Consider the following 288,358-nt stretch of genomic DNA (forward strand, 5'->3'; position numbering starts at 1 on the left):
TCTTGTTAAACAAAACACAGCAAAGCTTCACATAACAACTGGCAAATAGATGGGAAAATATAGAAAAACAAACGTCTACTATAAACCTTCTCACAGAAGCAAAGTCAAGAGTAATGGGGTTAACTCAGGAAGCTGAGTTTATGTCTTACTCTTTGAAATGCGTCTAAGAAGACATCCATTTATATTTCTTTAAAATGGAGTGGAGTTAGTTGTCTACAGGGAGCAGGTAGATGTACTTTGGGTTGTTTGCTTGTGTTTTCTCATATTCAGAGGTATGACATCTTCAGCAAAGATGCACTGAGTTGCTGATTCTCTTCCATCTCAGACTCATCTGTAACATGTGTTGAGTCATCAGACAGTGCCCTTACAGACAGACTTTGTAGGTCTATTAGGTTGATTTTTATAAACATTTAGATTGCAGGGAAAGCATGCAGTGACTAAACTCTTTGTTCTGGAGGCAATCAATGTTTGGGAAGAGATTTTTTCTGTCGATGTAGGGGTACAATTAGAGAGGGAAGTAGAACAAATCCTTCTGATGTGCACATGACAGAGCCAGCAGGTTTGGAACAGAGGAATAAAGGTCTTCATTAAATGTGCAGGGACACACCAACACATAGCTCTTATTCTGTGAATCACTCTTCAGAAACAAGCAAACAGCTTCAAGAAAAGGTTCAGTACCAGCAACCTGATAAATCATGGAATGTTTCTTCAGGACTTTAACAGAAAATTCTAAAATCAGAGCTGAAACAAGGTTACACTGAATAAGAACATAAACATTTGCATCTGGTAAGGTTACAGTATATAATGCATTTTTTTAATTAGCAGGTGAAAGACTGTTGTTTGTTCTCTGAAAGTTTCTCAGTCATTCAAAATGTTTCTTCAATTCCTTTTTTCTGCTTTCAGAAACTAGCCCTGTTCATATTGCTCAAAAACACTCAAAGGAACAAGTACCACATTAATAAAAGACAAGCACTTTGACATGTCTTTCCAGTGCTTTTTGCTGTCTGCATTTCTCTAATTCAATGACCCACTTACAAAAATCTTAGTCAGAAATGGAGGGATATAAAACCATACATTTAGATTCATATAGATGGGCAGGGTGGCTCTTAGGATCTGATTCATGACTGAGTTAAAATGTGTAATGATATTGTAAACAATAAATAACCATTGGCCTGTCTGAGTTTGCAGAGGAGAATCTTGTTTTTATTTAGTCAGAGGATGTTTTGCAATTACAAACAATTATTCTAGGACAGGCAATGTACTTCTCTCTTGAGAACAATAAGGCTGCAGGCTAATATATCCCTCTCTTGAGAGACTCTTCCTAATTACCTGTTGCTGAGTATACTTAGGTGTAGGTAGAGAGAGAAAAAGAGGGACAGGAGCCTGGTGTATGACTAAACCCTAAATATCTCCCAAGAAACTGGTTTTATGTGTCATGGCAACAGCAGTTTTGCTGTTAATTTGGTTCTTTCTGTAGATTTTGAGTAGAGTTGTATGGAGAGAGGTAAAGCCTTTTCACAAAGAATTTTGTCACTGTAACATTTGGTTCTGATCTGCCGTAGAATGAGAAATAAAAGGGCAAAAATGATTTTTTGAAGACAAGGGAATTTTGAACTCAGGACAGGCTTTGGGAGCCTTTTGATGCCAAGGAGCTGCAAGGCTGGGAGGAGTGGGAAGAGATGAGCTTGACAGGAAATCATAAGCATGTTTTTGACAGAAACATACAGGCTTTGAACCCCACCCCATGTCTCTTCCAGACTGATGAAACTAAAGGGCTTCTGCAGAACTTTTCAAATTACAGAGGCTGTTAATGCTGGCTAAGTGGGGCATCTTTAGAATCAGCAGAAGTTATGAGCTAACAGAAATACAAATAAAGATTTTGAGTCTACTTTTTATAGCTATGCAATCAAATGACTTTGCTTATGGGTCACTATGTAACAAAAAGTTGATTATTTTTTGAATAATCTGATAAGATACTAGTAACTGCTTAGCTAAATTTTTGGTCACCAATTTTTCATCAGATATGGATCTAGTTGTATTTCCCTTCCCACCCCTCTCCCTGAGCCTACAGGCTGTATCCCATTATGTCACGTCATGCTGGGTTACTTCTTACTTTAGCAACACATGCTATGATGTGACACCCTATAATTCACAGAGACAGGAACAAAGTACTCTAAACAGTAGAGTGATTGTGCTGCTGTAATATCTGGGGCATCTGCAGAGTGCTGGATGATGGCACAGGTTTTTAGCTTTCTGAATAAAAGTTGGATAGCTCAGCAGATATGCAGTGCTTAATGGGCTAAAATGTGAGGGTAATCAGTACCACAAAGAACCTGGTGCCTGAAGTCTCAGCAGACCATGAAGCAGAAAGTAAGCAGCTCAAGCTTCTTCAGTGAGTGTCACCGCAACTTCTGCATGTGGCTTCAAGGTGCCTAAATGAATTCAAAGAGAAGGGGAAAAGTAGAGCAGGAATGCTATTCAACCCATAATATCCTGGTTCTTAGAGGAGTTGTTATTTAGAAATGCCTTGATGAACAACACGTTGGTGACTGAGCTGTTTGTGCTTCTGTGGAGGTTAACATATGAAACATGCTCATTCTGTATACCCAGAATGGTGACTTTTCATTCTCTTTCTTGTGGTCAGGCTACTGAAGAGGATATGACTCCTTCTGCCCTGTCCTGAGTAATAATCCTAAATCAACATCTGTTCCACAAGACTTGCAGCCCGAGATTCAGATACAGCATGCAGTGAATTAAGGGACACTTGCTGTAGTGCAATGCCAAACGAACAAGTTAGAGCAATTTTAATAGCCAGCAGCTCTCACTAGCTCAATCCTGCTAATGAAAGTTATCTTGTAGACTTTGTTGTTTAAAATACTCACCTTTATGCAGTATATGGAAATCAGGGATTTTATTTTGTATAAGTGATTAGTGTAGACAGTCTAATTTGCCGATAAAGATCAGGAGCACGTCCTTTGGGAGGAAAGAATTATTGTCTGTTGCTATGTTTCAGCCATGTCTGTCTTCTGTCCTCTTGTGTAAAAAAACAGTGAATTTGCATTCATCTGACCTGGAGACAACTTTTCCTCAGACATCCATACCACAAAGAGCACAAGGTCAGAACAGAGGGAGGGGGTCACTGATGAGGTTTCAGAAAAATGAACAAAAGAATTAAAAATGAAGCCCAAAAGACTGCACTGGCTTACAATGAGACTGTCTGATCATTACTCCCCAAACAGTGATTTAGTGAAACCACATGCTCTGAGTTTAGTTCTTGATGCTGATACACACTTTAGGTTCATTTGCCTCGTGTTCTCATCTGAAAAATGAGTACAATTAAAAATCTTCTGCTTCTTTGTAATTTATGGTTATGAGGTTTATTATGAGGACTGAACTCTTGCCCAGCTGTTCCTATGCCAGGACAACCCAGCCTCACACTTAACCACAATGCTGATTATCTCTGTTTTACTCTAACGGTAATTGTTGTGTTAGGGTCAAGTAACAGAGGAGAGACAGTGAGAGCTGGTGGTGGTTCCACCGTTCTGCCTCAGGCAAAGAGAGAACATTAGTCTCTTTGATCAGGTAGATATGTAAAACCAGTGTACCAGCCCCCCAGGTTAATATTATTTTCAGGAGTGTTGTTTAATCAGGAGGAGGTTACATTCCATGCTCTAACTGTCGCTTAGTTCCCAGGTACACAGCAAAGTAGCCAGACTGGGTGAAAAACACGGGTCAGGAAAGGACCTACTGCATTTGTCACTTCATTTGAGATAATAATATTACTGAATAAAGCATATAACTTATGTGGAGCCAGCTTCTGCACAGTGTCCTGGACAAGTGGTCAATACAATGGATTTTAAAGGTTGGAATGTGCAATCAGAGCCCAAAGAAATTTATAGAAAGTATGTAGGGTTATAAATCTTGAGTCCAAGTGAGACTAGTCAAATCCCATGGTCATGGCTGCACTACAAGGCACATCTTCCTCCTACCCCATCCACATCTGCATCTGGTTTTGCCATGTCCCTTGATTTGCCTCAGTGTATATGAGTCTGAGATCTCTTTCAGAGAGATAGGTCCATTTATTGATTGCAGTGGAATTATGCTTTTCCAACACAACGTCAGGATTAAATTCTCCAGAGTAAAAATGAAACATGCACAGTTTTAGCATGCAACTCTCATTTAATTCCTTTGACAAAATCTGACTCAAAATCTGTAAGTACAGAGAAACCAAGTACCACAACCAAAGTATCTCAGATTTTGGGGTGTTTGATTTTTTTGAGAAGCAATCAATATTTTCTGCACTAGTCAACCACTCTATAGAAATTATAGCTTAGTGAGAAATTCACTTTTCCTTTAAAAATAATTCTCAGTCAGACACTTCAGTAAATCCACAACATGGCAACACCTATATTGTCTGCAAATGTAATTTTCTTTCTTATAAACTGTTAAGGTCAGCAATAGTCTGTTACCTGGAACAATGGCCACACAGTGTCCTATATACTGTAAATTCTTATAAATAAAATGCTTCAGAACTTTAAAGACAGCAGAAAAATGGCATCCAATATTACTGATTTTTTTTGTTGGTGCAATGTGTTACATACATTGTAAAGTAAAGAAGCAGAAATTCAAAGAAAACAATTCTGACTTCCTTGAAAATCCGATTAAAAAGAAGAAAGGTAAATAATTTAAAAATATATTTTTAAAGCCATGCTGTTACAAGGTATTTCAAAATACAGCAGAGAACTTAAAAACATTATTCTTGAATATGAATATGTACCTTTTCATAAGGGTGTCCTTTGATGATCTAGAGAAGAGAACAATAACGGAAGATAAACTGAAGTTCCTTTTTTAAGAACCAAAAATAAAAAAAGAAAACAAAAAATGAAATAATCTGCCAACTTCAAAAGAATTTCAAAGCATGAAATTCCTTTAGCTTGAGACATAATTTAATGACTAATGTTTAAGGATACAGAGTAGAGCTTTGAAATCTCGAGAAAATGGGAAAAAAATGAGTTGTCTTTTTCTGTGACTAATAAAAATATGTTCACAAAGGTTTTCTAATTGTGCTGCCCAGATGTTTGGGAGGTATGAAGACGTCACATCCAGAAAACTTCTCAGCTTTCATTTGCTTCTTTTTTCTCTGGATGTACATGAAAAAACCCCAACATTTTCAAAGGCCTGCTTCCTCAACAGCTCAGAAGTCTATTTAGAAATGAGGAAAAAAAGTCTCTTGTTCTCTCCAAAAGGGGAGGAGGCATTCACGCTGCATAACCCTTTTGTTTCACCCAATGTGTCTGCACTCTGAATTTTGGTAGTTATGAGGGCTGCCCTGAGCTTTGTATTTGTAGATATTTACTTGTGTTGACCTTGTAATTTCACTATAAAGAGAAATTAGCTAGTGCCAGAACACTGAGGAATCATACAGCCAGTGTCACGTAGTACTTCCATTCCATGTAAGCTTACTCTCACTCCCCTTTTGAAGCGGGGAGAATACTAAAACCACTAGCCTACACTATCACCTCTCTTCTATTTGTCTAAAGTTGAATGAGGTCAAGCCCTTGCACTATGAATTTACAAGACTCAAGCACACATTATTGCCCATCTTCAACTCTTGCCAGATCTTCATTCTCCATAGCTCCTTAAAACTTCTCAAGTCAAAGGCTCTTCCTTGCTCTGTGATATCCTATATTTTTATTTCCTGTTAGGTGCTGAAATTAGCAAAAAATATTGATAAGAGAAAATCTGCTGGTGCCTCAGGTTTCTTTGTCTGAGGCTAGGATGTTATCAGTCCTCTTCTAGGAGTCCTGGTGAAGGTTTAAAAGGCTCTGTTCTTGTAGGCCTTCTTGTGGCAAGGCATGAGTATAAAAAGAGCTGAAATATTACTTGTAAATACAAGCCTCTTCTCACAGATGCGAAAAAAAGACAGAATATTTTGTGAGGGATGCTGTGGATTGCAATAATTTCTTACAGATGTATGTGCTCACTTCCCTGTACAGCACCCTGTATTCATGCATTTAGGTAACACTGTTCCTTTAAAATAAGAGCAAAGCCTGAAAAAGGAACTCTCTAGCTTAGTGTGTTTTCTGAACAAACACTGAAAGGCAGCAGGGAGGTAAATCATTCTTGCATGCTGAAGGGAAGCGTGGCATTACTTATGAATGACTGCATGCATGGCTGCCTGACTCGATGAATGAATCACCCAGAATAGGACTGTGCAGCTCGAATGAGCACAGAAACTGCTCTGATTTTCATTTACAAAGCTTAATCATAAATATTGTATATTCTGCAAGGCAAGGAAGGAAGCACAGTCAGACCTGGTTAATGTGTTTTATTTCCAGGGGTGGGTACGTTGGGTCAGTGTGGTAATCAGCCCTCTGAGATCACCTGTAGGCATACAGTCCCTGAAGTTCCAGCAGTGCAAACATTTCAAACCAGGCTGGGATTCAGCGACCTGATGGGTTGCATCACGTACACATTCATTAAAAACAGCAGTGCCACCGGGAAAAAATTATACCATGAACTATCTCTTATGCTACAGACTTTAAAAACACAGGCATATTTTCCAAAAATTTAAATATTTCCATGCTGTTTTCCATTACTAAATAAAAATAAACAGGGCCTTACAGGCCAACATTAATAAGGTTTACATTGTGGCAAATGCCTCGTGTTAGACTATCTAAAATGTCACCAATGTACCACATATTTGAGCTTTGAAAGATTTTGTAGGAAATAGATTTGAAATTGTGAAATATTGTCTGCACTGAGCACTGTGTCTGTGCTATGACTATTTTTACTCTGTAAGTTACATACAGAATATGTATAAAAATCTCACAATTTATTTGTTATTTAGAAAAAGAAATGAAAAAGCCAGCATGACATTTTGCCCTCTTTAACCTCTGCTTCAAAAATAGTCTGCTGATGAAAAATGTTCACTATGCTATCAGAAATCACACTATTTCTCCAGTAGAAATAAACTTCCACTAATAACAATTTTGGAATTCCATCCAAATGCCTTTAACATTTTAGAAGCACCAGAATATTTTCTGGGGACTTTGAATCCCATTGCAAGCTGTCTGACTAGAAATGGTATTGTACTGATTATGAAGTGCAGAACAGGGCAACTGTGCACTGCCCTTCTTGCTGAGCTGGGGGGCTGAAGGGAGACAAGGTAGGAAACTGAGATAAAGTACCCTGAAAACCCTCAGGAAAATTGTTATGATACATTAACCTGAAGTGTTATCCACATTTTCAAACTACATTGTCTTTTCTTCCCCGGAATTAGAAAACTGTACAAAATTCAAATAATGCAGATACTCAGAGCCTGTACACAACCAGGTTTCTGCTTTACTCTTAGGCTCTGGGATTTAGGTTTGATCGAGGTAAAAACTAAGGGGAGTAATAGGAAATGCAGGTCTGCACCAGGAGGCAAATTTCACCTTCTTTCCCCTCTGAACCAGTGTGGTAGAATGAGCAGCAACTTCCTCACAGTTGCTTCCAATTGTAAGTGTGGAGATGTTTCTGGCCTCGGCTATTTTAGAAACTGAGTTTCCAGGTCAGGTCTTGAATGGATTTTGAATCCACATTTTTGTATTTGCTGTTTTTCCCTTGACTTTCTCTGGCAGATCATATAGTGCAATACCAATGTCTACAAATTATAATAAAGGAATCAGTATTCATATTTTCATTTTTGTTTCACTCTCTTAGTTCAAAAATCTTGGATCTGTTTTGCAGTGGCTGTACCTCAGTAAAGAATCCTTTCAGTAAGAAAGCCAGCCTTTTTAAAAAATGTTCACTTCTAAATAACTGAATGGGGTGAGTCATAAAGCAGGAAAAAGTTAAGAATCACAAACACTGACTCTGGTAATACATTGCTTTTATTAGTAGCAATTTCTTTATGACCTTAAGACTTCCGTAGCAGCATAAATATTTTAAATGGTTGAAGCAATTCGAATAATCTTAGTTAGCTCAGGCATTAAAAATGCAGCAGTGAAGGAAGGGAAGCTTGCTGACAGCATTCAGGTTTAGATTTATAGTCCCAGTCATGACTGTGTCACTGCATGGTCATAAATTTCCATGTGGATTTACAGCACAGCAGTCACCTGGTAGATGAAATACAGAGAACCAAAGCTGGGACCTCCAGAACTAAAATCATAAGCCACAGCTCAAATTTGTAGTGCTGTAAATACTTGGAACAAATCCTGCCAGGAGTTACAGCAGCACCCAGATATTCCTCAAAGAGAGTTGCTAAAATATTATGAATCATGCAGATTTACATTTTATGAATGTGGTAGTGACTCTTTGATAAGCACTCAATTTCAAAATAGTGGGTTGAGAAATTCGGACTGTATCTGTAATGCTGAATAAAATAGGATTGTTCTGGTGGAGTTCCTGGGAGTGGAGTGCGGTAAATGACTTTAAAATAATATCAAATAAAAATGATTGCTTTCTTTGGGGGCTTTTTCAGTTGAAAAATTAGAATTACATAGGGACTGGCCTGGAGGCTATCAGAGGGGTGTTTCTGTAAGACGCAATTGGAGCTATATGTTGCACACATGCATAGGAATCAGAAAGAGTTGAGGCTTTTATGTAATGAATTTTAAAATACAAAAATAAACATCTACTGAAGATCATGCAAGTTTTCTTCCAGATTGCTTTGCTTTCCTTTCTGTTTTGATATATTTATTTTCTATCTTATTTGAATTTGATGCTTTGAGGGTAAGAGCACATAGGAGATGTCATTATTATTGATAATTGACTAGCAAACAGTGCTAAGAGTGAGTGTGTTTGCAGGCTGTGTGTGGGGAAGGAACTTCAGATCCATATCAAATGTGGATTTGCTACATGAACTAGACTTTGCTGGTCTGGCTAGTCTTATGTCTTGGCTCCAGCACAGGCTTGGACATGGCCTCTCAGAGGAAGGTGGAAAGACATGTTTTGACTATCATGTGTTCCACACCTTTGTGATTTGTTTGCCAGCCTTCATGACAAATGCCATTTCCTAGCTGTTGTGATGGCCATGGCCCTTGGACTCACATCATGGTCAGTATTTGCTGAATGAAAGTCATTCATTGAAGTGTTCTGGGTTCAGTATTCTGCAAAAATCTTGCTCAGGCAGTATTGGCAGATTAGAGTGCATTTTTGTGAAGAAAAGTACATTTTACTCTGTACATGCTAGTCTGTCTCATTCTGAACTTTTCCCACAGAGAAAAGAAATCTGAGCAATGAAGAAGATGCTGTAACTCACTCTCACTGCAGATTGACACCAAAGTTACTACTCTTTGTTTCCTATAGTTTTCTAAATATTTAAAAGACTATTTGAATAATCCATCCATCTTTTTCTTCAAGCTATTTCTATGTAGAGTTTTGCTAGGGTCACTTTGAAACATTTTGTTTTCAAAGGGAAGAACTGCCATTTTCCCTAATCTTTCTCATATTAATTAAATCTAATTGTTTTTTCTTTTGGCTGATACTACCTTATTTCCAATGTAAGACTGTTACTGTCTGGATTATTTCAGTTATATTCCCAGTCAATGTCATTGCTAGAATCAGGGTGGCCAGAGTAGACCCCAAGACATGGCTGTTCCTTCTTTTCTTTCACACACAATATGACCTGAACTTTATGTAGGCCTGTTCACATGAAAAAATAGTTGACAAGGTGAATCAGGGTAGAAAAATGTGTCCCTAAAGCTTAATTGAGAGGCATACCAGATTAATTCTCCAAAGATAAATGAACAGTGTTATCATTTTATTAAGACAAATACTACTTTGGTCTATAGAATAAACAAACTTCCTCTCAGTCATGTCATATGATATTCATGCTGGAATTCACTTGAAGAAGAGTGCATTCATTTCATAATAAATAACTGATGGTTATACAACACCTTTGACCACAAAACCTTCCAAAGGCTTTGTTGTGTTCCTTTCACGGTTGCAAAAATACTCTCCCTGAAATCCAGAAAAGAGGGAAGCATACGTTTAATAGTGTGAGTAAACTGAAAACAGATGATAGGCTTTTCACAAATGAAAGACCAACTTTATCAGAGAAGCTCATTTTTGCTCATTATTTGCTTGAAACAAACAAACACTCTTGGTGTGTCATACCACATAATTGACCAACACTCATGGAAAAATTTATAATTTGAATTTTTTTTTTTAAATTCAGGAGCTTCTGTCCTCCAGTTCTTTGTTCACAAACTTCCTTTCCTGTGAAATATCATGAAGAAACCAAAGTTTTATCCACTTTTTAAATAAATTTTCTTCCCAGGGACAAAAAAACCCAACAACAGCAAAAACAAAACCCAAAACCCAAAAACCAAAAAACAAGCAAAAGCAGGGAGAAAAGCAGCATTTATCTGCTTTGTAATTACTGAAATTGACTTCCATGTATTGAAAAGGGCTTGAAGCTTAGGGAGCTCTTGACCTGATTCTGTTTCTCAGAATCTGCAGAACAAGTTTGCTCTTCTCATTATTGAATTTATTGTTTGGACGAGTAGAAGCATATTCATGGAAAACAAAAGTAAATAATGGAATTCTTATGGTAGCTACCTTGAATAGTCATTCATCTGAAACTTTATCTGGGAAGTATGTTCGTCATTCATTATTTCAGCATGGCCATTGCACAACCACATAGTACAAGGTAAACCATATAGCATAAATGACATGTTGCTTACCTCTAATGGCACACAGTGATTAATGCTGAAGTGCTCTCCTGGCAGATTATCTGCACAGAGGGATATGTCCATCTAAATCACTCAGTAAACCTCCAGAATTACAGGCAGGGAGAGAGTGTACCTGAATGACTGGCAAACAGGAAAGAATCCTAATAATCACTGAGGAAATGGTTTGTGATACATAATGTGATATCATTTGCTCTTTCATCTGCATGTTTTAATCTTGATGTGAGCAAACTTAGCCCACATTCCTCATAAAATAGTTATGTTTTTGAAGCATGAAAGTCATTGGGCTAATACAAGTTGAACAGCTCTGTAACAGTCTATGGGTAGAGTTGGATCAAACAGAATTTTAAAAGAGTTTGTATTTAGCATGTTTGAAGCAGAATCTTTTAAGGTGAGTTTAAAAAGCTGTAGACACCATTAAAATCTGTATATTTGTGTACTTGTGGAGTTTAGAGCTTGGACAATACTGAATTCCACTCCCTATCACTAAGCTCAGTGTGAATTTCCTATACAAGGTGGCTTCTTCATATATCTGTTCAGGCTTATCATACCTCAGCCATGCTTTTTACCACTTTAGTCCTCCTACAATCATTTACACTTTGACAAAATATGAGTGAAGTATCTGCTCATCACATCCTAACACTTCCATTTATTCTCTCTTCTCACAAAAAATGAAGACTTAAAGGTCTAAACTCAGATGTGTTCCACATGTAAAGCACGCATGGATCTTTGGGAATTTGAAGTGCAGAGGCATTCAGAATCCTGACAGATTCAGCCTTAGCATATGTAATCCTGAATTCTACCTTCTAATTGAAGAGATTTCTAAAAACATGTATTCCTTTTTCTGGATCCATAATTTTACAAATGTCTCTTTTCTTGTCTTTTTCAACAGTATCTTTTCCATTTTGGTTTGTGAATCTATAGTAGCAATATTCCTGGAGGAAGAAAATAAACTGCTTTATTTTGCGCTTTATTTAAGTCTGACGGGAGCTGTAATGGCATTTGTGTTGGTCCTTATTTCAGGCATAGCTGAAGAGGCAAACCTCCCAGCTGGACCTGTATATCCCTTTCCACAACAGATTCATGCTGTAATGCTCTGAGACTAGTTCCTTCCTCTTTTTACCTCCTCATCTGCAGCTTTTGTACTTCCTTGTCCCTTAAATAATTAACAAGAAGAGGTTTGTCCTTTTAAAGGTTCCTGTCACGGATACTTGCCTATAAGAAGGTCTTAGAAATGGACCTTTCTTAAAACACACTGATATCACTTGGATTCATCATATTTTTGGGGCAGTTTTAACATGGCAACTGCAGAAGTCACAGACACTTGAGTAAATGGTATTCCTCACAGGTAAGCTTGTCTCCTGAAATAACCCTGTTTTGTTGAACTGCCACTGTTCTTGTGTCCATCCCAGGAAAAAAAATTAGTTTGCCTTCTCTTTTAGATCTTGAGATTTTTTTATACCTAGAGTCTTATTAAACTATCGTTAGTTTTTCTTTCCAAAAATGGAGCTTGATCTGGACTCCAAAGGCTTGACTAAGTGTCTTTTAATTGATGGAAAACTTGCACTTTACTTCAATGGCCTTTTATTTATTCTCCATTTCCCTTCAACTGCTGTGCTACTGGAGATGGCAAATTTTAACCCCTTTTTTGGTTTTTTTGGATAAGGTTTTTTTTTTAATGACAATTGTCTCAACCATATTGAATGTCCATCCCTCCCACTGGAAAAAAAAAAGCCAGCCTAGATCTGTGACCAGCCATCCAAAATCAATACCAGATTTTACCTTACATAGAACATGTGGATTTTGGGACATTGCATTTGTGGGGGGAGGTGTGACAAAGAGTATTTAAAAACAGGAGGGTTTCTGTGTCACTGAGACATATGTTGTTATTCACCCAAGCAATAAGGGAAAGCAGCAAAGGAGGGGAAGTTTGGTCCATATGGGAGGGTAAGGGGGAATGGGAGAACTGAAATAAATTTAGTCAGTAACATTGTATGGCAGTTTATAACCTAAATCCAAAGAACACAGCAAGCATTAAGTTACTTGATTTGGCTGAGAGTCAGTAAAAGGGATGTTACTTAGAGTTTTGAAGAATTTGGCAACAGAACGACTAACATGTGAATGATGTTGCAAGGGAGGATAAAGTACTAGGACAAAGATTTCATACAGATAATATTTGGCTCAAGACTTGCAAGATTTGGATATCTTCAATAGAAACATGAAGACACTAACAGGAAAGATCAAACACACTCAATAAATTTTTATTACCTTGTAAACATTGAGAAAAGCTGTCTAACCAGCTGTGCTGCTCATCTTTTTCTTGGTACATGAGAAGTAAAAAAACAAAATCTGAATTTTTTCATCTTGAAAAATTTTACCTTAAATTGCTTCTCTGAAGTCTAGTATCAACACTATTATTTTCCATTTTCCATCTGCTGCAGATCATTTACCACATCCTTGAGCACTGCTGCAGACTCACTTCTGCCTGACCCTAATTTCCCATTGAGCTGTGAATAAACTGCATTCCCTGAGATCAGCCTCCAGCAGCTCAAGTGGACACATGCACTCACTGGGGCTCTATAATTTCAGTGAAATCAGTTTGCTGTAGTATTAACCTCCAGAAGCTAGGATTTTGGTGTTAGAGTTCCCCAAGGGACCTTTTATGTCTTCTACCTCTTCAATACAACAAGGGCCACATGTACAAATTGATAAAGACTGGATGTGGCACTCGGAGCCATGGTTTAGTTGATAAAGTGGTCATAGGTTGGACTTGATGATCTCAAAGGTATTTTCCAATCTAGTTAATGCAGTGATTCTCTGATACACTATCCTTGCATCTGAAACCACTGCATTCTTCTTACTGTTTAAGGAAAATATGATCAGGCTTCAACTGCACTTTGGCTAAATCAATTTTCTCACAGCTCAACTCCCCATCTGGAAAATGAGGCTTACTCCTTTCCTCTTACACATTGACAACCCTGTCAATTTTTGTAATAAATGCTTAATTTTTAGATGCAGTCTGTGGAGGACATGGTGGTGCCCTGTTCCACACAAGTGAGGCCAGTGGGAACTTCCTCAAAAGCAAAAAGTGTCAATAATAATAATAATACAGATCTGACTTTCAAAGCAAAACACCATACTAACAACATAAAAGACCTAAACACGCTTCCAGAGTCTACCAAAAGCAAGTATTATATGTCTGGGTTTTTTGCAAGTTGCTGGAGGTAGGGCATAAGAAAAAACCACTGTGTTTTCTGTAAGAAATCTTGAAATGAAGGTAAATTTCAGAATTTTCAGTAGCTGTCTGTAATGATCCTGACATGTTCAGCTATGGTAAATGTGGTGGAGGTGTTGCATGTGCCAGATCAGCAGTGACATTATGGAGAGGTATGATACAGTGTCTGCCACTATTGCCTCAGATTCTTCTTGTCTGAGCCTGACTTTGTCTGAAACACCTCCTACTCCCTTTCCTCCCACAGGTGGACCAAGAAGAGAGGAATAACTTCTTAAAGTGTTCTGTAAACAATAATCACCTTTTTAGAGTTGTGGGACTTTAAAAAGAGGCTTAGGACATCATGTTGCCGATGTTCTGAAAGGTAAAATAGAACTAAAAAGTCTTAATAGTCTAAAGAACAGTTTGAAAAACAGAAAGATATGATCCAGAAAAATAATTTTCAAGTATTGGCACTCCATTGCTCTGCACTTGCACATCAGGTACACTTTTTGCTTGTACAAGATCAGGCACCAGAGCAGTGCCATACTTTTGTGGGTAAATTTATTAAGGGTTTTGTAAGTTACACCCTGGCATTTTTGGAGATGTTTTGTTCATGATTCCCTGTGTTTTGCACATGGTGAAAGCAGGTGTAGCACAGAGAGATTGGCCACATGAAGTGGATGCTCTGAAGTCTGCTTTCATTTAGGAACAAAAGACAGGCTGAAGGTAGGAGAGAGGAAATACATATTGCATCTGTGCCAAATATCTAATGCATAACATTAACACTGGCAAAAGAGGAAAGGCAGTTTAAATGTGGGGAGGCATCTCTAGGGAGAAGGCACATTAAAAAGAAAAAGAGGAACCCCAGATGAGTCTGTTTTTGATTTGAAGGCACATAGCATAGCAGCCTGCTGAGAGGAACTGAAAGAGTCTCTTTTGTAACAACGGGGGCTTTGAGTTGCACAACCAACTGAGAAGCATCCTGGGATATCCACGAGACTTCTGTGGATAGAGGAGGTGGAGGCAGCTGTTGAACTGTTCACAGATTACAAACAGGACAAGAGGTTTTGGTGCTTAGTCTATTAACCTGTTGAAAATAACTATTTTCTGGAATCTGGGAACTCATGATGGTGGTGGAGACAGGGGACTACAGCTTTCTCTGCTTCTGGCTTTTATTCTAATAACAGCTGCTCTTCATCTCACTACCTCAAAGGCCCAGGAAACAAGGGATGTGAGTACCTGTGTAGGTACAAGCCCTGTTCAGGGGTATAGCATGCTCTGAGAACTCCTGTCTGGTATGAAGGTAGAAGTGAAACTTTCCTTAAAGTTGGTCCATTTTATTCCTGTAAGTTATCTGCATTAGGAAAAATGAAATAAGAAAGAAACAAACCCAACCAGTCTTAAAGGAAAAATCCATGTACACACACACACACACACACACACACACACACACACACACACAAACAGAGTTAAAAATATTTCCTTTGGAGAACAATTGTACAAAAGTATCTGCATCACCTTAATGAAAAATAGTAATCCAAATGTACCTTAGTGTCTGGATGTCTCGAATAAGGGTAACAATATTAATATTTCTGGTCATAATTGGGTTTTATTCAACTTAGGGAGTAGAATTACAAGGGCAAATTCTGCCCTCATTCAATTTCATAAACACTTACTAAAGATGTTGAGAGGTACTGCAGTCTAACAGAGAAATTAGTGTCACTGATGCCTTGAAGTACTGATTCCATATACCATCATCTAAGACAGTCTGATACTGCTGTACTTCATAGACAATAAAACTGTTGCAATGATTCCTGCTAGGGACTACCTCCTGCATTTCCAAGGGTTTTCCAAGGTTCACAGCCCAGGGAGAATTTTGAGATGACTTTACTGAATGATTTTTCCAACTGTTTCCATGGAGATATGTGGGTTGGTGTCTATGCAGAGTGCAGTGAGCTGGCATAACAGTCCCTTACAATTAAGACTATCTTGGCAGTAAAGTTTTCTATCCTAAGGCTTGAGAAGTGATGCAAATGATTATTTTACTGTAAGTTTCCTGGAATACTCTAATTTGAGGCTTGTGAGAAGTGGCAGCAAGTTTTTTATGCTCATTTGTGACAATGAGGGATTGTTGATGTCAGTGGGAGCAGAGAAAAATTCAGAAATACTGGGAGTTGTTGGGCAGTACAGCCTTGGACTATTCAGCCCACAAAGCTCATTGATTAGATTTAGTTCATATAGAAGCAGAGCAAATTACTGCATATTTTCTATTTTGAGAAGAAAAGATGGTTCTATAACCTTTCAGGCAATGTCTAATTGGCTTCAGGGCTGATTACTGGTCCTGGGACAGTCACACGGACTGGCTCATGTCCTGCCCCTTCTATAGCAGCATTGTCCTGAAGAAAATTGGCAGCAGAGAGCAAATCATAACAAAGTCTGGACAATCAGAGCTCCAGTGTTCAAGCATCCTCCCAGACTTTCTGTTACTTAGCACTGAAGACATATCCTCAAAGCTCATTGCACAACTCTTTTCTGCAATTTTATGAAAGTGATCATTTGTTATAAAGAGCCGCTAAAAGAAATGGACAGGCTTATTAGAGTAAATCTCTTTCAATGAACATGTGGTAAGAGGGATCGGGGGGCAAGCATTGAGCTATTTACAGACTGAGAGAAAAATACTTTCAAACTTTTGGTTAACAAGATTTTAAGGCCCTCCAGCTCCTCTATTCTATTGACTCAGACCAAGTGAATGTCCCCTATGAAAGTTTCAACATGCTCTGCATAAAATAGCTCGTGCTGTTATGGACTGGTGCCCATCCTATAGGGTTCAGAGGCACAATCAAAAAGTTACAGCTTTACTCACATGAAAAGATTCCAAAGCCCAAATGGCTTTGTAATCTAAGGACCCTAAAAAGGGTTTGATGAGGAACGATAGTGGAGCAGCTTGTAATGCTGGTGTCTATGTATATCCCTAGTGCCTATCTCAAGAGCTCTGCTATCTGACTGAGCATATGAAGCCAGGTAGTTAAATTGGAAATTGTCACTCACATGCTTTGTAATATTGGCACAGGAGCAGAGTGAAGAAGAAAAACAGACATATGAACACTGTGCACATTTCCTTTTCACAGAGAGACTTTTGTGTAGGAATTACAAGCAGAGTGTAGTGAGTGAACCATGGAGATAAGAAACTTCATCTAAACATCTGAGGCTTTCCTTGATTAAGCACAGTGGAACACTGTGGTCATTGAAAAGAAATTAAGAACATAAAAGAGCTATCCTATGCTTATATCAGCTCTATCCAGGTGAAAAAACCAATTCATTAAAAATAAATTATTTTCTGTAGCATTTTCTCCTTCTCCAGAGGAAAAAAGAATCAAGTAAATTGCTGCTTGATTTTTAGAAGGCTTGTTGTCAAGTATATTACTTACTGTAAGTCTAGATATTTTTCATTTCTGCACAAAGTTATAGATGCACTTTTATAAAATGGAATTCTCAATCCTTCCTCATGGCAAAACCCCTTCACTTTGTATAAATTATCTTCTTGCTTATGTAATGCACAAAACCTTAATACCAGATAGCTTTTTGAAGTAATTAGATAGTACTTTATCACTTCGTCAACTCTCTTACCCACAGACAACCACAGTATTTAAATTCTTTATCTAAAGGGGGCATGCTGCTACTGAGATCTTTCTATCTTTACTTCCAGAGTAGTTTTATTTGCCTCTTCAGAATCATTCCTCACCTAACCTGGAAAAACAACTGCATCAATGATGGGCTATTATTACTCATTGACTACTAATTAATGAATAATTACTCTTGACAAAACTGATTTTACTTAATCACATCTTATAATTTGATGAATTGAATACACAAACTTATGGTTTCTAAGAGGAGCAGCAGCAGAACTGGGGTAACATTTGCAGCACAATGTCTGGGCCACCACAGATTCTTCATTTGCAGCACCAAATCAAGTCCCATGTGTCAAGCCCCTTGCTTTGGAACTCCAGTGACAAAAGATTATTTTTGTGACTATGGAGCTTAAGACAAAATCAGTCCTTGAATTCTTTGCTGGTAAGTTTTTCTCTTCATTGTTCTTAGACAAAAGACAAAAAATAGTGAAAAAACAAAGTTTTTCCAGCTACACACACGCATAAAGGCATGATTTGAAAAGCTAAATTTGCCAATTATTTTGAGGGTTTGTTGCACTTAGTAAATGATTTGACACATTGGGCTGGAATTAATTTCAGAAGCCATATAAAAAAAATAATGAAGACTTTGTGCAGGAAGATCATTGAATCACAGAATATGTTGAGTTGGACAGGAGACTCAAGGATCCTTGAGTCCAGCTCCCAGCCCTGCACAGGACAGCTCCAAGAATCACACCATGTGCCTGAGAGCATTGTGCAAACATTTCTTGAACTCTGTCCGTGTGTTTCTGCTGAGACTACTTCCCTGGGGAGCCTGTTCCAGTGCCCAGACACCCTCTGGGTGAAGAACCTTCGCCTAATTTCCAACCTAAACTTCCCCTGAGACAGGGGATTCCCTTGGGTCCTGTCACTAGTCACCACAGAGAAGAGATCAGTGCCTGCCCCTCTGTATATTTTCATCAGAAAGTTTTAACCACTTCTCCAGGCTGAACAGACCAAGTGACTTCAGCTGCTTCTCATGCAGCTGCTCCTTAAGGTCCTTCACTGTCTTCATTGCCCTCCTTTGGATGCTCTCTGATAATATCTTTCTTATGTTGTGGCACCAAAATGACACACAATATTCAAGGTGAGGCTGCACCAGTGCAGACCAGAGAGGGACAAGATCTTTTAAAACATGGGGATGTTATTAATTTGAATATTTTTTATCTCTGAGATCAAAATATTTGGTATACCTTTGACAATTGAAGAGATGGGGTTGTGAAATATCACTGGTAATGTACCTTGAGAAAGTCAGTAGAGTAACTTTTCAGGAGCAAAGAGGAGGCAGATCTTATAAGATTGCAACACATACCAGTGACAACCAGAGCTGCTCTGCATCAAGATGAGAGGGAAATAGCTGCACTGATAAAAAGGAAATATTTGGTCACTGTCAGCTTCCCCAGAGCATCTATTAGCACAACAGACCTAATGAGTAAATCCACATTGGCAGTGTGAGTCATTTCTCTCAGCTGCATGAACAGAGCTTCAAGACTATGCACTAGGCACCCCAGCCTCTCCTATTTCAAAGCAGCAGAGAATATTTTAAAGAAGCTGAATGGAATAATTATCTGACTGTGAAATAATACTCAAGGGGCTGGTATCCAGTGGGGTAAATTATAAATTGACACCAGATAACCCATACAGAGAGGATGTTTGAGTAAGAGCTGCACTCTTGGAAAAGAAGCCAGGAGATCAGCTGGCCTCTATTCAGGCTGTGGCTCAGCTACTGAGATGTCTTGTGCAATTGCAACTGTCATTGTGGTGGTGAGACTTTGTCTGGAACAGAAATTAAAGAATAATCCTGAATTGTAATAGCAAAGGGTGTTTGGCCTGGTCATGGAAAACATGACAGACCTCCAACTAAACACAGAACTTACATAGAAAGAGAACTTGCCATATAGAATTAAGATACCTTTTAGATGTTTTATAAGGATGGCATTAACAAGGTAAAGACCATCTTTTTCTTTTTTTTTAATTTGTTTCTGAGAAAGTGTTTGACAGCTCAGTTGAATCTACTAGCAAAACCACCTACCCAACACTTGGAGTGATTGCAGGACCATGTTTTAACATCTTTCAGAAAGATAGAAATGCTGAAAAAGCACTGGAGAAGGAATTGGCTTAGTCTGACTTCATGGTTTCCTGGGCCTGGCCTGGCCAAGTTTGAAAATGACACTGAAGCTACTGTTTATTTTTTGTTTATGTGTTTGCTAGTTTAAGTAACTGCAATGTTTAGAATAATTTGCAAGGAATCCGGAAAACTCTAGTACTGATCCACACAGGAGATGACTCAGAAAAGTGTCTGTTACTTCGAGAAGGTTACGTGCAGGTGAAAGCAAAGAACTTGAGATTGTTCATATTTTTTCAGGCATAGCTGAACCATGTTATACCTGATTCAGGACACCTAAAGTAAGTGGGTCTTGCTCATAATGTCTGAGACACTGGTTTCATGAGAAACTGGTCCACATACCAAGTTCAACCAGGTTCAACCTACACAGTTTTTCCCTAATGGAGGATGATCTTTTTTGAGCTTTGCAACCATTTTTATGTTTTAATATATTTTCACAATACCCAGACCTACTCCTTATTGGTATGAAACTGATTAAAAATGAAAGGGTCCTGGATTTAAGATGCATGCATAATTCTGCCTACAAATAAGAAATCTTATGATATGAGATACAGAAAAATAATTTTGGAGTCAGACTTAAAAAATGAAAGCTGTTTTTTGCAAGCTTAGTTCTGAATTTGTTTTTTTTTTCCTTAAATAAGCAATTGGATCTATCTAGGCCAGACTTTTATGTATCTGGCGAGCTCCATTAATTTCATAAAAGCAGAAATTCAGCTTGGGTTGAGCTTTAGCAAAATATTTTAAAGGATATTTTTATGGAAAGTACTTGCTTCACTTTAATAACCCATAAGACAAGAACCATAGCCTTCTTTCTAACAGATCCTTTACAACTGTATAATCTCATTCAGAAACTTAAATTATTTTGAGAGACAATGATTAAAGAACATTTTACATAAGCCCCATGTGGCACACGTTAGTGTGCTGTAAAATAATGCAAAAATAATTAGCAGGAAGCAACTAAATACTTAAGAGAATTGTAGGAAATAGATCAGAAAAAGTTATGAGGCTAAATTCATCCCCAGTGTAATTTCACTGACTTTATTCTGTAAAAAGATTTGAAATAACCACCTCAACATACTGTATACATGCTGGGAAGTGTCACTTTTAAGATGACCTGTTATACCATGACCCACTCCTGGGCTCTGTGCTGAGCTAGATCCCGCTGTCTTCTGTCAGGTTTATTCAGATTAGTGACATTGTGTGTGTGTGTGTGGCCTTCCCCACGAACAAAAAGATGTTACTTTCTTATTTTCAGAAAATGAAGGAAATTTTTCCAGGATGTTATGAAGCTTCTTTGGGTTTCTGGGAGCCTTTAGTAAACAATGACAGTGCGTGTGTGTGTATCTGTATGTGCATACCAAGATATATTTAGACATTAACTCTGGGAGCATTTCCTCTCATTGATTAATATATTGATCCATGTGGTCTGCTTAACTGTATTTATCTGTTTTGTCTAGCCAAATGCTCTCAATAAAAACATTTTCCTGGGAAGAAAAAAAAAAAAAGGCTTTTAAAGCAAGTATCCAGTATATCTTGTACTTAGTTAATATTAGTTAATAATTGGTTTAAGCTTCCTCAAAGAATGATCAGCAATTTTCTTTTTTGCATCGTTCTCTTAGGTCACATTAGGACTGGGTGTTTCTCAGCACACCATAGAGTCTGTCATCAAGTTCTGAAATACTCCATTGCAAAACAGACACAGGAAATGTGTCTGTTGAGAGCCTGAGGGGGGATGAGAAATATGCTGGGCTGTGGGAAAAGCACAGATTGACAGAAAAACAACAAATAATCTTTTTCATATTCATTTCAGCCAAAATGAAAACATATATATAGTGAACATGTGTATTGTGTTTTAAAATGCATCCTAACTGGCATACTCATATCAACATTGCCCAAAACATTTCCATGTTAGTTTAAGGATTTACTTATGAATCATTATGGTAAAACTTTACTGGGTTTTTCCCCCACATATTTGAACATGGTGCATACTGTGGATGTGAGATTACATTCCTGCAGCTGGGTAGCTGTGCTCCAATATTACAAGCACCTTCATATGACACACAGACCCTTTTACTTTGCCCTATATTACTTTCTTCTCTCCCCCTCAGAAAACAAATCCAAAATTTTCCATCCTGCTGCTTACAAATAAAACCAATTTATTTAGCTGCTAAAGACTTGAAAATAAAAGGGCCTGTGTCCCATCTGAAGATCTCTGTATTATGTGTGAGCAGGGAAAAAGGTATCTTTCACAAGCAGCCATAACTGTGTCTCTGACATTTGATAAGGGAGGGAAAGATCTGTTTGTGCACAGAATTCTAAAGCCATGTAGTGATCAAAGAGCAATCCTGATTTTATCTTCCAGTACTTCCTCAGTGGTGATAAGATTAATTCTTTGAATGTTGCATTAGACTGCTCTACCCATAAATAGATGTGTAAAATTACAAACATGCAAGACTTAAAAAGGAGCGAGGAGAATTTCTTCGGCAGGCAAAAGCAGAACACATTCAAAATACGTATACATTTTTTTCCTCTAATTTTGACTCTTCATTACATTTTAAAAATAAAAACATGTAAAATGACAAAATTATTGTTTACATACATGCCAAGAGCTGCTTGATTTTTTTCTTTCCGTATCTTATTTCCCTTTATCAATGGAATGCCATGCTGATTTCAAGGTTTTCTGACATCTATTCTCTCTCTTACTGCTAATTCTGTCCGCCTTCTGCTTGATAGATGGGATGTTGGATGTGAGCCCTTCCCTGCAGGGACTCAGTTGGCACTTACAAAGACGGCTGTCCCCAGCAGACATCAGTTCTGGAATGTTGCAGGGGATCCCCTTCCAGAAGTCAAGTGTGATGCTGGAAATGCTAGTAGCTATTAATACTGTCTGTATTTTTATGATGAAAAATTGAGAGGTGCAAAACTTCAAGGCCCATTCTGACCCAAAGTGTGACTGCGGATGTTGGCATGAGACCAAGCTGGTGGCTTGAATCTAGCAAAACTAACCCTGTTAGTTTTAGTAGACATAGTGAGACATGAAACTGATGTTTTACTTAGACATAGTAAAATATGAAACTCAAGTCTGATATATTAAACCTTTGAGGAAAATTAACTTTGTTTATAGTGCATGGTGTAAAACACAACATGTTTATTTTGTCTCACACAGGCAAAAGTTAAAATCAGTAACCTTTATGACCTCAGTAACTGTCCTGTGGGGCTACATGACAATTATTTACAAGGTAGTTTCAGGTGTCTTTTCTTGAAATAAATTCAGATTTTGCATGTATAAGAATACAGTTGTAGAAGTCAAAAAATATTCACAAATGCATTGGTATGAACAGTGTAAGGTCTGAAAATCTGAAAATTAGTATGCTGGTCTGCTTTTCAGCAGAGTTATTTTGGCAGCTGCATGAAGTGTCTGTTCTAGAAAGCACAACATTTAACTTACACTCTAATGATTCCTACATTCCTGCCATTTTTGCCCCCACAAAGGGGGGCATCAAAGATGCTGGTGGTATTTTGGGTGTCAGGGTGAATACAATATTTACTAACTAGAGCTATTCCTAGGAACATGTAGCCAAAGTGTAGAGAATTATGGGCCTGTTCTGTACTTGGATGGGAGAGCACAAGGAAAATTGGATATAGGATGACTATTTATCCACAAGAATTAGGCAGAAACATTCCATTGTCACTGCTGATCTGAGAGAATAGGAAAGAGATGAAAGCAATGCCTAGAGATTACAAGTGGGTTCAGGGTTCTTTAAGAAAAGATATGATAACTTTAAGTCTTGGTTTTACAGGGGTAGAGAAATGTGGGAGGGAAAGATATTGAGGAAACTGAAATGCATTATGATTAAGTTACTTTTGGAACAGAAGAACAGTCAGAGCTGGGATTACAGTCAAAATCTTCATATGCCTGAGTGAACAACAATTTCATTTGCTTATGCTGCCACTTCATCAAGTACATCCAATGCACTTCATCAGCTAACTCCCTGTTAGCAGCTGTAGCAGGGGGTTTGTCATGGCAATTCCACTCTGTAATACTACTTGTTCTTTAGCTTAAAACCAGAGGAATAAGGAGGAAGATCTGTATCAGAAACCATTCAGTTCCACAGCTTTTAAAATTATAAACAGCTCTGAAATAAAGCTATTTTCTTGGTTTTGTTGCAAGTTCTTCCGGACTCCAACCCCACAGTCTCCACCACTAACAGCCCTTGCTGCTCCTTTCCTTAAGAGCCATGTGGATCACCTTCCCATTTTAAGGGCTTCTCTTCCTCTTTATTTCTCCTCTCTTCTGCCTTAGGCACAGGCTCAGAAGTCTCCACTCCTGGGAAAAGACAAGGCTACCAGAGAGGCAAAAGAAAGCAACAAGTTATTCCAGATGAGCAGCCTGCGCAACCCTTTGGCCAATGTTTGACGCATCAAAGATCTGTCGTAGTTCAACCTTTTCATACACCCTTGGTCAGAACAGAGGAAAGTCAGTTGATAGTTTAAAAAAGAGCCAGTTGTATTGGAAGAGGATGCAGGAACCATTCAGAGCTAGAAAGGTTGAATTGCAGTGGGGATGAGGGAGGACAACTCAAAGTTTTCTAAATAAGGAGATTAAGAGATGCCTCAGTTACTGACTACTAGAACCAGCATGGAAAAATAATTTGGAATAATATTGTTGAGTCCACTAGATAAAAATATGGATGGATGTTCAGCTCAAGCTAAACAAATTCAACCTAAAAAGAGAGCACATTTTTTTTAACCATGAGTATGAAGTTAAACTTCAAAAGACATTTACAGGAGAAGCAATAAGTCACATACTCTGGATGTCTTTCTGGGAGATCAAGTTTTAATCAAGCCCAAATTATTGGCCTAGGTACAGGTAAAATATAATGGACTGTGGTATGTGTCCCTGCAGGTCTGCCTCATACCTGATTCATGAATAAAGGCATTTTATAAGTCTGTGATTATGTGATGGATTCCTGAGCCCAACAAGTTAATCAGTGAGGCAGGATCTTGGCTGTATAACCTGCTAGATGTCTTTGGGAGATGGACTTGGCCTTGTTCCTCTCTGTGTCTTTTACATTAGCAGGTCCTGGGGTCAGAGAAATCCCGAAGACAGATCCTACCTAGATGTAAGCTGTGGCTGCTAGATCTCACAGATAGATCCTCTTTATACACTTTTCTGCTATTTCCCCATGTTGGATAGGGCTTTTCATTCTGAAGGGAAGAACACAGCTTCCTTGTCCTCTGGGTAGTACACAGCATAGTAGTCTAGATACACTGCTAAGATACAGAGGCAAGCCTGATGTCTGAGTCCTGGGTTTAGACAAAGCTTCACAAAAGCTTCACATCAAGTCCCTGGTTCCCTGAATGACTGTACTGACCAATAAGTAACAATGTACAAATGGATATTGGCATCAGCGTGGTGTTTTTTTTTGTTTTTTGTTTTTTTTTTGTTTTTTTTTTTTTTTGTTAATGAAGTGGTGAGTTCCAGATTGAGATTAAAGTACCTGCCTCTGTGACCCCTTTACAGTCAGGATATGTCTAACAATCACATTCTCACCGGAGCTGAGAGTGATATTCAGCTTACCAGCCATTAGGGATGCAATTCAATTGCCCACACAAAGCCATGTAGAATCCCCAGAGCATTTGAATTTCTGCAGAAGGCTGGTAGAAATAACCTATGACTTATAGGACATACTCAACTCTTGTTGCAGCAGTTAGAGGCCAGGGAGGATATCCCACAACAACCAAAATAGCATGAGGGTTCTATATCTGGGCAGTTCAGTCCATCCCAGGGTGTCACTCTAGATGTCTAGATGTCTGATGAATGTGATGGGAGTTTTGACACATAAGTAGGTGCCCACTTTTGGGGTCTTAATCTGAAGCTGAGCATTACTCAGACTAACTATAGTCCTGGTGCTCCGTGTTGTGATCACTGGTTTAAGTCCCTGCAGTAAGTACATCCTCAGGGGTCTCAGGTTTTGCCTAGATGCTAGACTAAATAACAGGCTCATCAAGTGTGTGTAACTGCACCCAAAGACCTTATGGTCCTGAGAGCCCCAAAGGTCAGACTGGAGTTCCCCTAGGAGTTGCAAAAATGACTGATGTAAACCAGTGCAATCAGGAAGACTTACCAGAACTGCTGTTTAGGATCAATATGTCTAAACTATTCTGCCATCCTAGCATGGATCATTTGAATCTTGTCCTAAGAGTTTTATTTATCACTTTGATATTAAAAATATATGTATGGTGTGGCTTAACTAAGAATATATATATATATATATATATATATATATATATATATATATGTATATGTATATGTATATATATATGTATGTATATATGATATGATATACATAACAAACCAATGCTATGACCATCATCTATGATGGGGAGAAAACCATTTCTACCACTAATGAAGAAGAGAGATTTTTTAAAGCCTGTAAGGCAAAGGAAAAGTTTTTTAATCACTGTCCTACTCTTAAGAATGCCTAAAAGTATCTTTAATGAGAACCACTTTTGAATGTCTGTAACAACTATGGAGTCCTTCTCATCACTACACTAAGGTGAAAGAATACAATCGAAATTTTGTAACAAAAGTTTTCACTTCAGTCAAGGAAGGATCACTGAGGCAGATAAACTGGGCAAGGAACAATTACTGACACTAACTTTCTCACAACAATAGAAACAGAAGAGTGCACGTCTTCCACTGCAGACAGTTTTATTTGATATCGTATCTGCTACACAGTGACTGATGAAGTGAACAGAGAAAGCAATTGTCACAAAGCCAACTGGGAAGAGACCTAGCAGAAAACAAGAAGGAAAAATTGCAATAATTTTAAGCCAGAAAATTCACATTTCTTATATCCTACCTGCTAACTCCTTTCTTTTCTGCCTCCACTGGCACAGCTGATCCTGCTCTGCTAAAATTCTTTGTGAAATACGCATCTCAGCTCTATTTGTTCTACCCACATTGAAAGCCCCAGTGAAGAAAAATATTGTTAAAAAAAAAAGGTAACAAAAGTAGATTTATTTGGTTCATGCTACAATGAGGAAGATCAGCCCTTGGTTTGCTGCCCTGCCCCTCTTGCCATTATTGCTGCAGTGCATGTTGACCCTGTGTAGGCATGTAGAGGCCAGCAGAGCATGGGCAGAGCCCTGTGTGCCTCCCACAGCACTGCAACCTTGCCCTTCAGCAGCAGAGCTGCAGTGCTTGCACCACATACAGTAGCACCACACGGCTTCATCCACATTATGCTCCTGCAGGGCAGTTGTGTTGAGGTTTTGTCCTGTATGTATTAGGGGAGGAACGCAGAAGGAACTGACTAAACGAGTGTGATGTCTTTAGTGGATCTAAACCCTTTTCCTATTTTACTCACCTACAGTGATTTCTTGCCTCTTGCCAGCAAAAAGGGCTTCCTTTTTTTTTGCCAGGGAAGCAAGGTCTCAGCCCCAGGAATAAACATATCTTGTGTCTCAAGGAAATTCTCCCCTTTTATTCTGGGCTGTTTAGAGGACAAATACCTCCCAGACAGGATCCATTTTTACTTCCATGATGTGGCTGTGAGAAAGGTGCAGTAGAGCAATACAGTAGGAGAGCTGGACAACATGCTCTTTGTTTCTAGAACAATGCAGGCTTTTTGCGACTTGAGCAAACACTTTACCCAGCAATACTATCCTTGGCAGTACTACAGAGTTCCCAGCTTCCATGGCCTAGGAAGGTAGATTAAGTTTCTCACCTGATTAATCACTCCAGTGGCTCTTGTCCAACCCAGGTGTCTCTGCAGAATAAAATATCATCACTTGCTGTGGTCACTGATGTCCTTTCCTGCTGCAAACTTTTTGAGAGTTTTGATAAAACCCTTTTTTTGTTGGATGCTTGTTTCCCAGTCACTACTAAACCACTTAGTTAAATCTATTTGTTCTCCAGATCAGTCTCACTGCTGCAGATCTCAGTTGCTGCCATCAACCCAATTTTGTCACGCTGAAGAATAGTGTGCCGTAGTTTTGCTTCATTTCTTGTCCTCCTTCCACCGACCTACTAACAAGTCTAGAATCTCCTTGCCCATTCCCATCCTGATTTTGGATTGACAATTCTTATTTCAAATGATATTTAAGTTGCTACAAACAAACTGGTTTTATGCATCAGCATTTCATGTTTTCTGCCTTCTTTGAGTAGAGATTGTCCATTGGGTATTTTCTTCAGACACGCTCAGCTTGGTGAGAACTCTTCCTGTCGCAAGCCAGCGGTACAGACTTTTGCTCATCTGCACAAGAGGGACCTAACTCTGTTTTGAAGGCATAATTGGAGGAGAAAATAATGATTAAGATACATAAAGCAGTGTGGGAAGGTATAAACCTTAGAACTCGAGGCATTAAACAGACCATTGAAAAACAGGACTCACAAAAAGTGAAAGAGGAACACATTTTTAGTAATCTGCAGGGACAGGCCATACAAAGTTTTCCACTAATAAAATTTCTATTCTCATATGTTTCAGTGAATTATCCCTGGAGAGGCAGCATGTAACATACAGGTAACTTTAAACTTGGTTTTCAAACTGAAAGTCATTTGCACTCAAGGATCTTAGCCCCAGCCCTGCACACCATGCTTCAGAGCAGTAAAGTATGAGGGACAGCAGATTCAAATTACCCCTCTCTAAGCATTTCCTCTTCCTACCATTTCAGAGGAAAGCTTTATGGACTTCTGCTCCCAGCTGCATCTTTTTGATGGGTGTGGCCCATCAGCTCTCATCCTCCCAGTGATGGAGGCCACATCAGATGTCCTTCCCCTCAGGCATCAAGTTAGTTCTAGGGAAGTTGTGTCCAAGGAGGGCTATAGAGGGAATTTTTTTCCTATTTCCTGGTTGGAACTAACTGGAAAAGGTCAAAGCAGTACCATTAATCACCCTGTCATGTGATAGATGGTGATGTCCGCTCCTTTCAGTGATTTTTGTTGCAACTCCTTCCTTATATCAAATCAAAAGCAGCCAAAACATAATGTCAGCCAGTAATTTATTGAGAGCTGCAAGATAATTCACTCTGTTAATAAAACACAGTGGTTAATATGATGAGGATGAGGCCATAATAAACAAATGAAGTCTCCTGACAGTAAAATGGATGAGGCTGGTTTCACTGGATATCTCTCAGTAGCTCTCTTTCTGAACCCCATTTCCTCTCATCACAGAGTTCCTTCCTCCCTCCCAGGAGTTTCCTTTCAGCTTCTGCCTGTGTGCTGCTGGAGCAAATCCTCCATTTCCAGCCTGCTGCTCTGATGTATCTCACTGCCTTTGACAGAGTGGGCGGTAGTACTTCTGTCAGTATGGAAAGGCTGTCAGGAGCCTTCCCAAGCTCTTAGGAAACACAGAAATTGCAGGCGCCTGTGTGCTGTTTCAGCATCTTCTTTTTCTCCTGTGGGATGGGGAAAAAGGGCTGGTTATGACGTAGAGCTGCTGAGTGAAAGGAACAAGTGTGGGATCCCCCATTCGTTTCACAGCATATGACATTTAGCCAAGGAGGGGAGCATTACCCCCCTCTTCAGCTAAAGGAGTCTATTGTAGAAACAAACATTAAGGCTTTGAGAACGCCTACCCCCAGCTGCACTGGGGGGCTTGGTGACACCCTCCTAAAGCACTGCACTGGATTTAGGAAGAAATATCTGCTGTGGGGAGGTTTATCTGAGATGCAGCATTTCTTAGCGTGACTATAAAGAGGAACTTGTGTGGAGCGGACGTCTCGGGCTCTCTCCCCACCATCCTGCAACTTGCTGAAGAGGCTCTGTGAAAATGATTCTTATCTGCAGCGTGGCAATTCTGTGTAGGTCTTTGTACAGCTCCACAACCCACTGGCTTGTAGATACTGTAGGAGTCCTTTCCACTGGGTAATATATCTGCTGTTCCTGAAATAATGTCTTCCTTAATCCTACTTTGAATCAATTTCATTGCGTTAGAGCCTGATAATACATTTTTTTAAAAATGTGGATTTTTAAGATTGGGGCAATACTTTTGAAAGACCATCCTTTAGCACTTCTCTTTCTTTCCAGTTTATATTTCATCTGAAAATTATCATTAATTCTGGCGATAGAATATGAGGAAGGTCATCACTGGCAAACAGATAATAGCAAAATTTTGCTACCTTACCTACCTTGAAGTACATCTTGAAGCTACCCTAAAATATAATACAATAAATTTTTTTAGTGACTGAAACCAGGATTCTCCCCATCAAATTTCTATGGCAGAAGAACAGAAATAGTTGCAAGCTTCTCTGCCAAAATGGTAATTACACCCTAGGGAATCATCCAGTTATGCAGAAACACGGGCCTGTTTATGTCCTCTACATAATGTATATAACATAACTAAGGCACCTTTTCTGCTTCTTACAGAATAGATCGGTATATCTGAGTTAATATCATGGAAGCTGCCCTTCAAGAAGTTGCAGGGTGAAAAAAAAGAAACAAATGAATGCTCATTACAGGAATGCAGAGAAGTCACCATGGATTTCAAATGACAAAAATTTGCATGCCTTCTCTGTATAGCAGCCACATACATATTTCTGTCTTTTACCAACTGTCAGACTCTTAAGGGATTGCTGTGTAAGTCCAACTTGGGCTCACTACCAGCTCAGAAACAAGCAGAATGGATGATGAGGTGAAGAGATGCTCCTCTTTCACTTCTTGATAAAGGTAATTTGAGGGAATGGGAGTTTCTGTGTGGGAGAAAATGTGATGAAAGAACAATCTAAAAATATTTCTTTTTGCTTCCATAGCAACTCCCATGCTGGCATGTCTTTGAATTTGTTAATTCATTCTTTCAGCTCTCTTTGTGGGCTTTGTCCGGTTTGCGGAGCTGCAAAATGATCTCTCCGCCTGTGTTTGCAGATGTGTGCCTGCAGCCTGTTCTGGCAGCAGGGTACATCCTTCACCTCCAGGGAGACCTCACTGCAGCCTGCCAGTACTTCAAGGGGTGTTATGACAAGGTGGGAGAGTGACTTCTTACATGGATAGATAGTGACAGGACTAGGTGGAAAGGCTTTAAACTAAAATGGGAGAGAATTAGTTAGATGTTAAGATTTTTTATTTTTTTTTAACTCATAGGGCAATGAGACACTAGAACAGATTGCCCAGAGAAGCTGGAGATGCCCCATCCCTGGCAGTGCTCAAGGCCAGGTTGGATGGGGCCCTGAGTAACCTGGTCTTGTGAAAGGCATCCCTGTCCAGAGCTAGGCGATCTTTAAGGCTGGTTCCAGCCCAAACCATTCCATGGTTCTGTGACTCTCTGCTAGAAACAGCACTTGATAGGGGAAGGGGTAATAGCCCTTATCACACACAAGAGTCAAAGGACAGAAATTGTCCTCTGTAAACTGCCCTCTTCTTTGCATTCTGACTCATGCTCTGGCTGACCCGAAATCATCAGAAGGAAGGCCCTGACAGTTCTCATCTCATGGTGCACTGTAGTAAAAGCTGTCTTGCTCACATTTTATCTCTATCTCTTCTGTGATATAAAGGTGCAATTCTGAAATTTATGCTTGATAATGCTTCTGCCTTGTGTCTGATGGAAGCAAGGATATAGTACATTTCCTTCTTTCTAACTTATAAGCAGACACTTGAGTGAAAAGTGATGTAGCAGGAAAGGTTTTATTGCTTTCCATAACTTTGTTTTTCATATTTCCAGAGTAATTTTATTATTTTAGAGGAAGCGTGGGTGTTCCTGGAATTTCATTGAGGGTCAATAACAATTTCATCCCTACAAGGACACTTGTAAAACCTCAGTGTTGGCAGATGAAGCAATGCTGGATGAGCAATTGGTCTTGTTAGCACATATTGTGCTTCTCTGGGGTATGGAAGGTTCAAACAGCCCCAGCATGTCCACCTCTCCAAAGGCAAATGCCTTAGGCTTGATTTGGATTTGTGTGAGGAGCAGTTATCCTGCACAGGGATAACTCCAAGGTGAAACCAACTTTTTGGCAGTTCTGGTGGTGGGACGGTGATGCCAATGAAAGGTCCACAGTAGTCCATGTGAGTAGCTCTGGGATGAGGGTCTCATTAAACTGGGGGGGCCATGACCCAGTCAGGCCCTGGAAGCAGGAAGAATCTTTCTGTCTTTCTTGAAGCCCAGAAGCAGCACTCTTTTAATCTCAAACTTCTGACATCAAAGCTCTGAACATTTCTTTCAGACAATTGTCCAAAATCTTATAGTTCCACAATTCAACAACTTCTCTCAGACCCCAGAATTTATATCTTCCTTTATCAAAGGAGCAGAGATTTAGCTGATGTGGCCAAAGGGCTGTCCTTTCTGTTCCCCTTTTAATCTTTTGTCACCTCTAGGTTAGATGATTAAATTTATTTTGATCCTCTTATTCTTTTGACCTCAGTTTTCAACCAAGAAACCCATTAAAATAAAAAACCAACATAGATATCTAAGTCAACACTTATCTAAGTCAACACTTTCAAAGTGTGATGCCATAAAACAAATTAACAACAAAGCTCTCAGGAAGATGCCCTTTTAACAAGTTCAAAACAGCTGCTCTGCCATCTAGTGTCATTGAATAATGTCTGCTAAGCTCCAGCTTTCACTCTAACTGCTGAAACACCTCTACCACGTACTTTTCCTTCCAGTAGGCTTTTCAGGTCAGGAACACACCTCTATCAGTGGGTGACCGAGAGAGGGATGAAAATCATGAGCAGTGTCCATTCAGAAGCTCTCTGGTGGCATTAAGGTGAATATAATTTGTCTCTCACATAAAAGGACTGCTCCTTACCTCAAAGGCTAAGCTACAAAGCTAGGCACATCTGAAGAGCTGCTGACCTTCTCCCAGTGATTTGTTAGCTCTGTTTAGAATGTTATCCACATTCTTTATTTTAGGCAGGAAAACAACAAGCCTGTGAGGAAAATGCAATCCTTTCAAGTCTACCAGATGTTCATCTTGCCCCAGGTATTTTCTGCTTCGTAGTATGAGGTAATCTCCAGCAGTGAAAAATTGCCTGAATAAGACCATAGAAGTCTGAATGCTAGGGGTCTTCACTGGATGAAAGTTAATTTGGCTTTTTGCTTTGGGTTTTTTTTAATTTGGGATTTTTATTTCTTTGGCTTTTTATTGTCTCTTACTATTAATGATATCTCCCCCAAATTAACTTATATTTATTAAGATCAGACAAATGGATTTTTTAAAAACAAGTTCAAAAACGTAAGTGATAAATATTTTTGTCTAGTTTAATGCTGTAGGTATGTACTTAGAAATAGTTTAGAAATATATTTTTTTTCCCCAGGGCCAAATATTGTTCTTGTCTGGAGAATCAGATATGTAGCAATTAGGAATTATTCACATATTCTCTTTGTTTCTTACCCAGACAAAATATCCTTATTTAAATTTTGTCTTGGTAAATCTTTAGAAATTGACTTAATTTGCCAGAATAACTCCAAATTAAGATCAATGCTCGCTACTTCAATTGATAACAGATGTTTGGCTCCAGTGAAAGGAGTATGACTTTACACATCTTTTGAAATGTCACAGCTCTTTGTATTCACAACTAGAAGCCATGCCAGAGCAAACCAATGCTGTCAATAGCAGTGCTGAAAGAAAACACACAAAGCACAAGACAGCGCATTCCAGAAACAGTACAAGTGTGGTTTGGAAAAGCTCAATTCTGAAGCCACTAAAACCATGATTTAAATCCTGCAGTACAGTTATGGTCTGATTAATTTAGGAACTGATGAGAAATACTGCCTTAAATCTTTCTTCCTCAAGCAATCCCATGAGATTGCCACTTGGTGGGGACAGAAGTGTGATGAGGTAGATCTCAGCTAATTTTACTGAAGGGTTCTTTGAGTTTTTGAATTCCTAGCCCAAATATATGCTCATCCTAAAAAAAGGAATGAAAAAAAAAGGAAAATCCTTTAGGACTATAGGCACTGATTTTATCCTTTCATAACATGTCTAAAAGAAACATTCTTACAGACTCCTGTTTTTCTGTCAGGGTCTCTAAATCCACATTTGTTCCAAAAGCACCCTAGTCTGAAGTGCTTTGCAGAAGACTCTGGAGCCTCATGAGGTGGCTCTTTGAACACACAGAACCTTGTTGCGCTGTAGATAGATGAATGAAGAGACCCAGGTTTTCCCTTTTTTGACCAAAGCTGACCAAAAGACAGCTAGGTTTTTCAGGTGTAAAATGACAGCCAGAGATCAGCAAGCTTAGTGCATGGGATTTGTTTACTCTGCTGTGCTCCAGTTCTCAAAATAAATAAGTAATCCCCCTCACAAAAATTGAGTCACGTTTTGTTTTTATCACAATAGTCCCAGCTGTTTCAAATAGCTGGCTCTAATAATCTGTGGTTTAGAACTGATTAGCATCTTATATCCCCTCATTTTTAAAATGGAATTTTAATCAGATTGCAATTCCTTGAAACCTCCACGTCAGTGAGTACTTCCCTAACCATTAATCAATTGAATTTTGCCCTCAATTAAGCTGCTTAAATCCCCTTCATATTACTGATTGATAACTTTCATTGCCTCCAGCACGTCACTGACACACTGTTGGGGTTTTTTTTTAACATCAGGGCCATGACACTATTATAAAACTGAGAAAAAGAACAGACATTTGCATTGCTGCTGTTGTGGCTTTTCAGCTTTCTCATTTTAAATCCCTGTTTTCTTCAGGGATTTGAAAGTGGGTCATAAATTCATTCCAAAGAGAAATCACTTTCATTGGTCTAATCATGCAAGTACTCAATGTCTCTTCTGGGAGGCCAGTTCTTAGTGTGGAAGTAGCTTAGCTCCTTCTGCTCAACCTCCCTGCATTATTTTTTTACTGCCTCTATGCGCTTTTTTTTGTCATTTTTGTTTGGCTGGTTGCTTCTTATGCTACTGTGCTGAAGCATAAAAAAATTTTTCATAGGGAAGTTGGTAAGTTGTGACTCTACAATAGAGAAGGATAGTAACTGAAGGAAAATGAAGCTCTTTGGCTTGAGCTGAAATGATTGCTATAATACATTGCAAACTAGTTTACTGGAAGTGAGAAGAAGCTAATACCTCAGATAATCAATTGTTTGAATGATTTTTCAGGACAACAACATGCAACCTAAGGGAACAGTTCTGCAATCCTTATTCAAACTAAGGAGATTTAAGTCTCTGGGACTGGGTCATGTGTCAACTGGCAATAAATAAAGAAACAGAAAACATGCTTCTCAGAACAGGTTTTTTGAGTTAACTAAGAATTCATGTTGGAGACAATTACTCACTCATGTCCTTTCTTAGGTGCCACTTCTTATATATTTTCTTTCCCTGAAGCAAAATGGGAGCTTTGCATGTTAATTTCCAGCAGCACGTCTTGTGTTTCAGTTTTAACCTGGTAGTATATTCCAGATTTGATACAGCCATGAGTTTAAGTAATTATCTGGGAGGCAGAGTCAGGTACAGTAACACAGTCTGGAATTTAGCCAACAGAATACACCAGACAAAGTAAATCCTCAGAGCCACAAGGTAGCACAGAAATCACCTTGAAAGAATAAGCTGAGTTCTCATGTCTTGCTACCAATGTGAAACATAAAAAAAGCCCCAAAACCCAGACCGCAAAAATCCAAGCATTTCTTTATGATTACTACTGCTAAACCTAATTAACTCTCTGCATGTGCCAGACATAGCAGACCTGATTAAAGTCTTCTGTTCTGGTGTTAAAAGATAATCCAAGGCCTTTAAGCTTTCATTCAGATGCCTATGATTTTGTAAGAACACCTGCTGTACATCATATGCTAAACAGAATTTCTGAATTAAAATGGAAGGAAGTGGCGGAAGTGGCGGAAGTGGCGGAAGTGGCGGAAGTGGCGGAAGTGGCGGAAGTGGCGGGAGGGAGGGAGGGAGGGAGGGAGGGAGGGAGGGAGGGAGGGAGGGAGCAGCCACTGAAGTGATGTTCCTTACCTTGCTATGTGTCATTCAGGCTGCTGGAAGACTGATGTTTGAGGCTAAAGGTGTATTTTGGCTCCAACTGGGAGCTGTCTATGTTGCTGCAGTGGAAATCTTGCAAGCTGAGAGAAAAAAAAAAGTATGTCATTGTTTTTTTTCCTGAGACATTGCACCAGAGTACCAGAGCACACTCAGAGCAACAGTCATGACCTTGGTGTATCACAGTCCATGATTTTGACAGAAGAATCAGTAGCACAAGATGTTGTGTAGTAGGAAGTGATTCTATGCTGAGTTAATCAAAATCTGTAATATGACACATAAGATGGGTTTGATTATAGTTCATGTCTCAAAGACTTTATTGTTGGCAAGAAGAAGGGCAACAATTAAAGCAAGTTGCTTGCTTTTATTTTGAGGTAGTTCTATAATTTATGGTAAGTTCCCAGCTTACTTATTAGAGAAAGACATGTAGTACTTTTTGGTATTGTCTTGTTTGCTAGAACTCATCGAGTCCCCAGTGTTTGTCTATAAAGACTTACCTGTTGCAATCCTTTAATTCTTTAATAAGTGGCATGTGCCCTCGTTTGTTTCAGGGAAGTATTTTCTTCTGACACTAAAGTCTGCTGTGAACTCTGAGTGAGGAAGTGGAGAATCAGGGGTCCCATTTATAGCTTTCTAAGTCTACAGAAATAATCCCAGGGGAATTTTGAATGATATCTTTAACTACCTAACGCTTCTCCTGGAAAGCAATCTCCTGTCAAAGCCAGCTGTTCAATGGGACAGCTAGTTACCTGGTGCTTTGTAATACTTTTTAAAGATGCAACAAAACAACTGAGTCTATTTGGTATTGCCAAGAGTATTTTTTTAGATATTAATTTGAGTTCTGACTTGGAACTTTGCTGGGCCTATTCAGATGGCTATTTTTTCATAACAGAAAATACTTACAGATATGTGTGGGAGGTCCTTCAGAAGTGCAACACGATTTTTCTTCAGACACCATTAATATCTCAGGTTGACACTGCATTAGAAAAATACAGAAACTGTTTTTCCTTGACATTTGGGTTACGCTGAAATGAATTTCAATGGCAACAAGAAATATTGGTGCAATCTGCACCCATTTGTAAAGGGAAATCCTGCTGTACTAAATCTTGACGGTAACTCTGTAATCTTAAACTGAGAGAAGACATCAAAGGACTGAGTTTTATTCTTGCTCCTACATCAGGCAATCAGTAATGCGCAAGTATTTGCATATGTGAAAAACTGGCACAGTTGATATAGTGATAACAAGACAAGGTTATAGAATTTTCACTGTTGCCACCACCCAAAGTTCACTAAAATTAAAAAAAAAGTATCTTTTTCAGTTTTTTTTTACTTGCTTGATAGATTTTGATGTTTTGTCATTTACATTTTCAGATTTTTCTTGCAGCAGCTGTGAAAGATATCAATATAAGAAGAGAAGTCTATGATTTACAACTATAAACTTTGTATAGCTGTTAGTCAAAGCAGGTCTTCATTTCCCTTCTGGAAACATAATTGTTACAACTGAATTCTTTCTTCAGAGATGGAAAAAAACTGCAGAAAGATTTGTGGGATAACCTTTCTCTTAATCACTACTTTTACTTAGGTCTTTACCATTCTCTCTGTCCACTGCTTGCTCTGTGCATATTTGCCTTTATTTCTGCCCTTCTTTTTCTGTTTGTCATTCTTGGTCCTTACTATTTTCTGAGTATTTGCCTTTCTCATGCATGCTTTTTATGTACCTTTACTTTTCTTAAATCTTTCCGTGTACTTGTATTCTCTGACAGTGCAGGGTTATGTTCGGCAATCAGTAAATCAGGGATTGAGTGACGGATCACACTGAATTAATGCTGCATCTCCAGTATCCTCCCATCACCTTTCTCAGCCTGCTTCTTTCTGACACTCCGAGGATTTTTTGAACTACTGTGCCAGGGTAAGAAAATAACATAAGCTTGCTCTGAGATAGTTGCTCTCTCTGCTGCGGTCTAATTTGCTCCTTCTCAGCCTTGCATCTTTCATCGCCTTGCCAGAAGCTGTAATATCCTCCCTGCCTTGTCTGCAAATGAGCCCATAGATTTTTGGTGAAGCCCTGTCCTTATACTCCACAGTGAGCCAAAGGGAATGTGCTGGTGGTGACTCTGCTCCAGGATGTTTGTATTGTGCTAATGCCACAGGACTGGTGCAGACTATTACCTTAATATATGGTATGTGGCCACATATTTCTGCTGAGATTCAACATATCAACCTCATTACTACAATTTTTCTTACCACTTTGTGGGGCTCAGAACCTCATGTGGGTACTATTTACAAAGATAAGATTTTTACCCTTGCTGTTATTGATTTTGTATGAGTTCTTCTAGGAATAAAACATGGCCATTTGGCTTATATTAGTAGGAAAGACATGCTGCACTGTCGTGCCTGAGAGGCTGTGGCATAGTAGTAAAATTTGCTGGACAGCCTTGTTGATTTCCATGGAAACATCAGTTCCCATTGATACATTATTGACCAATATTGCCTCTATCACCTCCAGGAAATGGGTGGACAAATAACTGAGCTGTCAGCTTGAATCAGAGAATGAAAATAGACATAACTGCACATCTTCACATCTTGTAAAGGTCAGTGGTGCAGTGTTCCCTCGAAAAGAGTAATTGCTTTTTTTCCCTGTTTATAAAACTTCAAGTCTTAAAAAGGAACAACAAAATATTTATGACTCTGGAAATCTTTTCATAAAATGAGGATTCCATTTAAAGGTTTTCCATGTAAAATTAGAAATATTTTAGGAAGGTAATGGATACATGGTGATGGAATAAAAATTGATGATCAGCGACTGAATGGCCTTAAGTCAGTTTCCTGACTCTTTTCCTAGGGTTTAATAGGCTGCTGAATGCTCTAATCAGTTTGCAGTATCAAGTGCATCTTCATTTCTCTCACTTCCAAACCAATCTTCCTGGCTCCTGGAAATTCTGGACAAATGCTCAGTGTTTGCGTGGGAAATCCAGGCTTCTGCTGCTTGGTCAGGTAGTAAAGGACTGTACAGTCCACACTCATGGTTTCCCTGTACAACACAAAGAATACAAAGGATCCTTTGGACAGGACTAAAGATTTTTTTTATTCTAACCTACAGTCCAGTGAACTGAATTTTATTGGAGAAGCTGGAGGCATTAGCTGAGATCTATCTACATATGGGCTACCAGGAATGAATAGGCAAGCAAGAGAGTGGGAAATGCAATACCCAGCACAGCAGGAAAAAAAGATCAGAAGTGTGAGTGGGGGCTGTCTATTCTACAAGGCAGGAAACAGTGAAACTCCCTAAAATTAGAAAGTCCAGCAAAGAAGATAAATAACTAAGATAGGTTACTGGTAAAATACTTCACTTAGAATAACAAAAAACCTTAAAACATATATTATTTCAAAATCTGTCCACTTTGAATCCTGATAAACTGCATTTTATACTTAGAGTGTGTTAGCAATCAGAAAGGAAGTAGCTTCTGGGAATGGCGCAGTTTTATTTGTATTTACAAGTGCATGCACACAAACGTCCTCACCCATTTATTTCTGTACACACCAGCCCATAACATATGTATATTTATATTACTGTGCTCTCGAGGATGTAATTCTGGAGTGCTTGGCTGAGCACCATGGTCCTGACCTGTCAGCAAAGAAGGTTTAAAGCAGGCCTGGGGTTTGGAGAGTTTCCATCTTCAGGCTGCCTTGCGTGGATGCTATGCACAGGAGACCTGTGGTGAGACTGAAGAGGTAGGCAATTTTAGGGCTGGGGCAATGATTTTTAAAACCATCCACTTTGTCAAACCCAATATTTTAAGACTATTCCTCCAAATGCCTTGTTTCCTCCAAAATGTCAGCAAGGAAATTTTCCCTCTAATGAGGCTGACAGTCGTAGCAAGTCTCACTGCTCACAGAAGGGACTGGGTGATTCAGACAGGCAGTGATGATCAATGAGGAATGCTGCATATAGCATGTCACAAATGGAACAAAAAGGTTAGGGACATCTGAATGAGGGAGTTGAGCTGTCACTATCAGCCTTGCCTCCCGGTTTCATTCTGAAAATTGCAGGGAAGTTGTGCCCTTCCTCTCTCGAGATTTGCATAGGACATTTGCCGCATCAAGGATTCCTTCTGACATTTCTAGTGGAAGCAGCTAGAAGAAAGAGGGAAGTCAGATAGCAGAGCGTCTCCGTGTGCTGTGCTGTTGCCAAGCAGATTATGTGCTGTAATCTGTAAGCACTGAACTGTGTTTGAATTACGAGGAACCTCTCCCTTGCTTTGTTTTAACCCCCTGGGAGAGGCGATATTTCCGGCCTGCTAATGTCACAGCGTGACCTGTTAATAACCTGCGAGAGCCTTCCTCCACTCCGCTGCCTCCAGCTCCCCCAGGACCTGGCAGCTGCCGTCACATGGATCGAATGCCTGCCTCCTATGCACTTCATTGAGAAAAATTCAAGCATGTGGCCTGAGGTTCCCCTGATGACTGTCTGGGATGATGATTTCTACCATCTGTTCTGGCTGCCTGTGGCTCCCGGAAACACCGAGGTGTATGTTGCTTCTGGCCATACGTGGGATTCCTAATGAAACCTCAGCTGCTGCCCAACTGTCTGTGAATATCAGATGGGTTTGAATTATCTTCCGCCAAGAGAGGAGGGAGAAGCACTTTGGTTAACTCTTTAATCTGAACCACTAGACAGCACATGCATAATCACAGGGTACAAAGCCGCTGAATTATTAGCATCTGCATCACGGTGGCAGCTGTAGCATTTGCACGTGTGCTGGGTCTGTCTGATTCAAGATGCCTGGGCTGGTTGTTTCCAGGCTAAATATAAAGCCTCGAGTGAAATTCATCTTACTTTAGCTCACTTGGAAGCCTTGTAATTATACCAGAAACTTACTTGATCCCTTCACTTCTGATTTGTGTTAAAGGCACATTTCAGGCATATAAATTGTGCATCAGTATATGAAAAAGGTTGCTTATCAAATGTTTTAAATGCAGCTGAGGAATTACAGCATTTCCAAAGTTTCTTATTGAGATAGAGGAAGTCAGGGAAAATTGATATTAATTTTGATATATGAAAGGGATTTTTGTGCAGAAAAAACTTGATAATGAATAAATACACGCCACTTCTCTTTCAGGATTTGATATCCTATTTGTTATTTTTCTTGTAATCTATAATTTAGAGACCTTTCCTCAATATTTGCTGAATATCAGATTTTACTGGATGTTGAGGGTCACTATATCACCCAGAAGACCTGACCTGGGGTAATGTTATGATGCTTGTATCATCTATTCTTTTTAAACTGGATGTTAAATTCTGTATCTTTAAGACTCTGAGATCTTTAAGATTCTTCATCTTTAAGGTTCTGAGAGTGAAGGGAGGAAGAAGTAGCCGCAGTTTGTTTTCAGAAGCAGCACTCATTGCCCTGCACACTTCTCCAGCCTGTGCTATCTGCAGCATGGACAGACAGCAGGACAGAGCTCTCCTCTGCTTTCAGTTAGCTTTTAGCAGAGAAGTTCCCTGGACTGTGTGTTTTTTCCTTTTTCTTGGATCTGTTCAAACCTGTTCTGGACTGAAAACCCAGCCAAACCCCAGGAGCTCACACCTGTGGCCCACCAGGGCCTGGGTGCCTTCACTTTCCAGAACCAGAGGGACTGATAAGAACCTGAGCAAAACAAGTTTTCAAACACCCCATGAAAAGGACTTTCCTGGATTTGCCATCTCTTTGAACAGTGGGAGGATTAATTGTTTAATATTATTCATTTTTTACTCTTGTAGATTCTTTACTTATTAAATAAACAGGTTTTTTTACTTTCCTCCAAGGAAATGTTTTCCCAAACCAGTTGGGGGAGGGGCTGCTCAAATTTGCTTGCTGGAGGGATTTCATTCAGAGATTCTCCCCCCAGTTTGTCCAAAGCCAGGACACTTGCCCAATTAATCCTCATTGAAATCTTGAAATCAGAGAACAGTCTAACAAATACTCTGGAAAGCAGATATGATCAGAAAAAGTGTGAATGAAAAAGCCCAGAAAATTTGGGACTGGAGTGACTATGGCCCTAGATGACATGAGGCACAGTGAAAAGGACCTAAACTTTCCAAAATTACTCCAATTTAAATACTAAAAGCAAGGAAGAAATGTAAATAATGAAAGGGGAGAAAAATTTGAAGACATTAGATGCTAAAAAAAGAAAGGAAAATTTCTGAAATCAGTTGAAAACAATAAAAGTGAACGGGATTTCAAGAAATGCAGGGAAATGGACTGAAGCTTGCCTGTGAGAAATGGAAGTGTAACGGATTCTCAAAGCATTACTGAAAGCTCACATAGTCTTGTACATTTGCAAGCAAACTCTGAGATAAGGTTTGCTGACAGCTATGCCATGGAATAGAGAAGATGTTGTTGAGAGAGAGACTGAACTGGAAACAAATTTCAAATGATGGCCTTGCAAACAGATCAGGTATTTTTGAGAATTAGAGCTGTGAAAGATGCACTGTAGCAAGACCACGTGGGGTAAAATTGTTGATAGATGGTGATTGTTGTTAGAAGTATTAGCAGCATTATGTGGTAAAAGCTGAAAAACACTTATAAAGTATTGTAACCAGGAAATAAATTGTCTTCTGATGTGATGGCGTTGAATGTAGCATCTTAAATGTCTCACCCTTTTATGAGACTGATAATGGAATAAAATATTTTAAAGTGCCTCTCAGTTGCCTGGTCTCTATAGATCTGAGTTCTTCCAACAACGTGATTTCAGCTAATTTGTTGAGCGGTTAGAATGCCCTGAAGTACTTTTTGGGGACTGCTGCTGCAAGTGAGAATTACCCTAGGGATTTCAAGTTCTCCTGTGAGGAAGGAGCAGTTGGGACCTCTGTATGTGCCCTGGGTTTGACTCGGATGGAGGCTGATATTATCACCTGCTGCATGACAACAGGTAGGCTTAGGGGAATGAGATTGGGCAGAAGATGTCCAAACAGCCCAGAGATGTTTATAAGACCCTTAAGACTCTGATAAGGTCTAACTCTTGTACCCAACCCAAGCAAGAACTTAAGGACCTCTTAAACCGGGTTCAGAAAAACTTTGCTGACACAGGCCTTGAGTCTGCTTTTACTATATCTGTTTGGGATGCTGTTGGACTCAAGCTCTACAACACAACCACCCATCAAGATTTAACAGCTGCTAAATCACTCCCTGGATGTCATGTGCTTATTGAAATTTTCACTAAGCAATCTAGTTTGGCCGCATTTTCAGTAGTCCCTTCAGCCCTGCAGCTGCAACTCCCGTCTGAGATGCTCCCCTCTTGGAGGGTGATTTACGAGACTATGGAAAAACAAGAACAGTCTCAAACTGTGGGTAATGATCTTTTATGACCAGCAAACCCACCAGAGATGAAAGATGCTAAACACTGAGATTTGTGGCAGCTTTTGCTGCTGGCTGTTCCCCGGGGACTGGGAGGATGAATACCCCTTTGACCCTGGACCTGTAGACCCTAAAAAAGAAAGAGACCTTTACCCCCTGGTGTGGTGCCTGCCAGGAGCCTGGGCTGTGACTGCAGCTGCTGCAGGGGGTGCGGCTCCCCTCCAGCCTGCACAGCATGATGAAGATAGACCACACCCAAACACCAACTGATGCTATGTACTGACCAAAACTCTGTTAAAATGTACCTTCCAATTTCAGTAGCCTGTGATTTGTGATTTTTAACAGGATTGTTACTGGAAAGATTGAAAGGTGTTTGTGTGGATGTGGTGTTTTCCTACATATTGGTAACACAGCAAGACTGCATGATTCACAGGCAGTAATTGGCTAGGTCAGAAATTCAGCATTCTTTTACGCACATTCAAAGCAAACTTTGAACTTTAGCTGCAGTAGTTATTTGAGACTTAGCTATTATTAGTACATGAAACTCCACTGACAACTTTGTCAGTTGCTTCCTTTTTACTTCACAGTTTTAATGAGGTATTTTTATTGTGAATTTTTTGCTACAGCTATTTAGTGACTTAAGTATAATTACTTTTCCTTGCCACATTTAAATTGAAATTAGAATTGATAGCAAAACAGTTTAAGTACACTGATAAACCACAAATACAGTAAACAGTGTCTTTCTTTTTAAAATAATTTGAACCCCTGACTTTGTATGTGTGCAAGTGTCAATAATACACACCCACTAACCTAACCAAGTTGTTTGTGTAAAACTTACAGCACTATTACAGAAATAAATTATTATTGTTTTAGCCTTTAATAGTTATATCTCCTTACTTTTATTAGGCCAAACTCAAATTTTTAAATTGCACAGGCAATTTAAAAAAAAAAGCTGCAACAGTTTAATTCCTCCAGTAAATCTATGCTATTGCTATTTTAGTAGTTATTTACCTGCATGTTGTTTACCTTAATGTTTAACTGTTGTACGACAAATTTTCAGTAACTTTTTTATAATGATAGAGTTTAAATAAGTTAATTTCTGTTAAGATAAATTTCTGTTTAGTTTCAGTAATGTTGACTTTAAGTGGTTTTTTTAGGTATATTTTTTGTTACATTTAAGTGAAGTTCAGTGAAGTTAATTTTAGGTTCTGTTGATATATAATTGTTCAAACTATAAGATACAAGATACAGTTATGTTGTTATAGAAATAAGAACAATTTGTTGTTTTATCTTTCATAGGTAGCATTGAAGAATGAGTAACAATTTCATGTCATGGCTGTTATTAATTGAAGCTGTTTAATGTTTGTTTTTGGTTTTTTTTTGCTTAATTACTACTTAGCTAAGGATAAATGACAAAGCTGGCTGCTTTATAAACCTTCACATATCATTGTATAGCTATCTACAAGACATGTGTTATTTTAAGAAACTTTCCTAACTACTGTTCTTGAGAAGTGTTTAGAATATATTAGGGAGACTCTTCCAGTTGAAGCCTGGAGCCTAGGTAAGTCCTAGCCTTAGCTGGTTGGGGAGTATGCCAACAAACTCAGGTGTTTCCTGCAACAAAACTGTACTCTGGTCATTTGACTTGTGAATTTTGGACCTATAATAGCTGGAACTCCTTTTGGAGTGAACTTGGAAATCTTACCTGGGAATAGTTTTCCAAGCCCTTGCTCTAAAATGAGGCTTGCCAGTTACTGCAGGCTCTGGGTGATAGTACAGTATTTAGGGATTTTATAATGCATTGCTTTAAAACACCATTTTAATGTTTATATACTAGTAATTGTTTGTATTATCTGATTTATTTTTGCTTGGTGTGAGTTTACTGTTTTGCTACATGTTGTTTTAATTGTCATTTTACAAATTGCATTGCTAGATTATTCAGGTGTTTGTTTTATTCACTTTCCAAGTCATAAGCTGTTGCAAGGAAAATTGAGTTTTAGAGAAAAAAACATTTTGAGTGAAGTGCTTTTAGATGCTGTAACAATATTTACTGACAGTTCAGGGAAATACGCAAATCAGTAATAGTGGAGCAAAACCAAACAACTAAAACATAGGAATGAAACATTCAAACAGTAGAAGGTTCTCCTCAAATTGTTGAATTGGCAGTTGTAGTTAAAGCATTTTGGCTTTTTCACAAACCTTTCAATTTAATTACAGACTCTGCTTATGTTGTTAATGTGGTTAGAAGAATAGAAGGATCAGTTTTAAAAGATGTTAGTAATGATAGTCTGTGTCGTTATCTCACATCTTTATAAAATTTTACAGCAGAGAACCAACAAATATTTTGTTTCCCATATTAGGGCACATTCTTCACTTTCAGGATTTTGGCAGAAGGAAATGAAAAAGCAGACAAACTGACGATGGCTGTTTCAAACACCTTGCCTAACATTTTTGAACAAGCAAAACTGAGTTGTGCCTTTTTCCATCAAAATGCATAAACACTTGTGTGAATGTTTCACATCTCTAAAGGTCAAGCAAAAGCCATTATTGGAGCTTGTCCTGATTGTGAGCTTGTACAACCTCCTGTTTCTACAGGAGCTGTCAACCCATGAGGGATGTAAAGCCTGCAACTATGGCAGACAGATATCACCAAATACTTATATTTTGAGAAATTAAAAAATATTCATGTGTCAGTAGATATTTTTTTCAGGTGCAGTTTTTGCCTCTGTCCAAACAGGAGAAACAGCCAATCATGCTTGTCAACATTTTCTACAAGCTTTTGTTTCATTAGGTATGAAATAAAGAACAAGAAATAAAACCAGATTATGGCCCTGCATACACATCTCAAAAACCGGTTACATTTTTAATGAATTGGGGTGTTTGTCACGCTTTCGGAATTCCTTATTTTCCCACAAGCCAAGCAATTATTGAAAGGATGTATCACATTCTAAGGCACATCTTAAACCAACAAAAGGGGGAAACAGCTCAAGCCATGCCTCAGATGAGTAAAGCTTTATATGTTTTAATTTTTTAAATTGCTCATTTGCAGAACCCAATCCACCAATTTTTAGACATTTTTTAACACACAGGCAAAAGTGAAAGAAAATCCTCCAGTTTTAATTAGGAACCCTGAGATAGGACAAATGGAAGGTCCATTTAATTTAATAACCTGGGGCAAAGGTTTGCTTGTGTTTCCACAGTTGCAGGACCAAAATGGATTCCAGCTAACGTGAAGCCATTTTATGCACAAGAGTGCACTGACAATTCCACAAGCAGTGAAATGAGCACTCAGACATGAAGCACAGAGAGAGACTACGGTTCATGCCTGACGTCCCCTGCCCAACCTCCAAAAACTGCAGACCTTGGGTTTTATGTCAATGTTAAAGCTGTAAAAATCATTGATATCATAGAGCTCTTTTGGTAAAAGTGTGGCACCCATCATGTTAAAAAGAATCCCAAGATATCCAGATTTGCAAAATTGAGTGTAAACAGGACAATTTATTGTCTTATAGTTGGTCACTCCCTGAACAAATTTGGGAAAACACAAAAGCCGAAAGTACCAAAAGATTTGCTTGGAAACTGAAATACACGGAAAAGCTGTTTGCTAAGAGCAGTTGAACAAAAACATGGAGTTAGATCAAATGATGTATTGGTGCTTGTTATTTTCCTTGCTTGCTTTCACCTTGCAGAAAAAAACTGAAAGATTTGGCAAATCAAATTAAAATAGACGATGGATCATGGTCAGATGGTTTGTTTAAAGGATGGAACTTTACACCTTAGCTAAAGGAAGTCTGCAAAATATTTATGTGTATTGATTGCTATAGTAGCAATATTAGTGACAGTGCCTTGTGTACCTTACTGCAGCAAATGATGAATAAGACCATCAATGAAGTTTTTACCATTTAAGAAAGAGATGGAAATGTGAGAAATGGATTTACTCTTCAAGAAAGAGAAAGAGAAATGGAATTGTAGAGGATTCTCAAAGCCTGACTGAAAGCTCACATAGTCTTGTACATCTGTATGCAAACTCTGTGATAAGATTTGTTGACTTAGCTACGCCATGGAATGGAGAAGATGTTGTTGAAAGAGAGACTGAACTGGAAACAAGTTTCAAATGATGGCCTTGCAAACAGATCAGGTATTTTTGAGAATTAGAACTGTGAAAGATGCATTGTAGAAAGACCACGTGGGGTAAAATAATAGGTTAGAAGTATTAGCAGCATTGTGTGGCTGAAGCTAATTGGCTGAAAAATATTTATAAGGTATTGTAACCAAGAAACAAGTTGGCTTTTGAAGTGATGGTGTTGAATGTAACATCTTATGTAACATATACTTCTGCCTTCATCTTGAAAGCAGATTTTCTTTTACCGGAGAATGCAAGGCTAGCGGTCTTTACCAAACATGAGCAGGTTAAGAAGGACATGCAAATACAGGAGAGGAAATTTGCCTGTAATGTAAAGCTTCTCTGTCAGCATTTCTCTTTTTGTGTCTGGATAAAGGAAAATTTATCTGTACTACCGGTGTCCAGAAGAAACCCCAAACCAAAACTCCACTAACAGAAAAAAAAATAACCCCAAAACCAAACCCCTTACAAACCTCTTAGTTTTAAAAACACTTAACTTTCAGCACAGAGCTTTTTAAGGGAAATCTGGTGCTTCTTTCTTCTCTCTGCATAGACCTCTGCATCACTGAAGAGAGATTTGACAGATGGAGACAGCTTGTAACAATGTACTTGAAGCTCTGAAAGACTAAAATGAGTAATCAAAACCATTCCAAAAAGGATTTTTTAATGAATCTGTCTAAAAATACATGTCACAGAGAATTTCTTTCACCCTTCTTCCACTCCTCTTTTTTTGTTTGAAGTAAGGTGGGTATTTATACTTTGCTGCATATTATTATATGTGATTTCCCTTTTCTGTTAGTCACATCATGTCTTGGCTTGCAGTCACAAGTGATGTAAGATATTGCAAAATATCACTAATAAATATGTTAAGAGACAGTGAACTAGAAATAAAACATGGAGATCCCAATGTGAATCTCATCATCAAGTTCTTCTGCCATAGTCCACTCTTGCTGAAATTTAGATTATGATGAAACATTTGTAAGAATTATTCTGAAATGGTGAAATATAGTCTGCAGTTTCTAGATCTCAAATGATGACTGTACGGGCCAGAGCATGAGAGCTTCCCTCCTTCTGTCACTTGAAATATTTCCTTTTGGCTTAGAGGGCTATTAGAGGGATTCAAGTGTACATGCCTGTGGGAACACTTGGCCTGAAGGGATTCTTTTTGGATTGCAATTGAGAGGTGACTGTTGCGCTGAATTCCCAGTCATCTGTGCCACAAACCTTAACTGGATTAGAGGAAATGGTGGGGAGAACTTCAGAGATGATGGAGGAAGAAGTGGCTGTCAGAACAATTTTGTTATTAGCACAGCAGAAGAAAGTCTGCCATTTCCAATACACCTCTGCATATTTCCTGCTCCAGGTTAAAAGCATACTGCCTGAAGTATAACACAGGTGCTGAGCACATACCTCTGTGGTTGGGGTATTGATAGCTTGGAATTCTGAAAGAAAAATCTATGGTTTCTCAGCACAGGCATCCTGTTTATGCATCCATTTATGCATTCATGCAAGTAAGCATTTCTGGATGGCTAAAGCTTTAGTATACCTGATCAGGGTTTGTGTGGTTAGTGTCCTTAGTCATTGAGTGTTAGCTACCTATAAATGAAGGAAATTTCAGTGCTGAGGGGCTCTTTTTTTCAAAAGCCCTAGAAGAATCCAGCCTTCCCATATAATTCAGACCATGAAGAGAATCCTAAACTTTCAGAGCCCTCCTAAGAAGTCTTGTTATATAGAGAGAAGGATTAAATTTTCCATGGAGTAAATGAACAGAAGTACCTTCTCTAAAAAAGGGAATATACCAGGCAATGATATTTCCTCTGGAATATTTGCAGGTGCTGTCATTTAAGATGTTCATAAGACTAACTAAAAGTCCAGAAATAAACAAGTAAGATTAATTCTATGCTAAAATAAGGTTTTAATGTGACTCCTCACCTCTAAAGGAATGGTGACATTCCTTTTCCTTGGCAAACTCAGTGCAAAGAATAGAAAGCACTGAGTAAGGGAGTTGTTTGCCAAATAAGTGTCCCATTTTCAGAGTAACCTTTTGACTGCCCTAGGTTTTCCTGTCTGACTGCTGTTCCAAGGAATTGACACAGTACAGGGCAGCCAGCAAGGTTTCTTATGACAGCAAGTTCATACACAGTCAGAAGCTGCTGGGCTTCCTAGAAGGATATTTTAAATAACCTTATAAGATCTTAGGTAAATCATTTGGACTGATCACCAAACAGAGAAAGCCCAAATTCTGTAGGTGTATAAGCAACTTCATGGGGCTTTGTTTTCTGAAGCATACAAGCAGATATCAAAAGGGGCAGTAGATAATGACACAAAACCATTGTTTTGTCACTTCTTTCAGTTAACTCACCTCCTAAATGCTTATACTACACAACATGGATAGTGAAAATATCAGCAAAGGGCAGACTTTCAAATTTTCAGCAAAAATCTGGTTCTGGAGAACTGTTATGATTGCTTTGTAGCCTTGATCCCTGATAGGCAACTGATGCAGAGCAGAGTTCCATCATCTTATTTTAATCTTATTTTAAGAGTTTAGGCCAAATTCTGTTATGCTCCTAAGTTTTAAGACCTCATTTATCTATGATTAGTGGGACTATTGAGGTGAGTGTGTGAGACTATCTTTTTGCTAGTGTGCTATTTTCTTATTTTTCTTTCATGTTTTAATTGTCTTTATCTTCTCATTCTATGTGTTCATGCATAGTGTTTCTTAGTAAAACTGCTGCACTACAAAAAAATACTGTGAAAACAAAGAGGATAATTAACAACGTGATATCAGGTATGACTGTAGGAATGCCCTTATGAAAATGTTTGTGATAGAGACCTTTTTTGCTAGAAGCTAAGAACAGAGAGTATTGTTTTGTATCTTATGTACCTTTTGTGTTTCCAGGAAATAAAAAAAATAAAAATTTATTTTCACAGCTGAGGAGAGAGGAACAACATCCCAAGAAGCTGGATTACTTTCTCCTACCAGGTTCTCCTCAGAGACACTTGCCCATTAAGGGAAAACAAACAGTTTCAATTTCAATGAATGCAGTTCTTATTTATTCTGGGTACAGTTGATAGGGTGACTCATTTCTTTGTTAATGAAAATTTGGTTGTTTGCCTTTAAAAAATACATTCAAGCAAAACAGATTTTACTACTTTGTTCTGCTATTTTAAGGATAGGATTAGAGGACAATGCTAATAGGTAGAATTAAAGAGACATGTTAGTCCTTGCATGAGCATGAAATGAAAGCACACAATTGAAATGCCTGTTCATCTGTGAACTAGAAAGGAAGGTGTACAGTGAGTAATAGCAGGTGTACAGGTCTTCATGTCTTGAACAAGGTGCAATGTGATCTCAATCTCTGCCTTCCTGTGCGCCGTGAATAAAAACACGACAGTGAAAGAAAACGGGGGCCACGTCCTCCCTCAGTGTAAAATGTCACAGCTCTGCTGAAGTAAATGGGACTCTGCTTAATCACCTTAGGTAAGGATTTCATCCTTTCATCTGGAACCTTTCCAGACTGCCACGCAGGTGTCACTCCACCCCACCTGCCTGATCTTCAGCTTTCATTCACTTAGGGAGACAGCAGTAATGCTCTTTCCTGTAACCCGGATCCCGAGGCTATGACCTCAAGGGAGGAAGGCTCTGATTGCACTCCTGCAAACAGTGATGGATGCCCTGGCTCTCAGGCACACCTTTCCCTGAACCACTACTCCATGATCTCACTCCTCAAGGATATGTGTGCAGGAGTATGCACACAGGCGTTTTACCTGAGATTAAACAATGCATTACTTTTTGTTTTATTAACATGGAAAATATGCAGATCTAGGGGGGGAAATAATGTGCTGAAACAAAGTATTTTTAATTCTACTTTCTGTTACCAAAATTTTGTTTGTGTTCTGGACCTTTGTCTCCCGGTTCCTTATCTTTCTGCCAAGTCACAAAGCATTTCTTCGTCTCTGCTGCCTACTGACCTGTTTGTCCCTTTCTCATAACCAAATTGAACACAGTCCTCCAGCTGCTGTAAAAATATGCCACTCTCTCCCCACCCAGATGCCTACTGAGTAATTCTGTGACATTTCTTGATCTATACCTCCTCTGTGTTCTTAAATGAGGCAATTACCTAGGATTTTCTACTTTCACATTAAGCAGTAAAGAAAACCCAATTTTCTTCTAGCTTTATCTAATTGATTGCTCAGTACAGGTTCACCTGAAAAGACGGACATCTGGATTTGGCTACAGATTGCTTTTCTCTGTCTTAGAGAGATATTACTTAGCTTTTGCCAGTAAATGTGTCTATAGTAATGATATTCTAGAATACTGGTTCTTATATGTTAAAAAAATTATTAAAATCTTTATTTTCATGAGTTTTATTTAGTTTTCATCACAGATAGATTGTCTTGCTAAATCCCAAGAGAATTTTTTATTGTTTAATAATTTCAAAGACAATTTTTAAAGGTAGGTAAGTTTATCACAGAATCACATAACCATTGGGGTTGGAAGTGACCCCTGGAGATCATCTAGTCCAATCTTCTTTCCGCCTCAAAGCAGGTTCACCTGGAGCAGGCTACACAGGATCACATCCGGTCAGGATTTAAATATCTCCAGAGAAGGAGAGTCTACAGCCTCTCTGGGCAGACTCTGTCAGTGCTCTCCACAGTAAAAGACCTCTTCTTTTAGTTCAAGTGGAACTTCCTGTGCATCGTTTTCTGCCTGTTGTTGGGAACCCCTGAGAAGAGTCTGGCACCATTCTTTTGACATCTCTTTGGGTGCATTGATAGTATCCCCTCTCACTCTTCTTCTCTCTAGACTAAACAGGCCCAGCTCCCTTGGCCTATCCTCAAAAGAGAGATGCTCCGGTTCCCTCACCATAGCCTTCCACTGGACCCTCTCCAGTAGTTCCTTGTCTTTCTTGTCCTGAGGACTCAGACTGGACACAGCACTCCAGATGTGCCTCACCAGGGCTGAGTAGAGGGGCAGGATCACCTACTGAGACTTGCTGGCACTGCTTTTTGAAATGTATGACAGAATCTCACTGGCTCATGGACAGCTTGTTGTCCATCAGGACCCCCAGGTGCTTTTTCAGAGAGCTGTTTTCCAGCAGGTCAGCCCCCAGCCTGTGCTGGTACATGGGGTTATTTTTCCTCAGGAGAAGGACCCTGCAGCTGCCTTTGTTGAACTCTATTAAGCTCCTTTCCCCTCAACTCTCCAACATGGCCAGATCTCACTGAATAGCAGCACAACCTTCTGGTATATCAGCTGCTGCTCCCAGTATTGTCAGCAAACTTACTCTCTGGCCCTTATCCACTTCATCAATGAATGAGTTAAACAAGACTGAAGCCAGTAGTGACCCCTGGGGAACTCCACTAGGCTACATCCAGCTGCCTGTAGAAGGCCTTATTGGTTTTTTTTAATCTGTCCCAGTGGCCTCTACTAAACACCCACAACAGCATCACCATGTTATCCTGCCCTTTATTTCTTACCCACAAGCTCTCAACATGTTCTTCATCCAGCCCTAAGCCGAGCACCATACATTCCAGCTGCTCTCCCTCACATAAAGAGAAGCCTTACAACCTTGATTTGCTGCCTGTCTTTCCTAAAAAGTACGTAGGCATCCATGACTACATCCCAGTCATCCCATGTCTCTGTGATCCCAGGGAGATCATGGTCCACACACAGATCTCGAATTCTTCCTCTTTATTCCCATGCCATGTGTGTTGCTGTACAGGCAGTTCAGAGGGATATTAAAGCATTCAGGCTTTTCAGAAGGCATCTAAGAGGATCCACAAGGGTCATAGACACCCTTGAGGTGGTCGGTCTTCTGGTTTTGCTTCAACCAAGGAATATTTATCGCCTCTTGATATTTTAATGAAAGTTCTAAAGCAACTCAAATCCAGAGCTTGAATCTACTGACTGTTTTGGAGAACTTATTTCCTAAATACATTTCAGGCTGCAGCAAAATGAAGGAGACAGTTCTTACTATAATTTGTTTGAAAAGAGGGAAATAATGGACATTTTGTTCCTAATTCCATTATAATAAAATAAAGAAGATTAGATAACTGCCAGAGCCAAACCTTTTAAGAAGAAATCCTCTCCCACTAGAGACAATGACATGATTTCCTGTGACTTGAATTTTGCTCATGTATAATTTTACTGTTTCACTGTAGCGTGTGATACAAAGCAGGCCCTTTTTCATGTACAGTGGTTTTCCGGGTCAAGCGGCAAAACATAAGAGATAAGGACAGGTAGCTTCAACACTTGTAAAGCTTGGATATCCATTCTAATTTGAGGTAGGGAAGTAACATCATGTGTCTATGAGAAGAGACAGAGGGAGGGTAAGTGATAGTCTGAAGTGCACACTTAAACCCAGTGCAACTGGAATAATATTTGGCAGTAATGCCCTGCCAAGATGTTGTGACATTTTACCACTTGTAAAGTAAAATAAGTTCTGCATTACAATATATATATTAGGTCCAGAAGGGTTAAATTTTAATGTTCTTGAGTGTCTTTAGAATACTTTCTTCTTCTACACTAGATGAAGAAGGGGAAGAAAGTTTTGCCTTTATCTGATTGCCCAATCCACTCTGCAGAGTGCACAGTAACATTCCAGCCCTGGAGTTTGAAATTACCTACTAATGACACAGGAAGTACCAGACAAGAAAGGTCTGTTCCAGCTGCCCAACAGCACCAGCTAATGTGCTCAGATACATTTTCAGGGGTGAGGAAGCAGATTGTTTGCCCTATTCATGGTGTGCCAGGGTTGCCAGGATGTTGAACAAGGTTGTATTTACACAAGAAGTTCTTTGCTGATATGAGAATACTGGTGTACTCTGTTGGAAAAAGGTTTTCATGCAATTGCAGACTGCAATAGCACAACTGTGGAAAGGCACCCATCACAAGTGGGACAGTGGAAGTAAAAACAATACTTTTTTCTGGCTTAACCCTTTTTGAATTAGAGAGTCCTGATAGTGCAGCTATGTTGGGGCAGAGGTAAAAGGAGATTAAAACTGTGAAATACTCTTTCAATATTACTGTGTGTAGAGTGTATTGTAACATGTATTACAAGTTCCTGAGTAAATACATGTGTGAGAAAAAGAAGTGGAAGGGTGATAGCAATGAGAGAGCAATAAAAGTTGTCCTTCAGGAGTTCTTAGGGATCTGAAATTTGCTTTATATAAATTATTGCCAATTCATATTTTCTATGGAGACAGAATTGTATCATCCCATGGAATAATCTAGGAGGGAAAAACCAGGAAGGAGTGAGTAGCTGATACCTCAAAAATTAACAGAAACACAAGAACAACTGGGTACAAATGGGGCACAAACAAATTTAGTTTGAAAAACATAGAAATATTACTAACCAGTAGAGGACTAGCATCCTGTAGGATGCTGTTCACCAGTGCACTTGATGACACAGGAGGACCCTTCCAGCTAAATTCCCAAAACCACTTTAGGAGATACAATAGAAGAGAGCAGAAATTTAGAAAGTCAGAAATGCTGTTTCCTGGATGTCAAATACAATGGAGTTTCAGCTCCAAAAGATGTCTAGGTGAAAAATTTTACTTCCTACTGTTACTGCTGGCTACAGCTGTTTAAGCTCCTGATGTTGTGTAAGACCAATGCAAGAAATTAGCTTGGCATCACTTGGATAAAGTTACGTTTTAATGGAAAGCCTGTGGCAATTTGCAAAACACCGTAGAGGGAGCAGTACCCAACTGCTCTTTGTCAGCAACACATCCCTTTATGGATCACATCCATTGATGGACTTCTCAGAAGAAAGAAATAAAAGCAGCTGAAAGCTGTTTCTTCCTTGTCCCCACTGCTCAGCTCTCTTTCTTGTACCCCAAGGAACTGTTCTTCCTAAGCTACATGTGAATTTATTACTGATGAAGTGGAAGATATCTACAGGAGTAGGAATGATGCAGCTTTTATCAGGTAATCAGCAGAAAAAATGTTCCTTTCTGCTTGTCATTGCTAGTCCAAAGAGTCAGTTTTCCAGAATTCAAAATTTCTGCCTTCCTAGTATTACTAGGTATAGTGGAAATGGTGAATAAACAGTTTGAGCCGGCCCTGAAAGACTGTTGTCCTTTGGTTTACAGTTAAAGAGCCTTTTAACTGCTACTCTTACACAGAAAATTACACGTGTGCTGTGAATCACGTTAATTACATGACAACTCAAGTGTCACCATAGTACCTTATGCAGTGGAAATGCCACCATCTGGTGGTTGCATCTCTGCTGAAAGACATTCATGGTGGTGTTGGGATTGAGTTGACTCTGCTCAGTGAGGAAACCCTGTTTTAAATTTAGAAATTAAGGCTCCCTGGAAGTAATTTCTTGTGAACAATGTTTCAGTTTACAGGCATACCAGATAGACCCAGCAAGTGGAGTAGGAGACACTAGAATAACTACTGTTTAAATTTTTATTTTATTTTATTTTATTTTATTTTATTTTATTTTATTTTATTTTATTTTATTTTATTTTATTTTATTTTATTTTATTTTATTTTATTTTATTTTATTTTATTTTATTTTATTTATTTTATTTTATTTTATTTTTTTTTTTGCAATGTGATTTTATTACTGAGAAGCTTGTGATGTTAAGGCACTTCTAACATGACCTTTGATGCTTTTTTTGGAAGGGCTTGGTAGGACAGAATCACAAGATGACTTCTATAAGAAACACATATAGAGTCCCTCTGCACACTTCTTGAACATGCAGCCTCTCCCTCTTTCTGCTTAAATGATTCCCATGGTCTTGACACCAGCAGGAGCTTATTGTCTCCCTGCATGACACTCTTTAGAGAATCCTACCTTTCTCTTGTAAGTTTTTTTCTTGTTATCAATTTTACTTTGTTCTCAAGAAGCTTTAGTAATATGCATCCTTCTGAGGTAGCTTAATGAGTTATGATTGTCACCATGTTCTAGGCCAAGTAAAAATGCTCTTGAAACAAAAAAAAATATTTAAAAAAAAAAAAAATCTAAAAAAATCTGTTCCTGCATTCCAGGAGGGCAGCAGAGGAACAGGGATGATCACAATAAAGACACTTTGGACTTACCCTAAGATAGAAGAAAGCACAATAAGACTTTCTGCTTATATTTACAAAGAAATGAGTGATAAACTTTGAGCAAGACACAGGCTTTTATGCCTTTTGACTAAGGTATTTGAGTTTATCTTATTTTTGGAAACCAGATTTGTGATTAGATTTCTGACCTGTTCTGTGCTGTAGTTAAGACCTGAAGTTCACAGCAAAATGAATTCATGCTCTAAAGCAAATCTCTGTTCTGTGTGACACAACAGAACTGCAGAGTCAGATATCCTGTGTAACTTGTGGAAAAATTAAAAAGAGGTTTTGATGCATTTCAGCAACATGTTATGTGGAGCAGTTCACCTATATGACCTGCAGAACATCAACCTTTTTTGTCTTCTTCCAACCACTTTACATTATTTTGAATTACATTTATAAGTCTTGAACACAGGGCCTTCTTCTCCTCACAGACTTTTATGGTGTGCAGTCTGTGGGACATCAATCTCTGCTGGGATCCATTTGCACTATAACTAGGTAAGACAAGTCCTCTTATCTTGCAAAAATTACTTTGACAGCTACAGCAGCCTGTTCTTGGCTCTCCCTCTTTCCTGAGTAATTTTTGGATGTAGGCAGGGGAATGCAGGTAGGAAATACTATAATAAACTATTTTACACAATAAATCCCATGAAGTAAAATAGCTAACATGCATGGATGGTAGGGTCTGTTGCTTCAGGGAGAACTGGAGACACAACAGGGTGCATGCAGGCCATCCTGATCTGTCATATTACACATCCAGCTGGGAAAGGCTGTTGTCCAGGTTTAGAGGAAGCATTGAAAATTTAGCAAATCAAAAGGGAGAGCAATTAATAGATATATTTTTTTTAGAAGTCCCCACGCTGTTACTCAGCCATATGAAGCACAGTTGTTAATGTGTGTCATATTTTTTTTCAACTGGCTACTCAGCTACTTCTTGCACCTCAGATCTCCCTGTTCCTCTGTCTGATGTATGTGTCATAGCCAGTGAGAAAGGCAGGAGCTATGTCTGAAGACACAAGGCTGTCTGAACTGACTGAAACAAAACAAAGAGCTTTGCAATTGATTTTTCATCTGCATTGTTAGAAAACATCAGATTGCTTAAAAGCTCTCACTGGGAATTGCAATCTTCTTCCCCACTGGCTCTTTGTAACTTGTTGATTAAACATCCTAGCCTAGGCTTTTGCAGTGCCTTAAAACAAGGACTGACACGAAGGTATTTTGTCAAAGGATAACCTTCTCCTTCCAGGCATCTTTAACTTCACACTGACAATGATTTCAGCTGCAATGGGTTCTTGGAATCCCTGAGCTTCCTGCTGGTAATATTCATTGCCAATGATGCCAATGGCAAGCCCGCACCCTGCCTGTCCGTCCATGTCTGGTTCCTCCCAACAAAACCAGTGTGCAGTGACACATGCTAACAAGCAAATGGAGAAAAAAGGCCCAGAGAGCAGATATTTTCACTTGTTATGTGTTAGGCCATCTGTCTGCTACCTGGCAGCTAAATGTTTACTGCCTGTTTGAAGACTTAATTGTCTACCACTATTATTAGCTACCAGTGATTGAGTGCCAACAATGTGTTCTCCTGCCCTACAGTAGAAGACACAGCTTTCCCATCTTCAAACAGCTCTCAGGAGAGTAGGTAAGTAATAAACAATCATAAGCTACTTGATTCTGCTTAATTCTTACAGAGATTTACTCCCCTACTTTTCCAATAGATGATTGTCTTGGATTCCCTAAAATAATGCACAAAACCTAAGAATTGATTTATAAAGGTTTTTATAATGTGCCACCCTGTTTTATTTGCTTCTAAGCAGTGTCTGGGATTACTGCATTGGCTAAATGTGCATAAATAGTTTTCAAGCTACACAGATTTCAGGTTGTCTGGTCCCTAATTCTTCTATCTACTCTATCCAATTAATGCTGGTCCTATCAAGATTTTCAGACTCCTCAGAGAAAAAAAAATATTACTCCAGGGCCACAGGGACATACAATGGACAAAGGCAGTCTATGTCCTTTAAACACAGGATATAAACTCCCCTGATTCCTCCCCACATCTGAAGCTTCTGGAAAAAAGATAACCACAATAAAGAATTTCTGAAGTGATTTTTACATGCATGACAGGCTTCATATTGCATTACTTCTAAGTGTCAGATTAGTCTTAATAGAAGTATGTTATTAAATAATTCAATAATCACATGAATTTCAGATTCTGTTTGACTGAAGACTGTATGAAAGAGAATAGATAGTGTAAGCAGCAAGAAAAAGACCTATATAGACTAAATAACTTAGTCACTACTTTGTAAAAGTAAGTTTTGTTCCTAGACTACCTAAGAACCTCAGTAAGCAAAAAGAAAATTAAAAAACTCCTGTGTGTTGGGAACCTTCAATCATCTTCTAGTTGAATCTCTAGGGCTTTATATGTTTATTTCAATTAACTTAATGCCCAAATGAGGTGATAAAAATAGGTAAGCTGCATGTGGCCTAAAGTCCTTTGGAAAAGCAGGACTAATGCCCTTCACACACTCTGGAAAATTACAATCCAGTTTTAATATTCTGAGGCATATTAGGATGGTTGGCCTGAAATGGGTCATTAAACAAAAACTGCTGTCAGATTTGTCCAACAGCTACAGTTTCAATCTTTAGTTTTCCACTGGCCTGAACATCTTTGTCAGACATCCACTTCAGGTACAAGTGTAAGAAATCCAGTTAGGTCTGATTCCTACACCATCTTCTCAGACAGCAATCTGGAAAAAGAAACTTCAGGTGGTGGGCAGTCTGGAGTGCTACTTGTAGGTGACAATGAGAACTAGACTAAAAGAATTGGTCTTCTTCCAAGTATTTAGTGGGAACACTGGGGAACAAGACCTCTCCATCTTTTCCCCATCACTGCGCATGGCCATGGATCAGATTAAATACTCAGTTGAGGAATTTTCTGTGTAGACTGCCTGTTAAAAATTGGGGATTGATGAAATTTGCCAGTCATCTTGATGGAAATTTGAAGAATAGCTTCTAATTTAAAAAATAATTTTTAGGTAGATTCATAAAACAGCTGGGGAAGAGGAGGCTTCAAAGCATCTCAACAGCAGTCATCCAAAACACCTGAGGAAGCTGCTGAACAGATATAGCCAGGCATTTCTGAAAACACTCTTAGCATTAGGCCATTAACAACCCAAGCTGCCCAGCAGCCAGCTCTTGAGGCCTTCTGGGTGGGCAAAACCCATTAGATGGAGGCATGTGATATATTTATTTTTTTCTCTGGATTCCGGGAGTGAGTTAAACTGCTCAACTGGGCAGGTAATGATTGACTCAAGAAAATGTCTATCTCTTTAAGCACCCTTAAATGTGACCAAGACAAGTGTTTCATTCATATCCTCTATGTAATGATTTAAAGAATCCAGGCAAAATGAAACAGCTAAAATGAGAGATGCTTAGAATTACCAGCCATCAAACATAGCTGTTCATGGAGATGTTATGAGGGAGCTGAATGGGAGTTTCTGGCAGAAGATGGGAATGAGTTTGTTTGTATTTCTTTCTGGGCAGTCTACTCAGCAGTTCAAGCATTAAAGAGAAATTGCACCAGCTCTCTGAAGCGTCTGTGAAACTTACTCCATGTCTCTCACTGCCTCAGCCCTAGAGATCCTGCTGATTTTCAGACACTTTTCAGAAGTAAAATTGCATTTTTTTTTCAACTGTTGACATGCAGGCCCTGTCTTGAGTGTGTTGTTCCTCCTCTGTGTGCTGTTCCTTCTCTGTGTGCAATTTTCATGCATGCTTACAAGAGTGGTTTTCACATGGATTTATGAATAAAGCTGGGAGTATGGAGTTGCTGTTCTATTGCCTGTGAGACATAACAACCTGGACTTGTTTTGTCATGTTTTTCCTTCATCCCAAGATGATTATTTCTTATTACTCCTCACCCATCTACAGATTATAAAACTGTCATTCTGATCCAAGGACTAAACCTGTCAATGAATGAATGCTAATGTACCTGGCCAGCAGATGACTCCTGCCTCAGTTATGCATTTCTGGCATGCTTACAGCTCTGCTTACCTCTTGCTCAGGCAGTCAGCCAAACCATTGCCCTGTCAACATTAAAAGATTTCCTGAGACTCAGCAAGCTTCAGGATCCACATGGTGGCAACCTTAGATTCTCTTGTTCTTGCTTTTCCCATATAATTCATACTTCCTGAACCTTAGTAATTTCAGACATCTTGCAAAAAAACTACCAAGGCATTTAAATAGGCCTGCTTTAGAGCTGAAATTATACAAAAAGATTAAATTATGGAAAAGATCAAAGTTATTTTTCTTTAAGATAGCTGAAACCAGAAATTTGAAACTTCTCACTGAATTTCTAAAATACTGGACATAGACACCTTTTTTATTTGTAATAAAACATTAAATACTCTTATTGTGAACATTCTTTATCCCATTATAGAAAAAGAAATTATTCACCTAAGGAGTAATTTTTTTTATTTTTCAATTAACTATTTAATTTGTTTATTAATATTTGAAGATGGCTTTAATTTGCAATTTTAGTTTTCAAAACACCTGGCACTGAACTGGGTCAGCAAAGCCCTACTGGACTGCTCCTGCTATGATTAGTTAGAATCTGAATATCTGCCTATCTCTTTGGTCTTTAAATCTGAAACTAAAAAAAATTGCTACATAATGATTAAAATTAAATTATTTCTCTTACTTTATCCTTATTTATTTGAATTCTTTGCAAATATGAAGATAAACAAGACAATTAATTGGAAAAAAATCTCAAAACCTTGGCTAAGTGAAAAGAAAAGAGCAACACAAAACTAAGCAAAAGTGCCTAGGTAAGGCATGCTAGTACTTAATTTAATTTGCATGCTTTCCAGTTTTATTCACAGGCTTAACTAGACTGTTTCTATCACTTTGGACAGGAAGTTCCCTGAAAGCCTTGTCACTACATGAATGTAGTGCTTGGTAGAAGAATAATTTACTTGTTTTATGAACTAGTGCTAGTGTGAACACAGTTCTCTACCATTATGCCTTTGTCCAAACTAATTTGCTAAGGAGAAAAGTTGTCAGTGTAACAGTGAATAAATGATCCCATTTGTCATTATTTCTTTTGTATTATGTGTGTTGAAAAATGATGAAATTTATTGTGATTACACCACAGAGCAACCAATCTGTATTTCTGCTCCTGCAGGGTTTTTTCTGGAGGTAGTCAGAGACAGCTGGCACATGCATGTTCCTCAAAACACCTTACAGTTTTTGTGCCCACACTCACTGCTGTTCACAGTGTGTAGATTTAGAGCTCTCAGGCCCCAGGTCCTGGTGTGGCATCCCGCTTCCATAACTTGATAGACAGCTGAAAGGGCACAGAATGTCTGAGCAAGCATGGCAAGCCCAGCCTGCCAAAAGTGCTGTGCATGCACATGGAGTACAGATAGGTGCTCGTGCTCAAGGCCTGGGAAAACTGGCACATCCAGCAGCATAATTGCAGTCTTTGCTTGTGTTATATTTGTGCAAATAAGAAGTATTTGGTGAATATAATTTGCGTTTCCACCTAGGGAAACTTCTGTTCCGAGATTATTAATTTCTTTCCCATGGCTGAGACCATTCTGTCCACAGTTCTTTTACCAGGAAATATCTGTCTGTCTTATGACTCTGAAAGAAACACTCCAGAAGGTTAAAGCTGAATGATTGCTGCAACTCTCTGATGGAGGCTATTTTCCTTGAAGAGGATAGGATAAGACTGAGTTTCTTCATAAACAGCTCCTGAACTTCTGGAATATTTCACAGAATAACAAAACAACACCAATTCCTACTGACTGTAGGACACCAAGCCCAATACTACCACAGTTAAGGAGCTGTTAAGATGTAATCATAGTCAAAGAAAGGCTGGGCATAAAGCTAAATCAGAATGCATGTTGCAGCCATCCATTTTTCATTTATTGCCCTATATAAATCAGAGCCCATAGATGCTGAAGTTTACTGTGGAAATCGACAATCCTACTATTTCTCTCCCTTTCCTCTCAGGTCTATTTGTTTATGCTATATGTCCTTCAGCTTTCTTTTTCTGCAATCTTTTAAAAGATTTTTTTCCCCTTTTTTCATTTAATTTTCTGTCTGAAGTGTAACATCACATGATGTCCTGAGGGAAATACTGCAATGAGGAGAAATGGGTGATTAGGTGATGTTGTGGCTTGATCATTATAGGCTTTTCTTTTTTTTTTTCTCAAGAATGCTATGCTCAAGTGCTGGAAGATGTTAATGGCTGCCATAAAGTTTGTCTTTGATCTGCAGAAAATTCCAAGCCTCATTAATCCCCTGGTTATGGAGGTACCCTCCATTCGGTCTAAACAAGAAGCAGCAGCTAAGCTCCAGTACAAAGTAAATTTGCTGAAAACAGTAGAAGCCACCACCCAGGCAGTTATTCTACAAAGACAAGCTGAAGTATGAACTAATTTGTGAAGAACAAAGAACTTTCTGGGAAATTATTATATATTCACCGACTGAGACATTAACTGATAGGAGCTATGTGTTTAGAAATAATCAGAAAACTGGGATAAAACAAATAGGCAATGTGGGTGGCCTAGGGAGAAAGCCAAGACAAAAAGCTTCTGTTGGGTAGAGTACCTACTGAAAATGGAGAGCTAGATTTCTGAGCAAGGAAATAACCTTCTGCTGTTTGTTCCTACCACATTCAGGGTAATGGAGCTTTGTGTACATTCTTTGCAAATACACAGGCTTTCATCAGAGACACTTCAGCTGCCCCAAATCGCAGTTTCTCCTACAAAAACAAACATGTCAGGATGGTAAGTGATGCCTAAATGTTGGGACAGGAAAACAGTTGATTGAAAATGGGAGATATTTTTAAAAGTTTGCTTGTTTACTGATATTGTAGATTTTTCCTACCTTGAGAGTCTCAATTCATGTCTTTGACTGCCTCAGTGAGGCTCAAGGAATTGAGGCATGATGCAGTTTACACTGCCTTTCCTTTTTACCATAAGTAACTGCAGAATAAATCTGTCAGATGAATGATCTCCATGATTGTGCAGGTGAATAACCACATTCTAGTTACTTTGGTGAATTTATCCTTAGCTCTCAATCCTTACAAAGATAGTTCCCACTTTTGTTGCTGTATATGGTTAAGAAAGATTAGAAAACCATAAATCTGCACTGACTTGAGCCTAAAACTTGATAGAGGTGTTTCAGGCTGCTGATGTGGTTTGGCCACTGCCAGAGCTCTTTTGAATGCATACAATTGCTCTAAAGAAGCTTTTTGTGTCAATGAGAAGTAGGTCACTGGTGTCGTTTTATTAGGCCATAGTCTAATGATAGACCTTATTTCTACTCTGATGCCTCTACCAACACAAAGCTTTTTCCTAAATTGTGTGGTAATTTTATGATCTATAGGACTTTCCAAGCTAAGAATTGTGAGGAAACTTCACTGGAATTTCTTTCAAAGGCAATCAAAATTTGTGACTCAAATTAAAAAAATATATTGATATTATTAAAAAAAATATTGATATTATTAAAAAAAGCTATTGATATTATTTTACTTTATCACAAAGAGCATTGGGACTAATTTATTTTCTATATGTATCTTTATTTTCTGTAGAGTCATACATTTATTTTGCCGTTTATCACTTTCCCTTTAGACTGATAAGTTTTGAAAGACTCTTTGAAGTCCTTGTTAGCTAATATAATCAGTGCTTCCTTTCCTTGGGGACTGCTTATACATATTTAACCTCCTAAGCCTGAAAAAAAAGTCACTGTAACAATCTACTGCTGCCCCATTCATACTGTTCTTTGACCCATTTCCATCAGAAAGGGAAATTGCTAATCTAGGCCAGATATCTTAAAATGTATCTGGATCCAACAACACTGTCAGACTTGAGTTTTTTTGGATTTAAATAGGTATCTTGAAACATAATTGTATTTCCTAGTTAATTGCAAGATATCATTGGAAAATTTTGCTGCTATGAAATCAGAATGAGAATTACGTCTTTTGATCGCAGTATACAAAACAAATATTCAGGAAAAAACATGTTAGTTGTTAGTTATCAATTGTTACAGCTAGGTGATTTTGAAGTGGTATATCTGATCTCTTTTAAATTCCTACTGAAAATAAAGCATATTAAAAAGCAGAACTGCAAGGGACATCTGTAATTTTTCTAGTTTTTATAGACTTGGCAGGAGATTTAAGGCCTGGAAGGAAAAGGTATCTGTGCTCCATCTCCCCTCTGCCTTCCAACCCCTGTGAGCCTGTGAGCATGTATATGCTGTGTGGTTTGGGGAGTTTGCTCATCTGCAGCCTTCTCAATACCTGTTCTGCTCAGGGAAAGCCTGCCTAACTTGGCACTATTTAACCTCTCAGAAGTGCAAACTTTGCCTTGGAAATTCCTAACAGACTGCATTTTAATTTTGGCTAATTTTGTTCCAATTAATTTTTATTTGTAAAATAAAGAAAATGACACAGTATACCGATGCCTTGAGTAAATATAGCCCAGCTATCTAAGCTGACCTGCTGTTGGAAAATCTAAGTAACTCCAATCCTTCCCTTCATCATTCTCTCATCCCCAAAGTAATAAAAGCAGAGCTAGAACAGCGAACACCTGGCATGCTGGTCACGCAGCATGACTTTACATTGTAATCATCTTGTCAAGGAGCTGAAAATAGCATTGTGCTGCAGTGTTCACTAGTGCTTCGGGAAGGAAGACAATAACCAGCGTTTGGCAGCAGCTTACATGCTAACTGTGAGTGCTACAGAAGTATTCCTCAAATTGTTTCCCTCCTCTCATCCTGAAAACATTCACCCTGCATCCCCTGGCAATGTAACACTGAGGCTCTCACTTCTGCTCTCCAGCTAAAGAAGTGGTGGGCAGTCACTGTGCTGTACACAACCAAGTAATCTCATACAGCAACACTCTAGTTTTCAACAAAATAGTGCATTAGATTAAATTAATTCTAGAATGTTTAGTGTGCCATAAAAATTCCAGGAAAAAATGGCAATAAATGGCTTTATTTGAATGAATTGAGGTGAATCATGTGCAGATAGGAATCATGACAACACAATTATTGGACTACACAGAAACCCAGGAATACCAGATTTAAAATAGGAATTTGGGCAAGATATCTTGCCCAAAGAGAATTTTTGAAAGTGATCAAGAGACTGGAGAGTGTTGCAGCTAACCTGGCACCAAGGAAATGCCACACAGGATTACAGGGATCACAGGGGTAAAACAGAAGTCAGGGAACAGGAACCACTCTCTAAAAGTGGATGCTATTGTGGCAGAAAAAAGTTGTATTCAATTCTTGGAGAAAAAAAAGGACAATATTAGGAAGACAGAAATCTGAGTGTTTTCAAGTTTGGTCACTCATTCATATGCATAGCTAACACAATAATAAGTGGACTAACAGCACTTGCACATTTTTGGGTTTGGGGAACTGAGTATTTAATTAGGAATATTATTGTATCACTTCATTACTTGAGCACATCTCTCTGGGTTACTTTCTGCAGAAATACATTGGAATTAACAAGCACACCGAAGATAAGAGGCACAGAAACATGGTTTATTAGCAATGTTTATTCAAATTTGATGCTAGTTTAGCAATTCAACTGTATAGGGCCAGTCAACTTGCATTCACTAGCCTGAGGTGGAGGTAATTCCTGATCTGATCACTGAATTTTAAATTTTGGCATACTAGGAACAAGAGAATTCATAACAGATATTCATAACAGATTTTCAAAAGTCAGGTAAGATGACCCCAAGATATGTGGAGAATTATGCGTATCCTTATTCCCAGACACTATGATAAGAAGGCTGGTACTCCACTGATAGATAAAAATGAATATAATCAGTACTGCCCCATGTTATTTTATAGAAAATGGTCAAACAGCTATGCTTTTCTTCACTGAGGAGAGTACTTCCATGAAAATTCATTTATTTACTAAACTTACAGTCTGCTTTGACATATTCTGAGCACTTGAGTCAGTACTATCTTGCTTTCTCTTTAAAAAAAATAATGTTATACAGGGTAAATCAAGCATTCTGCATTACATAGATTAAGAATTAACTAACTGCAGCCCACCAAAGCAATCACCAGAGGGAATTGCTCTCACAACATCTCACTGGAGATGCTTTTCCTGAAGCTTTGTAGAAACACTGCACAGAACACCATGCGATGCTTCTTCTACTGGGGATGATAAAAGCAGGGGGCAGAATGACAATTAAGGTAGAGGGTGGGACAGACATACAAAACAGCATGGATTGTGTAGTAACATAAATCCCTTTTAAACAAAATACTATTGTAGTCAGGGGAAAACTAGAAAACCTCTCCTCCACTGTGTTGTATGGGTTGTGCTGCACAGGGCAGGGCATAATGAAGAACCTCAGAAATAATTCAAAGAGTGAAGAAAATGGAAAAGCCATAAGGATGAAGAGTTTAGCTTATTAAAACAAGATATCAGAATATTTAATTATAGAATGTAAGTACAACAAGTAGGAAGAAAATAGTGGTTACTGGAGAGGTTTTTATTCTAGCATAATGAGAAAGCAGGAATGCAAGACAAACCCAAGAAATGTTAAATTGGATTTTTTGGCAAATGATGAAACTGATTACCTTCAGAAAATTTTCCAAAGGGAAGCACTAATTTGGCTATTTTTCATAAATTTTTATTAATATTTGAATTGGCCCTGATGCTGAAGTGATCAGAAAAATGTCAATATTTTTTCAGTGACTGACTTCTTTTCTGGTCAGAACCTTTTTATTCATCAGAGATGATGCCTGAACGTCCTGTTTTTATGTAAGCATTTATTATGTATGTATTTTAATGCAGTTTGCTTGTCTGAGTTGCCCTTTTTGAGCAGCCAATTAGGTGGTAATCATAGGGGTAAGGTCTGATCTGCACTTTCATTTTGTCAGGCAAAATTTAGTCTGATCTGTGCTTTCTTTCACTTAGACTAACAAGCTCTGGTTTTTAATTATTGCTTTTATTTTTGTTTGGTTTTGCTTTTGATTTTTGGTTCTGTTTTGTTTTGTTGTGACAGAACTAACAGAGGTAAAACATGGCAGAAATTTTTGTAAAATGAAATTTTAAGCAAGGGTTTTATTAATGCATTACTTTTTTGCAAGGGCCTTCTCAGATAAAAAATTAAAACCTGATTACTCTTTTGCTGTGAGATATGTTGATGTGTCTCATATGCTATGATTTTTCGGTATTTGGGAAAAGGGCAACTTTAGATAAAGACATGGAAAATATGTAAAATTAAGACTTTTAGAAAGGGATGAAAGAGGGAGTAAACTATGATGAGTTTGCCATGTTTGAATAATACATGATTCTCAAGCTCATTGTTTTTCCCCTCTGAAATTCAGAAAGTTTTCAAATAATTATGTTTTAGCACATTATGTACGCTGGAACAAGAGAAAAAGAGAGAGATTGCTTATAACTCATGTGCACAGGACTGTATATACATTTTCTTTGCAGATTTTAACCTCTTTAATTGCCTTACTAACCAACCCATCACTTCTGCTGGTTTTATTTGCTAAAATAATGTAAATTGAGGAAAATCAGCTCTGCACATACATTCTAGAATATAAAGATATAAACACAGCGGAAAGCAGCTACTTGGATCAGAGTAGTTTACCAGTCATGGCTAAAACTTGTCATTTAAGATTGATGATCACTGTTTGTGCTACTGGAAAATGAACTGAATATACATTTACTGCTTGCATTGACTCCAAGGACCTGGAACCATAAATGCATAGGTTTCTAAATGGCTGGTACAGCAAAAGTGAGTGTTGTGCCTTATGCCCCTTCCAGGTTTTGGTTTATTGATCCTAGATTACATACTGCATGGTTGCTGAGCTGCAGACAAATGGAACTTGACAGTTCTCTCGGTGGGATATTGCTCTATGATTCAGTTAACGTTAGAGGAAACTTCTACCTAATTGACTTCTACCTTATTGCAATTCCTTCCTGGTCTGCTGTCACAAACCCACCAGTATGACTCGTGTCATCTTCAGTAATTCTGTGAGAGAGAGAGGATGAAAAGTCAGGAAGAGTGATTTACCATGTTGCTCCTGAGAGGGGACTCTTCTGCTTTGAGAGTGAGAGACGTCTCTCAATAACAAAGCTCCTGCTGCCACTTGGCACTCATAACCTTAATCTGTCAACAATAGTACTTAGCATTTATACAATGGCATACTGGCATTAGCTAATTAATTCTTACAACACCACTGGGACATGAGTCACTAAACACCTTTAGAAATACTTTCCTTTTAATACCTCTGGTGGTGTTATGTGCTGAAAAGCACAGATTACTGGCACTCATCTCAAAGAAAAGCTAGAAGGTGATCTTAATATTTTATGGTTGCTATTTTTAATTAAAAAAGGTAAAAAAAAACCACTCAGAAGTTTAGCAGAGTTTAGTAAATCTTGATTCAAATCCACCTTGTGCCAGAATGAAAGAGAATTCCACTGTATAACATTACTTCAAATGAAATCTCAAGGAATAGTGACTGGTGTCAGTTAAAAACCCAACATTATACTTGCTGTAAAACAAGATTGTTAATACAGAGGGGAAAACATAGAAAACATTTTCTCACCTCAACAGCTGGGCCTCCCAGATTGCACTGAAGATATCAATCATTATTCTGCCAGAAGAGACTTACACGCCATACCAGCGCAAACCCTGCTGCAGCAGTGGAAATTTGTTTTTTCCTCACTTATAAAGCACCACTTTTGGGGTGGGGATGGTTTGTGTTGGTAAGCCTCATGCTGTTCTTTATCAATGGCGGGCACAGCCAGTTCTTGGCAGGTTAAAGTTTGTCCTTCCACCTTTACCTGCCTAGCAAGCAAGCAGGACTTTTCAGGAGCATTTTCTCTGTTTCCATCCTCTGGTCCCTTCTCCTCCTAGGGCACCCCAGCTCCAGGTCTGCAGTGCAGCCTCCCTGCATGTCTTGCAGGCAGCAAAGAGAAGGTCAGAGCACTTTTCCCAGCACTTTTCATTTCTACTGGAGGCAGGTGTAGCACTGATTTCAGCTAGGATATGGTAGGTTCCTCTCAGTAGCTGTTACTGTGCTCTGTTTTGGATTCAGAATGAGGATGGTGGTGATAACACATTGATGTTTTGGTTTTTTGCTGGGTCGTGTTTGTCCTAAGTCAAGGACTATTTTCCTTGTCTTTGGCTCTGCCAATGAGGAGGTACAGAAAAGAAACTGGGAGGAAGCATGTCTGGGCAGGTGACCTGAACTGACCAAAGGGATATTTCACACCACAGAACATCATGCCCAGTGTACTAAACTGGGAGGAATTATCAGGGAATGTGGCTGATCTGGTTTTGGGAAGAAGATTGTGTTATCAATCAGTGGGTGGTGAGCAACTGCACTGTGCACCACTTGTTTTTCCCCTTTTAATTACAATTATTATTATTATTATTTACCATTATTATTGTATTTTACTTTATTTTCATTTATTAAACTGTTCTTGTCTCAAAATACGTGTTTTACTTTGATTGTTCTCCCCATTCCACCAGGGCAGGGGGAAAGGAGGCTGAGTGAGCACAAGCATGTATGGCACAAGGCTGAAAAGACAAATGTACTGCTGAGCTGCAAATGAATAGATCTTACTTTTAGTCTCTTTAGTCCAGGACACCTCACCTTCTAGCTGAGTGCTGACAATTTGAACTTAAAATCAGTTTTCTCTCTCTGTGCTCCAGGTATGAAACACACATCTGGTAACTTTCCTGTCGGTACCTGTCAGTACCATGGCTACAACCAAAGGAAAAGAAGGACCTTTCAGATGGGAAGGTACCATGATATCTGTGCCAGCCAAACAAGTTACTGTTTGTTGTGTTACTGTTTACTTGCACACAGAATTACCCTTCTGTACATCAAAGTACAACAAACTTCTGGTAGTCGTATTTCTGCTGTAAGGCACTGATTTTTACAGAGAAGGATTGACTTCTTTGGAATTTTACTGTTAGGAAAATGCTTTGCTTACTCTGCATTATGCATAATGATAATTAGTCTTAAAATCAGTGCTTGGTATTAGGTTTCACATATCCACACATCTTTTCATTGATTTACTTGTTTGCTGCAAGGATTATGACTATTCAACTCAAAATAAATCTCAAGTACCTATCCCCCCCTAAAGATAACCAACGGTTACAATTAATAAGCTATTAAAATATTTAACATATGGAAAGTGGCAGCCTTACAGTCTGCATATAATTAGACCAAACATGTAAAAATTAACCATGGCAGTTCCTAAAGTATTGAAGTTTTTTATACACCAAATATATGTGCATATGTCTGCAACATCAATTTAGAAGTTCTCTTAATGTCAGGGCTATTGATTATATATTTTGTGTAACCACAGGTATGCTCATAATAAAGTCATATCTATTGCAACTGATATTATGATTAACATAAATGAGAATACACATCAGTTGTTTGTTGATTTAATGTGTGTAAAATAATAAGAAAACAAAGTATGCAAGCAATCTATATCTAGTTTGTTTGGTTTTTTTTACCACAGAACTTTTATGTCAAAATATTTAGATCATTGACACCCTTGTAATCTGTGGCAAAGATTTAATTGTTTTTATGTGATTAATGTGTGGGATATTGGATTAAAAAGAAATAAGTCTTTGAAAAGAAGTTTTTAAAAAGTAGCTTGTGAGAATTCAGTAATTTTCTGTAATTGAATTCAGAGTTGATTTTTTCTTTACATTAGCTTTAAAATAAATTCCAGAAATTCTTTAATGAAATAGCCTCAGAAACTTCTTCTCAGACAAACACCTCTGATTTTACTTGCATACATTTAGAAGCAGCCAGCAATGCTATATTCTTATGAAAAGGATGTGATTTGATTAACAAGCGTGAATTAAGTCTGAAGGTTTTAGCAGTTTATAAAAAAGTAGATGAGGAATTAATATAAAAAATGTTTCCACAGAACATTTTCAAACAGGCTTCAGATTTTCGGAGAGATGATCTTACTGTAATAAAGGATGTCTATGGCAAGAAGCAAAAAACTAGCATTACTTATATAAACTCTTTTTTCAATGTTTTTCAGTGTTGTATTACTCTGTGTGTTTGACGCACCGGTCTCTGTGACTTATCTTTATGATTTATAAAAGGTCTCAAAGATAACTCTACTGCCTTATTTAATGAAATATTTTCCACTTTCAGTTGCAAACAGTAAATGATTGATATGTCATTGCTTTTTTTTTTTTCCTTAAGGAATGCCAATTTGTCCCTGGTGGAGCCAGCAGTGTCTGCCAGCTCTCTGCTCAGCACAGGAATAGCCAGAGGGCTGGGATGGATGCGTTGGTAATGCAACACGTGGACTGTTTGTTTGGAGAACTCAAACGAAAGCAGGCAGTATGATCAAGATAAAGCTTTTAATGATGTTTGTCTTATTATAGTTATGAATGCTGTCTATTGATTCTCCTCCTCATTTACCCAAATTGCTAAGTTGTTTTCAACTTCTTCCTACAATTAACATGAATGAAGCTGACTGTTGCCTGGCTAAAAACCTTTGCTACTCAATCGTGATTCATTAACAGCTGTCATGAACAGTGGTCAGGCACAGGAGAGAGGCCTAAAATTTAAACCATACATAGAAATTAAAGGATTGACTGAATGCCTTAGAAAAGACTTGTTTATTTTAGAATTTAGTTGGTGCAAAACCTGATGACCTATGACAACAGAACAGGGGTTGGGAGTAATTTGAACAACAAAATGGAGTGCAGAATTGTTCTACTGTGCCAGCCTGAGTTCCTGCCATTTTATTGTTCTAAAAATTGCTGCTTCATTTCTTCAGCACAGCTATTCCTAGAGAGCATATGAGGAAGAATACACAGGAGTTTTAGCCGTTTTCCATTTACATTTTTCTTATTGACTTGGAAAAAATAATCACTAAAAATTTTCAGCCATACAAAGGCCTGTCCTGGATCAGCAATAAAGTGGCCAGCAGAAGCAGGGAGTTCATTCTTCCCCTGCACTCAGCACTGGTGAGGCCACACCTGGAGTTCTGTGTCCAGTTCTGGTCCCTCAGTTTGGGAAGGACTTTGGGATGCTTGAGGAAGGACGTTGAGATGCGTAAAGCTTTTGTGTCCAGAGGAGGCCAACAAGGCTGGAGAGGAATGGCTGTGGGAGCTGGGAGTGTTTATCCTGGAGAAAAGGAGATTCAGAGGTGACCTTATCCATCTCTACAACTCCCTGAAAAGTGGCTGTAGTCAGGTGGGGATTGGTCTCCTTCACCAGGCAGCAACGGACAGAATGAGAGGACACAGCCTTAAGCTGTGCCAAGGGAAATACAGGGTGGATATTAGGAGAAAGTTTATTAACAAAAGAGTGATAAAGTACTGGAATGGTCCACCTGGGGAGGTGGTAGAGTTACCATCCCTGGATGCGTTTTAAAAAAGATTGGATGTGGCACTCGGTGCCATGGTTTTGTTGAGGTGTTAGGGCTGGGTTGGACTCGATGATCTTGGAGGTCTCTTCCAACTTTGTGATTCAGTGATTTTGTGAAAGAATCCTGAGGTGGCATGTAATGGAGATGTTGGACTAGTGGTCACTGAGTATTTTGAATAACTTGTTGACTGGCAAGCAGCTGAAACATAGGTGTACTGAGGCCAACAAGGAGCCATGACTTTCCAATTACACACCACTGGGTACATTTTCATTTGGTATACAAAAACAGCAGCAGTTTTTTGTCTGCCTTTCTTTTGCATTCCTACTTCATTGACTTTCTCCTTAGTATTATAAGCATTTCTATCCAAATTTATCTCTGTTGAGGGGTTGAAGATGAGCAGACTGTTTCTGCTCAGTTCATTAACAGCTTGCATCAGTTAACTCTACTAGACACATTTAAAATTTTAGAAACTCCACCTTTCTGACTTTGGAGAAGAATTTGTGTCACACCAGGAAATACCAGAGAAAACTCAGCTCATAATGAAAAAAGTGATCGGAAACACATTTCTGATGAAGGATATATACAGACTTAAGAATAAAGAAAAAACAAAATACATACAAGGCCAGCCTCTTCTCTCCTCTCTTTCTCCCTTGATTGCATTCCTACACTTGCTCTTATCCCATTTACCTGTGCTCTGGATGAAAAAGCTTTTTAAAGAGCCATAAGAATGATAAAGAATTAGAAAATATTTGTATAATATAAAGCCGAAGAAGCTCAGTCCATTTAACATACTTGAAGAAAGGAAGAAGGTAGAGGAATATAATCTATAAATTCCTGTAACAGTAAGATTAGAAGAGACAGCTCTTCAATCTATCCCACAAATGTGGAACAGCCTCTAATGGAAGATAATATTAGGCAAATTTAGCCTAGAAATTAGATGCAACTTAGAAAGTGCAGGTAGTTAAGCAGTGGACTAATTTTTCGGCTTTAGAATAGATACTGATGTCTTACAATCTTGCAACACAAATGGGCCTATTTAAGAAATATATTTCTCTATTTTTACTACAGCTGTTGAAATCAGCTAGTGAAGTGAGAGATTTCCTATATTCTAAAAAAAGTTCTTTTGTACCTGAGTATTAGTAAGCCCCATGTACAGAGAGAGAGAGAGAAAACAGAAAAATCATGGAAACAATGCTAGCAGGAATGAATACATGCACTCCACTCCTGCACCAGTTTCAGTCCCTGCCTTGGAAAACCAGATGTTGCTTGTTTGCCTTCTAGTGGCTTGAATTTAGAATAGCTTCAGCCAAGAATAGGCTTTGCAAAAGAGCTAAGTGAAACTGAGAAGTTATTAGCTCACAATCACTATAGCAAGCCCTGAAATGTCAATATGCCTCTGGTGGGAAAACATCTGTGAAATGCCACATAGTCCATTAAGAGTGCGTAAGAGATCAGTGGTACATGTGTATGAAGCTCTTCTAGAGAATCCTGATTTCAAAAGGACAAATGTTTTCCAAGTAGATATGGCTTCTCTGATACTGTCTTCTTTTCATTCAAGCACCTATATTAATATTTTTGGAAATCTTTGGAACTGCTGTGACTCTGAAACTGTGGTCTCTGTGGAGCTGCTCTACTTAGTGTGGGATGGGTCTCCCCTGGCTCAGCTGGGCCTACTGAATATAGCAAAAAAGACTGAGTGTGCTTTACACGTCATAACTTAATTTGAAATGACCTTCACACAATCCTGTCGTTCCGTCATGGAATATTTGTGACTAAGGATATAGACAAGGCCTAGAATCAAAGTTGCTGCAATATAAAAAGGCAACAACAGACAATCCTGCTCCTGCTGCTACTGAGCATGTAAACATGTGTGCCTCTGTTTCCTCTAATGAAGCTACATTGATTTACATTACTGCTAAGGGCTAAGCTACAGCAATATTTGAAGCAATATATATGAATTTACACTTGAACTAACCTTTTATGATGTGATATTTTAACAGGTACAAAACTGTTCCTCTTAGTGAATGGAAACTGCTCTACTAGTGTGAATGTATTTTTTTCTGAAATACATTTTTAGTTTGTAGCACATTTTTATTCCTTAACCATCTAAACTATATTTAGATTTACAGGATGAATTTCCATATTAATAATACACTCAGTTCCTTGCTGAGAGGCATAAACTCATTCAGAGATGACCCTTGCCTACTTGAATATCAAGGCTGCTGTCAAATCTTGCTGGTCTTTTTCCTCTCCACTCTGGAAGGCTAGTAAGTATCTCTGTGCTAGCTGGACTAAATTAGTCTGCACTACTCTGATCCGTTCTGCTGAACACTGAAGGCTTACCAGAGATCTCTGTTGCTTATATGCTGTTCTGCTAAATTTAAGTGGGTCAGAAACTATCATCATGCTGTCACAAAAGCTATTTTTAAACTTAATACAGCTCAGAGCTGGATTAATGAGTGCACATCCGTCTAGCTGTGCATGAGCTCAGTATGGTCCAGCAGGAAATCATGCCCTTGGTAAGCACACGTGAGGAGCATCTTTCTGTGTCAGTGCTCATGGCCACCTGTTCAGATGGCCTAGTGCCCTCTTGCAATGTGGTCAGACAGCTGACTATGGATGTTCATAAAAGCAAGGACAGGTTTAGAGCCATACAAGGAATAACACTGCAAATGTCAGCTCCTCAACAGGGTTGCATGTGGCAACATACATAGCATATGCCCATTTCTTGTATGCTTTTTGTATGTATCAGAGCGGTCAAGAGTACCAAATTTCTGGCACATAATCCTGGGTGCCAAAAATATATACATTCTGCTTTGAGAGAAGATGGGAGAAGAATAGAGAGTTGGATTCTTCCTGTATCAATTTGCATAAGTAATTAGGTGGTCTAATTTCACAGATCAAAAGAGTATTTTTTTTATTTTCAATATGGAAAAACTTTCCATACATATATATGATGGATCTTTTTCACATGAGCTACACTCCCAAGAATTCATTTTCTGCACAGAAGCCTTCCATAGCTGCAGTAAGACAACAACTCACAAGTGATCAGCAGCTGTCCCTGTGTGAGATATGGCAGCAGCACTATGCAACAGGAATACTTCTAGCTGTAGTAAGAATGTGTAAAGATGTTCAATGACTCAATGTATTTTACTTATTTCAGGTTATTAATGAGCCATTTTTCCATTAGATACCTATATAAGAACATCCAAATATCATTCAGTGTATTGTTTGTTTTACTCTTGAAAACTACCTGGTAGAAAAATTACTGTGAAAGACACAGAAAAGCTTTAATTTCTAATTCCATTTTTACCTCAGATAACTTTGAAAAATAAAAATTTTTCAGCAAGTCCAGAACCCAAATGAGTTTGGATAGTAAAGGTCAGAAAAAAAATTAAACTCCAGAGGAGGAAATGAGACTCTTTAAATATGTCTTCAAAAGGTAAGTCCTGCCTATTCTCTTGAGAGTCCTCACTACCTACTAACTTATAGGTGCAACTGATAACAACCAATATAGGAATTTATGAACATGAATCCAGATGTCTTTCTGGCTTCTGGATAGATATCAGACTAGTGAAAAATCAAGTTTCTTGGAATTGCTGCTGTCTTAATGTAATAAACCAAAGATTTTCATGTAGAAAAAGGTAAGTAAATGAAGCAAATGACGAGATGGCATAAGCCTGCTTAAAAATTAACAAGAAATTGAAAATAAGTTCGAGTCATCTGCATCTATGATTGGATTGTAATTTCATATTATTTTACATGTTAAGTTCAAATAGCGGCATTAATATAGTACAATTTTTTCATCATTTCCATGCAGAAGTGTCCTGTTCAAAAACTGAACCACCAGTTTATAGCTAACTATTAAAATTAATAAAATATAAGCTTTCCCTTGGTGTAATTACAAGTTACATTATTTTACGTACATAGACATTGTCAAGTCAAACTCCCAAACACCTTGGAATGGAGTCTCTATACTCATAAATGAATGATTATGAAGAAAAATATCTCACCCATACAATAACCCAAATTCTTCAGGTTGTCTTCCACAAATCCTATTCTTAGTTTGCATATGTCTGATGCTTTTTCAGTCTCTTGGCTTGTCCTCTGCTCACTGGAGCTGTATATGTGTCCATAGCTCTCCTCATGGGGAGGACAAGGCTATTTCATTACTAACCCAGAATACTGTGACAACAATGAAATAGAGTGAACCAGTCATTAATCACATACGACCAACAGACCCTGGAGGTATTCAGATACCCAAAAATTAGAGTTTTTCCTTATTTTGAACATTTATTCACAGACATGGCACAAAGAAAGGCACTGAAAATTTGGCATTGTCACAAGCATTACCAAAAGACCTTTACATCCTAAAATAACACTGTTTTGTCAAAAGTATACTTACTCTTATGTGACTGTTCTAGAAATATCAGAGAAAGTAATGGGACATGAAAAGCCTGCAAATGGTCTCCATTAGACCTCTACAGTGACCTGAGAGATGACTCCATTGTACAAAGCTTAAGCTGAATCTATTTCATGCTTGGGTCTAAAAATCTCAAAGTACTTTGAGGAAAGACTGATTGGATATAAGTGAAATTTTGCTTGAATAACAAGACTAGAGTCTGCATGCACAGTCTCTCTGTTTTATGTAACCACTGTAAAGATGCTTTTAGTACTAAACTGGGCAAGAAGGATGTTGTTCTGCTACCACTTTCATCCTGATCAAAGAGAATAACATTATGGCTTTATGATCAGAAACATTTCCTGACAGGTAGAAAGATTGTGGTAAGAATCTTCAATAAAGTAGGGTTACAGTCCCGTAGTGATTCTGGAGAAGGGACTGCCAAATACATGATCACTGAATTAATGGAAGAAGATAATGTTTTAGAGAGAATAAATAGGCCAGTGTGTTAGGAGACAGCTGGGATCAATGAACTACCACTGATTGTTTACCAGCTGGTAAATATCCCCATCCAGAGAGCTGGCCAGCAAGGGTCTTTTCTAATGTGTGTTAAGATAATCTGTATTTTTGAGATTCATGAACCTTCTCAGCTTGGTTTACAGGTAGAAGCCAAGTCATAATGTTGAAGAAGGCTGCTTTTGGCTTTCCAATAGGTATTTTGTACCAAGTTATGTGCTGTTGGCTGTAAAGGAAGATGTATTGGAGGATAAAGTAAAGACAAGGCAAACTCTGAACACTGGAACTAACAAAATATTCATGACCCTAATAAATTTTGTCTGATTTGACAGTGTAGCCAGGGAATCAGGAAGACTAGAAGACAAATATGTATAAAATGCTACAGGCCCCACGGTTAAAAAAAGATGCTGGAATGGATCTCAGACATCTTTTGTCCTGGTTCAAAAGGCAAAGCGTTTCCTATTCTCAGATTTTACAGTCCTATCTATCACTGGCTGATAGCATCTTTGGGATAGACACACTGTGAGTCAGTGCATCTTTTAACTCCTTCTCATGGCTTGACAAGAAATGCCCACTCAGTTTTGCCAGTAAAGCAGAAATTACGTCAAATCCATGGTTTCTTCTCACAAAAGCTAATCCCTGTCCCATCTCTTCTATAGCACACAAACAAGGACAAAAGGAGTCTTTGGAACATGAACAAGAAGCATAACATTACAGGAAACAATTTTTAACACAGTTTTAAAGGTAAGATTTATCACTTTTCTCCCTAAATTTTTATTGGGTTTCCTAAAAGGTATTGAGAAGTACTAGTAGCAGGCTAAACTGAAGCTTTAGAGTTGTTCTTAAGAGGTCTGGTCCTGAAAAGCTCCCAGAGAAAGTTTTCAGAAATGGAAGAAAATAAGAGAAAATTTGTATTCAGATTTGATACCACTCTTAAAGCAACAGTTTAAAAAAATTGCGAAAAAATCTCTGTTTTTTTAAAAAATGAGTTCCCATTGAACAAGGAGAATGGTCACTACAATTTACCACCTGTAAGCAAGACTAATGATTTTCTATGTAATCATAGCATAAAATTTTCATTCTCCATATCAATACACCTGATTTTTTTACAACAATTCTTTTTTGTTTGTGTTTCTGTTTATTTTTTTACTAGATAATTTCCTAATAGAAGAGTAGAAGAGATTTTAAAGTTTCTAGATATTTTATCAATAGAAGTACAGGTCAGAGAGCTAGAACTTTTGGAAAAACTTGGAGGGAAAATCTATTCACTCTTGGGACATCTTTGCACAGGCACAGTGATTTTGCAATTCAAGTGTGGAAGAAAAAGAAAGGACAGATCTCACTGTCCAGAAAGAATGGAAAAACCTGAACCAAGGGAGAAGAATCTTTAAATCTGTTTTTCTTCTTTGGATTTCAGAAAAAGATTGAAAGCAAGTTGCTCTCTCATAACTCTACCCAAATACTGGGAATATATTTTTTACTTGGCTATGGACTGCCATCTGATGGTTGTAGTTAATAATGCTGAAGGACGTGTTGAATTTTTTTATTTTTTTTTATTTTTAAGCCCAAACCTACCTTAAAGAAAACACAGCAAAGGCCTCATATAACACTTCTGGATCAACTTCATTGGGCTGGTGATTTACAGTTTACATCAAATTTTTGACATAGTATTTCAGATCTTCCATAATATCCCTCGGAAAGGTTTTTCACTATAGTGAAGAACATCTAGTAAATTCCAGTGTTCCATAGAACAGCTGTGACTTTAAGTTGAATTTTCCAGGATTCATGTAGTTCACGCATGTTTCATTGTCTGAGAATTTTTCTGGAGCGGAACACAATCTCCTCTTGCAACCAGGCTTTAGTGACCTATTTCTGCAATATTAAAAAAAGGTCTTACACAATGGGCAGAGCCCAGTTAATGGTGGCAGACACGTCAATATAGGTTAGGACTCTTTGAGAAATAGACGAGTGTCTTCCTCTTCAAAAGCTGAAGTGTAAAGTAGCTCAGCTCAGAAGAAACTGATACAATCTGTTGGTGACCTTGATGGTTATTGCTAAAATCTAATTCTCTTTGTTTAAGAGCTCAGTTGAGAATCTAGAAAAAATACCAATGCAAATTTTTGCATGTTTCAGGGCACAGTACAATTCAGGGTGAAAAGTAGCAAGAATATCTTTTTTCATCCAACTGCATCCCACAGCAGTGTCTGTGTTTGCTACATGTTGAAAGACATTTTCACTATTGATGGACTCAAAAAATTCACCTTTCTCTATGTGTCAGCTGTCAATATTTATTCTAAGTGAAGCACTGGCATTGAAGAACTCTCTTGTCATAACGTAGTCTCTGAATTTAAGGAGATTATAGGCATTCTAGCACTAAACTCTTTTTGAGTTGTATGCCAGAAAATACTCTAAATTAAAATAAAACATACAAACATAGATACCATGATGAGTTTCTGGCTGTACTTCTTGAAAGGGAAATTTGCCAGGCTGGGGAAAAACAAGAGCCCAGGAGTCTTAAAAATATGAAATATGACTGCTCAGATAATAAACATTCAGGTTAAATAAGTTATTAAGAAAGGGTTTATTAAAAAGTGTTTTACTGCAATTCTTTTAACTTTTAATTGTTCAAATAAAATGCAGAGGATTGATGGTTGATAACAGCATATGAGACCCTTATGGTCTCACTTAAGCAAAGTTTTGGCACTTGTACTCAAGCTAAATGCCTTACTTCCCCATATGCTGACTGAAAAAGGACAAAATTTATGCAGTAACAGCAAAAGGTAAAGGTATGAACAATCACTGCTTAAATCCTTAAAACAGCCTTCTATTCAACAGATGAACTTTAACTTCCATGCACATAAATTTGAGTAGGTCACATACATTTGGATGACTACTGCTCTCTAGAAGAAACATTCACTGTTTTGACCACCAGAAGGCCTCCTTACACTGGGAAAGGTGCTGTAGCAAAGTCACTGAACTTTCCCTCTCCTTAGGCTGCAAATCATTTGGTTAAAGAAAAAGGTGAAGTGATATATTTTTGAAATGTTTTTCTTTCCAACCACATCAAATTTTGGTTTTAAATTTATAATGCTTTATTAAGGACAATGTTTAAGAAATATTTCTAGTATCGCATTTCTTTTCTCATAGTCCTGTCCTCTACATAGAACTACTTTAATTATTATTTTGGATGCTCAGTGTTGGAATTTTTCTTCACATACCCATCTCTTTAACTTCTGGTCTTCCCTGACAGATGAGTCACTTGTGCCATATTTAAGGTGAGAAAAGGCTGAGAGTCCTCCCATATTGTGGTCTCTTTACTGACACAAACAAGTTCACAATTTCAGATAATTCAGTGCAGCAGTATATTGGAGATTATTTGTAATTTATTTTCTCTACGTGAGATGAACTTGGAATGCTGAATTTATACTGAAACTCTCTTTTCTTTTTTGGTGTTTTGTATTTGTATTGTGTGGAATGGGGTTTGAAATTTAAAAGGTGATAAGATTTAGCATTTGTCATCCTACCTAGTTTATCATAAAAAAAGTCAGTGTTGCAGAACTAGGGAACTGTTACAAATGACAAATAGAAAAAAAATTTGAAAAGTATACACTGATTTGTATTGCCCTCATTTTCAGATTCTCTAAACCAGGGTTCATATTTGATACTTTAAAAGAAAGGTGTTTGAATTCAGTGAATGCTCTAAAACTTGAAACTGTACTACTGTACTTCATTTAGTCCCACTGTAGTGTAAAAGTAATTGATTTAAGATTTGGAAGGGAGTGTAGCAATACTTATTATTTTCAAGGATGTTCTATCTTTTTTACTACAGCTATTCCTTTCTTGTACTGGAAAAAAAGGACAGATAAAACAGAGATTATTATATCCATGGTATTTGTTTCATTAAAATGCTTTATTACAATAGGAGATACAAGATATCCAAGATATCCAAGATACAAGAAATAATAGAATCACAGAATCAACTAGGTTGGAAAACCTGCTGAGATCATCAAGCCCAACTTGGTCAACTAGACCATGACACTGAGCACCACGTCCAGTCTTTTCTTGAACATCTCTAGGGATGGTGACTCCAACACCTCCCTGAGCAGCCCATTCCAATGACCAATTGCTCTTTCTGGGAAAAACTTCCTAATGTCCAAAATAAGCTGCACTCCCCTGGTGCAGCTTGAGACTGTGTCCTCTTGTCCTATCCCTGGTTGCCTGGGAAAAGACACCAACCCCCACCTGGCTACAACCTTCTTTTGGGGAGTTGTAGAGGTTGGTAAGGTCTGAGACACCTCTTCTCCAGGCCCACCTCCACTCCAGCTCCCTCAGCACCTCCTCATAGGTCTTGTGTTCCAGACCCTTCACCAAGCTTGTTCTCTTCTCTGGACATGCTCCAGCATCTCAACATCTTTCCTAAAGTGAGGAGCTCAGCACTGGACACAGCACTCAAGGTGAAGCCTCACCAGTGCTGAGTACCAGGGAACAATCCCTGCCCTGCACCTGCTGGCAGCACTATTTGGATACAGGCCAGGATGCCGCTGGCTTTCTGGGCCATGTGGGCACACTGCTGGCTCATGTTCAGCTGGAGTTGGTCAGTTCTCCCAGGTAGCTTTCTGCCTGGCCACTGTCCAGCCACTCTGTGCCCAGCCTGTAGTGCTGCATGACATAGACTATTTTGGCAGTAGGCTACAATATTAGTTATTTTTCCTTTTTATGACTTCTTTCTAAGCAAAAATATAGAGCTATTAGTTCAATTTTCAGCTTATTAGGATTGCTTAAAATAACAATTCTGGTGTCAACAATACATGTCCAGAGCTTTGAGAGTAATTGCACATCAGCAAGAGAGCATCTGAGGAGAAGCACAAAGGACTTCTTTCCACTTTAGCCAGGAAGTCAGCTTCATTGGGGACCCAAATTAAATGCCTTTATGCAAATGCACAAAGTGTGGGGAATAAAAATGAGAAGTTAGAGGTGTACCCACACCTACAGAACTATGATCTTATTGGCACCATGTAGATATGGCCTGGCCCATTTGAATGGGTTATTGGAATAGAAGAGTACAGGCTTTTTAAGAAGGACAGTCAGGGGAGACAAAGAATGAGTGTTGCTCTCTATGTCAGTGGCCAGCTGGAGTGCATGGAGCTCCCTCTGCCTGAGGACAGATGAGAAACTGACAGAGATCTTATTGGTCAGGATTAAAGAGAGGGCAGACAAAGATGACTTTATTCTGAGGGTCTGCTACAGGCCACCTGACACAGAAGACTGAGCAGGTGAGGCCCTCTATAAGCAGCTAGGAGCAGCCACACATTCATAAGCCCTGGTCCACATGGGGAGCTTCAACCACCCCCATGTTGGTTGGAAGGACAGCACAGCAGGGCATAAGCAACCCAGAAGATTCCTATAAGGCACTGATGAGAACTTCCTTCTCCAAGTGATAGAGGAGCCAATGAGATGAGGTACTATGCTGGACTTTCTTCCCACAAACAAGGGGCTGGTGGGGAATGTGAAGTTTAAGAACAGCTTGGGCTGAATTGACCATGAAATGGTGCAGTTCAAGCTCCTTAGGGAAGCTTGGAGATGCACAGCAAGCTCACTGCCTTGGACTTCTGGAGATCAGACTTAGTCCTCTGCAGGGGTCTGCTTAAGAGAGTGCCATGGGATAAAACCCAGTAGGGAAGAGAGGCCAGAGGAAGTTGGTTAATATTCAAGGATCACCTCCTCCAAGCTCAGGTGCTATGCCACACCCTCCAAGTCACAGGATATAAAGTCAGGGACTTTGACAGGTAGAATGAAGAAGCCTGCTGTAGAAGATCAGGTTTGAGAACATCCTAGAAGTTGCACAAGTCCGTGGGACCTGATGAGATGCATCTACAGGTCCTGAGGGAACTGGCAGAGGAGGTGGTAAAGGCATTATCCATTGTATTTGAGAAGTCATGGCTGTGCACTGAAGTTTTCACTGACTGAAAAATAACAGCAAATTTTTAAAAAGGGAAATAATATAAACTAGCATAACTGCAGGCAGGTCAGTCTCTATGCCCATCAAGATCATGGAGCAGATCCTCCTGGAAACTATGCCAAGGTACATGGAAAATAAGGAGGTGATTGATGACAGCCAACACAGCTTCACTAAATGCAAATCATGTTACACAGCTTCACTAAATGCAAATCATGTTTGCCCAATTTGGTGACTTTCTATGACAGGGTTACAGTGGTGGTGGGGGAGGAAAGAGAACTGATGTAATCTATCTGGCCTTGAGCAAAGCATTTGATGCTGTCCTGCTTGACATCCTTGTCTCTAAACTGGAGAGATATGGATTTGCTGGATGGAACATTCAGTGGATGAAGATTTTGCTGGATGTTTTCAGACAACCACTCTGTGTTCAAGTGAGGATCCTCAGGCAAGTGGGGTTCCTCAGAGGTTGGTATTGGGAATGGCACTGCTTAACATCTTTGCTGGGGACACGGACAATGGGATCAAGTGCACCCCCAGTATGTTTGCAGATAACAGCAAACTGTGTGGCCAACATGCAGAAAGGAAAGAATGCCATCCAGAGGGACCCAGACAGTCGTGAGAGATAGGGCTGTGCAAACTTCATGAAGTTTGCCATGGCCAAGTGCCAGGCCCTGCCCGTGGGTTGGGGAAATCCCAAACACAAGAACAGGCTGGGTGACAAACTGGCTGAGAGCAGCCCTGCAGAGAATGACTTGGGGATACTGGTTGATTGAAAAATCAGACGTGACCAGTCCCAGAACTCACAGCCCAGAAAGTCAACCATATATTGGGCTGCATGCAAAGCAGGATGGCCAGCAGGGTGAGGAAGGGGATTTTGCCCTTCTACTCTGCTTTTGTGACACCCCACCTGCATGCAGATCTGAGGTCCTCAACATAAAGAAGACATGGATCTGCTGGAGCTAGTCCACAGGAGGGCCACCAAGATGATCAGATGACCAGAGCTTCTCTACTATGAAAACAGACTGACAGATCTTTGGTTATTCAGGGTGAAAAAAAGGAGACTCTGAGGAGAAATTATAGCACCTTCCAGCACCTAAAAGGGGCCTATGAGAAAACTGGGGAGAGAGTTTGGACAAAGGTATGTAGCAACAGGACAAGTGGTAATGGATTGAAACTGAAAGAGGGTAGGTTTACATTGGGTATTAGGAAGAAATTCTTCACCATGAAGATGGTGAGACACTGACAAGGCTTCCCAGAGAAGCTGTAGATACCCCATTCCTGGAATTGTTCAAGGCCAAGTTGGATGGGACATTGAGCCACTTGGTCTAGTGTAAATTGATACCCACCATGGCAGGGGTATTGTAACGAGATGATCCTTAAGGTTCATTCCAACCCAAACCATTCTATAATCCTGTGATAACTGGAAGATTTACTTCTTTCAGCACATTCACATATTATGTTCCTCTCATTCAAATATTTGAAGTGTAAAAGTTGATTTTTTTAAATGAACAAACACTTGAGAATGTAGGCTGTAAAATTTAAGTTTTAATGCCCATTGAAGTTAAGCCAGATAACTATGTGAAAGTAATTTACATGAGTTTGATTTCTCCACTTCAAGATAAAGTCAATGATAAAAGAACTGCCCGATTCCTTCTCATGTATATGAAAGCAAGTAACACCAATGATTTAACCAACTGAGTGAATGTGTAAATTAAAATGGTTTTCTCCCACATAGAAATCTACATAAACCAAATATTTCATATTCATTCATCACCTATTTTACAGTGTAAGTACTGCTCAGATATCACACATATAAAGGACAATACTAAAAATTCAAAAGCAAAAGTCTGAAAAGTCAATATTTTTCTTTCAGAATATTTCAAATATTAAGTGTGTCCTTTATTTTTTTCTGAAACCTATTGAGATGAAGCATGATGACTGCATTCTGGTTACCAGGGTTTTGTTCAACCAAAAGTGCTCCCAGTACTTCCACAGCTGAAGGCCACTTTTCAAACTATTCATACCAGGGCTGGATAATTAAAATGTGGACACCAAAACCTGAGCAGGTTCTTGAGCAGATCTGAGGACTGTGATTCAAGGAATCTCCAAAACAGTGTTGATACTAGGCAGGTATTTCCAGCACTCCTGAACTTTTAGGCCTTTGAAAACATACTCTCTTACCTTACACAGCCTCCTGGTCTCATCTTGCCTCTGTGAGCACCATCTTCTTCCAGACCTGCTGGGTTTCAGTTGTCACACTGAAGAACTAATTTGAGAATGAAAACTATGATCTGGCTCATCACTCTTGAAAGATCACCAACCCCCTATCTTCAGTAATTACAAGCTCCATATCCCAGGGAAAGCATAACAAAGAATAAAATTCCTCTCACATCAGCACCAGACATCTCTATTCACTGGGGACGCATTTTGATGGCAAGGGATGTTTTAAGAGCAGGCTATGCAACAGATACCTGTACTACCTGTATGGTATGGGAACAAGTGATCTCACTGGGCTGTTCTCAACTTAGTTGTAGGTTGTATTTGTGAACCTAAGTATCTCCTGTAATTTCTCATCACCTCAGTTTCCCTAGGGTAGAATGGGTAGATTTCATTAGCATTTGAAAAGCCATCTGAGATCTTGAGATGGAAGGTGATGCATAAGTGCAGATCAAAGAGAGCTGTGCCCATATACTGATAAAAAAGAGATCACCACAACTCAAGCTATAGCCTTAAGTATACCATTAGTAAAACCTCAGTAAAATTTACCCAGATGAGTGGAGGTTGCAAAGGATGCCCAAGGACATGGGTAAGCTCTTGAGGATCTGAGGGGTGTCTTCAAAGTCTCCTCTGGTATCCTCTCACTGTAGTGGGAATTATGAGTGTTTATAACCTGACGGGACTGGTTTGTAGACATACAGTATTCTTGTAATTTTATTTAACATTTGTTTAAACAAAACATTAACACAAAAAGATCCCTGATACAGAAGGAATGGATCAGAAGTCCTTTTATCTGTAAGAAACTAGTTGAAAGGAAGAGTGGCTAATGAAACCACTTTTTTTGAGGCAGTTGGTAATTTATGGAATGAGAGATATACCAACATGAAGAGCATCACAAACATGCCTAGACTAAATGCAGGTATAATAATATAATCTTCTCTTTTAAGCTCATATGCAAAGAGATATATAAGGAAACATTCTTTTAAAAAATCATCAGAAAAATCTGCTTTTCCATTACCCTTTTCAGGCACATCGCCCACGATTTCATCCCTCACAAGGGAAAAGACAGGAAAAAAAGGTCAAAATGGTTAACAGAATAATGTCCTTTTTTGAGCTGAGTCTTAAAAAACTGTTATTTTTAGGCTTCCCACTGCAAATGACATATCCTTTGTCTTGTGACACTGGGCATTGTTTTAAAGGAAACCTAAACTGACTATGACTGTTCTTCTCAAGAAGAACTGGTCTGAAAACCTCAGGTATTTAAAGTTGTGTGTTATTTCATTCTTCTTTTGGGTTGTAAGAAAATTGCACTGATGTGTCCTCACACCTTCTTCATCCTTGAAATGAAAAACAGCTGTGATCAAAGTAACTGATTAATGTGGCTTCTAAGAAAGCTGTGACTTATCATGAATGTATCCAACCACAATGATTTTAATCTCAATTTTGCCATCAAACACCTTTATTTCTGCATGCAACAGAATTACCCTAATTACTTGGGGTTTCTTTCTTTCTTTCTTTTCTTTTTCTCCTTTTTTTTTTTTTTTTTTGGTTGGTCCAAGAGCCCTAAGTGCTTCAACATCTAAAAATCAGCAGATAGATATGCTGCACAAACCTACCCACAATGACCTTGTCTCCCTGCCTGCCCTCACTCTGAATTTTGTCTTCTTCAGCTGTCTAGGCAATACACACACCAGAGAGCACACCTGGAGGTCTGGCCAAACAGAGGCCATTTGGAAGGATTTTTTTAGAGAGCAGATGGGCTATAAATGAGAATGCTGCAGCTCAGATGCTCCATGATTGTCCATTAATACTTGTCACCGAGAGATAAACAAGATGTTTTTGCAAAGTAAATCAGAGATTTTCCTTGTGACATCATGATATTAAACTTGAGATATTTTCAGCAGTGCTAAGGAAAGTGAAAAAATGCTCAGATGACTTGGAAACACCCTCTAAGCAGTTGGAGACACTCTTCCTAAAGAGCAGGAAAGGTCCCCAAGCTTCAAGCTTCAATCTATTCCATGCACAGTTACTTCTCTTTTCATTTCCCTAAAACTATTTAATTTCCCTGGTATCTATTTTTCTCATGTTTGTATCAGTTACAGTTCCATTGAGTCACCTGTATCTCCACTGAGTATATATATATGCTCTCCCTGACTTCTTCTCTCTTGTTAACCTCTGCTTCTTACTCTCCTAAGTACCTTTTCACCAGTACTTGCTTTTCTTATGCTTTTCTTATGCTTTTCTTATGCTTTTTCTGCCTGTGTTAATGTTCATATTCTTTGCTGCTTGATATAGCACAATTGTTTCCTGTCTCTAGCTAGAAACTATACCCTCTCTCCCATTGTCACAACACTTTTTCTGCTAGTGCCATCAGAAAAAATGTTCTCCTTATACGTCAGCTGATAGGTACTGCTTCTACCTGCTCCTAGATGTCCCATTGCTTTCCTCCTTGATGCTGGCAGCTGGGTAGATTGCTTATGACTCTTTGGCAAGCATTTTAGGTGAGCTAAAGTCCCAGTTATGTATGTATGCCATCATATCCCTGACATCAGGACTGAGTAAGTAGACAGAATTTTATATAGGCAACATGTAATGGAATGACATTTAAGTGCCTATGTCCAGTATTGTGTTGTTGAAAACTTTTCAGCTGTCATATAATTCTGAGGACTTCTAAACTGTTTACTCTTTGACGTGCTCCAGACTTGAAGCTTTGCAGATACAGGCCTTATTGCTGTTTAAATCCAGTTTCAAGTTCTGAGCAATTCAATATACTTAAAAACACAAGCTTTAGATCTCACAAAATATAGAGGCATGTGTCCATGTATTTTGAATTGCTCAAGGTGTTTTCAGAATTAATCCACAAAATAAGACTAACCACAATATGGGAGGTCCAGGTTTAATTCTGTCTTCTGAGGAATTCATATCAATGTGTGCTGGCTAAAATCACCAGTGCATTTACACATTTTTTGCTGTGAGATATGGATTAGGAGAAGGGAAAAACAGGCTTAAAACTTAAAAGGTATAAAGAACCTTTATTAACAGGACTACAAGAATAAGAAGCATCAGAATAAAACTTCCAGAACACCTTTCCTCCCCCTGCCCAATATTTTTTTTTCCCTACTGACAACGTAGAGACAAAACCTGGGATGTTAAAGCACTACCAACTATACAATAGCCTTTCATCAGTTCTTGTAGGGAGAGGAGCTTTCTCTTGTCATGCCACGGAGACTTCTCCACAAGAAACAGTTTTCTCGTGGCTTTTCATTTCCACAAATAGCAGCTGCCCAGGCAAAAAGTTCTGTATCATGAAATTCCTCCCATTTTCACAGCCCTCCTAGAGGTGTGTTCATGGGCCATGAATTCATGTGTGGAGAAGGCCTCTGATAGGCATCTGTGGCATCCTCCTTGGAGATCAATCCCCTAAGATAAGATAAAACTGCCTAGTCACTGTGCCTAAGCTGTGGACCCCTTCCTGCTTCAGGAACCCATGTTATCTCTCTGTTAACTACTGGTCATCTTATCCCTGCTCAGACCATTGGTCCCCTTCCCTATATAAACCCCAGCTTTTACCCAGTTTGGGGTTAGACCATTAATGGCTTCCTTGGCTGAAGCCTGCATTAAGGACTCCTTGCAGAATGCTATATGGTCTACCCATCTCTTGTCTGCTTCGGCTGGGTTAACACCTTAACAGAGCTGGCTGGGCTGAACAGAGCTGATCATAGAGCAGAAATCGCTGCTAAGAGAGCTGATCACTTAAAGCCCTTGCCCATGCTCTAAAGGGTTACCCCTGGCTGAAGGCTGAACCCTGGATGGTGGCTCTGTCCCCTGGGACAGCTTGGCTATCTGGGCTTGTTGCCGGCAGAAGCTGGGGGTTGGACAGGCTCCCAGGATCCCAGCCTGTAACACTCATGGGGTATTTTTTTAAGGATGAGCTGTTCAAAAGAAAAGGTTTTCTTTATCTATCTCTGTGATCATCTCTGGAAAGAGGTTTTCTTCTTCTCTCCCTGGGGAAAAGGGTCTTCATCAGCTCTCATCTGTCTCTCTCTGTACAAGCTTCTCATGGGATCACAGCTACTCCAACATCTGCTTGTCTTCATCAAGAGATGCCTCTGCTTAGATCTACAGTTTGAATATTTCATCCCCCCATACTCTTTCATGAATTAAAGGAGATATTTCACTATATCATTGTCCATCTCCATGGCACTATGAAAAGAATATTTCAGCCCCATTCAGCATATCCTCATTCTCTTTCCATCTGAGCCTTGACTCTTTCTTTACTGACCTTGTTGTTTTCATGTTGTCTTTCTACATGTCGTCACTCCTTTTCTCTCTCTGGAGAGAGGAACAAGGTCTGCAGGTCTCATCTGTGTAGTGACAGGGTTAATATCTCACAGCAGTGGTGATGGATTTCAGGCTGTGCCACTGGGAGGGGCGGGTCGATCTGGTTGGGCCTGGAGCCATCGGTGTGTGCTGGGGAGGGGGTTTAGTGTCAGTGAGATGTCAGCAACCATGGCCCAGCTCAGGCTGGGACCAGGTCCCTGCAGCTTCCATCCCTGCCCAAGAGCTGCTGGGCTCCAGCCCAGCCACCCCCAGGCCCCACAGGCCGCAGGGGAGCAGGGCCGGCCTCACCAGAGCTCCGATACCTTCTGAGGATGGAAACCAAGACAGAAAGTACCCAGGTTTGTGGTTTTTAAAATGTAGATGTCACAGAGACAGATCTAATTTCTAAATGGTGCAAAATGTTGCCAGTTCTCAGAACTAACCAGCTATTGGCCTTTCCCAGGCACAAAGGAAGCTCCCGACAGCTTCTGTCAGAGAAATCACTTCCATGGGTGTTTTTTTACTTCTTCCCCAAATGTCAATCAATGTGAAACCACCACACCATGTTTCCTGTATCTTAGGAATGAGTCCAAAAATCAGATGATAGACTACAGATGCTGGCCAGAGTGAGTGGAAGTTGATGGTATGTGAGACTTAGTGACAGAATTATGGGAGCTTCAGAAAGAGTCAAGGACATGTACCTTTCCATACTTATACCTGTATACTGAATAACTTTATGGCTACTAAATTTCAGTACCAGCAAGGTTTCCTAGAAGTGGGGCTTCCAAGTAATTTTCCCTGTTTCTTGTGCCTCTCTTCAATAATACTTTGAATCTACATAGTTAAAAATATGTTTGGAGGTAACAAAAGTGCCTTACTGGGGATGTCTTCACTTGTCATTCTCCTCAAGTCCAGAGGCTGAGGAAAGCTTATAGATAGACTCAAAAAATAGGTGAGGATTGATGGTTTGCATACAAAGGATCCCCATGCAGTCCTTTGCTCACTATAGTATTTATACAGTATTTACATAGCATTTACTGTATTTATAATGTATGTACAAAACAAAGGGTCCCTCTATTTTGGCAGTATTTTGTAGTGACCCAGCTTATCTGTAGCTTTTCCCTCTGCTTTCCCCCTTCCAATTTTTGCCTTGTAACACTGTTCCCCAGACTATCATTGGTAAGGGCTAGGGTATCTCAATCACAAATTGGCAAAGGACAGAGATTCTGTGCCTAGGTAAACAATCCTTATAACCAGTAGTGGGTAATTTTCTTATGCTTCAAAAAACAGTCAAATTTGACTTTTAGCCATACCACAGAATAGTTTAAAATTATCATGCAATAGAGAGAATAAACAGATAGTAAAAGAGAGGTTAGGATATTTTTTCATTATATGGCATTTGTCCTACATATTTTGTGCCCAGTATGATGGTTAAACTTGCAAGCACACCAAGGTCAAGTCTGAAATTCAGAATAGAGTGGAACTTGTTTTTGTCAGGATCAATTTGTAGCAACAGCAGTTTTACCAGCAGGGTGTATTAACTACAGCAGAGGACTGTCAAGCTGCCAGCTGAGTCCCTGGGAAGCCTGTTATCAGATAGGGTGATGATAATTACTACAGTCCCATCATCCTGGCTTTGCTGAAATATTCTTGTGGAAATGTGAGAACATAATTGATAAATACAATATAGAGAATCAAAAGACTTTTCTTTAAGAGTGTACATTTGCAATAGACCCTCAGTCTGCTTCCTCACCTTATTGAGTAATAATGACTGAAAAGAGATGGGCAAAAAGGCAAAGGCAATGAAGAAAAACCTAGATCCTTCCTTCAGTATTAAAGACGGAAAACTGAATGGTAAAATCCTGTACATGGATCCCAACACAATCCCAACACAAAAAAGGAATCTTCTATAATGCTGATAAAATTGAATCAGTTATAATATAGTTGCCAAAGACACTGAGTAGTACTTATAAAAATGTAAAGAAAAAAATCTGATAGGAAGGTAGAGGGAGAAGTATGTAAACCACTGAATCCAAGGGAAAATGGTGCCCAAAGACATAATAGTCAAAAAAATAAAAAAATACTAGACAAGTAAGAAAAGGAGATATAGAAATGAAATAACAGAAGGGCTGGCCCAGCAGATAAGGCATAAGTTCAGTATTCACAATTGCTTGCTGTGACCACACACGTGCTGCCCACAGAAAGTTCATTCCAAGGTCATGCCCAAGGTCACTTCCTTATGATTGCACAATAGGCAGAAATATTTCTCTTTCTGGTATTCTTTAGGCAAGGAGCTTTCTTCATAGCAGCTTTGAAAACATGATACAGCAAGGAATGTACGTATCAGCTGCCTTAGGAAGAGTACTGAGTACCATTCATCATTCTTTTCCTCTAGGTTTCTGTATTGCATATAATCTGGGGGAAAGAGGAAAGGGGGGTAGTAAAAAATTTTACTGTTTTTCTATCTCTCTGTCTATGTTTTCTATATGTCTCCAACTGCCACTGTTTGAAATACATGCATCAATCTGCAAATAACATGTCAATAATAGTTTGTTGAAGTCACCAATTATCTTATCTTGCATAATGTCACAGATGTAGATGGAAAAGAATCTCAGTGATTAGTATGTATTTTTACTCCATCAATTGTGAAGATTTCCTAGTTCAAATTAAGGCAAGGCAATTTGTAACAGAGGCTTCTGGAATATTTTTTTTTTTCCTTATTTGCTTTGAACCACATTACTTGTCACTAACAGAGATTTTATATTCAATAAAGCAAGACAATTTATTTGCTGTGAGTCTTCATTTGGCTCAAGACCACATAATTTTCTAATATTAGACCATGATTTCAGGTTAGTATCAACAAAAAGGGTGAGCCTTAAAGGAGCCTCCATTCTTCCTTCACAATCTATTTCTCTAATTATTTCTTGTGGTTTTAGTGTGACCATTTTGTTTTGATTATCTGCCCTTTGATGTAACTTGTCTCTATCTCCCTCAGACACTTCCTGTGCTGCAAAGATATATAGCTCTTTTTGGATAGTCAATTTACTGCCATTACAGTAAACACATCAATCTTCCAGTATTAAATCCCGCAGCTAAATTGTAGGTCTTGTCAGAGATGTTGAAATTTTGTTATTGATGCAACAAAAGGGAGGATCAGGCTTTGCTTGATGATTTCTCCCTCTGCCATTCTTTGTTTCAAAGTTTCTGTGTTTTCCAGGTAGGTTAAAGTTCATTAAAAACAATGGAAAAGATATGTGCTTCCAGCCTTCCCACGCAGCATTGCTAGTATGTGGGCATGGAAGGGCATGTATGCCAGTGTTCTTATTCTTCTATTGTAAAGATTAAGAAGTGCAAGCAATCATCTTCTCCTTCTGACTGTTAAATCTGTCTGATTCTCCTCCTTAAAAGAAACATTTCCATTGAAATCAGTTGTACTAGTCATAAATAGCACAGAAACACGGCTATCACAAAAAAGGCAATTTTTTTGTGTGTTTCTCAAATGGTCCATTATTTAAATTATAAAGGTAGGTTCAGAAAGTTAATTTCTAGTCAAGCTTGTTTTTCAGTTATAGGGTTTTTGGCTCTTTAAAAAAAAAAATTGACATTGTAACATGTTTGAAGGTATAGGGTTTGAAGGAATATAACTGATGAAAAGTGTTGCAGGATGTATCACCCCTTTGAACCACTCCCTCTACCCCAAACCAGGACAAACTGTTAGGTAATGAGAGGATCGGAAACTGATAATCACAGAAAAATAGAGAAGGATCATGTGACCTCAACTATAAAAGTTTTTAAAATTAATTTTACTTAGACAGCAATGCCAAAAATATGGGCAGAAACAGGAAGAAAAGCCCAATTCAACTCATGTAGGCAGAAATGCATCCATACTAGCCCTCAGAGTATGCACGACTTTTAAACATCAGTTGAGGTCAGAATCCTTCCATGATCTTGTGCTCAGTTACCCCTCAGGACAGAAACAGTGGAAAAGGAAGGGGGAAAAGACCATACAGAGTGCAGAAGAACCTCATGTACTGAAAAGCTGAAAAAAGACCATATCCATTATTATTCAGGGTCAGCAATGAACACCATGGGTAAGAGAAAGTGAAAGATCACAGCCCCTTGTTCCACAGATCCCATGTTCTGTATCACACTACCCTTCATAAACAAGGCATGTGTCAGGAAGCCGAGATCTTTTCTGCTTCTCACTGTCTTAAAAAGAGCTTTTCCATTTGTAAGAAGTAAGGGAAACAGCAGTACAGCTTCACCAAAGACAGGCTGACTTCTGAATTGAGGGAGTAAGAGAGAAGACATGGCCTTGCTTGAGAGGAGCAAAGCATGTGCCTGAGCGAAGGAGTGACAAGAAGTCTATTCAGACTTTACCAAACCCGGGGGTATTGATGGCTACAATGTTCCTCTCAAGCTCTTCATTTTAACCCATCCCCATCTATGAAGACTGACTTCTCCATTAAGCGACAAACAATATTGCATAATAGCATGAAAGCAATGTGCTGCCAGGTGTCCCAGTGAATTAAACCAAATGTTTCCAGTTCCCCTGGCAACCTAATCCTAGGGTGTGTGGATATTTCAGCTCTTTCCATACTGTTAAATAAAACAAGGGCAAGGAACAAGCTTGAGCACTGGCCTGAAGATCATTTTCACTTTTTAATTGCTAGCATGCTTCCAGGCTGCTTTGGTCTATGCCAAAGCTTCGGGAAGCGGTGCCTAAGCCTGGCTAGAGGGATAGCCCATGCAGGGATCAATTCCAGTAGGCAGCATTAGACACCATGGCACCAGGTTTTGTTCCCTCCAGCCTCCACAGTCTTCCAACATTATTCCAGCTTTGCATACCCCAGAACTCCTCATGCTTTTCCTAGAGCAATCAGTGTACACAAACATGTATGAAAACAGAGATCTCATGTATGAAAACATCATAATTTCATGTATGAAAATATAATTCTGATGAGACCCCAGAAAAATGCTCAACTTTTTTTCCTGCTTTGTAGTGAAAAATAAAAAGAAAATAACAGAAAATAGTTATGTTTTAGTGCTAGAAGGGTACCTTTCAAGGTTCATAGGCAGCCAAACATTATGTGTCATAATTGTGGCTAGGCTGGGCTACCCTTTTTGAGGGTCAGAAAATGACTCCTTTCTCATTTAGCAATACGGATGAAGGGATTGTGTCTCTCAGTGGTTCTAGAGAGCATTGTGGCAACAAACAGGCTAAACCACAGCTAAATTTTGACATAAAGAAAAACAGGAGAAAGAGTTCCTCTTCTTTAAGCAACATGATCTTATCTACAAAACACTGAGGAGCTCAATGGAAATCCAGTGTTGCCCATCATTACTCCACAGGCACCTGCAGGGTGTGTACACAGGTTAGTGCGCTGACAGCTCACTAACTTCTGTTTGAACAGATGGAATTAGCAACAAAGATGAACATGTAATCCTCCAAGAACTATGATCTGTCATTCTAGGCTGAAGCAGAGATGGCCTTAACTTAAACTGACGTGTGACTTTATGGAAAAGAAAAATGAATGCTCACAAACCTTATATGGAAAATATAAATCCCCTGAGCTGTCCCTACATCTCCATATCTCAAAGCCAATGCATCCCCAGACTTCTCCTCTGTATAGCCCTTTATTTCATTTACTCCAAAACCTCAGGCTTCTGTAAGAGACGCACAAATTTTAATTACTTTTTAAAAAATTTGCCTTGTATATGGAGTGGTACTAAAATTTTTTCAAGTAAATTCCAACAAGAGTTAATTTTCCCTAGAAGTCTGATTTGGCTGAAACTCAGAGTATGTGAACAGAAATCATAGCTCTCGGCACCCAGGCAGCATTATCATAAAACAGATCTAATTAAACACATGCAGCCTTCTTGTGTGTTCTCTACCACACAGTGCTGATTCCTTGCATGGCTATTATTATCAATGGTCTTGTTATTCTGACTTTTAGCTGCATCTCAGTATGAATGAGCTTAAAGGTCACAATTAGACTTGGGGACCAGTACACTGGGGCATACATAAAACTCCCCACACATAGATAAATCCCTTGGCTTCTGTCCAAAAAGCTTATTATTATAATTAAGATTTATAATATAAAGGCACTTAGAGGTGCCAAAAGAAAATGAGACCCATTATGTCATAAGTGCATCTACTGCATATATACATAATAAAAAGCAGTTCTTGCCTTGAAGAACCCACAGTCGCGACCTTCAAGCAACTGCTAAACCTGCAACTGCAAGTTTAGCAACAAAGTTTGGGACACACCCAGTTTGGGCAGGAGATTAATGTCTTTGCTATCAGCTGCATTACTTACTCTTGCCTCCACACAGGGCTGAATCATGCCTAATTAAAAAAAATGCATTCTGTTTGACAGATAGCAAAATTACAGGAATAATAAAGGACTGAGGATACCTGTTTCTATCAGATATTCTGTATAGGTGGCCAAGGGCAGAGTGCAATGGTTTCATCATTGACTTTTTTCCAGCTCTTCTCATTGGAGAATTTCCGTCCTCTGTGATCTGTAAAAATGTTTTAGCACCTATTTTTTTCACAGTAGACATTACCCTCTTGTCCCTGTAAAACCACCCCTTACTTGAGGAATTTCCACACTTTTTGTCATTATGTAGGGATCCTGCTGAAGTGGCGGGAAGGTGGGAATTTTATTTGTTACATAAGAATTGTAATGTCTTTAAGACTTTTCAGGTACCACCAAGAGTTGCCCATTGCTTGAGCTTTCAGCTTGTCTCTTTCTCATCCCTCCTCACGTCAATAGTTTCTAACAAATAGCAAGCCATCAGAATCTAGATATCTGGGCAATCAAAGAATATATGAGCCTGTAAGCAGAGGAAAACTGGTTTTCTGACTTGATGTCTCCTGGTTAGGACAAAAGTTAATGATCCTGTTTCACACAGAGATGATAACAATAACCAATAACCAATGCTTTATGTTCAACTTGTTATATTTTTTCATTTAATTTACTCAGTTTTGTATAGAATCCTTGATTATTCTTTGAGTTATAGAAAGCCACTTCCTTTCACATGGTAAAAGGGGTACTTGCAGGAAAGTGCAGGTTCCTGAGCTTGACAGTCTAATGATAGGGAAAAAAGTGCAAACTGGAGATTCAGAAATTTAAAGAAAGCCTCTTCGAATGTACTACTAATGGTTGAGGCTGGTTAAATTGTTCATTTTTACCTAGACAGTTCAGGAATGGTGATTTTAATTCAGATGATATTTGGTGATAATTCACAGAAATACAACAGAAAAAACTTGAATGTAGAGAATGTAGAGAAAGAAACTAAAATATCCTTCCCTTTCAATGCAGTTTTAATTTCTCACCATGACAATGTATTTCCATCTCCTGAATCAGCTGACAGCAGAGTAGAAAATTCAGATTTCATCTTTAGATATCTCCATCATTTCATTCACCTAGCCTAAAGTCCCTCCAAGTGAAGTACTCAGACATTTGGTGCTGGTACAGTTAAAAGATTTATTGTGCTCTGGGTTAAGTACTGTTTACAATTCCAGCTGACCTGCTCAATGTTATTCATGACAGTGGATCATATTCACTGAGGCACTTCCGAACATCCTGGATTTTTGAAAACAGATCAAGTAATCTAAGCACTCTGCTGAGAACAGAATTTCTTCCCTAATCATGAGAAATAAAGCAAACTGTATTTGACAGTGTGTCACAGTATTTACTGTGCTACTAAGGTCCTGATTTTCCTGGTGGTATGGAAAGTATTTGTAATGGAACAAAATACAATGAAATAGGACATTTGGTCTTTCTTCCAGAAACCTGAGATTCACCAATACATTTTTAAAAGGTATAATCAAAAGTGTATTAATTGCAAAGAAACTTGTAATATACTACAATTTTTGTCTGATGCCAGAACCTCAATTATATTCAGTCTCTAATGTGCCTGCAGCCACAGGCATGTCAATACTACACACTAAAGGAAAAACCAAATTCGTGTCTTATTAAATTTGCAACTGTAGCCGCACCCATTTCACACCTGAATTTCTCATCCTCCAGGCAGATTTCACTTATGCACTTTCAAATAAACTGCACTATGTAACAATCTATTCCATCGTTTTGGCTCTTGAGCATGGTCTTTCCTTCTTCTTTAAAAAGATTGTATTTGGGTGGTCAATGTAGGATCATCAGAGCATAAAACATTCTCTCTTTCTTTCAGAGTTAAAATTATAGGAATCTGGTATATGATATAAAGCTTAGGTTGCATAGTCTGTTTTTTTCCTGCAGTGAGAATCCAGGAGTTATCATTCAACAGCTTCACACATTTTCTTATCATGTACATGTAAAAGTGAAACAAACTGATTTGTCTTTTTAATTACTTAACTTTTTGCCAGTCAGTTCACACAACTGACCTTCCTTCTCTTTCGATGCATACAGGTGAGACCTGACTCACCTGATATTAAAATGTATTTATGTGATGAGACATTTTAATTCATAGAAGAAAAGCAACGGTAGGAGAAAGACAGAAAGAAACTACTTGGGTAAGAATATATGTGGTTGACAATTACATATTTTATTGATGGGATACAGGACTTTCTACCTCTTCTTCATTTATTCACTATGAGATAAGAGAATGTTAACGAGGGACACTGCAGAAGTTTCCTGCTTTCTGGAACATCCTGGCCAGCTGTCTGGAGCACTGATTGAACACATACATTTACATCCCCTCAGGCAGAAGGTGGTTGCGAATTCAAGTCTCCCACAACCCACCTGAATTTTCTAATCACCCGGCTACTGGATGGGGATGCAGGAATAGCTGCTCCTTCCACTGCTTGTGCAGGGCTTGACCAGAGAGGACTGTTCAGAACAAAAACCCACATGACCTGGCCAGGAAGGTGGATAAATTGAAGAACAAGCTGTCTGTGAGTCTCAACAAAGCTCAGGTGCCTACATCTCAGTATTGCCAAAAAGACCATTCTCAAAGAAGCTCTTATAAGTGTAGGGGTGTTACTGAGGAAATGAAATGCTTTACACTTTGGGCATCTTTAGTGCCAGATGGCATTTTAGTAGAGGTTGTGGAAATGAAAACACTAAGCTTAAGAATTTGCACACTCAGCAAATCACTTCCATGTGAGTACAATCCATTCACTAATTGACAGGAGACACAGACCTGTTGGAAGGCAGGCTATTTTTTCCCCCACTGGTCATCCTCAGGTAAGAAGAATAGTCAGCACATGTAAAGTAGTCAGGAATCTTGGACAAGGAGATTGAATAGGACTGTAGACTGTAGGACCCCCACATATCACAGGAAAGCCACTGTGCCTGTTGCTAGATTCTTCCCATTGGACTAATAATTTCTGAAGTATTTTAAAGGGTTGTACTGAGGCAACGTAACTCTCTTAGATATTTTTCAAATATACTGACATTTAAAAGAGTCATCACTTCTCCAGGATGATGTAATATTTTTGTGATCTATATCACTGGCCCATGAAGACCAGTTTCTTATAAAAAATACAATGCATTTCTGCAAACCTGTGAAATCCTCAAGAAAGAAGACAGAATGAGAGATCAAAAAGTAAGTTGGGGTCTGCAGAATTTTTTCTCTAAACACTTTGTATGGCTTTAATCAAATACTTCTAGCTTTTGAATCAAATTTGCTACTGTCATGATGATTGGAATTAAGACCACTTCGTGCCATTGGAGATTTTGGTCTTGGGATACAATGACAGTAATACTCAATTGTCACTCTGAGAGCTGGCATGAAAGTTTAGAGAGTTAGTTCTTATTTGCAAAATTCTGCCTAAATGCTAAGTAATAATGGAAGCTACCACAGTCTGACTGCTCCCTTTATTCTTTACATCACTATTTTATTTTTAGTTACTCACCAGTGTTCTCATGCTTCCTTTTCCTTTTCCTGAGACGTCATCATAAGGCAACCATTTAAAGCCAACAGACTGCTCACAGATCCTGATCAAGCATAACAAATGCAAGTATAGTTCAGGTGTCTGTTTTTCCCATTTGCTTTCAAGATTATCTGCATTCAATATATGCTGGTTTCTTCTTTTAGTCTGTGTGGTGTGTCCAAGTATTTTAAAGCATAAACCAGAAGTACATTGCCTGAGCTGGTAGGAGGGGATGGAGGAAATCCTATACTGGAGGAACAATTATAGGAAGCTGACACAGCATTAAGAAGTTTAGAAGAATCAACAGAGATGAAAGTGGTTTTGGTGTGGTGCCAACTTAGAGAAGGAAATGACTTGTACATAGGGATGGATTTCAAAAAATAAACATTAAAAAAAGGTCTCAGAAATGGTTGTGCTAGCATTTAGTTGAAAACAATCTTGCAAGTGTGAGACAGTCCATTGTCTAGTCACCTGATTTAAAAGAGGCAAAGAAATGTCAGAAGTCACATCCTTTCAAGGGGGAATTCCCTCAAAACTGGGGGTACTCATAGGAAAAGACTTTTTACCTATCATCATATGATATGTCCTGATTATTAAATTGAATGTAACTGAACTGCACTGTACTTGAACTCTATCCAAATGGCACATTAGGAGCTTTTCATGTCTGGCACAATTTTGTGGTGCCAGAAAATCTTACCCATAATCTACACTGGTCTGAGAAATGGAGAGGCACTTGGGACTTTGTTCTTCACCTTCAAAAGTTTTGTAAGCAGTGGTTCTTCCTATCTCCTAAATTTTATTCAGTAAAAAGTCCTTGAATTTGCATAATCTTAATAGAGACCACCATTTTAAAAGTTAAAATCTTCATGCTCATGAGACATATTTACATCCCCTAGCTTATGGCAATACTGCTCAAAAAGTTCATGTTCTATCATCAAAGAAGAATTTATTATATTCTGCCACCTTGTGACTTGCACATGAGATAAGCCTGTATTTGCTCTATCTCTACAGAGTGACTGAGTATACAGAGAGCAGAATGGACAGGTACACAAATGACATCAGAAAGTGTAAGACTGTGGTACTCTGACAAGTAGATTACACTTATGAGCTACCTTTATAAAGACTGGAATTTTTTTTCAGAGGACAAAAAAAATAGGTAACAAAAAGTGTTGAGACTGAGGACTACATCTTGTTTTGTAAGGTGTAAGAGAAATGAAAAGGAGTGATGGGATGACTGGCTGATCAGAAGAGGAGATAGGAGTAGCACTACCTACATAAAATTAGAAATCAGTGTATGGAAAACTTGTGGGTTAATATATGGAGAAGCTGGGATTCCATCATGAGCTGGGATATGGTACAACCATTGGGTTGAGCTGGTCTAGAAAGCTGAAAGCTTCCTCCTAAGGAGGAAGAAAGCAAAAAAGTAGAACAGATTCTGGGCAATGAGATGATGAAAGCTCAAAAAGATTGCTGTGAGAGAAGTGAAATTGCTGAAGAGACTAAGCCAAAACGTGGTATAGGAAAAGGGTGGAAAAAGGGACGGAGAAGGGAAAGAGAGTGTGAAAATGGGCAAAAGAGTCAGTCCTAGTTTAAAATTATTCTGTTCCACAATCTTCAGTGGATCCTTACTGCTGTCAGAAAACATCTGAGATCCACAAGTAAAATGTCAACCTTGCACTGTCATTAATGACACCTGCTTTGGAGGATTCATGTATTAATTAATAGGAATTAAGGCTTAAGATATCATTGATTCCCAAATGCTCAAAAAGGAAACCACTGATGGCTTGATGACAGAAGACAGAAAATGCCTAATCACTATTAAAGCAAAAGTCACTTCATGATTTCTATTGCAAATTCGCCATCCTTTAACTTCCAGTCACAAGTACTTGTAATCTCTCTTTTAATATAGAAATCTTTTCCACTCCATTGTTTCTCATGGTTAGAGTATTCAAATTCTTTAAAAAAAATAATCACTGTTTGATTAGTTTGATTTTTTTGGTAGTATTTAAAGGCTTAACAGATTGAGCCATTTAGGTTTCTCAGTTTTCAGATGGCAAGTGATTTTTGTTGCAATCTTTTACACAAAACCTTTCTCCCTTTGCTGACAGCAGTTGGAATTGCCTGTCATGCTTTATTGAATTAACCCAGTTATTTGGTTACTTAAGAAACTGACATCCTAGATAAATTCACACAATTATTAAGTAATCATTTAAAATACTTAGGAGATCATTCAGCTAATACCAGTGGGCTTCACTGGTAGGTCTCTTATAAATTGCCAATGTAATTTGAAAACAAGGGTTCATAAAGAAATACCAGACCTGCATATGAGTTTCTGAGCTCATGATTCTATTCTTCTGTGGATGTCAATGAGCATGATGTTGATCCTTTCATTTGATCCTAAAATAAGCATTAGACTTTTAGTGTGTGACCATCCCTAGGAGTCACACAGCTTCAATAATATCACCTAGTATGTTTACCTACCCAAATATTTAGCAGAATTTTGGTTCATCTCATCTGAAAATAGCAAGAAAAATTCTTAGGAGAGTAAATTCTTAGAGTAACAGAAGTTACTTCTGTTTTCAATTTCATAATACATGTGTGTCCTATTTTATCATAGTACTCTTTATGGCTACATAATTCTGCAATTCGTCTAGAGCTATAGCATGCACTTTATAGATAAATTGTCAGTAATGACTAAGATCATTACATGGACCTCAGTTCATTATATGAAACAATTCACTTTGGGAAGATCTTATCTTCTCCCTCCCAAGACAGACACTTTGTCTGGCATTTCTCAGGGGCAAGTAAGGGAGCTAGCCATACATATGTCATTCATACAGAAAACTGTACATTTCTTACTTTTGATGCATGAAAAAGGTCATTCCAGTCATTAACAATTTTCTGTTCTCTATGAATGCATTTCACTAGTCATAGATCTGTCCAAAGAAACTGTCTCATCATTAAACTTGGCGCTATCTGTTCATGCGCCTTTTCCCCATTTTAGGATTTATGGTATTATCATGAGTAAATTGTACATTGTCTGCTTAGCCTACATGGCTGAGTGTTTATGCAGAAGTTAAGGTTTCCCCATCTCCTGCTTAACCACACTGGTGTCAATTCAGCAATGTTTGTGGCCTTTTCAGCTTTAGCCTTTTTTAAAAATGGGAAAATACAAAATGTCCATGTCTTTCACACTATAATAATACCTTTATTGAGTACTGAATAAGATGTTCCAGACAAATGTGTATCATGCTGTTGAGCTGCAATTCTCACCCAGTGAGAATTTTATTTTAAAAGGACATGAGTGAGATACAACTTTTCTCAAAGGTGGATATATGGGAAAAACACTACAGTGGTCTCAGGAGGTTAAAAAACAAACTTTTCTGGCAAACTTAAGAAAATCAGTAATTTGGCAAAATTTAAAACAAACATTCTATTAAAATGAAGCATTTCACAGAGCACTGACTTCACAAACTCTACCCATCCAATCTTAAATTACCCATACTTCAAGAAAAGGAAATTATGAGTAGAAAAGAGAGAGAGACAGAAAGAAAATCAAGATACAGCTACAACCTTAGATCCTAGCATGTACTCAGTTGCCATAAAATCCAAGGACAACTGAGACTTGACTATGTGTGTATCAGGGCAATGGGTTTTATCTGCTTTGACCTCCTGTGGCCACCTTCCCCCCAGGGGGGTCATCCAGTCATCTGGCCACTCAGGGGCTAGGTTGTGATAGAGGTGGCGTGTGGGGCATGGCTTCAGGTGTGCCAGATGTGACAGTGACTGACAAGCATTCTGGGTTGGACTAGAGGCTCCAGGGGGTGCGGTGTGGAACAGTGCATGTCCCTGCCCCCAGCACACTCTTCAGTAGTTTTGAGCCAGTAATAATTTTCTCCAATCTGTCAACTTGCCAGTTTAGCAACCAAGATTATCAACTCTGTGAAACAAAGTATTACTTTTTGAAGGAAAGCTGAAATTGTGTATGGTGATATACAAAGCACAATAATTTGGTTTCAGACATTAAGATACATAAATAAATTTTATTACTGCTTCTTTCTAACAAGACCCTTCCAATGATACCCGTTCACTACTTTTGCTTTCTTTCTCTACCTAGTCTTGGCTGTTGGAACTGCAAAGTAGAGATTTGTGTATTTCCCCACTGCTGTTTGAAAAGAGAAAGCATTTTCTAAACGCCAATATATTGCTTGTCATTTACGTGGTCTGTCATGAATCATAGTGGATATAATTTAGTAAATACAGGGGGCTTATCAGTGACTATCATGTGAATAATAAGGCTAGGTCATTTTAATATCCTTCTCTGTGAAACCAGCACACATAATGTCAAGGAATACGTCATTCACCAAAAGATTCATTCAAGTACAGGCCTGTAGGGCAACAAAGACTGGCACTATTGAGGAGGCAGAAGAGAAAGCCTCAGGCATACACCAATCATGACACAGTTCAGGAGGCTATGCCTGGGTCAGAGAGCTCTGTGGGGAGAGCTCTGCCCCCTTTGCTCATAAGAAAGTGGCAGGAGTATAAAATATTTGTGAACTTGGGAAAGGCTTGTTCCAAGAAATGTTATTTGGAGTTGGTTAAAGGAAGAAGCAGCTGGTGGGGGTTGGGTGGGTGGCTTGCTGCTGGGTGTTGTTATTTTCAGGAGAAAATTATATCTCCTCACACAGTCCTAGTCTTTCTTTCTGAGCAGAGTTAAATGTGGAGTAAACACTGGAGAAAGCTGCAAAAGGTCAAGAGTGTCTGCAGGGAAAGCACTGCACCACACCTTGGTGTGCCCACTGGCTCCCACCGTACAGAGTCTGCTGCCCCTACAAGAAACAGAAGGTGCTAATTGTCTGAGCATGATATCTGAGATAAATAGATAACAGAGCAAGTGGTGGGTTACCACAGCTGTCCAATAGCCAACACAAAGAACAGCAATAAAACTTCAGGTTTGTCTGTCTCTATGACTTTCTGCAGGAAGGTGTCCCACTCTAGTCAGGACTGATAGCCCTACTTTGTCTTCTGTCTGTTTTCTCAAGGAATGCCTTAAACTGTAGAAAACTCTCAGTTACCTGCTTGCCAATGATCATACCTTCCCTCAGGGGGGAGTCATTTCAAACATATCTTGTAGTGATTTAAACATTTTTTACCTTTGGAGATAGTCCAAACACAGTCCAATGTCATGGAGTGCATGCCTTCTTTGGATGGTATCTTATTGTGGATGAAATGATGAAGTTTTCATTGAATATAAGAATAATTATTGACAAATGTTATTTAACCACTAGGCTTTAATTACGTGGGACACTTAAATCCCATAGGTGAACAATTCATCTTATGTCTGGGTAATTTATATTATCTTCTGCTTTGTAATGTGGGTGATGTGCTGTACAAAGGAAAAAGGTGCCTGACTATGATGGGGGAAGCCTACCAGTTAATATCTTATTAAAGCATGGAACCAGTCCATGCTATGATATCTGAGGCTCCCCCATGAGCCTAAGCACTCTAGACAAGCAGTGGTCATGAAAGCACTTCTAGACAAGCAAGAAATATGAGAGCCTGCAGAATGCAACTGCTCCTGTGGTTCAGTCAGCAGCCAGGCTGGAGCTTCTGGATGCAGGAGGATATTGTAATGCCCATGTCCTTTCATAGGGATAGCTCTATCTCTAATTTAATACTGCAGGTCTAACACACAGTGATATTTTGCAATGATCACCCACTTAATCCTTTACCCAAAGGTAATAAAAGGATAAATAAAAGGATAATCCTTTGTCCTTTGGAAAACAGAACTTCCTCATTTTCAAAGTCCTGCATAGGTGGAAGAATATCTAGACTCTTGGAATCAGTGGTAACATATTCTTAAAAAGGAAATTGATTCTACAGACATAGAGATTGTGTTCAAGGGACAACACATAAAACAGCTTTAAATATTACAGATGCTATAATTCATAAATTTGCAGAATAACCAATTAGAAGAACCCAAGCTATTTTAAATGTATATGTATTCTTTTAAATTTACAATTTCATTCATAATTTCACAAGAATTAAGTGGTTTTTACTTTAGTTCTCAGTAGTTCATTGAGAAAAGTGCAGTGAATTACTTATTTTACCTAGAAGAGATGCATAATTTTGTCTTCCACATATCTAAAACCCCAATGATTGTTCAAAAAATACACAATCCAAATAAAAGAAGCCTTACAACTTTTACCATAACTATATTATAAGCCTTTATTCTATTCAGGAATCTTAAGTAGGAGCTTGCTTGTTATCTATTCCATTAAGCAAGGATTCTGCATATAAATATTTTATAATTTTGAAAAGCTATAAAATAGTTTGTTCCAGCCAATAATAGAACTGTTAATGCCGTCACAGAAGAATCTGCTCCAGCAGAAATTAGGAAAAAAATACTTCCAGTTTGCATAACTATGCTACAGTGAGCTTTGAAGTGCTAACACAGCTCAGTTCCTCAGATATACAAAATAGTCCTAACAACATTGTGCATGGTAGATAGCTGGAACTCCAGTTCTTTTTACATTTGTATAAATATAAATCAGAATTATAAGCCAAGGAATTTTCAATAAAGGATGACCAGTACTATGCTTCCAGAATGTTCATATAAATACTGAAGATAGAATTATTCTTACATTACCACTGATGAAGTATTTGCTTTTCAAAGTAACTGCTTTTCATTCCTGTTAGCAACAACTGTATCTTTTCTTTAACAGTAGAATTTAATGGAAAGAATTATGGGCACAGCCCTTGCACTCTGGTTAAAACATTTCATTCAAAAGAGAAAATATATAGTTGCCAGAACTGTAAAAAAGCTGATATTGCAGAATTTCTCCTCTGCTCTCCACAGCTTAAAAGCAAAGGTTGTCCTTAAAAAACAAGGTGGGAGACTCAAAAGTTCATTATATTTCACCCTCTGATTAACAGCTTTGACTGTCTTTGCACAAAGAACTTAAATTCTTCTAAGAGGAAAGAATTCCATTGAGTCCTTCAGTCCCTTTGACTGAGTTTCCCTACCTCTAATGTAGAGAGTCCATCACTATTTTGTCTAAGTTCTTAGACACTAAAAAGTTAAATATCCAGCATAACTTAGGTAAAATACTCATATAAACTAATCTAGGCTACTTGATCTAAGTTGAGTTCAACTCAGGCACCCAAAATCGGGGGCCTACCTAGATTTGTCCTACCTAACCCAGATGCCTGAATCAGGAGTTCAGTCTCCTTAGGGACCTTAGAGAGAGAGACAGAGAGACATATACTGAGGCATTTATGGTGCTGTACTGGGAGATGTGTCTTGCAGGACTCTTCATTCTCCACTGATTCCAGGAAGCACAGAGCAACTTCACTCCCACCACAGGCTAAAATGAGCTAGATCTGTATCTTCCTCTGCACTGAGCACATGGAGGGTATCATTGAGATCACGTAAGTACCCTGTACAATCTGAACTAGATATGGCTAAAAAATGTGTAGAAGGAAACATGTAATCACTGCAATGCATTAGAAAATGTCCCCCAAATTTCAGATTTGGAAATTAGTTTACTTACAGCTATTTCTCTTGCCAAATCTGCTGTATTCATTTAAGGAGTTAAACATGAGACTTTGTTCTGCTTTACTAGTAAGGAAGGAAAGAATGTCTCTTAGAAAAAGTTTTTCATGCCCTTCTCTCATTCTCTGTTGTACATTTCAGTTGCTGTTGTCATATTTTCCAGTCTTAACATCCCCTTGAGTAATTATCGCCACACAATTAAGAAAACATTTAGAATGGAAAAGTCATTTGTTAGAGTTGCACTCTAAACCAATGGTGTACTCCTGTGCTTTGACTGATAACCTTTCCCCTGACAACTTGCTGGGATCTGATGACTGTTTAGGTTCACTTGTTACTGATTCTTGAGCTGAGTTTTCTGTGACCTGACCTTTCCAGTAGTATATTTTCTTGCTGAAACAAACACATTTTGACAGGTCAGTAGGGGCCAGCTTGATACTCCTTAAAGCGCAGAAGACAAATTTATTTTGTTTAGAGCACAGAGACTTTTTCAGTATTTTTCTTCACAGTTTGATGGGTTAACCCATAGGATTTTCTATACTAGGGCTGGATTCTGTACTGTACCTGATGTGTTCTCTGTATATTTATGATACTTGCTAAGCAAACTAATGTCACTGTAAAAGCAATCAGTCAAAATTACTAATAGCAAAAATGTTGGATTAAACTAGAAAAAAAGAGTAAAATATGTCACATTTTTTCAGAAATGAGATTATTTAAGTAAAAAATTCCATGTGCAATGCATTGGTGTTTAGAATACCATCTTGAACATACTGCATGTATACTAAGATAAATACTTTTAGTGTAATGTTATTTGATATTTTAAAAGGTACACATTAAGGTGGATGATCCTGATGATGCTAATAAAAGGTTACAAGCCCAGCTCTTCCTTCCACCCCTCTCTGCTGCTGCAAATTTGACAATGATAATGGGGCTGTGCAGCAACAAAAATAAAGACATTGAAAGGTTGGCTATAATTGAGACAATTACATTAGAAATTATCAAATAATAAAATGTAAAACTGCATGAATTTTATCTATTATTTCCATCTTTAATAAACATGAAATGCTACACAAAGGTGGCTAATAGAGACAAGTGCTTAAGGTATTGTGTTAATCTTTCTTCTCATTCACCTCATTTTAATATTTCATTTATACTCTCAGCTGTACACTTTCATCATCATTTTAAAAACTCTGTAGGACTCCACTGAACTTCACATGCCTACCATTGTCAAGCAGCATTCTGCTGTAATTTTGTTCCCCAGTTTTGTGCCTCTGTGTTTATTTTACACTCTTGGCAGAAATTTCTGCTTTTTGTTCATATGATACCTTTTGCAAAGAATAACCTTTCAGAATGCTTTTGGGAAAGTTTCACAGAATCACAGAATATGCTGAATTGGAAGGGACCCGTGAGGATCATTAAGTCCAGCTCCTGTCTCTGCACAGGATGCCCCAAGAATCACACCATGTGCCTGAGAGCACTGTCCAAATGCTTCTTGAACTCAGTCAGTTTGGTGCTGAGAACACTTCCATTGGGAGCCTCTTCCCATGCCCTGCCACCCTCTGGTTGAAGAACTTTTTTCTAAAATCCAACCTAAGCCTACCCTGACGCAACCTCAGGCAAATCCTTTGTGTCCTGTCACTGGTCAACACAGAGAAGGGTTTCATGAATGTCTGGCATATATCAGGAGTTTGTATTGTTATTTTTTTATATACAAAATAAATATTCTGAAGTTGTGTGCTGTGACTGATGCTGTACATATTTAAAAAGAGTGCAAAATATAATTGGACGAAGACAATAGGCCAATTTGCAGAGGATCCATAATACTACTGCACAACATGAGAAGTTTACTAGGATTTCACCAACAAGATTTGAAATGTTTGAATTTTAATTCCATTTGAAATTACATGTTGTCAGTTCAAAAGGAAATACACCAAAGAGAATGATCTGAAGCACTAATGGGAATTTATGGGACTCTAAAAATCATAGCTGCTTACAAAAACGTCTTGAAACATCAAGAGAAAACTCTACTTTCAGCTATTTACATTATGTGTTCCAATAGTGAACAATCTGTCTGCACTAAAATAAGTAGAAAATAATAATGCAATTATGATCAATACATAATATATAACAATAGTATGACATCATCTGCATCTGAAGTTTCAGCCGTGCCAGTATCTTCTAACTGTAGCTGACAAAACAGAGTTTGGACTAAATAATGATAATTATTGGGAGAAGTAGGAAAAAAGTAAGATATTTCCTTAGGAAGAAATGGGAATGTTACAATTCTACAAATTAATGACTAGCTGTCAGCTAGGAAAGCTGGCCTTCCTCTTTTATTTTTCCTCCAAAATCAAGAATCAAAGACAATCATTGATATTGTCAGGCATCTCATTTAAAGCTGGCAGATGGAGGTAAGGGAGTTTTTTTGCATAACATGTAATTAATGACATTCTTTGGACCATCGTTTTGAATTTATGGCGAAGCCAAAGGCTGAATAGGAATTTTTTAAGCTTTACACAATTAAAGAGATAAAAACCCCATTTGATTATATATGTGTTTGAGACCATGAATGAAAAAGAACTTCATTGAAATTGCAACATAATTCTTTAAAATAAGTTGGGAAATGCCAATATTAATTTTCCCTGTACAACATTAATTCAGGCTTTTATCCATGTGATTATAATAAAGGCTCAAGTTAAATGATCACATCCTTTTTCCCACAGGACTTCTGCCTAATTTCAGCCATGCTACAGGGGCATGTCCTGGCAGAGTCAAGTTTATCTGCCTACACACTCAGAAAATCAAGTGTCGAAACCCCAAACCCAACAACAATAAAAAACCTCTATTCCAGAAGCTGTACAGTCATGTTAGCAAAGTACTGGTTTTGATTTAAAATGCCTCCTGCAAGAAATATCCATGGCTTCCCTACCACAGCTGGCTTGCTTCTGGCCTAGGGAATGCAAGTGCAGTACTCAGGGCTCTCTGCAGCTGTCCACATAGCTTTCCCAGCAGTTATACTTTGCCAGAGCATTCACATATCTTCATCAGCAGATGCAGATTTCTAATTTTGAGACTATTAAACTCGGCAGTACTCTTAAGCAACTTATATTTTCCACTCTTTAAATTAATTTAAAACAAAATGCAGCTCTGTGTTACAGACTGTTTCACTGAGTGACTGATTACTCCAGGGAAGGTTACACAAAGTGTTTTGCATCTCTGAACACCTTCCTTCCAACCCCCAACCTTTTCTGGTTTTAAAACTGTCCTAAGACAATTATACCTATGAACAAGTGGCTTTCAAAATGCTGATTGTTACCACAGGGAGGACAGAAACCTGGATGTCCACATTGTGAGGAGTAACATTCAGAAAAAGATGGTCTCTGCTGTTCTTCCTTCTTACCCTCAAGTTTGCTGCAGAAAAAATTTGAATGGGATGTGACAGGGATGCAAAAGTGCTCTGTACTGTCACCTATGTCTGTGAGTACTCCTATATCACACAATATAAAGTATCCAACTGACACAAAACATATGATAAATAATGTGTATCAGTTTTTTACATTAAAAAAAATAGTTCTGTTTAACATTAGTCTTATTGAAACTGCATGTTGAAAACACCTGAAAAAAATCAGTCATTTAACCATTTTACCCATTAACAGAATTTGCATTCCATCTCAACTGTGAACAACAACAATTACAATAACAACAGCAAAACGAAACATTTTCAAATGCTTTCATGAAGTTCAGGAGCACAAGAACGGCCTGTTTCAAACATCACCTCCAAAAATGCCTTTTTAATATTTGATTACTTGGAGTTTGAATAAATCCACAGAATGGCAACATTTCAAGGAAAGTAATTGCCAGTACACTTACACTTCTGTCTAAAACCTACCTACAAGCAAACTTAAAAGCTTACAGTGGAATGGATTACATGGTATCCTGATACCAGGAAAAATATGTGATTTATCCAATCCATTTGTAAACAGTTTTTTAATTTCAAGTGGTGTAAATCCAGAGTAAATCTCCTGACTTAAATGAAGTTCTTCAGAGAGATATTAGTGCAAATAAAGCAAGAATCTGGCATGAGAGATCATAAAAATCTTCTTAAGGACAGGGAATTTAATAGCTTGACATAATGGGTTATTCCGATCATAATTATTCTCCTAAGGGCTAGAAGGATAAGCTGTTGGAGAATACATCATGCCCTTTCCAAGTTGTTCAGTGTGCTTACAGTCCACTTAAAGTAAGTTATATTTTTAAGGTCCTCTTAAGCACATATTAATGCTTCAAATCCCTAAAACACCTAAAGACTATTTCCACTTCCTAGGAAAAAAAAAATTTGAGCTATAAAACATTGCATCATTAATTAGAGCGGCTGACTAGACCCGTCAGCTCTTAAATGCCACCTTTCTTAGAGCACAAGATCTCTCTATCCCTGTGTATAGAAGTTAAGCAAGGGAAGCTGGAAACTGACTTGACTAAGCAAGGATCTGCTCCTCCAGCTGAAGAGTAAGAAGGAAATGCACAGCCAGTGGAAGCAGGGACAGGTGACCTGGAGAGAGTACAGGTAAATGGTACACGTATAGGGATGGGGTCAGGAAAGAGAAAGCAAAGCTGGAACATGGCTTGCCAAATGATCTGAAGAATAACAAGGAGGATTCCATAAGAACATAAGTCAGTAAAGAAAGGGTGAGGAGACTGTATCTCCTTGATAAGCAAGAAGGATGAACTGGTGGTTACTAATATAGAGAAATCTGAGATACTCAATGAGTTCTTTGCCTCAGCCTTCACTGGCAGCTCAGCTTCCTGCTTCTCTCAAGTCCCCAGTTCTCTGGGTGGGTGAGGCTGAATCAATCCCTCCCACTGTAAGTGAAGAACAGGTTCAGGACCACTGATGAAGTTGATGGTACCTGATGACGTGCAGTCCAGGGTCTTGAGGGAACTGGCTGACATTGTTTTCAAGCCACTGTCCATATTTTTAAATTCATGGCAGTCAGATGAAGTCCTCATTGACTAGAAAAAGGGAAACACCACTCCCTTTTTTAAAAAGGGGAGAAAGGGTGAACCATGAAATGACACACTACGGGTATGCCTCACCTCTGTGTCTGGGATGATCATGAAGCAGATCCTCCTAGAATATGTGCTAAGGCACATAAAACACAAGGAGGTGATCCAAGGCAGCCACCATAGCTTTACTTTGGGCAAATTATGCCTGACCAACCTGATGCCCTTCTATGAGAGAGTGACAGCAATGGTTGACAAAGACAAAGATATCTATCTTCTGGTAGGCCTTCAGTACAGTCCCACATGACATCCTTGTCTCCAGACTAGACACATGTGGATTTGATGGATGCACTATTCAATGGATAAAGACTGGCTATAGGGATGAAGTCAGAGAGTTGTGGTCAATGGCTTTATGTCCAGGTGGAGGCCAGTGATGAGTCCCATACCTCATGGCTCTCTCTTGGGATCATTCCACAGAGATCAGTACCTACATTGATGACAGACAGTGAGATGGAGTGCAGCCTCAGCAGGGTGGATGAGAGGAAGCTGAGCTCTGCAGTTGACACAACAGTAGAAAGGGATGACACACAGAGGGACCTGGAAAATTATGAGAAGTGGGTCCATGAGACTCTGATGGAGCTCAACAAGTTCAGGTGCAAGGTGCTGCATCTGGGTAGGGAAAATCCCAGACATAAGTTCAGACTGGTAGCAAAGTCACTGAGAGCAGCCCAGCAGAGGACTTGGGAGTTCTCATGGATGAAGGGCTGGTCATGAACCCACAGTGTGCACTTGCAGCCCAGAAGGCCAACCACAGCCTGGGATGCAGCAAAAGCAGCATGGCCAGCAGGGTGAGGGAGGGGATTCTGCCCTTCTGTTCTGCCCTTGTGAGACCCCACCTGCAATTCTGCATCCAGCTTTGGCATCCTCAGCACAGGAACGACATGGACCTGCTAGGGCCAGTCCAGAGGAGGGTCACAAAGATGATGAGAGGGATGGAAAACTTCTGTTACATAGACAGACTGAGAAAGCTGGAGTTCAGCTTGGAGTAGAGAAGGCTTCAGGGAGACCTCATTGCCATTTTCTAGTACCTTAATGGGACTTATAAAAATGAAAGAATGAAATATTATAGAAATCATAATGAGGCATTTATCAACATGGAACAACTTCTCTACATGGACATTACAGCAGTACTAACATGAGGCTCCCTTCAGGTTAATTGTTCTGGGAATTCAACCTATTCAAAAATCTATACAGCAATTGTACAAGACAGAATTAGCCTGAGCTGGTCCACTTAACCTAGTGTCTGTGGGCAGAACAGAAACTAATGTTTTAAGTTAATGCCTAAGCAGTAAGAAGGAAATGGTGCAGCGATAAGGGCACTTGGAATATGCTGAGTCAAGGAAATTCACCTCATATGGGAAAACTCTGACTGTGGGAAAAAGCTGTGGGAAAAAGCAATAGGCAGTGAGTTCAGATGAGTAGACACAGAGATGTATAGAGCTCCAGCTAAAAAGGGATGTATGTGAACTACATGTTGTAGCCTCTGAAGGGTTTATAAGGTAGTGTGTCATGGACTGAATAAAAAATTGGCATAAAAACAGGGGTTTTATGCCTAAAGGCAGGCCTGTGGCATTCCCATAATAACATGAGGAAATCAACTCCTAGTCTAATTAATTTATGTGCTAAGTGAACAATAAATAGGATGCTTATTATCATAGTATCTAGCCAAGAAAACTGACCAGTTGAAATGTTCTACGAAACTTTCCCAGAAAGTGGTGAAATTTAATAATCCTGACATTACTATAAAATAAGTAATGGCCAACCTTCTGAAAACTGTTTCACTGTACCACTCTAGCTCTCAGAAAATTGCCTATTAGGCAGTATTGAATAAGGTTTTTGCATTAGAATATGCCTCTCCACAGGCAAATTCATATTGAATATGTTTCACTGTAATGCCATTACTTAAATAAGGATGCTTTCATGAAAATGAAAGTTTGGAGAAATGTTGTGCAAAGATGTTGCCAGTAAATATCTTTCTCCAGAACTGCTTTCTTTATTTTGCAGGTATTCTTGGCTTAGTTTTGCCATGTTTTGTTCCCTCTCTTGTATAATTTTATACAGTGGTATACAACATAGGTGCCCATATAATCATCTTAAAACAAGGGTAAGCTAAATCTGTCAAACTCTTCTAGTACTGATTACTCATGCCCATGAAAGCTTTCTTTGGACTGCCAATTTAAATAAAGTTTCCAGTCACATGCTGCTTAAGCAGTAACACTCAGAATCTCAGAGACATTGGAACATCAATTAAATTTCAAAAGATATGCTCAATCACAGGCTGATTATAACAAAAATGGTGGTGCCCAATCAAAAGGTAGCTGAAACACATGATCTTTACCAAAATTGCTGACAGAACACCTGTCTGTGCACAGCACAGTCACACTCTCCATGTGTATACAGAATGCAGAAGTAATAAATGAGTAATACTAATCTTCAGCTTAGCAGTCCATTTATTAAATTGAATGAGTTGTTTTCTCATAGAGGTACACTTATTTTTTTTTTTTTAATAATTAAATTAGATCCATTAAATGGTTCCTGAGAAAGCGGTGTCATTCTAAATTCTACTTCACAAAATGACCTAGTCACGTATTGTTCCAATTTTCCTTTCACATGCAAATTTCTTTTTACTATAAAAAAGTTAGGAAGATGAAGAAAGAATTTAAGGTCTCTATTGAGAGAGCCACAAAACTAAATGCAGTGAAATCAAGCAGTGCTACTATGACCCTATTTGGAGAGAAACTCCTGTGAGCTAGCCTTCCCCTTTGTGGATTCTTTGTGGATGTCAAAGTCTAAATGAAATCAGTGAGAGCTAGGATAGACAAACAATCCTTAATTGATCACAATGACATAAGGATGCCCTTATAGCTTTTCTATCATGTTACCCTGCAAAACATCAGTGTTTGACAATACTTCTGCATAATGGCTCATACTTAAACAGGAATGTAACTTGCAGATCACATCTGTCTCCAGTTAAACAACAACCTTATGGCAACGGCAGTATGTGTTTATATGGAAAAATAATATCAGGAAAGTATTTTATCTATTCCTTAGTGTCATTTAATGTGATTAATTATTTAGAAGGAAAGGAAGTCACACCATGTGTCTGGTGTGTCCTTTTCAAACCACTGAAAAACTGGGGAAAACTGGGAAAAACTCTTTTAAATCATGTGAGATTTTCAAGAACTAAAGATACATATCTTGCTGAGTTCTGAGTACTTACAGGGATTTTTTTGCATGCTTTCAGCTCATCAGAGGAAGCCAAGGTCAGTAGCATATTATACACTAGAGCAAGGAAATTAATCTTACTTTATACAGACTATTTCTGTAGTAAGGAGACCAGACTTGCTTCATTTAAAGTGTACTTTTAATGACTGATATTAAATATTCTAAAACAAGTGGTACAACTGAGTAAGTGCCATGGCTTTGCAGAATACTGGTACCTCAGAGATCACATTGCTGGTACAATACACTTATTTTAGAAGGTGCTAACATATACCTTGAATTCAAAGTACTAAGGAAATTAACTAATAAGATGAATAATATTCCTTGATTCATAACCAAGTTTTTCATGCTTCTAGGTTTTAATTTTTTTCATTTGAGTTTATATTACTTCTTATTTACAACTCATAACTGAAAAAAACTGTATTCTTTTCTTTGTAAATCTTTGTAAATGTAAAGACCAACTTTCTTTTCAGATGCAAAAAAGAAATTAATTTAATATACACTCCCAAAAATTTGTAACAGCAGCTTTCAGAGCTTTCCTTTTTTATTTTTTTTTTTACTAAGGACACTTTTTTCTTTTCCAATATTTGCAGCAAAAATTAATCAGATAGCTGAATCACAGTGGAAATGCTGAATCGTACTAGAATAGCACCTAGAATTTTAATGAGTCATCAGATGCCAGTATGAAAAGTGGATTTTAAAACTCTTTGGATATTCATCCCTTCATTTAGCATAGTTGATTTAAAGCTAACTTTGGCAGCTCAGATAGTGCAGCAACCCACTCAAAACAAAGTATTCACATCTGTCTAGGTGTGAGAACTTTGCAACTTCTGCTAGTTATCAAACATATATAAATTTTATGTGTCCCTTTTCAGGGTAAAGTATGAGTGGCCCATCCAACTTTGTCAAATTGGTAGAATTTTTTTCCAAATTCATGGTATGTGACACATCATGATCAGATTCCTTTAGTTATAAGACTTTAATCTCATCAATACAATTTCATCTTCGACTGGTTTACCATGGACTGTGGTTGATTGTGTGGCCAGGGTGTCACTTCAGTCTCAAGGACTGGCCTGTGTAGAACCCGATATGTACAGTAACTGCATTGATTGGCCTTTTTTGTCAAATTTGGTCAGATCAGTCAATTACAGTGAGGTATAAGCTGAGAGTATACCCTCAGTAACTGTCAAACTGTGCCAAACTAACACCCACGGGCCAGGCTCTGGGTAACAAATACATTGAATTTGTTACCATGCATTTGTTTCACCATATTTAGTACTACCACTGGTCAATGAGTCCAAGTGATAGGGAGAGAGTAATTATCACTACGTATCACTGGGGAAAAGGAGTTACCTGGATTAAGATGGAATAGCAGCACTTTCTGAAATATAAAATTCTTTAAGTTACCTTACATTGGGTAACCGTCAATCCTAAGCCTTCAAATTCTTGTGCTTGATAATTAAAACCTAAATGCTAATGTTTAAAAAATTCTGCTAAAAGTAATAGCTAGGTTAAATCACAAAAGAAAGCTTTCTTCATAGACTGGTTAAGTCTCCTTGAAAAAGGGGAGGAGGGAGAGGAAGGTTACAAGGGAGGGTCAGAGTCACATTTCAAAGGTTTTCTGGAGAAATTGAACTTCTTGAAAGACTGTTCTTGGGGAGAGATGAGGAGAATGGGATGTGCTACAGTTAATATAGTTACAGTTAATACTTCTGGCCAGAAAGGAAGAACCTTCACAGAGCATTTCGTGTAGACTGGGAAATACGGGTCAATGGAGTGAGTAAATGAGACAATAGAGCCTACAATAACAAAATTTATCCTGCAACAGTTAACACTACAAAGTATTAGACTTGATCTCTCCTTTCCAGATTAAAACACAGCAAGTGATATATGTCAAGACAGACTATGTCTTGAAAACACTTTCACCAAAAAGAAACATATGACCAATTGAAAGGAACCAAGAAAATGAGTTCACCACTCATGATGTGCTGCTTTTTTTTCTGGCTAGAGAAAGTAAAACTAGGAGTACAACCTAATGAGTTGTGTTGAGTATTCCTAAGCAATAATTAAACAGCCTAATAAAAAGTGCATGGAGAAAAAAACCTCAGTAGCTTTTATTACAGTTTCCTCAGATTTATTTTTGGCTGCTTCCTGCTTTTTCAAATTTCTTCTGTCTCCTTTAACAATAGACTTTTATCTTCAAACTTGTTGCCAAAATAGGCATTAAAAATCCTGAGTTATTTATTTGCTCCGATGTACAGACACTTTCCACGGATGCTCTGCTAATACCTAGACAGATAGCCCAGACAGTATATGTTGGCATAAATTTTTTTATGCTTTTGGAGAAGTGACTATCACTTACTGTGCAGCCCAGTAACAAGATTCTAGTGACATTTTCCGGATGCTTCAGTTACCATGAACAGCAGGTGGCAACCATGCTCCCTGCTTTTAAAACTCCCCCTAAGATCCTACCTCCTTCATCCTCTACCTAAGGCTGGAGGTAGAAAATTTTGTCAGCAATGTAGGCAAAACTGAATGGTAGGGAAGTTTAGAGGAAAGGACTTAAACCAAGCCCGTGCTGGACAAGTAGGCATTAGAGTGGTTGATTGATATTCTGTTTCTGCTCTCCTTCTGCCTTCTTAGGTTCACCAAAAGAGTTGTAGTCTAACCCAGTAGATGTGCTCTGCAGATCACTGCGTAGATCCCTCCCTTCTTTCTGCTCTCTTCCACTGTGCAGTGACATGTTACCTCAGATGTAAGACAGGGAATCTGTATCCCAGGAAGACTACTGTCCTTGAGGTCCAGCTGCCTAAGTTTTCTGTGCCCAGAATAGGTCCACAAAATGTCATGGGTATCATAAGACTATGATTACAGACAATATGGAAGCTGACATGGTTTTCCAGAGAAACTTGATACATAATTATATCTCCAGAATTGCATTCACCAAGACACTATAAATCTTTATTAATAAAGACAATAGATCTTTATTAATGACAGATGGGAGGATTGGGTGCATCCTCAGCCAGTTTTCAGATTATATCAATCTGAGTGTTGCAGTTGATATGCTTGAGGGAAGAGAAGGGTGACTTTGACAGTCTAGAGACATGGACCCATGAAAACCTCATGAGGTTCTGCAAGGCCAAGTGCAAAGTCCTCCAAATGGGTTACAGCAATTCCCAATGTTTGTACAGACTGGGTGATGACCTGGCTGAGAGCAACCCTGCAAAGGGCTTGGGGCTACTGGTTGATTGAAAAAATTGTACATGAGCTGGCACCATGAGCTTGAAGCAGAAAGGCAACTGAATTCTGGGCTGCAATAAAAGCTGTGTGGTCAGCAGGTCAAGGGAGCTGATTCTGCCTGTCTACTCCACTCTGGTGACCCCACCTGGAGTGTTGCATCCAGCTCTGGAGTCTGCAGTACAAGAAACCTATGGCCTGTATTAGCATTGCTCCAGTGGGGTGCCACAAAAATAACCAAACAGCTGGAACATCTCCCCTGTAAAGGCAGGCTGAGAGAGTTAAGGTTGTTTCTCCTGGAGAAGAGAAGTTCTGGTAAGACCTTGTTGCATTCTTTAAGTATATAAAGGTGGCTTATTAGAAAGATGGAAAGATACTTTTACCAAGGTATGACAGGTCAAAGGACAATTGTTTTAAACTTAAAAGGTCTAGATTTAGATTTGATATAAGGAAGAATTTTTTACCGTGAGATTGTTGATACACTGGAACCGATTGTCCTGAATAGCTGTGGATTCTCTGTGGTTGCAAGTGCTTAAACCAGGTTGGATGGGGTTTTGAGTAACCTGGGCTGGTAGGAGGTGTCCTTGTCCATGGCAGAGGGGTTGGAAATAGATTATCTTTAAAAGTCTTTTCTAACCCAAAGAATTCTGTGATGTTCTGGCATTGCAGTACCTCATGCATAATATAAACTGGAAATTCATTGTCACGGCTGCGGCTTTTCTTTAGCTTGTTCAATACAGGCAAAAAAATTACATTTTTCTTAACAAATCCAAAGCAAAGTGTCAACATAACAGAGTCCACTGACTCTGTTTTGTTTTTTTTGTTTTATCAAGTATTTTCAGAGAAATACAGAATCACAGAATTGTTAGAGTTGTAAGGGAGCTTTGGAGATCATCCAATCCAAACTCCTGAGAAGGCAGGGTCGCAGAGAACAGGTGACACAGGAACATATCCATCTGATTGTCTTCAGAGAGGGAAGCTCTACAACCTACAACTGGGCATCCTATTCCAATGCTCTGCCACCCTCAATGTAAAGAAGTTCTAACTCATGTTGAGGGGAAACTTCTGGTGGTTTAGTTTAAGGCCATTGCTCCTCACCCTATCACTGGGCACCACCAAAAAAGAGTCTGGCACCATTCTCTTTGTCACCTGCCTTTGAAATATTTATATGTATTGGTAAGATCCTCTCTCAGTCGTCTCCAGACTGAACAGGCCCAGCACCCTCAGTTTCTCCTTTTAAGAGGGATGCTCCAGGCCCTTAATCAACTTTGTGGCCCACCACTGGACCCTCTCCAGTAGCTCCTTTTCTTTCTTGTCCTGAGGAGCCCAGAACTGGACACAGCACCAGGACTGGCCACAACAGGGCTGAGTAGAGTGGCAGGATCACCTCCCTCAACCTGCTGGCCACGCTCCTCCTAATGCACCCCAGGAGATCATTGACCCTCCTGGCTGCAAAGGCACTGCCAGCTCATGGTTAACTTTTGATTCACCACATCTGTGGTCCTCCTGGTGTTAAAGAGAAAAATCCTAAAATAGTCCTTGAAGTACAGCAGCCTATCATTGTTCTCAGTATATTATTACCTTTTCCTGTATAGTATTTAATAAACTTTTTTGGCCTACAGCTTTCTGATGCTTTGAAAGAACTTGATGAAACTAACGTTTCTGAAAATACCAGTGACAGTGTAAATGTTTAGGAAGTATCTAGAAGGGCAACCAAGTGTTCTCTAGTTATTCCTTGGTAAAGGGTACGGTTAAAGTATTGTGCTGTACATTAACTTAAGTCCTAGGCAAACATGATTTTTTATTCAGTTCAGAGGCAAATGACGCTGGATTTATGTTCTTGTGATTTAAGGTCATAGCCTAGGAATGGACAAAGAATCCAAGAAATGCCTATTTAATAGATATGCAGGATATCATATGACGTAATGTCTCGTTAGACAGAAAACCCAGAAGTTTTTTTTTACATCATCCATGATGCACTCTCGACCCTGTCTAATTTTTAGCTATATCATATAGTGTGATAAAATGTGTCACTTTTTTTTCCACAAGTCTTGTGCAATGGTTTGCAAAAGAAGTTACTGTAGGAATTTGCCCTAAAGGCAACCAGCAACCACCACTTTAGACCAGGAAAAAATTGTTACTGTACCCTGCTGAGCTTACACCTATGGACATCAAAGAGAACACCACTATTGAGCTGCTGTATTTTCATATGGTCCAGAGTTTGTTTTTATTTCTTTTTACCCATTTGATATTGGTTAGACGATCAGAATTCTTAACTGTTTTAAAGTGAATTAGGTCAATTATTATCTGAAACATTTAATGACCCTTGAAAAAAAAGGCAGTAAGTGCAGACAGTGTTGTGGCTTCTGCCCTTTACCAAGACAAGGCATACTAAAACAGTTTTTTAACTATTTACTTAGTTAATAAGCATTTTTATGATTTAGTTCATTTTTCCACTGCTCTGTTCTGCAGATGTATAACACTTTTATCTTAAGAACAGACACCAGGCCTCTCATAAGGACAAAGTAGAGTTGAACTGCAAAAATGTTTGGCTTCATAAAGTAATGCCTTTCTATTTCAATATTTAATCAATATTTAATTCTAAATTACACCATAAAAGATATTTCCATTAAATAATGGGAGGTATCTGCTAAATATATAAAAAATTATATTTATATATAAAAAAAGTTAGGATCACATTTCCTTCTTGAGGGGGAAAGCAATTAAACATAATATAACATATTGGGATGGGTTATTGTTTTATTAGTTCTCTCAGCATTAATGTATGGTCTGATGTGAAATACTTAGCAGCAGACAAAATAGAGACATTTCTCACTCTGCTCCAGTTAAAATATTGCTAAATATATTGCTTTTAATTAGGTTGTAATAACTACTGGAGACATCAACCAGCTCAGGACTCCACTATATGGGGGATTATTCAAGACATGCAGCAGAATTAGAATTAGCTTTACCTAATTTCCACTGTCTGAAAGATGGACAAGAGTTGTACAGTCCTTATGCATACTTCACTCTGCAGTGAAGAGAAAGAGCAAGAGAAAAATAGGTTTAATTAATTCCATCTGTCTAATACATATGTTATAAAGGGGGTGAGTCATTATTTAAGGTGTCTATTTATCTCTGCCAGTTACAGGGAAAGCCTGAAGAACTATGTAAGTCTAATTTTATACTTAACTTTTAGATATCTAGATTATCAAAGATAAATCACTTAGTAAATTGCAATTGTTATTCAATTTTTATTAAAACAAATAGATGGAAAAAATAGATGATGAGAAAAGTGGAAACCAACAGTAACAGCAGTCAAGAAAAATATTTATAGGCCTGAAGCTAAAGCATAAAGTATTTTATTAATACAGGAGTAGTATTATCTACTGAAGGCACTTTTTTGTTCATTAAAATGCATTACTTGATTTCCTGCATCTGATGGAAAGCATTCAGCTGCTTTGAATAGTTAAATACTTAGACTTATCTAACTTTTGGGGTTTTTTTTTAACCTACCTTCCTTATAACTTCTTTCCTTCTCACAGACATTCCTGGTATGTGTGGGTCTCATTTCCTCCCCTGTTTGGATTCTTGGTGAAACTTACTCAACCTTTTGGAGCTCAAGTTTGTTGGGCCCCCAACAAACTCTGTCTCTTCCACACAGAGAAGTGCTGGATTGGGTCCTTATGGTCCATACACTCCTAAATTGCCACAATAGTCAAAAGACTGTGGCTGACCCTGCCACATGTCCATGTTCCTTCTCAACAGTCACTAGGATTGAGGGATTCCTTGGTCTTCGATAACATAAAAATCAGCCCCACAGTTTCAATGGAAAACTTGAAAAACTTAATTTGTTTCTTACTCCAGGCATCTCATGTGCACTCTCTTGTTGTTAACCCAACAACTTTGAAGAGTTTTTAAATTTGGGGGTTGGCTTTTCTAGGGATTACATTAAAGAGCCTAATCTCACACTTAATTTCCAATCAACATTAATTTGTAGGGGAAAAAGAAAAAAAAGACCATATCCCAATGTTAAACTGCCATCCTCCAACATTTTATTTTCTGAAATAGAAACAAAAGCAAATACACATAAAAGAAAACAAAGAAGTTCAATATGGAATGTTTTGTTGGTACAAAGCACTGCCTGTCAGACTCTATTTGTCTTTAAAGCTGCCAAGAATTCTAGTTACAGTTAATTCAGCTCAAAGCACACGGACAGTTGTTTAGTTTTGTTTTGTTTTTCTTCTTCTTAGTAAGAACAACACAGCTTAAGGAAAACGAACAAGTTCATCACTGGAATAAACTCAGATCTCAATATTCTTGATTTGATAATAATTGATCATAAATAAAAAGTTTAATGGACAGATTCTATCCTTCACTACAAGTACTTCTTCCATTTGGTGTGAAGTCTCCATAGTGGACTGCTTTCTAATGCTATTCACATGGAAGGGCTGTTCACTGGCTCTTCCTAAACCTCAGTAGCAGGACAGGGGATAACAGAGGAATAAAAAAAAGAAAAAAAGGTAGAAGAAACAAAAAATATAACAATTACTGCTTAAACTGAGAAGGAGCTGTAGAGTTGAAAGATGTCATTTTCATGCCTTGATTGTATTTCTAGTCACATTTTCTGTATAAATTTTCAAATATCTAAGAAATTAATATAATTGAAATATCCAGCTGTTGACCTATCAATGTAAGTGCACATGATGTTGGAGAATAGTGTTTTAGAAGAATTTTTATCCTAACTCTTGGTATCTTTTCAGCAGAAACCAGTTGCCAAGATAAAGATATTGTCCCAAAAGGGCTGTTTCAAAATTGGTATTTATAACATTGTCAGTGGTTTCGTGATGGGATTAAATATCCACTGAGTACAAGGTCAAGCCTACAAAATGAATTGACTTGTGACCTACTTTGGATTTCAAGTTTCTGCGCCAAGACTAGGTAGCTCATTGCACATTGCATTTTACTTCTTAATCATACCTCTGTCAGAGGTTTATGTACTTTTTATACCAATAACCCTTGAAATACTTCAGAAAAGAGGAGAGCAAACTGTAGGAGTCTGCTGCTTTCCACATACCGCAGTATCCTCTTCTGGTCTCCATGCTGCAGTATTCAGAAAGGTCTGAAGTCCAAAGAGTTTGCAGAGCTCAGCTGATTTCACACTTTTAATATTAAATCCATTTTCTTAAAATGGTTAATTTTCAGGTTACCTCAGTCCTTTGATACCTTGCTGTAGAACCTAAATAAAACAACTCATGCACACTCTCTGTCTTGAGCATAGCCTGGGAGAAGCTGGCCACAGATCTAAGCAGGGCTTTTGCAGGAACATACTGTACCAGATCTCCCAGATATTGTGAAACTAACAAGAGGCTTAAATTTCAAGATTTTTAGATGACTGCCCCTTAGCCAGAAACAATGTTGCAGTTAGACCTTTTCCTCTAGGCATTCAGGGAATACAGGAATTGTCATTATGCTGACAAATGACATGCTTTGTGTGTTTTACCACATACAGAGATGGATAAAATGTAAGTTATCTGCTGCCAAAACCTCTGTTGGAGCACTGAGTATGATAGTAGAATATGCCACTGTTTGGTCTACATTTAGAATAATTGTCTCAGATACCCAAATAAAATATGTTAGATGCACATAAATCTATTTGAAAGTTATATTGGTTAACAATATTTTTTGTTTTGATGGTTATTGTTTTTGTGGTACTGTACATCTCCCTAGAGAGAGATGTAGTGGAAGTATACATTCCAAAACTCTTGAAAGGCTCAGTGCTAATAATTATATTTCATTTAAGAAATTGGTGCAAAGCAGCATGCTCCTCCCCTAGGTTCAGGAGTGCCTTTCAGCACATCTACATGGAAGTCCATTATTAAATGCACTCATTGAAAGGTATGAATATTGAATGTTTCTAGCATCATTGTACAAGATGGAACACTGGGTTTAAAGAGGAAAATACTGCTCTCTTTGCATAGCTGTTGGAGGAAGAGTTTGATGATACTGATCATGTTCATGCACCTAGAAATATTTTTGTTTTTATCACTTTTTGAGGATAATGTCTTCCTGAGCTACAGTTATTATGTTCTCACTCACATGTATGTGAATGATGGACACCAGAAGTTATTACTTACACCTGAAAATTATTTTCCGGTTAGATAGTATAAGATAGACTGCTGTACAGAAAAAATACAGAAGAATACATCCCTTATGGATGAACCAAACCTTCTTGCATCCCCGTACCTCCCTTGATCTCCTAGGGAAAAACTGGCCTCAGAGGTTACTTATGTGTTAATTTTTGCATTTCTTTTTAGTACCAGTCAATCTATGCAGCTGCAGAAATGCACTGAATTAAGTCTACCAGAGACAAGGATCAAAGAATAGACAAAGCTGGATATAATTGTGCAGTAAATGACTGCTCTTGATAAATAGAAATATTCCGTTTTTAGCAAAGTATTTTACCATACTAGTTTGTATTTGAGGTAATAGGGAGAAGACATTAGTCAAGGAAAAAGTAGGAGAAAGAAAGTGAAGCAGGAATTACTGACTGTGTGATTAAGGTAAATTTAAGAGTGGTGAATGCTCGAAAGGTTTCGTTGTGCTCTTTGCATAGAATCTGAAGAAGCAAATCTAGGCATTGTATAATGGTGTGAAAATACAGGTTAACTTCCTAATACTGCCTCACTCACCTGTAATTTGACTTTGTTTTTTAATGAACATGAATTAGTCTTTCCACAAAGAAATTCACTCCATGTAACAGTTGTGTTGTCACCAAGTGCATTTAAGTCACGCAACTCCCATTTTTATGGACTGCTTTGCATTCTGCAGTCAGGTACCTCTCTTCAGTTGAGATTTAAAGCCAAACTTTGTTCAAATACTGGAAACACAAAATACTCCTAGGAGAATACAGAAGAAAAGTTTGTTTAACTGGTGATGGTGTTTGGTTGCTTTTTCCCCTGGTGGGAATGTCTGTCTCAGACTTAAACCACACAGCTGGGAGCGACAACCTCAGCCTCCATCCCAGGCTGCCTGCGTACTGTATTTGTCAGCCAATGTAAGACATGCTAAAGGAGCCAGAGATTTCATGACTTTCTGCTCAAAAGAGCCTGGGGCAGCCTCAGTTAAGACTGTATAGTATGTGCAGAAGAGATCAGACAGTTCAGCCAAAGGCAAACATTAGTATACTGGTTATACAAATGCACAGTACAGACTCAGAAGCTTTGTGTTATCCCTTCAGAGCAACTAATATTAGCTAATTAGGCATATTAGCTCAGAGCTGGTACAGTGTGGCACCAGAGTACTCTCCTCACCAGCAGTAGCTTACAGCCAATTTGTTCTCACATACAAGCAATTGAATGCAGTGTAAAAGAAGGAAACTGAGAACATGTATTATCAGTGCAGATTATTGGGGACTAATCTAACACACAGAGTATAAAGCTTTCTGAGCTCACATTTAAGCCACGAGCATCTGGTCTTGGCCATATTTGGTCTACTACAGATGAATGGAGATATCTGTCATCTGTGGATACCCTAACAGAACTAATATCTTCCAAATAAATGTCTGAGCAAAATAAACGACTAAGGCAAAGCTCTGTTCATTGCACTGCTCCAAAAATAGGTGTATATTAAAATAGAGTCAAGTGTTATACAAAGTGCCCTGGCAACAAGAACTAATGTTGCAGTGAGTTGGAAGTCCCAGGAATGCAAAGAGAGTTGGGCAAACAAACTGAACTGCTCAGTTATAAATGCGGGCTGCTGCTGTAGAGAAAGGCAACAACATTGAAACGAGAGAAACCTCAACATGCTGCAAATCTAACGCGTTACCTTCAGGCAAAATATTGCAGAGGAAATAAAAGTTTTGAAAGTTTTACACAAATAAGATGGGTAACTAGCTGGATCAGAGAGACACAGCTAATAGAGTGGGGACATCTTCCAGAATGTGACAGCACATAAGGATTTTCTGGTGACAGGGAGAAGGAAGAAGACTAAAAGCTGTGAGCATTTTAGTCTCTAATTTTGTTCTTATCAGACCCTTAGTAGCTGTGTACTATAAAATATCACCTCTGATATGCTGCAGTTGCATATAGACCTCTGCCTCTTTCCCCAGCTGCATCTCTTCAGCACGTGTTCCAGTCATAAAAATAACTTAATACACTGATCTGATAAAAATATTTACATAACTAATAATTCTGTCTAACAAATATTTCAGATGCTTCTTAAGATTATTTTTATTAGATGGAAAACAATTTCAGTGGGGTTCATCCACAGTGTGCTTTCCATATGGATGCTGAGACAGAATACAGCAAAGCCAGTCAGAAATTTTACTTTGGAGAGAAGCACAGCTACATTCATTTATTTCATGAGACTTACTTTCTGGTAATGCACAGCCTCCTTTCTGAAGTTATTAGGTTGGGTATTCTGAGTCCAGGAACAAGTATTTGCACAAACATTCTTTAAATCAGTATTTTTGTGGATGCTAGTTATGCATACCAGAACTTCTGAGATCTAGGTAGTTACAGTTCTCCCTGATAAACTTGGCTTATCTGAACTATTAGGTAGGAAAGGCCAGTCAGTCTAAGACTCAGACATTGGATGTAATGATTCTTATGAAGTTCCCTGTGAACTGTGTGGCTGCAGGTTTAAACACAGATTTATCTTTAAAGTGTCAGTCTTTTCACATATCTGATTTTTCATAGTTTTACTATTCACAATTAAGAAAATAAATAGAAATTTGGCACAATAGGTGAATGATAAAAGAAAAACATTGGTTTCTGTCTTGATTTAGAAAAATTAGTAAGTGACAGAAGTTACAAGAATTGCCAGATGTGTACATACCCTTCATTTTAGCAGAAATACACTGTAATTTTCATAAAAATTAGAATAATATAGGAAGACATCTATTTTCCCACTAAAGACATAAAAATCATTAGTGAGAGTATACAGAAATCCAAAAATCAGGTTATATGTATATTTCTGTTCCTATCAAGCACAAAAAAAAGGTCGGTCAGTCATCAAGATGATATTCCACTCATTCCTGGAAACTATATACCTGCTCTACACAAGAACAGTGAATTAAAAAAATAGTCTGGATACTAATATGTTACACTAGCTACACTTTACCCTCAGAAATTATATCTGTCTTTCAGCTTTATTTCAATGGTTTGTTTTTTTCTCATTGTAAGTACCTAAGACTTACCCTCATTCTTTGGCATCTGAAGTTCAGTAGATCTGTCTTCAAGCGAAGCATGATCTTCTTTTTATGCAATTTTCAAGTAAGCTTCTCATAATAACATGACCAATATTACTGCAAAAAATAAAGCTTATCTCAATTATCTCTATTCATACACAAGGCTGTTTTACCTGCTTCTGAACAGAAATGCTTTGAATACCTTTGCAATAAAGTCACATAGTCTTACATCATTGCCTCAACAAAGGTAAAACCAGGAAGCAGATAACAATTGACACTTTTATTGTGATATGGGGTCGAATACATTATCTCCATGCCTCAGAGGACCTTAATATTTACCACTATTTTTTGTAACCTATGTAAGCTACAGAATTCTCAGTAAGAGGTAGGATTTCTTCCACCCTTGTAAATAAATGCTTATTACCTTTAATAAAACAAATGTTTCATTGCATATTTTCTAATTTATAATTATTTCTGCCTGATAATAAAAATACTCCATCTTTCTCTGAATGAATCTCAGTTCCCATTATTATCAATGTTGCCTATTTAAGAGGAAAAAGTTATCTACAAATAATGAACTAGCTGAGAAGTCATATAGCAGTTGCAGCAATAAAAAGAGAAATATATTTAAAAGTTTAAATGAATAAATAAATCAATAGTTGTTTGGAAAAGTATTTCTAATGAGAAAGACAAATAAAGAGAATTATTTTATGATGAATTGTGCATATATAAGCACAATCAGGCAGCGATTTTTTTTCCCAGAAATAAAGATCTAATAATACTATAAAAAACCTCAGTTCCTGTGAGCTACATATCCCTCTAAGAGGCAATGACAACAAACTACACCTTTTCATTCATCTGTCACTCTGCTCAGATAGAAAAAGGTTAATTTAAGTTAGACATATACTAACAAACAAAAATGGAAAAGGTTACCCTGGATATGAATATAGAAATTATTTGTAAGGTGAAATGGCTAATATTTTTTTCCATTCTGTCCTCCATTTCTTTTTCTTAAAAGGGAAAAATAGAACTTTTGTTACTGAGGTCATGGTGTCTAAAGGGATTAACAGAAATTTCCTTAGGTCATTTCTGTAATTTGAAAAAATATTAATCACATTTAATTAATAGTCTTGGTGAAAACAGATTATGTCGACCTCATTGAGTTTCTAGCCATCACTTCTTACATTGCTTCTGGCACCTTTGGGATTCCATGTGAAGTTATCACAGATACATTTAACTGAGGCAATTTAATATTTCCCATAGAGAACAGAAATCCATTTGCATTATTATCACCAAATGAAACTTTATTTCAATAACATTTAACATAATTAAAATCTGTGAATATATAGTGCAGATTATATTATGAGAGAAATAAAAGATGAAATATTAGATTGATAGTTCTGATTGAACATATACATTTTTTTTTTGAAGTTGCCAAGTGATCCTACTTATGGTTTGTGCTCATTAGATATTTTTAGTGTACTGTTTGCATTGGTTGTAGGTGTGATGGTGCCGGTAATGAGGGAGATGCAGCAGGTGACCTGAAAAACTGTGGGCTGTTTTAAACTGTCCAATCCAGACATGGCTGCGTCCAGCCCGGTCCAACATGGACCAGGGCACAGCTGACCCTGTCAGCTAAGCTGGTGGCACTTCTGAGAAAGCACATTTAAGAAAGAATAAACTACCTCACAGGCTGTGAGGACTGAGGAAGTTCATGTGTGAGAAGCAATCCTGCAAATCCCAAGGTCTGAGAAGTTGGAGTGGGAGGAGGTGCCTCAGGTGCTGGAGCAGCTTTGCCTGTTGCCAACTGAGTGGGCCATGGTGCCACAGGTATTTCCCCACAGCCTGTTGAGGACCCTGCATCAGGGCAGGTGAATATGCCCTGAAGGAGCACTGGCCTGCAGAGAGGAACCCACGCTGCAGAAGGTTTATCCTGAAGGACTGCATCCTGTGGAGGATTCATGCTGCGGAAGAAGCATGAGGAGGAAGGAGGTGCAGAGAGGAACTGTTAATGGGCTGACTGCAACCCCCGTTCCCCATCTCCTTGCACTGCTGAGTGTATAAAGTATGAAAGTGCAGAGTGGTCTAGTTTTGGTCTTTGTATCTCACCTTCCTGCTGCAATTTTAATTGGCAAAAAATTAATTTTCCCTGTGTCTTTTAAGCCCAGGATGAAAATTGGAAAGTGATCTTCCTATCTTTATCTTCTCCTTTTTCTTCACCTATCTGATTTTCTCCCTCATCCTATTGAGTATGGTGAGTGACATAGTGATTAGGTGGGTGTCAGGAAGCCAGCCAAGGACTACCCAGCCCCCATTGTATGTTATCTTTTGGGCACAATGGTTTTGATAAGTAAGGCTCAAGCTAGAGTTGCTAAAAGACATTCCAGTGTGAAAATCCCAATGGAAATAAATACTCGTGGCATGGGTGCATGAAATCAGAATTCAGATATGAAGAAGTAAGAAAATGGGGAAGAAGCCACATTTACCCATTTTAGGGTGTAGATTTCAGATGGTGAAATGTAGTGCTGTGGTTTTATATTTTCTCATTTCTTTTGGAAATTAATTAAGATTTATTTTTCAGAACTTAACTAGTGAAACCAAGGTCTCACAGAAGGGCAACATTTGTTGTAATTAAATAGGTACAGTAGCAATATCCACAAATAAGCAGATTCTAGTCACTACTACATATGCATTGCACTGATTCACACACAAATCAATACAAGATTAAATTTAAAATTTCATGAAAATGCATACATATAAGAGGATGGGTACTTATATTCCTGTTTTGTATGCAAACACTTAAATGAATGGCTTGTCACTGCTTAATGAATTTTCAGAATTCATATGATGAAATAAAATTTCTCTGCTTGCAAATCCAGTATGAACAGACAGCTTGCAAAAGACCACAACAGATAAGTTATAAACAACTGAGTGAACATATTAATTTAGATAAACTGAGCTTGTTGAGTCAAAAATATACTATATGGTAACTTACCTTATACACTTAGCTCTTCAGATTTTTTTTTTAGTCATCTTAGCAACTGTGACATAATACTCCAGTTGGAGAAAAAAGTATGGTTTAGCAAGAATATATATCAGATGCAGCCATGATGCTCCCCTAGGAAGAGCAGCATATTTCCAACACATTTTATTAAGATGAATTACTGGTAAGGTTCTTAATTTTGGTTATAGCTGACTAGAAGATTTCCAACTGTTTGGATTACTATTATTTTTCAAGTGCATGGGAATTTAGAAACAAGATCATGAGAAGCTAATCTAAACAGGCATATAAATGATTCTTTTGGGAAACTGTGTAGTAAATTTGCTGAATTGGATTGCACACATCAGAGGTTTCCTGAGCTGTGAATTTCTTAAGAACTGGAAAATGAAGGAAGTAATTGATAATATAATGCTAATGCTTCCCTTCATTTTTTGGTAAAGAGTAAGAAAATTCCTTGGCAAAACCCAGTATATCTGAATATATGTTTGCTACACTGAGTGCTGTTCTGATGAGAGCAATTATAAAGAAAATGTCTGTTGTAAAGTCATATATGTTGTAGGTAGCAGTTCACAGGATTAATAAAAAGTTAATAACTTTTAACTGGACACAGACACCTTCACCCACTCAGCTAAAGCAAATTACACCACCTTAAAAAAACATCTTGTGTTTGATAGTCATTTTGATTTGGAACTAATTTGGTAGGGAGGAAGTTAGCCTAGAAAATAAACATTTATAATCTTGGAGAAACTTATCTTCAAGAGAAGAATTTGTACACTATTTACAAAAGAACTACTGTCATTTTAGAAAACAAACACAGAAATATTCCTTATCAAACTCCAATATGCAAAGAGTATGACACATAGAAGGAATATCTGGAATGAGTTTAAACACATCAGTTTGAAGTGAGTTGATTGTTTTGTGTTGGAATGGAGTAGTAAGTTTTAAACTGTTTCAAAATCATCATATGCACATTTATAAACATCCACATAATTCAGGCTAACATTGAATGTGTTTCAGGCAACTAGGCCAAAAATAGCTTTTAAAATAATCTCTTAGTAAAACACTTTAATGAGAATGGAAGACTTACCTGTTGAGAAGTCCCAGAAAAGGGCAGGTACTTTCATTTATATGTAGCAGGTGTGCACTCACCAATCTGAGCACTCAGGGAACTCCACCATCCTTCAGACGTCACAAGGGACACTTAATAATTTACCTCCAGCAAGTCTGTTTATAATTGTGCTCCAGGGTCTAATGCTTGTTAAGGCTTGCCTTGTGATCAGACTGAGGCTCTTAAACAGAGTGTACCAGAGGTAGTAAGCATAACACTGATATTGGTTATCGAAGCACAAAATAAGGTGACTGGCAAAGACTAAAACATGTTGTTTACTCAGGAAAATACTTTTTTAGTCCCATTACATAGTCCTCCAGTAGTTACTGCCTTCTTTAACATTTTTAGCAAGCCCTTCTTAACTGCCTATTATCCATACATTAAGCATACAGTCAAATGCCAGCAATTCTTATCATGGTACATTCAGTTCACGTGCTAGCCACAAAGCAGCAAATAACAAATGATGAAATTTCTTTGTATACATATATCATTATGCAACATCCTTTTCAAGGGTCATGTTTCGGGTCACAAATATTGATTCCTATTTCCTGAATTAGCAGGACATTCACCTTCAAGCACTTACTTATATATACATATTGAATATTTTTCAAGATAACATGTATTTCACTAACCTTGTTTTCATTTAGTGATGTTACTCATGTAATACAAATCCTTATGCTTTAAAATGCTTTCTGCTTTTAACATCTCAATTCTCTTGATGCTCCCAATTTTATTTCTGTTTCTTATAATCAAATTCTGTCATACTTCAGCTTAGTGACAATAGTACAAAATCATACATGATTCCTCAGCAAGACTGTTTTGGGTTGACCCCAACTGGACACCAGGTGCCTTCCCCCCAAATCCTCTCTACCCCTCCCCTCCTCAATGGGGTGGTGGAAAGAAATCACAACCACAGGCTCCTGGCTCAACATAAGAATGGTGAGAGATCACTCATCCACTGCTGTCATGGCCAAAACATGATTTGGGGAAATTCGTTTAAATTTTTACCAAGCAATCCAGAATAGGGTAATAAGAAAGAAACCCAAATCTTAAAACACTCTTTCCTCACCTCTCCCTTTCTCCTGTGCTTAGCCTTACTCCCAGTTTGCAATACCTCCTCCTGCCCTAAGCAGTGCAGGAAGACCTACTCCTCCTCCTTCCCAGATTTTGGTATCTGTAGGGTACTCTCTCTCACATAGTCTCATTCCTCTCTCCAGTTGCTGTTTCCCAGAAGTTTTACCCCTTTGTAAACCTGTTATCCCAGAGGTGCAGTCTCTATAGTTGATGTATTTGTCCTTGGCCAGGAGGGGAGTCATCTGTCATTGGCTCTGTTGGACATGGGGGGAGCTTCTACCAGATTCTCACAGAACCCACCACTGTATCCTTCCAGTACCAAAACTCAGTCATGCAAACCCAACACACAGAACCTTCATTTTTACAGAGTAGATACTAATGCATACACTAAGAAACTGTAAAAAAGGAAAATGGTTTAAGTTGATGAAGTATATTGGCTGTTTTCCAATATTGTTGGTATACAATATTTAATGAAATACAAGCTGTCCTAGAAAATTTAAGCACAACTCTGACCTTATTCATTATGAAGGAAAAAATGTTCATAACATAGCAAGATATCATTTTATTATAACCAAAGATTAATATTTAAGACTTCTTAAACAAATTCCCACTGAACAAGTATATTCTATATGGATTATTTTTTTTTTTAAATTTTAAATACTTCACATTGTAACAGGCATTTTATTCTATGGACTATACTGGTGACTATAACAGGTCTAAAGGAGTGTTCCCTCTTACATTTTTAGTTTAAGTTTGCTGGAAAAACTAAGTAGCAAAATTCCACCTTACCACTGCAAGAAGCATTTTTTGCACTCTCAACCTTATCTGCCATTACTCTCTATCATATTTAATTCACACATGCTTTTCCATTCACTTAAACTAAAAACACAAGATATTGCTTGTATGCTTTTAAACTCACCATCTGACTTGAACAGAATCTTAACCTCATTACAAAACAAGGGTAGGCAACAGCCACCTTCAAAGCAAATACTTTAAGGAACTCATAAAATAAAATATCCCTCAGTGAATAGGAAATTTCAGTTGCAAGGAACTGTTATAAGATACGATGTAATCTTTCAAAATAACAAAAAACGAGAAAACACATTCTCATACTTCATTAAAAAAAAAATCCTAGAGGATTTTTTAGAGGAAGCTTCAAAATCTATATTATTTGTTCTTTCAATCCTTCAGCAAAATGAGTTCTTAACTTGTGCACAAGAGTATTTCTTGTGCAATCAAGTCAGTATGTGCCAAACCTAACCTCCAGAAAACCCTGTCAGTTATTCATACATCAGCCTGCTTGATAAAGCAAGTACTATCAGTAACAGAGAAGGCACACCCTGAATTTCTTGACAGGCAACAGGCACAGTATTTACAGCTTTGCTATTTGATAACCTTATTCTAGCATTTAGCTACCAGTATCAAAACATGATAGAAAGCTACTTTAATTAGCAATGGAACACTAAAGAGCACTCCTTCCACAACAGAGATCAACATCTTCATCTTAATGAATAGACCATACGGACCTGTTACCTTGAATCACCATATTAAATTGATTTTGAGTTTATGAAAGACTATTTTGCTCATCTTTAACGTGTTCCACATGAGAAATTGTGAGAATTATCTGAGTCAGTTACTGCATCCAGTTGAAAAACTATAGATGAGTTATAGCATCTCTCTTTCTAAAACATTCAACCTCAGTTTTAAAGTTTCAAGTGAAGAAAAGATCCACAAAATATCTTTGTAAATTTTCCCATTGACAAATTACTTTCAGTATGACATTTGTTTATTATTTTATTCCATTTTTGATTTTAAATATTGCTTTGATGTTGGAATGAAGAGCATGAACAGATTTATTAGTTATCATGAAAAGGTTATCTTCAGGAAAGACTATACTGTCATGTCATATTTCTGCCTTCTCTCATAGGAGATAAAACCTGCATTAGTTTAAAATTGTCATGGCTTTTTCTCAAATTTTGAGTTTTCAACTTTCTCTTTGAACTATTAATTCCCTAATTTGCTGCAGTATTCCAGTAACACAATGCCAAAGGGAGTGATCTAAAATGGTCTTGCTTCTCTTTGCAACAAATTTCGTGGGTTTTGTATCCAGCGTCTACCTGAGCTCTTCTCAGTACTCTGAGTATGTTCTTTCACTGTGACACGGTTTAAGTCTGTATTGGGTGATTATATTCTCCTCTTATACCCCTAGCATGTGGCCTTTCCATCCAGAAGCAAACCTCAGACTTGGTTGTACTTCACACAAATGTTTTTATGGCATCCAGGCTGTTAAATGATTAAAATTCTTATATAGCACTGATTTGTCTTCAAGTGTTTAATTTGTAAGTGTTTACCATTGTCATGGTTACAGCTTTGTCTGTGGTAATTTCACACCATATAATTGATAAAATATGTTGAGTGTTGAAATAAGAATAAACTCATCTAAGATCTCATTTGAAATGCCAGCAGTTGCAGGTCTGTAATTTTTAAGCCACTGAGCTCTTGTTATTACTCTCACATTAATCCACCTTATGAAAATATAGTGCCACAGTTAATAATAAGTCTCCACAAACAATGCATTAACATCTTTACAAACCATACTTTTAGCTCATAAGAAGTATCAGTACATATATATGACTCTCATTATTTATAAATTAATTCTGACTGTTATTTATTAGATTGCCCTATTCAAGTATTTTGTTAATAATGTCTAGTTTTAGGTAATTTCTATCATGCCTTTAATCAAAGTTGGATGGGTGTGCCAGTAAATATGCAGATCATTTTGTTTAGTTCTTCAGCAGGTATTGAACAGACAGATCCCTTGAATGTTTTATCAGCAATTTTTTTCCAGTGTCTATTTATTAAGAAAATGAGTGATAACTTACTACAAATCCTTTATTTCTTATTGTACATTAGATAATTGCTTACCTTTATACTTTCTACCAAAATCTTATTTTTGTACCTTTTATCTTTGTCAATATTTTCCCATACTTCTTAGGTTATATTTGATGTTCAGTAGCATTAGCTTCTCCCATCTTCCACTTCGTATAAGTATTTCTGTTAATTTCTTCATTTCCACTCTAAAAGCTGAGGTCTTTTTAGTTCAATTTCTTTGGTTTTGATAAGAATCATCTTCCTAATGGACTGATAGTAAGCTTGACAGCACCTAGTAAATTGCTTTAAAGTAGTATCCAAATGTCAGTCATGCTAAGTTCTTACTGCTATCTGATTTAGCTATAAGTGGTTTTTTGCCTTTATGATAGGATCTTTTAAAATCATTACATATATATTTTACTTTTTTCCTTCTATTCTCTATGCACATTGTAAATGTGATTTACTGGAGCTTAATGACAGATGAGGGAAGAGGCTGAGAGAAGACTTTGCCTGGCATGAAGACAAGAGGGTTTTGTGGGGACTTAATAGCATCTTTCCAGTACCTAAGGGGAGGTTACCAACAACATGAAGCCAGACTCTCTACTGAGGTACATGGCAGGAAAAGAAAAGTAAAAGTGACATGCCACCTTTACTTAAGGAAAAAAAAATCACTGTGGCACTAACCAAGGATAACTAACAGAATGCCTAGAAAGTTCAGGTAATCTCTGTCCTTTGAGGTTTGTCTGACTAGGTGAAAATGTGAACAGCCCAGTCTGATCACAGAGCTGATCCTGCTTTGAGCAGGAGAGTGGATCTCCAGCAGTCCCAGGCAGCCTGAATGATTCTAATTCTGCAATAAGATCACTTACAACTCTGCCAGTATTTATTTTTCATTTTGTTTGCAATTCCCTCTACCTGTCAGAAGGAGGATAATGTTAGCATGCCATTGTGTTGGTTATGACTGTGCTTTCATGTTCAATATTTAGAAAGAAAGATACTTAGAAATTCTAGGATGTTTTAGAATTAGCCACATGAGACCACCAGTTCTTGTCATTCTGACTAGATTACCTAAAATAACACAAGTTCATTAAACATGTGAATGCCTCTACCAACCTTTCCCTTATTCTTTGTTTTGCATAGTAGATAGACTATTCTCTAAATCATAAAATCACCATTTCATGTGCAGTAAATTATTGTCAAACAATCATTTAAAGCCTCAAATTTGTGTATAGTGCCAATAGCAAGTTGTGGTAAGTGCCACAAATCAACATCCAACGGTTGTATCAATACTTTGTCAGAGGAGTCTGGGTAATGCAGGTTGAGCAGTACTCTGTCAACACAAATTACTTGGTTTTCAAGTCCTAGAACAGTTCTTTAACCTTTATGCAATTTGGCTGAATTCTGTTTTCTATGTCCTGTATGCCACAGGCTGGCTGATATTGAACATACAGTATTCCCTTGCACTGAATGTTATACACACAAATGTTTTCTGCTGACATGATGAGGGCCCAGATGGTACAGACTCAGTTCTCTGTGCTACTAAAGAATTTTGGTTTCAGGATTTAATGATTTAAAATAAAAAAAACCCCAACTGTCTCTTCTCCAAACAGTCACTTTTTCTTGGCTTTCTAATCAGTATTTTTTCATCAATTAGAAAAATGTCTCAACATGTATGCCTTTTGATAAAAGTTTAAACTTAAAGATAATTATTGCTGATTATATATATAATATACTGACCCTTTCAATGCAGTGTTAATGTTGACATCTTAAAGTGACTTCTTAAAATATTCATGCTAATGAGAATTCCTTTGCTTTCATGTCTGAATTCGTGACTCCTTGCCATAAACAACCTTAGCAATATGCCTGTAGGCTTATGACTCTCCCATAAAACAAATCACACTAGCAATCTCATTTTGAAGCTGGTATGAAAAGTAGGATAGGCAAGTGTTTGTGCATTAGCATAATCCAGACAGAACTTGCTGCATACAGCTGAAGCATAAAACTTTTCCTGTTACATGGTCTGACAGCTGAGATGAAGATATTTGGCAGGACTTGGCCTAAAATTTTGCAGGATTTTGTCTGTCATATATTACTATAGTGGTCATTAATTTTCCAGGCTTTGTCTTTACTATTCAAAATCTACAGTCACTATGTATTTTCTCTATGTACCCTGGGAGTAAATGGAAGGGGATCATGGTATAACTCATAGCTGAATTTTTACAATGTGACATAAGAAAAATGAAAGAATATGTGTTTTTTCATGGCATGCACAAAAGCACACTCTCAGCACTTCCTACACAGACATAAGTATCTTGGTTCATGTTATCTCCTTTTGTTTAATGACATGGATCTTCTTTTCATCTGCCCTTTTATATCTTTTTCTCCACTTCTGAAAAAACATAAACCACTGCTTTTGTTTGTGGGAAATAAGGAGTGCATTGTCTTTAGTATAGAGTAGATTTAGATCTATGTCTCTGCATTGCTTTCAAAGTCTTCAAAACCAAGAAATTGATTATTTAATTCTGAATCTCTTCAAATAGTACCAGGTAAAATTATTTGTAATGCATGACAAAATAATTTTTACGTGGTCAGAACCTTTTAACTCAGCCAAATGAAAATCCCTTGCCTACTTACCAGTAAATCCCTTGGGAGGGGAGGATATGAAGATAGGGAGAAAGAATTTGCATCCAACTGCTCCATATATAATTTTTCTTTAAGCATTTTCTGCCCTTTTCCAGAAGCAGAAAATGTTGAAAGTTTTCATTCTTTTGGTGTCTTTCAGATTTAAAAAAGGAATAATATATGAAGTTTATTATGAATTAATATAATTATGTATTAATTTAATTAACTTTATTAATAATTAATAATGAAGTTTAAAGACTGAGAAAAAAACAACAAACAAACAACCAAAAAATAATCTGGGGAAATGACCATGTATCAGAAATTTTATTACCTCTCCAATGAAGAGTTCATGCTAATACAGGAAAAGAGGCACCTCTACTAACCAGCGGTGGGTGCTAGCTGGTCAAGTAATTGTCATAGACAAGGTGTATGTTTTCGAATCATATTGAAGCAATGCCAATCTTAAGTAACTTCAGCCACATAAAAGCTAGGAATCTAAACCTTACACATAGCTGTTTTCTTTAAATATTTGGTAGTAGTAAGAGGTTTCTGCATCTCACATCCCAGGTTAGCTACTCACAGAGTAGATGCATGAGGGTACATTTAGAGACAAACTAGAAATTAAAAGACAATGAAATATGGTTATTAGAAGATCAAACAAGTCAAAGATGGGAACTACAGCTACCATTAACTGAAGAATCAAAATTCCAGGCCTTACAATTTTAGATAAACAAATTTTGGTTCCTAAATTTCTTCTCTACTTGAATTCTCTACTGAGGATTCTTGTCTAGCAGGCTTTTATACTGGTTAGCCATATGAGGCTCTCTTCTGTGTTTTTGTTTGTGCTTTCAGTTACAGTACACTTCTTAGTAGATGGGCAACACATTTTATACTAGAAAGCTGCTGAAAGTAGCAAGGCCACACTTAGAGATCAATTGTTAATTATTTTAATTTTTCTGATGTGGAATATATGTACGTGTTATTTTCACCACAGATTTTAATTAGTCCAAATTAAATTTCATGTATAAGCTGTCATCGGAAATGCCCAAACCATTTGTGAGAATAAAGTGATTCATGTAATGTGAAGAAGCCTCTACCTGCTATTATTTTGTTTAGCCATCATAGGTGTTTAATTACATTCTTTTGATGTCAGTAAAATAATTTAACTTCCCCTGAAGACATTGAAAGACATCTGCTATATTGAAAAGTATTTTCCCATGCCACAATTTTTTTATGCATAACTGCTTACAAAACACATATCTGTATCTTTATCCATTCAAAATAAATTTTAGGCTTTAATAAGAATTCAGCCATTATATTTTGCTTTTAAAGTATAGTCAGCAATATGCATAGCAAAATGTATGTTTTAAAAATAAAGAACCCAATAGCTGTAGATATATTTGGCAGATGTTCTAATGGTGTCATTTCAAATGATTATATTTCATTCAGTAAAATTTTTCTATGTACCCAAACAGTAGAAACCAGAGCACAGCTAAACACAGTTAAAATTCTGTCTAGTGCCATTGTCATCCTCTTGGGTATGAGTCTTATGTTATCATCATAATCATCTGGGTTTTGGATGTAACATATTCACTGCAAATATTTTCATAGTCTGTTAAAACATATTTTATTAAAGCAAACCAGTGAATGATTTTCATTGCCTACTCCATTTGTTTCATATGCAATGAAACCCACCTATCTCTTGTGAATAATAAATTCAACCAGGGAAATATAAATACAAAATACTCCATTTTTTTTTCCATGTGGCAATTATAGTTTAGTACAAGCTATGAAACTTATATATAACTTTATTTATTCTTCAGGTGTTAGAATTCATTACGCTAGGTCTAGAGCTCAATGTGAATACTTAAGAATGAATGGCATTAGAAATTGTTATTATAACTAAAATTTAAGATATATTAAGCATAAATAAAAATAAACACATCCAAAGCTTTAAGTAGCCTAACTATAACACAATACATCAACATTAATTTTATTGGAAACTCAGCAAACAGGAAAGATTCAGACACAACTTTCCAACCTCTTGGTGGGATGTACAGTTTGCAACACCTATTTTCTGCCCTCTTAAAATTATGTCTATTGTAACCTGAAAAAGATTATTTTCATCAGGTTGTTACAGACTCAGGTGATGCTAGAGGCAATATTTACAGTCCTAGAGCAGTTACAGAGAACACACCTGATTGCATGTATATGCACAGGGAGAAGGGAAAAGAAAACAAGAAAGTGAAGGGACAATGAAAAGAAATCAGCATTGGGCTCTCTCATAGCAGTAGCTGTGGTAATATGAAAATGGATAATAGAATATCTTGTAGGCTTACATGATTTACATCATCCTAAATAGCTTCTGAAAACAATTAAGCCACCAGTGCAGACCTTAGAAGATGTGATGCTGCCTGCCTCTCACAATTTGATAGCTCAGTAATTTGAGTGCTCTATTCCTTATCATTTTCAGTCCCTGACTGCTTATATCAGATTGATCAATAGCTGAATTTCAAAGCAGCAAAAGAATAGAAAGCAGTTGCAAAAAGCTGCTTTCAAAATATGGTGGATTACTGACCAAGCAGAGATCATAATATCCTCATTGGTTAAATCATTCAACAGGCTCACCAAACTAGTTAGGAAACCTAAAACAGTCTTTGTACCATTTTCATTAATTTTAGCAAGTGGTGGCAGACTTACTCTCCTCCTCTTTTTCTTTTTTCTGTATCTGTTTCCATGACTCATTATTTGACGTCTGAGTTCTGACAATATCAGTCAAGGTCTATGTTTCAGACAAGTTGCTCCCTTTCATGCCTGATAATGTCTGCAGTCCTTTGCTGCAATGTCCAAGCCAGGAAAAACTAAGCCAAGCCAAGAGACAGGCCTACATACAAGCAGTTCACTGGTAATATCATTTCCTCTGCCTCCTAACAGCTCCCACTAACAACAAAAAGGGAATCTATGCTTGAGACCTCTCTTAGGATAGACTATTAGCTGAGATTTCATCTAAGGACAAGAATGAAGAATTATTCTCTTTGCCTCTGTCAAGGTCTTCAGGTGCTTCTTAAAGCTAGACAGCAGAAAAGATCAGCAGATTTCATGAAACATCAGTGTGGATATCTGATCATTATCTCTTTCCCAGAGGAAAACCTCCATTGTTTTTCTATGTCTGTCTGACATAAATGTTTTGCATGGAAACCAATTTTATAATTTCTGAGCAGGGAAATTACTCTTCTAAATAACAACCAAACCATAGTTATATTTGATTGATGTTGAGTCAATGTGAGCTTGAGAGCTATGGCCATACACTGAGCAGCCTCAATTTATAGTTGACAAGCTAATAAGAGGAGCTGAGACTGCCAAAGATCAAGGCTCTTAAAAATAATTTGTTATTTTACAATACTGCCACAGGTAAAATAATAAATTGTTCCTGAGTGAAGTTATGATGAAGGATTGGTTGTCAGTCTGGCTGGATATCAAAACGGTATTTTACAGAGTAGAATTAGCTAAATAAAAGGTGAAGTGTCAACACATTTAATTTCTGAAGTACCAGGAAAAAAACATAAGACTATTAATACAATGAAGTATCAGTGGACTCATTACTATTCTTGACATAATCCTTGAGGACATGTAATAATTGCCTTTCAAGTTTTAATATTCGTTTGCTCATTCATTTTCACAAGCGTATAACTGTGCTTTTCTGGCCAGGCACTGATGGTGGTAACAAGGTTGGGTTTAAATATCTAGGGTTAAACTAAATCTAACAGAACCAGTGACTAAATCCTTACCCAGAAATTTGGGGAAAATGCACACCTATTTTTGGTATGACTAAGAGGATCAGAATCCTCTCTTGAAAGCATTGTATCTGTGGATAAATAAAAATAACTCTAAAGAAACAGGAGAATACGAGAGCATTAATGTTGGATGACACAAGAACAGATCTACATGTCTGTAAGAAAATAAGCACTTTGGTGATACCTTCATCTGCTGTATCTGGTATCCAACCTTCTAGACTCCAGTAGACAGTTGTTTCTTTGAGGATTCCTCACTTTTCAAATATTATATATTCAGGGTAAAGGAATCACACAATATCTTAGAGATGCAGTTTATGATTGGCTGTGTTCATTCTCTCAGGAGAATGCTGACTACCAAACACACCATCTTGCAGCACCCTCTCATCTCATGCAACTGCTGCACCTAGTCATGATGGTGCAATGACAGACAGACCAGAGCTTTGCACTAAATTGTTGTCTTCATCTGAGCAAACCACACATGTCCCACCCAGCGGAACCATGGGTGCTGGAAAAAGAGCTTTGTTCATAAGTCATAATGGTTTAGCACTGTGCTCGGTAGGGAAACGGAAAGATCAGTGGGGTTTGAAGAAGGAAGAATCCTGGGAAAATAAAGGGATAAAGTGGTAACTGGTCTGGCAGAACAGAAAAGTAGGTGATCAGTGGACTTGCCTGTTCATGTTCTGCACAAAGGGCTCATGTGTCTGGGTACAACATCTGGAAAAACCCAGGTGAAAGCAACCCCTGGGAAGAGATCAGGGCTCAGAAGCCCGTGTGCCCATGTGCAAGTGAGGGTGTGAAAGTGGGAGCGTGCAGAGCCTTGAAGCAGCTGTACTTGCTGCAAGTATGTGACATGGACTGGGAGCAAGGCAGGTGTGTGTGTTTCCAAGGATAAGACCACATGAGGACCAGGCTATGAAGGGGACTAGGGACTGTCAGAGGGACTATAGAGTCTCAAAATCCACAGGAGATCCAGTGGAGGATGGTGACATGTAGATATCTAAGCCATTAGTTTCCAGTGGTGATGAAAATACAACAGTCAAATAACAAATATAAGGATATCAGCATATCAGCATTGTCCTTATGTAAACACATGCTCATGATCAGCATACAAGAGATAAATAACATACTACAAATTGTAGAAAAATCTATTAGAATCATTTCTTTGACAGTTTTTTCAAAGACTTAACCCCCTCAAAAATATCACAATGCTAATGCTAATGCTGTCATTTACCCTTCATTAAGAATGGTGATAGAAATCCTGTAATTGCAAAAGATTTCTAGACAAAAATGAAGTTATTAATGCACTCTTAATTTTTTTTCATCTCTCACCATCTCAGGACCACCTTATAATGGTTTAATGCAGATCACAGAAAGTGCTGTATGACTGTTTTACTAATAGAATTGTGATACATTTCTTGCATTCTGTTTAAAATAATAAACTTAATTTTATTTCCAGGTTCCCCTTTCACAAGATAAATGAAAGTATTATGAATTCAGGAACATTCAGAAGATGAGCAAGAGACTATGTTTAAGAAATTAAAGCATCTGATGGCTGAAATTCATTAGCAGAAGGCAGAAGAGATTTTTATTCTGTTCAGTGAAACTGCTTGATTCAGAAAATCAGCTGTGCCATGCTTGGCCTCCGTTTTGTTAAGAATTTATGGAGAAATATCTGTTAACAAGACAACATTTCTGTTGCACCGAATCACTGTTGCCCAAAGGTAGAACAGCTCAGTTCCTACAGTAAAGCAACCCAGGAATTTCAGTAAATTGAATTGATTAATTCCATTCCCATTACTTTGGCCATTGCAGACAGTTGATGTAGTCAAAGCTCCTGGAATTTAATGTTAGCTTTTAGACTGATCTTCAGGAATGAGTTTCTTCGTCTTCCAATATGACTCTCATCAAAATAATCTTCCTTTTAGGCATTTTTCTATTCTATGAAGCTTCAGATGTTCAAAGCAAACTGAGATGAGTCTATAAATGAAGCCTTTCATTTTGTTTTGCTTATAGCCTATTTAAACAACAGTCTTAGAAACAAAGGTATCTATGTGAAAGTTTTCTGTGCTTCTGCTCCTTTAGTTAAAGCTCATAAAACTCCTAGTTACCTTCTCTGAGACAGACAAATAGGTAATAAAAAACCAGGAGATTTGACTTGAAAATAGATAGATGTACAGGAAGAAGACTTACTCTGTTCAAATAGAATCTTTCAGACATGTATGCCTAACCATAAAAATAATAATGAAAGTGATGTCACCGCTTCATTTAAATATAATAAAGACCACAAAAAGATTATACCAAAAATTAATAACTGTTTATAAAACATTTGGTGACTCTGAAGTTGCCTTGATTCATCACCATTTTGCTTCTTAAATGTCTGTTATTTATTTTTTAAACTCATGAGTTTTCTGCTGGATTTTTGAAATCTGGAACCATGTCACACTAAGAATATCATATATTTACCTACAGTTAAAATAGAAAAGAATCCTGAGAAGCCAAAGACCATTTCACCTCTACTTGCATAGCTTTAAGAATCCAGATTTTATGCTGCTCCAACATTTCATTCTCCTCAGAGATAAATTTTTTTCCCCAAACTTGAACCAGACTTTTTCTTGCTGTTTATGCCCATAATTTTTGATTCCATTCACCATGAATACAGAGAATAGATTGTGCTTTTTTTTCTGCAGGTAGTTTGCTTTTAAGAGAAATTCAGCAACTTATGAATGCCCTGCTCTTGGCAAAACTTCGCATTGCACATGAGTTACATTTTCTTGAACACAAAGGTTCAAGTTACTATTACTATACATCTACTACTACTGTACTACTACTATACTATGGCAACTTCTAAGACTTATGGTGACATAGGAATACATTTCATTTCAGTCCACTAGGGACTGGGTAGATTATATAGAGGTGGGCAATCACTGGGATGGGCATAATCCTGTGCAACCTGCTCGAGATGAACCTGCTTTGGCATCAGGGATTGGACTAAATGATGTCCAGACAGCCCCAACCATTCTGTGATTCCATGATTCTATTACCAGCACCTCACAGTAGAATTCCTCAAGACTAGTTGCAAGATCCTGGCCAAATTTTTTTGGATTTGGCATAGCAAGTTAATTTAATTCCAATCACCACCAAATGTACAAAAAAACCCTCAATTTTTTTCCTTTCTGTATTGTGTTTTTTTCTTCTTATCCTACAATATCCAGCACCCCAGAAAATTTTTCTGTACAAACACGTGAAAAAAGAAGATTAAGAGTTAAAATGCCATTCTGTCTCTTCCATTTATTCTCCATTTATTTGTGACTCACACAAGAGTAATAACTTTTGCTAAACAGAGGAATAAGTGGTAATATTTTCCCATGTAGCAGCTACCTGAGCATTAGCAGAATCCCTTCTTACCACCAGATGCATATCTTCCAAACTGGAAGGATATGCTCATCCGGCTCTTTGATTCAAAGTAATTAGCGTCAGACTTCCTGAATGAGAACATGTCCTGTGGAAACAGAAGGTGGGTTCAACAACATTACTTAAGAAGTTTGACCTTTTTTCCATTCTGAAAGGTCATCTTACAGAGAGAAGCTTTCTTAGAGGATTTCTATGCTTTTCCTTCTAAAATTCTTTAAAATACATCTCTAGAGTGGTTCCTGAAATGAGAATCTAGTCTTCAGCTCCAAAAGCTAAGGACAACCTTTTCCAGTAAAATGACATTATCTTACTCTCTGTATTTCCCCTTAATCAATTAGAAAATTTTTCTTTCCTCTAGATACCATGTCAATATTTGGATTTAATAATGCATCTACCCAGTGTTTTCCAGAGAGTAGGAAGGCATGATAGACTAAAATTTGCTCATGAATTAAATGTGCAAAACATGTTAGACCTATTTTCATTAAAAATCATGTGTTTCTTCTGCTAGGTCAAAAATTATTATTTTGTTTCTTTTACAGTTCATAGATGAGTTTTAGAAAGTTATTGCATAGAAATATCAGAAAAATATCAGAAATAGCTGAACAGACCAAGCAACATAGTTTATTTGTGTATTGTTAGGAGGGGGTTTTAGAACCATACATGTTTCTCTGCAAACTTCTGCTTACTGTGTGTGATATTTTGTTTGCAGCTTCTGTGAGAAAATTCAATTTGTATTTAGTATCCTCAAAAAATGCACAGGGAGAGTTAGACGTTTTAGACTGCTGTATGTAAGAGCAGTGCATTTAGCAAGGACAAGATTTCGGAAACCCTGAAACTAAAGTGTGTACTACAGATCTTTCCATCTCTCCAGAATTAGTATTTATGGAAAGCAAGGGATGATAGTGTAATTCATGATGGAAGGGGTCCCATCTGCTACTTCAGTCAGAGGGGGAAAAGAGTTACATTTTCAAAGAAGAAAGAACTGAGCACTTGGACACCAAACCAAAATCAAAGCCAGTTTGATTTGCTGAGCCCCATAGCAGAGTCAGCTCTCAGAGTTAATACTTGCACATTATAATGCTGGTATTTAAAAGCTATCTTGTTACTCAGCAAATGCAAACACAAGATGAACTGCCTTGAGCCATCCAAGAGTCATGTGACCTTGGGAAAAAAGCAGAGATCTTGGGAGGATCACAAAATCACACAACAGCCCAGCTTGAAGAGGACCTTAAAAGGATCACCCTGTCCAACCCTTCATGGGAAAGGGAGCTTGGATGAGATTAGCTAGCGCTGTGTCCAATCACATCTTGACAGCTTCAGTCAAGGTTTCAGAGAAAATCTTCAGTCTTTCCTCAAAAGTGATGTTCTCTGCCTTGCAGCAGGGCTGATCAGGCTTGGTGGCACAGTTTCTTGTGCAGCCTCCTGGCATTGCTTCCTTTGGAACAGAAGCAGGGTCAGCTTGTGTCTGTTGAAGTGGCTGTAGGTAACATGCCCTACAGAATAAAAGCAAAGCATTAGTTTCTTAGGAGCCTTGAAAACCACAGTTCTCTGCAGAGGATTGCCTGAGGTGCTTTCTGGTGCTCCTGAATTTTTTTAGCACCTGAGGGAGATTTCTAGAATGTCAGGCTTAGGCACATACATAAATCAAGTTCTGGAAGCTTGAGTGCTCTTCTAGAAATAAGCCTTGATGTAATCCCATTTACTGTAATGAAGTAAAATACTGGCTGGCCACTTTTAAAGATATCAGCCATCCTACACACTAAAGGAAGATGGAAAATATGGAAAAACAAGCTATTTAAGCACCTAATTAAAGACTACATCACCTAATACATATTCATAGATGAAGAAGGGAGGATAAATTTAATTTGTCCCAGGTATCTTGATCTGATGTTTCCTGATTTCTCAGTATAATGAAGAACAAGTAAAATTAAAAAAAGATGTTGTAGGAATAGCAAGAGAATTAGCAGCTGAGAAACTGCACTGTGCAAGAGAAGACACTAGAAAAAAATACAAGGAAAATTCAACACAGAAGATAAAAGGAAAAGAAGTTTGAGGCAAAAAATGTTAAAAAGAGAAGAAAGTGCCAACAGCTGAATAAATGAGAAAAGCTTGTTCTCCATCTCAGTTGACAGTAAATCACTGAAGCCTCATCTTAGTAAAAATTATGCTATATTTTGTGTTTACATATTTTATTATTTCTATATCTACCTGGGGGAAATAATAATAATGTCAACATTTTGGAAAATGTTTTCACAGGAAGAGAAACATTAGGATACCAAAGGGTAAGCTTATTATTTTAAGCACATATATAGCATATAAATCTGATATTTTCATCTAAAAATACTAAGAGAAAATTCGAATTAAAAAGGAATTTAATTATGAACTTTATATGTACCTTCTCGGTGTTTTTACTGACTCAAATTAGATGTCCAAACTATGCAGTTCCCTCTATTAACACGATGTACTTCTACAGACATCAAACTGAGCACTGAACTGAACACAGCAGTGTTCCTCCATATATTTCATGCTATCTATAAAAGGAAGAGATACAGATTAATGCACTAACAATTATTTTGCATAATACACTAATGGTATATCATTCTGAGCAAGCACCCATTCACATATCACAAAGATTTTGCAAGGCCACCTCGTCAAAAAATAGGACTTAACCATTAAAGAGTTGATTTTTACTGCTTACTCTTTTTGTAGAATGAGGCAAAGGTATTTAAGGGAGGCCCAAGTCTGCAGGGTGCTTCTGTATGAATACATTCTCTTGAACAAGGAGTGGTAATGATGGTTAAACAGTATAAATGGGCAATTTAGACAATCAGTAATTCAGATATTTACATGGTCAAGAACCATTTGATTTCCCTGCAGTGTATCAAGACTTTCAAACTCTTGTCCATCCAGTAACACTTTAAATATGAGAACAACATACTTGTAGAGAATTCTTCACAGACTGCTATGAGAGATCTGCATCTATTGCTACAATAATTATCTTAACAAAATTAAAATATGGAAACCTCTGATCTTCTTTATTTGACTTCTGATCTTGTTCCAAAAACTTGTTATAAGCATGTAAAGCAGTTTATTTCTCCTGGAATATCTTTGAAATATCATACCATTCAATATAATTTTGAAAAGTTAGGTACTCAGAGCACTCAATATATTTAATGATGATCATTTAATAATTTGATAATTATAACAAACACTTTCATATATGCTTCCAAATATTTTTACATTCTTTCAAACATGAAGCCGTAGTTTCTGAATATTGGGAATATTTCTGGCTGTAGTAAAAGAACTGTTTTGGAAACAGCTCCAATACTTGGGGGTTTTTTATTGTTGATATAATAAACCTCAATATTAAGAGTGTACATTTATGTTAGTTTGGATTTTTTAATAACTTAGCTTCACATATTTGCAGTGTAACATGGGGTATAAAGAAACAGAAACGACTTATAGCTCCTACAACAAATTTTCATATCATTACAAGCTTATAAAGGAGCCAAAAGGAAGCTAAAAGTTTTATAAAAATGTGCAAGCTTATCTGCATGGTGACATGCTTAGTAGTAAGCAAAACATTTTTAAAGCATTATGATGTGTCTTAAATGACAATTTTCCAGCCTTTTCTCAGACACTGCTTAAAGAGTTCCCTTAACAGTGTACTCTGCAATGCTGCAGAGTGTCAGTGGTTCAGTATAAAATAATAAAGTATAACATACACTAATTGGGCTGATATAAGTAGATTATTAAGTGACATTTTTTCTATTCCAATAAATACCTCTACGAAAAGGCTATCTTAATTATTAGTAAACAATACAGAATATCCCTGGGTTTTTTAGATAATTTTTTAAGGTATAAATGTCTTGTCAATTAGATCAATAGTGAAGAAAATTAACTTCTTTCCCAAAAAACCATACTGCTATTTCACTTAAAAAGGGACTTTTTCTTCCTGTTACATGTTCCAAAACTTAAAAAATATTTGTGAATGTTCCATTAAGGGGCAGAGTTTATATACCTGCTTGCTCCCCTGTGCCTTCAGGGTACAGTTTGCAAACACACATAACATGTGTCTTATAATATTCCATAGATATATGTGACTTGGTTTCTGAAAAAAAAAAATTTAAAAATGCAGGAAATCTTTTAAATAGAACTTAATACCAAGTCAGTTTTACTGAGTAGAACTAAGGAGAACATGGCTGTTGGGTCAGGACTCCAACTACCACAAACTGCAGCCTCTCTCTAAATCACAGAGATTACTATCAAGCAAAAGGGGACTCCACAAGCTAAGGCAGATTTAGGGAATTTCATCTTTGTGTCACCTGTTCTGACAAGTCTCTTACTCTTTCACACATACCAGATGCTAAAATGAATGCTGTAATTCCTGGGGGCTAATTCCTGGGGGCTCCTCCTGCAAAGAGAAAGAATGGTTACAAACTATGTATTTTGTTTCGGTCTTTTATATTTTTAGTATGTGTTTTCAAGAAATCTTTAGTATGTGTTTAGTAAGTTGGGGTAGCATCCACTTAGATGGGAACCTGTGCATAATGGACAATCACAATCATATAGAGTCAAGTCAGCTTTGGTACTGCTTTCTCACAAAGGTGTTTGTAGGTTCTGCCACAGTAAAAACCCTTGCACAGTGCTAGATCTTCCGAATCCTTGTTTCCATCTGCCACCATTGGATATTACGAAACACAGTCTTCCTCATTCCTCTTCACAGAGCAAAGACCACACAGTCTTAGAGCACTGCAACTCTTAGACTAGGATTTACTACACACAATTAAAATAAGAAAAAAAAAAAAAAAAAGATAACCCAAGAGGGGTAATTCATTTCTTCAGGGCAAATGATAGCTTTACAGGCTCTGTAAGGATACCAAATCTCTACACCTCCGACATTAGGGTAAGTATACAAATCTAGATAAAACACCTACATGCTTTCCCTTGTCTCAGTTTCCTCAGCAGTTTGAAGCACTTCTTTGATCTCAGATTAGAATCCCCTAGGGTTTTTTGATCTCTGCCCCTGTAGCTCATGATTCCTGATCTGATCCCGTCTCACTTGTGTATCCAGTTTTCTGATTCTGGTACTTTCCCCTTCTTTTCTCTTAAGCATACCTTGGTCAGTGAAAGACTACTTCACATTGTCCTAATAAACTTACAAAACTGGTAGCTGTTTCTCAGTAATCTTCCTCTGTAACTTGATGTTAAAAATTGGCAATCAATTCCAAATATCACTAGAATTATGCATTCAGAGGCCTTCTTCTGAAGACAGCAGCCCACTGTCCAACATTAAAGAGGGAAAGAGAACACAAGCAGACCCCAGTCAAAGCAACTTCATTTTGTGTCCAAGTTGCAAGCCTTCTGTATCTTATTCAGTGTATAGAAGTGATTACTCAAACAGCCATGGGCAGATATTTGAATTGGGAAATACATTAAATTTGTGTGATTTTGAAGAGTTCACTTTCTTGATAAAAAGTTGAAAATTGCTAGGAATACCAAAATATGGTTAGTTTTTTTTCAAAAAAAATTGTATTTCTACCACAACCAAGTTCCAATGAAATGCCCTAAAATTGGGAGGTTTAGTTGCATACAGTTTGTTTGACAAAGTTGTAAACTTATTTTTAAATATACAGACAAGCATATAATGTTAAGGAACTGGATCATCTTTGCTGTGAAACACAGCAAAGATTTTTGCGACACTGGGGAGCAATTCTAAGGAAATGGAGGGAAAATGAGTAAAAAAGAGCTACAGCTATAACACTTGCAGAATAGTGTGTCTGGGAAACCTGGTGAGATGTAAGATTCATAATTTAATAATTAGGATTAAAATTTTGAAGAGAATACTCTTTATTCCTCATGTTCAAAAATATGATGAGCTGATAATGCTACTCATTCATAGGAGAATTCAAATGGCAAAAATAGTAAGCTTTGAGAATAACATAAATAATATTTTTAACAGATTTATGTAAGACCAAGAGGCAACTGCAGTGACAACAGCAGGATAAGAGTCAGGCAGTTAGGTACATTTAGATAATGGAAATAAATAATGGAAAAAAAATCACTATGTTTTCTATAAAGTTTGTATATCTAGTTGTGTAGGAGACTTCTTTAACTAAAAATATTTCTGAATCTAAAAGCACAAGTATTGCCAACAGGTACAGAGAAAAATTAATGAAAAAGGGCTTAGAAAGAACACAAACATCTCCCTATAGTTGTTTTACTTTAAATTTAAGCAAGCAAACTAAAAAAGAGACAAAATCAGCATTAGCAATGACAGAATAGAGATTAAAGAACAATAGAAAAGGAATTTGGGGATATGCTCATACTGAACTAGAAAGGAAAACTGGGAAGAGGGAATTTAGCCAATTAATATTACTGGAAAGTATTTAATTTCTGGTTGATCTGAGTTTTTTTCTCCACACACTCCCACCCCCCCAAATCCTTAAAACACTTTAATGATTCTTCCTTAGATGAGGTCAATTTTGAAATGAAAATCACTGTTTAGCATAGATATATAGGTTTTCCATCTAGATTTCACATCAGACTTGTGTTTTCTCTTGCTATGCATTAGATTTAGATGCCATTCGGTGTTCCTTATGATGTCAAAATAGGTATAATGCACAAGTTCTTTGCTGAGCAAGTTTGGGCTAACATGAAAACCAGTATAATTGCCACAATAATTGAGAATTTTTTTAAATGAAGTTCCTAATACTGAGGAAGCAGGAAGAATTTCCTCACTTTTGTACTTGCTGATGGGTGCAGTTGTTAGCAGCAGATGCTCCCATACTAAGGCTAATAATGGAATACCTATTGGAGCAGATGGAAGAAGCATTATTGCTGGCACAGCATAAAATAATTTAAATGCACAGGTTTGAAAAATGCTTTCTGAAGGAGTTTGCAAAATGTATTGGCAGACATGCAGCTAATGGTATCTGAGATAAGTAAGGGCACTGCTCGGTGGGAATGTAGTGACACTACTGTGTATGTGTGGGAATACAGACACAGGACTATTGGCAATGAGAAGTATTTTAATGTCCTTTGATCAAAATGAAAAAGAAAAGCAGCTAAATAAATTTTGAATTTAAAATACTAATAAAACTAAAGTGTAACAAAGATGTGGGGTGAGAATTCACTGTACTATAGAACAGATTACCTTGTTATCCATAATCATAAGCAACTGTTCATTACTTTGCCAGTCTGAACTCTTAATTTGGTTGAAAGAGTCTGAGATTTTGCATTTATACCCTGGAGAGGTAATTTTCTCTCCGGGATGCCCAAAAAGTTTTGGCAGTTGTTAGTGCTTTTCCTGCCCCTCCAGAAAATGAGTGAGTTGATGAGGACTGATAAGAGGAACTATTTGCTGTTCCCTTGAGTACTGACTGGACTAAAAGCTAGTTGTTTTCCTGGAAGGTGGAGGAAGGTGAACCATGTTATGGTATCAGTCTTTCCCACAACTATCTCATTGGACCTCAAGAAGCAAAGTCATTTTGGAAAATCTTTAAACTCCCTCTCTGACTTCACACCCAGGCCAGAAACAGCAAGCCTCCTTTAAAGTAACAAAGTGTCCCCAAATACAGCAGTCATTTCTTTTCAAGCCTTTCTTGAGTTCTGTGCAATCCATGCATTTCTTCTCTACTGACAAAAAAAAAAAAATATATATTTGTTTTTTATTTATGAATTGTAGTTTCTTTAGTGACTCATCTTAATCATAGAACACAGGTTTGGCAGTTGAGATTCATAAGTGAGGCTCTTAAAGAGCACTCCTTATCTGTTCAGCCATTAATATCCTTGCTACAGTTATCTAAAGGTCAGCTGGTTTCTCAGTGCTCTATTAGAAGAAATGCTGCTTACACAGAGGTGCCAACACTATTAGGCAGGCTATTCTCATTTGAAACCCTTGAAAACTGATGTCATCAAAGAAGCTTAGATCCTTTTAACAATTAACAATAAAGAGCTAACATCTGAAAACAGAATTGCTACCTAAATGCAAAAAAGAAAGTAAATTAAAAATTAAAGAAAAAATAAACAAGATGCATTTTGGCAAGTGAAGTTTTAGAGTACATTACTAGAAATCATTTTCAGCAATAATACTTTTAAAATACTCCATAGGAGCATAAAAAATACTTTTTCTGCTTCTTAATGAAAGAAGCTTGGCTTGGATTGCCTTGACTAACTTTCTAATCACAGAAAAATTTTCTAAATGGCTTTCAAAAGGCCATCTGATGATTTGAAATAATTGCTAAAATCACAATTTACAATTTATTCAATTATTTCTTGCCTATAAATAGCAATTCAAATGCTAACTAAACACTTAATCATAATCCAAATTGTAAAACAATAACAATTAAACAGATATTTCTTGCACGGTATACGGTTACAGAGATTATTAGAGAAAAAGCATCTTTATAAAATGCATTTCCAAAGCTGTTCATTGGAGCTTTCACAAAACCTGTGGACTGTGAGATGCATTCCTGAACCATCAAGATAATAAACTTTTCCCCCTACCTATTTACAAACTAGAAAGAAATTTTACAAAGAATGAGCTATGAGCTGTTTACTCAGCAGCTGCAACATCTGTAGAGTTTTCCCAGGAATTCTTTTTACATTTGAAAGGCCATTATTACACAAAAATTAATCTGAAGCAAGGTCATAGAAATATGGTATTCCAACTTAGACCTTTGCTTCATTCTTTCTCAACACTGTTGAATTTCCCTTCGCACTGGGGATAACAATGATATTGTATGATGCTGAAAACTGTGAGATCAGTGTGGAATTTTAAAATCAGTTTTAACAAATTATGTCTTCTAAGTTATTAATATCTAATGCCTTCAGTTTGTAAGACTTTGCTCAAGTGAATCTACATCAATGTTCATAATTTTAGGGATAAAAATCTACAGGAAACAAGACTGGAAAGACTAAGTCCTGGACACTAATTAATGAAACTATTAATTATAATAAAATTATAATAAAAAACTTCAGTGAAGGCCTTAATGCTACCTAACAGCATAATTATCAGCAAATACCAACCAACCTCTTAAAGTAAAGATTTACTTAACATCCTGAATCTGTAGTACTTAAGTCAGTTAAAAAGGAAAAAAAGCTGAAAGAAATTGTTTAGCCATAAAAGAAGGATGTAAGGTACTCTAGCTCTAAAAATCACAAATCAAAAGTAGCTGATTAGGCATAGAGATGAAATACATATAATGAATAGTCCAGGTGTCCAAACAGGACGCATTTCTCAAAAACAAATAATACCAAGGAATTTTGCACTACTCTGATTTCAAGGTAAGTAGTTCATTACTAGTTTCACCTCAGCTTCACATATCTTGAAACACTTCAAGATACCAGCATAAATTTTGAATTAATAAATAGAAATTAAACCAGAAGCACCATAAGACCAACAGGAGGTTGAAGAGCAAATCTTGCTCTCACACCTACTTTTACATTAATTTTATGAGGTCCAAATGGGGAAATTAGGATTAAATGGAGATAAGGAGAAAATTGATTTTCCTTTTCTATTTTACAAAAAAAAATTGCCACCTTAGGTTAGTTGATACAGATTCACAAAAGCATATTGTTTTCTCATTTTATAAAAACATTTTTTCATACTATATTCCCTCTCCAAGCTCACAGGATTGTGGTAGCCATCTTGCTGCTTGTGAAAAATGCATTTGAAAACATTCCTGAAATTAGAAAATTAAAGACATGAGCAGACAGACGAGTTATTCCAAGGTGCATCAATGTTTGAAACTTTGCCACATCAGTTTCTCTTCAGGAACTACCATATGCAATGCTCTTACCCTGAGGCACACGTAGGTAAATGATAGGGAGGTAATTCCTCTCTCTAGAGGATAGGCTCTCTCATGTTTCCACAGAGTGGGAATATGCAGACTGTTGTGGAAAGGCCCTGTTGTAAATTAGTACATAGCTTCACTGGGAAAAAAAAATAAATAAAAGCCCACCCATATTCTTAGAATTAAGGCATCAAACAGCTCCTCTTAGTAGAGAGGAAAGCTCAGGTAGAAAAACATAATGTCTAAGGAATTAATATCTGATACTTTGACTATTTTATCATATTGGAAACCATTGGGACACAGAACATGCAATGATCAGAAATAAATACTTAACATCATTCCATATTTCCTACAGAAGTCTTTACTTTGGTTACAAAAATTAACTAAATTATACAAATTTATTAGATCAATGAGTCTTGCAGACTGCACAACTAATAACTCCATTACAGATATAATAACTGGCATTTATCCAGAGTACTATTAATAAAGGCATTCAGTTTGTGAAAATAAAAATTCCAAGAAATGGAAGCATTTTAAGATTACACTATCTTTTAAAATCTTGAGCCTTATTGTTCCTTGGAAAATACACCACATTTCAGTCAGGTGTAGGCTGAACCAGTGTCCTCCATATGAGGAAAGTCTTATTAAGTCATTACTTTATCTCATTTTTAATGATGTGAACAGACTGAACTTCTTGTATAGAGCAATTTTCTGATATCAGAACATTTTCTTTTTTTGCTCCTATACCCTTACCAAATTTTTAAAGTATTTTTAATTTATCAAGTATGATAACTCCACAGTGGGGCACAACTATAAACAGAATTTTTCTTTAACTCATTACTGCTTTTTTTATTTAATTTCTAGATCTAAATATATTTTTTCTCCTCTATCAGCCTCTATGCTGGCAAGACCTTCCAGAATGACTGTCTAGCCTTTTTCTGTATATGACAAAAGAAAATTTGGGCAGCAATAGAGAAGTGGAAGAGTTGGTTATTCAGAAATTTCAGAGAAGTAATACATGTATGTGTGACTGGCCAAGAAAAAAAGAGCCACCCCTTAAAATGAAAGTGCAAAGGAGGCTGGCATAAAAAGCTCAGCAGAATGAGTAACCAGTATTTCAGGACTAAATGAAAAATGACTGACAAAGTAGGAGTCCCCCATGCAGAACTTTGGCCAGAATTTGGACTTTCTTCTACATCATATTGATAACCATCAATCACTATGATGTAAGGGAAGAAAACTATAAATTGCACAGACAGGAAATACAAATAAATCAATGTGGCTAGGAAAAATATTCTTTACATTTGCTTAGAGCAAAAAAAAAATGGTTTCACAAAACCTATGCTGGGAGAAGATGCAAAATTAGAAAGACATTTGGAGGGGAATACACAAGTTAACATCAATGGGCTGTGCAAAAGCGAGTTGTTGGCCTTTGACCAGCTCACCATTCCAATGCTGAAAAGATCAGAACTTCAGACATCTTTCAGCAGCACTTAAATGGTTTCACAGAAAAAGGTCAGCTGGATAGATGCAAAGCAAGCACTGTTACTCTCTAACAAGGATGAAGGAAAAGCTGTGGAAAGTTAATAACAAGTTCAAGCTACATGCAGTATGCTCTCTATTCTCCTAAATTTTTTAAGCCTTTAGTCTACAAGGTTATTAAGCTTTCCAACACAATATCCAGTCAAAGGTGAAAAGAAGTTTTATTCTTAATAATAAACAAAAAATTAGATAATCTGTAAAATAATTAACATATTCCCATTTGACCTTCCACCTTACAGAAAGCCTATTATTGCCCAGAAGGTGGATTTATGTGTCTAACTCGTTATTTTCATGAGGAAGACTGATAGCAGACCCTTCCTTGCTTAGATTGTTACGTACTGAAAGAAAAGTTCAAAAGGTAAGACAACTATGCAAATTATACTCTTCAAATACCAGAGATATTTTCACTTTAGTTTTGCTGTAAAAATACCTTTGATCTGCTGCATTAACATCACTCTAAACACAACAAGTTGAGACATACTGTAGAATTTATGTGAATAAATCTACAATGAAGTCCCTAGGTTTAGTTTAACAAATTTCCACCAAAGAAGAATTTTCAGTGTTAGACTTGCTATAAAACAGATTATTTACATTTTAATAATGTGTTATTAGCACAGGCAGATTTTCTTTAAACCATCGTGACAGTCTTCTGAAAGTCATTGTACATTGCTCAAAACTTTTTTACATCTACTTGAGTAGTGATTTCTCTACATTTAATTACACTCCCTTCATGAATTCAGGACAGTCTCTAGCCTCAGTAGGTATGGGATGATCTCAGATAAGAACTTGGCAATGTACTTTTGTACATTTATTTCCATAGTAGCTACACAGAAATATAATTTTCTACACTTATGAGAGTCTGGCAGTCCCTAATGTATTTAAAAATTGATCAGGTCATTTTTTCTCTCCATCTAAAAACATTGGATACAGGGATAGGCATTTAGTGAGAGCAAACCCACTAAAATGAATGGGAAATCTCATTTTATAAAAACAATAAGGAGATGCTTTCCAGATTCCTACTACAATTAATTCCATTTCATTCTAAACCAAAACTTTTAATAAATTATTTAATTATCAATGTCAGTGTTTTCTATACAGCATTGGTTTGGTTTTGGGGTTCTACTTTTTTTAGGTCTTTAGGTACCTGCATGGAAATATTCTAAAATAAAGTGAGATTAAAAAAAAACAAGCATGAAAACACATATCAGATGTTTTTAAATTTTTTTTTTCTGCAGGAGATTTCCAATCTGTGGAATTTGAATACAAAGATGAAGTGGGGGCTGAACCAGTGTTTCGCTTTTAAACAAAAGTGTATATTTCCTGTTTCCTCTTCAAAATCAAATTACCAATAGGCAGAAAATGCAATTCACTGAACATCTGTTGTTCTTCTCTTAGATCAAATTGTTTAAATAGAGAAAGTTATTCTGTATGTGTCAAAGCAGGGGGAGCAGATGTTGATCAGCTTTTCAACAAGGATATATTTTAAGACAGGCAACTGTTGTTGCCCCGTTCTCCCTTGTTTGTTATGTTCAATATGAAAACAGATTATTTTCTAGACTCATCCTTGTGCCAAATTTTGGTTATATTTAGTTTTAAAACACTGGCTAGGACTTTGCACTTCAGAGATTCTTTACTACAGGACAGTGCTAGTCTCTGTACTCAGTAGTTATGGTAATTAGAAATTCATTCAACACATTTTAAACCAAACATATTGAAATTATACTTTATGTATACTCATTTGCAAGTATGAAAAAAACCCTAATATTGTAGGCCTGTTTCTTCTTCTTAAAAGAGCTTAAACTGGAAGTATTTACATTGCTGACCTTTAAATACTTAACCCTAAATACCTAATTTTAGAGGCTAATTTTCCTGAACTATTTGTCTAGTTGGCCAAAAGGCTCGTAGACAGAAGCTTTACCATAAAGACTCCTAACTTAATCCAGTCAAAGGGTGCACTTTGGGGAGATCACTGAAGTCCAGACACACCATGGAAGACATAGAGAATGGAACTCCAAGCTAACATCTTTCCTCTACAGTGTTCGCTGTGACATGTGAAAGCAGCTGCATGTACCAGAGTTCCAAGGTCATTCTGTCTTCAAGTCTCTCTTATTGTTCATGTTTGGAGTGTTCTGATTTAGTTTCTTCCTAGCAGAAGGAGAACGATCTACTTTCCATCGTGGTAATATTCCTTGGCAGAGTAGTAGACAACACATTATTTCAGTGCATTAATATTTATGTTTGAGGGTCTTATTTAAAGTATATCTTTGTGAATGCTGTCCAGACTTGCATCCAGAAAATATTTTTAATTTAAATTCCAGTTATTTCTTTGAATATAAACACTCTTTTTTCTACAATGTACATAAACTGCATAAATAAAAGGCCTTTTTCACCTCTGATATTTCTTGTTTTAATACATTTCTCATCGTTATGAAGAAAATTAATATGGTTTACCATATGTTAGCTGCTAGCTGTAGGCTAAGAAATGCCCTCATGTCCTACAGAGACATATTTTCAAAAAATGTAATGGAGAACCTTGCAAGTTTAGACTGAGATTCACAGTGTTCATGACTGACCTTTCCATCTGAAAACCAGATCTGTCTTTGTTTAATATCACAAATGAGGCCCTGATCTTTCTTTACATTGCCTTCATCCAATTCAAAAAATTATACTTCCAGTTTTAATGATGGGCTTGTTCTCATCAAATAAGCAAAGGAATCAAACAATCAAAGAATGAGTTAAAAATTAAAACAAGGCTTCTGCAAGTCATGATAGAGACTGTGATGAATTAAACAAGGGAGATGAAGCTTTAGCTTTGTATCATACTTCTATGAAATTTAAGTTACAAGTCTTGAGTTTTGGTCAGTTATTAAAGCAAAAGAAGTCGAAAAAATGTTTCCAAATAAAAATGCCTTTTATTTTATGTACTCCTTACTCCAGATTTTATTTACAGGGGCTAATAAATGCTGCTCTGTTTAAATATTTTCTGCTTGGGTAAATGTTAGATACATGATAACAGTAATAGTCTAGCATCAAAAGTATACATTAAATAAACACAGATTTTATTTTCAAACACATAAAAATACTTCCAATGTTTTTTTTTCCTCATTAGGTATTTAATCTTCTTTGGTTTAGCTAATTGTAGATGTCCACAGGCTTATACAGGCTTATTGACTTCTTTCCTTAACAAAGGTTCTGTAAGAACTTGTTTAAAAAGGGTGTTGATATTATATACTTAAAAGCTTTTACTCATTTAATAATCCTGAACATGACAGCCAGCTTTGGTTATGCAAACAAAACTCAGAGCTTTGTTTCATAATGTTTTCTTCTGATTATTTTTGATAGCAAAAAATAACTGCTTCCCAATTTCTCTACTCTTTATTTTATGTGTTTCAATACTAAAAGATACTATTACACTTTTGCCTCTTCAGGTTGCTGTCACAAAAGGATTTGGTTTTTCTGGAAGGAGTCAGTATTCTTATCTGTTCCCTGGTAATACTTTTTTTGCACTGTGCAAATAAAATAATGCTAAAATAAGGACAAAAGTTATGTTTTTCTTTGCATTTTATTTAGAATAGGACAACAGCTATCAAAGAAAGGCAAGGAAATCCAAAGTATCTTCTAATTCAGTTCACTGTTTAAAGACCAAACCAACCATCCTTAAAAATATTCTTGATGTATGTTCTTCTAAATTATTTTGGGGAATTTTCAATGACATAAATTTTCCCTTCGCTAGTCAACATTCCAGTTGTCTAGGATTTATAAAAATTAATATTTTCTTGCTCCCTGTCTTTCTGCTCTTTAATTCTCACCCACTGATCTCAGGAATTGAGTAAGGACTGTGATCTCTTTGTAGAGGAGGTACAGATGAAATAAGGAATATTACTTCTTTTTTAGAAAACCAAAGACATAAACCCCAAACTGATTTTATGCTTCTACTTGCAGCCATGCTCAAGGCCAAAACCTTACTCAATGCCAACTTGCTCACTTGCTAACTTCGAAGAGGAGGTGACTGTGTCCCTATGTCCCAATGTGCTTCTGGGACTGTTTGCTAATACTGTCATAGGCTTTAGATTTTATAGGAAGTATTTGTTCCAAATAAAATGTCTTAAAGTGTAAATTAAATGAAAGTAATAATGAAAATAAATAATATATCAAGATCTCAAAGTCTTCTTTTACTGACTGTGCTGCTTTAACACTGAGAAGATTTCAGATTATCATACTATTTTCCTCTTTGTGTCTTCTATGACCATATTACAAGTATTCAAATGTCCCCTACTTCTTCTCTTTAGCAATTTACCTTCTTAACATTGATGATGTGGTGCTATTTGAAAGCACTAGTCTTATTTTAATAAAGTTTAGCTAATTTGTGCACAAAGGCATTCTCTCCCTCTGTTCCTTCTTTAGAATTTCACTCTTGATTGAAGAAATCAAAGCTTTTCCCAGTACCATAATCAAAGAAGTCAGACATTCACGTTCTAGGTTGTCCTTGTCTTCTCCTGAGCCTCTTTAATCTGTCACCATGGATGGTGATTAGCAAATGATGAGCAGTCCCCAGCTGGTCCCTGTAGAGAAGCTGGTTCACTTTCTGAGGTTGTTCAGCAATGCCCCTTCTAGCCAATGAACCCTTGTTACTGCTTTGCCATCGTTTACACTTGGCTGATTATGCCAAATACTGTTGAATGCTTTCCAATCTAACTTGTGTTATTGGTATTTTTACCCCCGCTTCCTGAGAGATTGAGTAGGAGGCATGCCAGACAGCTTTCTCTTTCCAGCTTTCATTGATAGAAACCTTTTGCTGTAGTGTCCAAAAGGAGATAAAAGACAAGGATTGAAATGGCTGAGCAGAAAGGGGCAGGAAGCACTCAGACTCTTCGTATGGATGAGGTATTCATCTAAGAAAATCTTTGTCATCCCTGGTTGTGATGATAATCATAATCTTAGACTTTTTTTTATTCTGAAGACTTTTCTTTACATTCTTTCCCAAAGCTTCCTTACTGCTCATGGTTTCTCTTCCACTGCCTATAAATATAATATATCTGCTAATCTGTTAAATGTTGAACTCTTTTGTGCTTACAGCAAGTCCTGTTCTTTTGCTAGGTACCACCAGAAATCAAAACCAGTGATGACAGGACACCCAGTTACACCATTTTGTTCTCAGCTGCAAGCAGGAGGCCTGACACTTCCAATCACACACACTCCTCAATATCATTTTGTCCTCAACTTCTAAAAGGGGGTAAAGAGGGTTCATTTAGATTAGATATTAGGAAGAAATTCTTTACTGTGAGGGTGGTGAGGCACTGGAATTGGTTGCCCCAGAGAAGTTGTGGATGCCCCACTCCTGCAAGTGTTCAAGGCCAGGTTGGATGGGACCTTGGGTAACCTGACCTAAAGGGAAGTACCCTGCTCATAGCAGGGACTTGGAACAAGATGTTCCAACTCAAACCTATGATTCTATCACTTTACCTTTGCAACACAAATAAAACTTTCTTACACTATTCTAGGAAATATAAGAATGCTAATATTACTTTAGTTTTTCATTCCTCAATAAAGGATTGTTTTCTTCATTGCCAGAATTCCAGAAGTCCTTCCCTCTAGCTGACAAGAAACAAGTGAATGAAAGGCATGCCGTTCAACATGCAGTCATTAAGGGAGAAAATGGTGAATTAAATTTCAAAGGAACTCTTGCATCTATAAAATCACACCTTTTGACTAGTACCTTTGTCAGTTTAGGTATTAAAATTATTAACCAAATTTATTAGTTCAACTGAAACCAATGCTCTGTTAAAAATCTTTTCATTCTTTTACTGCACAGTGGCTTCAATTACCTTTGAGGAGAGTTTTATTTCTTCTTGAATGCACAGAGTTTTGTTCAAGTCTTCATCTCTGAAATTCTTTAACAAGTAGGTGTCAAGGTACTTTGACTCAAGACATTCTAAGCACAAGCCTGTGTTTTCCCTGTGGTTGTGACCTTTTTATGCCTATTCTAAATTCTGTATTGAATAAAATTCAAGCTGCTGCTTCTCAGCATCAAAGGTTTTATTCTCTCTGCTAATCTAGTATCCTGAAAGTTATTCAGCCATGTCTCAAGACACCTGCTCTTCTGCAACATTTGATTAGATGTCTTTCCATTTTCTACAGTTCTACTTAAAAAAAAAATGCATTTTTTGAAATGTATTTAATTCATTACAACACTCCAATATTCATTAAAGAATCCATCAGTATTTTCCTCAACACTTCTTATGATATCTTTAAGGAAGTGAAGAACTCCAAAGTGGTGAAAGGATAGTCATATGATATTTTTCCATGAATCAACATAAAAAGTATCATTTATTGTCTGAATTCTCTTTAATTTTGTGTATTACATCCTTCTCAGTCTTTTGAGATTTCTGCAAATACCATTTACTGCAATATCAGCAATATATAAAATAAATTACAAAAATCGTAGGTTATAAAAATTTAGAAATTTCCACACAATTGAAAATAATTGGTTAGTATAAAGTCCTGAGTAAGAGTATAAACATGAGCAGAATATCTCAAGAAACAGACCATTACACATTCTGACAATCGAAATCATCTTGTATTACTATCAAATCTTCTGATATAGAATGCCAATTGTACCAGCTTTATTAGAATTACCAGAATCTAATCCAAAAGCAAATAACTACAAAAAATTTGGAGAAGAAAATACAGAGACAAAATACTTGTTGAGATGTGTTGTATGACTGAAAGATGCCATGTTCAATAAATTAAATGTGAGAGATTTGGCAGCAAAAATACTGGCACCATCTAAAGCTTCACAGAGAGAAGAATTGTCACACTACAAGGAATTATTCTCTATTAGTTTGGAGACACATGGTGACACTACATGTGTAATAAAATGTGTGTCAAAAAATAAAAACATGGACAGACTAGCAACTGTTCAGAGAACCACGAATTTTTTAAGTGCTTAACGAAGGAACTTACAAGAAGAAATTAACAGAGCTTTTATTTTTTCTTTATTAAGATATGGTTAGAGAAAAAAATTATTATTCACAGTTGTTATTTATGTCTAAATGCTTAGAAACAAAACCTCAGCTCAAATAAATCTGTGCAGCTTATTTGAGAACACAGTAGTTATGTTGATATGTTATCCACTTACTTAGTGGAGGGTAAGGCACTAATTAAAGAAGCAAAATATATGTTGATAAGAGGATGAAGGAAGATAATTTCAGTGGAATATAATGAATAAAACCCAAACTGTAAAGAATCATTACATTTTAGAGCATATTCACAAAAGTATTTGACCAATTGAGACTGCTATAATTAAGAAAGTGAAAAGCATCATAAATTGCAATTCTTAATGGCACACATGAAAACCAACACAATGTGACTGTGATTATTTCTTTCCCTGTTTCAAATTTCTGGGGGCAAACAAGAAGACTAAATTATAAGATTTTGAGGCTGTGATGTGTTGTTCTTACTTTTATACACATTTATATACGGCAATAAACACCACATATTCAAAGTCTCTGAAATTATTATTCTGACATTTATACAAACAAAACCAAATGATAGTTTAGAAAACTACAGCAAAAATATTTTAAAGCCCTGCTAGACAGCCTTGTCTGATACCTGTAAGAAGTGCTCTGCAGCAGTACTGTTGTTCACAACAACTTAATTCTGGCATGTGCTAAAAGGAGGGCACTCTCTCTGTGTCATAGTCATGTCATTTAGGAATTTTTATTATGTTCTCTTTTATATGGTGCCATTCCATTTGGCAGACTCACAAGTTTTTCAACTCATTCACTTTCTTACTTCTCAGCCCTTGTAAATATAACTGTTCCCTTAGAAATAGAAGACGTAACAGGAGAGACTGAGTAGGTACCTCTATGCTGCTGCATTAGCACAAGCTCCCTGCTCACATTTGAGTTCAAATTCTACCATTCTGCACACTGCTTATGCACTGAATCAAACCATGAAAATCAAACCATGTTAGCTGACCAGCTCAAGTTCTTGGTGAAGTACTCACATTTTTGCAAACCTCTAAGAGAGTAAACAATGGAAAACTGAAAGCAGGCCCTATGGACTGTTGAGGCATTCAAGTGTGTCCAGAGAAGCAAACAAAGAATGGGCTGGAACATAAATCCTGTGAGGGGCAGCTGAAAGAGTTGGATTTGTTGAGCCTGGAGAAAAGCAGACTAAGGGAAATTTTGTCACTCTCTACAATAGCACAAAAGGAAGTCATGCAGCTACCTAAAAGAAAGCTATAGCAAGGTGGAGGTTGGCCTCTTCTCCCAGGCAACTAGTGATAGAACAAAGGATAACAGCCTCAAGTTTTGCCAAGAGAGATTCAGACTGGACATTAGGGAAAAATTCTTCGCTTAAACACAGGTTAAGCATTGGAATAGGCTCCTTAAGAAAGTGGCAGAGTCACCATGCCTGGAAGTATTATAAAAATGGGTAGACATGGAGCTTTGTGATGTGGTTTAGGGGACATAGTGGATCTCGGTCAAAGGTTGGACTTAATGATCTTCAAGGTCCTTTCCAACCTTAATGGTTTAATGATAAGTCTGGCACTAGGACCGGTTGAGATGTACAGCTGCAACTGGGGGAGCGTAGCTCACAGAGATGGGAATGATTGAGAACCTAGGAGAGCAGTGGGGACAAGACAAAATGTGGTGGGGACTAGGAAGGTAATCTGAGGACTTGAAGAAGGATTGATGAGGTAGAATGTGGAGTCTACCTAATCTGGAGAGAGAAAGACTGTAAGCAGAAGACAGTTGAAAGGAAGAGATATGTAGATTGGAAGAAACCCAGAAAGAAGTAGAGTTTTCTGTGCCAGAAAAATGGAACTGGGAAGAGAATCAAGGGTGGGAAAGAGAGGAATGGCTCTGGCTTCAAGTTAGAGAACACACAAAAAAAGAAAAGAGAACAGGCTTTGAATGAATGGGCAAAAACATATGTATTCACAAGAGATATCTTTTCTGAAAGACTTCAGAGGAGCTGACACGGCCTGAGTTTCACTCAACTTAATCCTGGTAGTGTTTAGAAAGATAATATTCAGGTTTAATCTTGCAAGTTTCCTATATTCAGAATTTCTAAAAGTCAATAACAAATCAGATGTATAACTCTCTGTTTGTTATTAATAAATGACTGTATCATGAAGTTCTTTTAAAAAATCTATTTAATATGTTTAAACAGAAACCATAAAAACAGAATGTTGCACAATCTGGTTTGCTATACTCTTGGCCAAAGTTAAATAAAATCTCATAATGAAGTGGCTCAGTTCTAGCAACAGAACTCTGGTGGCTACACAGTAAATGCTAATATGCATCTTAAAGGTTTCCTTTAGTTCTGCTGCAAAATGCATGACTCTATGTGAACAGCATGGTAACAGTGGTAGAACTAAATATTATTTTAATCTCTCAGATGGTCAAAGGAGAGTCATAGCTGCTTTTACACTTTTCTGACCCTGAAGTCATATCCAGGGTGGAACAGCCAAGGATGATTATATTATTCATTACACTTCTAATAGGTGTAACTTCCTCCTCCTCTCCAATATAGAAAGGTTATATAATATTTTTGTCATTATTGTCTTAGGAGGAAGGAAATTAAGTAATTCCCTACACTGACAACATCAGGAATCTTAATCTAGCCTTTTCAAAAGAAAGTTAAGGACAGGAGCTGTTAAAACTCACCTCTTATATCTGCACATGAAAGGAAAGACTGCTTTTGTTCCTATCTAATCATAAAGGTAGATATGTGTCTTTAAAATTATGATTATGATCTTAAAAAATAAATTGTTGAACTGTCATCATGCTTCAAATTTTGTGTGTGTGTGTTGTATCTGTTCAGTTTACAAATAATAAATGTTGTAATTCTGCCAAACCTGCATACTCATTCCGAAATGTCACACTGTGGGTTTTCTCATGTGTATATCAAAGACCTGGCACAAAAGTGACGTGAAGTTAGTAGGAATATATGCATTGAAATATATTCAACAGGCTTAAGACTAGCCTTAGAGATTCCAGTGTCAAAATTTTTATCTAAATACCAGTAATTTCAGTGATGTATATAGGTTTAAACAATCCCAGACTTTCACACTGTAATATGACTTAACTTTTTTTTGTCACATTAGAGAAGATAAATATCAAATATGAGTATGGTCATTTCCCTGATCCAATTAGATCTCAATGAGCTGTCCAAGTGTCCAGAACAAACACAGAAAAATAGTCTGACATACAAAACAGATGGCGGTGTGCTGATGTGACCCATGAGCTAGCTAGTAAACAAGAATCAGAACATACCTAGCCAAGACACAAGATGCAGTGAAAACCACTGTACTTTGTATGTCAGAGATTTAACTCCCCTGAGCATTGTGCCAGAATGATGCCATTATCCTCAGAGCTGCCTTGGCTGTTCTCACACAACACTACAGCCTGGGGTGCCATCCAATCCATAGTCCCTGTGTAGAAGTGTTTATAATCATAGAAAAACTACATGTGGAGGGCAAAGAAAATGAAAAAAATGTTAATATATGTGATTTTATATTATAATTTCCATCACTGAATTTACAAACTAGATACTTAACTTGTGCAGCAACACTTATTAAAAACACATTAGAAAAACAGCTTTGACATTGAAATAAGCATTAGTTTCTAATATGTGGAAATCAGATGCAGAGAGTAAGTGTGCTGTTTTTACAGTCTAATTTTAATTACAAATCTCTCTAACACCAGTTTCCAGGACTCTGTATTACCAATACAATTACCAATATCCTAAAGATGATTAGGAAAAAACCATAACTATTGTCAGTGTAATTCTGCGGTAACATTAGGGAATCCATGACTGAAATTTTAGAACAAGCTTTTGTCCTTATTCAGAAAAACACCTCTCAATGAACACTTTGTAGTGTTACATCTCATTAGTTAAATTCACAGCATCATTTATTGTTAATTACATTTTCAATATTTACCATCTTTCTCAGTCTGTGATGACATCACAAATAGAGAGGGGTTCCTAGTTATGACATCATCAACCTAAAAACCTAACTCAGCTCACTAGCAAGATTGCTCATACAATTAACAGGCTGCAAAATTGCTTTTCACAAAGACTAAGCCCTTCTATTTCTGGCCTTTTTATCTTCCAGCCATATCAGGAGTCCCACTTCCAATCTACCAGGCTCCTACCTCTCAGGTCTGCCCCAAGCTCTATGCACTAGCGCTCCAGTCTCCTTCATCTCCAGCTGCTTCCTTAAAACCCCCATGCCACTTTCTTTCTTTCTTTTCAGAGGAATGAGGCAAAGAAATTCCTTCTGAGGTTAGCAGGATTAATGCAAAAACATAAGAAAAAAAAATTTCCTTTTTCGAGCTAATTGAAATTTAAGAAAACTTGTTGTTTGTTACAATTTAGAATTCATGGGTGTTTTTTAAAAAAATATTGTGTCTTCTATTGACAGTTTTGTCCCGCTTCCAAAATAAAATTAATTGGATCAATATTTGAAGCATTATAATGCATTTTCCCATTAGTTTCCTTCTTTTAATACTCTCTGACTCCTTGCATTGCAATCATAAAAGAAGTACCAGGAAGGTAGATTAGCTGAAAACGAAAAAGTTTTTCATTTCTGGCATTACATTGCAAACTAACATTTTAGAAGATTACACTACTTTTGGGGTAAACCATCAAGCTAATCAAACTAAAATATTTGAAACGTTTCCCATAGACATCTTGATGGCAAACTGGTCTCTAATGTGAATTTCCAATTCTAAAAACAGCAGGCTAAAGCAAGCTGGTTTATTATACATAAAAAAAGAAAAGAAAGGAAGATATCAGTAAATTAAATATTCATATTCTCTCTTCACCACATATGAAGATCCAATCCAAAATATTTGGGAGTGGTAGCAGCCAAAACCAATCAATTATCCAGATACACATGCTATGAACCAGACACTAATTATCTCACACACAGGTTTATTATTTAACAGCTCCATACCCCAACCAGAGACACTGTACAGCCAACAGTGTTTTTAATCCAACCAGTTCATGTCTTCTTCAATCACTAGAGTGTCATTCAGCTGAAGTCCCATTCATCAAGAAAGACAGAGGAATCATCCACTAAGAGCAGGGCAACATACACTAATGCTTCTTCATGTGAGGGGATAGTGGAAAGGAATTTTTCTTGCAAACTCTTCTCTCAAACATGATGTGTTGTTGATAAGTAGCTGCAGCTGCAATGGGCTCTGATCAAATACGGCCCAGCCACTGAAACTGGGAACATAAAAGAATTAACAATTTTTATTTTTAATATAAAAAAAGGGACAGATTCAATAGGCAATAAACTGAAATAATACTTAAGGGACTGTCATATGCAATTGCAAAGATAGTGCATGATGCGAAATAAGAGAGATCTGATATCTGCTCTCTGAGCTTTCAGTTTTAGTAAACAGCCTCCATTTTATGAAGTACATTGTGGGATTGTTTCTGTGGTAAATAGGGAGTTAGCCTCCTCTGTGACAAAAAGACATAAGTTCCAGACTTGGCAGCTAAATACATCACATCCTGGACAAAAATGTGAGGATTTCATAATCATCTGAATTGCACAACTTCTGGTGTGCAATTTTCTCATAGCTTGACCTTTCATTGAAAGAAAATGTTCTTATTTTTTCTTTCCTAAAAATATAACATGTAGTGTAAACCAGGGTAGTGCCAATCCCTTCACCCAGATTTATTCTAAAATGTCTTCTGCCAATTGTAATTACAGGGAAAATAACTGTAGTGTCTCACTGAATATAGCAGTTCTCAAGGTTGTGAGAGAATGTAGAAATTGGCAAAAATTACAGTTTCATTAAGCAAGTAGGAAAAACTGTAATTGAGAGTAAGGGATTTTGAAAACTCTTGTTTAGTCCTCTCCTCTTCTTGTAAAAAAAATAAAAATATCTCTCCACACTTCAAAAATACAATTTTCTACTGCAGTCACTGCAACAAATCAGATATTTTTTGGTTTTTTCAGGTTCTTTTCCTTTGTAGTGGCTGCCATTAAGTACGGATAGATGGTGCCTCGGAAGACAGCAGTCAAAAATTTCAAAATAAACGTCCATTGTCACAAAGTTCTAGCTAACAGTGAAGTAAAGGTTGTATATGTTGGATACATAACTTCAGAATCTTCTGCTTTTACTGTTTCCTCCTCTGAGTTTACCACCAGTTCCCATGATTTTCTAACTCCATGGTGATCTGAAAACCAGCCCAGCATAAAATTAATTCCTTTAAATAAAAACCCCCAAATTTTTAACTAAGCATTTTTTTGTTGTTGTTTTGTGGAATCAGATGACTGCAAATGCTGACTTGAAATGCAGTTTGGAGCTGGAGTGGGCTAAGAGAATCCTGGTAATGCCAGTGTAGATTAGCTTAAAAATTATGTTACAGCCTTATGCTCCTGCTTGAGGTCCTCCAAATTAAATGGCTAATACAGTTTAATTTAAATACTCTATCATTTGTTCATTCCTGGGGCTATACAGGGCTATTTAAGCAAGGAGTCCTTGCTGGGACTGGGCTGAAGAATGTGTTAAAAACACGCAAGTATGGTTTGGATTATCTGAAGAAAAAACTTCTTAGACATAATAGCACTAGAAAAGCATTAACACATCTATGTGGATTTTATTTTATTTGGAATACAAAGGACTGTGGATGTCCAGGAGCCTGCCACCAGGGCAGTCATGCCGTGGCCCTAGAGGGACAAAGGCAAATGGGCAGAGACTCCCTTCGGACAGAGTGAGAAAAGGCCTCCCTCCATGGACCTTTGCAGACACATGTAAATTGTTCTCAAGGTTCGATGTTCTATTGGTTCACCTAATTGATGTAATCCCCATTCCGCTGCCATTTGCCATTTATGGTTAATCCCCAGAATGTTCTCCCTTTCCCTGACTCCTATTGGCCATTTGGTGCATTTCCCCACCCCTGTTACCCTATTGGTTTTCCCAGTCCCTAGCCACTCCTTTGCACCATTTTCCCTTGTTCCAATTGGACCCTGACCCTCAGCTCCACCCCTGTCACCCTGTATTTAATGCTGTGCCCTCAGATCATTTTTGTCTATGTCCCTGGGCCCCTTCGGAGATTAAACCTTTTGGGGTATCCAAAGAAGGACCCGTCCCTTGCTCCTTTGTCTTTGCCAGTTGGTTCTGTTGGTGGTGTGCTCCAGGCCCTGGAAGTGCGGGGTCACATTCAGGGATTCATTGTGGCACACACCGTAACAAAAGATGAAGCTGTGCAGTTTACTTTTTAAAGAAAAATAGTGGAGTTATTAATTCTGTAAGAAACAGCAAGAAAACAAGCTGATGTACTCTGTACCATATGTTTAATGACCAGTGAATCTCATCCCATATTGATAAAAACAGTCAGGGGTGGTCAGCACTACTAACACAACTGTTTTTTGGTTCATTGGAGACCATGGTGAAACTTGCTGTTCTGAGGGATACCATTGTGCTTGCTAGAGTAAACTCAGCAGGTTATTTCAAGTCAGTTATGGAAGACAAGAGAAGCTCTATAAAGTGAGGGTAAAGGTAGACATGATCAGTCCATTTGAAATGCAAACACTCTTTTCATGTACTTTGAACATATGCTGTTAAATTTAAATTATATTAGTGAGATTGAATGCAGTGAAACAAAAGGGCTATAACTGTATTTTTAAGAGTCTCATGAAGATTCCTTCAGGTTAAGTGAATCTCTAGGGTCCAAGCAGCCTGTTTTATTCTGCAATTCTGACATTTATTAGCATATGACTGTGCCAAGACCTAGGCAGGATGCTTCTGCAACAGAGTCTAACCAGATATACTAAAACATTTTAAAAATAATTGCCTGTATGCTCCACTTACGCTCTCAAACAGATGCTGATGCAATAGATTGCATTACACAGAATTGTTTAGCCTGTTTCTAGCCTGGAGCTTAAAGGGAAGTTTGAGTCCGAAATGAAGAATTCTAGGAAAACTTATAGAAGAAATAATTATACTCAGGAAACACAAAAAAAATTTGGTGTATTTTTACCCTCTGGAGGTATGTTCTATTTCAATTCATCTCAGCTATATTCATCATGATTTAATGACAAATAACAACTCTATGAAAGTGACCACAATGTGCTTTAAAGCATTGGCAGCAACAACAAAACAAAACAAAGTAGAAAAATAATAATGATTGCAGTCAATTTCAAAAGAATTACCTAAAAAGCTGACTAAAAGAGTTAAATCCCTGCCAGCAGAATGAGGACAATTTAGAGACTACACTGAAGGTAAAAAGGATATGCATACTTCCTGTCATGAAAGATTTGAGAAAAGCTAAAGGAAGCCAGCATGGCTAAACAACAGTACAAGAAAGATTAGCAAATGCAAGAAGGCAAGTTTGAAGATGTTGAAGTGGTGTCCAAATATGGAAACTAGACAGGATGAAACTTTTTCAGGTTAAATATAAAAAAAAACAGAGTAAGACAAACCAGAAGACCACTGGAAAAAAAAATTGAAGAAATCAACAATAAATATTTTTTAAAATATATTAGGAACAGGAAATCTGTCAGAGAGTCCAAAGAGCCAGCAGATATTCAAAGGATAAAAGAAGCACTGAGGGAAGACAGGGCCATAAAAAAAAAGAAACTAAATCGAACCTTAATTTTTTTTTTTTTTACTGTGGATGCACATGAAAAGACTTTCAGACCACAAAACTTCTTTACTGAGAACTCATAGAAGAGTTGACTGAAATTTAAGTGCTAGCTATGGAAGGAATAGATAAAAAGAAGGATAATGGCCAGGACCAAGTGTCATTCACCAAGGAACTCAAGAATAAAATAGTTCAGCCAGTAAGTGTGATATACAGTCTTTGAATTGGAAATGTCTGGATGCCTGTAGACTGGAAGGGAACAGATGTGATACCATTTTTTGAAATGGGTTCCATGACAGAACCAATGAGTTAATGACTAGTAAGCTTATCATTTTCACTGGACAAACTGGACTAGTGTGGTTGACACACCTGAAGGATGGGATGCCATCCAGAGGGACCTGGACAAGCTGGAGAAATGGGTCTGTGGGAATCTCATGAGGTTATACAAGACCAAGTGCAAGGTGCTGCACCTGGGTCAGGGCAAGCCCTGGTACCAATCCAGGCTGGGGGATGAAGAGATGGAGAGCAGCCCTGGGAGAAGGACTTGGGGTGCAGGTGGGTGAGAGGCTGGACACGAGCCAGCCATGGGCACTCCCAGCCCAGAACACCAAACGTGTCCTGGGCTGCATCCAAAGCAGCGTGGGCAGCAGGGCCAGGGAGGGGATTCTGCCCCTCTGCTCTGCTCAGACCCCACCTGCAGGGCTGCATCAGCTCTGGGGTCCCAGCACAGGAAGGACATGGAGCTGCTGGAAAGAGTCCAGAGAAGGCCACCAAGATGATCAGAGGGATGGGAAGGTTAAGACAATTGTAATTGTTCTGCCTGGAAAAGTGAAAGCTTTCAAGGTGACCTAATTGTAGTTTAACAATACCTGAAGGGAGCCTACAAGAAAGGTAGAGAGAAACTTTTTGCATGGGAATGTAGTAAGGGTAAGGGGGAAATAGCTTCAGCCTGAAAGGGAGTAGGTTTAGGTTAGATGTTATGAAGAAATCCTTTACTGAGTGTGGTGAGGCACAGGAACAGGCTGTCCAAAGAAATTGTGGATTCCCCATGTCTGGAGTTTCCAGTCCAGGTTGGATGGCACTCTGAGTAACCTGGTCTAGTGGAGATTGCTTGTGATCATGGCAGAGGGGTTGGAACTAGATGATCTTATTGGCTTCTTACAACCCAAGCCATTCTCTGAAATTGCTGGTAAATGCAGCAATAAACAGAAATCAGCAGATGCATGAACAAATACAACATTTTGCAGAAGATCTCAAGGCACATGAGGAAGGCTTTACCTTACAAGCCTCCTGGCATTCTGCAAAGGAGATAGGCTTGTTCATGGGCCATATGTAACTTGTGCTGTTTTTTACTAGGATAGAGTTAATTTTCTCCATAATAGCTAGTATGGGCCTGTATTTGGATTTGTGCTGGAAAAGGTGTCAATAACTCAGGGATCTTTTAGCTGTTGCTGAGTGACATCAGGGCACTTTCTTCTCCTCATACTGCCCCAGCAGCAAGGAGGCCTGGGATGCTCAAGAAGCTGGAAGGGGTAGAGCTGAGAAAATGGACCACACTGACCAGAAGGATATTTCACACCATATGGCATCATGCTTAGCTTAAAAACTGTGGGAGGGTTGACCAGGGAACTGCTGCTTGGGGTCTGAATGGGCATTGGTTGTTTGGTGGTGAGCAATTGTTTTAATTTGAATCTTCTTTGTCTTGTATTTTTAAAATATTTTTTCCATTTTTGTTATTATTATTAATAGTAATAATAATATTAAGCTGTTCTTATCTCAACTGTTTTTTTTTTTTTTTTCACTTTTACCCTTCCAGCCCTCTTCCCTCCCATTCTATGAGGGGTGAGGAGTGAGCAAGTGGCTGCATGGGACTTAGTTGCCCTGGGGTTAAACCACAACACAGCTGCTCAAGTCTACCTGAATTTTCAAAAAACGTTGAATGAGGTGCTCCATCAAAAGTTTCTGTGGGGACATAGAATGAGAGCTAATATCTACACATGAATTAAAGACAAGATAAAGATAGAAAACTATAGGATCAATTTGATCTTTGGAAGAAGATCTACATGTATGTGTGCTGAGATTGTGCTGCCCAAGCTTTTAGAAAATAGCACTACAGTATTTTATGTGAATACTTCATTATTGAAGGAGAGTGAAAATAAGCATTAGCAATGAAGTGTAGAAGGAAAGCATGAGACATAATGGCTGGATGTTAAAATGGCAGACAAAACTCAGTGAAGTGCTGCACAAGAGAAGACAAAAAATGCTGATGGAATGAGTTCAAGGATGTAGATGTTTCTGTGTTCAGTACTGTCAGGAAAAACAAGCAATGTCTAAAAGTATTAAGAAAACAGAAATTATCAGTATGATACTGAATAGACTGTATCATCTTTGACAAAAGAAATCATCAAATAAAACTTAAAATTTGCTGGGTCAAAACAAGATAATGTAGCTGAGCTAAGAAGCTTTATGCCAGAAATTTTCAAAGAGCTAATAAAAGACAAAACAATCAAGGGCAACTAAAAAAAATCATACCTGACACAGCAATTTAGGCATTGAGCCACAAATTCTTGAAAGTCCAGAGAGTATTCCAGGGAAGTAATACTGTAAGCTCTCCTTAGTTCTTTATTTGTTGCCCCTGGAGAAGAGAAGACTTAGGACAAACTTAATAGCAGTCTTCCTTCCTTCCAATACCTAAGAAGAGGCTACTGAGAAGATAGAGATTGAACTAGAGATCTTCTGATGTGCCTTTCAACCTGAATGATTTCCTGTATTTCTATGATGCAGTAAGTTTCAGCCCTGCTAGAAACATGCTACTGGGATATCTGGGCTTCAGTCCAATCCAGTGTACCAGTTTGCATCTTATCCATATGTATGCATTATAAACATTATTGAAAACTCATGGTTAAACTCAAGCTCATTAGGAACTTACCCCCTCTGCGAGCTCTGTGTCACTTGTATTTCCAGCTTCAAGAAATAAGACTCACATTCTGATTTTTGTCTTAATGCTTTCAAGAAGAAATAATATTGAAGTCCTCATAAATTATGTAGATTAAAATATCCTATTTGAGTTCTTTAAGAGAAAATTTGAAAGAAGTTTTGTTTCCCAGACTCCAGAATGATATAGAAATACGCTCAGGCTCACATTTTTATCTGGAAGGTAGAGGGGAATTATTAGGGGGCTGCTGCCTTAAGGAAGAATAATAGATAAATGAAGTGGTTGTGAATATGAAAATGGAAAATAATTTGCATGCAATTGAACAGAAAATACTGCCATACCACTCTAAAAAGAGCAAGGAAGGGATGGAGTGAAAGCAACAAAACAATGGCAGTAAATCAGATGTTTTATAATCTAATTCAGGCGTGTGTGGGTTTGATCTCCTGGGAAGGTAGATAAAAGGAAGAGTAATGCATGGAAGCAAGTACTTACTGAAAGAAACCTTGTGAAACACAATTAACCTGAAGCACAAAGAAGAGAGGAGGAATGGCTTTTGCTTCATTAGGTGCAACTGAAGCAGAAACAAATCATACAAGAGGTGGAACACATCAAAATATACAGAAAAAAGCAGTATAAAGGAACAGCAGAAGTGTATGGGGTAAATCAAGTGTTAAGTCATTGAGAAGTAGCAGGTGAAGAGAGCTGGATAAGAACAGAACAAAGTTAGCAGGGTGCTAAAAGACAAAGCAACATGGAGTTAAATGGAAGCCAAAAGAGTGTCCTTGTTTGTATCCCTCAACTCCAAAGCCTACAGAAAATTGTTTGTGCAGGATATGAGCTGGGATGGGAAATAATCAGGACCTGTATAGAAACTGCACATCTGAGCCATATTAAGGATATGCCATTTTTATACCCTTTCAGGGTTTGTGTCACTTTGTGCAGAAAGTAAATCCAGTCAGACTTGACACCTATAAAGCACAGTAAACGAAATAATCTGGCTCAGGTTCCCCTGAATAATTATCTGTTCAAAGTAGCTTGGGCTGGTGAGCAGCTAGAATATGTTCATCATAGAAATTACTGCATGCAGTGATGAGCCTTTTGGGCATTTACTGGCTGAAAGCTGGAGTCCTCAGGAAGGACAAAAGCATAGGTTGTGTATACTGTGGGAGAAGTGATGGTGCGATTTGCACCTATATCTTGAAGAACATTCATACTGTCACATTACAGCAGAAACAGACATTTCTGCACACATAAATGGTTTCTTAAGGAAGGCCACACAAAAGTTATGCAGCAGTATTGCATCCAGAGTAACTTCAGCCCAATACAGGAACGACTCTATAAAAATCCAACAGTCTTTATTTTGTTTTTACTTTCAGGACTTTTAATTATGAGATTCTTTTTATAGACTGATAGTCATATCCATGAATATGTTTCAATGACATGTGGCTTACTTCATGGGTGTATAGAAGTCTTTCATTCACGTTTGTTTTATGCAAGTTGAGGATTTTCTGAATACCTCTTTGATACACATGAAACTTGCTATTAAGATGTGTCACAATGAAAAATGATAACATATTTTAGAATGACCTTTAACGTCTCACTCAAATATAAAATATGCAGTACTGTAAACTGCAGAATTGTTTAAGCTTGTTTAGGAAAAAAAAGACTTCTGGTCTTGTTAGCACCAGGAAAACACAGGATATGTTTAATACATTTGTATAAAAATAAATAAAATTATTCCATAGACGGGAATAGAAAAATGGCATTATTCATGTAGGTATTGAGGAGTGAAGCACCAGAGACATTCAGGAACTAAGCAGAAGTCAATAAAAATATTATCTTAGGATTTATTTTCTCTTATATTCTGTGACATGGATTTCTTCACTTTCATCACCTTGAGCTCAGCCAATAAGCAAGATTCAAAAGCTACATAGAGTCTTTGTTTCTGAGCTTTTTATGTCCACTGGCAAGTTCAAGAACTGATAAAAGTTTAAGCTTCCAACATGGAAGGAAAGAAGAGCATCTGAAAACAGAGCATCTGTTTTGTAGAGTGCTTTTTGCTTCCCAGGAAATGAAGGCACAGAGTTTGCATTTGCACCAAACAACTTTATAAAACATAAGCCTCTAGGTATTCCCATAGACATCATCTACCACAGACTTTCATTTTCTTCCTTCTAGCTCTGGGCTACATCCACAGAAAGTCTGAAGAGCCCATAAATCTCTCTCCAGGCATCTGAGCCTACATGTACATTAACATATGATTTAGCAAAGAGTAGATTGGCAGACTGAAGCTACTGGTGTCCCCACAAGCACATTTTGTGTGTTTGAGGGATCATCCTTCAGAATAGACTTGGTCTGATGTCTTGAACTGAACATCCCCATCATGTCTATGATTCATAGCTGCTCCAAGGACTGGTCAGTTGTTTGGACCCTCACTAGGGGTTAGAACACATCTCTTAGTTCCTGCAGAAAAGATTCTGCATGCATTTCACTCAGATAAAAACTAGTACATGTACACAAAAGCTGCTCTGTAGCCAAGTCAATGTGCATTGAGTGGGGATGACCGAGAGTTAGTTTTAAAACTACATTACTGCACTGAATCAACACGTTCAGGCACATAAAGCCTGCCTCCAAAATAGGAGTGTCAACAGTCTTCTGATTCAGCTGCACACAAAATAAATCTTATGCTGATAAAAAAATTAGCTCAGAGTTTCATCTGTGCAAGTGAAACCAAATTCTACCTTGATCTTCAGAGCGGCAGATTTTGTGTGAGAAATGGGCATACTCCATTGACAACGCCCTCCTGGAGGGTGGAAGCAAAACCCTGCTGAAAAGGCTGGTGTGGCTGCAATGCAGACATTTGTAGGGGGGAAGGAGAAGGAGGAGGAGGGAGGGCTTATGGCTAGGAAACACATGTTCTTCCATGCTTAATGTTTCTTCTTCCATTGCTGGAGGTCCTCACTGTTTGCACAGCCTCTCTACCCCTGGCCATGGAGGACAGGGTGAAACTGAGTGATAAGAGAATTGCAGGATCATTCTCGCAAACAGGGTTATGGCTGACTGTTACTGGAACAAGAAAAGCCACTTGGTCCTAAGGATGACAATACCTGGAAAATCACCAACTGTAGCAAGCCATTATACTCCTGCTTCTCTTAGCTTCAGGCACCTAGCCCTAAAACCACTGTAAGGGTGTTTCCTGTTAACTTACTATGCAATAAAATTCAGTGTTTTTTGGACTTCAAAAGTTGCCCTGCATAGAGATGACTGTGGTGTGAAAACAAAGCATGGGCAAAATTAACCAGGGGCACAACTGGTCCTGGCCGAGCAGTGTTGACCTGAAAACCAGGAGGAGAATTTAAATTCTGTACAAGGTAATGAAGTGAAAGCCTTGAATCTCCAACTAAGGCAATTAGATTTATATTAACAGGCAACAAAAATTGTCTGACACACATCACTGCTACTGTCAAGGAAGAATGGTGGGTACTAAAGGCCAAAGATATAATAAAACAATTGTAACTGGAAGACTTGATGGAATGAAAGCTAAGGAAGAGAAAGACAGTATAGTTGTTGAGAAGTTTTGTTTCTCAGGTTGAAAACCATGATTAGAAAAACTTATAATTTATCTGTGAATTCTTTTCTGGGTCAACTGTTTTGTTGACTTACAGCCTTAGACGGCAACAAGGGAAACACCAAAATGTCTTTCTTGGTATATGACTTTCTCTATTCCTTAGTGCAAAGTTAGCTCAGCATTTGCAGGTCTAACCTTGGCTAAAATGAAATTGGAGAAGGTCTCAGAAAAAAAAAAAAAATTGAAAAAAGTGAGAATGTTGTTAGCCCAACCAAAGCGCTTAACATGGGCCTTAACTATTTTTAAAGCCCTTGTTTAAATTTTAGAGCAGTAAGGGATTAAGAACAAACACATGCATTTCTCTTCTTGTTTCACTTGCATGTAAGTAATTTTAAAGGTCAAGGACAGCTTTTTGCGTCCCTGAAAAAGCTCTCTGCATTTTGAAAGTTAAAAAGCATAGGCCAGATCATCAGTGAATATAAACTAGCAAAGTTTATCATATTCAACACAAAGGGACAATTTACACTGGTTGAGATTCTGGCTGCTGTTTTGTAACATTTCAGGAGGAAAACATTACAATGTTTTTAAAAGAAATATAACCTGAAAGAGGAGAGACAGATTTCCCTGTTTGAGTTTCTGCCAGAGGGAATGAATTCATAAGGAACATAAATCAAGAGAATGAAAGCAGGCAGTTGAAGTCCAGTTCTGGTGACGACAGGTATATTGTTACTTTAGGTTTCCAGTAGAAAGCCATGCTGTGCATGCAGGAGCTCTCTACTGAGGCACAAAGACCACCATAGTTTGAGGATTCCATTAGTTCCAATAAGTATATTGATTTAGTCATTAGAAAAGAATCACATATGCTTCTGACACAAAAGTTCTTTTAAAATATTGTACAAGCCCTGTTGGTGTTTCCTGGACAGAAGAAACAAGTCAGCAGTCCAGAGATTCCAAGAATTAAATCAGGATTTTCCCAAAGTTGAATATGGCATTAATTATACTGTTTTTTTCATAATGTTTACCAAATGTTTCTTCCGGGATATCAGAGAGGAGCTTTGTAATTTTTTTTTTAAAAAAAAGTTGTGATTCATTCCTTGGGTGTCTGTTAGCTGATTCTTGCCATGATGATGAAAAAAAGGCAGAGTGTTATCCCAAACCTCTCCTGCCAGTTGTGCAGATCCAAAGGATGCGTAGGACCAGATCCAAAAGGCAATCAAACCAATGACAGACGTAATCAATAAAGCAAAGTCAATTTGGCCTCATCCTGTTTCCATGGAAGCCAAGGAAGTAAATTTTCAATGGCAACAACATCAAAAAGTTCTATTAAGTTTAAAATTCCTCATGAATAAAACACAGAATCACAGAATAAGAGAATCATAGAAAGCTTTGAATTGGAAGGTACCTTCAAGATCACCAAGTTCCAAACCCATGCTGTGTTTAGGGACAACTTCCACTAAAATAGGTTTCTCAAGGCTCCATCAGACCTAGCATCTTGAAAGATTGCAGGAATAAAATGAGTAGCTCCCTGTAAAAAATTTTTGCAATTAAAATGAAGCTTTCATTTATTTTGCCAGTACCTCACAAGGAGACATTTGATGCTCTAGGACAAGGATTTTAGAATAAGCCTTTTTCTCACTGATCTTATGCTGTAATCACTGCAGAATTTAAAGAGAATATTAATGTGAGAACACTTTATTACCCAACTAGGGACAATTACTAGCCTAACTAATGCTACCACTAACCCCTAAACCTAACACTAAGCCTAAACCCTAATCATAAACCTAAATGTAAGCATAACCATGACCTTAACCATAACCCTAACCCCTAACCCTACCTCAAATCCTAAATACAACCCCAACCCTAACCCCAAAAAAAGAGGCTTACAGAGACGAACTCTTTGTGGCAGTAGTGGTGCTGAACCTACAGACCACAGCCTCCACAAGGGACCAGAGTATCCCTGGTTGTGGAGGAAGGATAGGGGTCCCAGGGTGAGCCAAGGCATGGATCCCCCTGAGAGCCATAACCCTGTAGACCCCCCACCTGTCACCTGCCTAGCCCTAGCATTAGGGTTACTGCCTGCATCTGGGGGGGTTCTGGAATTATCCTGCATCAGGGTTGCAGCCTGCAGCTGCTCTCAGGGAAATGGGGGTGTTACTAGGGGTGCTCTTTAGGGTTTGGGTTAGGGGTGTGGTGGGGGCTGGTACATCTGTACTCTAACTCGTATCCCAGCCTGTACCCCTAAATTTTGTAACTTCAACACAATGCAGTCTAGTGGTCACACTTTCTGTAGGGAATTTCCTATCTTTAATTTAAAAGGAGAGGGTGAAGAATTTTCTGGTCTGCAGATTAAGCAACATGACCAGGGAAAACCCCTAAATGCAATCCTTCAGCCTACAAGCAGAGCTGAGCTTGAGCTGCCAGTCTAATTTCAATAGCTAACAGCCAAGACCAGGTTCTACTCCACATCAGAAAATGAGCCTCCACTACCACTACCATTCCTGAAAGCCAAGTCCATCCTGTTTCCTTTTCTGTCCCATAATTAGACTCTTGTACTTTGTTGAGGCTGGGAAGCAGAGATAATTAACCCACCTTTCTCTTTCAGCTTGCACTTCCATTATCAAGGCTCCAAAAGCTTTAGGGCAGTTGCAGTTCTGCCTGTACCTCTGCAGAACAGAACACGTTCATTTCCAGGTTGCTCATGTTCAGCTAACACCTTACCAGATTGCTAAGGTTTTCCTGGGGAATACCAGTCCCAGAAAAGAAACTGCATGTTTTTTGCAGCTTCTAATTCAGACAAACACAAAGAGAGTTTAATGAGACAAAGGAAAACACATTTTTATAGGCTTAATTGTTGATTTTCAGCATCCCTAGAGGAGATATTAGAACATTTAACACAAACACAAGTATAAAATGAAGATGGAACAGAGTAGGCAACCGAGCTGCTTTCATCTCCCTGTATAATTATTATAAACTTGCTTCCACACATCCTGTAGATGTTCTGTATGTCTGGAGACAGAGTGGAGCCTCCTTCCAGTATGTTAGTTCCCCTTGTATATAATTCCTTTTGTGCCAAGTAAGAAACCTAAAGACCTAAAGTGGTTACTGCATGCTCATGTGCACCCAGAATCCCAGAACTGAATGCTGCCATTTGTCTCGTCCTAATTACCATGATTTCTTCCTTTAAACATTCAATGGAGATTGGATTAACACAGCTATTCTGTTTAAAAATCAAACCTCAGCATCATCTCTTGCAGTGCTCTAGTAGCTAAATTTATCGTATCTTATCTTGCTGAGGAATCTTTGCTGTGTTCCAGGATCATTTGTTAATGTCGCAGCAACCATTGAAATGGCAGAAGTTCATTATATTGTTATTGTTCATACAGCATAACAAAATTCTAAACAGAAGGTCAAATTCTGATCATGTGACTATGTATATAAATAAAGAATATTTCCACTGAGTAAGATGAAATTGTTGGAATAGCTGGCCAAAGATCTAATTTATTCTTGTGGCATTCACAGAAATAGCAATTAAAAATAAACACATGGACACGTACAGTGACTAGAATATATAACATTATCTTGCTGTAACATTAGATTTTGCTTAAAAAGCAAATGGAAAAAGATAAAGACTATGACAGCATTTTGCAATAGTTTACAAGGAAATCCAGAATCAAGCCTAAATTGCTTTAAATAAAAACTTCATTTGGCTAAAGGAACTTTTCAATAGGATAAATATACTTTGCTGTAACCCATTCAGTTTAATTTTGCAGTTTTTTCACTACTGTCTTAATCCAAGAGAACTGGCAGCTATGTTTTAGAATTGAGTGGGGTCTCTTTTAATCCTGTACTTTAGAATTGAGTGGGGTCTCTTTTAATCCTGTACTTTGGCCAATGATTATTGAAGGCTTTTTTTAAAATGAACAGAGGTGAGACCCATTACTAAATCTGCCCCATAACATTTTACCCTGGATCAGAGATAAGAGCCATTTCCAGCACCTTTCTTAGCTCTTCAGTTTCTAGTACCCTTCTACCCTCTCAGAGCATTGAAATTGGCAGGACTGCTTGAGGATGCCTGAACATGTCAGAAACATCCAAAGCCTGGCACATGTCACGTCTCCCCCAGACAAATGGAAAACACAGAGAGAAGGGGTTTAAATGGCTGAGGATCTATTTTATGTCACAGCACCAGCAAAGGATCAATGTCTCTTTATATAAAATATGGACATATTCTTACATGTTTTGAAAGATCACTTCTTGTTGGCATTACTGTCTTGTAAAAGACGAGTTTACGATATTGCCAACTCCTTCCAACACAATTTATTTCATTTCTAGTTTACCTTTACTATGTGATTAGATATTTGTCCTGATTCACTGCATAGCAATGTATGATATGAAGAACTTAGAACACATACTGATCCTTGCACCAACCAAGAGGTGTGCCACTACCTTCTGCAGGCTAGGGAAAACTCCCTTAGACTTTATCTCCTTTATATCACACTACATCCCACATAAAATCACATCAGGTGGTTTTACTGTAGAAAGAGTAAACAGAAGACTATAAAGGACATGAGTGACAATGTTTGAGGGGGAAATGCTTCTCACTCTAGAGAGATATTACATAGCACCCTATAAAGGCATACTGGCTATTAGTAAAAACCAAATGGTAAAAACCAAATTTCATGCTCTAATATTCACCAGAAAGTTAAGGTTATTACCCTTCTGGCAGGACAGCAAGAGATGGCATTGTTCTCTAGCTCTTGCCATCTATAATACTTTCCCACCAGCACAATGTATCATCCCCTTCATAGAGTCATAGAAACATTTAGGTTGGAAAAGAACTCTAAGATCATCAAGCCTGACCATTATTCCAGCACCACCATGTTCACCAGTTAACCATGACCCTGTGTCCTATCCACACTTCTTTCAAGTACCTTCAGGGATGCTGACTCAATCGCTTCCCCAAGCCTTCTCCAGTGCTTGACAACCCCTTTGGTGCAGAAATACTTTCCATATCCAATCTAACCCTCCTCTGGCACAGCTTAAGGACGTTTATTCTTGCTCTGTCTCTTGGGGGAAAAGATCAACATCCCCCTGGCTACACTCTCCTTTCAGGGAATTGCAGAGAGCAATAAGATCCCCTCTGAGCCTCCTTTTCTCCAGGCTAAGCAAGCCCAGATCATTCAAATGCTCCAGACCTTCATCAAAATCTCTGCCCTTCTCTGGACCTACACCAGCACCTCAATGTATTTATGTCTCCAAAATAAACCTTCTCTACTGGTATTCAAAATTAATAATTTTTTCTTAAGACAGTATTAACAGAATTTTTCACCCATTATTAAAGGTGAGAACTCAGGAGAGCCTCATACCTCAGAAGTATACCCCTGCAGGGTGTATGGGGGGGACCAATTACCTTATCTACATTTTCCACAGCAACAAGTGGCTCTAAAATATTTAAAAGCTCAGATGTTCTTACTTTATTTCCTTTACAAAGCTTTTATTTCCACTGAAAAATGTTATTTCAAATGCTAAAGAAAGCCTCTGATTTCTGTATTTTTGATTTTTTGTCTTTTAGGATTGGACTTAATATATCATTTTACAAAGAAAAGAAATGTGTTGAGAAAGTAAATGTCTTAGAGAAGTTGAAGCTGGCAGCTCAAAGCTGTCTATTTGTCACTAGCTGCAGTATACAGCTGTAGAGCTCCAGGATCACACACTGCCAAGGGAACAGCAACTAATTTCAGTGCCAGGGCTAGGAGGCAAGAAGTTGGCAAGGATACACTCCTCCTGTACAAATGGATGTACTGGGGACAGCTAGGGCTGAGTCTGAGAAGGAGGAGGAGGAAAGGCCATTCAAGCACAGAAGGCCAAACCTCTTGAGGAAAGGCTGACATTAGGAGCAGCAGAATTTGTTGATGGCAATTTTTAGCTGCTGGTTCCCATCAGATTCAGCCACATAATTTCCAGTACCAGCCTGAAGTATGCTGTCTGCATCACTACATAACCTCCTTTCCTGTCTAACAGAAAAAGCATGCCTTCATTCAGCCTCTTTTTAAGAGGGTAAGCTATGATGAAAGGTAGAAAATGGAATTTATCAAAGTCATAGTGTGATTTTCCTGTAAAAAGGCACTAAAAAGGTTACATGATTAGTCTAGAGAAAATATAAACAGAAGTGTAACAATGAAGCACCAAAAGTGCACTTTTGCACTTCTGTAAATTCTACAATAATTAAAGTACACAAGGTAACTAAATTATATTGAAAGGCAGTTGGATTAAAATAGAAAGGTGTTTATATTATTTTTATAATATAATATATATATGTTTATATTACAGATGCATAGTCAGCTTGTGAAATTGATATCAATACAAAAATTGAGGAATAACTTCAGAAAATTTTAAAATTAAATGGATAACAAAAATATTTGCATTACATTTCCTCTCTCTTTCACTCATGCTTTCCTAATGCTTTCTGAAATAACCCTTTACTAAATCTATGACTATAGAAGAAAATATGGAAAACTATCTTTCTGAAAACAGCTGAGGGTGATGACTGTCAGAGCATTGCATGATGTAGAGAAAAAGAAAAAAGTTAAAGTCATTTAACACAGACATCCAGAGATGTAAACTCTGGGGAAAGAGTTGTGACATGATTCTGTCCTTATAACAATAGTACTTTGAATTCATATCACTTTATAAATTAAAACAGACTGAACTACATTTCTGTTTTTTAAACCACTTTTTAAAATAAGTGAATTACTTATTATATGTATTAAATGAATAACTTTCACAGATTGAGTGTATTCAATGAGAATTACCACTTTTACACAAAATCCTAAGAAAGATGATCAGGAAAATACACTATCCTTTCAAAATACAGGTGGCACTTTTTTTATGAAAGATGGTGGCTAACCCTACATGAAATCCATCTGAGGAATGACATAGGCTAATTCATATATCACAGCTCCACATTTTGCATTATTTCCAAAACTGAAAGTTGGAAGCAAAATGTCATCTTCACATTTCTTGATGATGTATCCTGTCAGATCTCAGGGTTCTGTGTGGATTAAGGCCATCTTAATGAAAATGAAAATCAAACTAAAAGAGTTTAGTTCTGTATTTCCTTATGCTGTAAGCGGAACCATCAGTTTGGGGGATTTAAACTATTGCACAAAGAAATAATTTCAAGCATTTATCATCATTCTTACCAGGACTCCTGTTTTGAACAGGGTGCTTCTCTAGAGCAGCACTGAAAACACCTGAGTGACACTGACTCCTTGTGAATGGAAAAAAAGTCATTAACTTTCTACATTTCCTGTCTCTTTATCCTGCAAAGTCTGTGGATCCACTGACTGGTCTCCCCATCCTCCCTTCTTCAGCACTTTAGAAGCTTCAGCTGAGTGTTTCCTTGCAATAATACAGGATGGTGAAAGTTTCTCAGTGCACCATAACATCTTGTTGGTACAGCAAGATCTCTTTTCCTTTAGTGAGCTCCAAGAGCAGAGGACCTTAGTGTGGGAGAGAATACTTCAGCATAAGGTAATTTCTGCATTCTTCTCTTCGTTCTTGTTGATAGAATGCTTTGATTGAATTTCCAAACCTCAAAATAGAGGAAATTCCAGAATTAAGGTTGGCTTTTACAGCACAGGTGCTGTGGTTGGTTATTTCCTGAACATCTGTTTTACCAACCTTTTTTTTTTTTTCCCTAAGTATAATTTGAAAATACTATTTATAGTGTGTGCACTAGAAGAGAAAGTCCAAACCACAACTTTAGGCCTGGACACATTCTCTGGCCCCAGGGTAAGTGGCAGAGGATGGTTTGCAGCCACCCAGCAAAACTCTTCCTTCCCCAGAAACTGCCTGCTCAAAACAGGTCCTGGCTTGTACTTTTCCTCTGAGCTCAGGCCTGGAGATCACAATGCTGGCTGGACTGAACCCATGCCAAAATGAGTGCTAAAAGTTAAGCTGCAGAGACCATTGCATGCCAGTACTTGAGCTCAGGCTTGGTCTCTGTTTCATTTATTAGTGTACATATTGTCAGTAGTCTGAGGAGGAGGAGGAGGATCAAAAAGCAGTAGGGAAAGGAAAAAGCTGTTTACGGTAAAGCATAACTTCAGCCCAAGAACAAACAGGTATAAATTAACAATGAATATATTAGGCTTCAAATTAAAATATGGTTTCCAACCACGAGGTGAGTCAAATTCTAAAGAAACATTCCCATAGAAGAGAAAGAGCAAGAGGGTTAACTCATTTTGTGCTGGAAATGGATAAACCTTCAAATCAAGAAGTGAATAATACAGTTCCTCTTGATGGCATGTATCTCAGCCTAGGAAGTCCTTTATGTTTTAATCCTTGCTACAGTCCTAACACAACCCGACTTTATAAAATAAAAATAAAAGGGATGACATAATATGGCTGTGAAGTCAGTGTACCTGATATTGTACCTCTCCCTTCCTTCAGACTAAAAGCATTTTCTGAAAAAAATATGCCAGTTTTTCATTGAAGAGGAAAGTCTCGGTTTTCCTTGTAAACAGGGAATATTTATATCCGATACCACTTACTCAGCATTTTGTTTCCAAATGAACCCGTTTTATTGTGAAACTCCCTAGGGTTGTAATTACTGTGACTAGGATGAGACAGACTAATGCAAATCAAGAGATGTAGGCAGCAAATCTAGGAACAGAGATATTTATTTCTCATACATTTATCACTTCCAAATTACTGGAATCAATATGTGAATAAAAGAAGGAGCTACTTAATTATGGTACAAATAATAAAATGTTATTTTCTTTGGAAAAAGAATTGTACAAGCAAAGTAACACTTTTTTTTTTGAGCTTGCATAACCATAATTCATGCATAATTAATGCATAATTAATTTAGCAGTGTCCTGTAATAAACACCTGGTTGCACTGTAGTTGTTCAAGGGGATGTATCAGCTTGAACCTGCCTACCTCCAATATTGCCTGGCTTGGTGATTGTAGTGCATAATTATCTTCTTTTTCTCCCAAACTGGAAAATGAGCAAAATGTCAGAAAAGTGAAAAATCATGTGAATGTTGGGGAAATAATGATTATTAATACAGTAACTATAAATTCTTGCAATTGCTGTAGGCAGAGTGTTTTACACTCTCCTTGGATATGCTCCTTGGAAGCATGAGCTGTAGTCATATTAACTACAGCACTCTGAAGAAATTGCTATCTGTAGAATACAATAACTGCTCTTTTTTCATTCAACATCTCTAGGGACACCTCACAGCAGATGGCTGGTAAACTTCAGCAAGAGAATATTCTTCATAGTTAGGGCTCATAACTGCATCTGCTGATCAGAGATGTGAGCACTGCTCTCCAACACTCCAACCAAACCCAACACAAAAAACTCTGCAAGGAAGAGCAAATTGTCCTTGTGGGCTGGGTATTCCTTCATTTCAGGTAAATAAAAAAGGTGTTGATTGTACTCTGGTAAACTGAGCCTTGCTGAACACTGTTGAACATAACCACTAACAACTACCACAGCATGGTGTTTCCAGCCTGGAGGCTTGGAAAACAGCTGACCTGTCCATCCCCAGGGATACTCCAGTCTCTTTTTGAATGCAAAGTATCAGAGTTGTATGGGCACCACTTATTCCTGCAACCTCCCTGCCCCCCAATAGAAGAAAACGGAGGCATGCCATCAGAGTCTCCCTGACCTTTCAGGAGCACACATATAAATAATTCTTCAAAAGAAAACATAGTGTTTTTTAGTGCAATCCCAGATTCAGACCCCTCTTGGCAGACATGTGAAGAAAACCCTGGGAGTTAAGACCAAAAAATATTTGAAATGCTGCTGTCCTCTGATCTTCTTGGAACTTTAGTGGCTGCAAAATTTTACAAGAGTTTCAAGGAGCTTCACATTTCTGCTAACATCTGTGAACATCGTGAGGGTCATCAGAAGCCAAAAGGGGATTGCCAAGGATCACAAAACTTCAGCAGCATCAGCTTTTCCCAGGTTTTGTTCTCCAAGTACCATTTTTTTGTTAGCTGAGAATTCACCCATACTAGCGAGACCTTCAGAAGCTAAAACTGTGGCATACTGAAAGAATAGCAGAAATAAGATTTCCTGTAAGTCAGGTAATGATTACTTTTTAGCATCTACAACTATATTTTTACAGACTCTGATTGACTTTTAACAGCATCAGTACAACTTCCTATTTTGGGATTGTATTCCTTGCCAAAAAGTTCTCTTAGTAAAACAGAGTATCTTTGCATGCTAATTAAACTGTCATTTTACTGGGTACTAAACCAGTAAAGACACCAATAGACAAAGGCACTTTTAAACTTTCAATAAAAATCCATCATTCCTTCTATCCATCACTACTTCACACCAGGATCATTCTCAAATAAACAAAGACCACCTTCCTTCTACTGATAACAAAGACTACCCTCTAGCTTATTCTACCTGCTTGTCTCCATATCTGCCTCTGGGAAAATAAAGCTCACACAATCATATAACTTCAGCCTCCTTTACTGGCACATCTTGAACAGATTTCTAATAGTTTGAAGATCCCTGGCTCCACTCCTATGATGTACTGCTTGTTTCTTCTTTTTTCATTTCAATGGGTTTTGGAGATGCATCATAATGAGATACTGAGATACTCATTCTGTCATTTCAATAAGTAATTGAATTTCAATCCAATTTTTTTTTTCCCTTTGGAGATATCTCTGTTCATCCAGAATATTGCATTTTTCCCCCAGCTGGTGTTAAGATCTGATTAGTGAGAGATGCCCCTGCCTGAATTAAGGTAAATGAGTACATATGCCAAAGTCATTAATACAGATTTTATTTATCAATGAATGTAAGAGAGAGACAGTTCAAGCAGAAGATAATCACCACCCATGGATCCAACAAGTGTTTCTATTTGTCCTTCTTTACTCTGGGTTTCTCAGTGGAGGGGATTCTGAGGTCATTCAAAACTTCACTATTTATATGTTTTAACAAGCAAAGGAATTAATACTCATTGGCTGCAAAGCTCTCTCATTCTATTGGTTAAATTCTTCTCTCACTTCTAAAGTTATTTAGTCCCATGTTCAGACTTTTTTCTGAGTCAGTGGGTTTCTTGGGTTGATGGGTTGTGAGTCTGTGATCGCTATCTCCCTCTGCCAAAATTAACTTTTAGCCAGTCTGAGCTGATTTCAGCACAGCTGCTGTGTTGGCTTTCCTTGTGGTCTGTAAGTTCTGCATTCCTTACGTCCATTATCAGTGATAGATTCTTCTCCCCCAGCCTGCTAACCTCCCCCTATATCTGAGATAAACCCATCTTTTGCTTATCTCAAGTTCCCTGTGGTGGCTTAATTTACAGTCTAAATTCCAAGCTTCCATGGAGGCAGATTCAGGGGAGCTTCAGTGGTTGGTGGTGGTCACAGATGCCATCTGTCCCGTAACTTGGGGTGATCTTTGGCTGGTGATATGTGTAGGAGCACTTGCCTCTTTACACAGTTTGCCACAGTGGGAATTTTTGTCTGGAAGTGTTTACCAGGGTCTTGCCTCCACCAGGCCTGGAGTTAGTGCCATCCTGTTGCTTCATCCTGTGCTTATCTCATGTCAAAGTCCTTCTGTGGCCCTAACAGTGTCTGAGACAGGCAACTGTGCTCTTTTAAGTCCTTACAGCTGGTCTGCCAGATACTCTGCTAAATGAACTATGATTTTACCATATAATTATACCATAAACTTCATTATCCTTAAAATCCAAGTCTGTGCTAATATATTATGAAGAATCAGTTCCATGGAAACTGCTTCTTGCAAATCAATCTTTAGAGGCAGGTCATGTGAATAAAAAAAATACACCTGAATCCTGTGTTCTTGTGCTGAATGAAATAGAAAGTGGCTCTGTGGTGGTGTGCATGTCCCCATGGACTAAGTATTGATTGAGTCATTTGTTTACTCACTGACCAATGATATTGAATAACTGCAGAAATTCCCCCTGTAATATATTATATTTGTACACAGCACAAAAGATGTATGATGCTTGGAAGAAACTAACAGTCCCTTTGGTAACTGTTGAGCATAAGGCTCAATTAAAAATTCAAAATATGTACTTTCATGGAATATTAAATATTGGTTGTGTTTGTGCTTTGAAATCAGAATGCACAAGTTCACAATCATAGAATAACACCTGGAACATTTTGTGGTATCAAAGATAAGGACCTCTCAAGGAGATAGGTATCCCAGTGTTCTTCCTCATAGCCAAAGTAATTAATGTAATTTACCGTAAATCTTGCAAGCTTGCAAGGTTTGTCTTTTCTGTAGAAAGTCATTCCTCTACAATTCCTTCTGCAAATAAAACCTAAAGAAGGTCGAGGCCATCTTTTGAGTTTTTTGGCTCTACATACCTCAGTTTTAAATGCAATTTTTAAAAATTCTGTATGTCTGAAGTAGGTTAGGAATGTGTGTACTTGGTACTCTATGTCCTTAAAAAAGGCTGGTGAGAGGGGATTTAACTGAGCTGGTGCTACAGGCCAGGTCTCTGTGCCAGCAAAGCCCTCACAGGCTCAGTCTGTAACCGATTAGACGGGATTAGCGTGCTATCTTTCTAATACGCACACACTGGTGCTTGCCTTCACAGCTTAAACGCTTTCATAGGAGAATTTTTTCCATTTTCCAAGCTGACGCTAAACTCTCTTTAATCCAGCAATCTCAGTGGCTGAGGCTGGATGTGATCCTACATATTCCCAAATTCCAGCTGTTCCAGCCAGCAGCCAAGCTATCAACAGACTGAGTGCAGACATTCTTCACACAGCTGAAACTATGGAGAGCACAGCAGATATTCCATAAATTCCAGAATAAAAAAACATTTAAGAGGCATTTCTCAGCTGGCAAAGATGGTGAAGCCTTCATGTTAGTCTGGAAAGGCTTAATTTTCAGTTGCTGGTATTTCCATACAGGCTGAACAGTATTCCTGGTGAGGACAATCCTGCCGAATGGGTGGAACTAAATCCTGAGAAGAGCTGGGATAACTAATGCTCTTTTCCAAATCTTCCCTGTGAAGGAACAGGTTTTCACAAAACTATGACAGGGCCTGTGTTTACCCCCAAGAATCCAGAAATGCAAATAAGGCAGGCCATAGAAGACTGAACGTGGTTTGCAGTTGTGCTTTGGAAAGCTAGCAGTCAGTGCTCTAACGGTCTATGGCTAATCAGTTCTCACCTGGGAAATCAAAAGTTGGTTTTCTGACTCTGTTGAGCAAGGCTAATTAAACCATGCTTTCTTATGGGATACAGACATAAGATATTAATGACTTTAAAGTATTAAATTCTGATTTTCATAGAAAAGTCTTCCCAAACCAAACTGAGGAAGGATAGTGACAACAATAATGCACTTGAAAATTGCCAACAGAAAAGGAAGAGATGAAAAGGTCACTACTCCTCTATAGCTGGGCATTAAACACAAGGGCAGGTTCAGTAAGTCAGATTGGGGATGGAGAGAAAAGGTGCATGATGCCAGGGTGGTAAAGAAATTTAATTGTGCCCAAGAGTGTTATTGTCTCTGCAGAACTACCAGTAAGAAAACTGCATACAGGGTGTCCACTAAAGTTTTCCTGTCATGACTAATGGTGAACTGTGATAGAGTTCAACACAGAAAAAGACCAGAAGTGTTTTCCATAAGATAGGTAAGTGCTGCGACAGACTGCTCTTTCAGATTTTCCAGGCCCTCTCCCCAGGAGACTAAACTGGTCATCTGTTCTAAGGAGGAAATATGCCATAACATTTTAATTTCCTGGCCCTATTTGCTAAATATGTAGACAGTGAAAGCAGCTTTGGTTGATCACTGTTAGATGATACACAAATTTCAGTGAATGAGGTCCTTGATTTCTTTTGTTGTTACAGGCTTCCTCCCTTTCACTGCTTGTCTAGTGCTTTAGAGGAAGATGTTATTAATATATGCATATAAAAGTCTGACAAATTCAGCTCAGTAATTATTATGAAATGCAGAAAAAAAAAACCAACAAAAAGGGAACGAATCTATCAGTACTGTCATGCTGTAAAATAAAATTATTGATCCATTTTTCTGGATTGGATGCAGAAGAAAAATGATATTAGATGTTTATCTTCAAAATTATATTAGATGTTTAGCTGATGAACTCCAAATATATAGCAAAGTTAGGGATGAGGTCAAAACCTTTCTGTGCCTGAAGATCTCTCCTTTACTTTGGCAGAAATCTAGTCTTTAAAAAACTTATGATTAATTCTAGGTGAAAATTAGACAGATTTTTCCAATGAAATCTCTTAGTGTACACTCTGAACATACCTAATATCCTTTAGGAAATGATCATTGACTGGGGCAGACTATTCTTTCTTCAATTTAATGTTCTTTAAATTTTCACCTAGTATGGCTGTTTCAGGAGATACTTGTTTCAGTTCCATAAACTGCTCTACATTCCATTTAATTCACACCCAAAATTTAATCCGTATTAACCTTGGGAGCTTCCTTCTCTAAAGAGGACTCAAATTCTGCGGCTACTGCTGGGATGGATTGGCCAGAAGACTCCAAGCAGTAAGTCGCTTTTCTACACCCAACACTAATGCACTATTTACACGGGATGCAAATTGTAATAGCATGTGAAAAGACCTGCAGGATCACCTTTGCAGAAGCGTTAGGAGGCACTGCTCAACAATTTTTCTGTGTCTGGAGCAGGTAAAAGGAGTTTCTAAGCTCCAGCTCTAATGCTTATCCCAGTGTTTAACTTGCATTCACCGAGTATGGGAAAGCAGCCCTGGAATGGCAAGGGCAAAGCCGGGGCTGCCACCCCGGCCGTGCGCGCCGCCGCGGCGGCTGCAGCGCTGGGAGCAGCGGGCACCGGCCGGGAGCCCCGCCAGCCTCCGAGCCCGCTGCCCGCCCCGCCGCGGGCCCAGGCGGCGCCCGGCGGCGGCTTCAGCCGGGGGCCACCCCGCTTTTCGCCGGCGTGGGTGAGGGGACCCAACCCAAGGGCTTGGCTCGGCGCCCGCAGCCTGGCTGACCTCAAATGCCGCGGCGGCGGGCGGCTTCCCCGCACGCTGCCAGAGCCCACCGCGGGCAGGGCCGGAGACCCTCGCCCCGCCGGCTGGATCTCCGGCGGGATGGCCTGTCCCGGGCGCCGGGCGGGAGGAGCGCTCTGCAGCCGGCGCCCCGGGGCCGGTACCCGGCGCCCCCCGCCCCCATGCCCACACCCCTCTCCCTCCGCATCCCCGCCCGCCGCTCCCCCCGGCGGCCCGCCCGCCGCCCCGCTCCCCTCCGGCGCTGGCGAGGGGCAGGCTCGGCTTGTTCCTGCCTCCAACTTCCCCCAAGTTAACTCGGGTTTCCCCCGCCCCGCAGGGTCTGCCTGGGCTCCCGGTCCTCCGGGAGGGCGGGAGGGAGGGGAAAGGCGTGTCCTGCCTGGGCTGCCGCCGCCGCCGCTGTTGGAGGCAGATCGGAGATATAAAAGACCTGGCCGGGGGCCGGCGGTGGTTTCAGTGAGCGCGGACGCTCAGGCCGTGGGGAGGGGGCGCAGCGGGACGCGCGGAGCGGCGGCGGGACAGGCGGAGGCAGCGCGGGGCTCGCCGTGGGCAACCCCAATGCGTGGACTATCGGCTGCTGCATTATGCTGGAGCTACAGTTCCGCTGAAGGGAGTTTGCACACGGCCGGCTGGGCTGGACTGCAGCGCTGCCGTTCCTTATGAAGAAGGCACAAGTGAGTGCGGCCGGGCGGCGGCGGGGGCACCCACCTGCCCGGGGGGCGCGGGCCGGGCTGGCCGCCGGGCGGGGAGCGCGGGTCCGCGGGGGCGGCGGCTCCCGGGCTGCCCGACAGAGAGGTGGGGGTACCCGCCGGGGGTGGGAGCCGCTGCCGCCGGGAAACGGGCTGCGGGAGCGAGGTGAAGGGGACAAACGTATTGCCGCCCGGTCTTGCCCTCGGAGGTCCGCAGCCCGAGGAAAAGTTGCAGGCAAGCGGCCGGAGCGGCGGCCGAGCCTTGGGAGATCTCGGGAAAATTGCCGTAGTCGATCAGTTGTGTGTGTTACCCTGAGGGGTGCGGGAACGTGAAATAATCGCGGGCAGCAGTGCAGTGGCTGCGGGTGCCGGTGTCTCCCCGCACGCCGCGCTGCGCCGGGCGGCTGCTGTGGGAACCCCGGCGCTTCGCCCTTCGTCCTCCCGCATCCCGCCGGGAAGTGCCGCTCAGTGCACTGCCGGGGCTCCTGCCATTATTTCTGCAGGTTCTGCAGAGATTGTGGTCACTATGCTGTGCGTTTTTTAGAAGGAAGCAAGGGACAGACATGAGTGGAAAATTTTATCAAGAAGCGGCTCAAGGAAACTCTAACGGGAGAAAGTTTAAGGCTGGACATCGCAAGGTGCCGATACCCTGTGTCCTGGCAGACCCAGCGAGAGCCAGGACTGCTCCGGGAGAGAACAATGCATGGACACGCGCACCGCTGCCTCTGCGCCGGGGGCTTTTCCCTCCTCCTACATTTCTGGGTTAGAAGCGAGATACTTTCTGCCTTCGTCTGTTTCTTGGCAGTTGCTGGGTCACCTACACACCACTGAAGACGCTTCCGAATACAGTCACTGGAAAAGACATAAAACATATTAAAAAAAAAATAATTAAAAACTTACCGAAGTATTTTTGGTAGTTAAATATTTTTTTCAAGAGATGAGAGGAATTAGAAATACTCACTTTCTGAAATATTTAAATTTCACCTGGCCAAAGCACTGGAGAATGTACCCATGTTTAAGAACTTAAAACTTGGAGGCTTAATTTTTGTGATGCTGAAGTACACCGGGGTTTTGTCCTAAATTATCAGCTCTGAATTTTTGCAATATATATTCATTGCTGTTATTCACATTAGATTACTATAGATGCCTTGAACAAAGATGTTTCAGACCCTGTATACATAATTATTTATATGTGCTGAATAGATTATCAATTGTGAAAGCTCTCTTAAAGTCTGAGAGCCGTGTTTATGTGTTTACCAATGAGGATTTATGAGTGGAAGCAGTCAAGCATTTTATTACCTCTGAACTGTAAACTTATAAAAGTCAACAGACTACTTTTGCAAATTCAGAGCAAAGCTGGAACAATCCCTCTCTCCCAGTAAACTGGGAAAGACAGGCAGTCTTGGCATTCAGGACCATATGGCTTGACTCAGGGGCTCACAAGCTGTAGCCTGTGGAACAGCTTCTTGTCATGGTGGTGAAGCATCTGTCAGCCTTCAAGCAGTTATGCTTCCTGCTTTTTGGAAGCACTGACAGACTCCAAGTTCTCCAAAGGGTTGTTTCCTATATTTTTAGGAGTAGAAAAAAAAAAAAAAAAAGAGTGATACCATTAATCATTCCAAAGGGATCAGAGCAGGAGATACTTCAAGAAGACTTGCCATTAAAACCATGAAGACTCTGTGCAGAGAGAGAGAATAAGTGAAGTGGGTACAAGAAAGAGGACTTAAGCACATGGGGGCACTCGACACATTAAAGTAAATTTTAATCTATATGCTCTCCTGTGGCTTCTTCTGTCATTGTCTAGACTGGTAACCATCATAGTGAAAAGAACAAGATTGGAAAACCAGGAAACAAGTGAATATTTCTTACAATAAAATATTCTGCAATAGACATAGTACAGAAAGCAAGAACCACGCATTCATTGAGCCCAGCAAACACTTGGTAATGCCTAGATGTTTAAAATAAATCAGGGATTTTGATCTTTGAGGTTATGTTGTACAGTGATAATATGTAACTAGTGTAGCTGAAGGGGTAGCTGAGTCATACCTACAACGAAAGTGCTGAAGGAAAAGAGTCGTGCTGAGCACTAGACTCAACGTGAGCAAGTTGGTCCGTTTATTTAAATCAGTCTTAACCTGAGAAACCACAGGAACTGCAGAAACACATTCCCCAACAGTGTCAGTCCTAGAAGTGATGTTTATGAAACTCTGTGGTTTGATGGATATATAACCCCCCTGTTCTAAACACACCAACACCTGGATTTTTCTTTTTAAATCTTGATTTCTTTAAAGAAGTGATTAAGCATTTAGGGTTCAGTCATACAAATCCTTTTTCAATGAGGCTATTTCCATGATTTAATCTTATTGAGGGATTACTTGGATGAGAAGATTTGTAGGCTTATATACTTAGTAATTAAAACTATTATCAGAAGTGAGTTTATGTCCTTTTGCATGCTAATATGACAACAAATGTCAGTGAAGCCTGGACAGCCTTTTACAGTTTGAAAAAACAGGGTGAGTGATGCCAGTGTGATATGATCTTGCAAAAACACCTAGCAGTTTTCTGATTTGTTTTTTCTTTGTGTGATTTGAAGACAATCTAAATAGGATTAAGTTACTAAGAAACATGTTGCAAAGAGGGGTCACCTGTGGGGTAGCTCTGAAGGCTGATAAGGTATCACAGATACATGGTTCAGGCACTTGATCTCCTGTGGTGAGTTAGATGCACATCCTCTTAGAAACTGCAGTATTAAAAGGGTCTTAATTTCAGCGCAGTTTTCTACCTTTGAATGTGTGCATTATTGTTGGTGGTTAAATTACCATCTTAGGTTGTCCTATCTGTATGTTTGCGTCAATAAAGTAGAAATTATTGTGGACAGGTACCTGGAAAAAGAATTAGTGCTCAAATTGGCACTTCTAGTGTCATATCAGCAGGGTAAATCAGAAATGCAAATCAGATACCTGATACCTTGGTGTGAGCTTGCTTTTAAGGGAAATAGTGACTTCTGATCAGTCTTTCTTGGTTATTCTGCAAAAAAATTGAACACTAGGCACAGGAAGACATTTGGAGCTCATGGCAGGTATAGATCTGCTGCTCATTAAATAGAAAAGGAGAATTTGCTGGAGCCAGAAACATGATGTGCTATTCGTGTTAAGCAATGGACTAAGGTCTCCTCTGTTCCCCTGGGTTTGACTCTGCTCAAGGGAAGCCAGTTTGCAAGTACTGCAGCTGGAAAGAACATCCTGGAATAGAGTTGTATGGAGAATAAAAGGCAGACGACCTGGAAGATTCAAGGGTGGGGGAGCATTTTGCAAGGCACGTTAAGTGATCTTTTTATTTATTTCTTTTCTTCACCTGCTTTTATTATGTGCCTGCAAGTTTTTATCTCTGTGAACTATTTGGCACTTGGCTCTGTCGTTTAAAGTGAGGCCAGTAACCCAGTCTTCTCCTGACCCAGTTCTGCCACTGCACTGAAATCTAGTTTTTGCCTTTATGCACTGCATGTCAGTCCTTCAGGTACGGTTCTGCAAGCTGACAGTGCCATTCTCCAAGTTTTGCTATGTGATTTAATGGTATGCTGGCTCATGTAATCGCCATATTGTATGAAAGTTAAGAGTTGGCAAGACGCAGCCCTTGGCTTCGGATGGGCAATGCTCAGTATGCAGTATGTAAACACAACACCCATTTATTAGAAGCAAAGGAAGGAAAAATCTCCCTACGCAATTCCATTTGAGTGTTGTGGGAGCTGACATGAAAACGAAAGTGCTTGTTCTCGCCCTGGTCTTTGGTGTGCCAAACCTGAGATTAGTCAGCCTTTTAAACACACTGTAAAACCGCTTGTTTTTTCTTGGTTGTGTTTTTCTCCGTGTGTTTGTGGGAAAAGGAGATGGATGAATGCAAGGTGAGTGGCAAGGGGTAGCGCTTCTCTTTAATTTTATTTTTTGGCCCATGTTTGTATTGCCTACTCAGTCATATGTAAACCTGCAAAACTGACTTTTCGTAAATATTACCCATGCTGAAGTAACTGGCTGCAGGGAGCACATGAAATACAGATTTCTTTGCTGGATGGTTATAATTATTGATAAATATAAGTAGTATCAGACATCTGTTAGTATGTGAATGAAAATATGAGAAAACAAAAATGGTGTTAAGTATTTTATTTTATTAAACCTGGTAGCATGTAATAATATCAGAGGTCATTGATAGTATGATAATGAAGACATTAATTCTACTGTATGTCTGAATAAAAGCCAGTTAAGGAGTTCAGATTAATGAATACTTTGGATCATATTAGTATAGGAAATAATCGTCATCTAATTTCCTACACTTATCTAATAACCACTGGGTAAATGATTGGTTGCTGTTTCTGTTTAAACCATGTTTAAATTATACAAGGTAGATGGATACAGTAATGATTTTAAATTTCATTAGGAATTTTCTGCTCTGTGTGTATTTTGCCATTATTGTTGCTGTGTGGAGCAGACTTAACTTTTGGTGCAAGGTGAAAAGAGCATCAGGTCTAAGATATCACTTCAGATACTGCCTGAAGAAGTCCCTTACTGTTCTCACTGCTTTGCAGCCATACTGTGGATCACACTTTGCAAAGTGGTCAGATAAATCCTTAGCTTTGAGCTATTTCATCACCACTTGAAGCATCAGTAAAAATGAGACCATGTGGCGCAGGCTTGGGGGACCGAGTGCAGGCTCCTCTGTTGCTGGGCCAATAGCTGATTGCTACTTCACAGAGGTCAGTGCTCCGAAGGATCTCTCAAGCAGGTCTGAAAGGTCACCTTTCACTTACCTCCCAGACCTAAACTTTCATTGATGCTATGGAATACTTGTATTTAGGGGCTGCAGTATTTGGTTATTTTTCTTTTTCTTCACTGTTGCTGCCAAACCTGCTCAATGGAGAAGATCAAGTTCAGGACCCTCAAGATCATATTTAACCCAAGCCACAAGAGCCACTTTTTCTCCCACCTGTGATTTGGTACCTGTGTAACAGTCATTCACATGTATTTGTTAATGTTCCAGTGAAGAACTTCTAGGAGTCCAGCTGGGTATCTCAGTCCTCTTCTACCTTCACTGGCTTCTCACTGGTTTCAGGCTGGGAAGTCAGGCAGGGGTGTTGTGTCCTGGCAGCCTTGGAGTTGGGCCAGGCAGTGGGCTACATTCTTCAGCTTAGACTGATGCTCTGCAAAGTCTGCAGGTTTAGTCTGAGCTGTCACAAAAGGATGTATGGTCTACAGCAATTATCTCTAGGCTTGTGAACAACCTTGATTCAATCCAGTCTGAAAAGCTAATCTAGAAAAATGTACGTGAGCATGCACACTAGAGCAAGAGTGACACACGTTCACATATTTTCTTGGGTAGCATCCTAAGTCTCTGGGAAGGTTCTGACTATCTAGTTTATCTTGTTGAAGCTGTTCTGTTGAAGGCTTATTTGTTCATTCTCGAGGGTGGCTTACACATGAGCTGAGAATGTGGGGGAGACTGTATTTCAGACCACAAGTCCTAATTCACAGATTGTGAATCATGCCACCCTCTGAACCTCCATTCAGAAAGTTTTAAGCATTTTCAAGTCAGAGTCTGAAAATATCAGTCCGTCTCTCATATCTGTTCTTGTGGCTTGGCCAATCCCATGTGACAGAACCTGGCTTCAATCACCTTAACAGTCTTAGTGACAATAAGCCCTTATCCAGTGTCTTATTTAGCAGGCCTTCTGCCTTTCATTTGTTCTGCTGCCATCAGCTTCAGGGACATTGGTTCACTGACAGTTAAGGCCAAGGATAAATTTAGTCCAATTAGCTCTGTCATCTCTTCTTTAGCTATACTTTGAGAAGTTTTTAGAAGCACTCTAAACACAGCTTTAGAGATATGCTAAGTGTATGCGGTGTATTTATTGCGGACCTAGATTCTACATTTGGTACTGCTGGAATCTCTGTACTTGATGAGCAGAGTCAGGATGCCTTGTACTGATAACCTGCCAGTGTCTTTCCTCCTAAATGAATTACACTGTTTTGTAACTTTTCTCATTAGCTCGTGCTTGCTTCATAGCAGCAGACTAAGGTATGTTTTCCTTTTATGTTTGCAGCATGATACATCATTGCTGGATGGATTCTTTGCTCTGCTTAGTAACACATGACCTCTAATTACTTTTGGAAAAAAGTTATTCTTGCAGTGTAAGTCAGACTGTAAAACCAAGTTGTGCATGTCCTGGCAACCTGTCTGTTTAAAACACAAATGAACACAAATGAATTAAAAATGAACTCTGTGCAAAGCATACAGTGACTGTGGTGTAATACCACAATACAGCCTTTTATATCTGCTTTTATATCAATACTGATATAAAAATTTAATTTAAAATAATATAATGTATTTAAACTTTAAATATTATATTAGTATATAATACTGATAAAATAATGTATAATATTTAATGTAAAGTACCTGTAAATGTGAAGGGTTTCAAGTGTGTAGGAAAGTCTATTCCTCCATTTCATGTTGGTCCAAAAAAATTCCTGTCTCTTTATGGAGATTCCATAATGGTATAAAATGGGAGTATGATATCAAGGTGCTGGCTTTTGTGGTCTAACTGAAGTAAGACACTAAGGAGTCAGGCATGATACATTTAAATTAATAATATGCTGTATATATGCAAAATAATTCACTAAATGAAAAGAAGTGCTTAGAAATTTAGGGAGGTTGAAATTTAAACATGCTAATAGTCTATTGTAAAAAAGTCTTAAGTTCCAACCCTCTAATTTCCACTCTCCATCTGCTCATTATTAAGTGAACTCAGCAAAATATATCTTTTGCATTAAATAGCAAGCAGACAACATTATACATTATGTCTTTAAACTGATACAGATCTGAATGTCAGTTCTTCCTGAGATTTGTTTTTCTTTTACTACTTTGAAGCATGCAGGAATAGGAACATTAGTCAGCCAAATGAATTTAGGAAGCTTGTATAACACTGCTTGGCACCCTCTTTCATTTGGATCAAAAAACGTGTTCCTGAATAAACAGAGATTTTTGGTGGTTATTTTAAAAAGGAGGGGAAAAAATATATCTCCAGTATTCATAATTGGTGTCTTTTTCAAGTTACCGTGGTTCAGCGAAGTGTGGATTGCTCTTCTATTCTAACAGCAAAAAACCACCAGTGCTGCATTTGACACCAGTAAAAATGATTCTGATGGGTATTTTCTAGGAAATGAAAACCTTTCTTATAAACTGTAAATGTAAATACTGTCACTGAAGGTGCTTTGATCTTATGTATCATAATCCCTGGCAAAGAATGTGCCCTAGATTTACCATGCACTCTCTAAAAATTCTGGCCATAATTGTAAATCTGTTCCAAACTGTTTAGATATGTTTCTTCAGTGTTTGTTCCATTAACAGTGTAATACTACAGGCAGTGTTTCAGGCTGCTAAAATCATTGAAAATCTTGCTATTTTTAAAATTTACTCCAATCACAAGACAGATGGTGTTCATCATACTCCATCCATTTCTTCTGAATTTTTTTTCCTATCATTGTAGCTCAAGGCCACATCTGAAAATGACTGCAAGTTTTTCTCCTCTTCCCCTTAAGACAGAAAACTACTTTCTTTTCTTTGTATACCTCTCCTGGCTTCTGCTATGTTTAAGTCAGTGTTCTCACCTCTGACAACAGAACTTCTGCACTTCTAGTATCCACAGTACTGAAGGGTGTCTGTCGTAACTTGTTTGCTCCCATACAGCTTTAGCTCCATCTCCAGTGCATGCTCTCTACATTTTTGTTTCTCATTAGATTTTTAGGACCCACTTAAAATATTAGCCCTCTGAATAACTTGTTGTTACTCTATTTTATATCATCTGTAGAACAAAGTGTCTCTTTGAACAGGATTAGAACGAATTAATTGTTCGATGGAATGTGTTGGGTTTTGTGTTATACAACACTTGCAAGCTATTATTACAGTTAGGAAGAGCCCTCTGGAATACTAGTCTGCTATTTCTAGAAGTGACAATACCTTTTTTTCTCTGTAAAGTCGGTAATTTTCTTAATATAGTAAGAAAATACTTGATTTTAATTTTTTTTAATTTTTTTTTAAAGTCAGATACTTATTGAGACCAAAGGAAATCCTTTCTGTAGAATTTTTTATTGCTTTCCCCTCTGCCTCTCAGCTCTGTTACCTAACCAAGTGGGAAATACCTGATTTAGTGCTTTCATTTTACTTTTAAAATATTCTGGACTAATAAATTCTTTAAATAATAGTGAATTTCTGTCTTCTCATTCTCCTTGGTGCATTTAAAAAGAAAATCTCCTCTCACATTCAGGTTTTAGGAATCAGCTGAACCTTTGTCAGTATGGTCAGATTCTCTACAGTACTCTTGGTCATTTCCCACTGTAACAGAATGTTGTTGACATTTTCAAATGGCCTGAGACATATGTGAAGTTAATCTGCTTTTAGCCTACTAAACTCTGGTTTACTTCTATTGAAACAAGTCCATTGCATCCAGGAGCATTATTTCAGTTACTGTTGAATTAGTACCTGTTCAAACTACTATTTGTCAAACAGTTATGTTCTTTTTGGCTTCATTCACTATCATGAAATTGTCTTCTTAGCGTACATACTCCATTACTTATTTCAAACTAAATGGCAAAACCCCTATAAAACTGGGAAGATTTTTTTTTTTCCTGTAAAAATTGATGTGTCACTCAAGTAAATTTGCTAAAAAATTGTAGCAATTATGAAAATGCATAACTAGTCTTACTGGAATTTTACAATGTAGACATTGAAAAGTATATGCTCTGAGGAGATTTACACTAATCTTCTCAACAATGGGTTATATTTTCTGTGAGATTAATTATGGAAGCCAAAGAAATTTCATAATAGGCCAGGTAAATTAATGTGTCTTCTCTAACAAGAATGATCCTAGGAAGCATTTGAGAGCTAGGTGTAAAAATAATCCAAGAAATCATATTATATTGTGTCAATATTTGTATGAGTTTTTCTATCAGCACATCTGTAACAAGGATGCTGTTGAACATGTACCAGAATAATTTCACTACTGACAGCTGCCATTCTTTCTAATTCACATGAATACTTTTAACCAAATGTAAAGCTCTGTATCACACTACATGCAATTTACAATTCCATGTTTTAATGAGAAACCCCTGTGAAAGTTGTCAGTAAAAGTAAGGTAAAATAGCTGTTTTTTAAAAGTGTTGTGTTCTGTTGTATTGTTGCAGAAGCTGAGGGAATACCTAATATTTCATATCAGTTATTTAACTAAATTCATAATACTGTGTTACTGGTGTAAGAGTTTTGTTTTATAGGCATCTGTATCTAATAGGTATTTTTATTTCTTCAGAACTGTAAAGAGTTAGGGAGTTTTTTTCCTCAGTTTTTTTGGGGTTTTTTTTTTTGTTTGTTTGTTTTTGGTTTTTTTTTTTTTTTTTTGTTCCAGTTATGTGTGCATTTTCATAGTCATACCAAACTGTAAGCTGAATGACTAAAGTCATTTTGGAATGTTTACCCCACAAGTTCTGTGTTGCTTTTTTAAGGAAAGCCACAGGTGTAGCTTCAGGTTTAAGATTAGATATTTACAGTTCTCTACAGTTAGCATAACTCAAACAAAAACATTGAGATATCATGTGAATGACATTCATATTAATTCTGTAGTCACAATTCTGTAATGGTGAAGTTAGCTGGGATTTATCCTGTGCCTCTTGACTGTAAGCTGAGAGCACTTGCATGTTGGTATATATCACAGTAATATGCCTGTTCTTCCTGGACACGTAGGAGAACTGTGGGGAAACACTGGAATACCAGAAACACTTTGATGGAGTTTGTAGTTGTTAGTCTATACAAATCCCAATCAAAACCAAAAACAAACAAAATAAAACCCCACCAAAAAAACCTCTAAAGCCACCCACAAACCACCAGGATATTAAAAATACAGTTTGTGTGAACACACATAAAATTAAGGGCAGGATGTAAATTGTAAGTTGTGTTAATTTTATGGTAAAGACAAGGTGATTATAACTTCACAGAAATAGGTGAGCATGGTGTTTTTTTCATTTTCTTGAATATATAGTACCTCTTAACACATTAACTCTTAATTCTTGTCTTTAGAATTAATGAATATTTCCATAGCTGTAAAGAATTTTTCTTACCAGCTTGCCTCTATTGTTGCATTGCTAGCAAATCTTGCTTTATTTAATTCACTTGGTAGTAGGCAGATGGGAACTCCATATTAATAGAGTTCAATGAAAGGAATAGAAAAGCCCAGCTCCTGTAAAAGAAGTGCATTCAATACACGAAATATATTTGTGTTTCAACATGGATGAATAAGGAGAAAGAATGTAAATTAATTATTTAGATTCTTAAAAAAGAAAGACCTAAGAAAAAAACCTAAGTAGCTTCATAGTGTATCTCTCTTATCAAAACAGTTTGAGGAAAAAAAATATGTAGAACAGAAAGCAAAGTGCAGGAACAAGTCATTAATTTGTAACGTGGCAAAAACCTAAAAGGTAATGTTCTCTAATTGTCAGTAACCTCATACAGTTCAATCTGGTAATAGGGTTCACAGATTGATGACAACATGTGCAAGCTACATAAATTACTCAGGTTAATTGAAACTAAAAGAGATTCTGAGGAACTTTGTAAAGGTTTAGAGGAGATGGGAGAACAGATGGCATGATGGCAAGTGGAGTTTGTTGTGTTGAAGAGCAAGGGGGAATGCATTTTGGAAGGAATGTTTTGAACTAATTGTAACAGAATTAATAACGGCAGTTTCAATTACTTCTAACAGCTCCTTACAAGCTTTTATTTCTGTTCTTGTAGCAATGCTTGGTCAGGAAAATGAATGAAAAATCCCTATATTGTGCCCATAGTAGAACAAATCAGACAGCATATTGGATGCAGTAGGAGCAGAAAGAGAAATTTGAAAGGGGAGTGCTCTTATGATAGTGATCATCAGCCCTTCTGAAAAAAGTTCTGGTTTTCCCATTGTAAAAAAGAGCATAACAGAAATAGGGATCTTAGAACAGGCAAAAGCATTAAGAGGGAGCAATTTGCATATGAAGAGAGACTGGAAGTTGATTGCAACAAACTATTGAATGATATACAGGAAGTAGTAGAGAGAATGATTGCTGGACATTACTGATCCTTTCTTGGTACAAGAATAAATAAATATTTAACAGAAGAAGCTAAAACAGGCAATGCTGCCTTAACACAAAATTACCAGTCTGGAAAGATTTTTGACACTAGATATATTATTGCTTGAAACACAGGTTGATATATGTTAGAGTGAGCCCAAGAGGTCACATTCAGAAAGGGGTAGTCCTGGTCTTCTCATCCTTGCACATCTCATCTCCTCCTCCGCTCATTCCTCAGGGATTACTTTTTGTCTCTGAGCTGAATTGGCTAGTCACTGTCTTTGAATTTACTGGCTTGCTTAGGGGTCGGGTGAATGTCAGAGGGAGGGAAGCTGCAGAGGAGGAGCCCTCTCAGCAGCAGGGAGCTGTTAGATGGCTTCAGACCATCTCATTAGGCTTGGCTGAAGAAAAAAGGATTATACACTTAAGTAGGTAAAACGCCATGGTTATTTTAGTTTACACTCTCTGTGTGAAATCTTTCTTATCTTCTAATTTGTGCAATTCAGAAGAAATTTTCATATAGGCAATATACTCTGTAAATCTGAATGATCAGGTTTCTTCTGTTTTCAGTGGGCACCAGACCAATCTTGTGCTGATCTGACACTTCTTATTTTCCAAATCTTCATTGCCTTAATTGTACAAGTCAGATTTGGCCTAATTATAAACTCAGTTTCATATACAACCATCTGCCAAAATCACCATCTGTAACAATTCAGCCTTTAGCTTAGAGGAAAGGAAAACACTTTAAGATATATTGTAGCTGAACTTCAATTACATGTGAAAGTAATGACAGCTGAGATGTTTATACTGAACGATCATTCTTTTAGCATGCGACTATCAATAGTGAGAACTCAAAATTTTATGTAAAGTTGTTGCACAGCTCTAGCCATTGAAAACCAGTGGAGTTTCCCTGCACCATCCCTGAAAGATATTCTTGTACAAAACTTCAGTGTTAGCAGGAAAAAGCACGTAAAAGTGTGTCTGCTTTTAGAGGTGCATGGGAATTAAAATTATCTTTGAGTTTCTGATGCAGTAATGCAGTTGTATTTTTTGTGTTAAATGAAGCATTTTGATCAGTCTTGTCCCATTTTTGCCATCTTAAACTTGAATTTTCCTGGAAAAACCTTACATGTAGTTGAAATTCTAAAATGGCCATTCTGACAATTTCCTTTCTTAAAAAACCCAACATAGGGTCTCAGGAAATAATTTCAGAAAGAATTTTTAAAATTAACAATGGCATGATGAATTTTAGTACATCTTGAAAAAGGAATTAATGCTTGTTTTCTACTGTAAAATTTGCAGTTAGAATAATAATAACAACTAAAGTATTTTTGGCATATGAAAATATTTCAGTTGAGATCAAAAACCTGAAAAAAAAACCAGTTGATTTTTTCTTACTAATATACTAATGTAATTACTTTAAGACAAGGCATAATGTGTTTGTAATTCCAGCTTGCTGAGGTAAATGGCTTATTAGCTGCCCAGCACTTACGTTGTCTTGCAAGCACACTTAAATGTTTTGAAGATTAGTTTCTAATTTGATGTGGTTCTTACCTGATTTGTCTGCAGTCTCACAAGCTTCAAGGCATTTGAGAATAATCTCATCATTTGGTCTATTGCTTTGGATAAATATTCGTTTTACAAAAAATATAGATCCATTCTTAATGTACTTATAGTCTAATAACAGCGTAAATGTAATGTATCCTTTTACAGATCATTACATTAAAGCCAAATTGTTCACTCCAGTTTTGTACATGCATAGGAGGACATGTAACTCAGATTATGTGAGAAATAAAATGCTATTTGACATATGAAAGAACTGAGTTGAAATCAGGATCTGGAAAACATTATGGCATTTTGTGGGGCTTTTTTTCCCTGTTGAAAGTGTTTTAAACCTGATTTTGTCTTACTCTGAGTTATTTGGAAACAGCTGAAATAAACCTGCATTAATCTCACAAACTTTTCTTGGAGCACTATTAGTATGTGCAGCTCAGCTTCTTAGGTAAACTGATAAGAAGTACATATTCAAGATATAGTGAAACTTCAGAAATGTATATTTTTAGGAGGAGTCGAAGCCTAGCAGTGTTTTTGTGATCAGCTCATTAAACTTGGCTTGGTTATTGACACCTATGGAATCATGGGCTCCAAGTTCTTGAATGGTGAGGTTTAAACTTACACATTTCCCAGGGAAATACCTTGCAGACATTACGGTGGCTAATGGCCAGGTAACTACTATATACCAAGAAAGGCTCTGTACAAAGAGCAGAAGTTTTGTTGTGACAAAGATGTTCAACATGTTGAAATTCCTCAGGGGTTTCCTTGTATCTTTTGATGAAGGAAGATGAAAACTTAACACCAAGGACAGGAGATACAGGTTTCATTTTTCACTTTTTTGGTATTTTAGTATGCTGGCTCTTAAGCAGCTTGCCTGTAGGTGCTTTTAATCTTTTCCCCTGACAAAACCTTTGTCAATTTTTGTAAAAATTGACTGTAGATAATTGTTAAAATGTCCACAGGGGCTGTTTATGGGACCAGAAGCTGACTTCATTGCCAGACAACCTGTTTTATTTGAAACAGATAGAACATGATGTGGAAAGGATTATGTATTTTATTTAAATCTCAAACAGTTTCTAGCAAACAAGGCACTGTTTTGTTGAATTTTCCTCATTCATTCTCTTATGGCACAGTGTGCAAGGTGCTTATGAAACATAGCATTCAATCTGTAAAGTCATGTTTTAAATCATGAGTAGCACATCATTAATAGACATTATGTGTGATATAGTAAATTTTGTGATGAAAAATAGTGAAAAGGAGCAGAAATGCAGGCTTCACTATGGAAGACCATAACCTTGCCCCATTTCTGAAGCTGAGTAGATGTGTAATGACACTCCCTCATGCTACAGGAGATCAATGTGTTCAAAATAATTTTCATCCTTCATACATACCCCAAAGAAATTATTTAGATTTAGAATAATGCTTATAAAAATATCTTTTGAATTTTGAAAAAAATGAATGAGTTTTTATTACTTATGTTTAAAATGTTAGGTATCACTACTGATGCTAGAAGGAAACCTAAAATATCTCTTATTTATTTCTCAAAAGATCCAAGATTTAATGCAGCTGCAGAATGACCTTTCATCAAGTATTGTAGTTGGTGTTGAAAACTTTCAGCACAGGGCTGGCTAACTGTCTGATCAGTTTGTTGTTTTATTTTTTTAGATATCTTTGTCCTGGTTGGAGTGGGGATACAGTTAATTTTCTTCCTAATAGCTGCTATAGCATTGTGTTTTTGATTTAGTATGAGAATAATGTTGATAACACACCGATGTTTTTAGTTGTTGCCAAGCAGTGTTTAGACTAAGCCAAGGACTTCTCAGCTTCTCCTGCCCTGCCAGTGAGAAGGCTGGAGGGGCACAAGAAGCTGGGAGGGGACACAGCCAGGACAGGTGACCCAAACTGGCCAGAGGGATCTTCCATAGCACTTGGCATCATGCTCACCATATAAACTGGGGGGAAAGCTGGCTGAGGGCCACTGCTGCTTGGGAACTGGCAGCTCAGTCAGTAACTGGCAGGTGACCAATTGCATTGTGCATCACTAGTTTTGTATATTCTAATTATTTTGTTACTATTGTTACCCTTATTTTCTTTTTTTACGTCCCCTTAAACTGTCTTGATCTAAACCTAGAAAGTTTTCTCACTTTTACTCTTCCAATTCTCTCCCAGATCCCACTGGGGAGGAGGAGCGAATGAGCAGCTGTGTGGTGTTTAGTTGCCATCTGGGGTTAGACCACAGCACTCTTCAAAATACAAAATTACTTTCCTCACCAACATACACGTTACTTCATAATTTGAAGAGCTCTCAGCTGGGGTTTTTCGGGGATCAAAGTGAAAATGTTTTATTTCCTGTCTCAAACCTTTTTAAGTTGATGCAGGTGCTGCTGTCTGGAATATATCCAAAGAAGCCAGTTTTTGTTAAAAGCAAATTTGGAATACTTTTTATGTCAACAGTTACTTATCAATAGAAGAAACTGCTTTGTCTAATGGGGAAGGATCCCATTTAAAGGTTGCGTGACTTAGTGTTGGTCTGCTTGTCCTCGCTTCAGAAGCAACCAGTTGTTTGGATACTGCACCCATTGTGACAGCTGTAACAATATTTAGTAAGAGTTAGGGCAATCCTACATTTACACTTTCTAGAGAGGAGTGTGAAACTAAGGTACTGTAGAAAGCAAATAAATCATATTTGTAATTGAGAAGATGTAAGAGAGAAAATTTTATTTCCATGAGGTTTGGGGGGTTATGTTGCTCTTTTGTCATGAAGCAAAGAAAGTCAAATGGACTTTTTAATTAAGCATAGCAAAGACTCAAATAATAGGATTGATTTTCATAAATACATGGAGACAACACACCAGAAAGATGGGAGCATAAATACACAAGCAATGGAGCAGCATTGATATAAACCACTGTCACTTACATGGGACAGTACCAGGCTATTAACCTTCAGAACAGTGAAGAAATGGGATAATTTCCCAAGATTCACTTCAGATCCTCTGTTCAGTCCTGAGGACCTCGCTGCAAGGAAGACACTGAGGTGCTGGAGTGTGTCCAGGGAAAGGCAGCAGGGCTGTCTGAAGCACAAGTCTTAAGAGAAACTTCTAAGGAAGCTGGGGAACTGTTTATCTTTTAGAAAAGGAATCTCAGGAGAATGATAAACTCTCTAGAGTCGCCTGAAAGGAGTTTGTAGCCAGGTGAGAATTGATCTCTTCTCCCAAGTAACAAGCAATAGAACAAGAGGAAGTGGCTTCAAGTTGTGCCAGGGAGAGTTTAGATTGCACATTAGAAAAAATTTCTTCACCAAAATGGTGGCCAAACACTGGCACAGGCTGCCCAGGGAAGCTTGCGTTATCAAGCTTATATAACTGATACCTCTGGGGTGTGGGGCAGATAAAGTTACTGAAGAAATTTATGCTCCGAGAATACCAATCTTCTGAATGTCTGTCAAGGAGGACTGGCTAGACCTATCCCTGCATGTTGGAATTCAGGTCTGATATCATTTGCCTTTAGTAGCAGATGATGCCAAAGCCATTTTGGATGGACTGCAGAGGACCACATTTGCCTGATGTTGGTCATGAGACCTTCACAATGAGAGGAGGTACTGAGGAAAGCTTCTGGGGCTGGATCTTATGATCTTTATCATAATAAAAACCATATCATTAATGCAAATTCTGTTTCTTCACTTTATCCTGAGTGTTCTTGTAGACCACTAAAGTAGACAGCAACTATAAAAACTCAGGAAATGAAAAGTTTTATAATATGTAGTACAATACTGATATGAAAAATTGTCATCCATCAGCACTGTCAAAGTTTATATTGGTGTTGATATATCCTAGAGCTCCAAACAGTGTTCTTTAATCACAGTTAAGCTTGTAATTCTAAAAATGTAATACAGTTAAGGTAGGTGCATGAAACACAGTCTCAACTGTAATGGCATCTAGTTTTCAGTCTGTGTTCAGCAATTATCCTTTAACAAGGTCTCATATCAAGCAGGTCAGAGAAATTAACTCCGGATTTATATCCTTATAATGATACAGTGCCTATAAGGGATGTTATAAAAAAAATTCAGAGTCCAGAAACAGAACACTATCTTTCTGAGAGCATGTCTTTGATTTAAAACCAAGTTGATGATTCTATATTTCAAAAATCATCCTCTGCTTCTTTTATACAAAGAAGTATAAAAGGATTGAAAAGGGGAAAAAAAAAAGCACCTAAACTCCTTTTCATTTGGTATAAGGATTTTTTTCCCTGATCTTTGCTTTCCACAGGCTCAAGTATGAACTGAAAACTCTTCAGATTTATAATGCAGTTTATTTTCTAACAAAGTTTCTGTGCATGAAAGAGTAAGAATCCACTTAACATGTTTTGGTTCATACTAAGAATGATATACATGGGACATTTTCATCATGTACATGGGTTCTAGCATATGCCAAGTATCAAAATAGCTGTTGTTTTCACTTTTCTTGGTGATTTTATTTATTTTAATTTATTTTGCCACAGTAATAGTTCTTCCAACCCAAACACCATATAATTTGTAGCAGATGGTAAGAATTAAAGATCCAGTACAGAATTTCTGTAACAAGTCTTATTTCCTTTCCTTTACTTGTTTTTGAAAGTCCAAGATTAAAGGAGATTTCTTGGTATATATTTTCATTATAATTCAAAAGAATACTCAATATAGCGGACTTTTTTTTGCATGAACTTGGCAAACAAACAAGACCTCTGAAATAGATCTTTAGAAAAAATCTTTAATGAAGTATTTTATCTAAGAGAATGTCTTTTCATTCCCTGAGGAAGTCAGATCATCCACCTCCATACAGTGAGAGGATCTTGTCCCCCCTGCAAAGATAATCTTGTATCTTATGTTGCCCTCCCCTTTAAATTACTTTAAAATGCCTTTGGATCTGTGCTAGAAAACTCTTCCATAAGTTCTCAGCAAGGGAAGAAAAAACCAACTTCCTCTTTAGAGTTTGTGGGAGGTTTTGTTAAGTCAACTGAAGACTGGTCTTCTGCTTATTTCTGTTTTGATTGGGCATGTATTTGGACCTCAGTACCTTCGTTACAGACCAAGGAAGTATTTGCCTTTTTCTCTCTATAGACAGAAAGATGAAAAATTTGATTGTATTGATCCTGGATGTGTCTATGGAATTTTACAAGAAGTGGCAAAGGAAATCTCTTCTTGCCAGTACACACGTCCTAAAGACTAAGTGCAGGACCCTCTGGAGATCCTCATAATCCCTGATTCTGATTTAACAGGAAGATTTCTTTCAAAATATAGAAGTTTTAAAAGGTTTTATCCTTTGTTCCAATTGAAACACTTTTGTCCTTTAAATCTCCTGCATCTTTTACAGAACTAGAATGCCGCCTGATGGATTATTATCAGTAAATGTTTATTCAGATGCTTTTTACACAAGTTCCAGAGGCAACATTCGTGTATAATTACCTGTCTCTTGGTAACTTCACTTCCCAGTACTTGGGAACTACACAAACTGGCTGTCATCCAGAACAAGTTTAGGATGCATGGAAACTGCCTGAATCCCTGATTGTCAAGTGAGATTAAAGAGTGGACAAAATTTATTATGGATCAGATAACACTTTTAAAGAACAAGAGCTTATATTCTTAAAACTGCCAAATATTTTGCAATGGTATCCTTATAGAGATTGAAAATAAATATGTTAATTTACACATTAAAAGGACCTTTTTGTAGTTTACTGAATGTAATTGCAAAATACCTGAATTGCATTGATTTGCAAGGCAAACTGTGTGTCAATTTACACTTCTTGCTTATCACATTCATCTTGGTTTCAGCTGAAACACACAAACCAACCTCAGTTGGAGTTTGAGTGCTCCATACCAAGTGCAACAGCAGCACGTTGGCTGGAGCAGCCAGCTGCGTCTGTCAAGAAGAGCTGCAAGGGGTAGAGGATAATAGCATTTGGCCTGAGGTTGTATGAAATGAAGTTGGCATATAGTCTTAAGCAGATTCCCAGTTTTCCCAAGGTCTGGATGGTGGGAAAGAATAGTGTGACTCATCATTTTCTCAGCACTGTTAAGACTACGTATCTTAAATTTGTCTGATTCAGTAAATAGATGTGCACAACTTGGCAGAACTAGAGAATGGCTTCTCCTTCCAGCTGAAAAAGAAAAATATTGGAGAAAAAGTAGCTCTGCATTAGCACTTAACAGGTTTGGGACTACCTTTTATCCATTGACCTGAATAGAATTATTTCCAGTTCATGAAGAGTGTACTGTAGAAGGGAACTGGCCTATAAACATCTGAATACAGCAATTGGCTTTGCTTTTGCACATATGGCTGGTGGAGTCCAGCAAATGCCACTTTAACATTCTGCCACCAAATGAACAGTTAGATGAAAACTCCCATTCTTGTCATTCTAGGAGTTCCCTGTGGATACACAAGTGAGTGCAAAGGTGTGGGGGAAGACATTCTAGGCGTGGGAAAGTCACAGAAGGGCAAATATAGCGTTGTCACAAAAAGATCAAGCAGCTGTGAAAGCAGGTTGCCTGTTTAACTAATTTGAATGTAGGTAGCCATGGCACCTCTTCCTGTTCATGTTTGTAGTATGAAATTATTAATTTCCTTCCCCTTAACCCCTTGAAGTACCCTCATATTATGTATTTTAGATACATGCAAAACTGAGTACAAAATATACTGTGTTTTGTAAATAACCAAATATATGTTCAAATATTTTGTGTCCAAAACAATCTAAAACTTACTCAGAAAAAGATCTATTAGTATTTCTATAGTCTGTGTTTAAATCAAAATGCAGAAAATGATACTCTGTTGCTTGCTTTTATAATCATACTCCTTACTACACATCATTGTTAAAAAAAATGAAGAATGGTATCAGTCACTAGAAAAATATGCATCTGGATTTTGTAATCATAACAAAGCATGGAGGGTGTGATCCAGAGATTTTTAGGTGTCTCACCCCTGCAGAGTGACTCACTGAGCTGGAGTTAGGCAGTTTGTTCATTGGACTGCCAAAAGGTTGTTAAAGAAAACCCACGTGTTGACTGGGAAGCTTCTCTGAAGTTAGGGTGCCCAGATGGAAGAGCATGTGTGAGACAAGGATACACACATTCTGATGCCTGTTCAGTGAACATGTCTATTTTTCTACATATTGTCTTGACGATGTGAAGCGCATGAATGTTGTGAAAAATAAGGGCCAGGAGTACCAGCGTACCCCTCATTTTCCCCTGTTAGCCTAGAGGCCAAAATAGACTGGAAATCAGCTCCAGTGGTAGATGTGGCACTTAAGAGCATGGTCTTCTGGTAGACTTGGCAGTGCTGGGTTTATGGTTGGACTTGATGATCTCAGAGGTCTTTTCCAACCTAAATGGTTGTATGATTCCATGGAAATTACAAGGTGGATATAGCAGAGGAACACAGCTCAACTCCCGGGAGCTGGAATTCCCTTGGTTACAGGAAACATAAGCCAGATGTGTCATTTAGAGAGCACCCTAGTTGGCAGGCTGTTGTATCTGGTGAGACTAGTGCCAGTTTGGATGGACAGGGGATCTACACTAAACTTAACTGTGCGTTATTCAGAGTTAACACTGTGCTTCCTTCAGCTACTCTGATGTAATTTCCTGGGTGCTTGAGAGTGTGCAGGGGACATTGCCAGTTCCAAATGTGCTTGCCAAGTACTTCACTCCTTCCAGAAAGAGGTAGTTGTGAGTGGGTGACTTCTTTTTAGACACTTAACTCAGTTTTTTGGGGGCTTGAGCGGTGTTTACCATTTAAACAGTATTTAGGTATAGCCATGTGGGGTATTCAAGTTAGCACGGCCATTTGCAGTTGTAAAGGTGTCACTGAAAACCGTGAAAATGGCAACTGGAATGCATTCTGTATAAATTCTCTTCTTTCATTTAAAGATTTTTCTATTCTGGCAGTTAATTTCTTAATTGGTTTAAGACAGATCTTTCATGACTTTAATTATTTAATTTCTATCACAGCTAAATAACCAAACAGACATAGGAAAGAGTTACTGTGCTTCTATGCATCTGGATGCTGTGTGGTTTAAAAAAAAAATTTAAAAAAAGCCAATAAATATATTTTCTTGCTATTTACATGTTCTCTAAACCTTCTTACAATAGGCTTTTTGGGTCTAAGTATGAACATTAAGTTAGCTGTCCATGACTGACCAACCAATATTGTCTGTGGCAGAAGTTCACAAGCCATGTCTCAGCAAAGCAGCGTGTGAACACTGTCTGAGGGGCTAATATTGGAAGATGCTCCTACTCCAACATTAACAGAAGTGAAAAAAATTTTGGGAAGCCTGGCCCAGGGTGAATATTGTTCCATATTGCCAGCTAACCTACTTCAGGTGTGTCTTGGTAGTGGTTAATTGGATGATTTGCTCAGGAAACTGGGCTGAAAAATTCCATGCTTAATATGATTTGAATACAAGAAATTTTAAAATGGAAATGGAAATTAAAATGGAAAACCCATTCATCTGTGTAGCTACTACCTCTCCCTGTGCTTAATGTTTTCTTGTGGTTTGTTATTTGCCTTTTTTTTTGATGACTTCTTCCTACTTGTGATTAGAATTGTTACCAGGACAAACTAGATGTTTGGAAATGTCCAGACTTTCCAAAGTTTGTTTTATAAAGCAATGTGGTATTCCCCTAGCTGCTTTCCACTTAAGGAATTGGCTGAACATTAACGTGATTATCTTTCACAGCATGCATAGTGAAAGAGATGCTAAACTACTCACTCAGCAGCCTTTGTCAACACTTCAGATTGTAAACGAAGAACATAATGAAAAGGATGTTGATTTACTACTGAAAGGATGGTCTTCAACACATTGGATCACTAGCTAAGCTTCTAAAATGTTGTTTACTGAAATTCTAGATTATGGCTTACAAGCAATAGTGGAAATCATTTGCAGAATAAACAAATGTGTATACTTGAAATCTTTATTTTATCCTTTTGAGTCTAATCGTTATTTTTTTTCCCCTTGCTCAAATTTAAATGTTCATTATTTAAGAGTTTTCAGAATCTAAAGACAATTGAATGATTTTGAGCCGAAAATAGGAAGAGGTGCTTTGGTGTACAGGTCTGCCTCCTGTCTCTATATGTCTTCAGTTTGATGCTAGTAGATGATGTGTGATTAAATTCTGAGGCCAGCTTTGAAAAATACCATGTTAACTTAGGGGTAATTAAATATGGAAATCTGTTGTGAGTGCTGTGTAGGTAACTTTTATTTATGCTTAGTAAAGTATAAAATTGGCATCTCTATTTATAAAGCTATTGTTTAAGGTTCTCTTTTGTTCAGTCCTTGATTTAATTCAGTCTAGTCAAGTTCTGCTCAAACAGCAGGTTTGGTCATTAGTAAATAACACAAAAATAGCTCAACTCTTTGATCTGTACAGTCCTTACATATAATGTGCCTGAAGGCATGCGTAATATAAATATTTTGTAAGTGCAAATAATTAAAAGATTTTGTATAATAGGCATGTCGAAACTAGCAGTATTTTGAAGATTTTCAGTTCCTTTTGGATGACACAGGGAGAAAATAATAAAGAAAAACCTCAAATACTCTCAGAATTTAAAAATCATTTGGTTTCAATAGCGGTTATAAAATTATTCAAAATCCCATTATTTACATAAGAGAGAAAGTATTCTTATTTACTTAATAATAAAATGTATAGTGATTTTAAGCTTCATGTATGGGCTCTCTTTATATTCAGAAGTACAAAAATTTACAAGGTGCTTCAAAGTTCTGGTTTTATTTGTGTGACTGTGCTAATGTGTTTATTAATATTACTTAGTTGATCTGCTGAAAAATAGTTAAATTCTAATTAAAGAATTTTTTAAAATTCTAGTTAAAGAATTTTGTTATACTTTTGATTATTAGACTGTTAGGTTGAACATCATCCTATGACCATGACACAGTTCAGTGAACAAATTCTATCTTTACATACTAATCAATGCTGAGGAATCCAATAAAGAAATTGCCAGTTCCTGGTGTGAGCTCCATCTCCAATGAACATGTCAGGGAAGGGTGCCTGCCAGTGTCACTGCTAGTGCACTGTTTTACTCCAAAGGTTGAACTACTGAGTTTTTGTTCTTGAAAGCAGTATAGTTATTTCACTTTGGAGCTAGTTGTCATTAACTTCTTGCCTTTTTTACAGAAATTTATTTCCAAAAGTTGTGAATGAGGTAGTAGACTGCTAGCTTGAGGTCACCTTTTGTTTCTTCTGTGATTCTGGAGCTTATGTAGGAAAGGCAGACTTTTCTCTTGCTCACTTAAAACCAGTTCTTAAATATCTTTGAGCTCTAATACACTGCAAGGAGCTCTCAAAGGTTCTTTCTAAAACTAACAGCATCTTTGCATTTCCCCAGAGCTCAAATTGTATATATATATATATATATATATATATAACTGCAAAGCTTTGTGTAGCATAAAATACAGAAATTTTGTAAGATGAACTATTCATTATTCTCAATCCTTCACACTGATAAATATGTTCAGTAATTATTTGTACAAATATTGAAATAAAAGTATTTCTAAGTGCTAGTTTTGTTGAAGCAAGAGACATTCTCAAAAGACATCTTGAATATTGTAAATTCACTTTGCTCAGAATACTTTTGATTTCTTTCTCTGTGGAGTCTGAGAGTACAGTTTAGGGAAAGGCAAGTGCAGGCTCCACTGAAATCTGCAGTCCTGGCTTGTCTCATCTTTGACAGAGCATTTCAACTGTGTCAGTTACTTGGATCAGAAAGCTGAAGAATGCTACAGGAAAACAAAAATGGAGGTTGTCAGCCTGGTACAACTGACTAAGCCATCAGTGCCAGTGCCAAAGGTAGGGAGAGGAAGCTGGATTGTCTTTTCTACCAGCAGCCCACACTGATGTTACCTAAATGTGTCAGGAAGCTGTATTCTAAGAAAGCAAACGACCAGTTTTACTTGCAGGATAGATACAAGATTTAAGAGATAATATATACAAGAAAGAGATTAGTCTTGTCATTAACAGCTCTTTTAGGTAAAGTGCCTGGCACTGTTCTGTCAAGTTTATGAAGTTCCTGAACAATCTTTATTATCATTCTTTCTTAAACCCTCCAGATTACTATAATGATAGTTCATCTTTTTAATCCATGATTTTTCTCTTGTTTTCCTGGAGAATTGTGTCGCTGTTGGTTCATTTCCTTTGGTCTTACTTGGAAAGGTTGGGGAGCATATGAAGGCAAGGGTGGAGGCTGGAGTTCTCTACCTGTCACACAGAACAGACGGAGCTGAGCTGTATCTTAGTTTGTGCAAAAGCAAATTCTGATCTCAGTCCTGCCCTTATGGAGGCTTAGGAGCCTGCACAGGCAAATTCCATACTTGCCATAAATGTACACCATCATCGGCTTTTGCTGACAGCTTCAGTCAGCTGGCACAAGAAGCTTCACAACCCGAGGCAACTTTTGATTATCCATAACTTAAATGCTTTAGCATTCTGGAAATAAAGATCTGCAGCTTAAACTTGGCACAGGGCTCTGTGGGAAACCAGTGAAGCACAAGGAACAACAGAAGGCGAGGAAGTTCAGGCAGTGTAGCCAAGGAGACACCCAGGTGCATCGCAGCTAGTTAGTTATCTGGTGCTTTTCTGTGTGAGTCTCACAAGGCTGTGTGAGTACATTGCATTGCTGTTTCCAAAAGGATTTAGGAGGGGAATGTAGTGCCAAAGCCAAGCTGGCACTTCTGAGAGGCCAGAGCACGTCACTTGGAGAAGATGTACTGTACTGCTGCTTGAGATGTCAGTATTTGGGCAGAGTCCAGTTGTGGGTTTGCTTGCAGTTTAAGTGCTCAAACGAAATGGCTGTGATTATTAACTTTCTCCTTTTGTCTTGATGTAATCTGGTATAATTTTGTTCCTTATCATTTATCACATTACAACCGCAGATCTATCAGGTGAATGACAAGTGTGTAATTAACTGTATTTTGATGATAAAAAATATTGCAAAGTTTGTGTCTTCCTCTTCTTTGGTATGCGTAAACTTTGCAAAAACCCAGCTAAGTGTGATCCTGTGCAAGTAACCTGATGGCTCAGTACTAGGCTTTCCATTAATACTCTAAAGATATTTGCTTCCAGAAAACATCAATTAAGTGCATTTTTGTGGATTCCTTCCATTAAGATGATATTGTAATAGTACAAGTATGCCTTCATGAAGGATAAAGAGTATTGTTGCCTCTAGACTTCACATATGAAAAACATTACCACAATCTCTTGTTACTTCATATTTGGTGATTGCTCACTTGGGGTTTCTTGTTTCTTTTTCCTTTTTTCTTTTTTACTGAACAGACTTGGATTATCACTTGCTTTTGTCTTCAACTACTCCTACTTAATCCTCTTGTCAAAGCCCAGAGTTCCTGCGGGAATCCAGTCACAGATGATGTGAATGACATTGCAAAATTGGTAAGTACCTTTTATTGTACATTATTCTGTATGTTAAAAATAGTCAATGTTTAGGAGCACTTACATTTCTAAGCAAAGTTAGTAAATCTGTATTAGAACTAGGGGAATATTAAAAGAAAATCCATCAACATCTGTCACTTGAACAAAACTCTTTTTTGCAGTGTTAATTGAAGAGATTACCTTGACCAAAATGGAGTGTATATACATATGTAGTTTCCTGACTCCAAAATTCAATAAAAATTGTCAAAAACATTTATTTCCTTAAACATTCTTTCGGAGCAGACTGTTCCCCATGCAGATGAAAGATTATTGTCTTTGTGTTACTGACTTGCTCCATAGCAGACTGTCAGCAAACACAGCTGAGTTGAAGCAGAAGTATTTACTGCGGGTATATGAAAGATAAGTGCCATATATAAAAATAGCGTGATAGCAAACATCATTGTAGCAATCAAAGCAATAACAATTGAACAGGTTTTGCAGTCTTTGGGTGTGAGTGGGTTACATGGATTATATGTTTCTCTACTTGCTGTACCCAGAAGTTTAAGTCTGAAGGACTCACAACTTCATATAAAAACTAAATTCATTTAAGGAAGTTGTAACTGTTACTTAATTGACCACTGCATTAACCTGAAAAACTGCATCTGCTTGTAAAGTCAATTGTTTTTTTAGCTCCACTGAAGTTAATAATTAGGCTATTTTGCAGTAGCGCAAGATATAACACTGAAGTTTTTAAGAAATAATATGTACTGAGCACTTAACAAGCATATCTTCATCTGCATATTGAATCTAGCTGAAAATTGTAGCTTTATTGTGGGAAAACAGTTGCAACATCAGTGTTATTATTATCATACACTTAAATTGGAGCCCCTAGCATTTGCTGCCTGTGCAGTGTTCTTGTTTTCTTTGGTCCTTTTTATATACATTGGCACATAGTATAAATCTCTAGGGGTACTCTAGTCCTACTTAAATGTTTAGTGCTTCAAATCTCTTTAGGCAGAATTTTGAAGTATTGGCATATTTAATCCAGATAATATTTCATCTCTTGGAAGAGTATTAAGCTTTGATGTAAACCTGTATAAAGCATGCAAGAACAACAGAATTCCTGTGAGGGCTGGTGAAATTGTGTAGTGCAGAGATAGTAACAACTTTTTGTCAATTATGTGTCCTGAGGACAAATGCTTTAACTTTCCCTTTAGTACAATTTAAACATCAAGATAGTATAAATATAGGTTACCCCAAAAAAATAAATAAATAAATGTGCAAGCAGCTTGAATAATTGTGTGTGTGTGTAAAAGTGTGATTACACTGTCCAGGTTACACTGTTCTTCTGCTACTGCCAAGCTTGAGTGGAGTTGGGCACTTCTTTGGACACTCCTCCATTAGGATGCTGTATGGTCATTCTCCTGACTTGGACCCGTGGCTTTCAGATCATCCCACGAATGCAAAATTGAGGTCAAGTTACCAAGCAAATTCAGAGATACTTTGGGTTGGAGAAATAGCAGAGTGATCAGAAAGTGCAAAGTCCTGGTCACATAGGTTCTCTCTGTTGTGAGTTGCATGAGTTCTGAGAATGTTTTGAGGAAAGTCTATCTCCCTATTTTTTCTGTGTTAATATTTGCAGAAATAATTTCAATCAAACCATCAAATCAAATGACAATTAAAAGGATAAGATAAAATTAAGTTTAGTGCCCTCAATTTAGTATAAGAACTCTTTGTTTCAATTAATATGATTATATTGCATGTTGATCGTTCTCTTTTGAAATTCTACAATGTGGCAACTAGACATTCAGAACAAAACTTTAAAAATACATAATAAGTACTTCTAAAGCAAATCCTCGTTAGCTGACAGTGCGAATATGAGAAGGAAGAAGCCTACAAAGGATACTGACTGATCATACTACTTTGTAGCCAGTACAGGTTTTTTATGCTCTGTGAACTATATCCCTAGCACATATAAAAAGGACTCCAACATGATATTACTTAAAAATATGGTTCAGAAGACCCTAGAACTCTTGCAAATTGAAGCAAAAAATTTGTACCATTTCTGCTTTTTGAAACACATTATACTCATTTAATTAAAGAAGGATATTCTGATGATGTATATCTTTAATCCCTCAGCCACTCTTCATATGACTCACTCTCTAGACCCCTCCCCAGCTTTGCTGCCCTTGTCTGCTGTTCTTCTTGTAGCGAGGGGCTCAGAACTGGATGAAGGACTTGAGCTGTGGCCTGACAAGTGCCAAGTACAGGGAGACAATCACTTTCCTGGTCCTGCTGGCCACAGTATTGCTCATACAGGCCAGGATGCCAATGGCCTTCTTGGCCACCTGGGCACATGTTGGACCATGTTCAGCAAGTTCTCCAGCAGCACCCTGAGGTCCTTTTCCTCCAGGCCGCCACTGTTCCCCTAGCCTGTAGCACAGGGCAGAGTTCTTGTGAGAAGTGCAGGACCTGGCACTTTTCTTTACTCAACCTCAGTCAACTGGTGCCAGTCGACCGATCAAGCCTGTCCAGCTCCCCCTGCAGAGCCTTCCCACTTTCCAGCAGATCAGCTCTAACACAGAACTTAGTGACTGAGAGTGTTCTTGGTTGCCGTGCCCAGATCATCAATAAAGATAATAAACTGATACTGGCTGACCCCAATAGTGAGCCCTGGGGAACACTAATCACCACCTGGTTCTGGCACCATTCACCATCAGTCTCTGGGCCCAGCCATTCAGACAGTTTTTACACAGTGAAAGGTGTACTTGTCCAAAGCATGAGCTGCCAGCTTCTCCAGTAGAATGCTGTGGGAGACAGTATCAAGGGCTTTACTGAAATCCAGGTAGACAACACCCACAGCCTTTCCCTTTGTCTGGAGATCCTATTGGCCTTTAAGTAAAAGTTTTATTTCTTCACTGATCCAAAGAATCCGTGCCTGTAGAACATAGGGTCATAGTAAATATGCTCCCCTTTCACACTGAGAACAAATTGTAGCCCAGAGGATTTCACAGAAGTGTTATATGTACAGTTATTGCTCATAGTTATTATGGTGTTATCCACAAACTCTGTCACATTTGGACACAGTGTTCCTAAACTATGTCCTATGTTTGGACATAGTTGTTCCTAAATGCTTTATTCTCAGCCAGACTGTCATGTTCTTTAACCCTTTTTGTCCACATTTATGAGTATAGTCCCATCTGTGTGCACTAAACTATCTGTTCAGCAGTAGTGCACAAATACCATCACTTACCTTAGGATATTGGCCTCTCTTCCTCCTGTCTCATCACAAATTATCAGGCATAACTAGTCTAGAGCCTAGTTTGGTATGAATCCTTCTTGGAGGCAGAGTGGGATGTCTTTCATCTCTCCAAAATGTTAGCCTTTCCTGGGCCATTTCTCACTCTAAAGTTACACTACCATCTCTCCCCACTCTTCAAAGTTCACTTTTAAAACTTTCATTGTCTTTCTTGTCATAATAGAAGAAAAAAATATCTGTACAGATAACAAACAGACAAACAAGTACATTTTTCTTCCAAATTCTTGGTGAATAAAACTCTAGTCTATGAAAAACCTTTTTCTAACTTCAGCTTCTGTAGTTTTGCTCTTCTGTCTGTTCACATGCTGCTCTGACCCTTTATCATCTACTTATTTCCTTCAAGCTGTTCCTCCTTTTTTTTTCCACTATCAATGGCAAGCTTCTTGGGTTTATCTTCAAAGGTACTATTAACACTGCCTGTGTTGTCATAACACATGCTGAGTTTGCCCTCTGCTTCTCCTCATTATTTCAATGGTATCTGTTACACTGTTTGTGGCTGCAGGAAAGATGCTCCTTGATGAACTCCAGGCAGATTCCCATCCTCTTCCTATCTCATGCTAAAAATTCTTTGCAGTATGAATCTATATCCCTCATTTGGCTTTTTCTCCGGTGTGTTTCCCCACACACACACACAGTTCTACTGCAGTGAACCTACAGCTTGCTAAACAGTGCCACAGTTTCCTACCTTGTCTATGTTAATTTGGTTCTGGGCTTGCTTCAAGTACTGTAAACCCTCTACATCCCTTGTAGAGAACTCCTGAGCATGACTGTGGCTGTGTTCTGCTCAACTTTATTGTGCTATAGGGGTATGAGAACATGCCTCAGTCAAGACCCTCAGTGAATATAGATGTGAGATGTCTACTAAGCTACTGGAGAATGAGTAAGGCATGCCATGCAGTGCCTGAAAATGTGGGTTATTTGCCTAATCAACTTTGTTTTGAGTAATAAACTAAGGACAGATGTGTGGCACGACTTGTTTTCAGTGGTCTTAATCTGGATTTTTTCATGAGCATCATTCTAGACTCACACCAGAAGAAAGAATTGGAAAGAAAGAAATAAATTCATTAGTTTTCTGGACATTAATCAATGTAAGACCAAACCAGACTGGTATGTCTTCATAAAAAAATGACTTGTGTATTCTGTAAGATTAAGTTTATTCACATCTAGCGAATATAATTTTATCATATGAAGAATATAGCCTAAGTAAAATGATCTTAAGAAGCAAAGAACAATTGAATAGTAATTTTTGGTTTTTAATGATGAGAACTCTAAAAGGGCATAATTTCATACCTATAGAGAATTAAAGTACCTAGAGATTATTCATGCTGCACTACTCATCACATGACCTCCTGCTTCTTTTGTAATGAAGATGTCTGGAGGGAAGCACATTACTTGATGAGCAAATGTTCCGTATTATGAAACTGTAATTGCAGCACCTGTCAATAATGTCTGTCCCCATTGTTCTTTTCAGCACGGTAAGTCAACAGAAAGCTGCATCTCTGTAATTGTGCATTTGATTTTGCATAAGAATTAGGAATCAGTTTCATATATGTTTGTTAAATATGAACATCAAAACCTACATATAAATAGAATTTTCATTGAGCTGTGCAGTATGTACAGAATATACTTACATATTTTTATTTTGTCCATTATCAAAATATAAGATACCTCTTCTTCCATGAACTACTTATCTAAAGCAATTTTCTTCTTTTGAATGTTGGAAGCCCAAACAATAATCAGGATTTACTGACCAGTTCCTTGTTTGAGACATGCTGTCAAATACTTTGCTTTCACATTACATCTTTGCTGTAAATATGTACTTTACACTCTCTGCCACATTTGATTTTTATTTTTAAATGGATCTAACTCTCCTGAGTGAAGGGGTTATAAAAAATTATCCAGAGTTGTTATGCTGCAAATAATCTGCCACTATGACTGTAAAAAGTGTGAACGGAAATCGTTAGCATGTTGTCTTAAGCCAAATGATGAAGATTTTATTAACTGCTTCATTAGCAGATGAGATGGAGTAGATTGCAGAGATGGAGGAGACAGTGGAAGCTCCTGCAGGAAAACAAAAGCCAGAGAAGCTGTGACAAAGAGCTAGAGAGGAACTTTTGACCAGGGCATGTAGTGCTAGGACAAGTGGGAATGTCTTTAAGCTGAAAGAGGAGAAATTTATGCAAAAGCAAGAAATTCTTTACTGTGAGGGTGGTGAGGCACTGGAGCAGGTTGCCCAGAGAAGTGGTGAATGGCCTTTCCCTGGAAAAGTGTCAGGACCAAGTTGAATGGGGCTCTGAGCAACCTGGTGTCCATGGTAGAGGTTTGGAACCAGATGACCTGTAAGGTCCCTTCCAACCCAAACCATTCTTTTATTCTATGAAAAGAATGGGAAAAAGGAAACAAACAGACAAAATTTTAGGGTTGAAATAATATCTAAAAGGAAAGTATGTTTTTTCCCATCATATGCTTCAAAGTAAAAAAGAAAACACTGAAAGTGCAAAATGGTATATTTTACTTTATTAACATACTTTATTTTTTTACATGTGTATAAAAACTATATCTGTGCTTGTCTCCTTATAATTTTCATAACAATCGCACTAAAGGGAATTTTCAAGAGCAGTAGCGATCATTTCAAAGCATGACTGCAGATAGGTCATCTCTCATGTCTACTGTTGGGATGAAAGAGTAGTTTATGGAACCCAAATCACTTTTACATCCTTTTTTCATCTCCCCATCTATGTGACCGTGAGCATTTTTTAAAACATGTTTGGGTTATGCAATGTTAACAGTGCTGTATTAAATATTCAGACCTCTCTATGCCAAAAGCAATCTTACATTCCCCAGTTTGAGATTTTGTTACAGCTGGGAATATAGCACTTATTGTTGGTTTTATATGGATTTAAAGACGTAAGTCTAGATTCCCTGCTCTTCAACTTCTCTCAGCCTGTTAGGATATCTGAAATCACACACAGCCACTAAATCAGAGAAACTTTAGTTACATTTTAATTGCAATTCAATGCTTTTGGTTCTACATATTCCTTTGCAAGATTATCAGTTGACATTCTCTATATCAATCAAAACTTACTTCTGTTTAAACCAAGGTAAATCATGCAGGCAGGTGTTTTGTGCCCACCCAGCTATGTAACTGTACTCATGGAGCTGATTAGAGGAACTAATAAAAAGCCATCCTCAGGTATTTTGAAGGGTCAGTTCTTTTCCAAACACCTTTTCTCAGGCAGGTCAGAGCTGCCTTGTTATTTGCTCCTTGTTGGAAGCCACAGCAGCCAGGCACCCTGCACAGAGTTGGTGTGCAGAGTCCATTCATTCCTTTCAGGATCATTTCAGCAGATGAAAGTTGAGTGGTTGGGTTTGGCTCAGTCTTGGTGGTTAGTGTTCAACAAAATTTCAAGATACATTTCAGCAAAGCAAGAGAGTACAAAATGCAGACCTAGTATAGACATATCCTTCACTCTTACATCAGGGGCTTTACCCTATTTTCTGTGTGTGAGTTGGGAAGTCCAAGTGAGACACAAATGTAACTTCATCACTTCGAGATCCATCATTTACCAGCACTGCATCTGACATGTGGACTTCAGTCAACAAAACTTTAACAAGTTTTGTCTTGAGGCAGTGCATGTATTTTGACACCCTCCTCCCAGTGATCTTCATTTTTAGTAGTAAATTCAAAAATATCTTATCTGATTCACAGTCTGTCAGGGAGAGAAATATCTGAGGCTGAGCTGTATGCTCCAGCTCTGATTGAGAAGGTGTAAGAGCTCTTGGGCACTTAATTTTTTTTTAACTGTGCGTGAAAAGTGCTTGAAGTGCTCTGATGCCAGGAAAGTAGATCGTATACATAATGCATATCAATTCTTGTAGTGTTCATTGATATGGAACAAATTTAATCTTCCAGTGACCTTTCTTATAGAACAGTGGTTTTGCTGCCATTGCTAAGTGTGGAATCCCTCTAGAGTGAGTAAGGGAAACTTTTCACATAGAGTAGCATCTTCACTATCTATCCTGCTTGAAGTGCTGCTAATCCTACCTCTCCAGGCATGCAAAGGAAGCTAGAAAAAAAATGGAATACTTATTGGTATGCTGTGATGTTTTAAAGAAAGGAATAATAGACAAAAAATTTACAGGAGGATTTAGAATAAATCTGATGCTCTAAAGAATTTAGATATTTTGAAATTTTTTGAAATAATTTGAAATATTTTTCAGTATTTATAGCATCTTGAATCAAAATGCCAGATAAATAGAAATTAATATAGAGAATTTTTGTGGCACTTCTGCTTTAGGAATGTGTAGGTATAAAAATAAAAGAAGAATAAAAGAAGAAACAAAACTGATTTGTGTGAGGGAATTTTTAAGGATCATTTATATATCATTTTTATAGTAACTGTTCTAAAGCAGGAGAAAGATAGATGTCATTGAGCTGAAAAATTGTATCTTAACCCACATAAATTAAAAAATGTTTGGAATTCACTTGTGTTTGGCTGTGTATAAGAATTACCCTTGATCATTTCTAGAACTATAACGTTTTTAAATAACTGGTTTAATTTTTAATTGAAGCAAAATTTTAGTTAAGAAACAAAACATTATGTTTTGCCAAACAAAATACTACCTAAAAACTGCTCAGGGGGAAAAGAAATCCCTGTGCTGGTTGCTATAGCAGCAGAATCAAAAGCAGCCATAACAGAATGATCTTTAACCCGAAGCAGAAATGCTTTCCCACCAAAGGAGTTACATCTGTGCATATTGTTTTTGACTATGTGGATTTCAAACCGAGATGAGAAATATCAATTGATGCTTTCATTGATAGAAAATAGGTTTACTGTATCATTAAGCATCATATTGTAGCTAAATCTTTTGGAAAAATACTTCAAAAGGCTGTGGATTTGTGGCAGTCCAGTGACTGTTGGACTGTTCATCTCCTAATTCAGCACATTCCCCAGATGTTCAACCATGTCTCACAGTAGTGTTGGATTGCATCTGTGGTAGATTGTGTAGTATAATCCAGTGGGAATCCTTCTTCCACTCCTTGCCTTTGCTGCAGCACACTTCATGCTCACCCACATCTGCAAAGCTGCAGCCTATGTGTGTGGAAGCTCTCCTTTGCCCCAGGACACTGCTCAGATATAATGATATTGCTCATCATTAGTAAGAAGCACAACTCCAAAGCTGAAGTTGTGCTCAAGTGTTTTTCTGACCTGGTACATAACTAAGCACAAGACAGGCAAATATTTAGGTTCAGATGCGTGTTGGAGTTGGATGTTACTTGAAGGAAAAAGGGTCCTCTTCTGGGTCCTCTACTGTCTACAGTAGCACTTGTCATGTAAACACTTCAAGGCATTAAAGTACGGAAGGGCAGTGGAGTTTCTGCAGTAATAAAAAAACGTCAGATCACTTTTCTCAACTCATTGTTCACTTTAATTCTGCTGGGAAGCAGTAGCATTGATCATGATCAGATCAGATCTGAGCATGATACAGAGCTGTGGAAAGATGATTCACTTGTGGGCAAATAAGTGTCAATGGCAGTTCCACAGTAAAGTCTGTAAGTAACCATTTTTGCCTGAAACTGGTAAATTACTGAAAATTAGCGTTGAATATTTGCTAGATTTTGTTGAATGCAGTAATGGAAATAAAGTCTTACTTTGTGTTGTAAGTAATAACATTTTTATTATCTGTTTATTTTAGGTTGGAAATCTCCCAAATGATTATCTGATAACCCTTAAATATGTCCCGAAGATGGATAGTCTGGTATGTACAACCACTTCAAGTTAATCCCAATAAAATAGCCCACTGTAACCAGTGGTGGCTGTAACATTTTGTACCTAGTCCTATACCTTGGCAAGTTACTGTTAAATAATGTTTATTTCACTTTTCATATGGTTCCCAAGTATTTATTCAAAGGAAATGTAGAGAGATTCCTGCAGTCCCTTAAAATATTTTAATTGCAGGAATTCTAGAAAAAGTTTCTTCATATTAAATTTTTTAACTTTTTTTTCTGGGAAAAGTCAGATTTGCATTGTGCTATTATTTCGTCAGTATTATTTAATTATATCAATTGAAAAAAATACTGTTTTCTTAAAGAAATAGGATCTCTGTAATTGTACTTTGGAACTTACTGCAGAAGTCCTTCTTGTTTCAGCTGATGGAAATGCCATTAGAGCACAACAAATACTAAGAAGCCAATAAAGAGAACCTCAAATTCAGCAAATGTTAGCATCACTAACTAAACAAACCAGTAGGATTTCAAACATGCTTTGTGTTATTCTTTCTATATAGTCCCATATTTAATACATAGTGATACTTTCAAATAAACATTATTTATACACTTTAAAATTTTATAACATTTTTATTTAAAACTCGTATTATTTTATCGCTCAATCTACTAATATTTTTTGGTTTTCCTCAATTTAACAAAAGAAAATTTGAAATTATGTACTGAAAAATTGGTTGTTGCGTACATTGCAATAAAAAGGAGAAAAGGGAAGAAGGTGAAAGTACAAATTATGCTGAATACTGTGTTGTTTTAAGGCAAGGAAAAAAGTAAGAACATTATGATTTTGTCAGTTAAACTGAACAATACTGTGCCTGTATTAGAATTAATCATTGTATACATACATCAGTAGCTGAAAATTATCTGCTAGATGTAAGAAGCTATTTTTGTGTCTGCAAAAAGTTTTCACTGTAAAAATCCAATTTGTATGTGATACACATATAAAAATGCATCCTACCCTACAACAAAGTGGCAGATCTAGCAACATTCCCTATTGATATTGGAAAATGATGCCAAAAGCAACATTCAGTCCTGAAAAACAAGATGGCAGGAGGAAAAGAAGCCTGCAGGATAATGAAGGGCCCTGAATTGTGAGGTTATGAAGAGTTATGTCAGATGTAGACATGTTTTTAAGAGTTTTGCTGGAAGCTTGAGGCTTTTACTAAAACTTAAAATACTTTGGAAAACCCAGTTTAAAGTTGTTTCTTTAGACAGGAAAACTCTGCAGAACAAATGTTATGGAAGTGAGGTACTAGATCCTTTATAAATAAATATAATGGAAAATTTTCCATTTATTATAATAGCCAATATTTAGAGAAAAAGGAAGCAAGACTGGCTGCCACCATTCCCTGACTGCTGGGCTTTTTGAAATTCACTTATCTTGGTGTCTGGTGTGATGATATTCACATCTGTGGAGGACAGCTGTAGCCTGAGTGCTGCTTCCCCAGCTTCCAGCCCATTAGCTGTTGAGCTGGATTGAGGCTGTTCCCTCCACTGCTCTCTTGGGGTGTTGGCAGATGAAGAAGGCCAGGGAACCTGCTTGAGCAATGAGTCCTGGTTGTTCTCACTCTTGCCTCTCTCATGGTTCAGTGTTGATTGCCAGCATGCAGGTTCTTTTCCATTCTATGTCATCTTTGTGCATCATATCCAGAAATTTAGATCTAGTCTACATTTACAACAAGCAGCCAAGAAATAAAAAGGAAGAAGTTTGGAGCTGAGATTTCCATGTTCCCTTTGCACACCACTTTCAGTCACAGTAATGGCAGGTGCAGCTCTTGGCCACATGCCTTCACAGGAGGAAGTATTCAGCAGTATTCAGATTCCACTTTGCCAAATTCCTCTCTGGGAATTTCAGGTTGTGTTATGCATACCACAGCAAGGCTTGCTGAATAAGTAGGCTTTGCTTTGGTCCATGCAAGCTGGGAAATCCATGGCTTTGCCTAAAGTAAATGCCCTTTGCTCAACTCTGAAGGGTTTGAAATGGTGCTCTGCAATTTTTTTCAATAGATTACAATCTTCAGTGCGTGCTTAATAAAGTGGGAAGTGTACCCAAGGTAGCAAGTCCCAAATGTAGATAACTAAAGGTAGGAAGGCAGGGTGAATGCAAAGCAGTGTAGTGCATGTAACAAGAACAGACTGACCCATCCATTAAACAGAAGGGTTATTGCATTATGCACTAGCTCAAGGCAACTGAGTGGCTTTAAAAGTCTTGTATAGAGTGAACTGTGTAGTTGAACCTGAAGGTTAAAAGGCAGAGCTGACAGCAAAACGCTGAATTCAGAGGAAGAGATAACATTCAAACTTTTACTTAGATGTAGAAAGTAAAAGCCAAATGAGAAGTACGAGGGAAATCCCGTTTGCGGTTGGCCTAAAATGTAAATCTTGGTCAGAGTTTACACAAAATACCAGAGTTAAACATCAATTTCTCCTTACAAATAATGTCATATTTTTCAATTAGAGCAGTTTTATCCCCATGTTTGGTAGGTATTGACATAGCAAGTGCTTACACAGCTTGACATTTCTGAAAAGAGAACTTAGAGCTTTTGTGAAATACAGCTTTGTAGGTCAGAACAGTTCAGTTAGAGGAGACTCCCACACGCATGCTAAACCGCAGGAGCAACAAAATAGACTCCCTGCTGGAATTGCCAAATGCTCACTAGGAGAAGCAGCAAGCTTATGCTAGTCCCTGCCAGAGGAGAATGCTCATCCACAAAACCTCAAAGGAAAAGGTCTTGGAGGTTTCCAGTTCAGGGAAGCACAGTAGTTCTGGGTCAGTGTTCCTACTCAAAAGCAGAGGAAAGAAAAAGGCATTGCCTGTCTCATGGGGGTGGTGGGACATGGCACAACATACACTGCTTGAACCAAATATGTTTCTTTCTCTGATTTATTTGTTTCTGCCTCCCCCCTCAACTTGTTGTCCTGAAAGGAAAAAAGTGAAGCAGACTCAAGCCAAATAAGCCAAATGCTATCCATTTTTCTTTCTGTTTCCTTCTTTTTTAAGTCATTGTTGAGGTAATTACAAAAGGTTATATCACTGACTTGCCACAGGTTATCATTTTGTGAGAGAGTTGTACACAGAAGTAGAAATTCAGGTGGAGCTGAATAATGTATTTACATTTGGTTCTCTAAGCCTGGAAGCCTAATAGTCAGATTAGTCTTCAAAAATGTGAAGTGTATTTTTTCTTGTCAGAAACATTTACACATCAAAGCAGAACAACACCTGTGGATTTTTTTTTTATTTTATTTTTAATAAAGAATCTTTAAAGATTTAATAAAGAAAATGCAGATTGGTTGAAAAAATTGAGTAAATTAGATTAAGCCTAGAAGTGTGTACATTGTCAAACATTTGCTGTGTATTGCAGAAGGTGGATTCAGTGGGTGCTGCCTATCCGCTGGGCAGCAATTGGGAACTGGTTTAGTGATACCTAGGGCTTGTTGGGCCAAGATCTTTGTATCTGGAAGACTTAAATGAGACATTTTCAATATTGGAAAAATAATGTCATATATGGAATAAATTCTCACAACCTTTGCCATTAAAAATTTAGCTTTTATTGGGAAGGTACAAGTTGCAGTTCTGGCTAATGAGTTACCTGTACTTTTGCTGATCATACTGAATTAGGGATTTTCCTGGGCTGGGTGACTTTTTCCTCTGTTTGACTACTGTTATATATATATCTAAGTAAAAGAAGTTAATGACTTCCTCTAAGACAGCAAGATGAATTACCAGGTTTCAGTCATGTGAGCAGCTGTACAAACTTTGCCCACAAACTAATTGCATAGGTGTTAGTGTACAGTGGCAGGCTGTGCAGAACACTTTTGTTATCAAAGACTCAGGAAGAAGAAAGGTTTTTAGATCCAGAAACTGTTCCCAGTGATGACATTTAGTGAAAAAGCTGAAGAGAAGGAATTAACCCATCTAACTAGTTTAAAGGTGGATAAAAGTACAGAGGGATTTCATGCAAAATTTTTATGAAAACCCTCCTGATTAGAAATTTAAATTAAGGATCTTTGGGGTTAACTGTGTCATGTAAGGTAACAACAATAAATGAAAACTGATATTTAAAGAATTGTTTAGGCAGTAAGAATTGATAAGAAAATAAGTAGCTTAATGAAAGTATGGACTATGGTTCATAATAACATGTTCCAGGGCTCAAATGCTCAACACAATCACACTTGGCATTTATTGAGAATTTAATCAAGGGATGGCTTTTGACAACCATAAATATGTCATTATCAGTGAAAATAGAAATATTACCAAAAGGACTGAAAAGGAAACTGGCCACAGTAAAGAAGAATTGTACTTTATACTTTTGAGATAGTTTAAATTGGAAAAAACAGTCTAATTTACTTTTGCACATTGAGATGTTTAACCAGTTTTTACAAATGTCTGATATTTATTTAATTTAAATCAATTTTTCTTTTTATCCCCTGTCAGCCTAATCACTGTTGGTTGCATTTGATGGTGCCTGAGTTTTCAAGGAGTCTACATAATCTTCTCCAGAAATTTTCAGATATTCCAGATATGTCGGATGTTTTAAGCAACTATTCAATCATCAACAATCTCACAAGGATAATTAATGATCTTATGGCATGCCTTGCTTTTGATAAAAACAAGGTAATCTTATACAGAGTTTCAGCTTTTGTACTGGATATTTATTTTTTTACTTTCTGTTGCACAATATTCAGTAATAGTTTAGAAATATCCAAGGCTTTATTAGATTTGTTTTCATTTCTATTACCGTGGCTATGAAATACTGCTTTGTTTAGAAATGCACTGTTTCAAAGAAAAATGGCTTACAAGGAATTACAGTATCTACAGTGACCTGTATGCAGTTATTTAAAGTCAGAAATGCAGCAACTTCTTTAAGATCATTCATTCATTCTGGTCTTTTTAAAACCAACAGAATTCTTCCTTATGTATTTTGCTAGTGATCTTAACGTAAATTTAAAGATGATGTAGTTGAAGTTATTAATATATCCTTAGTATGTATCACAGTGTGTGAAAGCTTCTCCATGGTTTAAATAACTCTTTTATACAAAGGCACAGCAAAGACCAGAGGATATTGGTCCATTTCCTCCTGTTTCTGGATTCTGCTAGCAGCTGGAAGGATTGTCACTCAAGAGATGTCTGATTCTCTGTGCAGGCAGGGAAGAGAGGAATAAATTAATTTTCTAGTTATCCAGATCTGACCAGTAATTAAATCAGTACCAGTAATTAAAAATAAGTTCTGTAGTTGAAAGTTTTGTCCCACTGAATAAAACATAGTGGTAAAATCCACTATGTTCTTTATAGCAAGTATTTTATCTTCATATACAGTTATTTTTATTAGCTAAGTCCTTAGTTGTTGTAATTGCACCTTTTCAACAGCCAGAATAAATCAAATGAGCTAAAACACTCAGGTGCATTTAGAGTGAAATAACCTTGGAAGCTCACCATGTATTTGCATTGCATTGTTTTAGATAGTATTTAGTATTTATTTAGTATTTAGATATTCCCTACTTTTCCATTTCAAACTGAATTATCTCCAATCTTCAGTGTATATATATATATTTTTTTTTCTTTTCTATTTCAGTCCTGATGATTCAAAGCACTCATCTGGGATGTGGTTGGGCAAGAGGAATTTTATTTTGTAGAATGGAAAAGTAAATATCCTGTAATTCAGCAAAACAGCTAGCTATTGATTTCCTTAGAGAATAATGATCTTAAGTCTAGTACTCTCAGCATCAAACATAAAATAACTTTGGAGCCAAAACCAGGAGGTTTTCTGTAGGACATACTTAGACCATGTTCTAACCACTGTCCTCCTTCTTGGGAGTACAGAGTAACCCCAGGCCAAACTTGACTTGCTGACATAAAAAAAAAAAAGAAGAAAACCATCAATCAACGTGGATCTCAATCATGTTGTTTAGTCTGGCATAACAAACCTGTCTGTTAGACCTCAGAGTGACTGGGCTTCCTTGTTTATAGTGGCTCTTATTTTTAGGTGCGTTATCAGGGATCTCAGCCTGTTTCTGAGCAGTGGTGTATCCCAGCTATTGTATTCTCTTCCCCATTCTCTTAATGACAATACCAGTGATTGTTGTGTTCATGACTTCAGATTAGAAGACTCATGTGAAACTTTCCAAAGTAATGTGAAAGGGTGTTTTTGTTAATGAGGAGAATTTTAAAGGTCTCTTGGTTTTCAGTATAGGATGGGAAACTGTCTTTCATTCCTTAGCAATTTTGCAACACTGTATTAATAATTCATTTCTATTTGCAAAGCTAATTTGAAATCCTCAGATCAGAAGGCTTGTATGTTTTATGAAGATTTTATACAGCTAATCTGGTTGTCTGCAGGTTAAAAATTTAAACGATTTTGTATCATCTTTGGATATTTTTATCATTTGTTGAGGTGTCAAAATGAGCATCTCCCTTGACCTTCTTTCAAGCAGAATTCTATATTTTACTCTAGGATTTTGTAAAAGAAAATGGTCACCTTTATGAAGAAGGTCACTTCATTCCTGAGGACTTTTTTAGACACTTTAATAGTACCATTGAGGTCTACAAAGAGTCTGCAGACGGATTGGATAAGAATGACTGCATTCTGCCTTCAACAGTAGGAACACCGGAAAATGGTAAGAGGGGTGTCTTTTTGGGGAGCAGAATCTAGGCAGATATAAATGTGTGATTTTCCTTGGATTTCAGGGATGCTAAGGATCTGATACCATGCCTCCATGCCACCTTTTTACTGCAAATTAAAGTAACTACTGACACTGAAGGTTATGTTGCTGTTCTGGTGCCATCACTCTTAGATACATCATTTCTCAGCATAATCAAAATAACCTTGCATTATGCTGCTCTGTTTCTATTCATCCAAGATATATCCTGAATTGTCTTTTTTACATTGTTCTTCTTATCTTCTCTTAATGCTTTGGTTTTATAAAGCAGTAAAAGAGCCTAAGATTGCACAGCTGAAAGGAGAGGAAGTTAAGACAAGCTGTAAATTGCAGCAGCCTCAAGTCACGTTCAATTTCATCCCACTTTTCCTGAACAGGGCAATGTTTACTTCATTAAAAAATGTTAACGAGCTCAGGTCAAGCTCCTGCAGCTCTTCCTTATTCTTCCAGTAAATGGAGGGTTTATATTACCTTTTCTTTTACTCTCTCTAGTGACAGAAACTAGCTTTTTAATTAGGGCAATGTGTCCAGTTGTAGAGTTACATCAGTAGTAACTAGAAGCAGATCAGTGCCATAACCTAAGAACTTGTAAGCAGCAACTGCTCTTCCAGATTAGCTATTCAGCAGCAGCTCAGCATGTAGATACTTTTGCCTCTTAATAAAACTTCCTTTTTTGGATTAATCCACTTTATGAACCATCCTACAGCCAGCTTTTAAAACAGCCCTATAGCCACATCACAGTAGTCCAGTACCCACCATCTTATATAGAGGGAACTGTATTTTAAATTTCATAATTCTGACACATTCATTTTCTATTTAGATTCCAGAGTCGCTGTCACAAAAACATTTTTGTTTCCTCCTGTTGCTGCCAGCTCTCTTAGGAATGACAGCATTGGCAGTAGCACTAACAGTAACAGTAAGTACAAGTGATTGAATATATGTCTCCGTTTTGTTCTGGTAGCTGGTTGTGAGAGCTCAGAGGAAAAGAATGTCATTAATTGTGCAAATTAATGGGAAGTTACATGTTCCTGATGGTGTACCATGTGTTTCTCAGCTGTCATACTGAAATGCAAAGAACTTATCTAATCAAAATGTAGAGATGCTATCTAGTTACAATTATGTGACAGCTCTCTACAACTTGGAGAGGGCAGGCCTCTTCGTTTTGGCTGTCATGAGGTCTCACTAGTCATATGGCCTCAGCAAATTTGGCCAGACACCTCATTTTAACTCTCAGAAAATGAAGTAGCTCCAAGTGAACAGAATAGCTGTCCTAGATAGGATGAGGGTTCTCACGTGAACAAAGAGGATACCTGTACATTGTATCCCAAGCTTTGCCCCAGCCCTGAGGACAGTCCCTGGGTTTGTTTGCTGTAGTTGCAGTAGGGCCACCTCCACAGTCAGCATGCTTTCGCTTGGGGTCAATGACAAAGGCACTACCCTTCTGGCAGGCTGTCACCTTCTCTCTGGCATACTCATGTCCATCTTTCTTATCTGTCTTGGTCACTGCTTTACATGGCCACTCTGATAAGAGAACAGAACGGTGGCTGTCAGAGCCTCAACATTGCCTTGCACGAGGTCAGAAAGGGTACAGGAATCTGAAGTGGAAGGAAACAGTGAAGTTTCAGGGCTTTTAGTGACATCATGTACAACAAGGTGAGCACTATCTGGAGCATCCCATGTGAACAAAAGGGGATTTTCCTTAGAGGCTCCTGAAATGGTGATCAAAGTTTAACCTTGTTGCTTCCTTGTTCCTGTTTCCCAGACACGTCAAGATGACAATGTGCATCTAGCTCTCTACAATTTCCCCTTTCACTTCACAAACATCTGTGTTATCTGAATGTGTGATGATGAAGTATGTGACTGATACTCCCTGTGCTTAAGGAAACGTGCAGAGGGGCAGCCTGATGTAGTCTAGAGGGCGCAATGGTAGCTCCTGATGGTGACACAGTTGCTACTAGGCCTGAGTTTTTTCTCATGCTCCTTCTCTTTGGAATGTATAATCTAGTTACCCTCTGGGCTTTTAGCACCATACATGCTACCTTGTAGTTGGCTGACAACTGCTATCAAATTTGAATCCCTTCTTGATTGCTTTCTAATTAAGAGTAGGTCTTAAGTCATCATAGCCCAGAACCCTCAGAAGGAATTAAAAAACCCCCTCCACTCCTGGCTGCCAGGCTGAGTCTTTGGAAAAAAGACAGTGACATAGATTCTTTGCCAGGAAGTCACAGAGATGTCTGCAAATAACCTGATGAACCCAGGGGCAACTCTGAGGCACTAGGAAGGGGTTAAAGAATGCATACCTGTCTCTATCTCTCAGGTCTGAACATGTGATAATTTTTTGCTGTCATTGCTAGAGGAAAAATATTCAGTCACAGCCTGAAGCAATGGTAATGAATCAAGAAGCCAAAAGAGAGACAGATTACAGGAGCAGTTCAGATGAAAGGAGTTTGACCAAGTACAGTAACAGGAGGGGTGCTGGGCAGTTCACTGGAGTGTGGCACCTACGTCTGTACTGTGGAGGAGAGTGCTGAAGCAGGATTATTAATCTTGTTTTATAATTGGAACTGATAATCAAGTAGGAAAAAAAGCCTAATTAAAATAATTCAGTAAATTGCTTGGCTACCATATGCTGTACAGGTGTGTTTTAACTGATTATCATTCTCTTAAGCAATTTATTGGAAAATTGGATATCAGTTAACAGCCTTATTTAGAAATGACATGAGGTCTTCATGTCTGGCTGCATCTGGGGACAGTTTGAACACATAATCAGATTAAATTACATTAATTTGGATGCTGACTGGTTACATTGTAGTTACTCCTTTGAAGGTTTTTTGCAGGGAGGGAGCTGTGGAATCTTTATTGACATCACTATTTTATTCCCTGAAATGGCCTTTAGTGCCAATCTTAGTTTTATCTTGACTTTATTGCTGAGGAAATTTTGGTTTTAGCTACTCCTTACTTTCTTGGAATAAACCTTAGTATTTCCCTTTTGAAGACTCCCCAGCACAGCATTCCCCTAACTTTAGTACTGTTCTCATAAAAGAACCACTAGATTCAAATTTCAAAAAGGAAGACCTTGAGAAGAGGGGAAGCCTGAAAAAAAGCATATTCAGACACAAACTACAGTATTTTTTTTTTAATTAACCCTTTAATTTTAAACAGTTTTGAGTTATTTTTCAGTTTAATAGTTTCTAGGGCATTTAGAAGCATTCAGTGTTTGCAAAAGAGCCACTCTAGATTAATATATTTTGAAACTATTAATGAAGTCTAAGTAGTCAGATGACTTGAACTGCCCCAATTCTGAATTTAACTTAGACAAACCTGAAGTGCATAATCTAATAAAATAATGTGTGAAATATTTATCATAGAAATTGTATGTAAATGAGCTAAGTTATGGATTTTTATTTTTGCTACTTTTGTTGAGTCAGATTTCACTACTCCATTTTTCTTACACAACAAAAAAATTAAACTACAATGAAAGAATAAAATCTCAACTAAATATACACAAAAAGTCTTAGCCCAGCTAAATGTAAAATAGAACAATTATGCTATTCTAATTGGTTTTTGAATGCTAATTGTCCTTTTTTTTCATTCTTGTAATATTGAATGTAGACTTGTAACATGTTTCCACTTCATCTTTCCCTCATAAAATTCTCAAAAGACCACTGCTACCATCCCAAGTTTATTTGGATTGGTTTGGTTTTTCCTCTATGTGATACCTGACTGTAGTCCACTGAAGTTCCAATTAGCTGTTAAAGTTCCAGTCTTGCTCCTATTTCTCTGGATGATTATATCACACATAATCTAGAGAATGTAGATGAGATGGTTCCTATGTAAAGAAGAAGTGTCAGCATAAGAAGTCTTGAGTCCTAATCTCTTCGTTCAGTGGTTGAATCCATCAAATGAATTTCATGTTGCTCTGATCAAAGCTTGAACTTACCAGCTGTGACTAAAACTTCTCCAGCTGAATGCCATAACTTTCTTCATAATTTCATGAAGAGTTCAGTGTTGCCTCCTTCCATTTTTGTCTGTAATTTCCTCATAATAATTTAGCCCTATTATTTAGTACTGAGTAGCTCAAAGAACATGTAAACACAGAGATCTCTTTAACTGTTTTTAGGAAGAAGGTCTCCTTTTTTAATTAAGAAAAAAATACCATAGTTTAATTCAGTAATTGCACAACAATTTGAAAATGTTCACTCATGGATTAATGCAATTGGTGCTGCCTTCTGTGCCTTTGTTCCTCTGTTCCAAATTAATAGCTAATGGAAAACCCTAATGAAATGGTGAGAGCTGCTCTGCATTTTTGCAGATAAGATCTTGTGGTAATTGTGTTGGAACTGAGCAGAGGTAAACTGAAAATTCCTTTGAGATATTTATGGCAAAAAAAAAATAAAAATTAAGCCAGTGCTTTCAATCATAATCACACATGGCTCAAGGTAGGAAGCAGCTCAATAATTTCATTGTGTAGCTGAGTGGCTTTTAATGTAAAAATATTTTGTTTACAGTTTAACATCCCAATGTCCATGAAGACTATACGTAAATCAGCATCAAATGAGCTCACTTCCTTAGGGAATCTTCCACAAGATGCAGAGTGAGAGATCTCAGAGATCCTGGCCTGAGTTCACACCCCTTTTTCACTCTTCTGGATAGAGCCAGCAGTTCCTTTGGCATTGCCCAAAGAGTTCATAAAGTTATTGGTACACCTGGTTCCTGCTGTTCCTTATCCTGCTCTGCCTTTACAACTGATGGGAATCAGAATCTTTCTGTGTAGATCCGAAGTTTCTAACAGAGGAAAATATTCCTGTGGTAGCCAGCTTTCTTTCCTTCTCTCTCTATTCTTCATTAAGACACAAGTCCCTGAGAGGTTCTCCAGACTGAAAATTCTTCAGCCTGTTCTGTTATAAATTTTAATATAAATAAAAGGCACATGAAGAAACCTGCCATGACTCATTTCATTCTACCCAGATCTTTCAAGAGAATTTTTTCTGGACCTGAAAGTGAAATTAAGTAATCTGTTGCTTGCTTTTTAAGGGTTACTCAACTTCCAAGTTAATTCATACACTGCCAGGTTTTGGGAAAAAAAAAAAAAAATCTGTGGTGATTTTTAAAAGGTAAGGAGGCTAAGGAGAGTGTCACAGTGGGACTGTATTTAGGCTCAGTCCCTGGATTGCATGTCCCCACAAAGAAAGATAATTGTAAATTCCTTTCAGTTTTCCATAGATGATGAAGAAATCATCTGCATTGGAGATAACTTTTCAGAAATCATATTTTTCCAGTTTAAGATACCTCATTGTAAAGGGGTGTCCTCTGTTGTCTTAAATTGCATGAGTTTGTGAAAAATGCTGTTAAAATCAAAGGTACAGATTTATCACTGATTACCCTGCATACAGAACATTTCTCTAGTAGTTCATGTAAAAACCAGCATGCTTGCCATGACATGCTGCCCAGCACTGCAGAGGTAGGCAGAGGGTTTTTGAAGTTACCTCTAACCTCTACCATAACATGTTATCAAACACATTCTGCTCTACATGACCTGAAGAGTCTTTCCTTTGATTTTTATTTCACTTTTTAATTTTTTTTCTGAAGTCTGCAGGGTGAAATCCAGAAAACATGGCCATCCCCATATGATTTACATAATTTAGTTGTAAAGCTCAGCAGTCTCTCGCTGAGAAGAATGGCATTAGGCAAATGAGGATTGCTTTTTACCTGCATAGAGCACAAGAGCAATATCAGAATTTTCTTCTGAGAATACAATTCAGATAAACAACAGGAGAGCATTTTTGGAGTTGGTCAGGCTGGCTCCACCCACTTGAGTTTGCCCAGTTTTATTGAAGATCAGTTCTGCAAGCAAACATCCACTGTGCCTAATCTGGGACAGAAAGTTAGAAAGGTTATGTCCCCCCAGTTAATGTCTGCTCTTGGCTTTAATGTCTGAGCAGACAGAGGCAGACTAATCAGTAGCCTCTCTTTTTCAGCTGATGTTCACCTCTGTAGAATTTTGTCTGCTATCTTTTCCTTCTGTAGACAGATTTCTTTCACGGTAAGCTAGCATTGGTTCTGCTTGACTGATGTTTCCTTTTAGTGTGCGAAATCTACCAGATATAAGTGCAACTCAAGCCGCTACAGTCAGAACCTAGACTTTGCAAACAGTGTTTGAGGCATAGAGATATATGTAGTATATGTAAGATATAGACTTTATGTTGTCTTTTTATTTCTACCTACATTGAGCCTAGAAAACACAGCTGAATTTCTGAGATAAAAAGAATATTTGTCTAAAACTTGAACTAATTTAACAAGAAAATCTGAGAGTTGAAAATGAATCTCTAGTTCATTATAAGAGCACTCCTTTCTAAACCAAATTATTTCCTTGAAGGCTGTTTTATAATGTACTAAACACATATTGTTTGACCCAGTACATCATCCTGTATGTGCTTAGACATTTACTGTTTGCATGAGTCACACAAATTTTGAGTGCTGTCAGTTCATTTTCATTTCTGTGTATCCAATCACATACACTTTTCCAGTGGTTACAGTTTGGTTCTTTTCCTGTAATCTGTCAATACACCCACCATTGGAGCTGCAGACACCCAATTTGAAATGAATCAAAACTGGATGGACAATGTCTAAAATACCAGTCTCCTGAGGTTCACTTTGCATTTCAGAAGGAGGGTCCCCAGGTGACTCTGTAGGACTTTCCACATCCTGCTCTTGATGAAATAGCTGAAGGGACAGATTTTAGTTTCAGCATGCTTGCAGGTCCCAGTGAGGGGAATGGAATTGTTCATGTACATAAAAGAACAGGATTGGTGCTCTTCTGTACAAAACGTTAAAAGCTATCAAGAAATACTTATAAACAAATAACACACAGTTAAATCTCAAGGTACAAGGGTTTGATCTTGCTGAAGTCAGCAGTAACTTTCCAGGAAGCTTTAGAAGTGATCGGGCTTATTCTGTTAAATTAACTTCTCTTGAGAGCTCTCATGTTAGTCATTGATTAGTGGCAAGTCAAAGTGCCTGCAGTCAGTGGGAGATCTCTGATGGAACTAATGCAAATTCAGGAATTAACATATTTTCTTTTCCAAATAGTTTCTTTGTGTTTCAAAGACTTTCAAAAATTAAGAAATACAAAACTTTGAAGTGTGGGAAAGAGATAATTCTCTACAAATGGTAAAAAGAGAATTGGTGTTGGTACTTTTCATCACTGTTGTTTCAGAAGTAGGTGGAGCATCCTTGTGGTCAAAAATTTCCTGTAAGATTTTGTATGAAGCGCATCTCATGCACATTGCACTTTGAAGTGTCTGTTCTGCTATTTAAGATGCTGTTATGTAGGTGGTGCATGAAAGTGCTCTTGCTAATAGTGTTGCCCTGAAGACAGTTTTCTGCTATAAATCTGTCTTCACTAATGAGAGTATCTTTAATTACAGAAGAAGCACTTGGCTTCATTAGCAGCTCCAGCCTGCAAGGGATCAGCATAGCTCTGACATCATTGCTGTCTCTCCTTATTGGCTTTATTTTGGGAGCAATATACTGGAAGGTAAGAGATACTACATATAATTGTTTACATAGTGATGCTACATTTCTTAGCTGTGGGGAGGTGGGAACAAGAGAACCATTCTGTATTTGAAAGCAAGAGATCCCTTTTGATCTTCACTTAACTGTGAATTGCAGATGTAAATCTGTGTGTCAAATTCTTGAATTCCACCATCAAAGAGCAAATACTTCCTTATCAGCATGATCGCTCTGTAATTGGAAACAAAAATCGTGAGATTCACCCAATTTTCCATTTCTCCTATTGTATATTGAGAAAGGAATTTTTTTGCTTTTGGCCACTATGCCCCTGCCTACAATACAAAAACTTCAATAGCAAAATTTATATCAGTAGTAGATGTATGTTAGAGGACAAGATTTGGCCTACATTTGGAAGATGACTTTGATATTGAAAACTGAAGTAAATGAAAACATATAACTGTTTAGTTACTAAAGAAAGCTTTAGAATATTTATAGCTTTAGAATATTTATATTTAGTGCATTTTCTTCCTAGAAAATACATCCCAAATCCAGACCAGAAAGTGATGAAACTACACAGTGTCATGACTATCAAGAGGAAAATGAGATAAGGTATATTGTTTCACTTAAAATTTGTATTTACAGATGTAATTTTATCTCTGAGAACTACATCCTGTTTAGCTCTGTGGCAAACACAAAAAAAGCCCCAAACGTTATTGGGGCAGCCCAAACAAGCTCTTGCTGCAGAGATAAAATATGTGCTTAGAGTGTTCCCTTTAAAGGGCTTTCTGGTTTAAACATAGAAATTGATATGGAGGATAGTTCTGCATACAGCATTTTATTATGGGGACATTATTTTGTCTGTCTGTATTTCCACTGTGAGAAAGTATTGCTGAGACCTATAGGGAAAGGAGCAAAATAAGGTAAATGCTGTTATTTGCTCTGTAGTGCAAAGCTAGGTCAAAATTATGGAAATAAATAGAAAGCAATGTCTTTCTGGTTGTACTCCTAAATACTTTTAAATACCTCTTACAATAACATTTTTAAAGTTAACTTTTTTTACATTCCCCAGGGTACTATGTTCCAATGCTAATTCAATTCGTTCAAATGCTAATAACTTCTTAAGGTCACCCTGAAATGACTCACAGCTCTCTTCCTACTTATACATTCATTTATCCGATTTTTAAAGAGAAAAAGTTCTCAGCCAATTAAATACACCTCAGAAATAACAGTTCAAGGCTTTGAAGTTCCTTGGACATGACTTGGGCAAGGAATTCTGTGAAATCCAGCAAAGGACTTAGGGAAATTTTAAGTAAAAGTAGTCTATGCTAAAGCATTTTGAGAGTATTGTTTAACTTCGTATTTCATGCTGTTTGGTCAGATTTTAACTATTTTAGAGTTAGGGAAAGATCTGATGCAGCTGGCAGAAGGACATGTCCTGTAGTGTTCTCACACTGAGTGAAATGCCTGGGGCTGCCCACTGGTGAAGGGGCAAATAGGCAAGGTTTTGATCTAGCAGTTTTGTCACAGGAGCTGAAATTTTCAGTGTTTAAACTTGCTAAAATAATCAATTCTTTAAACAAATTTACTTCATATATAGTATATGGAATAGATGACTGTGTATTCCTTTCACCAAGCATATTAGTAGCTACAAATAGCTCATTCTGGCTGTCATCCTTATACGTGTTAAATGGTGTGAAATGGAACATACATCTTCCTTTTAACTTCACAGAAAATGCAAAAGTTTTTTTTCTATATGAGGAAGAGATGAAACAGCTAAATGCAGGAGATGGCCTTTGTGGAACTTGAAACAGATTGCATTCTCTATCCTCTTAAATGTATGGCATGTGTTTTGATGAATATTACAACTTTCCCCTCCCTGAGAAATGTTCATCTATAAGTAGGAAGAACTAATATCAAATATAAATTATAATTCCTTGGGTTCCCTTTTTATTTTAACTAATTTACAAACCCTTCTATTCTATTTCCCTGAAAGACTAAAACTGTAGTAATAAAGTACCTTTTTGTTTCCAGTGTGTTGCAGCAAAAAGAAAAGGAACATCTACAAGTGTAGCTGTTGCTTTTTCTCCCTCAACACTGTTACTGTTTCGTGTACTGGTAAGTTGGTGATGGTGAAAGTTTTACCATAGACGTAACTACTTCCAGCTGCTGCAATATAAAGTGATTCAGAGTCTGTTTTCAGGAAAAAAAGAAATCTTGCTATCAGTAGGTGTCATTTGTGTATAATATCTTTAGCAGCTAATTTAATTAATTATGTATCATTAATTTAGACCTCTGATTTTTAAGTTGAATTCTTCAAAATTAAATTACAAGGATTTCAGAATAAAGAACAGCTACTGCTTCTCCCTTTTGGTGTTAGAGCTGATACAGAGAAACCTTCAGCTATTACACTTCAGCTGTTGCAAAGCAATGTAAACTAAAAAACACAATCTGCTAAAATTAGCAGGTGAGTGTAGGAGAGTATGCCAAGTAGAGCTGAGCTTTTATTAATTGCAGCTTAGTCAGCACATTTCTGTAGTCTCTGTAGCCTTTTCAGATACATCAGTCTTGCTTTAGTACGGAAGAGGGAACAGCAAAGGTGAGTGAGGTTTCTCAGTCCCAGCTGTCCTCTACAGAGCAGCAGTTCTCTGGCAAGATGCTTCTTGTTACAGAAACTGTGCTGTATTTTAGCCCATGGCATCTATGTAAGAGTCTGGAAAATTCAGACAGCACTGAACTCTTTGTTTTTTTATCATAAGTGGAAAGAGCAGCACAAGAGCATAACAGACAATCTCAGTTTTGCAGTACATCCTGTAGCAGTTTCTCTCAGGTATTCAATATGATTGACTTAGCTACAACTTGAGAGGTTTTTCAGTGTCCTTAAATTCTTTGTTCTACCATATGCTCATTGAAAAGGAAAGTTGTCACTGCATGGGACACGTTGTTCCATTTTTCCAAAGATTCTCAGTTTGGTTTGTCCAGATGACTTCAAAGGGAAGTTTGCTGCCAGAGATTGCCGATACCAAAATGCCCAAACATAGCAGTTCTGTAAAACCATGAGGGTTGTTCCATTACCTTAGATGACATCAATCAGCTTTTGCAGGCAAGTGTGTTCTTGGATCAGAAAAATACACCTTATAGCATTTTTCTTTCTGAGTAAAGAAATCTCTATGCAGGTGTCATTAAATTTATTTCCAAAACTGTAAGGAAAAAATATCTATGTTTTATCTCTGTGAAAAGCTCTACTGCTTAGTAATACAGAAAGGGAAGATAACAAAATCAGAATTTCTTTTTTTCTCTTCAGGCAGGTAACAGTTCCATGTTCGCTTCATAAATGAAGCAGCTTTAAGCACATTCGTATTCCTTCTGGAGTGACAGACTGAGTCTGCATCTGTTGTTGCTGCCCATGACTCCATAGACATGATACAGAAATGAGGACAATTTGTGTTTGTTACTGTGAAACCAACACTGAATTGAACGATGACAAGAAGAGTGTGCACTTAGCAGGACTGTATCTTATGTGAATATCTACCTTGTGTGACATTTGAGGTTTTAAAATTGCATTAATACTTTCAGCTGACTCTGGCAAACAAACTATGTCCTGAACAAAAAACGCATCTTTCAAATGCCTCCAACTGTGTGTAATCATTGCAAATCATAAATACCTTTGCATCCTTAATTTAAACTCTGTGTCCTTTACCTTAAATTGATGTCTTCAGATGAAGGTCTCTGAACTGACAGAAAATGCAGAAATGGATACAGATAACATACTCTTCAATATTGTATATAAAACTTGAAAGCAAAGTCATGCCATGAGCTCTTGTTCTAGACTTAGACTTATAAGGAGCTGTGTTCATGCCTGTCAAAGGCTGTGTGTACAGCGACACGTGGTCTCTACCGGGTGCCAGGTGGCCGGTTGCCCACCCCAGAAAGCCTCAAGAAATCTTCAGCGTTGGTGGTCTCTGTTCAGGAGAAGCAAATACTGGATGAAGACAAAGTAAAAAGGAGGTGAATGTACTTCATGGAGCTTCGAAGAATTAAGAGTAACTGCTGGGTATGTGAACACTGGTGAAATTTCCAGTCATGATAAGGCAAAGAGTCTGAATTGCGTTCAAATGTCACAATAAAGACAAACCTGTAAAATGCATTTTAAATTCTGAAGATGCATGCCATTGATACCTTGTCTTTAAATGTATAGCATAGAAAATCTGAAAGATCCTGAGAGTGTATTTAGCTTTTACTTACATCAGCTGTAATTAATGCTTGCATTGTGTTTTAAGTGATTAGTAAGCTTTAATATCCTGGCATTCTCCACTCTTGAAAGTTAATTCTTTTGAAACAAAAGAGAAAGGCTTTGTTTCCCACCTGTCTTCTGCATCTATTACTGTTACAGTATCCATGGAATATGAACAGGACTGATGTACAGATGTGCATTTTCAAGTAAATCCTAAAAATACCGTGGTAAAAGCTATAAGTGTAGTTGTGCATCTTTTCGTATTCTCTCTTCCCAGATAATGAATATGAATTATTTACCTGTATTAGGGGTGGTAATTCAGAAGGGTAAAGGGTAGAGGCTTACATGAAGTGACAAACTGTCATCTGTTGTGATACTGACCAGGTCAGCAAGAGTTTTAGGTTAAATAACTTGAAAACTTAAAAAAAAAAAAAACCCAAAACCAAAAACAACCCTTTTACAGTTTTGCATAAAGTTGGAGTTCTCCTTAAAATGTATAGTTACTAAATTTTTTAAGAGTTCTTGTGAAAGTTTTAATCTTCTGCTCAATTTTCTGAGAAACATGCATAAAAAGAATATGTCATACATATAATATATACGTGTGTGTGTTTGTGTGTGTGTGTGTGTGTATGTATGTATTGTTGGTAAAACTGTCTTTCATACTTACAAAAAGAAAAAATCTCAGAAGCTTACCATACTCAATGATGTGGCATGTAACCACACTGTGTGGAATTGTGACCCTACTGCAATCAATGTTGAAATTTCTCATAAATTCACTGATGGAAGGATTTGATCATGTGGAATTTTTATTTATAGTCAGGCCCTTTTTGCACTTCATGGTTGTCAGAAAAGGGTCCTCAAGTCCTACTTAGCTGGTATAAATTATCATAGTTCCATTAAGGATAACTTTGGGGTTTATGTCACCTGAGGAAATTGTCTTAGACTGGATCAAAAGAAGCTTAGTGTCAGAATCAGACCTTCATATTTATTCTGAAGATGCTGGAGCACTCACCAGTTAATAACTAGGGTTGCTCATCACTTCTAAAAAGCGAGTGCATTCCTCAAACAATGGAATTCCTCAGCTGAGTGTCCTTTGGCTCTGTGTAGTTCTTTACTCAAAAGGCCCCCAGATTCTGAGTTTCAAACTTATTTAAGAGTTACCCTAAAAGAAATGTCAGCATGACCTAACTGATTGAAATTTGCACCTTATTGGTAATGCAGAGAATAACTGTGTAATGGTTTTGACTGAATGGAAAAGTATTCACAGTAAATGGAAACTATTATCCTTATACATTGTATGAAAACCTTAAATACTGCATACAATGTGCTCTTGAGGCTAGCTTATGCATTTGAGGGTTTGGGACTTTTTTCTTAGATTCAACAAAACCAAAATCTTGTATTTATTTATGTTCTTTTTGATAAAAAATGTTCATTTTTCTAAATGCTTTCTTTCTAGAAAATCAAATAATAACGGATAATTTGGGTCATATCGGTGTGCCCCAAATTATACTTTGATATTCAAAAGCACAATATTTTAGGCTTCTTAATCTTCAGTACTATAGAAAATATCAATTATGAATTGAAGCATACAATAAACAAGAGCAACAACATCTTAAAGTAAGTCACTTTCAAATAATGTCATACTTTAATCTCTTCTTTGGAGCAAGGTAAATTTTAAGTTATATGAGAACAACAAGAAAGCTCATGTATAAACTTCTGACTTTACATCACAAACATTGTTCTTTGAATGTGCTTGAAAGTCATATGACACCTGGAGTAGCAGAACTGTTGTTGGACCACATGATTTTCCCATTCTGTGCCCTCCTTTTGAGAGATCTGAACAGAGGAGAGATCTGATTGGGTGTTCTCAAAGCAGAAGGAGACTTCTGGACAGCCGTGGATACACCAGATGGCATGGCACTTTGAAGTGGAATTGTGAATTTGCTGGGAACTTTCTGTGCCCACTGAGGAGATCTTTACTTGGGACATCAGTGCGATTCTGAATGACTGCTGACTTGTGAGACATCTTTGAAATCAATGGAAATAGATTAAGGTACTCTTCAGCTGGAGATGGGGTGGCAGAAATAGACCTTTAATTGCTTCTTAACTTCTAAAGAAGTTTAATTTCTAAAGAGTGATCAGTTTTTCAGTCTTCTTTTTGGGTAGACAGAGCCCATGCATCAATACTGTTGGAAAATCAACACACTCCCTCTTAAAATAAAATTGGGAAAAAAAGGGTTCTATTTTTTTTAATATAAAAGTCAACCAAATTTGGCTTTTGGTTATCTGTGGTTTGGTGAGAAACATAACATTTTTAGGTTTCCTTTGAAATAGTTGAATTTGCATGCAATAACTAGTGGCCTTGTGAGAATAAAAAAGCAGATAGTCATACTGAGTAACTGTTCTACTTTAGATGTGTGTTTACTTGGATGAGTTAATGGTACTTATTTCATCACAAGGTCATTTTATAAGCAAGTGCTTTACTATGGAGTGTCTGTAAAACCTGCACATATTTTAGATTCTCATCTGCAGCAGCTCTGTTTTTTCTGTTGCTCTACATAATATGCTGAAACTGTTCAGTACACAAAATAGAATTATTAAATTGAAAATTTAACTGTACTCATAAAATACTGATATTTTGAGTTAGATTTATATTTAAGAATTATACAACATTTTTCAATTCAGGAATCTGTTTCAATTTTCTCAAATGCAGATTTACAGTAATGGTGTCAAGTTGCTATTTTGTTATCAAATTAATGGAACGCAGAAGCTTCAGACTCTTTAGTGATAGAGACGCAGACATTTACTGGTTGCATAATGGGCAGATTCATTTATTTTAATGTAAATGTCAGCACAGTTTTGCATAGTTACATTCTGACTGAAGGTAATCAACAGAGTTTATAAATTGTGATGTGTATGTACATATGTGTTCTCTTAAAGATAGATGTTTTCCCAGATCCCTTTTTATATCAGTTCAGATTTTGAATTTACATTATATACATATGCTTTATTGTTCTAAATAAAGATATTATGCACTGTCAAATAATTAGTATATTACATGTGTCAGTTAAGACATTTTTAAGTGTTGTAATCATCTGAAAGAATTCTCTGTCAGAACGTGTGCTATTTGATGTAGACTCCTTCACTTGATGCAGACATTTTGTATTGATGCACTTCTTTTGAAGTGAGGGGCATTTACCAGGATCTTTCAGCAGAAACCAGAGGTTATCCTGTAAGGATGGCATCTTTCCTTTAAGTTTTCAGCAGTTTACTGTGGTTTTTCTGTAAGAAGTCTGGGATGGGATGGGTTTGGGAGGAAAAAACCTGAGCTCCTCAAGGAGCTTTGGCACCTCTCCATTCCTGAGAGAGAATGAAAAGATGCCAGCTAAAAGAGGTAAACCTGCTGAGACTTTCAGCCTGCCTCAGAGAGAATTAATGAAGAAAGAGGAGGAAAGAGGGGAAGTTTCAGTGGGTAGATACAGGGGGATTTGTAAATAAGGATAAAGTACAAACAGGACTGATGAGGAAGAGTAGAGCAGGATTAATGAACTAGGACACAGGGGAATAGGGGAGATGTAAGAATTTGGGGTATGGCTATGAATGAAAGCTGTGGCTGCTGATTTGAACACAGCTAGAAGCGCAGAGTTGATGGCTTGATGGAGTTGATGGAGCAGCCCTCCCTGATGGTGTAGCAGGAGTCACGCCCTGAGGAGCCCCACTGGAGGCTCAGGTGGGTCAGCAGTAGGATGGCACTCAATTCATCTAAGGCTACATGAGTACCATGTAGCTGCTGGGTTGGAAACAAGGATACTTCATGAGGAAGCTTCATTAATGCAACAAAACTCCAGTCTGACCTTGAAATTCAGGAAGGCAGAAGTAACAGCAGGATACCAAGAAATGAGATGCAAGCACTCTTAGCTAACAAAACTTGCTGAAGTCAGGAGCTGGTAACTCAATCTTGTTCAATGTCCAGATGGAGATTGGTGGTGAGAGGTGTCCTTCAAAGGTCTGTATTGGGAAGGGTAGTGCTTGATATCTTCATCAGTGTCACAGAGAAAGGGATCAAGCACTGCCTTACCATGTTTACAGACAACCCCAAGCTGACTGGTCCCAAATGTATCTCGAGCTGCATAAACAGGCAGTATGGCATGCTGCAGGTTGAGGGAGGTAACTCCGGCCCTCTGCTCTGCTCCACTCTGGTGAGACTCCACCTGAAATATTGCATCCAGCTCTGGGGCCCCAGCAGAGCAGAGGCATGGACCTGCTGGAGAGGGTCCAGAATAGGAACACAAAAATGGTTAGGGGGATGAAATATGTTTCCATGAAGAAAGGGTGAGAGAGTTGGGGCTATTTAGCTTGGAGAGGAGAAAGCTCTGGGGAGAGCTTATGGCAGCCTTCTAGTACTTAGAGGGGGCTTACAAGAAAGATGGTGAATTTTTAGGAGGAACTGTTGCAATAGGACAAAGGGCAATGGTTTTAAAGCAAAAGAGAATAGATTCAGGCTAGATATAGAGAAGGAATTTTCTACAGTCAGAAAGGTGAAATACTGGAACAGGTTGTCCAGAGAGGTTCCCTGGAAACATTGAAGGTCAGGTTAAATAGAGCTCAGAGCAGCCTGATTGAGCTGAAGATGTCCCTGCTCATTTCAGGGAGGCTGTTCTAGATTGTCTTTAAAAGGCTTCTCCAACCCAAGCTAATGTAGAATTTTATGAATTGTAGCATATGCAGATGGAGTAAAGGGCAAGAGGGAAAGTCTGGGAAAATGTGCAGCTCTTCAGCCAAAGTGACACCACCATAATATTTTTGGTAGTCTGTTTTAAAATATTTGGTGCCTTACATAGTGCTGACTAACTGCACAACACCACCACCACTGCTTAATCTGAACCCCGCAGACTTAAATGTGCTAAAGGATTGAGAGCAATATTTACCTTCAGTTTTCCAATTTTAGTTTCTCGAAAACAATGAATATAAATATCTCGTTCAGTAGACAGAAACAAAGACTATCTTTGTTCAAATCATGGACAGCGTTAATAATGACATTTTCCTACTTCTGTCATGCAGAAAAACAATGCTTATTATTATTATAAACAACTGTTTCTTAGTAGCAATACGTTTTAACAGCTTAACACTTCCATGAAATGACTGTATTTTAGATGAGCTGGATATATGCCCACTCCACATACACTCCATGTTACACTCCAGTATAATTTTATTCCATGCTAACAAATATGTGTTACTACATATATTTTGGCCCAAAGTTTCTGAATGATAATAGATATATTTATCTTAACAAGATGGGTTGTTTCAGGACTTCACACTACATTAACAGCTTATAGAACCACTTCCTTACTACTCTTCATGTAGCTCTTGATGATAAATTTTCTCCCAAAGTTCAAACACTTTTAGAAGTTTCCCAATAGCTACAAAGAAGCATGTGCTAACACAATCAAGTTTTGTGTCATCACATACTTAAAGGGAATTATTATGTGCTGGTGCATAGTGGAAAATATGGTTGAATTAATGCAGGCTGCCAAAATTGCGGAGAGTGTGGAAGGGAAGTTTAGCCCTCTTTTTCCCACGCCATATCCCAAGGTAAGTTATTTCACCTAATTCACTATTTCACTTGGGAAAAATCCCAAACACAGTTATAGTTCCTCTGACCTGTAGCCACTTCTGCAAAATCCCTCCATAAGCAAGCAGGAACTAAAAATACAGATGATACTTTCTCCAGACAGACATGAGCCTTAGGTTTCTGGCCAGTCACAAAATGTGGGGACAACTTTCATTCTCTTTTGGCAAGATATTTTCTTGAGCTCATGGAAAAATATTCAGCTGAGATCACAAAAGCCTCTTTGTTTGTCACCAGTTCTGCTCTGCTGGATAATAGCATGATAGCAAAATTGGCCCAATTAGAGTAAAGAAGCTGCAGAGCAGAATGTATAGCTTTTGTCATTTTAAGTGACTACCACAAGTGACAAAATGTCATCTTAGAAATTTCCCCTTGTCATCTCCTACATTGTGAATGATGATTATTAGGACCCCTCAGGTTATTTAATCTGTCATGTTCTTAAAGTCAAATATTTTAGACCTTCCTTTTTCTCAGCACTGCTGTCATCATTAACAAAACACAGAACAGCCTTCACCTTTAGAAATGACAAAATGGGGATGTGTCTCAAAACCAATTAATAGCATCAGTGAATGCAGAGGCATAGCATCTAAATCTTTTAAATATCATCCCTGAGAATAAAGCAATGAATTCTTAGAGGCAATTACTCCTTTGCCAGAAGTTGAGAAGAAAGTATCTCATTGACATAGTGGTACCACTTGGCAGTTTGTTGTTCAATCGTGTTTCATATTGTTCCAGAGGAATCCAGTTGCCTCAGTCAGTAAGCACTGTGTTTTGTTGATGATATTTTAAATGCTCTAACCTTTGGATCAGACAAAGAGTTGTGGGGATGAAGAATGCTATTAAGCACTATAATTGGGTAATCACTGCATTTCAAATAGAAACAGCACACATACATAGCAAAGTTTAAGTGGGCATCCTAATGTACCTGTAATGTAGTGTGCACGTGTGTGGGATGAGGGGTGCTGGTGGGGGTGGAGGAGGAGGAGGCGGTGCTTGAATGTAGCAAATTTTTTTAGCAAATCAGATAACTGCCATGAACTTCAATCATATACCCTGAAGGAATGGCTGCATGTCACAGAATCTCTCCACAAATCCAACCCTTGGCAAGAGCGAACCTCGGGATTGCCAAGTCCCATGTACTGATCAAAAGGTTTGCTGGGCATCCCACGCTGTGCTGTGCTCCCCAGCCTTTGGCAGCTCAGTACCATCTCCCTTCCTGCTCCATGGCTGCCTGTGCCAGAACCACACACACCTACCGTGCTCCCTGGGGGTTCAGGGAATGAATCCATTTATATTCCCATATAGGCCACCAACGTTATTTCATTGAGGGCCAAAAATATGGCTCCGGGTTGCATAACTGATCTTCTGTATTTCAACCTGGACTATAACTGGAAACTGGGCAAAGCCCCAGTTTTCCTGTCTTGCATATACACACCTTTGTGTCCTGTCATTATCCAGTCCCTCCTTCAGCCCCCACCCAGACTCCCAGTGCTCTCCTGTTGAGTCATACTCTGCAATTAAAGCATCGTGTATCCTGGTAGTAGTTAGCAGCCCTACCATTAGCAGTTTTAATGTAGACAGTAAACAATTGGGTTAGTATTTAGGAAGAGAACACTTCAAAATGTTTAGCAAAAGATGAGACTTCTGGGGTCAGCTATAACCGGGGTACTGCTAGTCTGCCTGCAAACTGCACTGCACAGCAGTATGCGTGCCAGCTGAGAGCACAAAAATTCCCACAATTTTCCTCAGAGGAACAAACAGTTTATGCTGAATAAATATGTTTACCCTGTTTTCCTCTAAAAATATTTGCCCATCGGATTTAAGATAGCAAGAACTAGTCAATTTAGTCAGATGTTTCTTTGTGCAGTCCTCTCTCATAGGGTTCCTGCTGATAGAACTTCCTGAACAGACTGACTGAATTCTGACCTTTCCTTCTCGTGACCCTCTTGTTGATCTTACTCAGACTGACTCCATCCATTTTGGGTTTCAGCTTGCTGAATCCCCATCACCTCCAAGGGTTGGCCCTTGCCTATCCAACCATGGGTCAACTCAAGCTCTGTGCTCTTCCCACCCAAAAATCCGTGTCCATTACCAAACCTTGCTGTGTTGACTGAGGCACATGTTTCCAGACCAAAGACATGCAATGTACCCATTCCAGCACCTTCTACACCTTCTTATGGCCATCCAAGCAGGGCTTGCATGTTCTGACCAGTCAGACACAAAGACATATGTCCTTGGAGGCAAACACTGTCCATTGCTTCTTCACACCTCAACATCAGGGCTGCTCCACAGGCTGTGGGAAGCCAGGCAGTGCCAGTCTTTGGCTTCCATCTGCCCTGGTCTCAGGAGTACTGTGCTACATTTTGCACAGCAAGCCAGATTCGAAGGGAGAGAGAAGCGTGGCCATGCACCCAGCTTGGTGAGCAGGGGATTGAGAAGGCTTTTAATTTTCCCTCCTTCACAGACATGCTTTAGGGATTTAGCTATTGAGTAATAGGGGGATATATTCTCCTTGTGTGTAATGATGGGACTGGGGCAGGATGGGGAACAAGTCCCTCATTCCCAACATTAAAAATGAAAACAGCAAAATAAAAGCACCATTTCTGAAGAAAACGTAAAGATAAGCAACAATGCAGGAAGTCAGTATGACTGAAAGAAGTCCAAGATTATAGTCAAATTTTCTGATGGTTTTCTAAATATCATATCCAAATATCATGACAGTGGCTTAAAAATAAACTGGAAACTTTGACTTTTCTACATTTTTAAAATTAGGAAAATGTAATAACTGAGAAACTGTACATCAGCAAAAAATTTAAGTAGCCTTTACAAAAATGGTAATGTTTTAAATTCAACATAGTCTGCCTAGCTGTGTAAATAGTGACAGAAAGCAACTCAAAAACTTTTAAAAACCAACATCCAATAAATAAGTCATATACAGCAGCTATGCATTCAAGAGATCAGGTTTTGGAGGAGTGCATATCATTTACTATTTAGACAAAATTATATTCAGGTTCTGGAATTCTGTGACTTCTTTGAAGAGCAGAATAAGCATAAAAGAAGAGGAGATCATAGCAAATTATTAATTCATATTTACCAGTTAGTTATATGAAACTCTTGCACATAAACCATGGAATTTCACACAGGGTATCCTGAATTCAATCTGCCAACTTGTAATAGACATTTTACATTGCAAATAACCATTTAATCTGAATTGAAAGTGATAAGAAAGCAATTTTACTATGCGGGAAAGTATTAAGTGTCATTATGTAAAAAAAAATAAATATAATTTCCACTTCAAACTTTTCTGTGAGGTTCTATAAAGCGATAACAGTGCTCTAGTAAGGGCAAAGTTCAACTGCAGGACATAGAGGTAAGCATCATTTGATTCTGGCAATTAAATAAAGTGTTTGAAATGTCAGAACATGCCATCTACTTGATAAGGTGTTACTTTTCGTGGAAATAAAAATCTGTTTGAGGAGGAAGCAGCAAAAGAACTCAAGTGTTTTTTTCTTTGAAGACTGCAAGATATCTCTGCTGTTGACAAATGTTTTTATGACCTTAAATACTTCTCTGCTCCATCAGTAAGGTCAGCAATTTGCCTTCGCAGCCACCAAACACATTTCTGAACTGAACTCCACTGCAATTGTTTCCAATCTCATTACAAGATTCTTTGTGTTTCAACATGTTTTGGATCTTAGCACTTTGGAAACCAACCAAAGCTACAGTTCTAGTGAAAACTTACCTGCAGAGAAGTCTCTAGTGGTTGTATGTGTTACAGTTTCCCACCGTTTATCACAGCTCCTCTGCCCGAGGTTACTGCTTTCGGAGCAAAGCTGGCAGAACAGCTCAGGTAAGCCTTTCTCACTGTTTCAGTACCAAACCAACCAGGAAAACTTGAAACACTTTAAAAACTGCTGCTATTTAATGAATGAAGCTGAGGTAGGCTATAGAGCACTACAAGGGTTGGGGACAGACCTCATCATACATTCTGCCAGTTCTGGAGGGAGAGGCAACATCCAGCAAAGGACTGATAATGGACACCTGAAAATGTGAAGAAATCACACTACAACCAATAGCAATTGTCTGTCTGCAGTCTGCTACTAAAAATAAACACACAGACATGCTGACAGAGTAGGCTGGCAAATCAGCCATCCTGAGAACAAACTGAGCGTAGCAACACAAAAGCTGATACTTGGTCATACTACAGGATCTTCAGAAACATCAAAGGACAAGCTCCAGTTTTGAAGTTATTCCCTAGAAACTAGATCTACAATTATCAAGAAGATTAAACTCTCCCTTCTTGCCTAATTTCCCATTATTTGAGGGACACTTTACTCATTCCAGTTTCTCAATGACAGACAGGACTTCAGAGCACCAGTGGGGCAAAAATAACCAAACCTACTGGCTCTTGCAGCTGGAAAGGGATATGTAATGGAAATTAATTTTAAAGTGTGTTTTTTTTCCTAAAACATTACAACTCTGAGTTCAAGAAAAGCTTTTGAGTCACTTGGGTTGTTTGCTGCAAGCACTGATGTGCAGATTTTGCTTCCTGCAGTAACCTTGAGGACAAAGACTCAGTTTTTGCCCTAGAAAATAACATCAGTTACATTTTATCCATCTATTGGGAATATTTACTTTACCATGTCTGAAACTGATTACTGTGCACAAAAATTTTACATTTAGAATTCAGCCAAGCATAGTATCTGCATTTATTCCAAAGACTAACATACTTTCCTTTTTTCCTTTTTTTTTCCCTTCTTCTTCACAACAGTTTGAAATCTTTTTCTCTTAAATTTAACCCACTTTTGATTGCTTATGTCTTCAAATCTTTGACCTTATCTGCCTACCTCTAGGAATGAAAAGTTAGAACATTTCTTCAAGTGAAAGTGTTCAAAAATATTAAAGAATTTTCAGTTTAAAAAAAGCAACCAATTTTTTGGAATACGTATTTAATATTAGGTGGATCTAACTCAGGTTTGGCATGATAAGGTGGGTCTAGATAAATCTCATTATATTAAGTAGGTAGCATAACAAAGATACAAATATTAATAAGCCTCAAAGTAATAAAAGACACATATTTCAGGTTTTGACATACCACCTTCTTTTCTTCCCCCTGCTTATAACTATCTCTAAGTTCTCCTCTCCCACGTGTCTAGAAATATAAAATGAAGTGTTCTATCAAAAGTTCTTACTATGTTGTAAAGCTTTAAAATTGCTCAGTTACCTACTTTAGTATTTTAGGAAAACAGGCTAGAAGAATAACCCATCCATCCTCTATCCAGTACAGTCAGTGTTGTCTTCATCAGTTCTGAAATAAGTAATTTTTACTTGCCAGTGCTAAAGAGTTCATCACCTGTCTGGGTCTATAACACCAGTCTTTATTTTAAAATAATGTCCTTTAGTGTCTCACTTATTGCTGCCTTGCTGCATTACTTGCTTTCCTAAAGCATGGAGAACAGACTATTACCTTTCTCTCTTCAGAAGCCTTCTATACATTTAAAGTCTATTAAGTTTGGTTAATAAGTTTTTTTTGCTTTAATTTAAAATGTGCTTTGATAGGAATTAATTTTGCAGCTAAGTCACTGTTGCAACCACATTTCTGGTGCAATAAAAATGACAAAAGTAGAAAAGTATCAAAATACTTTAGATCAATGGGTTGTACAAAGATAGAAAACACACATTATTCTGGGAACTAGTTATTCACTCAAGGTATTAATGTATTTGATTATTACAGGAATTTTTCAAAATATTGATATGTTTTATTTCATTGCCTTCAGCAAGTGCACATTAGATAAGTTACACAGTAATTATATAGTCTCCAAATATCTGTTCAATTAATTCAAAATGCTCTGAACTTTTGGACTCCAATCTCTACAGCCATCCTAAGTCATGAGCTTTTATATTTTTGGGCAGATGAATCAAAACAATGAAGAGCTCTCTGGGTCACACTGGAATGAGATCAGCTGGCTCTGACGTTTCAGCAGCAAACTGCAGCAAAACCTATGGTTTTGGACATGGGCTTTACATTCAGTTTTTCTCTTGCTGAGATGAAGAGTCACTATCAAGTTGCAATATCAGTACAGCACCATTTGGAGTACTAACTTATTCAAAGTATAATAGAATTGTCTGTAACTGACTTTCATTATCAGTGGACATACGTATGGTAAGGTTTGTTTTTCAGATAAAACCTCTCAATCTATAGCCAATTCTGTGTCACATGCCAAAAGCCCAAAAGAAGCTCCTTTTGAGCACAATTTAAATCACACCAAAGTGTATTTGTAATAATTTGTATAGTATGAATGTATTTGAATGGTCTCCTTTTCTCTGGAAAGAAACTTAAGTTCAGGGGAGGAATTTAAAGTTTCAGACTGATTTGCATTTGCTTATCCACCACCAGGAACCTGAAGCTCATTCAAAACTTGGGTGGGAGCAGTGTGGCAACAGCAGACTTGGCAGACAGCCTGGTGACTTCTTTAATTGTATGACTGCTGCTCATGATGGCTCAACACCATGCTTGTTCTCCAGAGACCGTGGAAAACTGCTAGCTAACATGGACACTGAGCAGGTCTGCAATGTCCTCGTTCTATGACTTCAAGAACCTTGATATTCTCCTTTTTTCTTTTTCTTTTCTTTCTTTTTTTTTTTTTTTTTGGTCGCCATAAATTCACCCATTTTTGCCAGAAAAGGTTGAGAAACAAGTAAATGCATTAAATGATAAAATCCAGGGAAACACAAGCTACCTTTGCTCTATCCCCTTCATCTATTGGTGAGGGTCTCTTGTAAGGGCATTCCCAGTGTTGATGTATTTCACCTTGTGCGTGGTGGGGACACTGTGGGAGGAATATTTCATCTTTCCTAACAACACATTAAACCCAGCTTTCTCTGAATTCATTTGCATCTTGGTCTATCTGTTGCTTTTTCATCTCACCTAGCAAGGAGCAGCAATATAGCTGCTAGCTGTGACATGAGAACAATACTTTATGTAAATAACTAGCTAGTGGAAGTAGTCATTAATGCAGACAGTTCTGAAGGCAAATGAAACAGCATTTGGCAGAAAGCACCATTAATGAGACTGTTGCTTAGTATGGTAGTCTGATTCAGAACATGCCTTTCTGACTTCCCTATTTTTCACTGCATTTCCAGGAACACAGCTCCCCAAATGGACTTTCTGCTGTTGCAGAACAGATTATTTGGGAAGCTGCTCATGTCCTCCTGACTGGGCAGGACAGATACTCGAGCACAGCAGAACACACTGGAGCGTACATATTTCATCTGAACATGCACAGCCCCATGAAACATTCTTGTGCATGTGCCAGCTTCCAATGCCTGGACACAGCAGGCTGGTCTCAACCAAAGGCAAGCAAAGGCAGGGCTAACTGTACCATGTAGAGGGTTTTAGGGGAGGGTGAAAGGACAAGTTCTCCATTGTTAGCAGGAATACTTGAGAGTGCTTGGGGATGTGAATTGTTTTGCTCTCGATTTTTTTCCTACAGCACATTAAGAAAGCTCAAAGATTTGCAGGGAAGCAAGTGGATATCTTATCTCAGGCATGTGTTATCACACATTAAAAATCCCAAAGCCAGTAATAGACCTATAAAAGGGACACTTCAGTCCCCAAAGTGGAAGAATTGACAGGTATTTATTTGTCTATGCTTAAATCACAGTATCTGACCAAAAATACAGGATGAGAATGTAGGTTGGAAGGGCTGCATGGAGGGTGCCTGGTTCAAAGCTTGCCAATATTTAGCATACTTTTAGAAGGGTACAATAACCACACTGAGTGGATTTCTAGGATCTGTTCCTCTCTGCCTCATACTGTGAGTCCCTGTCCCCTTCATTAAAGGCAGAGAGTAATGAAGTGTTCTCAGTGATTACATTCCTTCTGTTTAACAGGAAATTTGTTGGAATACAAAGCACTGCATAAATTCCCTTCACCCTTCAGACGAAGAACTGTTAGACCTAGCACACAATCTGCTTTACACTCAAATAAAATTTCTCTGAGGGTTGTTCTGTTGTTTTTTTTTTGTTTTTGCATAGGCACCAAGACATAAGATAATTTTGTGCATTAACTAGGGAGACTAAGAAGAGAAAGAGCTTTCAGCATTTTAAAAGAGTGAGTTTACATTGCATTGCGGTAAAGTGTTGTGCTGCGTGTATGATGAGTGAATGAATCAGAAACCTGAGCCTGGACACTATAATTTTTTACAGTTACTGCCTCTATTTTCCCAAGGAGAAAGCATTCCTTTCTGGCCCATGGAAGTGTAAAAAGCATAGAAAAGTCTATATTCTATATAGCAATAATCTATATTCTGTCTCACTTCAAATCTACTCACAACACTATGCTTTCAATAAGTTTAATCTCTGTGAAAGTCAGTATCCACTCCTTATTAGTCCTGGACAGTGAAAAAAAAGCCTAACTAAAACTACAAACCACAAACCCACATGAAAATTGTAAACAAATGCCATGATAGGTGATAGGTGGAAGAAAAAGGAAGAGCTAAGTGAAATTATTTAGAAATTTCCCATAGCAAACAAAAATTACCTGGGCTGAGTGATCCCCAGTGAAGAAAAAAGGAAAAAATATATAGCATATGAGATGTGAATTTTTCCTAGAAAATGATCTTTTCTATACCAGCAATTCCATGTATTTCATATACAAGTGAATGTTCTGCCTCTTCTTTGGAAAACAATGAATTACCAATATTTATAGAGAGTCATTATATGAAGTTTTTTTTTAAAATTAAAAGCATGCTAAGTCAACCATCACGGAAGAGCTCTTACCAAAGTTTATATCCTGATCAATTTTACTATCATACTAAGATTCAGAGTTGTATTTCTATATTTATTTACAGCATCTTGTTTTGCAGAAGGAGGCAAACAGCTGTAATTTGACTCAAGTTCTTGAACCAAAAGGAACAACTGATACAGACAGTGACTTTCCCAGCCACACGTCATCAGGCTCAACAAAAGAACAATTAATCTCTTTTGAATATTAAAACAACAACTAATTTGGAAGGAAATGCCAGAGTACTGAGATGTTAGATACTAACACTCAATGAGGATTTTCATAAGTCTCCATTTAGTGTGGTATTCCATCATGTCTGCACAACAAACCCAGAATAAAATAAGATGCAAATGAAAAGAGTTACTGTTCAAGCACTTCATCATGAGTTTTTTCCAAATCTAGGATCCAGTGTAGGATTTGCAGTATCAACTCCAACTGTGGGTTTCTGAGAGGGCAAAGCAGATGGGCTTGAAACACAACACTAATAAGAAGGAAAAAAACCCAAAGCTTTTTCAACAAAAATCTTACTCAGGTGTCATACCCGAATATTTTTGAGCAAGAGAAGTGTCTTCTTGGTAGTTTTGACTTGTAATTTTATTTCTCTAGTTATGCAAGCAAAACACTGTGATTATATTGGGAATAAAAATTTTACTAAAACATAGGTGTTTCATGTAATAAACTTTTCAGCTTAATTAAAAAATAAAAGGTAGCAGAATTCTATTTTGGCCTTTAATAATATCAATATATTTTGAAAAAAAATTAACCTCTTAGTATCAAAATTTTAGCAAAATTTTCAGGTGTTATATTATTTTACAAAAGATGTAATTAACCTATTTTATATTGTACTGAAGAGAAATAGGAATACATTTATAGATATGGTTTATCTGTAGATACACCAGAAATAACAATATCTGGGTTAAAAGGTGTTTGCCAGAAATTAACTGCCAAACTTGATCACAAGACCCATTCTTTAGGTACTCAGAACTTCTATTAGGTACTGAGCACCAAAAACAACCATCAAAGACTGTAGGTAGCTTTCTTCTCCCTGACTTCTGAAAAGCAGACCCTGACATAAAGCTCAGGTTAGATATTTGGAGCTGCTCCCTCTATTCATATTTTAATGTATTTATAACCATGTAAATAATTTTTTCACTTAAAATTTGAAACTTTTCAGGCAAAAATTTGTTTTTTGATGGAAATAAAAAATACATTATGATCATCTATTTTTAGAAGTCACAAAAAGCACTGAAGCAGGGCAAACTCCAAAACAGCAGTACACTTATGGGTGACACAGGTTGTGGACCAGGGAATCTACAAAATGGCAATCTACTTAGTGAGGTAACACCCAAGTATCAAGAGAAAATCAAGGCCTTTCTATAATCCTGCCCTATCTTCTGCCTTCACTAAGCTTACAGGATCAAAAGTACATTTCAGGGCAGCTTAGCAGTTAGCAGACTTCAAACAGAAAGGTAGATCCATAGATAGTGTTCAGACTTTCCTTTATCTCAGTGGAAGCTGGGAGCAAATGAAAGCTTTGCACAGCGAGGGTAAAAGCACAGCTCTTGGCCCCTGGGGACCCCTGGCAGCATCACAGTTAGCCCCAAGCCCCCAGCATTGTTCCTTCCGCAAACAATACCAGAAAAGTCTCAGAGAGCTTCTGCCTGGCCCTCCACGACCATCCTCTGTCCTGTCCTCAGTGGAGGCGTGCCCAGCCCTCATTCTGTTCTCCTGCTGCCTTTGCTCACACACATCCTGCATGTGCCAAAATCTCCCCTTGCCCTCTCCTCCTTTGCTCATCCCCACCAAACTGTTCAATGCACCATGTCTCTATCATGTGTTTCTGCTTAGCTCTTCCTAGCTCCCAGAAAGCTTTGCCTCCTCTCACAAAGGAGCAGCTGGGTCAGTAAGGGAAGGATGTGAGGAGGACCAAGCACAAGGGCTGGGAGTGAGGAGGAGGACTTGGTGAGGCAAGACCTGACTTCCATCTGCTCTGGCAGGGTACAGATCAAGTCAGGTGCCAGCAGGCATGCAGCTTCAGCCTAGGGGGATGCAAATACAAAGCTTGAGCGTAGGATTCTGCAGTATTTTCTATGGATTGCAAGAGGTATGTGACAGAAGCAGGTCAGTGAGGAAAAACATAAAGAACCATGACAGGCCGGGTGAAAGAGCCATTAACTGAGACCGTGACACATAGTCTTCTGTTCAAAATCAAACCAAACTCTTTTACAATGGAATTCAAATTTAATCAAGGTATGGCATTAATGTAATAATGACAATTGTCTGTAGGAGACTGTTTACATATGGAATTACTTCTCTATTTACAAGCTCCACACACAAATGTGGATGTATGTAATTCCATTGGAGAAATACTACACAATAAATTAAAAAAAAAAACCTAAAAACATGACAAACGCAAAAAGACCTCAAACACGTACAATAGTATTTATTCTTCAAAAATCTTAGTGTCAAAGATTGACTTCATATTTTTATTTTTCTGATTTTAGTATCTCACACTGAGAATTTCTGTCATCTCTCTTTCCTCTTTACCATCCCTTCCTAGGAAACTTACTTTTTCTCTTGGCAAACTTGTCAAAACTGAGGGACCAAATGCTTCTAATTATGACAGAAGATTCTCTGTCTTTTTTCATCCTCTTATTTTTTGATTCCCTCTTGAGGAACCTTATCAAATCTGCTTCATTCCATATGGAATATTTCTGAAATACTGTGAGGAACAGCCAACAGTAGCCACTAAGATATGTTTAGCTTTCTAACTCCTTTCTCTCTTGCTCAACTCAAGGATTGGGTATGTCAACACAATAAAAGTATTTTTATTTATAAAACTGCAATTTTGCCAGTTTTCATAATTGGGCCATTTTTAAATGAACAAAATGGTTATCTGAATCCATAATGTGCTAAGCTGGAGGAATCTCTACAGATAAAGAGTATAAATATCCTAGTCAGAATGCCTGCAAATAACTAGGGAGTTACTACTACACTGTTCCCACCCTCCCTTTCCCATCCCCCCTCAGAAAAATCTATAAAAACACTTGCGTGAATGAAGCTGCATAAACTTAGATTTGAGGGAAGGCAAACTAAAAATAACTCGACCTCAAATAGAAGCAGCTTTTTTTTTTTTTTATTCAGGCATTGCCTGCTAACAAGCTGGATCAGATCATTTTCATCAGAAGGAGTATATTTTGCAGGGTCTCACCTGAATACTAAAAAAAATCACCATATCACACTAATCAAAACTGACATCATCTTTCACTACATGAAACAGCATTGAAATATACAGAAGTGCCATGTGATATGAACACAGGCTATGAAGTATGCAGCATTTCAGTCCTTGCTTGAGTGATTCTGCATTTCAAAAGCAAAATGTACTTCCTGTTAAAGTATGTTGGCTATTATTTTGAGGATGCCAGATGGAAATAATTCCCTCATAATCTTATGAAAACTCAGAACTCGCATCAACTATTCACATACACATTGAGCTAAATCTAAAAAGTGGATATCCCTAGAAGTTTTATACAATTAAATGTCACATCAGTGGTACTGAAAATGAGAGAAAAACAGAGAGAACAGGCTGGCCCAAATCCATTTCATTAATGCCTGGGAAGGAAGTATTAAATGCATTTATTCACCTTAGCTTACATGATGTTTTTCACTGAATAAAATTATCTCTCTCATGCCTTCATTTATCCCTAACATATATCAACTGGAACTCTGAAGCTGCCCCTGGAACAGCACCCAGATTTTTAAGCAGTTTTAAGTTTGTACTGAAAGCACAGATTACTGGGCCATAGCTTCATCAGTGCTGCCAGTGACAGGGTCCCCTGGGAGCATTCCCCAAAGGCCAGGCCAGGTTGCTGAGCCAGGGCCACATTCTGACTGCAGATGGTGATGCTCTTTGAGGCACACAAGCTGTATGCATGCATGCATGGTGAGCATGCATGCCGAGACAGTATCCTGCTGAAAGCTGTATTATTTTGTTGTGATGGTGCTGTTGAAAGCACCAAACTGAGATTGCTGAAGAGCCCAACAGGATGGTGGGATGGCCATGGTACACATGCCATACACTAAAGTATGGAGTAAAGGTGCTGAGAGTTAGCTGAGGCAGTGCTCAAGGCAGGACTGAACAGAGAGACTCAGACCTTGTCCAGAGAAATTTGGAGAAATCATGACTGGATCAAAGCACTTCCTGAGCTCCAGCACAGAGTGAGAACTGACAAATTTGTTCCAAAGGAATTTAGGAAAGAATTATCAAGTTTATTATGTGCTAAAGAAGTGCTGAGGAAAAGGCAGAGTGAAGTCACTGGCAGCTTGTCTTCCTAAATAGCTGTCTGCTTGCTCTGAGCTGGAGGCACACTTGTCTTTTTCAAATTCCAAAGAGGATCTGTGAACCTGTCGCTCACCTACCCAAACCTGGCACTGCAGAACACAGTCTGCATCATCTGTCACAGTTCCTGTTTATGTTTCTGTTTTTAGGATTATATTTTTATATCAAAAACAAACTTTGCAGACAGGCTTCTGCTAGCTGCTAGTTTCTTTGCTTGAGGGAACTTTTCATAAAGATTAGTCATCTGAGATTGCCAAAAGAAAATACAAAAAATACTTTTCATTTTAAATAGAAAAATTATTTTCAATGAATAATTTTTGGGTAGGCTTAGTTTTCTCTTATTTAGCTACAACTAAATAAGCTTTTATTACCTAGTAAGGGAACAAAAGCTATCCAAGAGAATTTTTTCTGAAAGGGTATGATACCACATCCTGTTTCAGTAACTCAGAAGGTTACTGTGGGTGAGCCAAGGGTTCCCAAGCCTGCTGCTTTTCAGGAAGGCCCTGGCATTGCTTACAGCTTGGTTCCCTAAATCATATTCCTTGACTGGATTTCTTTCTCAATTCTTGCATGAAGGAGGGGTGATGATGTGCCCAGGTGCCTGAAATCCTCTAAATATCCTGTTCTGTGCTTTCTCCACAATAATGAAATGCTGTTTAGGCTGGGGATCAGCCTTGCCTCTCTTTGAGCCATATTTTTTCTGTTGTTGTCTTCCCCAAAATAGACTGTGGCTTTAATACCTTTTGGAAATTCTCCTCAAGCAGGCAATCCTTCTCAAAAAGCAGCTACAAGTGTTTCTAGGTTTGGTAGCTGTACAGGTTCTTGTGGTGTTTTTTATACAAGAAAGTAAAAATATAAATAAAAAAAGTTATAAAAAATGTGGCTTGTGGAAAAAAATTCAGTGTTTTTTTCCCTTTCTTCCCTTGCATAATTTTCTAGTGAATGAGATAATGTGTCATTAGCTTTGAGTGATGCACTATTAAGTGGTCATCTTGAATTAGAGGTGCTTTACTAAAGAAAAGTGATAGCAAAAGAAGTACTAGAAGGCCACTCAAAAAGATTTTCAATGGTATTAAGATTGTTGACCTTTTCACAATGGATTGGAAGAGTGTTGCATTATTTCTTTTCTGAGGGACCAGTCTCATTTTTGGTGATCCTGCAACTGTCTGCAATTAGATTTCAATGGTTTTTATTCATGTACATTACTCATAATACATGGAGATTAAAAAAAGAATTGCAATGATACATGTTTCTTTAAAAAGAAAGGAAGACATGTATTTGTTTGTTTTTTGTCTGCTGGACAATACAATGGTGGGAGGCACTTTAATACAACTTTTCCCACAGGCTTGCCCATGGGAATAGCTCTTTATAAAATCCTGTTCTTGTCGCCCTACAGAAATAGAACACAGTGCCTTTTTGAAATTGAAAATTACTACACCAGGCACCCTATAGCAAATGAGCTAGAACAAAGCTGTGTCCTGTAGTGTGACATGTATTTCTCTGAATATGTCCATATGCTTTTATAACAGAATATTTAGAGAAAGTGGCGCAGTTGCAAAGTATATAAACAAAGAATAAGTTGATGTGGCATGCTCAGCATTTTTTCTGGTCTCCTAAATGGAAGTGAATTTTAAAATGTAAAGAGTCATTTTAGCTTGGCCTTTCTGATAAGGTCTGTCACAATCACCCTAGCTGAGACATGAAATACCTACTCTCCACCTGTAATGTTTAATATAACACAAAAGTAAGAAAATATTTATATAGCCTCATGAAACATCCATCAACACACTGGCATAAAGTGTATACAATCCCCAGAGCAGTCTACAAGGAACACAAAACCTAGCCAAAACCCAGAGATGCTAATGTAGATTCCTTGGGATTCTGTAGATTGTCTCCTGAAGCTGCAGAAATCCCAGTGGCTTTAGATACTATAAGGAGATTGACAGAATTTAGCAGGAGAATGGGAGAGGGAAGCACTTTTTCACACAAGAAGGTTGCATGATATATTCAAAGTGACTTTTATCAGGGTAAAGTTTTTACAGCCTCCTAAGATGTTCTGAGTAATCCCCTCGGATCACAGATTTTCTCGGCTTTTAACTAGGAGAGATAATCGAATTGTCGCTCTGTTGCTCTCCGGTGTTATTCTGTTTGCACTTGTGTATGCAAATTGCTTTCTTCCTGAAGTTCTGCAGAATCTGCTAGGCCCTTGTAAGGAAGGGAAAGAGACACAAAATAGAAGAAAAGCAGATGGAAAAGTAGAAGCGAGTTTTGCATAGGTTGCCACTTCTCATTTCTGTGGAACATATTTATGCATAAGCTGCTAAACTCAGGGCTGTAGCCAAGTACTGAGACACACTGTGACGAATGTGGAGATCAATTGTTGGTGAAGGCAGAAAAGGTTCTCACCCAAGCTGATACTTTTAAGTTAAACAAATTATGTTAACTATTTTTGCTTAACCACAATGTTTACAAATATTACCTGCTTGTATGATATGATCCTCTCTTTTTCATGTAGACATAGTCTAAACTAGGCTAATGCTGTGAAAATCTAGGGACGTAATCAACATGCTTTGTTTGCAACAATGTTGTGAAAATGCTATTTCTAGAAAATAGCAGGGTCAACGTTAAGGAATACCATTCATTTTGGAAATAGGAAATGCTATTACCCTACAATGAATGACTTAGCTTCTTGCTCAGCTTACCTTGAAAATAATATTGCATTTGCTCTATGGAAAAATAAAGTTAGCCCTGGATCATACCCAAGAAACATTAACTTTTCCAGGTTAGATTAAGCAGACACTTCTCTGGTGGCAGCAAAGTTGAAACTTTGCCCAAAATTCCTATGTCTTGCAGAGTGAACTTTAATTCTGTTTAACCTCATCAGGAGAATTATGGTATTTGTGAAGTAGGAACAGCAAATCCAGGATTTTCTTCCACAAATTTAGTCAGACTAAGTCAGGTTGTTTGCAAAACAGATGTCAGACATGAAAGCTGTGAAGCATCTTTCAGCTTCCTAGCTGACCTCTGAAGGGTGAAATGGCCCTTGAAAGCTAAAATGCTACATAGATATATGTTACTTCCTTTTATTTCTGAATGTTTGAGAAACAGTGTCATGTATTTATACTTGGTAAATAAATACTTCTTTTGTTTGTTCTTACATAGCCCAGTTTGAGATAAAGGCTGATTTAAGTGCGTTGCCTGACCCCAGAGCATTCCATTCTTACTTACATGAAGAGCTTAAAAGCAGGTCCTGGTCCAGGCTAACAACATTCAGTTCCCCAGTGCCTTTCACTAAAGGATTGAAGAGCAGTAGAAAGAGCATGCTGCCTTGTTAGCTGAACAAGCTGTTTTTAAGGATGTTAATGCAGATGTCTGAGAGTGAAAGAGACTTTTCTGGTGAGGTGCTAATATAATTTCATTTCTAGCAAAAATTAATTTCTTTCATTAATTACACCTCAGGTTTCTTGTGATGAACACGAATATTATTGAGTGCAGCATTAGTGTAGCAATGCAAGTTAGTCAGTCAATGCAATATAGTAAAGGTGCCACTAATAATACTTGCACTGTATTTAATTTCAATTTCCCTTTATCATTGCATACTTTCTCATAACATATTTTTATTTCCATAAATAGAATTAATAAAATAAACCCCATACATTTTGCTTTTATTGCACATGGCTGAAGAAAGTTCCAGTTGTTGTAAATGAAATCATCATAATCATAAATAACTTTCTGTTTCTCATTTTCCAGATATATGGGCAAATTAATATAGTAATTCTAGGAAGTTGCTTTCTGAGCCACCAGGGAATGCTCTTCAGTGACAACAGAGCTAGTTATCAATCCTGCTTCCCAGTAAACATAATGCACTTTGATCCTGAGTTTAAAACAGTGCTTTCAAAACTTAGTTGAAGAGCTAGTAGAAATAGGACATACATAACACCTGCATGTATGGATCTGGGTTGGGTTTTCTTTAAATTTGGTATTGATCAAGCTGGAGAAACAAGCAGAACAGCACAGAACAGCTCTCCAACATTAAAATAATCGTACCCCAAAGACCTCTGTCCTTAATCTGAGAAGCTTGTCCCAGACATAAATTTTCAAAAAGACTTGCCAAGTATTGTGGCTGAAAAAACAAATGCCACGAGTGTTACAAAAGTAAAATACTTCTTTTTAAGATAAATTAAATTAATACATTTAAATAAAAATGTGCAAAAAATTAACACCTTCTAATTTTAAACTTGGCTACCAAAATTTATGTAAAATTTTTATCCTATTCTTGCTATTAATCCCATACAATATAAAAATATCCTAGATACAGATAACTAGATAGCTCTTAGGCAAATATCCACCCCCTTTCATTTTAATGCTCATGAGACATATTTAGTTGCTTTTGCTGGAGCATCCAAAACTGTACCAAGTAAAAGAAATTTAAAATAAGGTTTTGAAGTTAACCTACAGTGAAAATTATGTGTCCTCCCCCAACACATCCACAGCTGATGTGCTGTGCTTGACCACCATCCTCTACTGCTGCTCCTTCCTTGCAATTTAGCAGACTTGCCAGCTCCCTCCAGCTTTGATGGACATGTTCACACCGAGCTCCTCTTGGGGCACCCATGAGTATGGTAGCATCCAACAGTCATCACATAGCTTCTTCCTCACATGTGCACCATGCACACCACATAACCCTCCATACTCCTCCAAGACAACTCTCATTTCTCATTCTGACAGTTTTTCCTTTCTCTGTCTCATTTGCCTATAGAGGCTTTCCTTCTGTTTGCATAAATTTTTTTTAAGTGTGCTCAGCCCTTGCAGGTCTTCCCTGTTCTCTTATATATATATATATATGAAAAAAAACCTCTTCTTTATAAGTGACTAAAATATAACCATCCATTCACTTTCCTCCAAATTTCCTCCAAACCCAGTTCTGTGGGGGTTGTCTTGCCTCCTGTCCCTTGGTGCTCACTGCCCAGCTTCTCATTATCTCTGTATTTATTCTCCTAAGTACACAACTTGAGGGTCATATGAAGTCCTCCCCCCACAGGAACAGAGATCCTCTTTGCCTAGATCAAGGTGCAGGTCAGTGGCTTTTGGGCTCCACCAAAAGTGGGGAGGAGAGGTGGAAGACAGACAGCTAAGAGTTCTCCATAGAAGTCAAGAGAACAGACACAGTGTTTTGAAGTGCAGAAATATTTTATTGTCAAGTATGAAAATATTTTTCTTTTGGAGAGTACAAAAGTGCTGGCCCTGAAAACCAGTCCATGCTTGACTTCATCTTCAAGGACTGACTGCACTCTTGGAAAGCTAATAGAAAACAACAGAGAATATTTACATCTTGGCCAGGCCTTCCTACTGTCCAGCACACATTAGTCACGGTGCAATGAGAATACATCAGTGAAAACTACCCTTTCCTACCAGGGCCATCTGGACTCTCTCAAAGCCTTTGAGATTTATGTTCCCAGAGGCCCTCTTTCAGGCTATGGTGTAGGGAGTTTTCTCAGAGGAAGTAATGGAATACACATAAATGCAATGCTACTGCTTGGCCTTTCAAGGCAACTAAGGAATAAAGTCTCACCTACAACAGTAAACTGGGGCCAAAGAGCAGTTTATAAAAATAGAGTTGTTTCTCCTATGCTGGAACTGGAATATCCATGACAGCCATCAGTAAAAATTGTCCATGGGAGAGAACAGAGAAATCTGTTAGACTTTTATTGTCCTATGGATGCATCCTGCCAAGCATAATTTCCAAACACTCCCTTGTCTCTTCCTGCCTGTCACAAAAGCTATTTCTTTAGGTCAGGAAGCCTCTGGCAGCATAACTACTGTTCTGACTGAATGCCAAGACTGACATGACCATGGATATGTATGGAGTTCCTCTTTAGGGAAACCTTAAGCATGGCTCCTGTATGTCCTGAGTAGGGAGAACAACTTCTCTGGTCTGGCTGGATTGCCAAATATTGGGAACCTGTGGAGTAATAAACCCCTCTAACTCCCAGCTCTTGTGCCCTTTAAAAATGTGAGATAAGACTGTCGCTTTTCACCATGTCTGTGGCATGTTTTTATCCTGCCCTGGTGATAAGAAATGCTGTTGCCATAAAAAAATGTCAAGTTATATGTCTATGGAAAGAGGGATCTTTGACCTCTAGGATAATGGTCCTACTCAGCCTAGTGGATGTTACAGTCAGTTTGGTGTCACAGTAACATGAGGCCAATGCAATCCCTTTTCCACATCAAAGTCAGAAGTTTTTTGTTCCCCTCTTGTTTCCTCCTTATTTCTCTGTAATGGAATGGACTTCCTTTATCTTTCCAAGCTTCTGGATAACATAAATGTATTGTCACAGATGTCACTTCTATGGACATTTTACCCTCAGGTCTCCTGCTACAGGTCTACTTGACCTTGTCCTGTTTGAGACAGAAGAGTTTCTTCTGTTCTTCCTCTGCTCTCTCTCACCTCCAAGCAGCTATTCCCACTTTTGATCTTGTGACGGAAGTATTTTCTCCTTCATTCACCACTGATTTCCTACCCTCATATAACACAGCTCATCTTCTGATCAGAGATGTAAACAGCTGTAAAGAATCTTTCAGCCATATGTACTTCCTTTCCCAGGATGCCTCCTTGAAGATTCAAAACAAGCAATGTGTCCATTTACAATGAGTTCTGTTAAATTTAAGTGGTATCATTCAAAACTGTGTATCCATCTTCCAAACTGATTCTAAAAATACTTCAGAGGGCATAACAGCTAAGTCGTCCTAGTATCTAACCCTTGGTGATGTTTTAGCCCTTTGCATATTACAAAATGCATTCCAAGAGCTAGGAAGTGGAAATGGTCAATGAGTTTATACTTTAGCATGACCATGCTGCCATGGTACAGATCAGTGTAGCACAAGCCACTTATGTCTGGCTGATTTTGTGAAATGGGATATATAAATATGATGTTAATGTCAAGAGTTAAGAGGTCTGCTGCCTTCTTACTCATGTACTACTTATTAATCTGACAACCTCCATGCTGTGGCAGCAATCTCAGTCTGGTAGTGTGTGTCTCTCTCTCACATTCACAGCTACTCTGCCATTTACACAAGCCAGACAGTTGGATCTGCAGGTCTGTGATACACGGGAGAAATCAAGGCCTTGCATTTCAGCTGAGGAGCCTATCACACAGATAATTTCTGAGTTTAAAAGAGCCCCACTAGAAGAGACCTGAGCAAAGCTAGTTGCCAGATGCTTTCTTCACTACATAAACTAATTCAGCATATACTCCTGATCACAGAATGGAGAAGTGGCAGTTCCCTATTTATGTTGCAACAGCAGCTGGTATTGCAATATATACTGTAGCTAACGGCAGACTTCTTGAATAATACATTACAAAAAGCTGAATACAAATTCTGTATGCAATCCAGTGTTTTATGTCTAAGTATTGAAGTCAAGGGAGGTAAAAAGAATGACTGTGTTGTTTTAATTTGAAGGTTATATAAATTATTTATAGACTAGGTCAATCCATATCCTTTCAATAGGGTAAGACATTGTGAGGAGAAGACGAAGGACCTACACGTCTTTCAGCGCATCGTGATGATTATGTTTAAACAGGAACACTGTTTACACTGAGGGGCTGTGTCTGTGTTGTTATCAGATGCATAGAAGCCAGGATTTATAAGATTGTCTTAGTAATAAGCTTAGCTCCAAATGAATATGGCTAATCTTCTAAAACACCATTAAAGTATGTTCTTTGACAAAATGTGCTAGAGAAAAAAAATCACCTACTCCGCTTCTGTATGGAGCATCTGAGTCCTTAAAATATCATACAGTATTTTATTCCCCAATTGACTTGGGAAATAAATAATCTTATGGATAACTGACAGCTGGAGTTTCTCAGATCATATAGAGAACAATACATAATGCAAATATCAGATGTTCTGTTGAGAAAGAATGGTTATAATGTAGCAGTTGTGCAACTAATGTTTACAAAAACTAGCTAAAAGAATGGAATACTCACCCTGTATGGTAAAATGGCATCTTTTGAGGCTTTACATTACCTGATATAGCTAGGCTAGAAGACAAAGGACTTGCCTATATTTCCAATGACGTTAGGAACCAACCTAAGAGTTATCATTGGTAGTTAGGGAGCACGTACCAGCCTACTTGTGAAATTCACAGTAGTTATACAGTTCAAAGGAGTTAAAAATAATTTCCAGCAAATCATATCAAAACTGAAGTAAAAAGTGAGGGAAATTTTGGGTCAAAGGTGTTTAGCTGAGAATGATAATGCTGTTTCTTCATTTTTTTAATGGGCTTCTTAGAGTAAAGAAGATAATGTAGGACTGTTAATCTGATTAGAGTGAATATCTGGTTAATAATCTTGTCTAGTCACTTAGAAATGTAAGAGTTAAAACTTTGACTAGAAATATTGATAAGATTATCTTTTTCTAGTTGATACTATTCACCTAGAAAGAAAACTCGTTGAGCAAAACCATAAATATTTACTTAAATTTCCTGGCAAACATGTTTTCTTTTTCAGACCTGTGATGGTTTACAGAGTAGAGGAAGATTATTTTTCTGAAAAAACAGGGAACATTTTCTCTCAAGTAGGAAAAATAATTAAATTTTGACTTTTCACTTCCTCTCTAAGTCTTTAGGCATCAGAAGCAAACTCTTTCGTACCATAATATATTTATTTGGGGGAGGGAGGAAGGGGTGGGGGGTAATCAATAAACTCATTTTGAGAAGAATCGAATTTTAGCAAAGCACATTAGCAACACTACTATGTTTTTCCTCTCTGTATTCCTTCTAAGCAATTTTTGAAAACCCATGCTGGAAATTTTCCACTCAGTTGCCTTGATAGACAATGCAATATGTTCACAAAACAAGCCATTATATACAAAAAAGAGAGCTGTTAAGTCAAAATGGGAGGGAGATCATATATTTAGCTACTTTCACGTTTGTCGTTGCTGGGTATTTCAGATGGTAATTTGAGATTTGGATACCTATGGCCTTTAGTAAATCAGGCTCGTGATTTTTACTTCTTGTAATACAACTATTCTGAAATGGTGTGTTCACTGGGTAATTTTAAAATATAGTAGTAAAAGTACACATTTTACAAAGTGGGAAATAAGTTGGGTGGGACAGGGATGAATGTGAGAGCAGCAGGAAGGAGGAACACACCTTTCTTTAACTGTTAGAGAGGAGCCAAACAGTTTGGCTGTTTGGGTGCTCCTTTGGCACACTTTCTTAGGACTATGAATCAGACTGATATCAGACAAGATAAGTGGTTATATTTCTGTGAAATCTGTCAGAGAATTCTCAGAATCCAAAAGTACTTTGTTTGTTTTCAACAAACAAATTTCATTAAAGTATTTAGAAAGGGATGGGTCACATCCTTTCTAGGTATTACTTGGCACAGTTCCACTGATTTTAAAGGCATGTAGCTGTTTTATACCAGGTGAGAGTATGGCCCAATGAACAATGTTGCAAATGTAAGAACATTTTAACCAAACAGCCTGGAGTCTACAATTAAAAAAAATCATTATCACCATTATTTCTCTGAAATGTCTGCACTCACGGCTTCCATAATACATTGAAAGACTTCAGAATGCCTGAAGGCTTCCTGCTGTTTTGAGTGTTGATCAGGGTAGCTCCCAGTAGTTCACTGTGCTGGTTTTAACACCAGCAGGAAATTAAACTCCAAGTAAACCACTCCCCTTTCCTCACCCCTCCTCGGTAAGGGAGGAACAAGAAAGGAAAGACTATGGGTTGAGATAACAGTTTACTAGAAGCACAAAGCAGTGGAATAAGACAGGCACGATAACAACAGCAACATTAATAGCAGAAGTATGCAAAGAAGAGAAGGCATATTACTGACAAAAAAACCTTCACCACCAGGAACAAAACTAAGATGCCAGACACTCCCTGCAGGTCACATCCACATTGTTTCCCCACAGAAGGGGGTGGTATGGTGACTGTTCCCACGTGCCACACCACATGGTGTTTGGGAACAAAGGCAGTATGCTGAGGATGCTCACACAGCCAATGTTTCCTGGCCCCAGCCTGAAATAATGGAAACCAGTGATAAACAACATCCCCTGCAGCAAGGTCAGCTGAGCTCAGTTCTGCTTGGGCTGCCCTGTGGGCCATCAACCCTGCTGTATTTGTAGATGGCAGATGCTGCTGGGCTTCAGCCTTAAGCAACTGGATGAGATTTGTTTACTGGGTTGTATTCTGCAGGAATGCAATTTAATCTTCTCAGACTTTGCTACATGGACACACCAGGCTTCCAAATGAGTATTCCTTCTGCTCTGAGAGGAGGAGAGAACAGCAGTGTATCCACTTCATCCCCACAATGTGACTAAGAGATGTTATATTTTGTGATGCTATGAGGATGTTGTATTTCCATTAGCACATTTTTTTTGATAAATCTAAGTTTCTTTTTGCTGGGCCAGTGGTGAAAATATTGAACCCATATCTTCATCCCATATCTACCACTTCACCTGCCATGAGCACAACCGAGAAGGAAAACTGATGCCAGAGAAAGATATTTGTCTTCCAGCTTCCCACAGCAGCCCACTAGCTTCTGGTCTGCTGAACTTGCCAAGCTCCAACAGAAAGGCTGAAAAAATGTCCATGGTTCCCACACTGGATTTTATAGCAGGTTAGGACTGCACTTGCAGTTTTGGCAATCTGTAAGGAAAATTGATTATGTTTTGGAAGGCCAGTATAGTTTAAAGAGTCTAATTGTGTAAAATAGTTTGGGTTTTTTCTGTTTTTGTTTTTGGGTTTTTTTTTTTGCCTAGAAATTGAACATAAAACAAATCCTGTCTTTTTCCTATAGAAACTTGGAACATTTTGAATGTGTGATGAGTTCCAGAAGTCAGAGACACTGTGTACAAATGTATGCATTACTGCTTTGCACAGCAGTGCTGAGTGACTGTACACAGAGGTTAGTTCCAGAGAAGTCATGCTGCATTCTTTCTTTAGTTAATGGAAAGAGATGAGCTATTCCAGAGGGGCAATTCAGAACATCTTAGAGTTTCTGAATTGTCATCTGAAATAACTTCTTCCTATTAACCTCTTTTTTTCCCTCTTTCTAGGAGTCCCCTATTTTGCTGTAGGGAGAATGCACAAAAATATAATTAGTCTTTGGCCCTGTCATCTTTCTCCCTGGAAAAAAAACCCTTCCTTCCTCCCTCCTTCCCACCTTTCCTCCCTTCCTTTTTTGTCTTGGCCTGCTGTGTAACTTTGTCCAAACTTGCATACACATCCTGTAACTTATTATCCTACAGATAATTGGGGCAGAATTCAAATCTACCAGACATTCTGACTTCTTTCACTTAGTCAACAAAACAAGTATCACACCTTCACAGACTCAAGTCTGTCGTAATTAAAATTGATCGAAGGATTTTCCTGTGAAATAACATTTGTTGAAAGATGCTGATTGACTGGAGCCAAAATTTTTATGAAGTTACTCAGTTCTGGGATGAGATAGTCAACTAGTCCAACTAGAATGGATCATGCCTGTAGCAGCCCTATAGGGACTGCAACAGCTCAGCACATAGCTGTGAAAATGCTTGGACTCTAGCAGCTCCTACATTTAGTCATTTGTTCTATCTGCATTTTCTACAAATTAAAACTGATAATTGGATTCTCCACTTTCATGACTGGCTGTTTCATATACACAAAATAAAAGATTTCATTAACTAGCAGCAAGGCCGCTCCTTCAGTGGGAGACCCAGCTTCAAGTTCTACCTCCAAATTAGAGAGGCCATAACATATTTTATATGAATGGTTTGGTTATTCAGTGGCTTCTCTTCTTGCGGAGGTGTGAGAAATTTCAGAAGCATCAGTTTCAGTTATACTGAGTACAACCAAATTCCCTTAAGCCACATTTAAAGATGAGAGAGCCCTACTTTCACCAAGCAACTTAAAATTGTAGGTTCTGATGTTCCAAAACCTCTACTGTTTTTTCTTTTATGCAAAACAAGGATCAGATGTGCTTCAGTTCCTTACTGGCCCTTTTCCCAAAGTAGGCGATGAGAGGTAGGCCTAAAAGGAAAAAGAGATTTGATCAAATTGTTTCAATTTTTTCTGTTTCCAATTTGTTATAAGTGAAAATTGTTGCCAACAGGATCTCATGTATATAAGAAACTTTTGTATCACTTCAACTTCATGACTGAAGCATTTTGATGGGGAAAAAAAGAATTTTTTTTTTTGTGGAGTACTGGTGTCTCTCTTATGAAAGCTATGCAAAATATTATGGTTGCTAATGATATTCAGTATGATCAGCACATGTCAGAACACAACTCTGTCAGAGCAAGTGAAACGTCCCTCATTGGTATAACAACAACGTTTTTTGAAATATTTTTAAGTTTCAGAGTTTTCTACCATGTAAATATAGTAACAAAATATTTATATGACAAGCCAGATATGTTTCTATTTTTCATCAGTCTTTTGCCTTAAAAATGATTTAATTAAATGCTGCTTATCAAAATAACTCATGAACATGGCATTTCAAAGCAGTTGATGTTTGTTAATCCTTTTGAACATATTTTACAGGCATATAGATAGAGATATTGGTTCTTATTGACTGAAACAAAGGAAAACACTTTGTAGTGTAGCACCAAGACCATATCCAGAAAAGATCTAAATGGCAAAATTTGGAAGTAAACACCCTGTTCAAAACCCTCTAAATCCCTTTTCAGTTATTGCTCAATTCCTAAGGCATTAAAATACTGAGGACACTTAGACTTTGCAAATAAGAAATTTGAAATTCAGCCTCTGGAAATGACCAGGAGTGGTGTATCTCACCTTTTGTTAGACATCTGCCATATGTCTAAAACTAGTCAGAATTCAGACAGGACATAGGTGTTCTCCCCTGTGCTTCCTGTAGGCAGCCTCACTGCACCCCAATGGCCCAAGGACAGGAAGCATGCCAAATAACTTCAGGGTGCTTTGAGATGGAAAAGTAAACATTTCCTTTTCCTATTAAATGTCACCCACTATATCACACAGGGATCTCCAAAGAAGCAATTTTCAAGCCTTTTGTAGCAAAAAAAATCACAGAGAAAACTGGTGCTCTATGATCCATCTATGATCATCCCAGAGTGGATATTTCTGCTTTTTACTTTCCAGTACCCTGATCAGGGCTGCTTCCTACTCATTTCTCTCACTTCTCTGTAGATTTAGCTATTAACATTTACATTTTCACTGCACTTTCAGAAGTTTGGGTTGTACCTACCATCCTGGTAGGATGAACACATAATGGTTATTATATGTTCAGGTATTAGGTTTCTCATCACCCATTTAATCTGCTCCACTTTAGATAGTAGAATTAAACATTCATGAAACAAAATAATGTAAGAAAGAGTGAGATCCTAGGGGAATTCACCTGGGAACAAGAAGAACTGGACTCCAAAGTCTGCTCAAATTAATATTTAATTTTTTTTTCTTAATTTTTCTCTGGTTCAATGAATATTTCCCTGCAAAGGCAAACAGATCTCTTGAGAAAATCACAGCCAAGAGTTCTCAGAAAAGATTCAGCCAAGGTTTGCCGTGTCATTTCTTATGTAGTAAATGGAGAGGTGCTTGTGAGTATGTACAACCACACATGCTGTGGAGCCTCCCTCACTGGAGATGCTCAAGAACCATCTGGTAACAATCCTGCTCCAGGCACTCCAGGATGGCCCTGCTCTAGCAGGGAGCACATGACCCACTGTGGTCCCTTCCAACCTTATCTATTCTGTGATTCTGTGTTTCTCTGACTCTGCAGCCCTGCCCCTGCTCCCCTCTGTGACTGGCACTGCACATGCTACACAAGGCCAAAATCCACACAACAGTAAAGAAGACTGTGCCTAACTCCAGGTGCTAAGGGATTAGACAGCAGGTCACAAGAATTTGTGCCTTACCTTCGGTTTCAAGTTGTCCTTATTGAAGGATATTGAAGGATATTCAACAACACTGTCAAATTAAATCTCAACGTAGTTGTATTTTCAAGAAACACAACAGGGCTTGATCAAAAATATTTGTGTGAAAAACAAGGTGAAGAGATTGAAGACAATAGAAAAGTAAGGCATGAGATGATATAAAGCTGTTTGTGTTGGCCATTTTGACTACTGTCAGTAAAACAGGTCAGGAAATTTTTGCTTCCCAATAAGTGACTGTAGTGTCATGCAAAAAATACTTCTATTCTTCCTAACTTCTGCTGCAAACTGAATTATTCAAAAATTTTATCAGACATGGGAATATAACTAAGGCACAAGACTCATCACCACAAAGAATAATTTGCTTTCTGATGGAAACAAAAGGGTAATTGTCTCTATTGAGAATTCAGTATGATGAACACCTAATAATATATTATTATTTAACAATCCCCATGTGTGCTTTTAAGTAGAAGAATGGTACATGGAATATTTCATACGCAATGTTCTTTTATTGCTTTCCTGCTGTTACAAGAGACTGTTCTATAAAATTTATGCTAAATATCACTTTTTCAGTTCTTATTGCACCCTAGAGAAGTTAGTTTAATCATTAGTACATGAGGGAATTTTTAGAATGAAACTGAATCTTTTTAAAGAAAGATGAGATCAAAAGATATTCCCTAGAGACATGTATGATACAATTAGGAATAAGAAAGATACTTATGCCCTATTGGCTTAATTAATGATATTTTCCAGTAAAATTATTTTTAAAAAATAAATAATAATAACAAGTTAATAGGCTGTGAAAGGCTTCAAAGTGAGACTATAAAACGGGAAGCTTGCTGAAATTTGAGTCACTGTTGAACAGAAAACATATTTTTATTTCAAAGGGATTTATTAGAATAACTAAAACTCATACATGGAAGAGAGCAAAACCAGGCCCGAATGTATGACAAATAGCAATACAACTCTGATTTTCCTTATGATGTTGAAAAACTTGTTATCTAAAATCTTTTTAATATATATTGATTAGTTTCCCCCTGTAAAGTTGTTACACCTTTTTAATTGCTAGATGTTTTATGTTCAGCTTAAAGGACATGAGATACTGAATCAAACCCAAAATATTTGCATTTTTTTGGTTGACCATTTGCAGTTGACTTAACAGTTAACTACTTAAAAATTTAATAAACTGGATATAATTTGTGTTAAAGACAATTGGGGTTGTAACAGCCAAAAAATATTGATATTAAAAAATACATTGAAGTAAAAAATATAAAAATTTCCTGCTTGTTCAACATCAATTTGCTAGAGTGTTTAGCTGGATTCCAAAAGTCTTTTGAGACTCATTTCCCATTTAGTCCATGTTTATCTTGAAATGTCCTTTAAGTGTTCAACTCAGAGCTCTGAGAGCAAGAATCAATTGTCACAAATTTGTAATTAGGCATTAAAATCTACATGTATATAAACCCTTACAAATAGTAGGTGATGGTCTGTACTTAGCAAGCTTCTTCCCCTTTCAATCTTCAAATTAAGTTTGCATACTACTTCAAAATACACTCAAGGGGAGGGTGTGAGTGTGTGTGAAATATTTGAAACATTGCACAAAAAGGACTCGATTGGTGAAAAGCCACAATATTTACAAATAGTTTTTCCCAGCCCATGTTTTTATTGCTGGAGTGGTAGGGAAAAGAAAGCAGAGCAGTTCTCTAATTATTCCTCACCTTCTCACAAGTCTTCTTCCACAGCCAGAGATAAAAACAGCTATGCCAAACATTTGCCCAACATTTCTGTAATATCTTGCAACCATGGAAAATGAATAACCTGAGGTGAACTTTCCTGCACCTCACTCTATTTTTACTATTGGAGACTATTTTTGATGTCTATTTTTGTTGTAGTTTATATAAAAACAAACAAACAATTTCGGTTTTATTTATTTTTTTACTGCTTCCTTCTACTTATTTTCCTCTGGAGTAAATATACCATTTTGTTTCAAGAACTCAATGCAGATCTTTTTTATAAACTTTGATCACACTGCACCAGATAGCACAGATCTATTTCATTCATTTAACAGAAAACACTTTGATTCATTTGTAATGTATGGCTTTTGTCCTTTTTAATAATAATGTGAGAGATGTACTTAATTTTCATCATCTGATTTACTATAACTGTACATATTGCTCTCAAGTATTGGTGTATCTCTGCCCGTGCCATATCTGTACAGACAAACATTTCTCTGTAAAGACAGATTTTTCACTTATCCTATTGAACTGCAGCACGTTTTTATCAGACCGATTCTCTCATTTGCCAGGACGATCTTGAATTCTAAATTTGCCTCAAAAATGTACGCAGCCATTCCTCCAAGTCACTAACAGAAGTGTCAAACACTCACAGGTGCAGGAGAGATTCCCACAGAAACCTCCTTTATTTAGCTGCCTGTCTGAGTGTGGAACATGAATGACTGTTCCTCTAGATATGTATTTCCGATGAGCTGTGCAGTTGCCTCATCCAGTTGCCATTTCCTTTGCTTCGTCATGGGTCTGCATTTTAAGAATAAGTGGGCAAGACACAAAATATCTGCCAATTCCCCTCTTGCAAAAGAAAAAAAAATTAAAAAATTGGATATCTACCAAATAGAAGAACATTATTTTTTATTTTTTTTTTAAATAACTTATTTGGAGAAGTATATCTTGATTGTTACTTAACTTCTTATTATGTTTTATTTGCTTACAAAATATTTGCCTTTTTGTTTCAGCATATTGTTTGTTTTGGAGATGAAATTAAATGGGCTAGCCTAGCAATGACTAGTTCCTTGCTTTTATTAGATACATTTGGATGATTTCGTTAGGTCTTCAAAATATTTGCAACTCATGCAGCTATTTTGTAATCCATTCTTCCCTTACTGAAGCAGTGTAAACCCATTTTTGTCTCCACTGCTGAACCTCTACCAATCGGCTGACTACAACTGACTTTTAAAGTAAAAAAAAAAAAACAAAAAAAAAAAAAAACAAACAAAAAATGAGAACATAAAGCACATGATCAAATCAAGATAATAGTTCTCTGTCCTGCCTCAGAAACAAGGCTTCGTCTCTGAGTCACAACTGATCCCTATGTCTCATTCATTTTGCACCTTGGACTTTTTGACTGTGCTTCTTTTTGTCTGTATTTCTTTTTGTCTGTGCAAACATTTTATATTAATCTTTAGCAATATCAGTTGGAATCTACTTTCTGTGCTCTCCCTTCTTATTTTCAGGCTGTCTGAAACTAGATCCCACCGTGACAATCTTCCAGCCTGTGTGTGACAACTGACATAACCCTGCGTTACATAAATGCAAACTGTGTGTTTTGTAACAAGACTGCGGCTGAGCAGCGGAGAGAAAGGCTGCCAGAGCTGGCTGGGATTGTGCTTTTTGGTGCCACCTCTTCTAGGAAGGAACAGGGAAGTGGAGTTTGTTCTTCTCCTGAGGTAGGCTGAACACAGCATAAGTGCAGAGAAGGCCTTGAACAACAGCATAGGGCAAGCAGCCAAAGACAGAATGGGAGCATGAAGCATGAAGATAAACAGAAGTTTTGCTCCTGAGAGGAGGAAGTTTTGCTCCTTTATGAAGGAAGACTTCCAAAGTTAAGACCTAGAAAAAAAGAAAGCAGGATACCCAGAAGGAACTGTGTGGAGTTGGTAGAAACCTGGAAAGCTACTGTAAGTTGCTGAACAGAATAGCAAAGCTGAAGAAAATTGTGTTCTTGCAAGAGCACAACTGAGAGGGTGCTGGTTTGTTTTAAACTTCTAATTTCAGTCTCCTTTGCACAGGAGATGTGAGATTTTCCTTTGTGCATAATGACCTTAGGTATGCTTCATATTTTGTGTTGTAGTAATACCAAACTTCAGACATTGCTTCTATATTTTTCTCTCCTTGTGTAAGAAAAAGGACTGGACAATTCTACCTCAATGTTTTGGTGAATTTAGGATATTTTCATAGCATATATGGCAACCAAGTCCGAACCACCTCCCCCACACAACCCTGTGTAATTATTCATCATCTGAGTTCTTGCAGGCTCCTAGAGCTAAGATACAAGACAGTAAGTTTTTCTAAACAAGCAGCAAAGAGGGAAAGAAAGGGAAGAATCATCAAAGTCTTGATACTTTTGATGTTATGGTGCTCTTTTTGCTCTAAAAGGAAACTGTGACACCTCCAGGTATAATTTATGATTCAGACAACCACAAAACAACACTGTAGTTGTAGTGCTGCAGACTCAGGTCCTTAGTTCCCACAGATGATCTACAACCATCAAAGTCTCTAAACCAATGAATTTGGAACAAAGAACTGCAGGAAAAAGGACTGGCTACCTAGATAGTTCCTCAGTTTGTTGTCTATGACTCTGCATTAGGTAGTGTATATAGATTTAATTTTCAGATTAAATTGTTTTGAAGTAAAATTAAATAGTTTATGTATTCTTTAGAGGTAGTTTGGTAGAAAGAAAAGTACAGCATTCATATGATATCACTAATGGAGCAGGATACACCAATGTGTGTTTGGGGCTATGGTAATTACGTTCTGCCCTCTAACTCCTGTTAGTCTGTCAGTGCATTTCCATTGAAAATATGTCTTTATCATGCATGCCACCACAGCATAAATAAAGTGCATTTTACATCTGTATATATACTTACTGAGGTGCTGAGATACTCTCTCTGGCACTAGTCTGTTCATTTTTGAGAGCTGTTAAAAATTATTAGAAAACATTGCATGGCTTTCTGAAAAGCAAGTTTTACTGTACACTGGTATGGCTGAGTAAAACACAAATTCCTGCATTAAAAATGGGATAGCTAACTAAAATGTTAGATAAATAATATATATGTATAAATATAAATAATATATAAAATGTTTTAACTTGCTTTTAGTTAGAATATGGTTTTTTTTCAAGTCAGTGAACTATAAAGAAATTACTTCCTGAAAAATATTATAGCTTAATATCCTCTCTGTATTTTGCATATTCTTACAGAAATACATGAAAATAAATTATGATAATAGGAGAAAAGACCCATTGGAAAATCTCTACTCAAAGTCTGATTAACTTTGGAAGCAGTTGGGACTTCAGCTGCTGTTTACCCATCAAAGTAGGTGTCTTATAAACCAATGATTCATATTGTGGCATTTTAACTACATAAATAAACTTAACTAAAGCATGAAAAATTGTGTTTCACTTCTGAATGGTTTCACATCTCTTCTAGATTCTTTTGTTCCACAGCATCTTGCCAAGAAGAAATTTAGAATAATATTAGTAAATATTAGAGTAAATTTATTTGTAGTGCACGCATGTTATTGTTCCTGTGAAGAAGTTGCTGTTTCAATGCATTTTAGGAATGCATGAAAGATCTTCTTGGTCTATGGCAGAAACTTGCTTTGATTATTTCACAGCAGTATTATTGTATGTTTGCTGTCATTGATTGCAAGACTTAGTAATTGATAATTAATGACAAGTTTCTTTGTATATGCAAAACAAAAAATGTTGCTAATTGTCTTATTTGTTTATGTTATATGATTCCACAAATTATAAGCTTGTTGGTATCTTGCAGGTGTCTGTAGTTTGCTTATGCCATAAACTAACCTTTCAAGTACATCATATATTCTCCAGTATTTTTATTTTTTTTATGTCTGAGTTACATTTTAACTTTTCTCAGTAGTTCTTTTAAATGAAAAGTGAACTTTTCATCACTAGCCTGGATGCAACTTTGTTGTGCTGCAAAATGTAATCTTAAATGTTTATTAATATTTATAGGCATTAAATTGAAAGTATTATTTGGTTTCTTAGCTTTTGTAATGAATCAAATTCACATTTGTACACAAACATGAATAGCCTTCATTTTTCAATGCTATCTTTGAATTCACTATACATTGACAAAATAAGCTCTTACATGGTTTGCATCAGTGTTTTATGTATCCAAAATATTTCTAGAACAGATTGAAGAATTCCTTCCTGCAAAACAAGAAACCATAAATAACTTTAACTAAAGATATGTCTATATTTTAGCATTTAAACCAGAAATATCTAGTCCTAATAGATCCCTTTAAATCACTTTTTCTAGTATTTCTGTAGGCACGCCAGAGTCAAAAGAAACCATAGTAAATTTCTGTACTCTACATGCACTGTATTGTAGTTTTTCTCACAAGCTGGAAATTATAGAGAAAAGCAAAAAACCAACAAAATACCAGTTAGTAAAAGCAAGAAAATTAAGGTTGTTGCCAGAATATTTTTCTTGTTTTAAACATCCTCCCATGTCTATCATAATGCTAGAAGACATTTTTCAAAGAATTTGAAACAATGTTGACAATAACTCAAGCTAGATGGTTTGACATACGGAATCAGAGAATCACAGAAGGACTGAGATTGGAAAAGACTTCTGGAGATCATCTTGTCAGTCCCCCAGTCCACAGCAGGTTTCCCAGGACCACTCCAGTTTTCTGTACCTCCAAGGCTGGAGGCTCCATAGCCTCTCTGAGCCACGTGATCCAGTGATTGACCACCTGCACAGGACAAAACAAAAGTGTTTTCTTGTCTTTGGATAGAATTTCATGTGTTTTCATCTGTGCCAATTGGCCTTTTCAGAGGGCACATCTGAGAGAAGTGGTGACTGCCTCTTCTTTCCCTCCCCCCAGGTCTGTGCACATGGATAAGATCCTCCTGAACCTTCTCTTCCCCAGGCTGACCACTCCCAGCAGTCTTGGTTGTCAGGTGCTGCAATGCCTTACTCATCTTCATGCAAGATGCACCAGATTCACTCTGGTAAGTCCATATATTTCTTGTGCTGGGAAACCCAGTGCTAGACCCAGCCACTCATGGGCTTACCAGCGCTGAGCAGAGGGATCATCTCCCTTGACCTGATGACAACACTTATTCTGATGCAGTCCAAGGTACTTTTGACATTCTTTTCTGCAAGGGCGTACACTGCTGGCTCTTGGTTTGCTTGTTGCCCACGAGGACACCAAATGCCTTCCCTGTAGAGCTGCCTTCTATCTCCTTGGCCTCAATCTGCACTGGTGCCTGGGGTTATTCCTCCTTCTACCCTAAGGTGCAGGACTTTTCACTTGCCCTTGTTGAACTTCATGGGAATCCTGCTGGCCCATTTCTCCAGACTGCTCAAATCCACCTGGATGGCAGCATGATCCACTGGCGTAATGTCTACTGCTCCCAAATTCTTGCCAGCTGCAAATCTGCTGACAGATCAGTCTTCCATCATCCAGGTCGTGAATGAAGGTGTTAAACACAATATGTGCCAGTTTTCATCCCTAAGGCACATCACTGGTGACTGTCTTCCACGTGGACTTTGTGTTGTTGATACCAATTCTATGATTCCAGCAGTTCAGTCAGTTCTCAGCCCACATTACCAACCATTTCCCTAGCCTGTATTTTATAAGGGGTTCTATGATCTTGTTAATGGGTAGTCTTAAAAACCTCTCTAAAATTGAGATAAGCAACATTTAGTGATCTCCCTTCATCTATCAAACCAGTCATTTTATCACAGAAGTCTATCATATTAGCCAGGTATAATTTCTCCTTTATGATTTTACAATTGTTAGCTGAAATTTGGTTAAATTTGGCTATTTTTATCCTGAATTCCACAAAATCACACTTCCATTCTGTTCAGTTTAGCCAAAAGTTGGAACAACACCGTGTATATGAAACAAATATTGATCAATTGTTGATTAAGTGATGTTTTTAAGCATTCCAGCTATTTTTTTCAGTTGTAAGCAACATTAGGGAAAACTTAAGTATCAGGGAAAAAAGTACTTCAGCTTGGACTCTGTGGCAGCTAACAGTGCTAAGTGAAGGTCTGCATTAAACTGCTCTGCTGGGTGTTTTCCTTTTTGCTTCAAGGGTGTGTGAAATATGTGCTAAAAAATTTCCTAACAGTATACAAGATGTGAACTGAAATTTACGCAAGGACTTCAACCAAATTATTAGCAACATTTTCATATTGAGTC

The 288,358-nt window shown here is 37.9% G+C and overlaps 1 protein-coding gene and 4 long non-coding RNA genes across 7 annotated transcripts; 3 read left to right on the forward strand and 2 right to left on the reverse strand.

The window, feature by feature from the left end:
- Positions 1-28,419: 28,419 nt before the first annotated feature.
- LOC111937311 (uncharacterized) lies at positions 28,420-100,069 on the reverse strand. Its single transcript, XR_002868559.2, has 4 exons — positions 99,825-100,069; positions 36,529-36,601; positions 35,602-35,708; positions 28,420-29,103 (listed from the first exon to the last, which is right to left on the reverse strand). It is a non-coding gene; the product is annotated as an uncharacterized LOC111937311 (long non-coding RNA).
- LOC147653593 (uncharacterized) lies at positions 89,869-170,538 on the forward strand. 2 transcript variants are annotated; one of them, XR_015286493.1, is made up of 3 exons: positions 90,225-90,318; positions 157,564-157,682; positions 170,313-170,538. It is a non-coding gene; the product is annotated as an uncharacterized LOC147653593 (long non-coding RNA). The 2 variants fall into 2 exon arrangements; XR_015286492.1 differs by lacking the exons at positions 157,564-157,682; positions 170,313-170,538 and adding an exon at positions 144,031-145,847 and having other exon boundaries at positions 89,869-90,318.
- LOC111937307 (uncharacterized) lies at positions 148,387-159,655 on the reverse strand. The gene is made up of 3 exons (XR_002868553.2): positions 159,243-159,655; positions 150,346-150,399; positions 148,387-148,516 (listed from the first exon to the last, which is right to left on the reverse strand). It is a non-coding gene; the product is annotated as an uncharacterized LOC111937307 (long non-coding RNA).
- Positions 170,539-194,763: 24,225 nt separating the features above from the next.
- KITLG (KIT ligand) lies at positions 194,764-247,967 on the forward strand. Of its 2 annotated transcripts, XM_086887788.1 has the most exons (10): positions 194,764-195,119; positions 220,137-220,250; positions 229,246-229,308; positions 233,766-233,945; positions 235,783-235,945; positions 236,808-236,903; positions 243,415-243,524; positions 244,032-244,108; positions 245,531-245,614; positions 246,801-247,967. In XM_086887788.1, exons 1-9 carry the CDS (start codon positions 195,105-195,107, stop codon positions 245,568-245,570), a joined length of 858 nt encoding a protein of 285 aa, XP_086743914.1. In that variant the 5' UTR covers positions 194,764-195,104; the 3' UTR covers positions 245,571-245,614; positions 246,801-247,967. The 2 variants fall into 2 exon arrangements, with proteins under 2 accessions (XP_086743914.1, XP_086743915.1); XM_086887789.1 differs by lacking the exon at positions 236,808-236,903 and having other exon boundaries at positions 194,864-195,119.
- A 35,774-nt stretch (positions 247,968-283,741) lies between these two features.
- On the forward strand, positions 283,742-287,140 carry LOC111937303 (uncharacterized). Its single transcript, XR_002868551.2, has 3 exons — positions 283,742-284,076; positions 285,378-285,492; positions 287,033-287,140. It is a non-coding gene; the product is annotated as an uncharacterized LOC111937303 (long non-coding RNA).
- The last annotated feature ends 1,218 nt before the right edge of the window (positions 287,141-288,358 follow it).

The sequence above is a fragment of the Cyanistes caeruleus genome, chromosome 4 (genome assembly GCF_971803275.1).
Source record: "Cyanistes caeruleus chromosome 4, bCyaCae1.hap1.1, whole genome shotgun sequence".
Classification (NCBI taxonomy): Eukaryota; Metazoa; Chordata; class Aves; order Passeriformes; family Paridae; genus Cyanistes; species Cyanistes caeruleus.

Excerpts from the sequence above, each read along its gene's own strand:
- KITLG (XM_086887788.1), top strand. Across the intron at positions 220,251-229,245 it reads TGAATGACATTGCAAAATTG|GTTGGAAATCTCCCAAATGA; the intron begins GTAAGTACCTTT and ends TGTTTATTTTAG. Across the intron at positions 244,109-245,530 it reads CAAGAGGAAAATGAGATAAG|TGTGTTGCAGCAAAAAGAAA; the intron begins GTATATTGTTTC and ends TTTTGTTTCCAG.